The sequence below is a fragment of the Paramisgurnus dabryanus genome, chromosome 5 (assembly GCF_030506205.2).
Source record: "Paramisgurnus dabryanus chromosome 5, PD_genome_1.1, whole genome shotgun sequence".
Classification (NCBI taxonomy): domain Eukaryota; kingdom Metazoa; phylum Chordata; class Actinopteri; order Cypriniformes; family Cobitidae; genus Paramisgurnus; species Paramisgurnus dabryanus.
The window spans coordinates 31,034,180-31,284,865 of NC_133341.1; the positions used below are offsets into that span (position 1 = coordinate 31,034,180).

Consider the following 250,686-nt stretch of genomic DNA (forward strand, 5'->3'; position numbering starts at 1 on the left):
AGCCCATACTGAGGTGTGGCTCCTGTCCCTGGCCTCGACCCAAGGATGATGCGACGGTCCTGCATTCAAAATACAAACCCCAGCACACCTCTCCATGAAGATCAATACTGATGACTCGTCAGAAAAACATGCATAAGACACAGCTTTAATAAAAGCACTGGCTTTCACATGTATTTTGTCCGATTCCTTATTTGTAAGCGTTTGTAATTGTGTGAAAAACATGTGTATACAGGATGATTACAAACTGCCAAGGCGTGGCTTTGGTTTGGAGCCCACACAGGGTTCTGCATCAAGGAGGGTCATTCGAACAAGACCTCAGTCTGCAGACGCTGCAGAGGTACAGACTGCCATCCGCATTACAACACACACACACCCAGACTTAGACACTCCCTCTTACTGCAACATGCTTCAATCCCATGCAGACATGCAAACATGCGGTAACTCTATGCAATAAACAGACAAAACATAAATGATTAGTTTAGTCACAAATTTGTTGTGATTGACACAATTTTACGATTTTAAAGTATCTTGTGTTCCAGTTTATATCAAAGAATATTATGCAATAATTTTAACATTAAGGAAAAGTGTTGTTTTGGTTATGCATTTACAAATTAATGTCTCGAGAATCACGTTTTATATATATATATATGTTAATATAATATAATATTATATAATAATATAACATAAATATTTTTATTTTTGTATTGTATGGTTATATTTAGCTGCTTCTGCATCTATCTATCTATCTATCTATCTATCTATCTATCTATCTATCTATCTATCTATCTATCTATCTATCTATCTATCTATCTATCTATCTATCGTCAAACAAATCTAAAGTTTGCATAGTTACTAAATATTATATAAACGTGCCACATTGTATGGCCTTTAATCAATTTCTATATCATCTTAAATCTCAGGAAAAAGATAAAGGATGAGTGGTCAGAAAAGCACAGGACAGGGCATGAAGGAGAATGAATGAGCTCTCTCTTGGGACTTTGTCTTTTTGCTCGGGGTTGCAGGTTCCCCTCTCCACCACCGCCCCTGCGTCAGATGATGCTGATGCTCACCGCTTATAAAAGATGCTTCAGTGACAACCGGACCGGCACTCGCGTTTCACCCCTCTCTCTATTTCTGTCTTCTGTCTCTCTTTCTTTCCAACATCCACACACCTCACTCACACAGTCCGTGTTGTTGAAGAGAACATTTTCAGCATGAGCTACTCCGGCGACATGTACTCGAGCAGCTCGTACAGGAAGATTTTTGGAGATGCGCCCCGTCGCGTCACCGTGGGCAGCACCAGCAGCCCGTCCCGGGTGACGGTGCATGGGTACCGCTCCGGACCTCAGCATCCCCGGACCTACGCCTCTCCACCATCCGTGGTGACATCCTCAAGTTACCGCACGAAACTCGCATCCGGCCGCGGGGGTTTCCAATACACCCCGGAGAACCTGGATCTGACGCAGACCACGGCCATCACCAACGAGTTGAAGATCATCCGCACCAACGAGAAGGAGCAGCTGCAAGGCCTCAACGACCGCTTCGTGACGTTCATCGAGAAGGTGCACAACCTCGAGCAGCACAACAAAGTTTTGGAGGCTGAGGTCGCCCTGCTGCGCCAGCGCCACAACGAGCCGTCGCGTCTGCACGACCTCTACGAGCAGGAGGTCCGCGAGCTGCGCGCTCGCGTCGAGGACCTGACGCACGAGAAGAACCAGATGCACCTGGACTGCGCGCAGATGAACGATGCGCTGGAGCGTCTCAGGGAGAAGCTGGACGAGGAGACCCGGCTCCGGGAAGAGGCCGAGAACAGCCTGAAGGGTTACCGCAAGGACGTGGATGACGCCACCCTGTCCCGTCTCGAGCTGGAGAAGAAAGTCGAGTCCCTGCTGGATGAGATCGCGTTCCTCAGGAAAGTGCACGAGGAGGAGCTGCAGGAACTGCAGGCGTCGATTCAGGCCACGCAGGTACAAAAGTTAGATGAGTTGTGTTTGTGTAGCTCAATGGGTAGAGCTTTGAGTTAGCAGCGCAAAGGTTATGGGTTCGACTTACTTATAATATCTATTGCTTAAGCAGAATAAAACATCTGCCAAATATGTCACCAAATTTGCTACTTAATAAGCACATTTTTACGCAGGTAAATATGAATAAACCCAACTGTTGGGTTAAATTAACCAGAAATGTCAATTTTCGACCCAACTATGGCTTGAAACAACTCAAAGCTTATATTTATTATGACAGCATCAGTCTGGCTTTTGGATGTAAAGTCATTTTAACATAAGTTTGAAAAAAGCTGATTTAAGTAACAATTGCGCAGTTTTACTTTTTTGCAAATTTTTTAGCCTATTATAAAAATATAATGACAAAGAAGAGACTGTCATAATTAATAAATAGTCATGCTACGTGTTTAATAAATTATTCACAAGGCGGACGTGCATGTCATGACTGTGCATTGTCATTCTGGGCGGTGCGCGTGAATTTACAGCACTGCAGCCCCAGACGCACGCGCGTGAAATAACTCCGCGAGCAGCAGCACCCGCACTGCGCAACGATAACTCAGTCAAAATCCAAATCAGTGCTTTTAAAACTCCATACCTGACCCACTGGGCTATATTTGCCTGATCCTTTTACATCAATAATATACCGTGATGTATTTTAAACCGGACAACAATTAATCAACTTTCGCGAAAACGAGATGTAGAGACAGATGAAAGAGATTTGGGATATTTAAAGTACGCGTAACAGTGATCCGGTACCGCAGGATTTTGGGTGTGGCATCGTATTGTCCTTGAAATAGCATCTTGTAACCCATTCAGCTACTCGGGATACTTCTAGAAAATATTTGAAAGGACTCTTTATGGAGCCTGGATAGAAGTGACGACATTTTTCAACAGCAGTCACGCTTTAGGAACACTGCTAAAATCAATAAATCACTTGTAAAAGTAATTGCTAAGTAATTGTTTAACAAGTAAATTATTGGATTTGTTCACTGCAAAATTGCCCCCACCCAGACTAAACCACACTTTATGGCCCCTTAATAAAATGTATATACTTTCAGCTCCTGCAATAAATTATTTTGTGATTTTTGCATCATTTAGAGGATCCCACCACCACACCCAGACTCAAAGATCTTCCCTCCATATATTTTTTGATAGCACTTCATAAAAACTTTAATTGAAACTTTAATATGATTGCAATAAATGACTTTTCATAGTATGTTAATAGAAATTGTTTAAAGAAGATTGTGTATCCGAAACAGATGGGAATCACTGAAGTTGCTAACTAATGCAAACTGATGCTCATCACTCATGGTTTACTGTTCTCTGGGTGTTAATGTGGTGGCTGATGAATTGTTGCTGCATCTCTATGCATATACTATCAGGTCCAGGCAAAAAAGCAGCGTCATCTTTCCTCTTAAATTAAACCCCTGAGTGTATGCTCAGTCCTACAGCCTCAAGGGCTCAAAGACATTAAACATTAATGGCCAACTTTAATACTTCATATTTTAGTTATACACTGCATTTTCAATAACATTACTATTTAAAGGGGACATTTCATAAGACTTTTTTTAGATGTCGAATAAATCTTTGGTGTCCCCAGAGTACATATGTTAAGTTTTAGCTCAAAATATCATATAGATAACTTATAATAGCATGTTAAAATTGCCACTTTGTAGGTGTGAGCAAACTTGTACCATTTTTGGGTGTGTCCTTAAAAATGCAAATGAGCTGATCTCTGCACTAAATGGCTTGGATAGTGCAGATTAAGGGGCAGAATTATCCCCTTCTGACATCACAAGGGGAGCCAAATTTCAATTACCTTTTTTCACATACTTGCAGAGATTGGTTTAAAAACTTAGTTACTGGGTTGATCTTTTCACATTTTCTAGGTTGATAGAAGCACTTGGGACCCAATTATAGCACTTAAACATGGATAAAGTCAGATTTTCATGATATGTCCCCTTTAATGAATAGCAGTTTATTGATGATTGTGTACTTACAAAAGTAAGGTACAGTTTATTATCAGTATATTTAAATAACAAATATGCCACTAGTAGTTTATGCACTTCTTTTAAGTGTAAATGATAATTTAATGGATGTTAATTATTTATTAAATAGTCAATAATAGCCTAATTAATAGACCACTAAATTAAGGTTTTTCCACCAGATCAATACCAGACTGTCTTCACTTATACTCAAATATCATATATAGATTAATCTGAATTCAAACTTAAATACAATTAAAACGTCATTCTTATATGGTTCATATGGACAAACAAATCCTTATTTTTCCATGCATAATAAACAGCACCAGAAAGAAAAGTTACTGCACGAGCATTTGCACAATAATTACGCATTGAGTAAACCAGCAAACATAAAATAATGTACCTGTCATGTTCAAGTATTAAACCGTGTTGCACCTGCACAGGTCTCTGTTGAGATGGACGTCAGTAAACCAGACCTCGCTGTGGCTCTAAAGGACATCCGTGCCCAGTACGAGTCGCTGTCCTCTCGAAACCAGTTGCAGGCCGAGGAGTGGTACCGCTCCAAGTTCGTCACCGTGACAGAAGCGGCGGCGCGCAACAATGATGCCCTGAAGCAGACCAAGGATGAGCTGTCCGACTACCGCCGACAGCTCCAGTCGCGCACCCTGGAGATCGAGTCCTTGAAGGCGCACAACGAGTCTTTGGAGAGGCAGCTGGCCGAGATGGAGGACCGCCACAGCAACGAGATAGGCGATCTGCAGGTGAGTGCTTTTAAATGCATGCATTTTACTATATAAACAATATAAATCTGGAAATGTACGAACATTTGGTTCGAGTCTCTCTTCTTCCTCCAAAACAATGTTTTTGATTAAATGTAGCTTGATCCGAATTCGCACGCAGAGTTCATCAGAACTTTGTAGGCAGCGAAATAACGAGCTTGCGTTTCCGGTCTATCGCATTCGTATGAACGGAAGTGAATGGAACTAAAAGTCTATGTGAACGCATAAATTAGTATTATTTCGTACGTCCAAATACGTTTTTGTACGATTTGCTTTTGCCCCTGTGACGTTGGGGTTAGGGGTGGGGTTTCGTTACTGATTTTTTATATAATTATAGTGTTTTTGTACGAATCATTTCGTACGAATTCATAGCTCAACTCGTCCATCCATAGAGCTGGAGGAGGTATTAAAGAAGTAATATAGGGTAGTCTTTTTTAATATCAAGCCTTGGCACAGTAACTTATCTGGGGTGGCATGGCTCGCGAATTGCTCTTTTTTATTTTTGTCAAATCATGTTTTTTTGCCATACATCACGTTAATTGATTGGTAACATCAAAGTTACAATTAGTAGGAGTCTGAGCAGATGGCGGTACTGCAATACTTTGAGATTAGTGAAAGAGACTGCTATTGGTACTAATGACATAAAATTGTATTCATAATGATGTTTTTAGTAAATGCAAAATGCTTTACTACAGGATACCATTCAGCAGCTGGAATCTGCTTTGCGTAGCACTAAAGGAGAGATGTCTCGCCACCTGCGTGAATACCAAGACCTGCTGAATGTCAAGATGGCACTGGACATTGAGATCGCAGCCTACAGGTCAGAATCATTTTCATTTCACAATTATTTGGTTGGAGACAGGCTTGAGTTTAACCAGATTCTTTTTGTTTTTTCCTAACAGGAAGCTACTTGAGGGTGAAGAATGTCGTATAAGCACTGTGGGCGGAGCCATGATGCAGTCCGCCTTCTCTTATCCGTCAAGCCGCACTTACGTCATGGGCACCTACAGGAAGGGCGGAGCAAAACCTGCAGAAGAGGAGGAGGAGGAGGAAGAGGCAGAGGAAGAAGCAGGAGAGGAAGCAGGAGAGGAAGCAGAGGAGGAAGCAGATGAACAGGAAGGAGGTGAAGAAGAAGAAGAGGAGGAGCAGGAGGAAGAGAAAGAAAAGGAGGATAAAAAGAAAGAGAAAGAAGAAAAGAAAGATCAGAAGGAGCCAAAGGAAACTGAGAAGAAGAAAGAAAAAGAAACGGAGAAGAAGACTGAAAGCAAGAGTGACAGCAATAAGGGAGATAGTAAGGGTGAGAAGGGGGACGATAAAGGCGAAAAGCCCGCTCCTGTCAAGAGCAAGTAAAGCTGCGTACCGTCACAACTCTGTCCACTTCATGCACTTAAGTCACACATTTCATCTTGACCTCTCTGTCCCTTTGCCACAAACACGCACGCGCACACACGTATGAACACATTATCACCAAACAAACATCCCTTCATCCTCACTTTCATTTCACTTGATGCTGATGATTGCAGTTGCTATGGCGTCATGCTGAGCATCACCAGACAGCTGTAGACAGTCTACTCTGCAGGAATGCAGTTGGTCAGTAAGGACGGTACAAAAATAAATGACGACAGTCCGTCTTAAAAATAAAACTAATTTCATTCTATACAATTTCCTTGTGTTCATGTGCCATTATTATCTTTAGTGCAGGAGAACACAAAGAAAGGTGATGCCAAATGCGCAGGTATCAAGTACAAAATGGACCAAGTTAGCTGGTTCCAATCTCTTGGTGCTATTTGATTCAAACAAAAGTGAGTTTGGAATTTGAAAGAATATCACAATACTGTATAGCTTCACGTAAGCCCTGAATGTACGTCACTAGCCAAGCACAGGGACACTTATGTCTCCTATTTTTCCAGCGAGCATGTTAGCGCATCTCAGTGCTGTTCATTGAGTCACGTGTAAGGGAAAGACGACTGCACTGTCCAACCCTATTAAAACACACCATAACCAGCTTATCAAGGTCTTGGGGGTTACTTGAAATTTACAAGCAGGTGTGTTCGATTAGAGTTGGAGCTAAACTATGAAACGCTTTAAAGCTTAGCATGATGTCATGTTACAGTTTCCGACTGTCCATCTATCCTCTATCCATCCGATCATTTTAAAGTTCATCTATTTGTTGTTCCCGTTTTCCTGAATTGCACAGCACGGCAAACTTCGCGGCGTGAGGTCACCAATTTATTTTTGGTTTAGCTTTGGGAGAGGGGAGCGCATTGTGCTTCAGTAGTGTGGAATAAAACTTTGGCGATTAAGCATTTAGAAAGTCTGACGCTTTAGAGACACTTGCTGCTAATAATCCCTCTTTCCCCTCCAAAGACCTCCTCTTGATTGATTTATTCATGACGGAGCCCCTCTTCATGTTTGCCATCTTTGCTCTTTGTATATGTCTTGTCCTTATTGCTTATTTAGATTAGAAAGCCTGTGTACATCCAGTGTTTTGGGTCTTTCTTGAGTTTATTTGTATATGTGTACGTGTGTGTTTGTCTGCAAATGCTAATTTTGGCTGCGTCTGAGCAGCTGGTAGTGACGGGTCAAGCTCTCTCCCTTTGTTGCAGGTGACAGGGAGGCCATAGATGGGACAGTAGGGTCACAGAAAATCACAGCTATAGCGAAGGGCTATTAGCAATATAACCCTTCAAAAAGCAACTTGCATGACACGAGAATCAATGCAAACTGCTAAATAACCGCCAGTGACCCTAAATAAATCAGGCCTGCTACTGAATGATGATTTATACAAATACTATTTATTGAAAGCTGTGAAAAAACATTTGGATTGACACCTGAAATGTTTCAATGTGATCAATGTCATAATAAACAACCCTAATAAACCAACAACAATCAGTGCTTCATAAATACTTACCTTACTAATATCATGTATACCTTATAAACATGGAAAATTAGCTAGAGGAATCGGTTAGAAAGTATAAGGTTTTTTGCATGAATGCAAAAAGCCATTGATTTGACCATTTTAAAATAATGCTCCCCTTATTTAAATGTGTGCAGATAATATGTTTGAAGTCTGGGCACATGGCATCCATGTCCAGTAGCTTTGCATTATCCATGTAGTGTTTAGTAATCTTTAATGTTTTTGTTAAGTGTTTCTCTCATGAATAGTTTTTAACTCATCTGAAACCTTGTGATCTGGGCATATGGCACTTTTACACAAACCCCACTTTGATGTGAAACCGCTAGAAAGGCTGACTTAATATCCTGTTTCCAAACCTAAAATGATTATCATACTTCATAATCACATTATATTAATTGACTAAATTACTTCATTAATATATGGCAATATATGTCACGTGTTGTTTGTTAAAGGGATAGTTCACCTAAAAATATAAATTCTGTCATTATTTACTCACCCTCATGTTGTTACAAACCCAGAATAATTGTCTGCTGAATACAAAGAAAGATATTTGTAATGAAGCAGGAAACAGAAGCACCATTGACTTCCATAGTAGGAAAAAATACTACTATGGAAGTCAATGGTGCTCAAAAACGGTTACAAACATTGCTCAAAATATCTTTCTTTGTTTTCAGCAGAAGACAGAAATGTATATAGGTTTGTAACAACACAAGGGTGAGTAAATGAAGAATTTTTATTTTGGGATAAACTATCCCTTTAAATAAGACACTGGACTCTCATTAAACCCTAATAAGTTATCTAGCTAGCTATACATAAAAATGTTTGAATGTATAGTTTGAAAATGTAAAAATGCTTAAAGTGACTAACAATGGACCCATTTTTAAGGTATTTTGGAAAGGTAACCTGTTGGCCTCAGACTTAATGTGAACTTATCCAATATAGCAATATGGAAAGAGAGTACATTTTAAAATAGATGTGACAATGCAGCAGTCATCCATAATTTGTTCTGTTGGTTCCAAAGCATGAAATGAATGAATCAAGAGGAGTTTGCATGGCTTGTTTCACTTGAAGCTTGACAATATGAGGGGTGGGATAGATTTGCTTGATGTGTGTAAAAATGTACGTATTTGCCTTAATCGTGACTGCTTAAAAGAGTTCTCACATTTGCTGCGTCTCTCTACACTGATGGTTCAAGAGTGCTAACATTTTATCTGTGTAGCTGATATTATCCTAAAGCCAAATAAAGACATTTATCAACCAAACGTATCACATTGTGACATCTTTGATTCCTTGCAATGCACACCATTCACAGGCTATGCAGAATCTTATGTTGTACGTCTAGTAAATCTCAATTGCTATGTCACATATAAACTCTTTCACAAATGCAAAAGACTTCAAAATTTGACCAGATACATAAGGAATAAAAAAATATTTCTCTGTGATATTTCAACAAGCCTGGATACTTCAAAGATTGACATAAAATAAATAAATGTAATGATCTTATTGAATTGAATTGAAAAAGCAAAACAAGGCCATTCTTTTCAGGTTACAATTATAACATGTATAATGCAAACATCATCAGAATGTTTCAAAGCTACATTTTCTTGCCAAAAAGAAAACCTTGGCTTCACTGAAATGTGTAGTTTCATTACTGCATGTCCTGAAGTGTTAAAGCAGACATCAAACATTAATATATTGGTGGCAGCATATCTCCCCTTCTTGGCAAAGTAAATCCAGAGCAACTTCAAAATGAAGCCATAACCAGGAATCAATCACATCTGCTTCCTCCTAAATAATCACTTATGCACACATTAGACAAAATATGATTCTTGTTAAAAATCTGTTGAAATATTTATCTTACTTTGAGCAGTACTTTTCCTCTGATTACAAAAACATGAAGAGTGATTATTATTTTATCATTATGCTTTTAAATGCAAAGTAATGAAAAATAAATATGTTTTACAGCTAAAGTAATCCTAAAACAAACCACTGTATGTGCAGAACACAGCGGTGCAAAACATGATTAAAATCTCTTAACATTAGAGGTATTGACTTTTTTATTTATCATCATTTATTTATAATAATAAGACACTTGCAATATGAAATAACTAATGAGAATATTTTCTATAGAGAAAAGACCAGCCAACCCTAACTTACAATAGTACCATACCCTCTTCTTTATCTTGTTTATTATTTCAAAGCCTGTTTGTTTTTGGAAAGCCATCAATAATAGTTCTCATAGCATATTTGTCCTTTCTTGTATTCTGTAATAAAGCCATATCAAAAATTATAGCTTGCTTTTTAGTTATACTGCTGTAACTCTGGACATAAAAATTGATCAACTAATTTGAAATTATACATTTTGACAACTTAAAACATATTAGGCTGCCTCTCTCTTTCTCTCTCTCGCTCTCTCTCCCCCTCTCTCTGCTATATATAGGCTTCTGCATTGCAGATGTATCCTTATCCAAATCCTGCATTTCAGAGCTCTAATAATTCCCACATAAGAACTGTGTGAACTTGCACACTTTCGTGCATACACACCTACATACATTGACGGCATAACCACTACAGCATCACATAGCAGAACAGTGAACAATAACAAACACACAAATATGTACCATGCTTCGAACCTGACAAACCACAGTGAGGGCCAAGGTGCTCTCTATATTGCTAGTCAGTCCTAAAAATGTCCGGTAGTGGCCATTAGTTCTTTCAAATATATTTTCATGTTTGTGATGCTAAAGATTACTGAAGTAAGTGGTTAAAATAGAGAATATTTAAATAAATATTATTTAAGTTATACCACAATTACTATTAATCTAAACTAACACAGTTTCAATGTTCCTTTACAAAATATGGATATGTGGATATGAATTTAAGGAATAGGGTTCCTCGCTGAAGGTTCATCATATGTGGGGGTCCCTGCTATCGTAAATTTGAAAACTCCTGACATAAGGGATTCTACAGACTATAAAAAGGTAAGAAAGAAATTATTCTTTTAAAAACATTTGACAGAAATGTTCTGTGTGGGAACCAAAATGGTACTTTTATGGCATCACCACAAATAACCTATTTTGGCACCTTTATTTTACGGATAGTACATATTAAGTCCAGATCAGAAAAAGCTATTTACATGCCCACAAACAGATTCTGATTTTATACTACTTCTATTATTGCTTATTTGTGAACCTTTCTGTGAAATCCAGGCTAAAGTATCACAATCTAATTATCAGTTTATAGGAGCATCGAAATATTTGTAAGAAAATCAAACATAAAAAATATTTAGATATTTTAATTCCCGTTTTGTTTAATTTTAAGTCATGAGGGCCCCCTAGTGGGCCTTGGCCCTCTGGTTAAGAAACTGCCCTTAAATGCAATGCTGTACTTCAAAACGGTTGTCAGAATAAAAAACACTTTAAACTGATGTTAGAAAACGTGACCTTGGTCGTTTCTGACACCTAGCTAGCGTACAACCTTTGAATCAACGTTTGAACAACTCAATTGATCGGTTTTCGTCCATTGGATTTACTTAAGACTCACAGTTTGTCAACCAGGTCTAATCTTACCTTGAAAAGCTTGTGAATTTGTGTCACTTTTCTGATCACAACATCTGCTGTTCGTTTAACATTAAAAACTACAATCAAACGCATAGTTTTCACTCTTAATTCTGACTGGATCAGCGGCACGAGCGCACGTCAACGCAAATTAACGCGCCAAATCGTTACGTTGCTTGGCAACCATGAACGGCATTCAGTTAGCAAAAAAAAAAACCTATATTACTCAGTGAATTAATGGTTTTTGATGTATATTTTTAACCATTAATGTGACTATTTATATTATTAATTACTGTTCGTACAAACTATTGAAATGTTTATGTGTTGCCTATAAGGCTTATTACATTCATACATTCTTAAAATTTCACTCTACACAAAGCTAAATTGACAAATTTTATTACCACAAAGAATCAGATTTTGCCTCGATCATTGTATACAGTACGGTGGAATAGCTCTTCATTGACATTTTCACAATATTTACACAATTTATAGGTTGACTCCATTTGTTGAAGCTCTTTAATCTATTAAATACATGTGGCCATGTTTAAAATTTTGGTTAACAGGGTTGTAAAAAAATTGCAACACATAATAGAACAAATAATAAATGGCGGAAATATTATTTAGCTGACTAACTCCCATTTTATAAAAAAAATAGAGAAGACACAAACAATAAAATGAGAACAAGCTAATCTTGTTTTGTATAAAATGTTTTATTTCCATTTCAGTATAAAACAGCTTCATAGCTCTGGCCAATTTAAGAAACAACTCCACAGTCACAGCAGGAAATATCAGACACTTCCTGCTTGTCTCCCTCTAAAATACCTGACATTTGGGTTGGGGGGATTTATTTGCCATTCTAGATTTGGCGATATAACATTAACACAAAACTAACAAATCACTCATGGTTAGCTAGTATAACATTAATATTAACTTAAAAAAAATGAGAATGGATGAATGGATGAACACAAGCCGATCTGGTCACGCTTTCCAAATGCAAGTCCTTGAGTCCATGTCCCCATAGTCACTCCGATGGGAACTACACAGTCTTCTGCTGACCCTTCTTACCGATCAGAGACTTATGGATGTGAGGAATCACACCTGCAAGACGACAACAAACTTGTGCTTAACACCTATACTATCAATGTGCACAATTCATAAAAAGAACTAAAACTCCAACATACCACCACCAGCAATGGTTGCCTTGATGAGGGAGTCCAACTCCTCGTCTCCACGAATGGCCAACTGTAAATGGCGAGGAGTGATACGCTTCACCTTTAGATCTTTTGAGGCATTTCCTGCCAACTCCAAAACCTAAGAAAACCCAATATAATCCCATCGGTTTCATAGCTTCTGCCGTATTTGTGGTTATATTCACAGAAAGGATCCTGACAGGTGAGGAAAATGTAAAAACGTACTTCAGCTGTGAGATATTCAAGGATGGCTGCGCTGTAGACGGCTGCTGTCGCACCCACACGACCATGGCTTGTAGTGCGGGTCTTCAAGTGCCTGTGGATACGACCCACTGGGAACTAAAAACAGCCGGAGATATTTTTTAAACTTTTCTAATGTATGCACCAGATAAAAAAAAGAAAGAAATGAGGCTCGGTAAAATATTATCTGAAGCATGTGCAGAAAACCAGTTTTATGAGTCTGATGGCACAACACAGACGGTAATAACAGTGACCCAACAAACTCCTTTCGATCCATTTTACTCAAGTATACCTAACAAATGGATATTTGGGTAATTTAACCATTTCAAAACAGCACTTCCAGTGAAGTCAGATATAAGATACAAAAACTTACCTGAAGTCCAGCCCTTTGGGAGCGAGACACTGCTTTTGCCTTAGCCTTTCCACTATCCTTACCTGCCTTACCTCCTGCCTGTAACACAATACATAAACTCAGACTGTATACATGTAAACAGACATATGGAAAGCAACAAGAAACTGTTTTGCATCAATGGCAGCATACATTTATAATGAAATATTTAGTTACAGTTTAACTTCAAAGAGACATTTGCAATAAAAAAAACAATAAACATCACAATATAAATTTATTGTCGGCAAGAATGTAAGTCAGTTTTCAATAACAATTTCTAAATGTGCAACTCATTAACACAGTCAATGGATTGTTCATATGCAAACTAACTATAACAAGTCTACAAAGCTCTATAAATGAAATTGAATAAATTAGAAGATTTATAGTCAATCTTGCCACCATTTTTTATAAATATATATTTTCTATCAGCTTGAAGCAAAACCACCTAAAGTCTAATTAATGGTCAACGGATCAATTAACAGTCTGGAGGTAAAGCCCTCCAAAAACCCCTGCCCAGATCACGTGATCACTAGACCACTGGCCAAATATTCACAACAAATCTAAACATCTTTGTTTTAAGAAATGCAATTGCAAAGTAAACAGACAACAATGAACATAATACAATTCGCAAAACAGTGTGATCTATAAACAAAAGAAAATGAATGAACTTCAAACGAACCGATCAGCGCGAGCTCTATACTGCGGCTTCCACGTACGGTTTAGCCAGCTTAGCTAACCTGTTAGCATATTTTTTACAACCATTGCACCAAATACAAAGAAAGGTGTTATAAAATATCAGAGAGTTGGATGAATATTACAACTCTGCTAAAGGGGAACGGCTGGCGTCGTGGTTCAATAAATAGTAACTAAATAAACACGCGGTGGTTAGCAGCGCTAAATCCAGCCAATATTAGCTCTGAGCTACCAATGAAATAAAAAGACGAAAAATGAGCCACGCAACAAACGGACCGGAACGTTGACTCACATAAAAGGGTTATACGAAAGATTTAAAGGATATAACTTACCATTTCAGCAACGTATTATTTTTGAATGAGATCTAAGGAGGTCCAGCTAAAATCTATATCGCCACTTGACTCGGAGGAACAATAAACCCCCTTTAGCAGGGAAAGATCGGGGCATACCAAGCGACAGAATTATCCAATCAGAATAGTCGTTATTGGATCGATTTTTACACAGACCAATAGGATATCGTTTTGCAGTTTCTTCTACCATCCCCCATCAATGAGTGATGTTTGGACGTATATCACGTAGGCGGGACTTAACATTTACAACTAGTATTTTTTTATTTACAGAAAAGTGGAAGTTAAATAATAAACTTTTCATTGTAATTAGCAAGTCTTCACAAAAAATCTATAAAATAATGCAAAATAAGGTTGGATTTGTTTTCATCGATAAATGAAAGATAATGTCATATATAAATCATACAGTATTTTAAAAAGTATAACTATTTGTATTATTCCTGTTTAAAATCACGTTTAATGCTTATGTTTCATAGTTAAGAATATAATACAGTTATCATCAGAATTGTCACAAAATGCAAATCTCAACCAAAAAAAGATATAAACAACCAAATGTTAAAAAATGTAAAATATATTTTTTTATAAAAGATGGTGTACCACATTTACTTAATGCAGCTGGCTTGAATTATTCTCTTTTGAATTTGCTATCAAATTAATTGTAACAGTAAAGTTCAAATGCATATTCTTAAACATAAAACGTTTTGTAAAAATGAAATTAAGAATTTGTATTTGTAGTTTGGAAACAGTAGAAAACGATGAAACACCATAGTGACTGACGTATGATTCGTTATGTACTGTACGTGTCAAGTGTTATCTGCAAAAAAGTGGTTGTTTCTGTACATTATCGACAACATTTTACACCAATCGCCCATGGTACTGTCAAAACATTAAGGCGGGGTTTAAATTTTGACAGACAGTAGAAGTGAGCCAACGCGATTACGGATTCTGTGTTTACTCGCATGACAGACAAGGAGTGGCCCAATGGGATAACGCGAAAAAATTACGATTTCTCAAACGACCAATCGCAGAACGTCGTCAAGGCCGTGACGCAAACAATACGACCCAATCATACAACGTTTAAAGTGCAGAAGGCGGGACCTGTCGAAATACGGGTGGGAAAAAATAACGCAGCTCTGGGTGATGGTGAAGATGGCGGATGGGGATAGTGGGAGTGAGCGCGGTGGCAGCAGCGGAGGAGTGGTTGGAGGTAGCGGGTTTCAGCCTTTCCAGAGGGATCAAGAGACCCATGAGCTGGCGTCCAAGCGTCTCGACATCCAAAACAAACGCTTCTACTTGGACGTGAAGCAAAACTCGAAGGGCAGGTTCATCAAGATCGCTGAGGTCGGCGCAGGGGGCTCCAAAAGTCGCCTGACACTTTCCATGTCAGTTGCTGCGGAGTTTCGGGACTACCTGGGGGATTTTATTGAGCACTACGCCCAGCTCGGGCCCAGCACCCCGGAGCAAATCGCGCAGTCGTCGGGTGGAGAGGACGGTGGGCCTAGACGGGCTCTGAAGAGCGAGTTCCTCGTGAGGGAAAACCGCAAATACTACCTCGATTTGAAGGAGAACCAGCGGGGTCGATTCCTTCGGATCCGTCAGACCGTCAACCGCGGGCCTGGTGGTTTTGGCGGCGCGGGAGGCGTGCCCGGGGGTGGCATGCAATCCGGGCAAACCATTGCCCTTCCTGCTCAGGGTCTCATCGAGTTCCGCGACGCTTTGGCCAAGTTGATCGATGACTACGGCGGAGACGATGAGGAGCTGGTCGGGGGCGGTTGCGCCGGGGGTTACGGCGAGCTTCCCGAGGGCACGTCGATCCAGGTGGACTCTAAGCGGTTCTTCTTCGACGTTGGCTCCAACAAGTACGGGGTGTTTCTGCGGGTGAGCGAGGTGAAGCCCAGTTACAGAAACTCTATCACGATACCCTTCAAAGCGTGGAGCAAGTTCGGCGGAGCTTTTTGCCGTTACGCCGAGGAGATGAAAGAGATCCAGGATCGGCACAGAGATAAGGTGTATGAAAGAAGAGGGGGAGAGGAGTCGGAGGGGGACGACATTGACGACGACTGATGACCCGGACGGGTGTTCCGTTGCCTGGGCAACCCCGACATGTGAGAAGCGTGCGAGAGATAGAGAGAGGAAAGATTTACCTGCATGAAACGAACTTTATTGCTCAAACTATGGCCAATAAAGATGTTTGACTGAGAAACACTGTCATGTATATGTAACAGAATCCCGTTTAAAAAAGTTTAAATGATGTTTGGCTAGATAAATGGATATTGGATGCTCTAGGTCTTTTAAAGTTTCACTGTTACAAGTAAATAATCCTCTCCGATTTAAGTATAATAAGAGACTGTTCACAGATGAGTCACCCGGGACATTTAGGGTTAGTGTTTCATAATAATATGATGATAGATAACTACTATAGGTGTTTTTGATGTTTATGAAGGAGAGCCAACCAGCATCATCTGAATGATCTAGGCTAGAGAGAATCTCATAGTTCGCTCATTCAGGAAGTGTTCTCTGAAAAAAATCTATATATTTGTGTGTGTATGTAGATATAACAAAGTTTAAAAAGCTTAAAATTTGCAGGTTGTAGGAGTTAAACTTGTGGACACAGAATACAGTTCAAGCAACAATGTAAACGCAGTCAAAATGGTGCTATGAAACAGTACTCCACCACTCAAGTATTGAGGTTCATGTGGGGTGTGACTTTTATTTTGTTTTCCTCCGGTTTCTTGCCAGGATTGAGCAAATCACTCTGATTGAACATAGGGATGAATGTACGCAATAAGTTGCTGTGGTTGAAAAGTAGATTGGGCGAGCACAAATTAAGCTGAAACTTTGCTCATATATTGGTAAATTTACCATTTAATACTGGGTTTGATGCAAGATTGTTTAACTGTACATCCACGTTAGATCCCTAGGTTCATATCTGATAGTCAAATTGAGAGATTTCAAATTGAGCATGTGGAGTGCTTTGATGACTTAACTGGGAAGAAGATAAAATTTAAAACAATACCCAGGTGGGTTTAAATAGATTTATTTTTAAAAACAATATACAGAAATATATATATATACAGAAATATATTTATATAGACATAGAATCAATTATAAATGCTTCCTGAACAGGCTATTTAAACGAATAAAACTCGGATGCAATTACATAGGAAAATGTTTCTTACTGATTTTCCATAGATTTCCTATAGTACTTGTGGTTAGAAGAGAATAGAGAAATAACAAAATTATTAAATATACAAAATGAACTCAATGAACTCAGTTTCTAACCAGCCCAAATGGCATCATAACACTTTTTCTTTTTCAGTAGTCTCCCTATTTTGTTTTAGGTGTTACATTTCTGACCTCCTTCAACAGTCTTAGATCTCTCAAAATGTGTGTTCCCGTTTGCAACACCCTGTGTTTGTTATATTGTTGTGAGAGGGTTATTATACATTTTTTATTTGACAAGGAGTGATTTCAGATTCTGGATGATTTATTTTCAGGCCTTCTTAACCAGATGAATTAGCCATACACACCACTTCGGAGCCATAGTGAGGTTTTTTAATATCCGTATGAGTTTGATCTCATTCTTGTCTGTACTGTGTTATGTGAATAAGGCAGCTGTTCAGTCAAGTGTGTTCTGCTGTAATTCTCCACAAACTCCCTTTGAACAATAAATATAATTTCTTTGCTGAGAAAATGAGTGTTTGAAAACTTTGTGTCATCCCCGTTTGAAATTTGTTTTGCTTCCTAAAAACATCTTTTTTTGTTAAGAGGCAAAGAAAAGGTTAGTTTGGGCCAGAAATAAATATTATTCTTTACAAAATGTGAATTTACAATGCACTTAATCAGATTCTTGACTTTTGCAATACAATTTCTTCATTCATTAATTTATGTGAATGTGCCCAAGAGAGCTAGAATGAAATATAGCAGTATCTGAATATATGCATAATAAATTACAGCTACACAAAACCTTTCAATGATTCACAACAGAATCTTGCAAATTCACAGTTTGTTTCATTTCAAATAAAACTTTTTTTTTGCCTTGAGGCAATTGTAATTTCTGTGGTGATTTTAGCTTGAAATGGTTCAGCTCAAGAAACATTAAAATTGCCTTATATTTATGGTGCTTGCTATAGGGCAGACATTACTGCTACTATTGCACAAGAATATGGGGAGTTTAATGGGAGCTACTTACCCTTGAACCATCCTCGATGTACATGAAAACAATTAGAGATATATTAAAAAATGTCCTTGCTCTTTAAATCTCTATAACAGTAGTAAACAGTGACCAAGCCCAAAAAAGTGCATCCATCCTTCACAGATGTTTTCCACATGACTCCAGGGGGTTAATAAAGGCATTCAAAGGGTCCAAATACGTACCATTATTTTAGTACAGTTAGTAGGCTATCTATGCATTTTGTACCAATTTGTACAGTACCTTTGAGGTACTAATACACACTGTTTAGGTACCGGCACAGTGACAGCTTTCATACCGTAATTTCTGAGAGTCTACTGCACATGGAAATATAGTGAAGGAAACATATGCTTTCTCTGTGCATGGATTGATTGTGGATTAGGTTCTTAAATGGCTCTCAATACTGTTATAGGTGGTGTTTTGTAGTTGTAGCAGCAGGTAAACCCAGTGACCCTAGTTTGAAATTAAAACTCACTGCATGACTCAAACACACATTCACTTATATGAGCTAAGCTTCACTCTGTCACTAAAGGCATGTAGGAGAACAGACAGTTCAAGCTTATGCAATGCTACTGTATGCCTGCCAGAGCTTCTCTGATTTATGGGATTATTTCTCATTCTCTGACATCCCATTGAGCAACCGCAGCATTGAGATTACGCACAAGCAGCTGTCAGTTGAATTGTCATCCATTCAGATACTCAGAGGTTTATACTGAGCATTCACTCTTAATCCAAAATACTGAGAGACATCCACTCATATTGCCCTGTTTAGATTTTAGACAAAGCAGTAAACACTTTTGCACAACTCCACAACCACTGTAGTGTGGTTTTTATTGTATTTTAATGCAATTTAGTTTTGGCTTTTTTTTTTTTTTTACTCCCTGTCAAACCAGATGGGGTTTGTTGTAAACACTTGTTCAATGTGAATTTTTTGCTTTTAATATTAATTTTTTATTTATATACTATTGTGCTCTGTAACAATAATTAATTTTACATTTACATGCAAAATGAATGAATGTAGTTCCTGTGGCCAAACTGGTAGAGCATTGCAAAGGTCATGGTTCAATCCTCAGTCAGGATACATAATAATTAAAGAGATGCATATTAAAGCAACACTAAAGAGTTTTTTTACCTTAAAATAACGTTTCCAAAAAAGTTTCAGTCGTTCATCCACTCGAAACAGGCTGAACGGCACTTTCACATTCGCTTTGCAGCCCTCTATCGCACTAAAGAAGTTTCCAACCGTCGGGTCGCGCTCATATAGTTATAGTGAAAACTACAAAAACTGGCTTTACGGCAGACCTACAATCCAATCAGAGCCAGCTATGCTGCAGTATTTATGACAGTATTTACGTTTAACCTGTAGGGGGAGCAAAGAGCAAAGACTCTTTAGTGTTACTTTAAAAGCACTGCAAGTTGCTTTGACCTGCCAAATGTGTAAATGTAAATGCCACTAAACATTCCCACGCTAACTGCTTCAGTGGAAATTATGTCAATGCATCAAACAGCCCAGAACATTTCAAAGCACTTAAAAAAATTGAATAACACCTATTCTTGACAGATCACGATGCTATTTTTCTAAGGGTTTTAAACTACAAGCTGTAAAAGTATACAATTTATGCATACAAAACAAGTTCTTTATCATCAGTTTAAGTCGTTTAGCTGAACCTATAGATTGAGAGAGCAGGTTAACATTATGCACTGGTGGTCGTAATGATGATGAAGAACACTGGAGGGCATCAGAGGGCTGTGACTCATGAACAGATATTTTCTACTGTGTGTACTGCAGCGCTATATTTAGGGGTTGTGTTGCCATGTACAGTATGTTTTGCTTTATAAAGAAAAAACTCAAAATGGACATCCATAACCTCTATTCTTTACATGACACATGCACACAATCCCAAAGGTTTAAAAATTAAATTGTGAAATTAATAAATCTGCCATGCAAGTTTTATCTACACTTGCATTTGCATACAAAATAAATAAGGAATTTAGTCACAGATGTTGGACATTTTAGTGAGGTCCTTATTTAGTGACAGTCGAATCAGAATGTCCAATGTGTCATTGGACCACAAAAACATTCTTAAGCACGGGTAGCTAAAAATTCTTTGCAGGTGTCGAAATTATTGATTTTTCTTTTATGACAATAAGTATTTGGTTATTATGTAAGATTATGTTACATGAAGATATTTTTTAAATTTTCTACCATAAATATATCAAAACTTTTATTTACGTGAGCACTGAGGAATTCATTTGGACAAATTTAAAGGCAATTTTTTCAGTATTTAGATTTTTGTTGTACCCTCAGATTCCAGATTTTCATATTGGTGTATCTCGGCCAAATATTGTCTTATAACAAACCATACATCAATGGAAAGCTGTAGATTATATGTATAACTCTCAATAAAAAACGTTATGACCTAGGGTCACATATTTAAATTTTAGTGTATTAACAGTTTAACCTGGTAAATAAATTCAGAAACAACTGATCTGGCAGTAGTAATAGTAAAATGTATATATTAAGTAGGAAAAGAAGTAAAATAACTACATTACTGTAAATTACAAGGCTACATTTTTATTGTGTTATTCTTTTAAACATAAATAAGTGTAATAAAATATTGAATATTTAAATACATTAATAGATAAATACATGCATAAATGACTTCTACTGTACAATAATAAATTGCAACATCTCAGGCCGCAGCATCTCCTTCTCCTCATGATGAGGGATCACATCTGAGTTCAGACAGATTTCTCTTGTCTTCACATGCAATAATGTAAGCTTTAACAGATGTCAAGAAACTTTCTTATACAACAATAAAGTGTGAAAACACAGCAAACTGATGTTAGAAGCATTACGGTATGTAAGCATTTACATGTTGTGTTAATGTACATCTAAATATACTGTAGTTTGTTAAATGAGCTATCAAAAATGTGTGTATTTGAACTTGACCAGACGACTCGATCAGCAGATCTCAAACCATCTATTTCATGTTACACAATAATTGTTTGTGAAATACTGGAAATGCACCAACCAACAGCCTCATCAAAAAAAGGATTTGCAAAAGGTGAAATAGCTCCATAAAAAGTGACTAAAGTAGGTGATACAGGCAATGCAGTAAAAACTCATATGGTTTATATTCCTGTCCTGTGTGTTGTTAGTCAACAGGTTAAACTTGGGTCATATACTTTCTGATTTACTTAAGTAATAAAATTTTGATAATGTCATAAAACCACAGATAGTCAAATACTTTTAACATAATTTTGCATTCAGACTTTCTTAATATCCAGGTGGCATTTTTTTTGTACCTTTCAAGTTGTGTCTTTTAACCGAAATGTACTTGATGGATGATCTTGTTTTCCCTGAAAAAGAGAGAGATTCCCTTTAAAGTGCATTTTTCCAGTTGTTCATCCGCTGACCTATTAAAGTCATATGTAAATTGCCCGCTAGTTTGTTATAACACATAATAAATGTGGTTTACATTTTTTTTAAATACAGATCCATAAATTTCAAATTAATATTTAAAGTATATACGTTTGCGACTATAAAATGATTATGCAATCTGTGTGTGCACTCAATATAAGGCATAAACAACACAGATTTATCTTACTTTTAAGGGAACTTTCTCTGTTGAAGATCATATTCGCCACAACGGTCCTTCGAGTTGATATGCCTTTGCAACAAATGCACACACTGTTTCTGGTATTCGGATATGCTTTGTTTGGTGCCATGTATGACCTTTCTGGTTCTGTAAACAAGCAAGATTCAAACAGGTCAGTCACAAAAGTTCTTTTTTAAAACTTAGTGAATACACTGCAAACACAGACTGCAGTCTTTTCATTTGATTTTTATACATTTATTACAGATGGCACGAGCTGTTACATGTATCAAATCAGCATGCAAATTGCACCGTTCACTATTACAATACTAAAATGGTGCTTAAAAGGATGTTCACCTAAAAACTATGTCATTATTTGCTCACCCTCGTGTTGTTTAATCCCCCAGTGTCTTTTATTTTCAGAACCCAAACGCACATTTTTTCTTTCTTTCTTTTAAAGTGTTATTTTGGGTTTTCTGGTTACTATGGGGGTGCATGGTGACCACCTCTCTATGCTTCGAAAGGACCCCCAGGTGTTAAACAAAAATATTTTTTTACTTTCAATGTTGCAGATCATATTCGCCTCACATGCTTCTATCTTCCTTTGCAACAAATGCAAACAACATGAGTGCAAGTAAATAATGACATTTGTATTTTTGGGTATTTATCCCTTCAAATGACTGACACTAAGGTTTGTAATTTTAAGATTGCAGTAGTTAATGCATTTAATTTTGACTTTCAAATAAACTTCCAAGTGTCTGCTTTCAAATGAGACGTATGCATTTACACTCCATGGTTGGGTCACTATCAAACAGAACACAATGCTGGGTTAAAAACGACCAAACTTCTGGGTTGTTTCAACTCATGGATGACTGACAATAACCCGACAGTTGTGTTACAACCCAGCAGTTGGGTCATTAAAAATAACCCAGCACTTTTTGAAGTGTAGTGCAAAGGCTTCATGAACTGTATCTATTTTAGTTTAGCTATGATGAACAGGTTAATGAAAAGAGAGACATTAATTATATATATATATATATAATACATTAGATTATTTTGTGTTTTAATAATTCAATTTACAAACCATATTTGGAAAATTCCATATAAGTACCTTTCTCCTGGATCGTAAATTCTGTCGGATATGATGAGATGGTAACTTTGCTATCTCTAACAGCCAGGTACTTGTTGGGTTCAGCTACTGACTCCAAATAATGTCCTATTTTGTTAGCCCATTGAAAGAGAAACCTTTTCTCCTCGTGCTTTAACTGCTCCTTTAATAAAATGTGTATACGAGAAAGATTTAGGAAACTGCACACAACACAAAATAAAAATAAACTAACAGCAGACTATAAGCTAATTTTCTGGTTTTAGCTGGTCTTGGATTAAAAACCATTTCAGGCTGATTGAAATGGATTATAAATAATAAAAAAAATTGTTTTAAGAACTTTGACACTAACTTTTGACAATTCAGATATTATTGTTACAGATTGCTACAGAAAGCCAAATACACTCTTATTTTAACCCAATGTTGGGTCAAATATAAACATATAATTTTAACCCAGCTGGGCTTGTCCCTTTTTGACCCAACGCTGCGTTAAATATAACCCAGCATTTTTTAGATTGTATGATTTGACCTATAATTCACTTTTAGATTATATATATATCATGTGGATATAGCCCATGCAAAGAAAGACAATGGCATTACCTCAAAGCTAATCTTATCACCATTGACAACGGGGAAATATTTCTTCTTCCTCAACTCAAAGGAAAAAGCCATGCACATCCGCCTATCCATCTCACACTTATACACAGTGACTGAGCAGAGAAAAAAGGAAGAATAGTTGTTAGTGTTTTATTGATAAAAACTTTTCAGTGGCAAACACTTTATCATCATCACTTTGAATAAAAACATTAGAGATTATTATAACATTTCATACATTCTAGAGACCTTTCTATATAGTCTTTACCCAAGCAAACAATAGTAAATACAAGTGCTGTTGAACCTCACTACAGTAAAAACTATACCTCAGTTTACTAAAAAAAAAATTTTAATATACTGTTTTCTTTATAAAATCATCCTGTTTAATGTAAAGAACATTCAATGAAAATATAACTTGATATCTTTAACATTGGCTGAGATCATGTCGAAGATTAAAATAAATAAGTGCAATCAAACTTCGCCTACTACAGCCCCATTGACTCCCTGTGCAAATGCATTGATGAAGTTAACAGTTGGATGTGCCAAAACTTTCTTCGGTTAAACAAAGAGAAAACTGAAGTCATTGCGTTTGGAAACAAAGATGAAGTTCTCAAGGTGAATGCATACATTGACGCTAGGGGTCAAACAACTACAAATCAAGTCAGGAATCTTGGTGCGAATCTGGAGTCTGACCTTAGTTTCTGTAGTCATGTCTAAGCAATAACTAAATCAGCATATTATCATCTCAAAAATATCGCAAGAATTAGATGCTTTGTTTAGAGAAACTTTTGCATGCTTTCATCACCAGAAGGGTGGATTATTGTAATGGCCTCCTCACTGGCATTCCCAAAAAGACCATTAGACAGCTCCAGCTCATTCAGACGCTGCTGCCAGAATTCTGAGCAGAACCAGAAAATATGAACATATCACACCAGTCCTCAGGTCTCTACACTGGTTCCCAGTTACATTTAGGATTGATTTTAAAGTATTATTAATGGTAGGCTATATAAATCACTAAATGGACCTCAATACATTGGATATATGCTCATTGAATATAAACCCAAGAGATCACTCAGATCATTAGGATCCCATCAGAAATTAAACCAGCTTCCAGAGGAGATCAGATGTGCTTCAACAGTAGTCACATTCAAATCCAGACTCAAAACACATCTGTTTAGCTATGCATTTTCTGAATGAGCACTATGCTGGGTCCGAACTGATTGCACTATATTTTATATATTTTAATTATTTTTATTTCTCTTGTTTTTATTCTTATTTTCATCTGTTTTATCATTTTATTCCTCACTGTAAAAAAAATCCGTAGAAATTACAATGTTATTGCAGCTGGGTTGCCAGTAACTTACCGTTAATTTAAATGTATGTTATTTACTGGCAAGAGTTCAAAGTTAAATAAATTTTAAATATTAACAAGTATTTATCTTTACAGAATAAAACTATACAATAACAGCCTCATGCAAAGCAATCTGGGAAACAGAAATCATCATCAACCTTTTTCAGTTTTTGTTTCCCAGAATTTTGTTTCCCAGAATGTTTGCTGTTTTTTATTTTTACTCTGTAAAGACAAATACTTGTAAATGTTTAATGTTCAGTTAACTTTGAACAAAATGTTGCCAGTAAATAACATAAATATAAATCTACGGTAAATTACCGGCAACCCAGCTGCAATTTCTACGGAATTTTTTTACAGTGCTGTTTATTATTTTTTACACATTTAAACAGTTTTTATTAAAATCACATTTATTTTCTTTTAATTTATATTTTAAATTCTCATGTATCTTTGATTTTTTGTGTCTCTCATTTCTTCATACTTTTTTTCTCTTATACATTCTTTTCTCATTTACAAATGTGCTATACAAATAAACTTGCCTTGCCTTGCCTAATTCTCTTAATCACATCATTACATTATGAGACCTTGATCATAATCATACTCTCAAGCATGATCGTAATTTTTAACAATTGAAATGTAGAGAATTTAAATATTTAAAGTATTGCATTAACTGCGCAGGTTTTTACCTTTGGGTTCATCAGTGTCGCCCCCCTGCCAGTTCTCCACCACCATCTGCACTGAATTTCGTGTGCTTTGAAGACGCACATATTTGCCCTGTGTTTCCAGATACGCAGATATCTCGGGGTTTCTTTTCAGACAGTACATCTAAAAAGATAAACAGCCAAGACAGATCCAAACACACAAGTTTAAGATGTTGTCCGTCATAAAACTTAGATAAAGCATGCACAGACTGCATTTTTGACTGCGCTTTGCGAGTCGTCAGGTCAGCAAACACACACACAAATAAATATTGCATGCTAAGCAGGACGACCTTTTCCTTGACAAAATTCTGCAATGTATTGTGAGGCATTAAATCTCCAAACGTTAACGAGTAGAGATGTAAGTATGCGCATGCATGTACCTCCGGTTGTCTTCTGCGCGCTTTTTGAAAGTCCAACACTTCAGCTGCGCTTTAAAAACTACATACATCATGACGCGTATTACTGCAATAACTCTTGACAAATAGTTTACCTTAGAAAATGAAGGAAAAAATCAGCCAAGTGTAAAGTCAAGTGTACAAGCACTTTCGGAATGTGACGGTTAAGTAGCCTATTTATTTGAGGGGCCGCCGGAGGAGTTTTGAGATCTGTTGACAAAAAAGACCTTAGCCTACAATAAATTTTTCCCTGACCCTCCAAAATGATTGTGAAAAATGCATGACTCTCCCCGATAATTTATTGATTTTTGTACTGGTTCGCGCTTAGCAAAGATGTTTAGAAGCCATTGTTTTTTACAACTATGACAAACGACAAACCTCTGCGTACTTTACACACGTCACTCTCCTATGGTGGCCATTTCAGTAGATTTACTCACTAAAATTGTTGTGGAAACACAACATAAAGCCAAACTTCCTGCATTTACTGCTCATCTCATGTTAACTAGTGAGAATGAGACCATTCAACAAAGCACAGTTGGTATAAACAAAGTCTTTTGCAGCACAGCGATTTAAACGCCGAATAGTGGACCAGCAGGATTTCTTTTATCTTACGTTTAAGACGTAAACACGCCCCAGCCAACATTGCAAGGTGGGGCCCACCCATTCTCCTAATCTCCCTCGGACTGGGGCTCCATGCAAGATCTCACATCGTGGGGTCTCATTGATCCTAAAAAAGGTGAGAAATCAGCCCAGAAATACACAGGAGGAGCTGGTCAAGGACCTGAAAAGAGCTGGGACCACTGTTTCCAAGGTTACTGTTGGTAATACACTAAGACGTCATGGTTTGAAATCTTGCATGGCACGGAAGGTGCCCCTGCTTAAACCAGCACATGTCCAGGCCCGTCTTAAGTTTGCCAATGACCATTTGGATGATCCAGAGGAGCCAAGGAAGAAAGTCATGTGATCAGATGAGACCAAAATATAACTTTTTGGTTATAATTCCACTAAACGTGTTTGGAGGAAGAAGAATGATGAGTACCATGCCAAGAACACCATTCCTACTGTGAAACATGGGGGTGGTGGCATCATGCTTTGGGGGTGTTTTTCTGCACATGCGACCAAGGACAGGATGACCGGGGCCATGTATAGATTTTGGGGAACAACCTCTTTCCCTCAGTTAGAGCATTAAAGATGGGTCAAGGCTGGGTCTTCCAACATGACAATGACCCAAAGCAAACAACCAGGATAACCAAGGAGTGGCTCTGTAAGAAGCCTATCAAGGTTCTTGTGTGGCCTAGCCAGTCTCCAGACCTAAACTCAATAGAGAATTTTTGGAGGGAGCTTAAACTCGTGTTTCTCAGCGACAGGCCAGAAGCCTGACTGATCTAGAGAAGATCTGTGTGGAGGAGTGGGCCAAAATCCCTCCTGCAGTTTGTGCAAACCTGGTGAAAAACTACAGGAAACGTTTGGCCTCTGTAATTGCAAACAAAGGCTACTGTACCAAATATTAACATTGACTTTCTAAGGTGTTCAAATACTTATTTGCAGCTGTTTCATACAACATAATTAGATTACATTGTGAATCTGGATTTTTTTTTTAGATTATGTCTCTTTCAGTGGATATCCAGCTACGATGACAATTTCAGACCCCTCCATGATTTCAAAGTGGGAGAACTTGCAAAATATTAGGGTGATCAAATACTTATTTTCCTCACTGTATATGCACTGGTGGTGATGATGATGAAAAACACTGGAGGGCATCAGAGGGCTGTGACTCATGAACAGATATTTTCTACTGTGTGTACTGTAGCGCTATATTTAGGGGTTGTAAGGCCATGTATGTTTTGCTATATAAAGAAACCACCCCAAATGCACATCCATAACCTCTATTCTTAACATGACACATGCACACAATCTCAAAGATTAAAAATTAAATTAAGAAATGAATAAATCTGCCATGCAAGTTTTTTTCCACTTGCATTTGCATACAAAATAAATAAGGAATTTAGTCACAGATTTTTATGTTGGACATTTTTGTGAGGTCCTTAATCAATAACAGTCGAATCAGAATGTCCAAAGCCCATATGTGACATTGGACCACATAAACATTTTCAAGCACGGGTGGCTAAAAATACGTTGCAGGGGTCAAATTGATCGATTTTGCTTTTATGCCAAAAATTATTTGGTTATTATGTAAGATCATGAATATGTAAAGATATTTTGTACATTTTTTTACCATTAATATATCAAAACTTTTATTTACGTGAGCACTGAGGACTTCATTTGGATAATTTTAAAGGCAATTTTCTCAGTATTTAGATTTTAATTGTACCCTCAGATTCCAGATATTCATATTTGTGTATCTCAGCCAAATATTGTCCTAAAACAAACCAAACATCAATGAAGCTGTAGATTATATGTATAACTCTCAATAAAAAAAAAACGTTATGACCTAGGGTCACATATTTTAATTTTAGTGTAATAACAGTTTAACCTGGTAAATAAATTCAGCCAGAAACAATTGATCTGGCAGTAGTATTAGTAAAATGTACATATCAATGAAAAGAAGTAAAATAACTACATTCATGTGAATTACAAGGCTACAACATTTTTATTGTGTTATTCTTTTAAACATAAATAAGTGTAATAAAATATTGAATATTTTAAATACATTAATAGATAAATACATGCATAAATGACTTCTACTGTACAATAATAAATTGCAACATCTCAGGCCGCAGCATCTCCTGCTTCTCATGACAAGGGATCACATCTGAGTTCAGACAGGTTAATCGTGTCTTTACATGCAATTATGTAAGATTTAACAGATGCCAAGAAACTTTCTTATACAACAATAAAGTGTGAAAACACAGCAAACTGATGTTAGAAGCATCACGTTATGCAAGCATTTACATGTTGTGTTAATATAAATATACTGTAGTTTGTTAAATGAGCTAAAATGTGTGTATTTGAACTTGACCAGACGACTCGATCAGCAGATCTCAAACCATGTATTTCATGTTACACAATAGTTGTTTGTTAAATACTGGAAATGAACCAACCAGCAGCCTCATTCAAAAAGGATTTGCAAAAGGTGAAATAGCTCCATAAAAAGTGACTAAAGTAGGTGATACAGGCAATGCAGTAAAATCTCATATGGTTTATATTCCTGTCCTGTGTGTTGTTAGTCAACAGGTTAAACTTGGGTCATATACTTTCTGATTCACTTAAGTAATACAATTTTGATGACGTCATAAAACCACAGATAGTCAAATACTTTTAACATCATTTTGCATTCAGACTTTCTTAACATCCAGGTTGGCCCAAAAAGAATGGCATTTTTTTGTACCACTCAAGTTGTGTCTCATAACCGAAAAGCACTTGCTGGATGATCTTGTTTTCCCTGAAAGAGAGAGAGAGATTCCCTTTAAAGTGCATTTTTCCAGTTGTTTGTGGCGTGGTTTAAACTATTAGTGTGTCACAGGATTGCAGTTAATCAAAAGAGATCCATAAATAAAGAAATTATTGATATTTAAAGTATATACTTAATATCTGCAACTATAAAATGATTATGCAATCTGTGTGTGCACTCAATATAAGGCATAAACAGCACAGATTTATCTTACTTTTAGGGGAGCTTTCACTGTTGCAGATCATATTCGCCACAACTGTCCTTCGAGTTGATCTTCCTTTGCAACAAACATACACGCTGTTTCTGGTATTCGGATATGCTTTTTTTGGTGTCATGCATGACCTTTTTGGTTCTGTAAACAAGCAAGATTCAAACAGATCAGTCCAAAAAGTTCTTTTTTAAAACCTAGTGAATACACTGCCAACACAGACTGCAGTCTTTTAATATGATTTTATACATTCATTACAGACGACGTGAGCTGTTACATGTATCAAATCAGCATGCAAATTGCACCGTTTACCATTACAATACTAAAATGGTGCTTAAAAAGATGTTCACCCAAAAACTTTGTCATTATTTGCTCACCCTCGTGTTGTTTAATCCCCCAGTGCCTTTGTTTTTCAGAACCCAATCGCACATTTTGTCTTTTTTTAAGTGTTATTTTGGGTTTTCTGGTTACTATAGGAGTGCGTGGTGATCGCCTCTTTATACTTCGAAAGGACCCCCAGGTGTGAAACAAAAAATATTTGTGCCGAATATTTTAAATGTCCTGAATGTCTAATCTGTTGTTTAAGCAGTAAGATGTTTTACTTTTAGATAATGTTAACTAAAACAGTGATATCCACAACGAAAAGAATGATGAGTTGATGTCTTCAGGACACAAGCCAAGTGGGTTATTTATTTAACAATGAGTCATTTGGAAGCTTGAAGGGTTTTCTGGTTTCAATGGGAGTGGATGGTGTTTGCTTTGGTCACCATATACTCACATAGTACCCAGAAAACCCCAAACAACACTTGTAGCACAAGTATTATGTAGAACAAAATAAGGCATGAAGTTTCAAACAACATGAGTGCAAGTAAATAATAATAAAAAATTATTTTGGGTGAACTGTCTCTTCAAATGACTGACAAAGATTGCAATAATTAATGCTTTTAACTGTAGTAATTGCAGTAATTCATTTTGACTTCCAAATAAACTTCCTAGTGTCTACTTTCAAATGAGACCAAACTTATTCATAGTGCAAAGTCTTCATGAACTGTATCTATTTTAGCTTGGCTGTGACATTTCAGTTAAGTTTAGTTCAGGCTAACAGGTTAATGAAAAGAGAGACATTAATTATAGATATACAATAGATTATTTTTGTGTTTTAATCATTCAATTTACAAACCAATCGGAAAATTCCATAAAAGTACCTTTCTCTTGGCAATGGATCGTAAATTCTGTCGGATATGAATGGATGGTAACTTTTCTGCCTATAACAGCCAGGTACTTGTTGGGTTCAGCTACTGACTCCAAACACTGTCCTGTTTTCTCAGCCCATTGAAAGAGGAACCTTTTCTCATTGTGCTTTAACCGTTCCTTCAATAAAATGTGTATATGAGAAAGATTTAAGCTACTGCACACAATACAAAATAAAAATAAACTAACAGCAGACTAAGCTCATTTTAAGGTTTTAGATTCATGTGAATATAGCCCAAAGAAAGACAATGACATTACCTCAAAGCTAATCTTATCACCAGTGACAACAGGAAAATATTTCTTATTCTTCAACTCAAAGGAAAAAGCCATGCATATCCGCTGATCCAACTCATACTCATACACAGTGACTGAGCAGAGAAAAAAGAAAGAATAATTGTTAGTGTTTTATTGATTCTAGAGACCTTTCTATATAGTCTTTACTCAAGCAAACAATAGTAAATACTAGTGCTTTTGAACCTCACTAAGTAAAAACTATACATCAGTTTACTACAGTTAACTATAATAAAAAATCTGTGTCTCTGTCTGTGAAAACCCAGCTACAATAATTTTTTTGTGATTTACTGTTTTCTTTATAAAATCATCCTGTATAATGTAAAGAACATTCAGTGAAAATATAACTTGATATCTTTAACATTGGCTGAGTAAGATTTTGTCGAAGATTGAAATAAATGAGTGCAATGAAACTTTAATTATCTTTATCGCATCATATGATACTTTAGCCTTGATCATAATCATACTCTCAAACCATGATCATAATTAACAATTGAAATGTAGAGAATTTAAATATTTAAAGTATTGCATTAACTGCGCAGGTTTTTACCTTTGGGTTCATCAGTGTCGCCCATCTGCCAGTTCTCCAGCACCATCTGAACCGAATCTCGTGTGCTTTGAAGACGCACATATTTGCCCTGTGTTTCCAGATACGCAGGTGTGTCGGGGTTTCTTCCTCTTAGGCTGCACATCTAAAAAGGTAAACAGCCAAAACAGATCCAAACACACCAGTTTAAGATGTTGTCCGTCATAAAACTTAGATAAAGCATGCACAGACTGCATTTTTGACTGCGCTATTCGAGTCGTCAGGTCTGCAAACACACACACACAAATGCGCGCGTGCTAAACGAATTAGATTAGGCTACTATGTAAGGAAATATTGCATGCTATGCAGGACGACTTTATCCTTGTCAAAATTCTGCAATGTATTGTGAGGCATTAAATCTGCAAACTTAAACGAGAAGAGACGTAAGCATGCGCGTGCATGTACCTCCGGTTGTCTTCTGTGCGCTTTTTGAAAGTCCAATACTTCAGCTGCGCTTTAAAAACCCAGCACAAGCCATACGTCATGACGCGTATTACTGCAATAAGTAGTCTAGACAAATAGTTTTCCTTAGAAAATGAAGAAAAAAATCAGCCAAGTGTAAAATCAAGTGTATGAGTACTTTCGCAATGTGACGGTTAAGAAAACATAGGCTATTTGATTGCATTATTTACACATCTGTCTGCTCATTCATTCGTTTATTTTTAACATAATGTAAAACAGATTTTATGTAGGACTATTCTTACTGAACATAGGTTAAATTGTGACAGGGTACAAATCAGGTCGCGTGTCCTTTTGCCAGAATATTTTTAGCAGTGACGGAAAAATCTGAAAGCCATCCGTCATTTTGACAGATTGTGACAATTTTTGTAATTCGCAACGTGTAAATGTAATTCACAGCTTTGCCCAATTGATGGCAAGTGCGTATACTTACAGTACGCGCTACTGCAGCGCTACGCAGATTTATCTACAGTACGTGAAGGTCTGCGAAAGAGCAATTAGTAAGCGCAGGTCTCGAAACTCTCTCGCGATACTTTGATGTCATAGGCTGATGAATCTGCGCAGCGCTGTTGAAGTTAAACATATTGAAGTGTGATGGAAAAACACGTTTGATCAATCTCCAGAACAGAAGTAAAACGGCAACGAGAAAACGTCTGTCCGAGGTAAAGACACTAAATCTAATGACAATATAGAGTTTCTGCCTTGATGCTTTATTATACTAAGAAAGACGAGCATCCAGGCAATCCGGATCAAGATGATGCATAAGAAAAGTAATTTGAGTGTAGTTTTAAACGTAACGTTTGTCGAAAATTTACTCGTTATAGTATTTTGTTATTTGATTTGTTCATATTTGTCTGTTCAGGCACAAATTTGCGTGGTTTACCGCCTCCTCAGGTTCTGAAACAAACATCTTGAATCTTATTCAACGTGTAAAGTGACGCAGGGGCTGAATTCATATGTTCTCTTCACAAATAATAATACATGACATATATTTTAACAAATCTGGTCACCTTGTAAGTTCATGATTAAAAATGAACAACGTGTGACTTATTTTCATAATGGCTCTCAAGTTTTACTAAAAGTTTGGAGTGAGATTACATAGGTCAGGGGAGGGGGTATGTAACAGCGACCCCTTGCCCCCACCCAATTCTCAAGTTTTTGCTAACGGTTTAATTTTACCTAAACAAATTGTTAATGAGCCCCATTGACTTCCATAGTATTATTTTTCCTACGATGGAAGTGAATGGGGCTCATTAAAAGGTTTGGCTACAAACATTTCTCAAAAAAATAAATTCCTCAAAAAATCGTGTTCTTTAACAACATGAGAGTGAGAAAATAATGACAGAATTTTTTAATTGAATATAAACTGAAATACATTTAACATACTATCTTGTATTACAAAAATGTATACACTTGAAGTAAACTTGTTCTCATCTTTCATACAAAGATGGGTTCAAATATATTACAAGTGGTATCTAAATACATTTTTAAATTACATTTTAGCATATTTCATATTAATGTACTAAAGAACAAAATTTTTTTAGGCTATATTAAGTACAAGAAAAAAAGAGCACTTAAGAATTGTACTCTTTTAACTTGAGCTTACTGTACACATACAGTATCGCAGAACATTTAATGATGAAAGGGCAATAATAATGAAATGCATCTCTATTACATTAATTTCATGAAGCCTCTAGGACTTTTCTTAGTTTCAGGCAACTAAAGCTTCTGGTTGCAAAGCTGTTGGAGTTTTTGACTGAATCAATAATTATTTAGCACGAATTTGGCTTTATTCCCAATATTAGCTCTCATTGTCTTTTGATCAAAGGCAATGATTTCGTCCAAGAATCGTAAAATCAAAATGCTTAAAAATGGATTATATCTACCGCATTCATCAAATGTTGCTCATCCCGTTAAATTCAAGTTAGTAACGAACGTGATTGCAACTGGATAATATAATTTAACCAGAAACAACTTCTAATTTCTTTTGAGTGATTTCTCGCGGTACTCTGATGTCATCTGCTTGTCAGTTCTTGCGACGCTGCATAAAGTTGACCACACAAGCAGCTGAATTCCATAGAGCTGCCAAGGTATGCCTGCGCCTTGTCTCTTCTCAGTGTGAGAAATACAAGGTGTGGCGTGTGAACTGACTGAAATGCGTGGGTCTCACGGTGAATGTGTGAGACTTGAGAGCCCTGATTAAAAATTGATCCTGACGGATGTTTTACGTCAAAACGACTGACAAAGAAAGTCTAATGCAACCTCTGGTACAAACCTAACTTTACTGAATAAAAACATTCTTAAACTTTTCTCAAATGTAGGCAACAGATTTCAAGAGTATAACAATTTAATCAACCAAAATCTATACATATTTACATATTTCAATGGAGAGCCCACTATAACCCCACAATAAAGTCCAACTAAGACCATCAAAAGCTGGTTTAAGCTGGTATCCCAGCTTGGTTTTCAGAACCCAAACACACTTTTTTTCTTTTTTTTAAGTGTTATTTTGGGTTTCTGGTTACTATGGGAGTGCATCATGAAAAATAAATTCCCGAACCAGTTAATAACGTTCCATGTCAGCTGTCGGACATACAAATAAGTAGGCTGATCATTAGGACATTAAACTTAAATTATTAGTTTACATAATTTTCTTTAAATCTCTATCTTGTCATCAAACATTAAAAAGGCTACATTATGTAAGCGGCAAAACTGTAATTCTGACTTGCCTACATTTGTTTCAGCATTACACATGAATTAAGACAAGGACAATTTCTGCCGTGTTGTTTATTGGCAAACAACATAAACAAATGTTTTTATAAGAAAAAGAATACTGTGGTATTTCGAGATCATTTTGTATGTATGTGTACTGTCAAGAACAGAAAGATTGTTCGCTTGCTTTTTGAAACGCGTCTCTCCGTGTAAGCACGCACACTCACACAAACTAAGGACGAATTCCAAACGGCGCTTCAGGAAAAAGATGCAGCATAAACAACAGTCAGTCCACATAAAGTGAAAATTACGTTGTTTTTCAGTGCTTTATTCGCCAAATATATTTTAATGGACTACAGTATGAGACACAGTAGTGCAACTCTCTCTCAAGTTTATACATCAAGAGATCTGATCCTTGAAGGGCATAGGGATAATCACGTTTGATTGGAGTTGGACCTAATACATTCAACCGCATGTGCAGAAAATTGCTCACTTTAGCGCCTTTTTGATAAATTGTTTAAAATCTTAAGTGTTAACATTTGTAAGCCTTTGAAACACGTGCAAATGATAAACTTTACCCATTTAAATTTACGTATTAAGCCACAAATCGCATTCAAGCTGAACCGTCGGTTGTGATTTGTACGGATCACGGATCAACTGCGATCCGTTACACCACCAATTATTGTTAAAAAAAAACATCAGTTTTATACTTGGTAGCCTACAATTGACCTCTTTCGATTGAGAATTAGACTTGGGCTTGTTGGTGACAAGCTTCTCATTTCTCCAATGGGTCAACAACGACCGGAAGTGAACTTCACCGAGTCAAATTGCACAGAAATCTTGTCAAAGAACGAAAAAATTACGGTATTAACCAGTTACCATTATTTTAACTCTTTCCCCGCCATTGACGAGATATCTCGTCAATTAAGAGAAAACGCTTCCCCGCCAATGACGAGATTTTCCGTCTTTCCGCAATACCGCTATTATCCACCAGGTGGCGCCCTTCCGCAACTTTTTAAAACCGGAAGTATTGCCCTATGGCAAGCTGCTGCATGTCCGTGTCTGTTTTAAAGATCGCTCTGAATGGGATCTATATGAAAAGTCCGTCATAAAAATGGAATTATCTTTGCTTTTTGCTCAAAATATGGTGTTTTTGCAAAAACCTACCCATATTCAAAAGCTTATTGCAAAAGAACCACTAAAGGTAGGATGAAACGGTTTTTTTTGTTTGAAAGCAGAGGGTCTGTTCTTTCATTTGGTATATTGTATGTTTATATATTTGAAGAAGAACATTTTCTGGAAGGCATTAAACTTTGGTGAAAATCATGAAAAACGCTGGCGCTGGCTGGCAACTTTTTTTAAAAACGCTGGCGGTGAAAGAGTTAAATAAACCATTCTGTTTCGGAACATATATATTTTTGAAAGTTTCTGGATTCAACACATCGCTTTATCTTTACCATTCTTAAAGAGGTTCTGAACCTACTAAAAAAAATTTTGGTTTTAGCTGGTGTAGCAAGCTGGTCTAGCTGGAAGACCAGATGACCCACCAGCTTGACCAGCTTTGCCAGGCTGGGAGGACCAGCATAAACCAGGCTAGTGCCACTTTAAAGCAGCTTATGCTGGTCTTAGCTAGATTTACTAGTAGGGGATTTACCCATTTTAAATGTTTTTGTTACAAATAGCTTATGATATCATTCATAGACATTCCTAAAAAAGAAATGCATGACTATAAAAAACCGTAAAACACAAATGATGAAATGGATGCTCTTCACAAGCTCTGACATATCGCCACACAAGAATTTCATCTTCAAAATATGACACCTGAGGAAAAAGGGCAAAAGCTATGAATCACCGAGTTTCACATTACGCACTGTCTAAAACTGCTCTAAATACATAATTTACAAGTTCAGACCAGATTCATCTCGTCATGAATTTAGTTTCCTCAGTTAAGCCCCCTCTCAAAAAATTTCCCACACAATACTTGTAGTCACACATAACAAGTAATGGAAAATGTAGGCATTTGATTGATTGATATTTCAGGAAAAAGCCCCAACAGTGTGATCAGTTGGATTGTTTCACACTGACGGGGATCTTTTCACAATAACAACCAGCTGCCTGTACATTATCCCACATATTATACTGTTATTTACCTCATAAGTAAGGTAAGGAACATTAAAGGAGTAGTTCACCCCAAAATGGTCCCCATTGATTCGACCATAGTACTTTTTTTCCTACTATAAAAAGTCCCATGTTTTGGGTGGACGACTCCTTTAAATATTAATTAGAAATATTTTATTAGCTTATTTTTAATGAATGCAGACTTTCTGCGAGGAAACCCCATTAATATTCGGTTTTAAGAAGAGAAAAGACATTCAAATGTCAGAAATAAGCTATTTGGTTTAATCATTTGTAAATATAATGTCATCTATGTTATTAAAATACATATTTATATTACTTTTATGTAATATTAAACTGTTCCCGTAAAATGATTAGCAGAATCCAGGTTCCCGTGTTATTAGTGTTGAGTAATTGTTAGGAATACAATCATACATTTTAACAAGCTGTGTAATATTCCAAATAACAAAGGGACATTCTTTTGCAATGTGGGACATCATTTATTTTGGCTAGAGCTACTTTAAAATATGCATGTGGTTTGATTATTTTTGTCAAATGTAAAACAGTGTAAGCGGTTTCATTGCTCACATGCAAGAAATAAATCTTTGTAATTAATTTTTAAGCACAGAAAAACTTACAGTAAGAACTACGAAATCTAAAAGAAAATTTTTTTGTACATGTGCTAAGGGGAAAGTATGTATGAGATAAGGCCATGTAAAGCCAACATTTTAAGTAAAGAATAAAAATGAGTACAGAATATTATGCAAATAAAACTGAGGTTTGGTTAGCCACCTAAAAGAGAAGAACAATGATAAAGGTTAAGATTCACAATGTGTTGGATTTTATATTGGTCACATTCCTTAAAACTTAAGGTGAGACATTAAAGAAACTGGAAACTGAATATTCTTTCATTATTCACTCACCCAAACCTTATCAAAACTCAAGTGACTTTATTCTGGACCTCACACTTATTGCGAACGATGACTGAAGCTTTTAAGACTTAACAAGAACATAAAAACAAAATCTCATATGCTTCATATCATCTTGCAAAACTCCTTTACAAAACTTACTCCCTAACAAACTACTAATCTATTCAATAAATTGTCTGCACTTACAAAACCTAAATATGCTAACTATTTAGCCCATGAACTCTGACTTATTCTTGCGTTACACACAATAAAGTTAAAAATAAAATGAATCCAAGTAGCACTGATTTTATTTTTGTTGTGTACACAAATCCTTTGCAGTATGATGGCTATGCATGAAACCTTGATGATGAGTGAAATATTTTGGTAGATGCGGCAATATACACACACAACAAATGAAAGCTCAAAATACAGGACTGGAATCATTTCTGTTTTATCTATATGTCGAATTGTATTATACCAAAGAAGATAAACAGCATTACTGAAATTGTGTAAAATATACCAAAAGATAGCTATAAACATCGGTAATAGACGTGCCACACACACCAGAACAAACACAAAAAATATTTTACAACAAACAACAACTCATTTAAAATTTATAAAATTAATTGATTCCATACGGTCAGGCACGATAATATTATGTTTCAACCTCGTCTGGAAAAACAAGTTGAACTTGGATGTGGTCCCTCAAAGCCTCATTCTCTCGGTACACATATACGGGGGAGTTTTGAGGTGGAGTGTCACCTTTATTCTTTTCCTCAACTACAAGGTCAGAGAAAGAGGTTACACAAGGATCGTGTTCCAGCAAAGCTGTTGGGTAGCGTGGAGCAGCCTTCTCAATCCGGGCAGAACGCCGAACGGGGGTAAAGAAACGAATTTCGTGACCGTCTACATGTCCTTGCACTGCCATTTGCTGACTCCTCTTGCCCCTAATACACACAGAATAAAAAATACCAGTTAGATATGATAAACCAAACATGAAAGGATAGCAACTTGAATCATACTTGTAGTTTGCGAGTTGGCCTGTCATGATAGCTAATTTTCATAAGTCGGTTATTTGACCCAGAAATGGTTCAGATAAGAGCGATACTATTGATTTCAAAGATCCCCTTATACTTTGCTAAAAACAACATTATTTTGTGTATTTGGTATAATACGATGTGTTTGCGTGGTTTGTGGTAAAAAAACACATTATTTTCCACATACCTTACATTGTTGTTGCTCATCTAAAAACCCTGAAACGCGTTGATATTGTACAAACTCATCGTTCTAAAAAGTGCAGTGTCTTCTGATTGGCCAGCTAACCATTATGTTGCGATTGGTCTGAATAGGTCTGACGGCAGCCGGAAATGTGACGCTCCTTACTGTATTTGCTCCCAATGAAATACTGACAGGAGTTAATATCGTTGAGTTAATATTTTTTTTAAAGAATATTAAGACATTAAAATTTAAATATACAAAATAAATATTCTAAATAATTGAAATAAATAAATATTATAGTAGGGGTGCGCGGGGCAAAAACTAACGCGGGGTTAGTTGTAACACGGACTGTTTACATTTGTTGCACAAGGTTGAGCATTTTCACGCTGCCAAAAGACGATCTTCCTCAAATTATTGGAAATGTATAATGTTTTTCCAGAGAGTTATTGATGAACGAGTGTTTTGGTGGCATGTCAATTTTTTTATAATGTTTTTTTTTTCGGTTTCTAAGTTGGGTGTGTAAGATACCAAATCCAATGCTATGTCATATTAATCAGTGTCTTGTTGACTAAAACATAGCATCGTTTTGAAATATGTCTGCAGCTTTAAGCAAGTTTTTTTGGTGGGCTTGAAAATATTTTGACCCAGCGGGGTTAATTGTAACACTGTGTTACAACTAACCCCTCAGCACTTACCATATGAAAACCGCTAACGCTAGCGTAATTCTTGCCGTTGTTTTAAATAGGCTACACAAGAATGATTGCTGGCTGCCAACAAAATAAATGTGCCTGTCTTATCAAAAACCATGTGTCAAATGTATTTTTGTTCATATCTTTAATATTGATTGAATAAGGTCATGCCAAAGATTAAAATCATAATGAAATGAATGGCTAAAATCAGACTTTGATGCTCATTATCTCAGAATTTGATTTTGAAACTGTAGTATGATTATTACCGACTGGGTCACGTATAAAAAAAGTTTTGTCATAACTGTGCTGCTTTTTCTCACATATTTAAACATTTGTATCCATTTATAATTGAACTATTGTTAGAAAAGGGCTGGATGAATGAATACAGTGTGTCTATTATAGACCGATATATAAACAATATCCACTTCAAGTATATAGACAAAATAGTATTGAAATATTTGCCTGCAAAATTAATTTTGAGCAAGTGTTACAACTAACCCCCTGCCTGTTACAATTAACCCCACCTATGGGGTAAGTTGTAACGTTTGCACTTCCGTCTTACACTTACACTTAGTCTTGCACTTACGTTGGATGTAATTGTCCAAGAATGGTAAGTACTAGAAACAAACTTCAAATGTTCATTTGTAGCAGAGATGTGTGTTTTGCTTGTGTAAAAATCAAATTATTCAAACTCAAATATTTTTTGAATGATTGAGCCAAAACAAAAAAGCGTTAGGTTGTGCCCCGCTCTCCCCTACCAGTCACTGGTTGAGCTGCATTTGAATTTTAAAAAGCTAATAGTCGTATAGTTTAAATCCTGGCTTCACAGCATTTATGTCTTTAATAAAAATGAGTGATTATCTGTATGCGCTATTAAGCGCAGTCACATTTATAATAGCTTGTGTAAAACGACTTAGATCTAAACAATAAATGTTTCATGGTTATGGTTATGTTTCAGATGACTTTTATTTGTATTGCTCTTTTCATTGCCTCTGTTTTTGAATGAAGTAGATAATCTTTCTCGCGCACATGAACTTCCTCTCCTCACATCTCATTCATGTCGAATTGATTCTTTTAAACTGTGTGTATTAATCAGAAAAACACGAAATTATAGCTCAAGTAAATGTGTTCTCTTTGCCTGTCATTGTACGCTCTGTGCTCGTGTGTGATAAGTCGATAAAGTAATTATAGTGACGGGCCTTTTTGCGAGTAAAGCAAACAACATATTTTAAACGTGTTATCTACAAATGTGCCTCTTTCCTGTTAGAAAGGATATGTTATTATTTCTTAATATCAGTGTTGGATACTTGGAAAAAAGGCTATGACTGCAATAACAAACGAGAACAAACATATTGTCATTGTGAGCAACGCAGAGAACTATTTAGGGATGTGCAATCCCATAACTGAGTCCGATACAATACGCATCTGGATGCCTAGCCTACGATGCGATACATTAAAGATACATATGAGCAGCCACCGATGCAATTCACCCCTTTATGATGCAGTGCAGTCCGATGCAATAATAAAAAAATATATAGTGCTATGCAAATAATATGATACACTCTTAAAACGGTTGTGTTAAAACGACACATTTTGTGTCTAGTTAAGCACAACACATTTAATGTGTGGTTCCTAACAAGACACATCTCTGGCATGTGATTGGCCAAGGACAAAAATTAAGGAAGGAACCCAAAAACTCCCCCCACGGAAACAAAATGCTCACCATAACATACACAAAAAATACATTATAATTATTTAATTCTGATGGATAATTTAGATTATAAATAAAAAATGTAAACATAGTAACCAAAACAATGTTTAGTTAAATGGGTTGATAAATGAGCTGTAACAAGTGGCATCCCCTTACTATTCTATATCTGCAATAATTTTATTCTACATTTTTTACTGGGTGGACCTTGGAATAGGGTGGACCTGAAGACCTACACCTAATTTAAAATTACTTAATTTAACAATATAGTACTGGTTAAATTAATTTCATTATGGTTTTTGAGTCATGGATTAAATTATTTTCAGATCAGCAAAAAAAAGAACTAATCATGAAATTACAAGTATATAAAATAACAAAGTAACAAATAAATTAAGGTCTAACAGTAGTATTTAGGTAAAGAAATAGAATAAAATGAATAATAACACTGTTTTAAATAGTACTGATCTTTTTAAAGCTATAGAAGGGATTTACCTTTCGTCTTCTGTAGTTTGATTAACATAAGGACACAAACATAAACATTTCTTATAAAAGGAACTGTCCTTTAAAGAACGGATAAGCGCGAAACCATACCCTGACATATCTGATTTCTTTATGAACTGTTGACTTATAATAAACGACGAATACTTGCCAAGACTGTGGTATTTCAAGAAAACGTGTGTATATCTCCTATCAAGAGCAAAGAAATTTAGCATTTGCGTGTTTTTTGTGCATGGGCTTTTTGAGTTTGTGTCCATGGGTGTGTGTGCAACAGCTCACTTTAGCATCTTTGTCGCTCAAATAGTCTAAAATCACTTAAATATTAACGTTTGCAAGGCTTATGAACACATGCAAATGATAAACTTAGTTATTTCTGATTTATGATTACTTGACTGATTATGATTGAAGCGATTGGTTTCATGTATGCGTGATTTTTATGCTTTCCCACAAAAAAATTATTTTCTGACTGCGTGGAGCAGCCATCAATCTGTCAAGCATTAACCAAGTTGTATTAAAAGTATTTTATGCAATATTTTGCAATTTTAGCATGTTTACTTTTACGTATTTACAGTAGGCTAGTAGACCCATATGACTTACAAGCAAGGAGTAGCCCATGTCCATAATTTGTTACAATCCATTCCAATAAAATCCTTTCAGGTCACTTTGCAATGTCAGTCTATGTATATACGTTGTTTTAATTGTTATCGTTGACACCTCAAAATTCTATAGTGATAATGTTTTATGGCATTTATACTTGACTGATGATGACTTTAGGTCCCGAGTCGTTGTGCATCGTCAACAAGCACGTGTATGACGAAGAACACACAAAACGCGAATGATATCAGAGCAGCGCGAGAGCGTTATGATTTCTCAAATCACTCTCGTGGACTTTGATGTCACCTGTCTGTCAGTTTCAAACAAACCTAATGTCTGGGATACATGTTGGATGATACGGAAGTGTGCAACTAGAAACAACGCGTGCATACCCCCTCCACCATCACAAAAATAAAACTCATTGGATTTACGCGAGTCATCCCACCAAGGTCAGAAAATACGTAAATCTGATTTTGTCTTAGGATAACTTTGATTAACATTTATTATATATTTTGTAACCAGAAAAGGTGTGGTTGCGTCAAAAAAAAAATTTTCAGCATACAGTCCAATCGGATATAGCAATAATGTCTTAACCATTAACAGATAATGAGGTGTTTGAGAAACCTTTTAGAAAACAATCTCTATTTTTGCAATACCCTTCGGCAATTTTAATGGCACTAAAATTACACTTTCATTTTTTCTTTGTATTGTGTGCAAGTGCTGTACCCTGGGGTGGCAGTAATTTTATATTTGACGACAGATGAGTCTCCCTTCATTGCACGTATAAGTGCACCAACAGGTTTTGGAGTGCACATGATGTCACCAGGGACTCCTTGCTCGTCATCCGCCCTTGGCTCTAATGTTTCCGACATATTTGGAGCAGGAGATGAACCTAAATAAATAAAAAGATGGTTAATTCATTTACAATAATGCAACAACATTGTGAACCTTTAATCCTGCATTTCACTTCATAACTGGATAGTTTCAGATTATGGTACACAATATGGCGATGTTCACACGGCATTAGAACACCAGATTATTTTCATTAACCCCTGATGATAGAGTCCAGACATCAGAAAAAGATCAGTCTAAGGACTGTTTCAGCAGTAACAACAAACAAACGGGTTTCGTGGAAAAAACGTTACTTCCAAAAAACTCTAAAAGGACTTTGTTGTCATTGATTTTTTGCAGAGTCGTTTATTTCTGATAACAAGCAAAATCAACAAAGCTAAAGTGTATCAAAAATGACTAAGCTAACGTTACTATGTAAAATGTGTACTGTATAATGCATGCAATCTAGGGTTGCACGATAAATCGCATGTGATTGTCACGTGCATCATGTCAGTAAAGCCGGTTCCTTGATTAGTAAAGTAATAAATCGCCATCATCTGCTTTCAGATGAAGCGGCATTTACTACACAGAGCCGTAGTTCACTGACAAGAGGGGAAATATCGCATTCACAATTGCAATTTAAAAGGATCTAAGACCATTTTAGCTGAGCATCCTAAACTTTGCTGCCTTTCTTTATATGTTTTCTCCTCTCAAATCAACTTTTTAATCAAATTACATATTTCATCCAAGCAATGTTTGGAACGGCCCATTTTACTTAGAAATTCAGCAGGATATATATTTCATAACAATGGGCAAAACATTTGCTTCATTCCCCTTTCTAAATAAAGGACAAAAAGGAGCTGTAGAGGGCGTCTATTGTTTGTCTATTACAATTCATCGGCAAGTAAATCATTTACAACGCAAAAATATTCCTACTACTAATAACGTTGGTTTATCAGGTTACTGATGTTGCATTGCTTTTTTAACACCACTGTATGTTTGAATATGTACACGTGACATGAGATCAAAATGTTTTCTCGCACAAACATAATAGTTTTGCTTCAGAAGACATACATTAACCCATTGGAGTCATTTGGACTGCATGTGGTTTTTGGAGCTTCTTACCACAAGTTCCCATACAAGACAATAACAAGACGGCATTACAATTTATTTGTTTGTGTTCAGCCGAAAAATCGTATAAATCTGGAATGGGAATTGTCAATTTTGGGAACTTTCCTTTAAGAATAAACATACTGTATATTTACAACAAAAATATAGTGTACCATTCTTCAACTTTACCTTGAGCTTGGTTCTTCTTAAGGATCTCAAAAACCACAGATCGCAGCTCATCCACTGGCTGTTAAGAGAAATGAAAATGACTAAAATTAAAGGCAAGGTATCTGATTTGATCCAGAATAATTTTTAGTTATACTGGTTAAAAGTCTCCTCACATCCTGATAGCAGTCACTGTTAAGTTGTTTAAATGTATTTTTATAAATATATGTCATCTGTGAAAAGCGTAGGACCAAAAAATGTTCAACAAGTCATTGAACTCGGACCGAACACAATAAAAGGGTTGCTGCAGGTTTCACCAAGTCAAATTTAAGACTTTTTAAGACCTTTTTAAGACCATTATGAGTGAAATTTAAGACCAACGCGACACAATGATCTCAGAAATTCTCAAAACATTATATTTTTTATTTTTATTATATCATTAAATTTTTTTTTGACAAATAAAATCCACTAATATGGGAAGATCAGTATGGTCAGCTGATGATAAGTGCCTTGTTAACATGTTTTACAATTTCTCCACCCATATGTTATATGGATAAATATGCACTATATACCGCCATCACATTTATTCGTCTCTCTAATTACACAATAATTAAATGAATTTAATTTTTTGCTGACAAATCTTTTCGGGATAAACGGAGATAAGAAATTTAAAACTTGGGTTAATTAAATTTAAGACCTAGGATGAAAATCTGGCCGTTTTTAAGACTTTTTATGGCCTTAAATTTAACTTTCTGAATTTTAGACTTTTTAAGACCCCGCGGGAACCCTGAATAATTGGACGCATGCAAATTTCCCCCCTCATCTGTGAACATGTTATGCATATGCCACTGCGCAACCTGTTCACGCAGACAACATACGTCATCAACGCGTTCGCTCACCTCCCGTCTGTAAACAGAGGCCACAGGGCCTCAATACAAAATAATATTTTTGAAACAACAACTACAAAAAACGTCTGGTTCAGCAAAGAGCAAAAACCTGAATTAACATCGATAACTTTACTGTTTACCACGAGATTCAAACAGCTGTGGGAGGCAAAGCGTCGGAAGGGTCGTTGCAATGTTTATTTTAGTAATGTAGGTACATGATATTGTTTTTTTTAAATAGATTCAGATATTCTACTTTGATGAAACATTGTGTTGCTTATGAAGTTTGTGTTCCTTTACGAATTAGCTTAACGATATACTACTACTTCTACAGTACAGAAAATGTGCTTTAACTAATTCCGATTTAAAACAATGTAATGTTATTCACTTTGTACTGCAAAGTTTTCTCACTGGTAAACGAGACATGGGATGTGGACCGTGGATTTCTGGTCTGTGGATGTTCATGTGTTTTGGAGAGATCGTGATTTCAGTAGGCTATCTACTATAGTTGGCATTTTTCAAAATCAGATACCTTGCCTCTAAATAAGGCGGAAACTTGTAAACATCTGTTTTGCATTTTTTTAACACATTTATCTCGTGTTTTGGTAAATTCTCGTCTAAAAACAACTGTCCTGCGGTATAAACAAGTGGAAAAATATTTTGATTATATCTAATGACCTTTCCACCTCAAAAATAAAAATCCTAATAGCAGATTACTTTAGGCTGTTTATCTGTAAAATACCACAGTAGCTTGTAAACAGAATGTGGGTCACAGGTGTGTTATAGATTTTTATAGACATCCTGTCAGTTACATAATAAAACACGATCACAACAAAGTGATATCAAAATAAAACTGTGTGTGTTTGTGTGTGAGATTGACCTCTCTCACTACTCGAACGGCCTCCTGAAACATGGGCAGGACCTCCATGTTTCCTTCTCTTTCCATTAGTCTGGCCTGGCAGATCCAGTACTTTGCAAACTTCTGTGCCATCGGTATCCGAGACAGCACATCTCTGACCTTTTCCACTTGGAAACCCTGTAACATAAACAAAAACAGCACATTATTTATTGTGACTCAACCAAAACTAGGGATGCTCTGTTCGATCGGCCGATATCGCCATTAAATGACTCGATCGGTACTCGCTAAATTTGCTGATTTCGTGAACCGATTTTTTTGTATACTTTTGTCATCATTGGGATCCTGATTGCGGCTGCAATTAGAGACAATTTTTTACGTAGTGCAAGGATTTTTACATTTTATAACCCGTTGCTCATGTGCCAGGCGCAGATCAACATCTGTGAGGTGCAGATCAACATCTGCTGCAACATCTGTAGTATTACTTTTTCTAGAAAAAATGTTAACAGTTACACTCACCAAAGAGCTTGCATATCAGCTTAAAAAAAAAAATCAGTATCGGTCGATCAAAAAGATAACACATTGGTAATCGGTATTGGCTGCAAAAATCCTGATCGGAGCATCCCTAACCAAAACAATTCCAATAAACAAAGTAAGGACTTATTCACAGCTCCAACAAACCTCTTCACTCCGGTTTTTTGTGTGATTATTTGCTAAGAATTATGGTTATTATTCACATAGCCCAATGCAAAGCAAAAATTATGTCACATATACTGTAGGTGTGTTACTGGCAAATGTTTTAAAGGGGGGGTTCAATGGTATTTCATGCATTCTGACTTATTAACACAGTTATAGAGTCATTTCCTCATGCTAAACGTAGGCAAAGTGTCTAAAAAGCAGTTTGGCATGTTACAGAGTAGTTCTGTGCTGAATGCACTTCGCCAGGGTTTGTACAAGTTTCGTAAAGTTTTGTCAATTACGGGTCCAGGTGAGGTTTCAGGGGTTTCTATATGTATCATTTCTTTTTATGGGCACTTCCCCCCGGAAAACCCCGCCCACCCATCAATCAGCGGGAGACGCTAGAACTTGCAAACATCATATCACGCGACAGCTTTGTTTAATTTCAAAACTCAACAATGGCACGAAAGAAGAAGTGTGTTTTTGGATGTAAGGAGAAATAAGCCAGCCTTATGAAAACAATGGATATATTTTATTATCCGGGGTAGCATCAGAGTTTTGCGTGTGTGTTTGAATCGCTGGATTTCATTTGAAAAGTTCCAACCGGTTCGTTGTGAGTTGCATCCGGTAAGACTTCTGTCTTATGTTGGAAATAGGCGCGTGCATATTATATAAATGACAAATAAGTTAAACAGTGTTGTATAGTGTTCCATGACTCGTACTCGCTCCTCCCGCGGTATGTAACTCCTCCTTCTTCATTTTTTCGTACGTTATCGCAAAGAATCGGTAAAGCTAATCATTCTTTTAGAAATCTGATTAAACTTAAGACCCTTCCGAGATATAAAGGATTTAATACTACTCTATAGGTACTCCAGATTAACATCAGAAATGCAGAAACAGCGTGGGTTAAGTGAGCTTTAAAGGAATAGTCAATTTTCTTAAAAGAAAAATCCAGATAATTTACTCATCACCATGACATCCAAAATGTTGATGTCTTTCTTTGTTCAGTCGAGAAGAAATTATGTTTTTTGAGTAAAACATTGCAAGATTTTTCTCATTTTAATGGACTTTAATAGAGCCCAACATTTAATACTTAACTCAACACTTAACAGTTTTTTTTCAACGGAGTTTCAAAAGACTATAAATGATCCCAAACGAGGCATAAGGGTCTTATCTAGCAAAACGATTGTCATTTCTGACAAGAAAAAAAATGCACTTTTAAACCACAACTTCTTGTCTAGGTCCTTTGCTGCGTGACCTAACTTAAATGCGTAGTGACGTAGAGAGGTCACGTCTTAGATATATGAAACGCACATTTGCAGACCATTGTAAACAATAAACTGACACAAATACATTAACTCTTTCCCCGCCATTGACGAGATATCTCGTCAATTAAGAGAAAACGCTTCTCCGCCAATGACGAGATTTTCCGTCTTTCCGCAATACCGCTATTATCCACCAGGTGGCGCCCTTCCGCAACTTTTTAAAACCGGAAGTATTGCCCTATGGCAAGCTGCTGCATGTCCGTGTCTGTTTTAAAGATCGCTCTGAATATGATCTCTATGAAAAATCCGTCATAAAAATGGAATTATCTCTGCTTTTTGCTCAAAATATGGTGTTTTTGCAAAAACCTACCCATATTCAAAAGCTGATTGCAAAAGAACCACTTAAGGTAGGATGAAACGGTTTTTTTTGTTTGAAAGCAGAGGGTCTGTTCTTTCATTTGGTATATTGTATGTTTATATATTTAAAGAAGAACATTTTCTGGAAGGCATTAAACTTTGGTGAAAATCATGAAAAACGCTGGCGCTGGCTGGCAACTTTTTTTAAAAATGCTGGCGGTGAAAGAGTTAATTAGTATCATTCGACATACAACAACGTCGGAACGTTCCTCTTTCTCAACACTTGTAAACACTGGGGTGTAGTTTCACGTTCGTCCTCTGTGACCTCTTGACGTCATGACGTATTGCGTGGGGTCACGCTGGCGCATCACGACCGGATCTAGACGAAAAGTTGTGGTTTAAAAGTGCTTTTTTTTTCTTGTCGAAAATGACAATCGTTTCGCTAGATAAGACCCTTATGCCTCGTTTGGGATCGTTTAGAGCAGGGGTGTCAAACTCAGTTCCTGGAGGGCCGGTGTCCTACAGAGTTTAGCTCCAACCAGCTCCAACACACCTGTTTGGAAGTTTCTAGTAATCCTGAAGACCTTGATTAAACCCATCAGGTGTTTTTGATTAGGGCTGGATCTAAACCCTGCAGGGACACCGGCCCTCCAGGAATTGAGTTTGACACCCCTGGTTTAGAGTCCTTTGAAACTCAGTTGAAAAAAACTGTTAAGTGTTGAGTTAAGTATTAAATGTTGGGCTCTATTAAAGTCCATTAAAATGAGAAAAATCCTGCAATGTTTCCCTCAAAAAACATAATTTCTTCTCATTTTCATTTCAAATACTTTTATCACTGACAACAGTGGTCTGGCCAGGATTTTGTCATTTAAAAAGTGGAGTTGCAGCCCTCAACTGATGTTTATGTTGCATTTTGTGTATTGGCCACCAGTTGTGTGATTGCAGTACCAGTTTTGGCCACAATCCTACATACTGTTTCTTTAAATGCAAAACACTTTCCTTTGGACATATTTTTTATGTGGCACAGTGATGCTTTTTGCTTTGTTTGTGCAAAATATATTAGTTTTATCAGCATTTTCAATGTATGGATTCAGTGATTTTGTTTTTGAACCATCAAAAATCTTTAACTTGATTTTTCTCTAAATTGACTTTGCTTGACTCTACGCCGGATTTGTCAGATTCCAACAAATCATACATCGTTTTAAATTTCTTTTAATTGTGAATGTCTACACCATTTTTAACAGTTTACTCATTCTGACTTAATTTGTCAGCACTGATCACAAATGGCATTTGGAAAATCCCATGATACTACAAGTGCTGCGGCTAGTTCACAGAAGTTTCCCTCCACACGCTGCAGGTTAAGACTGTTTTCTCTACAGTTCAGTTTAAAGTCATCTACAAATGTTGTTTGGTCAAGAGCAAAAATGACAAAAAAAACGGACCGAGGATGATACACTGACCTCGTCGCGCGGAGGTTTCAGTTGAAACATCCAGTTTCTGACAGACAACTTTACTGGTACTTGGGTACCAATATAGGAATGATATCTTATTGGTTAAAAGACGGAATTTTGTTGCGTGTGTGAACGGCACATTTTTGTATTTACAGTTGAAGTGGTTCTGGTAAACGGATGGCGATTTACCAAAATTACTTTGTGAAAGAGGCTCCAGACTAGACTGTTAATCATTTCCTTTTTCACTGCTGTTATGTTACAACCACAACAATCATTCCCACTTTTCTCAAAGCATGCATGGAGAAATCAGCACTACATTTTTAACAATTAGTCACCATCAATAATTGTTTTGACATCAATTATTAACATACCAAAAATGGGAAAAACACTCAGTTCTCTCGAGAACTGACATGACAGGTGTGCTTTGTGATGCCTTTCTTGGCAATGAGAGATGTTTTGCTCATTATTCGTACGTCACCTTAACCACATAAAAAAATTTCTCTGGAAAAAAGCTAATTGATGAATCAGGCCAAATAAAAAAAGTTAACTTAATAATTAAGACCTTAGGTTGACTGTAAGAAGATATACATTTTCTTTATTTGCATTCCACTTGCTCTACTTAGGTTGACTGTAAGAAGATATACATTTTCTTTATTTGCATTCCACTTGCTCTAAAATGTCATTTGTGTATAAAAGATATCAAGTTAATAAGACCTTTTATGTGATTGTGTTTTTTCTCTCTCTGGAGTTAGGAAAGTTTTAACGCAGGAGATGCTATAGTTAAGACTGCTTAATTTTGTTTTATGTCTTTCGTACCACATTACATTTTTTGCTTGTTTGTTTTGGCCTAACTTTATATATTTTTTACCGTAAAATGGCTAAAGTCTCAAATTATGAGATTAGAGGCATCAAAGTTTGATTTCAACCATTGACATGACCTTACTCGGGCAATATAAAAGATCAAGATTATATTTTCACAGAATGTTCTTTACATAATGTTGGATGGTTTTATGTAGGATAAAAATGACATAGCTTGGATTTTACAGGCAGGCAGGGTCACAATTAAGTTCTTTGTATGCTGCATTTCAATTAAGTATCTTTAAAACTACAGGACTTATGCTATCTGTCACTGATTAAGCACAAATGTAGTTTCCCATATTAAATTATAAGTAGACAGCAATCCTGCATAATGCAAACAGGCATTCATATCGGCCTTCGTTTATTTTCCAATGCTAGCTTTCGCAATCAATTCCCGCTCTACATCTACATTTTGTTGCATCACTAAACGAAAACATCTGTCTAATCTATCAAAATATCCGATTGATCTAAAAAACCATGTGAAACAACTGGCCTACAGCCACACAAATCGCTCCAAAACAAACATGAGACAGGAAACCTGCACTATTTAAAATCTTTATCACAGTGAATCACTATTTTAGCGTCATTGGAAAATGGACATAGGAAATGATGTAATACCTGCTGTAATAATTTAATACAGTCATCCAGTGATCGATCCACAGCAAAGACAATACTATGGACCTCATCTTCCTGCTCCATAGCAGTCCAGTAGGGCTGTGGAAATGATGACACAGTCTTCCTCCTCACCAGCCGGACAGGCATTGGGGGACGTTTATACGTAATCCCCCTTGACTCACGCCATTCCTGGAGTTTACGCCTGTTATAGACAGCACTTATGTCACAGTTTGTTCCATATGTTTACAATTCAACTGCTGTTTAATCGTGACTTAGAAAGCAACATGTTTGGATGAATTTCAAAATAGATCTTACTGTAGATAAGGTGGGAATAATATGCCTAAATTACATTATAAGCGACTTTGTCGCTCGTCTCTTTTACTGACGAGAGACGGATGACGTGAACTCCACTACTTTGTTCTCATTGGTAGTCGCTGCCGAAAGTCAATCATAATTTGCATAAAGTTAAACATTTCTCAACTTTGTCATGTCACTCAACTTTTGCCAACGGTCACTGTCGCTCATATCGCTATAAGTCACCAACCTTCCATTGAAATCAATGAGTTTGCGTCACTCTGCTACTGGTAGTCGCTGCTAGTCTGAATGCAAACTCCGGCAAAACGTGCGACATTGACCATTGGCGACTGGATGGGGCGTGGCCAGTCGCGCGACAAAGTTGAGAACTGTTTAAAAGTAAATTGACATTATAGGCGACTTTGTCGCTATGCGTCGCTCGTCTCCTTCAAAAGAGGCGTTTCTATCTGGTTGTCATAAGCAAATGAGTAACGTCTACTTCAGTAACTGACGAGAGGAGGATGACGTGAACTCCACTGCTTTGTTCTCATTGGTAGTCGCTCCCGAATGTCGCTCATAATTTGCATAAAGTTAAACATTTCTCGACTTGGACGCGCGACTGGACACGCACATAAAGCCGTCAACGGTCACTGTTGCCGAATGCCGCCGAGCTTCCATTGAAAGCAATGAGCCTAGCTCTGCTAGTCGCTTATAATGTGAATGTACCTTAACTTTGTGCAAATTATGAGTGACTTTCAGGAGCGACTACCAATGAGAACAAAGCAGTGGAGTTCATGTCATCCATCTCTCTTCAGTTAATGGGGTGGATGTTACTCATTTGTTTATGACAACCAGATAAAGAAACCAATCAACACACAGCAACAAAGTCGCTTATAATGTGAATGTACCTTAAATCACCTAAATGGAAAATTTTCTCTATGGAAAACTTCCAAATAAATCAGAAGAGAAATACTAGACATCAAGTACAGAGTCCTGCATGCAGATGGGTACCCAGTGGGGGAACTGCTAATTTTGATGTAACTTGTAGCCAGTCAGTGATAAGGGGCATGTCTACTAACCAATATCGTTGCCTGGGCTGCGTATGTGTGAGGCGGATCTATCAAAAGAAAGTCCAGATTCTATTGGGGTAGGGGCGTGATTGTTTAGGTGATTTTAAATATCAACCTTGGCTTTTAGAGATCATGCACCCCCCCTTAACTACAGCGATCCAATACAAGTCAACTTACAGTCTTTCCTCCTGAGCTGCAGTCGGCTGCACTTTTCCATCTACTGGAGCTGTTCGGACACCTTGAGTACTTGGACAGAAACTGGTTTTGGGAGTCTGTAACTGGACCGTGGGGTTTGCCTGGCTGGACCTCTTGGGCTTTTGGGAGAAGGTGGTGGTTTGTGGCAGCACTGAACTCTTGGTGTTTCGAGAAGCATTGACACCAGTTGGTTTAACAGCAGTACGGTTATTTTTAATGATTGCTGTAGTGTCACTTTTTGTAGATACAGTTGAAGAAACTCTTGTTTTTACGACAGCTTTGTTTGTGGCATCTACTTTTTTTGGGACACACGGAAGATCCTTTCTCTGATTTTTGTTTGATCTATCCATCACTGGCTGTGAAGACCGGCTCATGGTCCGAGCATTGTTACTGTTAATCCCAAGCTTTGATACAACACTCTGGACTTTGGGCTGTTGCGTCGAGTTTGCAAGCCTAGTTGGAGGTTTACAAACATTGTTTGTCTGAATTTTGCTCTCGGTGTTGGTCACTGGTCTTCGACTCTTCTGTTGGTTCTCGGTCGTTTTGACATTGACATTAGCAGTTGTTTTGACTGAAGCAAATTTTTTTACCAGGGGCTTCTTTGACTGGAGGTCAGTCTTATTACAATTCTGATCTGCTCTTCTGTGGACAGAGGTGCCACATCCAGGCTGTGATGGACCAAGACTTGATTTTGTAGACCTTTGAGTGTTATTTTCAGTATGGGGAGGTGCTTGCGTTTGCTGGACTTTGCTTCGGACATATCGAAGGCTGTATTGATGGGTTTTGAGCGGCTGCGACAATGACGGTTTCTCAGTCTTGTTCAGTTCTCTTGCATTTTGAAGAAATGCTGGTCTGTTGGTCTGTCTATTTAAAACTGTGGTTTGAAGTGGTGCATTTCGTAAAATAGTGGAATATGTTGGTCTAGGCAGTGGTTTAGTGCAAAGTTCTGTTTTTGTGGAGGAATTGGCAGCCTTTCTACGTACTTCTGCCAAAGATTTGACTGTTTTTGTTTGATTGATATTGGCGCCATTAGTGTCACAATTCTCCTTTTCATCACCTACCTGTAAAACAAACACACATTAATACTTTATTGATCTCTTTCCTGGAAATAGGCAGTACGAAATATCCACTAAAAGAAATCTTGCCAACAAACATACTGTTTTAACTTTTGGATGAGTCTCTGTTCGCTGTACTCTGTTTTTAAGGATAACAGGATTGTCTTTGAGATAAGGCCTGTGGGGAAAAAACTAAGCAATGAGACTTAACACTTTACAATCACAAATGCTGAAAGAATTATTTAGTTCTAAAATAGTACAATGAACTATTATTTAAACAAGACAAAAGTTACAAGTAGAAATATTTGTTAGAGACACCAACTTTGGATTAGGGGGTTTCAGTCTGCCTTTTGCTGCCAGGTATTCTGCCAATTTAAGTTTGCGTTGCTCTGTAACAAAAGAGAAAATCCTTTTAAAACACATTACTGTACGTCTTTTCAGGAATTATTTTGACTGGTTAATCATGGCATTTGCTTTGCAAACACTGCTGGAAAACAGCATCATTGACACCTATCCCAAGGTACCACATTCTTACCAAAGTATGCAATTTAAAGGGATACTTCACCCAAAAATTAAAATTCTGTAATTTTCTCACTCTTATGTAGTTACAAACCTATATAAAATGTCTTTGTTCTGATGAACACAAAGCAATGTTTGTAACCAAACCGATCATGAGCCCCATTCCCTTTAATAGGAAAAATAAAACTATGGAAGTGAATGGGGTTTACGAACAGTGCTTAATAATGACGGACAAGATGGCGTTGGAAGAAATTGTGCGCAACAGTTCCGGAGCATCAAAAACAAATAAGTCCTGCCTCTCCCTGTACAGTTCGAGTGATCGCAAATGAAAAGCGAAAGTAAAGGCGAGCGCGCATTCAAACACGTAATGACTAACAAGACGACATTGAAGGAAATTGTGTGTAATGTAATGACTCATTACTTTCCACACATACCAGGTAAAATTTCCAGCAGCAAGCTTAAACGTGATTTAGATTGCATGTGCAGTGAAGAGAATTCCGAACTTGTTGTTAGGAATGTCAAAAATCCCTGACAAGAACTTAGAGCAAAGAAGTACAATTGGCTGAAGCTCAGGGTGAATCATTGTCAAGGATTGCTATGACAAAATATAGCCCCAACAAGGGATGCACCGATACCACTTTTTTGGAATACGAGTATGAGTACGAGTACTTGCATTTTAGTACTTGCCGATACAGAGTACTTAATAAAAAAAAATACATGATTTAACAGATTTTTACAGGTACGTTCAGAAGAGATGCACACAGGAGTAACATTTCTAACGGGCACACAAAATTCAGTTCTCTCTCATGTCTTTACCGGACACTAGAGCTGGGCAAAAAAATAGATTTTTCGGACAAGTTTAATATTTTACACTTAAAGCTCTGTTTTCAGATTGTTTATGATGAAATAGAACGGTTTTGACTGAAATTTGGACATATGATGCTGGCCCGAGAATTTTTCGGTTTCTGTTGTATCAGTTCCCACCTCTACAATGGGTGCACTGGAACAATCCTTCCTAAAATGCATTAAACTTTCGTTTACAAAGACGTGAAACTCACGAGTTGTCAGGGGTGTTCACTGATATGCTCACACAAAAATCACTGCAAAAGATGCTTTCCAACAGGTGTTTTAGCATTCGTTGTAAACTTGTGGACCTATTTTTCCAAACGCCTCACACCCGTATATTCTTCTGTTGAGAGCTTGAATAATAGACACTCCAGCCCAGTTGGTGGCGATAAAACAAAGTTCACGGCAGCGCAGTAATACCGTACAGCACATCTAATACAAGTGAATGGAGTTGGACAAAAACTACGATAAAACCTGTTGGAAAGCATCTTTTGCAGCGATTTTTGTGTGACCATATCAGTGAACACCCCTGACCACTCGGTGAGTTTCACGTCTTTGTAAACGAAAGTTTAATGCATGTTAGGAAGGATTGTTTCAGTGCACCTATACACCCATTGTAGAGGTGGGGGCTGATACATCAAACACCCAAAAATTCTCGGGCCAGCATCATATGTCCAAATTTCAGTCAAAACTATTCTATTTCATCATAAATAATCTGAAATCTGGCATTAAGTGTAAAATACCAAACTTGTCCTTAAAATGTTTTTCTTTTCCATGGCCGATTCAAAATTGATTCTCACAGGCTACGATTAGATTAAGATTAACGTTAATCTAATTACTAGTCTTCTCCACTAGATGTCACCCTTTTTTTGCCTTGCGCAATGTTACCAAGGAGCGAGAGGCAAGCCTGTCATTCATTCAGTCTATATTCTAATATAATATAATATTCTATATAATCTATATTTATTGATTTGAATCGAAAATCGAGTATAAAAATTTAGTAGAAAATCGGAATTGAAAATCTGATTGAGAATCGAAATCGGATCGATATGATAGCTTGTGAATCGAAATCGAATCGATCTGGAACATCTGAATCGGTACCCAGCCCTACCGGACACATACACACAAAGCAATCTCGGCATGTCTGTAAGTGAACGTAAGTAATTGAGAAAGAAATCTGATAGTAGCCCATATTTTTTTGATCTGGAAAATAATCCAATCTGTGACTGGAAAAATATTAATCCAAACTGTGAATCTTGTGATCCATTGAATCACTATTTAAAGGAGACATTTCACGAGTTCAAGCTCCAAATACAATATAGTTAATTTATTATAGCATGTTAAAATTGCTACTTTATAGGTTTTTACAAAAATTTGCCATTTTGGGTGTCCTTTTAAATGCAAATGAGCTGAACTCTGCACTAAATGGCAGTGCCGTGGTTGGATAGTGCAGATTAAGGGACGATATTATCCCCTTATGACATCACTAGGGGAGCCAAATTTCAATTACCTATTTGTTCACATGCTTGCAGAGAATGGTTTGCCAAATCAAAGTTACTGGGATGTCCTTTTTCACATTTTCTAGGTTGATTATAGCACCCGGGACCCAATTATAGCACTTAAACATGGAAAAAGTCAGATTTTCATCATATGTCCCCTTTAATGGTGATTAGATCCAGTGTGGAGATGGGCAGTTGACTTGCATGAAAATCCAGGATTTATCAATATTCTACATTAAAAATAATGTGTTTTTTAATTGGGCTACTTATATTTATTTCGGGCTACCAACAATTTGAAGGCTACCAGGGATTTAGAAATTTTGCAAGCCCTGACATTTATTAACTTGTATATTTATTTGCCAAGTTGCAATAAGCTAAAGTAGAATTATCTTGTCTGGGTGTAAATTGTAGTACATATGACATGTGCATTACAAGGTATAAATACATCTGGTTTTCTTGGGATCGAAACCCACAACCTTTAACGCTGCTAATGCAATGCTCTACCACTGAACTAACAGGAACACTGAACTTGTCTTGACTTGTCTTGTACACAAATGTATTGATTACTTTTATCAACCTGTATTAAATATGGCTCTATGAGTAATATTTTGATGATGTACTCTCTTCATTAACAGCCTGATTTGGTATTGCACTTTTTACATTATTTCATCAGTTTATTTTATGTAAATACACACACCCACAATGCAGTCGTAACAGCAGTTTATTGATGACACATTCACCAACGCTAAATAATTTCCTGACAAAAATAGTATGTATTTAGCACACATTTTATCACTAACTGCAATGAAATAAACACACGTGATTCAACAGTAACGTAACTGTAAATATTTAACAATGCAAAGTTACACAACACTAGCATGACGGCTAGCCTGATGTAAACTAATAAAAGAAAGCTTACCTGTTCGGGATAGTTTAGATATGTGTTCATCTGTCACTCCTTCCATTGTTTTACGATTATTGACTGGATTTGTTTCTATATCCGAAAAATAAAAGATTTGCTTGTTTATAACAATGTATGGTTTGCGTTTGATAGCACACTGCTTTCCTCAACTGTCGCTTGAATTTTGCGGGGACACGCCCTTTTTCGAAACTCATTGGCTCGTTCAAAATTTGGGAAGCGCCCATTGGTTCGTTAGGTTAACGTCTTGTGACGTATGACAACAATCGTAATAGGCTTGTTTGAGATGCAGCTTGCCTTGCCTGAAATATAGGCGAGAGTAGCCGGCTGCAGTGAGGGGAGGAGTGAAAAAAGTGTAGGCAAGCCGGACGATTCATGAATCTCGCTGTGTTGTTGACTGCAAACGTCAGCAATGGAAGAGATCGCGTTCGCGTATTTTATCGCGGATTAAATAGATGCAACTGAAATACCAACAAATGCATTTACATTAAGATGTTTATAAGGAGAATCAACAAAGCTGAACTGTTCATTATTGGAAAAGGCTTCTTAGTAAATGTTGGGATGTAATTAAGTCTAGACGTAATGCAAATTCGTTTCTGTGTGAAATATAAACAGCACACAGTACAAATAATACAACACCAATACAAAAGTTTAAAGGAATTTATTAATAATATAAATGTCATAAGTCAAGAACAAGTTGAATAAATATAAAAACTACTACAGGAAGTGTAGTTTTTAGAATTAAAAAGTCATCAGCTGACATTCCCGGGCAAATGAGCATTAAGCTGTGTCGTCAGCAAGTCTTTTCCCATCGTGCTTTTCGTCAACGCAGTCGGTGGAGAGCAACTGCGCTCGGCTGTAGAATCCGACGAGCTATGGAAGGCCAACAGGGCAAAAACGTGTTAAAAATACGTGTTAACACGCACTACGTGTTAACGCGTAAATCACGTGTTAACACGCACTACGTGTTAACGCGTAAGTGCGTGTTAACACGTAAATCACGTGTTAACGCGTACCTACACTGTTTTCTTTACCACCACCTACTGGTGTGGAGCTTTGAAAACACAGAAACAAAGAAGGCTTGGATATCACAGGATGTAATCTAAAATATATTTTGAGCATTTTATAAAAGCATTAGTAGGCTACAACTACATATTTTTAAACAGTTAACTATAATCATTCAACCCTTGAAATTCATGACCACTTTCACAAATTTCTTCAAACTATATTTTTAAATACACTTTAACTTTATCATGTTTCTAAAGCCTAACTGGTAACTGACAAATGAAAACAGGACATTATGTTTTCACAGGTCAACCCATATGCATTATATTTGTTTGTTAGTTCCTTTGATAACCACCTTAAGTCTTATGAAGCTGCTATTGGTTTAGATAGCTTTATAGTAAATATAGTAGTTTTGCTTTATCCTTCAAAGTATAATTGATCAATTATAATTTTTTTATTATCATTAGACACACACAGGAAAAAACAATAAATAACACTGGTGAGGATCATATACGTCCTCCAGATGCTGTGTTGTCTGTGTAAAATGTGTCGCGGTTGTAAAAAGAGGAATACTATGTGAATGAGTCCTTTTTCTTAGGATGTTTTTATCTTTGCTGGAGATTGAGCAAGCAGTACTGTAGACTCTAAATACTCATCCTTTTCAGTATTGTTAGGAAAACAGAGATGTATACCATAGTTTAATGTTGCATGTGCAAATAAACAGTTGTTTTGATATGATGCTCTCTATTTTCCTTGGCTTTTTTCATAAGGGTTAAAGTGCCTGACACACTACTAGTAGAATACATTAGGAATGAAAAAAGATACATGATGCTTTTAAAATAATATAATATTTAACTTTTATTTATGCCATAAAACAGTAATTACTAAATTTAAGACTCAAATTCCACAGGAAGAAATATCTTTGCATTTACATAGCATTTCTTCATTTAATAATTGATTAGTTCGTAAATTGTTGAGGAGACAGGAGCTTTGCAGTATCCAGATGTGATAAGGAACATGGCCCTTCCATTGTATGGCACATCGCATGGAGTATGAACTACCCTATCTTATGTGATTTTGTTAAATGGTTTATGAAGCCTTTAATGGACAGTGGTCCCCTGCTTCAAAAACAGCAGACCTCCAACATCAAGCTTAGCAGAGCTGGGGTGGTTGGTGAGAATCATTTTGGTTGGCTGAAGAAAGATGGTGATGACCTCAGAAGTGCAATGCCTGCAACACATAAATGGTAAAGTTTATTGTGCTGCCCTGGGAAATGGGTGACCTAGGAATGTTAGTATATGTAGGCTTAATGCACATCACAGCCTGTAAACTGTTAAGTCTTATAACTTCATACAATCAGAATGTACTGTAGTAAAAACATAAATGAAAAAGAAAACAGAACTTTATTACATGTACTCTAGTAAGAATTAGGCAAATTATAATGGAATATAAACTCCAAAAGGATTTTTTTTGCTCAGTTATAAATGAATCTTATTTAATATTTGATTATTAATAAAACCCATAAACAACAAACATTGGCAACAAAGTCATATAATTGTTTTCAACCAAAAACATTGTAATAGGTAGTATTGACATAGGAAACAGAAATACAGACTCTCTAAAAAATGCTAGGCCCATCATAAAGACAACTGTGTAACTAGAAATCAATATTAAAAGGTATAAAGTTGAGACCTTACTTACATCACTTGGTCAAAAAAAAGTCACAGACTCAACTGTAGGCACCAAACAGTTTATTGAATGGGCAATGAAAATCTCAATTCCAGAATGCAGAGACTCACCAAGCAGCAGAGTGGCACTAAATTGAGTCACTGCTCAGAATGGCACCTTGCAGAAAGAGTCAGAGTGCAAGGCATCAGTCAGGAAATGTTATCAGGGAGAGCAGCGAGGCAGGCAGACGGGATGAAGAGAGCCAAAAGAAGAGCCAACCGATTTAAAGCTAGGCATAGAGAGGGAAGATGAGGCTGGGAGAACGGGGCAGATGGCATCAGGGCACAATCTGGAGAGAACAGAGAAGAGTCAGAAAGAAAAAGCACTGACAGCGCATCTCATAATTAATGAGATGATGACTAGAGGGAGGGGAGGATATAGCTGGGATACACTGCATGATTTTTGGCAGTCCCAAATGAAAGATTACCATCATTTGTGGCAATTTCTGTGATCGTGGCTCTTCGGTGGTCCTATGTCGACCAGCGTACCAGTATTTGTTTAACACTAGCACATTCTGGTGACATTGCACTTAACTGGAGTCACACTCATCACAACCTATGAGTCAATAGGTGTCATCATTATACAGTCTACATGCTTGTCGTACCCAAGTTTAAATGATCCATGTCGCACAGTGTGATAAGGTAATGATATTATAGGAGAGCAAAAATCTTGCAGTGTATCCTGGGCTTAAGACAATGACTGGTACGTGCATGGCCACCTGTCAAAACAAACCAATGACAAAACACACAGCGTACAAAACACATAAACAGAAACAACCGATCAGAACAAAGCTGTGACACACTTTTAGCTATAGTATTCAATCACATACTGGTTGCCCAAATTCATTGATTGTTTCTATCTAATGAAACAGGTTTTGGAATGTTTGGTGTGATGGTTGCTGTATTGGCCAGGTTAACAAGTGAAAACTCTTCTGTAATCAAGTGCTATTTGGGGCTGAATATTTCATTTAGTATGAAAAGTAAAAGTTACACTCTGATTTTGATCTAAAATGCTTAAAAATATCTAAATTAAGTGCAGGTGCAAAGTCATAGATATATTCATTTGTGACAGTTCTACTGTTTGCACTTGAAATAAACACAGACATGACATGTAGATAATAAAAATCTTTAACAAAAATATAATCTGAAAAAGGATAAAGATGTTTTAACAATTTAAAACAAAACTGTTTACTAATAATAAAACAGACAATAGCAAAAAGAATAAGCATGCATGTTTAAGTTAAGAAGAATAATGAGCTTTTTAAAAAGTACTTGTATGTCCAGTTGTGCGGCCTGGAGTACATTGCTTTGCATGTAGTCCTATAAGGATCGCTTGGTCTTCTTGAATATATTAAGTCTTATAACTGGTTCAAGTATGCATTCTCTCATCAGGCACACTCTTACAGCCTCAGGGTGGGTCATTGTTCATAATTTGGTCATCTAAATAAGATTTGGTCAATCTTGTGAATAAACACTGGGTGAATAATCTGTGAAAGACAAGCATATAGAAAACCATAAAAAGTTGCTTGTATTAGTAATAACTAGAATCAGATTTGTTTTTATGATTTTTGAAACAATGGTTATTCAAATGTAAAATCATAGTATTAATGTAAAATCAACAAGGAAATTATATAGATCAACGTACTCTAATAATGCTACACAGTAGGCCTACAAAGGAATATAGTTTCCCTCATATTTGGACAGATCTGTGTTATTAACTCTCTTGCCAGTTTGTCATGAGTCATAACTTTATGTTCATATTTTTAAATGAATAACGAACACAACGCATTCATTTAAACAGCACTAAAATTTTACCTCACTATATTGTCTCCATCTGGGAAAGCCTGACACTGTTTCCACTAACTTATGTTATTGCAGTTATAAAGACTTTTGCCCAAGGCCATTTACATGACAAAACTGTCTTCTGTTGTTACTGCTGCTTCTTTTGTGTTTGTATTCCTCCATAGTACTTTTTGGCTCTTCCGTGTGGTTACGTTACCCTTCCGTCAGCGTACCTGGCTTATGATGGCTATGAGGTAAGCTTACGGCAAACTCGACGTAATGCTTGGATCACTATATCATTAATTATTCACACAATGACAGTGCCTGTCGTAACGCATTCGCTGCAATATAATTATTCATAAGCTTGTGAGCGAGCACTTACCTAATGCTTACGATGAGCTGACGTTACGATCTTCATCTTCTTCTTTTGGTTTAATGGCGGGTTACGAACCAACTTTAAAGGTGCATACCGCCACCTGCTGTGATGGAGTGTGAAAATAATGATCTGCCTCTTCTATATCCTGTTATATAACACACTATTCTTAATAAATCTCAAACTGCATTTGGCTTCCTGATTTTGGATCTTCATTTAATAAGTTGGCTATAGTAAAATCATTGCATGCTATTGCTTGTAAATCTTCCTTTAAAATACGACTCAAAATGATAGTGGCGAAGAAGTCATCTGCCATCTTGTGCTCATTAGTGGTAACGACATGCAATGCACAAATGACTAAAACGAGTTATTGTTTTTAAAGCCAGTTTCATTGAAAGCATGGTTTACCGACAATGCATTAATGATCTTATCATTTTAATAATATATTAATAAATCTATGTCCAAAGTTAAGAATATGAACGCAAAACACTAAATGACAAACAAAGTGGTGTTTTCCCGGACAGGGGTTTTCTTAAACCAAGATTAAGCCTAATTAGGAAAAAATAAACAAACATACCTTACTAAAAACATTACTTGTGTGCATTTTAAGGCAAAACAAAGAGCACTGATGTATTTTAAGATATGTCATGCATTTTTTTTTTAGTTTGTACAGCTCTTACATTTATTTTAGTCTAAGACCAGTCTAATCCCTGTCCGGGAAACTGCCCCTAAATTGCTCCCAATACAATTTTGCTGTGTTCTCTACTGTACATTGATTGTACTGATTATAATCCAAAGGTCAGACGGGCCAAGTAATCCCCACGTCATCCATTATAAAGGGAGTTTTATTGTGCAGTGTAGCCAATTTCTATACAATTTAGTCCAAGTTTGAAAAACCTTTTGTTTCCATGTCACTCAGAAAGTCATTGTGATGTCTTAAATTAGTAAGCAAGCAAAAACCATTCAAACGTTTTAGCCTATAAAATGAATTACCTATAAAAATGCAATTAAGCATTTTAATGTAGTTTATTAATCAACATTAATTATCATGATTATCGAGGGCATAATCAAAAATAAATATTTTTGTTTTATTCTTGCAGCCCCCTGTAGTGAGTAGCCTATCTGTCTCATATCTGCTTGGAGTTTGAAAGACTCTTCTGATGCTTTTCTATTAAGTTTATTTACATATTTGAAGTAGTCTAAAGCTAAGTCTTGATTACTTTCATTTTGTGATACTTGAATTAGGTTACTGCATCTCTTTAAGGTTATTTGTAACTGTACTGGAATTATGTTGAAGTAGTTCTCCCAACCCTGTTCATACTTACACACAAATATAATAACAAAATTACAGAAATCAAAGTATAATCAGTTCAATGTAAGAAGTTATTATGATTACTAATAGAAGTGTACTCTTTGTCCTGTTATTTTCCTTACCTTGCCACTCAGTCCTTTAGGTTAGGGTAGTTGAAACTACTTCTAATTTCAGCAAAGCTCCAGAGTTAAATCAACACTGCTTAGATCCACACCCAAGGTGTTAAAAATTACCACAGAATTTTTTGTATTCTTCCTACGAACTATCACAATGCATCAAGACAAACAATAAAATGTTTGGGGTCAAGTGCTCAGCTAAGTAAAGGTAAAACTAATCACTGTTAGGATGACTTCTTCTTTTTATCTTTCTTGTTAACAGCAAGTGTTCATCATAAATATTCATTTCATTATTTAACTTATCCTAGGGGCTTATCCTAAAATTATTAGACTAAAATATATGTTTGGGCTCGCTTAATTTAAAAACAATTGCACTTACGCTTTTACTTTGTATCAATATGTGAAACAATGAATTGTTAAAAGGCTGTTAACAGTTACCAAAAAAGCTTAACTTCTTAAATATAACATAATATTTACATCATAAAATAATAGGCAGTCATGGTCCAATAGTTAGAGTCGACCTTATAACCTGAGAGTTTTGCTGGTTCGAGTCTCGCGGCTGACAGGTTGCGACTGAGGTGCCTTGAGCCAGCCACCTGTCTCCCAGTGTTTCCCGGGCACTGCAGTACTGCTCTGGGTGTGTATGTTCACGACGTGCAGTGCGTGTTCACCACTCACTTGATAGGTTAAATACAGACGTCACATTTCAAGTATGGGTTACCATACATTGGTCATTATGTCACTTTTACTTTTCCTTAAAAAGGATCAGATGGAAATAAACGGTAACACTTTATTTTACGACCCGCAAAGTACCGCGTAATTAAACCGAATTTACAGCGTACCTATTTGTAACAACAGAGTACCTCTACAGTACGTACTTGTAGTTATAAGGGAATAATATTTTAAGTTTGGGGTAATAAGGGGGTAAGAATATATGGAAAATTATTCTCTAAGTATTTCATAACTACAGGGTACCTATTGTAATATTACGTGGTATGTATGACTTACGTCTATGGGTAATATGGTCTATGTGTAATAGTTTTTTTTTTTCATATTTGCTACTTACCTGATGAAGTGTTTTGTATAGCCTACAGTTGATGTCTACAAGCCACGTCGGCAAATAAAATATAACACACAATAAAGATAATAGCAACTTGTACCTCTTTGATCTGTATATGTATACAGGAGTTACCAGGTAACTCTTACATTTGCGGGCTGTAAATTGAAGTGGGGCTTATTCCCCGCTTGTTCTGTGTATGTACCAGGTAACTCTCATATTTGCGGGCTGTAAATTAAAGTGGGGCTTATTCCCCGCTTGTTCTGTGTATGTACCAGGTAACTCTCATATTTGCGGGCTGTAAATTGAAGTGGGGCTTATTCCCCGCTTGTTCTGTGTATGTACCAGGTAACTCACATATTTGCGGGCTGTAAACTAAAGTGGTGCTTTGTTCACCTCTTGTTAATAAATGTTATAGGGTAAATACCATAAACATACAGAATATTGTTATTTTTATTTTAAAACAACTTATTTCAAAACATCTTTAAAACACTATAATTAAGCCAACACTTAATGTTTATTATCACATAACTTTTATTTAAAATAAAAAGTCATGACAATTTTTCATTGTTTTTGCGGCTTGGCTTCCTCTGTTGGTGTTCTTGTCCACTCGGATGATGAGTTGATGTCGTCTCACAAATGCTGTTCTGCATTACATATAAAAAACATAAATGAAAGCCTTCAGTAAATGTTTCTTCACTGTGCCTTGACAGAAACAGAGTTTTCTAAGCCAGTTACGTTTATAAATTTTAGGCTTACTTATGTGCTGGCTAACCTGCTACCGTTAGCTAGCAACTTTCTTGAAAAACATTGTTTGAAATGCGTGAGTCATGTATTAACAAAACCAGTCACCTTATCCAGCATGCGGATCCTGCTAACATCACTCGTAGTCGTACTCCACAGTGTGAAACGTTTTTAAAACCTCTTAAAGAAATTTCACCTCAGGATTGCGTTCCAGCAAACCTCCTGCAGACGGCCGCGCGCTCTACACCTGCGCACTAACCTACGCATGTAGTCGTCTTTTGCTTTAGCGGGAGCTGATATCTGCTGTTGTTTCATTCTGGTTTGCCATTGCATAAATTATATTTGGCTAAAATACTTGTGTTTACAGTAAATAAATTGCAAAGCACCACTTCAAATATGTCCGCAAATGTAGGAGTTTCCTGGTAAATAGGGAATAAGTTGCTATTTTTATTGTACTTACCTTAAAAAAAAAGATAACCACATTAAATCAGCTGGACTTTTGTTATTAAAAGCAAGTAATATAGGCTACTAAAATAAAAGTGATATGCTGTTATATTTATTTGCCGATGTGGCTCGTAGACATTGACTGTATACAACATTCAGTAGTCAATATGAAAAATTCACAATAAAAAATAAATAAAACATAATTTCCCCATAGACTTGACTAAGTCATACATACCACGTAATATTACAATAGGTACCCTGTTGTTATAAAATACTTAGAGTATAAATAATTTATAATTCTTCATATTCTTACCCCCTTATTACCCCAAACTTAAAATATTATCCCTTATACCTACAGGTTACCTACCCTGTTGTTACAATTAGGTACGCTGTAAATTCGGTTTAATTACGCGGTACTTTGCGGGTCGTAAAATAAAGTGTTACCAAATAAACTAAAGGTGAAAACAAGAAAGCACTTTTTTTTAATTCCAATCAAAGCTATAGACATGTGTTTTATTGCCATTCTTCTTTTTTTCCAGTCATCACATATGCATTTATTCATTTAGCAAATACATTCATCCAAAGTGTCTTATAGATCAGAAAATACACAGAAAAAAAGCATCAAAAGTTTATTACATTTGCATAATTGTTCTAGTATCTGCTGCAGAGTAGTTCTAGTTACTATGACAAAGAAACAGTCTGAGCGTGACTAATCCATTGGAAGCTTCAGATTGATCTATGACACATACTTTCTGATATGGAAACTTTGTCTGAGGCAACGCGTGCCAAAAAGTAAAAAAAAAAGCTTAAAAGGTTTGTAGTAGAGAGCCTCCTTCAGACAAAATAAGATTATTAATTAAACTCAAAAAGCATGTTTTAAAGCCTAACTGCTCTATACAATGACATTGATGTTCTCCCATTAGGCCATACATATAGAGTTCCATCTGATGTTCATATGCTAAATTGGTTGTAATTATATAGTGTGGTATTGCTACACTGTATTATTAAGGATATGTGTATGACACTAGTGAAAAACAAATTTTATAAGGCATTTATAAACTAGCTGAACTAGCTTTAAGTGCAATCAGATCATGATGGCAGGTAGTCCAAAGACTTCATACATAGAACATCATAATGTGTGTGTGTGTGTGTGTGTGTGTGTGTGTGTGTGTGTGTGTTCAAAAATGATGCAGATGTACCATCTGCTTGAGCATACATTCCATTTACGTTCATAATCTTGCTATTAACCAATTGTTATTAACATAAACTTAATTAGATTACCTGTGGTTAAGTAGTGTTTAAAGAATTTTTTCTTGCAATATTAATCATCCTCTACTGTTTATAAGAATTGTGTGACACTACTGTGTCATCATTTAACACCTATGTTTTTAAGAATATAATTATTTCCATAGGCAGGTACTAAAAGAACAAGACATTAGACACAAAGTAAATAGAAATTGGGACTATTGCCTAATTCACAAAGCTAACAAAATTATTTATAACAAAATTAAATGATACTATAATTATTATATATAGTCCAAGCTGTAAACTATTTATGATCATAATTCACTGTTAATTACTTTTAAAAATATATATTTAGGATAAAATACTTCAATTTACAATCCTATCTATCTGTCCGTTCAGTGTATTTAGGTCAGATTCGCCACACCACTAGATGGTGGTAAAACTCCATGTCCATGATTTCTAACGCGTTAACACGTGATTTACGTGTTAACACGCACTTACGCGTTAACACGTAGTGCGTGTTAACACGTGATTTACGCGTTAACACGTAGTGCGTGTTAACACGTATTTTTAACACGTTTTTGCCCTGTTGGCCTTCCATAACGAGCCCGCCTCTCCATCGCGAGAGATATTTTGTACACGTCAGCGTGACATCAGAGCAAGTCGGACGTAAGTCGGACACTTTTCTAACCGGAATGCATCTTGCGCTGATCACCGGTGATCGATTCTGCGCAGAATTTGCTCATCTCAAACAAGCCTAATATGACATCAAAGAATCACTCTCGCGGTATTTTGATGTCATATATGGCAAGCGAAAAGGGTCATATTAACGCAATAAATGAATCGCGTTTACATCCAAACGCCGTATTTAACGGCGTTTAAAACAGAATTTGCGCCGCTAAATACGCCGTCGGGATTCCAAACGCCGTAAAAACCGCGCGAAAATCGGCAACAACGCCGTTATTTACGGCGTTTTATAATCCAATCAATGACGCCGTTTTGAGACGCCGTTTGTCTTGCCATTTACGCCGTAAATAACGGCGTTATCTTCTGTCAAAGACGGCGTAAAAAGCGGCGTTTGCTAGTGGTATAATGAGCCCCTCCCATCAATTTCCACAGCCAGTAGGTTTGAACCGTTCTTACCCAATCAATGATGAACTGAGTCAGGCCAGAGCAATTCATACTGATCATCCATGATGAAATAAGTGTTTAAAGATTACATGCATGCGCAGCATATCATAAATGGGCAGCAAATTATAGTTTTTTCTCTAACGTTACTAAGATTAAATATATTACTATAGTAGCTTAAGGAAAATACTGCATCTCTGTATCATGTTAAAATAGGAGCGGTAATAGCACACCAACCTCATTTAAGGTGTCCCAATTATTAAGTAAATACCTCGACATTAAGTAAGGGGTTGAAATATTTCACAGCTTTGAGTAAACATGAAATCCCACCTGGTGTAACAGAGCCCAGATCAACTGTATAAGTCGATTAGTTATGAACCGTCTCAGTTAGCCTGGTGGTTAGAGCATTCGGTTCAAATGTCGAAGCTGCTGCGGTTCAAGTCCAGTATGGAGCGGATTGAAATTCTTATAATTTTGTTTTGTTTATCAACATCGCTTATTTTTTAATGAGACTGTCAATAAGAAAGGAACGCATAGAATAAGTATAATATAGTTTGTATATATAATTGATATTTCAAAAATATGTTATTTATCATACGCAAAAGTTAAGGCTACTGTCCACCGACATATGCTGTTTGAAGACAATTGTACGATTTTTGGAATGAAATACTTTTGTTGGTATTGCTTATTTCTTATGGATCTTAATCTCCATACATAAAGCCGTAAGCCGTGTGAAAGAGAGAAAGAAAGATGGAGAGAGAGCAAGCTGTGTTTACATGTGTTTGTAAGAGGCTACAAACTTTGTATAATAATATAATGAGAATATTTATAATATTTATCTGCGGCAATAAATAATCCATTTGAAATATATCAACATGTATTTATTCATTTGCTGGATGGTATCAGCACTAAGCGAAAAATTACTAACACTGAACTGCAATAAGTAAATGAACTAGTGTGCCCCAGCTATCAGTGGTTAATTCGGTCTCTTTTTCTATTAAACAATTTTATTAATTCACTGTATTTATTTCTATATTTGTTTTGGAAATGCTTTATTTTATCAAATGAATCTGCATGTTTTTATTGATTTTAAAGTTTGCCATTTAAATGGAACGGGCGGACTCGCAGTATTTCTGTCATGTCAGTTAAACTTGATGGAAATATGCGGTCCAGCAAAAAAACTAAATATTTTTAGATCATGTAGGCTAATATTTTAATTATTAAGTGTATTTGTTAAATAAATGCATTATCTGACAATCAGCATTTGTGATGGGACGCATCTTGGTTACTTTAATCATTTCCGTAAGTACAAATTATTGCTACAACATGATATTTCACACATCGTATGTGCTTCTTATTTTATAACAACAATATATGGCCCTTTTCTATTCTAACACGGAAGGTTCTATTATACAAGATTTAAATTTTTAAAAAGATAAAAAATGTGATTGATTGAGTCTGTGAAGAACTGACATTCATAAAACCCAGCCCTGGGCTGAAGTTTAATCGATCAGCGCTGCGGATTATTACTGCAAAGTTTTGAGATTTTCCAAAGAATAGCCATTTGTGTAATAGTTTTAAATATCATTGCATAGAGCATTTTGTATTATCTAGCAATTGGATGGAAATGTGAAAATATTACTCGTGTATTACTCGGAGAGCATCAGAATATAACAAAATATGTTTGCAGTTACATATTAACAATGTCATAGTCATGTATATTTATTTACACTCTTGTGAGTTATTGACAACAGCAAAAATATTCTCTGTCTAAAACATTTTCTTTTAACATCACGTTTTTCTGAAAAATTGTACTTTCGTCACTGCTCTCCCCTAAATAAAATCCAAACTTCATTGAACTATTTAAAAAAACACAGCAGACTGCTCACAATATGGATAATTTATGGAGTCCACCTGTTTAAATACTGTTAAAATACATGGGTTATTATTGTACAATAAAGTAATACTTTTGGTCCACATATCTTTGGTCTTTCCGGGCAGCTTACTCGATTACTTGTAAAGTACATTTCTTGTATTTTAATCAATATATTTGAGAATGTCACACTTAGCCTATTTAAGTTTTAAAAACTGTAATAATTGCTTATTTAAAATCAATATTATTTGTATTTAACATCAACTTAAAAAAACTTTAACTATGATTTTTATTAAATATTTTTGGTTAAACATGTTAACATTTTATTATTTGAGTAAATGAAGGAAGCAAAAAAGTAGATCATATGTTAATTTAAAAATCACATCAGGGCCAAAGGTTTTTAATCAGCAGCAAACTGCGCCTCTTGCTGGACAACAAACACCGCAGGAAAGTAATTTTACCGTTACAATATGTAGTCTATTTTGTTAATGAAATATTGTCTGTTTCCTTGCGTATACAACATAAGGTGCATTTATCTAAATACTTTCGGATTCTGTAATATTACCTGTACAGTAACAAGCAGCTTTTTTGCACATAGGCCTACTGCTAGAATAATCGTTTTATTTTACGTATATATTCAGGTCACCAAATTGTTAATACAGCTGTGCTACTTAAAATGTGTGTCAAATAATCAATTTCTGATCGTTTTATTACTGCACAATGTGGCTGTATGCAGCTTAAGGATTTTGGACAAATATGTTATTTAATGTTAAACTGTGAGAGTGGCGCTCTGTGGCGCTACAGGGATTTGAGCAACGTCCAGAATCACAACAGACAGCCGCCGTCAGTTGCCCCCAATGTGTGTATATATAGAAAATAATGTGTTTGTATTTAAATTACATTGCGCTTTTCGTCTGGTGTGCCCTTCAGACGCGTTTCACTCCTGCTTTGCGACAAGCTTTGATCTCACCCGTCTCTTCATGACTCTCCACTGACTGCATTTAAAACATGTTCATTTAAATAACGTTACCTTTTCAATGTGTGCAGGTGCATGTGTTTAACTTGTCAAATTTGACAAATAAATGTTCAATAAAATAACCTGTCGCTTTGTTTATCATTGATAATTGATGGTTCAGTATGAACTTAATAAGCTTCACATTAAGTAAATCAAATTTTTTTAGTTAAATAATACTCACAAAAATGTCTACATCTATTTAACATTTCTTTAGGATTTTTGATTACATATACTCAATTTTTTGTGATAGAAAATACATTTAATTATTGAAATATACTAAATGAACAGATTTCAAATTTACTCCATATTTTTAAGTGTATAAATGAAAAGTTTTTAAAGTGTATTACACAAATGGCTATTGTTTAAAAATTCTTAAAACTGTGATCACTTTTAGTAATAATCTGCAGCGCTGATCGAAAACTTTAGCTCAGGTCTGAGTTTTATGCAGACCAGTTCTTCACAGACTCAAGCAATACTTTTTTTAGACCTTGGTTGTAATATAACCTTCCATGTTGGAGTAGAAAAAGTAGTAGAATTTGTACTCACGGAAATTATTAAAGTATAGTCAAACCTGTTCATTAAGGAGCGTGCCAATACTTTGTCATGACAAAATTATAAGACTTTTTTTCTGCGTATTACAAAAGTGCTGAGTGTCAGATAAAATGCATCGTTTTAACGAATGTGTAACCCACACAACACACAAGGTTACTGGAGTGCAATTCTCTTTATCGCCTGCAGCTAGCGCAGGGAAATCACTCTGCCTGGAGGTTGCCAGGCAACCTACTAGTAAACAAACACACTTTCCTCCGGTTGAAGACGTTGCTTGAAAGTATCAAGAACTGTTTGAAAGCTGTGAGAGAGAAAGTTAAGCTGCAGGATGTTGAGTTTTTCAAGATACCTCCGATTGGTTTTTTAGAAAGGGATAGATCTGAATCTTACCCTGGCGGTCAGTGGTGAGCCAACCGCAGAAGTGAATGGACCAAGAGCCTGGTGTGGCCAGCCGTGGCATCTTTGGACCTATCATCATCATCCTTTGCCTTCATTTTAAAAACAGATAGTGAAGAGAACATATACTTCAAGAAACACTGAGAACTTCCATGGACTCATTCTTCATTTGAGTTATTTATTTTGAGTGTATTGTGCACTGTGCACTCAGGAAGCCGACTTAGGTAGGCAGGGAATGTAAATAATTAATTTATTTTTTATAATACACTTTATAATAAATTTTCAAATTTACCTGTTTTGTGTTGTCTGTTTTCTGCTAACCTTTTACTATTTCAGCCTCCGTAGAGCTTCTGATACTAGCCCAGATCTCATTTCCTAATACTTAAATTAGTTATTAATTACACTAATTTGAGACAAGGGGTTACAAGTGCACATAATAGTCAAAATATTAGCATACATTTAGGCCTACACGTAAACTGAATATATTTAGTTTTGCTGGACCGCATGTTTATATTTCCATCAATTTTCGCTTAGTGCTGAATGCTGATTAGTGATACAATCCAGCAAATAAATAAATACATGTTGATATATAGTTCAAATGGGTTCTTTATATATTATTGCAGATAATTCATATACGAATATAGCCTACCAATATTTGTTCTGTCTCATTATATTATACATGTAAACACAGCTCTCTTGCGCTCTCTCCATCTTTCTTTCTCTCTCTCTCGCTCTCCACATGGCTTACTGTGGCGTTTGAGATGCATAAAAAAGCAATACCAACAAAAGCATTTCATTCCAAAAATCTTACAATTGTCTTGAACCAGCATATGGCGGTGGATAGTATAGCCTAAACGGAACAGCAGTCGATCAAATTATTAGAAACATGCACACCCGCTGGCCGTTCGTCCAAGAAAGTCAGCGGAGGTGTGGGCATTCCCGTAAGTTCGGTGGTTTTAAATATGCATAAATATAAACATAAATATAAACACATAAATTTGCCTATTGAATTTGCCTAAATTACTTTTCAAGTACAATGCACTCAAAATGAACAAAAATGACTAAGGAAGAACAAAAAGTTAGTTAAGTCCAGTAATTGTCCGCATACTTCATGATGAGCACTGAAGAAAGCATGGATTGAAACGTCTGCTCTCTAGTCTGTTTTTTATACACTTTGCACTGTTGTCACTTTTGCATAAAATATTTTTGAAATATCACTTATAGACTATTTACGAAATTTGCTAAATTGCATGAACATTAAAAATCTCTTATTCTATGCGTTCCTTTTTATTGACAGCCATTAAAAAAAATAAGCGATGTTGATAAACAAAACAAAATTAAAAGAATTTAAATCCGCTCCAAACTGGACTTGAACCGCAGCAGCATCGACATTAGAACCGAATGCTCTAACCACCAGGCTAACTGAGACAGTTCATGACTAATCGACTAATACAGTTGATCTGTTAGACCAGGTGGGATTTCATGTTTATTCAAAGCTGTGAAATATTTCAACCCCTTACTTAATGTCTTGGGTAAATGTATTTACTTAATAATTGGGACACCTTAAATGAGGTTGGTGTGCTTTTACCGCTCCTATTTTAACATGATACAGAGATGCAGTATTTTCCTTAAGCTACTATAGTAATATATTTAATCTTAGTAACGTTAGAGAAAAAACTATAATTTGCTGCCCATTTATGATATGCTGCGCATGCATGTAATCTTTAAACACTTATTTCATCATGGATGATCAGTATGAATTGCTCTGGCCTGACTCAGTTCATCATTGATTGGGTAAGAACGGTTCAAACCTACTGGCTGTGGAAATTGATGGGAGGGGCTCATTATACCACTAGCAAACGCCGCTTTTTACGCCGTCTTTGACAGAAGATAACGCCGTTATTTACGGCGTAAATGGCAAGACAAACGGCGTCTCAAAACGGCGTCATTGATTGGATTATAAAACGCCGTAAATAACGGCGTTGTTGCCGATTTTCGCGCGGTTTTTACGGCGTTTGGAATCCCGACGGCGTATTTAGCGGCGCAAATTCTGTTTTAAACGCCGTTAAATACGGCGTTTGGATGTAAACGCGATTCATTTATTGCGTTAATATGACCCTTTTCGCTTGCCATAGTCATACGCCGATCGGTTTGCGCAGCGCCACATGAAGTCGAATACGCTAAGCATCTGATCTTTCTGAGGTGTTCCTTTCTGGCAATAAAATAATAATACATTTGTTGTAAGTTAAGGTTCTTAAATATGTGATAGTGTAAGCTGATGTATCAATAAAACTGGCAAAGAACAACAGAGCAAATTATTCCACATTTAAATAAAGCAGTATACTAAAGCATTTAAACTTCAGTAAATTGTAGTATGTTGTATTACATTATAGTAATTACCACACTTTGCTAATGTACACTAGTAGTCTGTAATACTAGCATATATTACATACTATATAATACTGTAGTATAAAAATTGAAGTGAAATTTGTAGTGAATAATACGCTGTTTCAAATACTGTACTGTAGCATTTACTATGGTAGTAAGTTAAGAAACACTATAGCAGTGGTTCTTAACGTTATTCCTGGAGGCCCACTGCCCTGCACATTTTGTATGTCTCCCTTATTTAACACACCTGATTCAAATCATCAGCTCATTAGAAGAGATCTCAATGAACTGAACTGAGTCTGCCAGATAAAAGAGACATACAAAACATGCAGGGCAGTGGGCCTCCAGGAATAACGTTAAGAACCACTGCACTATAGTATCTAAAAATGTTACTGCAGATTACAAGATGCAGATATACAGATAGTATAAATACTACTACAGTATTTTTCATGTGTATTTTCAACAAATCTTTACACCAAAAATTACAATGGAAACAGATATGCATTTATAAACACTAAGACTAAGAATTCCAAAAACTGAATCATAGATAGAACTGTATAATATTCTTTAACTCACTATAGACAAACAGAGACTAATATTTCCCTCAAAGAGCACCTATTGTCCGATTCACGTTTTTAAATTTCTTTTGGTGTGTATTATTATGTTAACAATATGCAAAGGTACTGTTAGAATTTAAACGTTGTTCCCCCACACCCCACATTGATATATTTGATATCTTTTCATATAACCATGTATATTCTGTATTGATATCCTTGTATGACTAATGAAGCAATGCTAACTTTCATTTGTCTTAGCTTGCATTTAAAAAGTCGAGACTGAGTTGTGACATTTCCCTTGGCTATGCACAAAAGTTTGACATGGACTGATCAGTTGAGAGGTCATGAAGTTCGCCAGACTTCCCTGTTGCAGTCTCCTTTTCCTTGCTTGCACCATACAACTGTCTAAGCATGGTTATTTATGTATCCGTATCCAGACTTGCTTGTGCAGGTGCCGATCATGCGAATGTTCTCCAGACATGTTTGCTCAATATCTGCTCATGTGATTATTCTAGACATTATCTAACGTCTATCAGGCGATTAGTGCTTCCTTTCTATATAATTTGAAGTCTGTCTAATAAACTTTGAACGGCATCTTGGTGTCCGTGTCTTTCATGGCCCCTGATATATATCAGAACTCTCTGCTGCTCAGCTCAGACCTCCAGACTACGAAACATATTCCTAGACCTGATTAGAAGTTACATTCTAACAGGTACATACACCAAAGTAAAGTCTAACGTAAATCTCTTTTCTTGGACTACAACAAACACATGGATTGTTGGCAACAGTTTACTTCTTGGGATTGGTGATGTAGACAAGACCGCATTATTATAATTCCTCCCGCTTCGGAATCACAGCCTGTAAGTTAACTCCTGTTAGCATCCGAATCTTTCGAACATGGTAAGGAGCGTCACATTTCCGTCAGAGGTATTCAGGCCAATTGAAACATACAGATTTAGTGGGCCAATCAGGGACACAGAGCTTTTCAAATCTGTGCGTTTCAGGAGGACATGGAAATCTGGAGCTACAAAAATGTACGGTGTGTGAAAAATAATGTGTTTTTTAACCATAAACCACGCAGGGGCAGACCAAACACTTTACACTCTTACAAAAAGAAAGTTTTAATTCATGATTAGATAAATGGACAACCCCTATGCTGGGTTGTCACAACCCATGGGTCAAATATGGACATTTTTTTAAGGTTTAATTTAAAATAAGTGGTTCAGTCTGGCCATATTTTATTCAGCAATGATTTTACACCATCCATAATTCTTTAAAGTGTTATACATTTTTTATCAGTATGTGTGCTGCAAACCATGACCTTTTGGGCTGATAAAACAATGCTCTACCACTGAGGTTTGCAGGGCCACAATATTGTCTGTCATTCTCAATGTAAATACATCTATAATACAATTACTGTTTTTATAGATTTCTTCCAACAATAGATTACCCTGACTTCTATTTCGCAGTATTTCTAACATACAGTGAGGAAAATAAGTATTGAACACCCTGGTATTTTTCAAGTTCTCCCACTTAGAAATCATGGAGGGGTCTGAAATTGTCATTGTACACTCTAAAAAAACAAACGGTGCTATATAGCACCAAAACTGTTGATTTGAATCGTAACCATAGAAGAACCGGTTTTAGTGCCATATAGCACCGGTGAAGAACCGGTGAAGCACCTGTGTAGAACCATATAGGGGCCATATAGCACCACATTTGGTTCTACATAGCACTATATGGTTCTACACAGGTGCTTCACCGGTGCTATATGGCACTAAAAACGGTTCTTCTATGATTACGAGCAAAGAACCACTTTTGGTGCTATATAGCACCGTTTGTTTTTAGAGTGTAGGTGCATGTCCACTGTGAGAGACGTAATCAAAATCAAGAAATCACAATGTATGATTTTTTTACTATTTATTTGTATGATACATACTGATTGTATGGGGTGGAAAGGTGTCTTTATGCAGCTAACGACCTCAAACAGGTGCATCTAATTTAGTATAATAAAACATTTTAAAGGCACACTAAGGTTGTTTTCACATATGTTGGTGCGCACCGTGGTGTGGCCTCGGAGCGCACCAAAATACATTGTATCATTTTTTACAGTTAGTGCGGTCCGTGTTCACATATATATATTTTTTACTTTACTCGAAATGCCACACCGTACACCATGTGACAACGGTCAGCGCTGTCATTGGTCTCTGACAGCTCTTACCGTCTCATGACCACCCCCACGTTTCCACGACAACCAGCTTGACAGGGAGAGCGCAGCTATCAAGATGTGGAGATAAACATTGTACGTCTTTGCGAAGTTTCTTTGCTTTAACGCGAAATTGCGTAGCTGTTCTATTAAAGCCTTTCTCACGGAGCCGTTTGCTAAAAGCCCGTAATGTCACTATTTGTGTGTGGAGGACAGCTATGCATTTATAAAATCATCAGCTCAAACGTAAAGGAGACAGCGAATCTCTATGCAACGGACCAGGATTGGCTTGTTTGTTGTTAACCCACAATATAACACCCGGCTCACGTCACAACGAAAGCCCAGTGGCTCAAACATGTGGAGAACTTCCTGTATTTGGTTTGGCCCGAGGTCCAGCAGTGTTCACACCACAGGTGGGTCGCCCCAGAGTTCGGCAACAGCCGCTCCGAGACCACCTGTTTAGAGCGGTCTCGGAGCGGCTGTTTAGTGCGCACCCGAGTGCGGCTGTTGTGTTCACACTGACCCAAACGCACCGTACTCGAAGCGACACGTCATTTGGGCCGACCTAAACAGTGTATATGTGAAAACACCCTAACAGGTCTTTGAGGGTCAGAATTCTAGCTGATAGAAAGGTGTTCAAATACTTATTTGCAGCTATATCATACAAATAATTAGTTAAAAAAATTATATATTGTGATTTCTGGATTTTTTTTAGATTATGTCTCTCACAGTAGACATGCACCTACGATGACAATTTCAGCCCCCCTCCAAAGCTCAAGATGTGTTTCGTGCCAAGAGAGGTCACACTAAATACTGACTGATGCCTGAAGACGACATTAAATGTAAACTAAATTAAATGTAACTAAATTTTAGTTCTGAAAATTGTTTTGTTTTTTAATTTTGTGTACATATTTCCTGTATTTTCTGTTTGTATCTAAAAAAATGAATACGGATGGACATTAAAACTTTGCTAAAACAACAAAGCTGGTGATGATGGCCTGACTTATCTAAGTACTCTATCTAAAGTGGGAAATTGTGAATCATCTGAATTATTAGTATAACTAGACAATGGCTGTGTCATATTGTGTAGGTCATTTCCACATCCCTTCAGTGTTTTTACTGTTTTAAATCTACATCATGTACTCATCTGTACACATTAATTGTGCAGACTTTATAGATCAGGCCAAAGTTTAAAATAATGTATTTGGTTAGCAAACAGAAGATTAATAAAGACACAGAGAACTTACCAAATAATTACCTTTAAAGGACTAACCACTAGGTGTGTGTCTTGTTCATAGTCAGTTAATAGTGAAGACATAGTCATGACAATTACTAAAAATGATTGATGAGATTAACTTTCATTCCTTTTACTCTTACACACCCACAGAATGTAATGCTGAAAATGAGAATAGTTTGTGTATATACTGATTTAATAAATAATTTAATAACCAAAGTTAGATCATCTAAAAGAAGACCTCTCCCAAACCACAAAATAACTTGGGGAAAAATACAGTATAAAAAGGATCAGGAGGTTCTCACACCTACAAATTGCTTCAGTTTCCAACACAAAAAAAGAAAACGTTTATGTTTTGAATAATTAATAAACAGGAACTGATTTAAAGCTCGACCGAACAGGGAGTGTCGTTATAAACAGTGCGGTTCTTGCACCCCTTAACATCATTTTCGGGAGATGCTACATAAAAGAGGCATTCATTTGGCTAGTCATGTGACACTGGTGCCGATATCTTCTCAGCAAGTTGTCTACGTTTCACTTTGATTGTTCATTTTAAAAATATTTGGTTTTAAAAGCAACAGTGGAAAAAGCAGATGAAAAATTATTGCCTCCCCGTTTCCAATCTAAATGAGTCTGTACCAAAAAGAAAATGTATAAACAACCATACCACACGCCTGCTTATAAAACACCGAAGTTTTAAGAATTTACAAATACAAAGAAATCTAAACCATTTAAAACGTACAATTGTATGCTAAATAAATACAGAAGATATTTGATTTTGGTTAGTTCACTTCTGGTCCAACGAGAAACAGATCACACAAATATTTTGTTTTCGTTTTACAAAAAGAAACAGTTGCACGACAGTGACTAATGCTTGTTCTCTTTGGAGTGGATTCATTTTAAAAAGGACCTGACACAATTTTACACATACACTGACACCTATTATATGTATCACTTCAGACAGAAGAACTATCTGACAATAAAATACATGTGTGTGAATGCCACGTGTTCCTGTATGCTTTTAAGATACGCAGTGTATTTTACCATTTCAGTATTTGGTGCATTAAACATCAGCATGCTAGCTTCACTTTTTGATCACTTGTTGCATGGATTCATATCAATAAATGGGGAATTATCCAACATGCAGTTTGTATGTGAAGTTTAGTGTCACAATCTCCCTGAGTTGTTGCTTGAGCTCCGACGGCCCAAATCAGATTCGTGTGTCATTTTATATACATATCTCAGTCACAAACTCTCATCCTCTCTTTCACACACACACACACACATCGATATCATTTGGTACAAAGATAAAGTAACAATGGACTGACATGAAATAAAAAAGGCATCCGCAGTTTCCTTCCTTCACGATGACTTTCGGAAAGTTTCCGTGAGCCAACTTAATAAAAAATGACAAAATAAACATTTTTGTATATATAAATGTCTCTATTTGCACCGTCTATAAAACACCCCATTACAGTCTGTTTGAAACAGGGGTTTTTCTCAGTCCAGGTACACTTTGGTTTTCATCCCACGCCTGTCGTCGATTGCTTTTCATAGGCCCACACTGATATACTGCTTCATCAGAATCAAGTTACTGTCAGCTGTTTTGGCTAACGCTAAAAACGGTTATAATTATTCAAGACAATAAAATTTTTGTCCGAAAAAGTGCAAAATGTCATGTAGGTGTGTTGGATAATCTCCATATGTCCAAACCGTTGTCAACCATGATGGCAGCGTGTCGACGGTCATATGTGTGCTTGTGTTAGATGGCGCTCTCGTTATGCATGTTGTGGTTGGCCTGGCGGGCAGACAGGCTGTTCTGCTCATTGAGGAGCGAGGTCGTCTCATCGGGGTTGTCTGTAAGCGTGAGCATGTTTTCTAAAGAGGGATTTGGGGCTGACGATGTGCTGTTATCCACAAGCGTGTGTCCGCTGTCTGGAGATTGCGGTGAGCTGTCGAATCGAGACGTCATCACTCCCTTCTGATAGTGAGAGTATGTGATCTGAAAAAAAAAAATTGGTTAATAACACACATTCCGAAATTCAATAACCCATACCAGTCCTTCCAGAAAAAAACGCTGAGTTTTTTTGTGATTGTTGCGGGCAAAAATCCTTGATCTTGCGGCACGTTTTCTTAAAAAATGCAATGGTATATGCGGGATATTTATGCAATTTTATGCAATGAAATTGCGGGGACTTGCAAAAGCGGCGGGGACTTGCAAACAACGGCGGGGACTTGCAAACAACGGCGGGGACTTGCAAACAACGGCGGGGACTTGCAAACAACGGCGGGGACTTGCAAACAACGGCGGGGACTTGCAAACAACGGCGGGGACTTGCAAACAACGGCGGGGACTTGCAAACAACGGCGGGGACTTGCAAACAACGGCGGGAACTGGCAAAAACGGCGGGAACTGGCAAAAACGGCGGGAACTGGCAAAAACGGCGGGAACTGGCAAAAACGGCGGGAACTTGCAAAAAAAGAATTGAAATGCACAGCTTTGTTCGATGTGTTGACGTATTTTCCATCAAAACAGGAAGTTAGGGTGAAAGCTTTTGATTGGTCAGTCAAAAGCTGAAGTACTCATGTCATAAAAATTGTTGATCCATGGCAGAAAGTGAAAGACTTTAAAGGAATATTACACTTTCATAAAAATCCCGATAATTTACTCACCCCCATGTCATCCAAGTTGTTGATGTCTTTTTTGTTCAGTAGAGAAGAAATTAAGTTTTTTGAGGAAAACATTCCAGGACTTTTCTCAATTTAAAAGACTTTATTGGTTTCAATGCAGTTTCAACACAGCTTCAAAGGACTCTAAATGATCCCAAACGAGGCATAAGGGTCTTATCTAGCGAAACGAGTGTCATTTTTGTCGATAAAAATAAAACAACTCCACTTTCAAACCACAACTTTTTGTCTTGCACTAGCCGTGTGGCGCGCCAGCGCAACCTTACGCTTTATTTTTGGGTAAACTATCCCTTTATTGGCAAGATGTATGAATGAGAAGAATTTTCGGCGCATCAAGAGACTTGGCAACACAGGATATCACATTGTCAAGAATAAATTGCTTAAAATTATTGACTTGCTTAAAAAAATTGAGTTGATGTGAGATCTCAGTACCACACAGATGTTGCATGTCGGAGGTAAGAAATATTTAGTTTAACATCTTTACTAATAGTTAACTATTTCCCCGCCAATGATGAGTTTTTAAGGCAATCCATATTTCCACTATTACCCACTAGGTGGTGCTCTTACCCAATTTATAAAACACTGAAGCATTCACTGATCTAATCTGATCTCTAAGAAAAGTCCTTACAAAAATTATCTCAGAATTTAGTCTTTTTGAAGAAACCTACCCATATCTGAGAGGTGATAAATAAAAATGAAACTCTATTTTGTTTGAAAGCAGAAGGATCCGATTTACTTTTGTAAAAATCATAAAAAATGCTGGCGGGGAAAGAAATAAGTCCACTATTTGTTAAATTAGTTAGAACTGCATGAAAATATATGCATTATATATTTTCCATACTTCTATTTGTTTCCATCACACTATGATTTAGACCTATTATATAATTTTCTAAATATTTATAATTCTAGATTTACAGACACTATGGGCTCTATCTTACACCCGGCGCAATGCAGCGCAATGCGCGACGCAAGTGTCTTTCGCTAGTTTCCACTCTAATTTTCACGTTTAGCGCCGCGTTGTTTAAATAGCAAATGCATTTGCGCCCCCTTTTGCGCCCATGGGCGTTCTGGTCTGAAAATGAGGTGTGTTCAGGCGCATTGTTGGCGCGTTGCTATTTTGAGGCAACTAAAATAGACTACGCCATTGACCAACAAAAACCTGGTCTAAAGTCTAAAGTCAATGGCGCAATGTGTTTTATGTTATTTAAAGAGCGCATTAGTAAAATGCGCCTATAAACGGGAGGACAACGCGGGTTTGCTTATCACAAAGTAGGCTACATGAATGCGCAGCAGCACAAAAATGCTTTTAAATATGAAAGATTAAAGGATTGAATGTAAAAGATTATTATTGAGTCTCTTGGACATATTTATAAATGAGGACTGATTATGAGACGTTAAGGCGCAAAGAGCTGCTTCACCAGCCTGGTAAGTAAATAAATGCTTTGCTTTGAACAAATGCGTCTGTTTTTAAATGTTTTTTTTAATGCTACCTCACGGATTTATTGTATATAATGTACCTGTGGATATGGTGAGATGAGAAACATTTGTAAGTAATGCTTAAAAAACTCTTTGCTAAAAAAACGCTGTCCAAAGTGCTGAAACGTGAGGAGAGCCGTTTGTAATTTCTTTATCTCCTGTTTGTTACAAATAAAGTATTTTTAGAGTACAAACCTTTTCTTACATACTTGTAAATTATGTTTTGATGATATTGGATAGCCATACATTTAAAGCAATTACAAGCCTGCTTTTTACTTCCATGACTAAAAGAAAACGGGTTTTAAAGGTTTTAATAAAAAATAACAATTTCAATACAAGTGAAAAACAACACAATTATTTAACATTAATCTTAAACTGGGGATCGTCTTCCTCCGCTTAGTTTTTCAGTTTACAAAGTCCGTCATTTAAATAGGGATTAGACATAGCGCCAGCGCAACTTGCTTTTAAAGGGGATGAGAGCTGTGACTCTCATTGGTTTACTGCACGTTACGCCCAAAATACTCCCATTACAAAAGGACCTACCCTTTTCGACCATGCGCTCGGCGCAAAAACAATTTTTCCCGTCGTTAAATTAGCAAAAGTGGATTCGGACACGTCCATTTAGACGTTGCGCTGTGCGCTTTAGACAATGCGCTTAGATCGTTAAAATAGAGCCCTATATCTTTGAGGTTCTTTGGGAAGAGATGCTAACTGAGATTAAGGCAGCCCACTTCATTAGTGTGCTGGGAGATTCTTCCGATTCTAGTGGAAAAGAGCCAGAGGATATTTATGTTTGAATGCTCCACAAAAGTATTCCCAGAAACATATTCATTGGATTGGAAGAACTGCTACTGCACCTGGACATTACACGGCCATCAAAAATGGTTATTATGGGTTAACACAGAACCGTGTTGTAATGATGCAAAATTTTTAACTCCTTGTATTGCTTTAACGTTCTTGCAACAAGATTTCTTTATGAATTCTCTGTTGTGCAGTTTTTATGCTGAAATATCCAAGACCATAGCCCTGACAGGCTAATGATGAATAAAATGTGTACAATTATATTTGACTTTTGAATTATTCTTTTAAATATGTGACACAAATATGTGTTTGTGTTGAGCCCTGCTTACTTATTGCGTAATCATGTTGAAGTTGTTTTGGAGCACACTAGTTTAAATATTTCCTTCAAGTTAATATATTCATATAAAAGGCCAAAAACATCCATTTTGATTTCATGAGAACTTTTAAAGAGCACCCATTTCATTTCTAAAAACAACGTTATTTTGTGTTCGCGTGATTTGTGATTAAAAAACACATTACTTTCCACATACTGTACATTTTTGTAGCTCCAGATGTCACTGATTTGCCAGCTAACCTGTACGTTGTGATTGGTCTGAATACCCCTGACGGCAGCCAGAAATGTGACGCTCCTTACCATCTTTGCGCACAATGCAATGCTAACAGGAGTTAACTTACAGGCTGAAAGTCCAAAGCGGGAGGAATTATGATAATGTCGATCTTTACTAAATCACCCATCTTATGAAGTAAACTGTTGCAGACAATCCGTTTGTTGTAGTCCAAGAAAAGATATTTGCATTGAAGACGATAACTCGCGTCATCGTTTACTTTGGGGTTTGACCTTTTGCATATCGTTAACATGACCTAATACAAACCGACACACCAAAGGAAATGTAAAATCGTGAATCAGACCATTGGTGCTCTTTAAAAGTATGTGGAAAGTAATGCTTTGTGTAATTTTGCGTTGTTTTTCTAACTTACTTTTCATGCAACTGAGACTTTCAGGGTGCGCATACACTTGGCACTTTATACGTTCTAAGTGCTTTTTTTAAAAAGCAATGCGTATGTTGTGATAGAGACCAAAAACTCGTTGCATTCTTACCTTAACAAACTGTAGGTCTGTGAGAGCTCGGACATTGAAGTCTGGTGTGTACTGCGGCAAGGGGGCGCTGCTGAGCTGAGTGTTGCTACCGCTTACGGATTGAGATTCGGGGCGATCCGTGTAATTCAGCGACGCAGAGCGATTCAGACCGCTGATATGAGAAGAAGAGCGAAACTCTAAAAACACAAAAACACACAAAATGTTAAGGAAAAACAACATTAGACAGACACAAAAGAAGAATTTTGGTATGACCACATACTTATTTAGTGGATTTGATAGTATTTTTCCCAAGTATAATTAGGTTCTTTAAGTAGCCATGAAGAAAACCAACCAGCTCTGACATGATTCAAAGCAAGATATTTCATTATTTGATGTACTTCTATCCTTTAAACATGCTTGTCAGAAAGAACATCTAGCTGCTTTTATTCTCATGCCACAACATCCCATATTAAAGGCACAATATGCAGGATTTTATCTAGGAATGCATAACGATTAATCAAATCTATATCAGAATAAAAGTTTCATTTACCTTATATATGTGTGTGATATGTGTATAATAATTATGTATATATAAATATGTACACATGCATGCAGAGCCGGCGCCAGATCATAACTAACTGGGGGGTACTTGGCTTCCAACGGGGGGGCACGCAATAGCAACAATAACTTGCAAAAACAAGACATTAAAACAACAAATACAGTGCAAGCACACACTTATACAACTGTGCAAAAGACCACAAACTATGCGCAAAACTATTGAACTTCGACCGCGATGTGAGTGCAAGCTGAGCTTCGCTGCGCTTGCGCTTTGCTCGACGCAACAACAAACCGCCCTTGCGCGGTGCAAGTCATTGAAATGAATGGGTTTCATAGCGCAGCGCACACCGCGTCCTAGCTTTAAAAAAGCCGCTTTACCATAATCACGTCGTAATGCTGTTAACGGTCTATAGCCACACTTCACATTTAAGCTTACGTAATTTAAAACAACGCTAACTTTCCTTTAAAATAGCCAAAGACGGTGGTACAAACATTAAACTTCCTTAAAACAGTGTCCTGTAGATTTGTAAATTCCACCTCGACCTCTTATCTCTGAGTTTGAGCCAGTCTGTGTTTGCATGAAGATGAAGCAGGCGGTGCTGGTTCGTTCTAAATGTTCTAAAATCCATATTTTACACGATCCATAAAATGCAGCGAAAAAACACGTTGCTAGTATCAAGTCACAAATATGCTTAAGACGTAAGATGGGTGAGACGCGGCAATACATCCAATCAGAGAAACTGGTCTATTTTCATAAAAGAAAACATATATCACCTATATTTTCTCATTTGATTACATTACAAGTCATAAAACATTCAATGTTTAATTTATTTTAATTATTCTTGATATATATTAATTTGATAAAAAACTTTGTAGGGGGGCACAACAACCTGTTTGGGGGGCACTGCCCGCGAATGCCCCCCCTTGACGCCGGCTCTGCATGCATGTATTATTTTAAGAAAATATATATATTTATATATAATATAAATCATACCTAAATATACAAATGTACATACATAAATGTACAAATGTGTGTGCATTTATCTATTCAAAGTTATTATTTACAGTTCACACACATATAAGATCTAAACAAAAACTTTTATTCTGCTATAAATTAATCGCGATTAATCATTATGCATCCCTAATTTTATCACTAGAGGTCGCAATTGCCTCATTTAGTATACGCAGATCTATGGATATGTTATATGAATATAACTCAAATCACACCATCACAGATACAGATGTATAGAGATATGGCATTCGGCAGTTCTTAAAGCATATTAAAAACACCATATAGACACTGTATAAAGCTATTTTTTTTTACCAGAGGGGGAGTTTAGGTTGGGTACATTTTGGGAAGTTTTATTTAGAAAACAAATGGGTTTTATCTAAAAAGTTAAATGGAAAGAAAAAGCTTTGAAGTTCAATATCTCAAATCTTCTGAGAATGCAGTTTATAAAAATTTCAAGGTGGCGATAAGGCAACGTTGATAAGGGTTACACCTCATTTACCTCAGCTATTTGACATTTTTGCAGGTCAAAGACTGTTTCAAAGTTTGTTCCAGTTCTCATAATAAAAGTGTTATTCTCTGGGTTAGTTATTCCCGGTTCAGATTCCAAACTTCTTTTCAGCCTTCACACTCGGTCATGTTGATAAAAAGTTAACAAAACATAAAACATTAACATGATATAAACACTCTCAAATCTGCGATGCATCTACTGTCACCGTACATAGACACGGCAACATTTTTGGCAACCGATGTCTAAAGTGACGGCTGCAGAAACTCATCACACTTGCTGCTGTCTGTACTTAGGTGGTTTAAACAGCATGCAGGGAACACAAAGCATCTGGTCACCATCATAAATGTAATGTTGCCTAAAGACTTTCACTTACACTTGTACTTGTGTATACATTTGAAAAAATGCTGGGTTATAGGCCAAACCCTTTAAGTTGTAATTTAACTTTTGCTAGGTTGTTTTAACCCATTGTTGGGTCAAATATAAAAATTTTCGGGGTTAAATTAACCCATTAAAAGCCATTAAAGCAATAGTCCACCAAAAATAAAAATTTTGTCATTATTTGCTCACACTCAAGTTGTTACAAACCTATATACATTTCTTGTTCTGCTGAACACAAAGGAAGATTTTTGTTATCAAGCAGAAAACAGAAGCACCATTGACTTCCATAGTTCCAAATACTTTGTTAGTCAATGGTGCTCAAAAGCAGTTTTTTACTAACCTTGCTCAAAATATCTTCCTTTGTGTTTTTACAGACCTGTGTAAATGTGTTTGTTCTGCTGAACACGAAGATATTTGTAATCAAGCAGAAAACAGGAGCACCCTTGACTTCCATAGTATGCAAGTCAATGGTGTTATTCTTCCTGGACGCGTCCTGGCCATGATTTTAAGTGCGTCTACCAGAAGTCATATTTGTCGACCACATACGTCATTGAGATTTATTATTTCAGGTTCTATTTCAGAAAAGCAATGAATGAAACTACGATTGTATGTCTGATGTTGTCAACTGAAATGTGAGAACCTTAATGACGTGTGCGGTCGACAAATACACCTTCTGGAAAACGCACCCGAAATCCAGGCCAGGACGCGTCCGGGAAGAATGGCACGTATGGTCACCCTAGTTTTTTTTTTAGAAACCTTGCTTACAAATATTTTCCTTGGTGTTTATACAGACCTGTGTGAATGTGTTTGTTTTGCTGAACACAAAGGAAGATATTAATCAAGCAGAAAACAGGAGCACCATTGACTTCCATACTAGGAAAAACAAATACTAATGGAATTCAATAGTGTTATTTTACAAACCTTGCTCAAAGTATCTTCCTATGTGTTCAGAAGAAGGAAGAAATTTATACTTGAGAGTGAGTAAATAATGACACAATTTTCATTTTTGGGTGATTTGTCCCTTCAACATTATCTAAATATGTATCTGTGTATGAAGGTTAGCTGTTGTGTGTTGCTATGTGTGGCCGGTTAGAGTGTGCATATATAACACAAATGTAAGCAGGATACATTTGAGATGGTGTACTATAAAGAGAGTGATATAAAATAAGATAGGAGGATAAAATGGGAAGTAGGTGTTTCTTAACCGGTGGGCCCCCAAAGAGCACTTAAACAAACTTGGAGGACTTGGAGACGACTAATTTAATTATTTAAATTAATATTTAAAATGATTATTTTATAAAAAAAATAGACATCTGGGTAGTTATGCCAAGCACTAGAATATTATTGCATAGAAATTTTAAGTATTGTTGTGGACCAGGGGTGGAGCGGGGGGTGGCTTCTGGGGCTCAAGCCCCGAATGTTTTGTCAAAAGCCCAGAATCTGTCATATTTGTAAAATGAATTCATCCAGTATGCTATGATGGAGGTTGAAATGAAGGTGTGTAAAATTAATATGCTGCATCTCCCCACCGTAAACGCATTTTTCCAAGTGTTCATTATTACAGTAAAAGTGTATATTTAGTTATGTGATATAAATACTGTTAAATAGCGTCAACTGATATATTATCTGCATGGCTAACTGCTAATGTTAGCGCTCTGATCTGCTGTAGCTGCACAATGTTGTTGGTATATTTAGTACATTTTGTGGCGGTTTCCCGGACAGGGATTAGACTATTTTAGACTAAAATAAAAGTAAGAGCTGTCCAAACTGAAAACAACTTGCACTGACATATCTTAAAATACATCAGTGCCCTTCGTTTAGCCTCAAAATGCACGCCAGTACTGTTTTAAGTAAGGCAAGTTTGTTAAAAATAGTTATATTTCCTTATTAAAATAAGGCCTAGTCCTGGCTTAAACTAATCCCTGTCTGGGAAACCATCCCTTAATCTCAGTGAATTAAAGCTTAGAACAAAAAACCTTGCTCATAGCAAATATCCCTTTTTTATATGGATATAATTTTTTTCTTTTAAAATAAGACATCAGAAGCTGAGAAATATAGTTAATGTTACTTTTGTTTTGCCAATATGCATTCAACTAAAATTCACAATGATTTCACATCAGAAATGTATTAATAAACAGTTTTATAATGTGAATTGTCAGTGCAAAGAGGGAGAGAGACCACGGAGAAATTAGGTACGCAAATGTACTGCAAGTGAGGTTGTTATAGTGACAAAATAGTAGAAGTTTAGCAAATAAAAAATACTGCTACATGAAAAGAAGTCTATTAAAAAATTATATTATGTTATGTTCAAAAATAAAAGGGGAAATAAATGAGTAAATTAAAGTACTAGAGACCACATATACTTTGTTGGCAATGCATTGTTAAAAAAACGTGTTCCTGATTAATTTTTATGTTAATCTGCAATACCGTGATTATCCACTAGATGGATAACTTTTTAATTTATGAAAAAACTGAAGCCAAAATTTTATTTACTTATTTTAAACTCTATGGGGCAGTTTCCCAGACAGGGTTTAGATTATCCAGGACAAGGCCTTAGTTATTTTAGGACATTTAAAGGTGACATAGAATGATTGAACGGGGAATTTATCCTTGTTCTGTGATGTGAATGTAGACAAAAATGTTTTTGTTTGGGTCTGTAATGCCTTAGAAGCCACCTAAAAACCTCTCTCAGATAGCTCTATTAGGGTGGGGGATTTTAAACAAGTGGTTTTGCACCTATTTGGCTCCCCCTACTGGCTTAACTTGCAATCTCATTACTGATTGGCTGACTTTCCTGCCACTCAAAAAATGTAGCCAATTATTTTAAAGTGGAGGGGCAGTGAGATGCCTGTGATGTCATAAGCATCAGTTTTTCAGATTGGGCCGTTTTCTGGCTGACATTTCTAAAAGAGGAATTTCTATCAGACTGAGATGTTTAGCATGTCTAGCACTTTTTGTATGTTTGTGAATGTGGGTAGACTACCATTATTCAACAAGGACAAGATAAAAATGTTTTTTTAATTTTCTGTCCCTTTTTACAAACAAACCTTACCAAAAACAATACTGGTGTGCATTGTAAAACAAAACAATGTCACTGATATATGTTAAAATATGTCAGTACAAGGTGTTTTGAAATTAAAGTAGCTCAAACATGCATTTAAGTCTGTGACTAGGATAAGCCCTGTCCGGGAAACTGCCCCTATGTATGTTTTGATAATAGTTATGAATCTGATCTCTAACAAAATTCCTTCACAAAAATGCAATTATTTAAGCTTTTTTGCTAAAAAAAATATGTATTTTTAAAGAAAAATACCCATATTTAAGAGTTATAAAGAGAGAAAAAATATAGCTGGAGTGAAATGTTATATTATTTTTCCCATTTTGTTTGTTTATTTGAAAGCAGAGGGTCTGTTCATTCATTTGATATATTTGTATGTTTATATATTTTTAGAAGAAATTTTTCCTGGAAGGCATTTTGTGAAAATAAAAAAATAAAAATGGCTGTCGGGGAATGAGTTAATACTATGTGGAAACATTAATTTGAAGTACTTTTCTATACTGTAACAAAAAAGATTTCATGATAAGTGATGCTGTTTATTCCAAATTCCTAATCTACCTTCCTTATGTAACTGGATCATAGCAAACATATTTTGCCTATTTTTGGATGAGAGAAGTTAAAATGTCATTGTCAGACTCAGAATTTATTATGTTACAGTTACCAAATTATAATACAGACAACACTTAGATAAAAAAAAACATAGTTTATGAAGCTGCCATAAATGGTGAGAAAAATATCCTCAGGGGATGCCTTGGAACCCCTCGATTTGGGCTAAGCCCCCCTTGTCTACAATATCAGTTCACATGAGTGGACCTTTTTGACTTTCATTGATATAAACACATTTATTGCCCCCCACTGGTACACTTTCTGTATAACAACCAAGAGTAGCTTCGAATGAATAGTTCACCCAATAATAAACATTTCTAATCATATAATCCTCATGTCCTTACAAACTCTTTCTTTTGTGAAGCTAGAAGGAAAAACTCAGAAAAATGTCCTGTTTTTACTTACCCTCATGTTGGTCCAACTTTCGTTCTGTTGATCACACTGAAGTATTGAATTGCTTCAGAAGACTTTCATTTACTGAGTGAATCTAAAGTCTCCTAACGCTATTCTATACTTATTGATGTGCCATTCCGTTAAACAACACAGTGTTCGGAGAAGGCAGGTGTGTTAGATTTGTTCAACCTCTAAGTTAGACATTACATCTAACTGTCACGTTATTGTGTTCACACCCGTTTAATTCTACAGTGATCTCTATTTCCTACACACACTAGCAGGTTATTTCTATAAAACGACCACCGTTAATCAGATCCACCCCAAACCCCCCCGGGTCAGTGGTTAAAGACCCCGACATGCCGACCGTTACCTGGGAAACGGGAGAAGATAGAGCATCTCTTATAAGACCGATGATAACGAGACACATTCACTGAGGGCGAAAGAGGAAGAGAGAAGCACGGAGAAATGGGATTGAGGTTTAGAAGATGGTGGGTGGTACAGGAAAACGGGAGGAACAAGATACACAGTGGGCATTTATGAGAAACACAGAGAGACACAATACCAACATGAACCCTCATAATAACCCCAAAAGATGTCAGCAAATGAAATATTTTGGCACTAACTGTCCTTTAAAAAAAATAAACACGTATATGGTTATTTGCACTTTAGGTAAGATGCTTAATGTATTTAATTTGCTTTATACTATACTTGTACTCTGCACAATGATGATAACATTGAACCTAATCTAACCTTTTATAAAAGGAAGCTGCTGACCTACTAAACAATGCCACTAGATGGCGACAACTGACTGCTTTTTTTATTACAAAGTCTAACAAGAAAAGACGGGTGGTCTGTAAAAGTCCCAGCATCCCTTGTGAGACGATATATAATTTTGAGTGATTAGTGGTAAAGCCGAGCATCGCTTTAATGTCACGCCGTTCCCATCTTTTCTTAAACCCCTTAATAATGTGGTGTATAGGATCATGCACCAAGATACAAACATGACCACCTACTGCTTGCCCACACACACACAAATCAGAAATGTAGTAGATTGTCTTTAAACAGACTTTATGACAGGATTTCTTCAATATCGTAGTGTTGTTTATCATAGCTTTACTGTTTGCCTCACCTAGCGCTGGAGCACTCAAAGCCATGACACCATAGTAAGAGAAAGGTCCGGTTTCAAACTTCATATTTTCATTTCCAGCCTCCACTTCCACACGGCCCTATGCACAAAAAGAAACAATCATGGGTGCTTTAACAAACATAAACACATTAGGCAAGTTCAACTAGTGACCTTATATCATGATGCTTATGGAATTTTAAGCATAGTGAATGAATGAATGTACAGAATTCCCACTGAAATTCCCTGCCTTTTAATAACTAAAACGCAGAATTTTCATGCCCTGCTGATGCCGTCTGGGATGCCGTGAACCTGATAATGTTGTGTACACTGTGAATTGATAAAAAATTAAGCTTAAATGTATAAAAATGAATAAACAATGGCAAAAAATGGCTGCTTAAATTGTAGTCTCACTTGAAATCTGTGGAGGCTTGGACCTTACGTCACAACTTAACAAGTAGATGACATAAAAGAAAAGAAAGATTTAAAGCGACAAACATAATCTCTAATATTCCAAAATTCCCTTTCAATGTCTGGAATAGACCTTTGAAAATTCCATGATATTCCAGAAATGTCATGAACCGTGGGAACCCTGAGTGTACTATTTAAGTGGTTGTTCAGCAAAAAAGATTACAGTGTCATCATTCACACACCTTCATGTCCTTTCTAATAAAAAAGGTTCCTTAAGGGTCTTTGTCAGGTTTTATGTTCTATTAACATCCACCGAATCATTATCTGACATCAAATGGATGTACAGACTAGGGTTGGGTATTGTTTAATTTTTTAACGATTCCGGTTCCGATTTCGATTCCTTGTTTGATTCCGGTTCCTAACGATTCTCAATTCAGATTCTTTTAAGAGTCAGGGTCAAAAAATTTTAGGATATTTTAAATGAGCTAGCTTACCAATGGTCTTTCTGAAGGAAATAGTCTGACGTTCTTTTTACTTTTTGTGAACTTTACTATTTATTTCTCACAGGGCTGTTTTCAACTACAATATAAATATCAAATCAATGAACTTGAATATAAATATTATAAATTATGAATACATTTTCACAGGGGTACACTTTCCTCAAGATAGCTTTATTTTTCGAAAACCTCATGAAAACACATTTATACATGAGTATATGATGCTGGAAGTATGTTACCGTGCTCCACTGATGGGCTAACCTGGTGCAGAATAGAAACAATAAGAAACAAACCCAGTCCAGATTAGTAGCAGGTAAAGTATAAAATCAGAAACAGTTGTTGTTTAGAAAAATTATCATATCTGCCTTCTCAGGCAGTATGCGTGAACGTTTTAGACAGATAGTATCTCCTGCTGTGGAGAAAACACGTTCGCTCAGCACATCGCGGAGTTGTGGAGTAACCAGACTGGCTAACAATTACGAATCTCAGTTCGTAAATTGTCTATGAAGCTGCCTAAATGATGGCGCAAGACATATTATTTACTGTATATGTATTGTTTTACAAACTGGATTTGAACTGCAGTGCAGTCACTGCGGTGCCAGGCTGGGGGTCGGAGCCAGGGGAAGAGGCATCGGAGGACGGTCGGCATAGCGTGTCATCATGTTCGACGTGAACCCTAAGCACGAAACAATCATGCCGCAAATGTTACTTTTTGCCGAGATTTCGTGTCTGTTTAGAAAAGTGAAGTCGCACTTTGGACCGCCGACGCACGCTATCCATGTCCGACTCGCTAGGTTATGCCGACACTTCTAGTAGACGTTTTTACGTTGGTGTTCAGCTGTTTGTTTTTCGGGTCGGCTGACTGTGAATCAAAACTAGGAATCGAAATTTAAACTTTTGAACGATTCCGGGAAAATCGCAAAGCTAGTCCCGGTTTCCAATCGATACTCGATACCCAAGCCTAGTACAGACTATAAGAACTTTAACTAAAATCCCATGACATCACTGCAAAGTATCCTTTGTAGCACCTTTATTTTTAAAAGCGTAGGGTAAAACTCAAAAAAGTTGAAGAACTACATATATGCTGTACTACATGCTGTCTTTAAAGACTTCAGAATCCAGACTATATCTCTGTGCTAAAAGACTAAGAATTAGTTATCCATTTTTTGATTTGCACTTTTGCATATTTCAAACCACATTTATTTCTATACTGCTTTTTACAATTTTGCATTGTTGCAACGCAAGTAAATATACTGTATATTAGCACAGGCAGTAATAACATTAGAAATGGTATAGAAATAAAAATCAAAAATTATAGCAAATTATGAACTACACTCTTAGAAAGGATTTACACATCTTTGTGTGTTAAGCTTTTAACACATAATGTGTAATTTTAACACATTATGTGTCATTTTGTGTTGATTTTGTGTTAAAAGTAACACAAAGTGTGTTGTTTCAATAGTAACATAGAGATGTGTGGATTCTAGGACAACACATGTTTTGATCATTAATGAAACACACAAAGTGCCATTCACCATCACTGAGGTCAATTCTGATGCAATATGTCCCCATGAGGCTTTTTTAAAACATCCAAACACAAATGATTTTCAAGAGGAGGGTTAAATTGTTAACAAATAATGATTTAAATTACAGTCTGTTCTAAGCACAACGTCATTACATGACTTCAGACATTTTTGAATGTATAGACCAATAGACAAATCCAAAAGCCATAAATGTAAACGCTTGTCTCTGTCTAATAGGTCAACAATAAACATTCTCGAATACACAGTTTCGGTCCAAGAAAAAACAAAGATTACCATTACTATAGAAATCTTTTATGATGATATATGCCCTTTATAAATAACTACTGTATATAGAAATTTTGCTTTTTAGAAAAACATGTTTTTTATTTTTTTACATCTTTTGCTTTTCTGCATAATTGGCTTTTTTTGCATAATTTGCCATGCCTGAATTTAAATGAGTCCATTACCCACATACTTTGGAGTAAATTGATAAAAAATGTCTAATTTTACATAAAACACACATATTTATATTGACTATATTTATACACTAGTCAAAATTTGAAGTGGATCAAAACCATTCATAAACCAATACCCAATAACTATTCAACTTTAATTAACTTTTAAAACTTCAAATGTTAACTAGTATATATATGTATTGTATTTGTTCATAATCTCATGATAAACACAAATGAAAAGTCAAAATTGTATTGTATTATTTATTTCGTTTTTGTTTCGTGTTTGTTAAACGACTAAATAACTGTAAATGATAAAATTTTAGCATTTACTAAGATTTTATAATGTTTTAATTCGTTTATTTTTTTATCACAAAAAAGCCCCCAGGTGCAATCTTCTCACACAACGTGATATAGAAAACATTTTTGAAGTTTTCATATTTAGCAAATTTTACCAAATCCATATCTACTGTAAATATAGGTTTTCCCCTACTTTAAATCAACAAATGAAAAACCACAAAAAAGTTTCCAAAACAAATTAATTCAAAGGATTTGACTTACACACAAGTATTTTGTCTGAAAGTGTCGCCAGCTCAGAGTCTATTCAAAAACACAATAGATGGCCAGACGAACAAATGACCACAGAGTTGAAAACAAGCAGGTGTTAAACAGACTAGGAAGGCCACGGCTGAATTAAAACGATAAGAGTGTGTGAGTGCTGACCGAGAGGAATGTGAGAACCGCAGAACAGTAAATCCTCTCTTGGACAACAATGACGCTCCCACACACAAGGTCGAAAAACGGGCCGAACACCACTGAGTGACTGATGTTAAACAGCGAAGAGCACAAAGCATCTCACTGTTGATACACACACCACACACATGCTTGTTTGCAGGGAGGATATTAAAGCAGCCAAAGTGATTCCTGTTTTTCTGGAAAGAGCAGATCAATTGCACGTATACGTATCTCTGACCTTGCTGAGAGAACCTGCAGGACAATGAACAAATTTAGAGATGGTCATTAAATGGACCGTCCTGACCTTGGGCTACTTCATATACAAATCCAACTCGAATCATTTGAGGAAACCGATTGCCTCAAACTATTTACGTTTTAAAACGCATACATATCAGTACTGTGAACTTTTATATAAATGCATATTTGGAGTTTAAAGTACTCATATGTATGTTTTAAAACTTAAATGGTTTAGGACAATCGGTTTCATCAAATGGTTTGGGTTGATTTAACTAATCAGGTAGCAACATATTGCAGATCACATTTGTGTGTGTTGGCTAAACAAAGGGAAAAGTTTACATTCGTCAATCATAAACTTAATGCATGTTTATGTATAGCTCAGCGGTAGAGCATTGTGTTAGCAGTGCAAAAGGTCATGAGTTTAAATTCACGGACCACACATACTGATAAAAAAATGTATAATGCACTGTAATACTTTGGATAAAAGTGTAATGTAAATGCTTGTCTCTGTCTAATAGTTTAACAATAAACATTTAGATTAACATGGCCTAGCAAAAAAAAGAAAATATTTATTTAGTTACAATATAATTGTCTTTACAAATACCTTTATAGAAAATGTGCATTTTAAAATAAAAAAACATGCTCCGTTAATCGATTTGTCAACGGTTCATTAAATAAAGTTTCAAATATTCTCAAAGTGGTGTTTTGCATTTAATAATAATAATACAATTTAATTCATTCATTTTTGAATCTTTACTAGTGAAAATGTCTGCATCCCTCTTGGGTCTCACACAGTGATTTACAAAACATTAAAAAAAAAACATGCATTTGTTAATCGATTAATCAATTATTAATCAAATTAGGGATGCTTAACGATTAATCGCGATTAATCGTTAGCAGAATAAAAGTTTTTGTTTACATCATATATGTGTGTGAACTGTGTATAATAACTTTGTATAAATAAATGTACACACATGCATGTATATGTTTTAGAAATGTTTACATTTGTATATACATTTGTATATTTATGTATAATTTATATTATAAATACTTAACATATACATTTTTTTTTCTTAGTTTAGCATCCCTAAATCAAAAAAAGTCTTAATTATTCCCAAATTGAGGTTTTGTAATATTTATCAAACTTCTGGGGCAAATTTGTCACTAAAGGTACACAACACACCGAAATAGTCTGCATTTTCAAGATTATACGATTTTATAAATGTTAAAAGATTGAATTCATTAAATTTTTTATCTTTACTCCTAAAAAATGTCCCCTTTGCCCTAGGTGCAATGTTCTCAAACAAAATTAATATATGAATAAGTTGCTTATAAAATAAAGTGCATTTATTTATTTATTCTAAAAAACGACATGTTTTCTATATCACAGTGTGTGGGAATATTGCACCAAGGGTTGAGGGTAATATTCCCACGCACGGTGATATAGAAAACATTTTGCATTTTAAAATTAAAAAATTATAGTAATCAATTAATGAACTGTTATTCAAAGTCGAAAACATTTGACTTTTGTCATATTTAGCAAACGTCTGTGGACAAATCTGTCACACCTCCAAATGTTTGGATTTTATAATCTTATAAGACCCCTAGGTGCAATGTTGTCATACAAAGTGATGGATTTATTTATTTATTTATTATTCAAGTCCCAAATATTACCAAAGTGGGGTTTTGTTGTATCTAGCTATCTTTTATTTAGAGATGCTCTGATCAATCGGCCGCAGATCGGTAACAGTCGATCATTGCATTAAATGACTCAATAGGTACTCGTAAAATTTGCTGATCTCATTAACCGATCTTTTTGTTTACTTTTGTCATCAATGGACTCCTAAAAGCGGCCACAATTGGAGACAATTTTTACGCTTATGTGCGACCTACAAATTGGTATCAGCTGATCACGAAGACAACAAATCGGTATTTGGTATCGGCTGCAAAAATCCTACTTTTATCATATTTTTTTCTAAAGCTATTTATATCTAAAGCAAAGATCATTTTTACATTTTGTAGGATTATACGATTTTATAAATTTATTTTAATTTCTTTTTTTATCTTTCCTACTTAAAATGTCCCCTTCACCCCTGTGTGTAAGACCACACACTGTAAGACTGCAATTCAAGGCATTTGGGTTTTGTAAATAACTGAGGTGTTGAAAATAATGTTTATTTGTGTGCGTGCGCCTGCAGATGGTCTCTGGTTAGTTTACATCACTCAATAACCTTCCTCAGCATCAGAACTGTCAATAATTCACCGTCACATTATGTGGGAGGCCGAGCACGCACTTCAAAATTACTGTGTGTGAGAATTAAAAGTCTTTGTCTGAGTAACCAACAACAGTACTTATGTTGTGCAACGAGGACAAACGATCATCTTCCAAGAATTTGTGTGCAGATAATGTGACCGCAGCCTCCCGCTCTCTAAATCTTATCCCACGCTAAAAGTTGAAAGTAGGGTGCATGCATCATATTTTTCCAACATCAAAATTTTTGTTGCACTGTCAGCACGACCATCCTGACCCATCTTTGTGGGGTTAGCTCATTTAAATGTAATCATAAGTCTCATTTTGTGTCTCGAGGTTTTTCTCGTGTTACAATTAACAAAAACGTAAAAGCTAAACACTTACAATGCATAATAAAACAACAACCAACAAATGATAGTGTACTGGGCAGTACTCTGAAATATGGTTGAGACGCACTTTCGGCAACTGAGTTCAAATCCTGGCTCGAGGTCCTTTGCTGATCTCAAACCACTTTATCCATCCTGTACTGTCTTTTATCAAATAAAGGCAAAACAAATACTTACATTTTATATATATATATATATATATATATATATAAATATATATATTGGGCTTCATTATTGCTTTTATTAATAAATGCATGATTTGCATCGTAAGATGCACAAGTAATCACAATTTCATACAAAAGTTACAAATTCCTGTGAGATCAGGTTATTCATATACTGTAGATGTTATCCTGTATTGCTTCCGGTCATAATTTTATTTTACTTTAAAAAACATTTTAAAACATTTCTCGGCTGCAGTTTTTCCTTGCATGGATCAAAGATATATGTGGAGTGCAGTAAAAGAAGTGTTGTGGATCTTTAACACAAAGACTGACACCTTTGAGAAAAAGCATGAATCTTTGATGAAGGTCAATCTGCCTGCTCTCAGCTTGACGTCTTGAAGGTCGTCTTTAACTGATGCCAGCAAGGAAAAGTCTCCATGCTGGGAAGTCTACTTGCAGGCACGTTTATTTATGAAATAATAATACGAATAATGCAGGAAATCCTGCAAAGCTGCTTTGAATTATAAATAACAAAAACAGAAGCCAACACACATCTGATAGCATCAAACTACTGCCCTTTATAACATATTAATGAATTTCCTTGGTATTTAGATATTTTACCAGAGCAGATGGTTAATCACTGTTGACAAGTTAAATCCATAAAAGTTCAAAGAACAAAGATCATGAATTTGCCGAAAAGAGAATCAAGTGGTGTCATCTGTGAGGTCTGCTAAAGTGGCCAGGTGATGTTTAACCAATATGATGTGAATGAACTAATGATTGTTTAGATGACAATAACACCATAACAAACTTCAGAGATAGAGAATAAGCGACAGCTTCTCAACACGTTTTTATTGTTGAGAACCAAAAAAGACCAGGGTTTAAGAAATCGAATGCACGCACTCGTCTGATGACGAAAATAGCATTGCGCGTACACGTAAAAAATTGACTATATTACGGCATTTAGACTATGAGATCATTATCGCTATCTAAAGAGAGACTACAGATGTAAGCTTACACCTATGTTACAAACATCTAATTCATAGTTTAATACAGTGGTTCCCAAACTTTTTTAGCGTGCGCCCCCCCTTGTGTACGGTGCATTCCTTTGCGGCCCCCCAAAGAAAATTTGTGACAAAAAACTGTTCTAAAACTCAACATCATAATAAAAAAAACATTAAATTATACAAAAAGTAGTGCTTTTAGTTAGTAGCCTTATTTTTTAGGTTTAATTACACAGAATTCATGATAAATTAATGTATTTCATAAAATGTCATAAAACTGGGGCCCCCTGGCACCATCCCGCGGCCCCCAGTTTGAAAACCACTGGTAATATACTGTGACTGCACCATTTAATATAAGTATAATTTTCTGCAATTTTAAACACATATTTTGCACATGCTAATATATCTGTATATATACCCGAAAAACGCAGAGTTTTTTGTGATTGAGGGCAAAAATCCTTGATCTTGCAGCACGTGTTCTTTAAAAATGTGATGGAACATGCCGGATATTTATGCAGTTTTATGCGATGAAATTGCAGGAAATTGGAAAAATTGCGGGAACTTGCAAAAACTGTTTGCAGCTTTTGGTTGATGTTCAAATCGCGTAATTACGTCACTTTATAACGTTCCCATGGCTTGTGTGAAAATCTGCAATTTATGCTGCAAAAGTGCACCATATTTAAAAAAAAATGCGTCCACCACATAATATACGGACTTTGGATGATTATGCATTGAATCATGCGATTGCATAATTGCGTTTTTTTGGAGGGACTCATATACGTATACTATATTGTAAATACTAACTTATATCTTCCTTTTGTTCATACTTAACTCATTAAACTACTTGAACTCTTTATACAATATTGCTGTAGTTTTGCCTATAAGCCTTACACTAAGCATTTCAATATTTATTTTATTTCAATACACAAAGTTTTACTTGTAAACCTGAAATTTCTCGTTCGCTAAGCCTCTCAACCATATACTTAATTTACTGTGTGGTTCCAGAGTGTGTTGTCAACCACATGCCCAAAGCCTGTAGTCTTAAAGAGCTTAAATCATCTTGTCTGCCTAATTGGCTTTGGGTTTCTTCCATTTCCTGACCCAACGGCAAAGATAAGGCTTTGAGGAAAATCATATGGTGCCGTTACCTGCAGTATGAGAATGAAGTAGTCTATGGGTTTGCCACGCTGGTAAAGGAAATGATGTGTGGAACTCTTGTCGTTTTCATTAAACTTGATCTCCTGGATCACATCAGGGTGCTTAAGAATTCGTAGAAGAACCTTCTCAGAGATCTGAGATGGACTGAACAAATTAACCTCTGGAGAGACAAAGAAAAAGATTTCAAAAACAAAACCGCTAAGGCAAGCTGCTAGCAATGCCAAAGACCAGGGGTATGATGAAGAATACAAATATTGGTGAAATATATTTCTAATAGAAATGTATAAAATGTGTATTATTTTACTGTCAGTTAACGGAGGGCTGTGATTGGTTGTTTACCTGTTGCAAGGAAGCGGTGAGCAGCCAATAGCAGCTGAGAGGAGATCTTGACTTTAGATTCACTCTCTTGTTTGAATGCCGAAAAGTCACGTTTGTTCTTATTGTGTGCCACTTTCTTTCTGTTGAGGTTATCGGCTGCAAAGAAACAGAGAAAAAGTTCATGATAAATATTGGAAAGTGGTATGCCAAAATTTTTAGATTTTACACTTACAGTGCTGCATAACTTATACATACATACTATACAACATAGTATATAGTCAAAGTTTGCATTTGTAGCATTTTAAAAGCTGAGTACATATCTTTGTGATTTAGAAAAACATGTGAAACCCCATGGCACGTGGAATGGCCCACAAAGAGGAAGTATGTCTGAAAAATGCATCTCTATAAAGTTTCGAGTAGTGTTTTTTAATGTTCGGATAATAATAGTTGTACTTTTGCCACAAATATGTTCGAAACAGAAAAACGTAAATACTGTCCACTTACTGTATTGGTCAGACTCATCCAAGATTTCTGATTTGATGATTTCCTCAATGACATCTTCCAGGGTGACCAATCCCATCACTTCATAAAATGGATCTCCGTCTCCTTCATTATTAACTTTTTGAACAATTGCCAAGTGTGATTTTCCTGCAAATAAAAAGAAAACATATTAGGTGAAAGAAAAACACAGACCACACCATGCAGATTTTTCTGCAGAAATAGTGCAAAACACACAGAGACAGCTAAAGGTTAACACATTTTACCAAAATGTATACTCTGTATACGAAACAACCTGGAAATAGCATAGACATAACATCATACATTATGATAAGTAGCCAAATCAGTGAAGGGTAAAATACTATTTATTTTAAATACAATATTTTAGTACGAGTGTGCCACTGAATTTTACATCTAGTCGCACATGTGCGACCAGTAAATTTGACATTTTTTTGTGATGCGACACTGAATTTGAAACAGCACATTGTACTTTCTGCATCTGTTATTAAAGTATTTATTAGTAACACAGTGGCAAAATAATAGTAATGTGAATATTTGGCAAGCATGTTGATTTTTGGTGTGTGCCCCTAAATTTTCAGTTGGGGGCCACTTTGCTCCTAGTGAAAAAAGTTAGTCTGGAGCCCTGTATTATTTAATATACTATGGTACACATCATACATTATATATAAAAACATAAAAGAATGCATCTGTATTGTGATGGTGCACTTACTATTGCACCATGTTAAAAATGGTGTACTTTATATATATTGTGGTTTTGAATAATTACCATATTCATATATTATTGTATTTGAATAATATTTTAAAGTATATTAAAGAACACCATGGTATATGATGATATATGGATAAAAAAAACAACTACTGAACCAGGACATCCAAAAACAAAATACCATGGTATAATTTTGTTAGTGAACAGGAGGTAAGAACTTGTCTGCTTATCTGCCATCTCACTGTTTGCATTCGGAGAAACATTTGCTCATGACAGGATGTAGATAAAAAAAGACTGTACTCCGCAGGCCTGACTTCATCGATCACACATTCAGACTTTCATTTAAATGTCACCAGGGGCCATACAAGGGAATATTACAGCCAGCCAAATATCAAACTTCTCTCATAATTTAATCACCTTCATACCATCTCAGATGTACATGACTTTCTTTCTTCAGTTAAACAAATAATTTTATATGTCAAAAACGTATATAAGGCACAGGACATGCAACAACCACTGAGATTCACATTTTTGATATGCCATATTTGAACTTAAAATCTGTATGTTCCCATATACAACATATCAATCGGTAAAAAAGGTTCAAAATACTGTACAGATAATTTTCTCATGCAAATGCAAGAATATATACTTAACAACGACAGACACTCTGGAGCGCCCAAACACTTTGAAAAGAGTCACGTTTTCAGGGTGGGGGAGGACCTTTTTGGTGTTATAATGTTTCCATCTCCATGGGCGAGATTGTTCTTTCATAGTTTGTGACGTGCACACCACCGTGGGTCGCACTTCACCACCGCAGTGTGCAGTGGTTATGACAACCATCACAGCCCTTAATAATCATAAGGTCGTAAACATAAGGGAACCATTTTAAGCACTACATAGCACCTCTGTAGAACCTTAAGTGGTGCTAAAGCATGAGTTGAACTTATGGTTCAACATAGCACAGTATGGTTCTACACAGGTTCTACATAGGTGAGGTTTAAAAATGGTTTCCCTATGATTACGAGTGTAAAATTTGTACATTGGTGCTCAACTGAAAAAAACTAAGTCACGTACTGCAAAGTAAAAAATTTTTGGTTCAACTTAAAAAAGTAAGTTACCTGGTTGTCTTAAAATGTCTTAAAACTTATGTTCCTTTTGGGAAGGCACAATGGTAATTAAATTATGACTTTCATATTTTGGTGTAAATATTTATTTTCCAAAAAACATTACTTTTTATGGTTTCGTAAACAATTTTTTATGCAAAGTCATCAATCCTTGTGACTAGAAGAACTATCTTTGTTAGTCTCTTTCCCTTTCTGTGTGTTCATTGCATCACTTTGGCTTTGTTCACAATATTTATGTAAGTGAACATGTGATGACATCAGGCAGGAAACTTACTCAATTTCATAAGCTGATGTTAACTACTAAGATTATTGATTTAAAGGGGACAGAGAATACATTTTTTTTTACCTTGTCTTTGTTGAATAATGGTAGTCTACCCGCATTCACGAACATACAAAAAGTGCTAGACATGCAAAACATCTCAGTCTCATAGAAATTCCTCTTTTAGAAATGTCAGCCAGAAAACGGCCCAATCTGAAAAACTGATGCTTATGACATCACAGGCATCTCCCTGCCCCTCCACTTTAAAATAATTGGCTACATTTTTTGAGTGGCAGCAAAGTCAGCCAATCAGTAATGAGATTGCAAGTTAAGCCAGTAGGGGGAGCCAAATAGGTGCAAAACCACTTGTTTAAAATCCCCCACCCTAATAGTGCTATCTGAGAGAGGTTTTTAGGACGCTTCTAAGGCATTACAGACCCAAACAAAAAATTTTCTCTACATGTCACATCACAGAACAAGGATAAATACCCCGTTCAATCATTCTATGTCACCTTTAAATAAGCAGTAATTAAAGTTTTAAAAATTAGAAATACAATTGTGTCTTATAAATCTCAAATAAACCCATTGAAATGTACTGAAATGAATTAAGGATATCGTTTAAAAATCTATTTGTTAGTTAAAAACTGATTTTTTTGTGTATAAACAATTTTTTGTCATGTATTTTGGTATTTTTAAAGGTGTCAAAGAATGCATTGAAATAATATGTTAATTTGTTATGTAATATCACATAGAAGTTATGTAACTTTTTTAAGTGCAAAATGTAAATTTTTCCAATATCCATTTACAACCCTAGGATTTGTCATTTGAATAAAAAATTGTCTATTTTTGCCCTATTTGGAAGGGTCATGAATATTGAGCTCTGCTCTGATTGGCTCTGTTCTGAGGCTCATGCCAGAGGCTCACATTAGTAAACAGACCTTATACGTTTGCGCCCGTATCAGACAAAAATACAGATTTTGAGGAACAACTTACAGGCTGTTTACACTTGGTATTAACATGTGTCTTCATCGATTGGATCACAAGTGGACGAGAGAGACACATTACGTTTACACCTGGTATTTAAATATGTCTCTTTTGTCCTGAATACTGTGAGGGGGTAATCTGTGAGACGGTGGGCGAGTCTCTCTGCTGTCTTTCAAACGCAAGCGGGAGTAATTAAGAGTTTTTATGAACGCAAACTAATATTATGTTGGAGTCCACCGCTTGTTCAGCAAGTAAACATGCTGCACAGTGTTTTGTACGTGTGTATGTAAGAGCTTTCTCTGAATTTTCAGCGCAATTGATGAAATAGGATCGCGCAACTTTCACAAGCTTTCAAAACGAAACTACGGAGATCAGACGCTTTAGTTTTATCAATGAGAGGCTAAAAAAAATAGCGCTGTTCACCGTATGTTCACGCCAGAAGTAAAAAAAAAGATGTAAAACTTGTGTTTAATACCTCAGATTAGATAAATGGGCGGAGAGAAGGCGGTCGCGTGTGACTGTTCGAACACATTCAACAACATATGCGTTCCGCAACTCCAAAGCGATCCGATCGAAAGTGGTTTCGACTACCTCTGGATGTGGTTGTAAGTGGTCGAAAGTGGACGAGCTCAAAACGTTTTGAACACCGTTTACACCTGGCATTAACGTCGTCCACTTGTGATCCGATCGACGAAAGCGCATGTTAATGCCAAGTGTAAACAGCCTCTAAGTGTTTGGAGATTGTTAAAGGGAAACCAGGCAAGTCTGCGTAATATTTCTCTACGAGCTCCCCCTAGTGTCTAAAAAAGTAAATGCTTTCAAACACACTGTCGTAAAAACGAACTGTTGTCCCTCCCCCATCGGAACCAAGTTTATCAGCTTATTTCCAATCCAGTTATGTTTCCCTTCCGTCAAGGCTTTTCGATGCTTCTTCCCCGGCTCTGCCATTTGCAACAATCGCTAGCCGTTTTTAGCTCGCCTGCCTCTGTGTGGTTTGCCGTAAAGTGACACTGCTTCTCGCGATATCTGAGACTTTGCGAGACTGAAGGACACCGGGTCGGATACAGCAAACTTGCAAGTGCACTGTCAGAAATAGGGGTACAGTAGGGGTCCATTTCTGTCCCCCAAGGTACAATCAACACAAAAGTACCCCATAGGGCTCATTATTGGACCTCAAGGTACACATATGCACCTTTTTGAGGGTCAAAAAGGTACATATTTGTTCCCAAGCATTAAAAGGTACATATTTGTACCATTTCTTTTAAAGGATAAGGTACAATGTTAAGAGACAGCCTCTTGCCATTTTTTTTTATTTGTTGTTCTAGACAACTGCTGTAGATCTGGTGAGTAACGTAAATAACTATTGTGTCAATTTTTGTTTCCTTTAGTTGGACACATGGGTATTGAAGTAGTATTAGTTTTCTTCAGTTCATTGACAGTGTGTTTAATTTTAAATTTAAATTTTAAATTTTAATTAAAAATAAGTTAATTTCACTTAATAAAAACTGTGATATGAACTCAAAAACTGCAATTGATTAACCATTATTTAAACTGAATAAATACTGAATAACTGAATCCCTCACACACACCGAAAAAAACCCGCGCTTTTATTTTGACACGCGCCCATCCCCCCACATCTCACGGTCGGAGTCAGTTTCACAGAGCAGCGCAGGAGGACGAGACAGACACTTAAAGAACATTAACAGGTAAGCACTGGAAACTCATTCGTCATCTTTAAAACATTTTTAAACTTTAAAAATGTGTTGTTTGTCGTGGCTCTTTATTTTAATACTGATTCGGTTACGGTTATTTGTGTAAAGTTGTATAAGACGAGTCAACGCGATATTGACACAGCACTATTGCCTCATACTCCTCAGACTCATTTTTATGAGCTGGTTAATGTTCATTAAGTACACCACAGTTCTGTAAGTGGAGAAATAATTCATATTTATGTGTGTTTTCTCACAGTTTAGTTTGAATCTCTCTCAGTCAGTCAGGGGGAGATTAACTGACAGACTGTATAACGTTACACGTCTTACCAAGAAACCATTAAAAGGTAAGTTAACGTTACCACATTTATTAATTTATTTATTATGTTGTTTGAGTACACCACAGTTCTGTAAGTGGAAAATTTATTTATATTTATGTGTGTTTACTCACAGTTTAGCACAAATGTGTCTCGTGGAAGTTTTAATCTCTCTCAGTCAGGGGGGAGATTGACTGACAGACTGTCTACTTGCCACCAGACAGTAATTTACCCTGAAACCTTTTTAAGGTAACGTTTTTCCACATTTATTAATTTATTTATTATGTTGTTTGAGTAAACCTTAGTTCTGTAACGTTAAGTGGAAAATTAATAATATATTATGTGTTTTCTCTCTCAGTAAGGACTAACGTAAACTGACTCTCTGTCTGCTCTCAACCAAACAGTCATTTAAGACCTTCTAAAGGTAACATTACCACATTTATTAATGTATTTATTATGTTAAGTGAGTACACAACAGTTCTGTAAGTGGAAAATTAATTCATATTTATGTGTGTTTTCTCACAGCTTAGCGCAAACGTTTCCTGCGCAAGTTTGAATCTCTCAGTCAGGGGGGAGATTGACTGACTGACTGACTGTCTACTCGCCACCAAACGTCAAAAGTCAGTTACACAGAATCCTTTTAAAGGTAACGTTACCACATTTATTTATTTATTTATTATGTTGCGTGAGTACACCACAGTTATGTAAGTGAAAAATAATTCATATTTATGTGTTTCTCTCTCAGTAAGGACTAACGTTAACTGACTGTCTGTCTGTCTGTCTGTCTGCTCAACCAAACAGTGGAAAATTAATTCATATTTATGTGTGTTTTCTCACAGTTTAGCACAAACGTTTCCCGCGCAAGTTTGGATCTTTACCATTGAGGGTGGCTGACTGTTCTCGACCAACCATCATTCACACGCAAAAACTTTAAAGGTACCACATTTATTTATGTTGTGAGTATACCACAGTTCTGTCAGTGGAAAATGTATTCATATTTTTGTGTTTTCTCACAGATAAGTATGAACGTGCCCAGAGCAGTTTTCGATCTTTACCATTAAGGAGGCTGACTGACTATCGTCTACCACCCGTCATTAACACAACAAAAACTAAAGAAATGTTACTCCATATGGACCTATTCATTTACTCATTATGCTGTGAGTACACCACAGTTTTATCAGGGAAAAAATTTATATTTGTGTGTTTCTCACTGCTTGGCAAGGACAGATGTGGCCCTGTTAAAAATGTTTAAATGTCGTTTGGTTTAAGGAACAGCACACTGATTTTGTTTTAAAATATTCCTGTTTGGACAGTCTGTAAAAGTCATAAAGGAATACTTGATATATTTCATAAGTAAAGTGTAAATGTAATATTAGTTTTTAATGTTGTGAATTTGGACTGAACAGCACACTTCTGTTTTATATCTAAACCTTTTGTAAAATAAATGATTGTTCAATAAACTCACTGTGTATTTTATCTTTTCTGTTATCATTTTTTATACTAATGTTTAAAATGTACCTTTACGCTGAACGATTGGCTAAACCAACACAAATATATTGAGTCATATGCACTTATAATTTAAAGTTTACAGTACTTAGATTGAGATATATGTATAAGTTTTAAAACCATAATCAATGAGTGTACCCTGTCAAAGCCAATTTTGTACCCTTTTTGAAGGGTCCATATTTGTACTGTTAAATAAAGGTACAAAATTGTCACCAGAGGTACAAAACTGGTCTCTTAAGGTACAAATCACAAGGGTACAAATTTGTACCCTCTGCCAAGGGTACAAAAACTGTACCCTTGAGGGTACAGCCCCAGTGACAAGCCATTGTACCCCTAAAGGTACAGTTATGTCCTTTCTTTTCTGAGAGTGTGGGGTATTCTTCCTACAGACGGTAGGGGTGGGCGAGAGAGTCTTCATTCGTCCGGTAATGAGTCCTTTAACAATACCGACTTACGAAGATGATTTATTAACATAAAAATGCTGCCTTGTGTCCCTTTAATGGACGTTTCTGAGTGGTAAGTTTGTGTTTTTTCTTCCAGTATTGACCTGCAAAACGTAACTGTAAATCAACAGTAGAACTTCAGCCTATCATATAGCATTAATTAGCATGTAGCGCTAACTCAACCACTTTGTTTATAGCATTTTAACAATTTTGTAATTAATTTAATGTGTAATTTAATGTTGGGGCGTTCATCTCAACTGTAACGTCACAGTCCAGTCGTTTTTTGTTGAGATTGGCCTGTTTAGCGGTCTTTTGAGTGCACAAGGTTTACATAAAAAGGAAGAAACAATCATGTTTGAGGCTCATGATATGTCATTACCATGTACAGAACTTTTTTTTTCATCTATGCCTAGGTAAATAAGTTTTTATTCTATGGCACCTTTAACAAAAAAAGTAATAATTTAAGTTATATTCAGAGATTTTATGAAGTTAATAAAGCTTATGTTTATTACATTTGCAAGGCCACAGAATCGTTTTTAGAGTATACACACACTCATATACTGACACACACTGTACACTACAATCTTATTCTTTACCAGCTTGTTCAACATTACACTGTCCTTATTTTACCCACTTTTGATATACTCAAAATAACTAGTATAGTAACATGTCAAAGACCAGTACACTCCTTTTGACCTTCTCAATATTATAATCACAAAACTAAGCAATTAAGTATAAGAAATAACACTGCAATTAGATAAATGATACTGTAATTGTTCCTATTGTGTACTTTAACACCACAGGATTATCCAGAACAAGACTCATATCTTATAAAATGCTGTTATTTAGCAGCTCCACCATACACTTAGTCTAAATAGCTTGGACTGTTCAGACATTCCCTTCAAAAAATAAACAGGAAAGTGGTATGTAATTTCAAAAATAGTTGAAATTCGCCCAGCTGAGATCAACCCAGTTTGACATTTGATTTTTCTCAAAATTTAGTTAACTTGAAATTACTATAAAAAGTCACTGCACTACTTGGTCACATGGAACGACTACCAAAATCAAATTCACATCATAGTCACAACAAAGAGATACATGGACATGGACACGTTCCTGCCTGCCAAACAGGGGTGGAAACGTGCTAATGTAAACCTGCTGGGTCACATTAGTCTGTCACACATTGTACTACAGGTGTGTCCAGGCGTAACTGGTCAACAGTTCAAAAGATGTCACACAATATTCAAATCATTAGGATTAAAAACAGGAGCATTTCTGACTCAGTCATTCATCTTTGATGAACAGATTATATATCACCAGAACGGTGTGTCAAATTTCATGAGCAAAAACATGTCTCCAATCTTCAGATATTTTGATCAGCTAACAATTGCTTGCAAGACTTGCAAAAATGCTTTCAACAAACATATTTCCATGACCATGTCCTACAAAAATATCTAATTAAGGAAATTGTTTGCTGGGAAAAAAGGACATTGTTGATCTCATCAAGGCATTACATCACCATGAGTCATTGTGCTAAACTCGGCCGCCGTCCCCAGAGTAAAAAGAAACAACTTGAGAAACTTATCACACAGTAACATCAGTGCTGCACTACATACTTGTCTGTCTATAGCCAGAAGTCAAAGAGATACTACAGCCAAGTATCAAAATTACACCATGATTTACTCACATTCAAGCAATCTGAGATACACATGTCCATCATGTAAATATCTTTACTCTTCCAACAACTTCTGACTTTTAACCCCAAAAAGTGCATTCACCCTTCACAGAGGTAATCCACCTGGCTCCAAGGGGTTAATAAAAGTATTATGCAGGTAATCAATGCAATTTTGTACGAAAAATATCCAAATTTCATAATATTCAAATTTTTTAATAATAACTAGCCGATAACGACGCCATCTTGGACTCACGCAATTTACGGAGTTTTAGCATAGTGGTTGCCATGGGTATATTTATAAGTCCAAGATGGCATCGTTACCGAAAGCTAGTCATTATAGTTTATCAAGTTTAAAATATGGATATTTTTCAAACAAAATCACATTGACATTTTTTAATCCCTAGGAGCCACTAGGTGTGGATTATTTCTGTAAAGGATGGATGTACTTTTTGGGCTTCAAAGTCAGAAGTTGTTCCCTGATCCCCGTTTCTTATAAGCTTAGAAAAGCTTATAACGGATAAAATAAAATAACTCCAAACTGTTTAATAAATTTAAAGGGATGATGGAAAATTAAAAGTTGCGGTTTTCTAGGTCGATATGACTAGGAACTTTACTCTCATTCTGGCATAATAAATAAGGACTTTGCTGCTGTAACAAGGCTACAGGAGGTGCAATGATTTAGTTAATTAAACAAGAAAATTTAAATTGAAATGAAATTTAATTAATGATGACAAAAAATTTAATAATGCCATCTTTTAAACTCCAACCCTTTTAATTAGAATTTAAGTCAATAACACTGAACCAATTAATCAGAGTGCAGCTGCTCAATACAACTCATCATTTAGACCTTTTTTATTACAGTTTATCAAACATATCACAAACATATTTGAAATTCTATGTTACTGACGAGATGCTGCGCATGACAATCACATGCGATTTATCGTGCAGCCCTACATTCCAAACCGCTTGCTTGTTTTATTTTGTTTTAAAATATATCAAAACAAGTTCATTGACTCATACTTGGCCACTTATTACTCACCTATCTTATGGTGCAACACTTTTGCAAGAGGGTGCCAAAACAATTACCCATAATACACTAAAAAATCCTCAGCCAATGAGATACAAGTCTGTATTGGTTTTATTAATCTGTTACTTTTATGCAACAATGTTATGTTGGCTTAACAAATAATTATTAAGTAAAGCTGACAAGACCTAAATTATATTATGTTCACATTGTTAAAATTAATTTTTTAGTTATCACAACATGAAAGAATTAAGTAAAATTGGCAAACGTGAAAGTCGTCTTTTAAGATATAGATGCATTTTACACAAATCAAACGCGGCATATTAATTACTTATTTAAAATGCTGAATAAATTGTATTCCCTAACAAACATTTCATTTGTTTTAAAAAGACCCACCGGAGTTGTATGGATTCCTTTATCTGATGATGGATGAGCTTCAAACGAGTTTCCAAAACTAAAGAACTAAATCTAAAAAAAAACTAAAATTTTAAATTTGGGTGCAATATGAATGAAATACATCAAAGCCTCTTCTTACATACTTCCTTATTATTACATTTTTTGAGTTTTTTTATACAGAATGTCAACAAAACTACGGGAACACAAATAAAGTATGTGAATTAACCTCTCCTGCAAAGATACGCCAGCAAACCTAAAGCAACTGGCAAGTTACCGTTTTTATTTATTCATTTACGAAAATAGTAATTGCCTTTGGTTCTTGAACGACTATAAAATTGGCTAATCATGGGATGACAGCTGACATCAGCCAATAGCATGCCCTGTAGCCAGATGCATAAAGCGGACAAAAACACAGACACTGTGATCCAATTTGAACACAGAGAGGCTTATGACACAACAATACAGTCAAAGAGCCGGCCAGATTCACATAGTACAACTGACCTCTGACCGCAATATCTAAATAAACCAACTATGTGTCTTTCTTTCTAACTGACTGTTTTTTCTATTACATGGATATCTCTTGGGGCCGACTAAGAGAAGAGGAAATGGGCCCTGGAAAATATGCAATCCAATGACTTTCGATACACCCATTCAAACTCAGCTTAAACTATGTCTGCAATGAGAGTCGTGCACTTGCAAAATTTTCATAAAGAAAATCATCTGAATGCGTCTCGCCTGATGTTTGCAGTGGTTACACGTATTACACAACTACACCAGTTTTGTTACCACAGTATCATGTGATAGAAACCCGACCCGAAACCTGGTGAGAAATCCTGACCAATGAACAGACCACATGGTGAAGGTGTTTTAAATACTGGGAATTTGTTTGCATATAAAGGTTTAAAATACAAATTGTGAACTGCTTTAAAAAAAAGTCTACAAATCCTAAAATAAATCTTTCTGACTGCACAATTTATAGTGTAGAAATCATTGCAATCTTGGGTAACAGTGGTTGTACATCCATACAAGCAGCTATCATCATAATGGAAACACTTTACACTTACAGTAAGGTTGTATTTGTTAACATTAGTTTAAGCATCAGTTAACATGAACTAACAATGAACACTATTTCTATATATATGTGTGTGTACTGTGTATAATAATTATGGTCAACAGTTCAAACTAAACTAAACTAAAACTTTTATTCTGCAAATGATTAGTTGCGATTAATCGTTAAGCATGCACCTGTTTATTTCTTTATGTGTTTTGAATTCAACAATCTTAAAAATATAATCTTGTTGAACCTGTGCAATGGCAATAAAGTGCTTCGCACGAGTCATAAACTAAATACATATTTAAAATCAGATTATTTCTATAGCAGTGTAATTTAGCACAGGGCAACAGAACATGAACTATGATTATATTTATACAACTGCGAGGTTCAACTGCAACGCCACTTAGTCAAAGGTTCCTAAAATAAATATTTCCTACCATTTTATAATCCTAACAAACTTTTTTTGCTACAAAGAATCTTTTGTGAAACAGAAAGGTTCTTTGTTTAAAACATTTAAACAAAAAAGGTTCTTCTATGGCATTTTTATCTCTAAGTGCAATGTACTCAAACTTGACCTTTCATTCAGTCTTGCAAATGAATCAAATGTGACATCAACTGTGTTGAAAGGAGCATTAAAGGAGCTGTATGTAGGTTTTTGACTGCACAAAAAAATACTAACATATTTGTAGATATCAGTGATGGAAATTTTCGTTCATTTAGGTGACTCGTTCATTTTCAGTTCGTTCACCAAAATGATTCGTTCAGACTCGTTCACTGATTCGTTCAGTGACCATTTCTTAATTTTACATAAATACGCCAATAGGTGGCGAAGATGTGTGTCATTATGTGTTATAAGACAATGAAAGACTTTTTGCAAAAACTCATTCGTTTTTAATAAAGCTCAAATTGTGAAATACTAAGCATAATTTTATCAAGCTACAGAATATATTAAGACACACGTACATTTATAGTACATCTAATCTGGATTTGTTGTAAATAAAGACTCCCGTGCATGCCTCCTCTGGTTCAGTCAGTCATCAGATCCTCGTTCACAAATCATATAATTTCGGTCATGTCGTTCAAGACTTCGTTCAGACGCAGATGACTGATTTAAGTTCAGTGAAAGGGTGGATTAAACTATATAGATATTAACTATATTCAACAGAAATACAAAATTTTTCAACAGTAATTAACTTGATTATCATTTGTATTAAGGTAAATAGTCCGCCTAAACATGGTTACTATAACTTTACTAAAATAAAACCACATGATTCTTTCACAAGATTGTTTACGTTGCACTCGCTTTCTATACGATCCCTCTCATTTATTAGGTTGTAACTTGTACCAGTCATTTAGTTTGTTTAAGAACGCGATCTCTCTCTCTCTCGTTCGTTTAGACTCAAAACAGCTGCACGGTCAGTGAAGGGCGTATTCATTCAGTACGTTGAGCCAATCATATGCTCGGCCACAGCTTATACTCGATTGCCATTAATTGGCTCGTACTTTTGTCACTCTTTGAAGGCAGAAAGAAAGCCGCGCTTCATTTGTCCGTGCTCCTCAAGAAGGGAGAGACATTTTTAGTGAACCAGAAATATGAGTCAATTGATGGCTTGAACGAGAACGATTCGTTCACCTAAAAGATTCGTACAAAAAGAACGATTCGTTCACGAACGTAACATCACTAGTAGATATGTCAACAAGCTAAGTTCACAATGCTATAGCCAATTATTCTCTTTAAGAAACTTGCTTCCAGTCCAGAATGTCTGTTTTTGGTCTGTCTGATCCTGCCCATTGCCATTTACCCAATAGTTTATTTCGACAACTCGGTTGCCAGTTATCATGTTGCTTAAATGAGACCGCAATGGCCCGTAAATTGATTGCCGCAAATTGAGCTAAAAAATCCAAACGAGCAGGTTTGTAATTTGCAGATAACAAAAACATTGCAAACGAAAAATAATGAGCAAATAAACCTATGCTTTACATTATCTGTATGTGTCTGGCAACCCGAGAGGGCTTGTAATTTTTAAAAGTGAATAATGATTGGTCATGTTTCTGTCTGTCAGACTTTGGCTTTACATCTGGTCTTTTCGGTACAAACAACAAATCGTAATTTTTGAAAAGAGTTATCGTCCAATGCCGGAAAAAATATCCAAATATCAGCCACTGCAATATACACTAACCTAAAGGATTATTAGGAACACCATACTAATAATGTGTTTGACCCCCTTTCGCCTTCAGAACTACCTTAATTCTAAGTGGCATTGATTCAACAAGGTGCTGAAAGCATTCTTTAGAAATTTTGGCCCATTTTAATAGGATAGCATCTTGCAGTTAATGAAGATTTGTGGGATGGACATCCAGGGCACGAAGCTCCCGTTCCACCACATTCCAAAGATGCTCTATTGGGTTGAGATCTGGTGACTGTGGGGGCCATTTTAGTACAGTGAACTCCCTGTCATGTTCAAGAAACCAATTTGAAATGATTCGAGTTTTGTGACATGCTGCATTATTCTGCTGGACGTAGCCATCAGAGGATGGGTACATGGTGGTCATACAGGGATGGACATGGTCAGAAACAATGCTCAGGTAGGCTGTGGCATTTAAACGATGCCCAATTGGCACTAAGGGGCCTAAAGTGTGCCAAGAAAACATCCCGCACCATTACACCACCAGCACCAGCCTGCACAGTGGTAACAAGGCATGATGGATCCATGTTCTCATTCTGTTTAAGCCAAATTCTGACTCTATCATCTGAATGTCTCAACAGAAATCGAGACTCATCAGACCAGGCAACATTTTTCCAGTCTTCAACTGTCCAATTTTTGTGAAATTGTGCAAATTGTAGCCTCTTTTTCCTATTTGTAGTGGAGATGAATGGTACCCAGTGGGGTCTTTTGCTGTTGTAGCCCAACTGCCTCAAGGTTGTGCATGTTGTGGCTTTACAAATGCTTTGCTGCATACCTCGGCTGTAACAAGTGGTTACTTCATGGAATCTGTATACTGGACTAGGGCTGCACGATAAATCGCATGTGTTTGTCACGCGCATCTCGTCAGTAATGCCGGTTCCTTGATTAGTATTAAATCGCCATCAGCTGTTTTCAGATGGAGCTGATTTAACTACACAGAGCCGTAGTTCACTGACAATCGGGGCAATTTTGCATTAATTATCGCGGATGTATCGCCTGCGATATGTATGCGATATGGCCCAGCTTGTCAGGGAACTGCGGCTCTGTGTAGTTAAATCAGCTCCATCTGAAAACAGCTAATGGCGATTTAATACTAATCAAGGAACCGGCATTACTGACGTGATGCGCGTGGTATCACATGCGATTTATCGTGCAGCCCTATACTGGACGTTTTTCCCTTTTCACACCATTCTTTGTAAACCCTAGAAATGGTTGTGGATGATAATCCCAATAACTGAGCAGATTGTGAAATCCGTCTGGCACCAACAACCATGCCACGCTCAAAATTGCTTAAATCACCTTTCTTTCCCATTCCGACATTCAGTTTGAAGTTCAGGAGATTGTCTTGACCACGACCACACCCCTAAATGCATTGAAGCAAGTTGCAACTGCCATGTGATTGGTTGACTAGATAATTGCATTAATGAGAAATTAAACAGGTGTTCCTAATAATCCTTTAGGTGAGTGTATTGGTGTATCACTATATAGTATAAAGTATATACTGCAATTTAACACTAGCATCCCAGTCTGAACATATCCTCTGTATCAGGTAGGTGGTAAACCTCTTAATCTCTGTGCAACAAACCTCATTTGCTTTTAAATGACATTTTGCACTTCAAAAAACAATTCAAAGTCTCTTCCCTAAACCAAAATAGTGCAAATATCACTTCCGCATGCAATGATCATCCTTTCACAACACACGTGTGGTTACAAGAGGCTAAAGAGCTTCTGCAAACAATCGCTGCTGCTGTTGTCTAGTGGCAAATCGACCCACCCAGGTCGAAAGTCAAGCAAACTAGTGTATGTCAAAGAGCAGAACTTAAGAAAAAACGAAGGAAATTAAAGACTTTCAAACATGATGGCACTTTATTTTAAGAAATACTTCACCTAAATGTTAAAATAATCCAATAATTCACCCATGCCATCAGAGATGTATATGACTATTTTTTGTTTAGTTCTTTTTGGTACATGGAGTACATATGTGAGCAGGTCTGTGAAAACCCAGCTAAAGTCATTTTTTGGTGATTTACTAATAAAATCATAAAATTTACTGTACATAAAATCATCCTACATAATGTAAAGAACATTCTGTGAAAATAACCTTAATTAATATTGACTGGGTATAGTCTTGCCAGAGATTAAAATCGTTGTGAAATCAATGACCGATTTAAAAATTTGATTTGCCTAATCATCATAAGACTACTGCAGACAGGATCATCCATTATTAAAGATTAGAGTAAATTATAAACCATATATTTTTATAGTTGGGTGACGTATTCCCTTAAAGTGCATGTCTGACATTCGTAAATTTGTACGTTTGCAAAACAAGATAACAATAAAACTCTTGTACTGTAGATTGCGAGAAGACGAATACGGTGAAACCAAACAGCTTATCTGAGTTCAGTGTATATGTCTGAATACAGCTTTTGACCTCTTGAAAAAATATTCCATCCATACATTTTTAGTATTTATAAATAGCGCTACCCTTCAGAAAGACAAAATAAGTGTATTGAAACGGTCTAATATTTAAAAATTGCAAACCCGTTCCACATTTTGAGCTACAATCCATCCCAAAGTCTGTTGGCAGTAAACAGTGAAAATTTAGGGTTTAGCCACATTATACAGTCATTAACTAACTATAATAACAACAAACACAGTTAGTCAAACACAGATATCCTATATGTCAGCTCAGTAGTTTACAGCCTCAGTGTCTTTAGGACAAAGCTGTATGTGTCAACTTCCACATACTTTACAGAGGACCTTTGGTAAACCATCAACAATTAATCAACCAACCGACAAAACACAAAGGCATTCAGTGACACTACAGTTATAGATTATAGAGCTAAGATTAAAGCTTTATTGAAGAAAAAACATTAACCTTACAACCCTGCCTTAAAATATTTTAACAAGTTTAACAAAAACACTCCCAAAACTGAAGTAGGAGTAGGTGAGAGAACAAGATGGACAAAATCTGACCTTGAAACACAAAAAGGGAATAGCAATGTGTGTGTTTGGCTGTGTGTAACAGGGAAAAGACGAATTCTACAAACTAGTAGTGACATCATCAATTGGACTCCTTCCTATTGGTCTGATTTGATGGATGCAATTTTCTTCTTTCACATTAATGTTAAAGGATTAGTAAATTTTCTTAAAAAATTCTAATTTACTCACCACCATGTCATTCAAAATGTTAATGTCTTTCTTTATTCAGTCGAGAAGAAATTATGTTTTTTGAGGAAAACATTCCAGGATTTTTCTCATTTTAATGGACTTTAATGGTCCCCAACACTTAACAGTTTTAATGTAGTTTAATATTGCAGTTTCAACGCAGCTTCAAAGGACATTAAACGATCCCAAACGAGGCATAAGGGTCTTATCTAGCAAAAAGATTGTCATTTTTGGCAAGAAAAATAAAAAAATATGCACTTTTAATCCACAGCTTGTCTTCTACTCCGGCTGTGTGACTCGCCAGCGCAATTTCATGTAATTGCATAATGACGTGGAAGGGTCACGTTACATATATGTAACGCACATTTGCGTACGATTTTAAACAATAAACTGACATAAAGACATTAATTAGTATCATTTGACATACAATGACGTCAGAACGGTCCTCTTTCTCCACACTTGTAAACACTGGGGCGGAGTTTCGCATTTGTCAACCGTGACCTCTTGACGTGACGAAGTATTACGTGAGGTCACGCTGGCGAGTCACAATACTGGAGATAGACGAGAAGTTGTGGTTTAAAAGTCCATTTTTTTTTTTTTCAAAAATGACAATTGTTTTGCTAGATTAGACCCTTATGCCCCGTTTGGGATCGTTTAGAGTCCTTTGAAGCTGCGTTGAGATTGCAATATTAAACTGCATTAAAACTGTTAAGTGTTGGGGTCCATTAAAGTCTATTAAAATGAGAAAAATCCTGGAATATTTTTCTCAAAAAACGTAATTTCTTCTCGACTGAACAAAGAAAGACATCAACATTTTTGATGACATGGTGGTGAGTAAATTATCTGGATTTTTTTGGGGCTGATACCGATACGGATTTAAACAGACAACTTCTGTCCGATACCGATGCCGATATTAAACACTTGTATACAATACTTTACAGTTTGTCTATTAGCTAGTTTATTTCTGCATCAAATTATTTTTACTGAACATGGATTGGATCTAATTAACATTCAACTGACCAACATAATAAGAGAGGCACAAGTTAAGCTAAAACAAATATAATAAGACAGCATGACAACCTTTCAAAGGTGGTTTTTGATAGTCAGGATTTATTTTATTAACAACATTAACTCATTTTTTTATATAATGGATTTCTTTATGCAGTTAATTAATAAACAATCGGTATCTGCCTTTTTCGTGCTATTGCCGATATGCCGATGGTTTCAAATCCGTCAAAAATCGGACGATAAATATCGGCGGCCGATACATCGGTGCATCACTAGTAGAAATTGTGAGTGCAAACTTCTTGTGGGCAATGGGACCTTAAAGGGATAATTCACCCAAAAATGAAAATTCTGTTATCATTTCCCTGATCTTCAGATTGTTATTAACCTGTAGGAGTTTTTTTTCTGATGAACACAAAAGAAGATATGTGATAAATGATGGTGAGCACACAGCCATTGACTTCCATAGTAGGAAAACAAATATTATGGTAAAAGTATTGTGATAAATGACGAGTAAGATATTTTGATAAATGATGGTAAGCACACAATTGACGGTACGCATTGAATTCCACCATATTTGTTAATCCTACTATGGAAGTAAATGGTTACAATCCGTTGTGAGCTTACCATCATTTATCAAAATATCTTCTTTTTTGTTCCTTAAAACAAAAAAATTATTTCAAATAGGTTTAGAAAAACATGAGGATGAGAAAATGATGACAACATTTTCATTTTTGGGTGAACTATCTCTTTAAAGTGAAATAAAGATTGCATCCACTGAGGTCTAAAGGACAGATACAGCAAAAACTGAATATTTGTGAGATACTATTCAGTTTTCCCTGTCCTGTATTTAATGTAAAGCTGCCTAGCTACAATGCATAATTGTGAAAGCTCTATATAAAGAAATATGAATTAAAAAGATTACTGCAGTATTTGTGTGTTAGTGCTTGACTCTCCAAAACAACATAAAACAGTGACAGACCTTTTTTGAACTCCTCCAACATGGAATCCAACTTGGTGTCGTGAAAAACAAAGTGGACCGGATGGTTGTAGAACTTGGTGATGGTTTTTAAGGAGGTGCAGTCATCTGGGTCCACGAAAGCGAGGTCTTTCACAAAGAGGATGTCAACGATATTGGTGTGTTCGCCCTCGAACACAGGTATGCGGGTGTATCCGCTCTCCATGATTTCCGACATGGTGTTGAAGTCCAGGATGGCATCGCTGTTGATCATGTAACAGTTACTCAGGGGAGTCATGATGTTCTGCACCGTTTTAGTCCTCAACTCCAGAGCTCCCTGGATCATGTTCAGCTCCTCTTTCACGAGGTCGTTGTACGGCTCAGTCACCCTAAGCATCTCCACCAGCTTTTCTCTATTGTACACGGTGCCTATCTCCTGGCCCAGCACGCAATCTAGGAGCTTACTGATGGGAAAGGACAACGGAAAAGTCAATAACATAAAAAACTTGGTGAGAACGATGGTGTTGGCACCTACCGCCAAGCCATGGCGAGAGCAGAGCGCCTGCGGAACAATCTCACCAAAGATCACAATGCCGATGGTCGACGCCACCACGGCACCCAAACCAGAGCCGATGAGGTCATCGAGCAAGATGGTCAGCGTGGTGTTGACCAAGACGTTGCCGAGGAGAAGCGAACACAGGAGGTAGTTTCCTTTCCTCCGAATGGGCTCGATCTTGCGCGCAAACTTCTTTTCTTTTTCCGTCCCACAACTCTGCACTATGCGCAACTCCATGGGGTCCAAAGCCATGAGCCCCAGGTTTAGCCCACTGAACATACCTGACAGCACCAAGAGGCAACATATCAACATCACCTGGAACCAAATAGGAAGAAGAGACTTCTTCTCCTCCACCACACGTAATATCCCATCATTCTCTCCCAGCAGGTACCACTTTCCATCTTGGATATATCTGATACACAAGCCATAATCCCTCTGGGACTCACTTTTCCTAAGTGATTTAATTTTGACTCCCAGCAGTCCAGATGTGCCCTGGCTGTTGACACTCATTGTGGTGCCGATGGAGAAGTCTTTTGTAAAATCTGCACAAGTCCTATTTAAAACAGAGCTGCTGTCCTCCCCCCGGTCCATGAACTTAATCTGCGACCAGGTGTCATTACTGATCTGCAGTCCGTAGAACCTGAGCAAGATGTTGCTTTCCTCGGTTACCTGAATGATCCCGTCGTCGGTAGTTGTGGCGGGCTTGTCGCTCTTCTCCAGCCGCATGCCGAGGATCATGCTGTCGCTGCCCCCGGTCTCCGCTCTGTATGTGCCTACTTTACACAAAAATAACACTATTAAAGCCAGCGTGCAGCCTTTACCGATCCATTCTGTCGCCATGTTTGTTGCGCTCTCAACGGAATGACGGTTGACGTCACCTACTCATTTCACACAAGCCCGCCTTCCTCATTAACATAGCACTGGGAAACTCCAATCAGCTTGAGAAACGTCACATAATGAGGAAGAACGAGCCCTCTTGTTAAAGAATACCGGTTTTGCAGGACGGTTAAGGTGGAACGTCTGGGTTACTCATATCTATGTGGGTTACTGTGATAAATAATTGATGTAGGTTTTAAGGTAAATGATGTAATATTATGTAAAAACGAATATGAATGTATTATTTTTTTCTTCTGGTTTACTAGGTAATGTACATGTCAGGTAAAAAACCAGGGTGAATTTCATGAATAAACGCACGGGTCATATTTTAACCTAACACGAAAAATAATACACGAGTAAATGTTTAATTAACTGATTATTTTATTTGTTTATATGTGCATTAATTATTACATTAGTTTAAACTGCCCACATACAGATAATTTAGTATTTACTATGCTAAACTGTAGTAAAATAACTAGATACTATAGTGTTTTTGAAACGTTCCGTAATAAATATTAAAGCATACTACAATATTTACCACAGCCTATCAATTCACTGTTACGTTTGTTAATACTATTGAATAAACAGTTTGGTAATTACTATGATTTACCACAGTATAAAGTTACTACTAATTTTATTTGATATTTTTTAGGTGAGCAAAAACTACTACGGTATAAAATTACAACTGTTATTAACGTACAAATCTTGTTTAATTATTTACTTTTGTGGTGTAACGCGTCCTGGACATTTCTTGACAGTATCTAAGAGATCTGTCGTCACGTTTTAAAAATATGAAATGTCGCACTACAACAGTTAATGTGATAATATGAAAAATCTATACATATTTGTGTCATTATTTGGGAGTTTTATGCTGCGCATGTCAAGTTTTAACATATTAACCTTTTACAATGGCGCCCTCTACAGGACAGACGCGCAACTACTGACTCGGTTCATTATAAAGGAATAGCTGTACATGTTGGTGTGATATATTAGCAGCAGGTGGCGCTATAAGACTGACTCAATTTAGATTTAGCACAAGTTTAAACAATTTCTTTATTTTGGATACAATTTTTGAAAGCACATGACCAAATCCTTATCTGGATTTAACCCTTAAGTGCTTAAGTTTTACTTATAAAAGTTAAACTTATGGTTTAGCTAGGTATTTCTTTAATTAAGAGAATGCATAAATATACATCAGAAAGTGTATGAAATATAGTACATGAAGAAGATAAAGAAATAAACAAACAAGATCTGAGAATGTTTCTGCCATTTTTATATATACTTCATTAGTAAATTTACACTCATGCGCTCATAAATTACAATAATTACAAAATCAAAGGAAGACATAAAAACATACATGCACAGTGACAAAACAGATCAAGTTCTTGGAGTCAAATATGGGCAGTGTAAACATAGGACCTGAGGTAAAACTTATGAAAGATCAACATTTTACAACATTTACAACTTGTGGAATGCAAAAGAGAAAATTCAACCAAAATTGAAAACAGCAGCACACCTAAAACATTTGATGATCATGTAAACATAAAATTGATTAATTATTAAAACAAGCAAAAGTAAATAATAATGTAAAAGTGGTAGGAGTTTATTTGAGTTTCTTATCAAAGCTAGGAATTATCTTAAAAAAAAAAAAATACATCACTTAAGTCTATCAAAATCATGAAGGCAAACTTGAATAATACTGTATATATTAAAAGATTTCAAGCATATATTAGGGTCTCCATACAATTATTACAGTTCTTAAACCACACTGGAGTTTAGTGATAAACACTTCATTAATGCCAAAGAAGAAGTAGAGATTGAAATGTAAATAATTGCACACTTAAATCAAGATTTGATATGTTGTTGCATCATACAGCCAGTCTTTGCATGATGATCAGTGAAGTATACAGTACATACTGGTTAAATGATCGACAGCTTGTTATGCTACAGAGATTTTTAAATCTCAGTTATGTCCGCTGCTTGTTGGTGTCATCAAACTGCGTTTTTAAAACTCTGTTTGGTTTATATTAGTAGGCAGGAGAACCTCCACTGAGAACCTGATTGTTTTGGACTGGAAAATACTGTAAGTGTTGTCGAACCGTAGAACATCTGAGAAAAGAGAGACAATTAAGTACATTTATCCTACAAATGTTAAAAAAAATGTAGCTGCCACTGTACTTACACACTCCTGGTTCTGGACAGGTGAGGGATCCGTCCTCGGGTACCAGATGTGCATTGTAGCGCTCACTTGGCACAATCTCCTTCATCTGGCCAGCCTTCACCCACTCTCCCATCCTCTTCTTTAAATAGACACCGAAACCTACATCACCACCATCACTAGAAAACTGCCATCTGAAAATAATAATAATGATCCAGATTCGAACCTGCAACTTCACAGCTCGGTTAAAAAGCAATACAATCAGTATCAAGCATGTTTTCTTTTGACTCACCTCAATGCACAGTTTGGCGCAAGTATCTCATATTCCACCTGGTGGGTGGAGCCACGGCCAATCGTCACACAATGATCGTAGTCGGTTTTAATGGCTTCTCGAACATAGTAAGACCTGGGAACCTCAGATGCAAATGTAATCTGCATAAAAACGACAAAGCTTTAGTTTGCTTGGTTTAGATGTAGTGGTATTATTTTGCATATGGGTAGAAATGAACAAAGGTGAAAGAAACTTACACAGGACCATCAAGAGCGCAAAAAGAAAAAAGCCTGGCATGCGATTAGTGCAGTGTTTTATGAAGATGAAAAGAAAGATGGCAAATAATAGACAGAAGAAAGTGGTACAGTCGAAAGGGCTTTTAATTGGGAAAAAAAATGCTTTTTCATACAATACACTTAAGGAATTGTTTTACATTACATTGCATTTATTCATTTGGCAGATGCTTTTATCAAAAGCAACTTCCACTTATACATTTTTACCAGTATGTGTCTAATGCAATCCGTTACCAATTAAGCTACAGAAATTTAACTACAAAAGCCAAATCACAGCTGTCCTGATATTTAGTACAACACCATGACTAAGTTGGACCATGATGACATTGCTTTATCCTACATATGCAAATGTTACTCAGCTTTAAGACATTTGCAAGATAGACTATGTTAGACAGCTAAAAGGTCACAAAAGCATATTTATTATTTTATTGTGTGTTGTAAATCCATACAGAAAAAAGAGCTAGATGATCATTAAAGGTGCAGTGTGTAAATTTTAGTGGCATCTAGTGGTGAGGTTGTGAATTGCAACCAACGGCTCAGTCCACTGCTCACCTCTTGCTTTTGAAACACATAGAGAAGCTATGGTTGCCGCCACCTGGACAAACATGTAATCTTTGGAGACAACTTAGTAAAAAAGTTTGTCTTTTAAGGGCTTCTGTAGAAACATGGCTGCACAAAATGGCGGCTACCATGTAAGGGGACCCTCTGTGTATGTGGATAAAACGTCTCATTCTAAGGTAATAAAAACATAACGGTTCATTATCAATGGTCTTTATACACCCCTGATAATTTAGTTTTGTATAATATTTTGCATTTCTGTCAAGAGATCCTTCTAAAAATTACACACTGCACCTTTAAATACAATAATGGCAATACAATACTTAAACACTTCGAAATGAATTAAGGTCACATTGTCTGGAGTGACAGAGCAAAATACTGCCTGGCAAAATGTTGTCCAATAAAACAATGCATTACGAATATGACATACAGTACAGGAAAAAAAACTGGATCTTTATTATGTATCTCCATCTGAACCTTTAGCAACTTTAAAGTGCTCTGGTTTTCATTAAGGTAGATTACTGGTTTAAAAGGCAAGAAAATTGCCTGCCACGTCGCACCAGTAGATAAACAAACACAAAGTTAACACTTTTGCCTGCTTCACCTTGAAACATAGCGGAGAGAGGGCACAAAGTAAAGCTTTTTGGCTTTGGCTCTATCAATCAAAAAAATATTTAAATTAAATTAATTTTTTTACACAATCAACACACAAATCTCTGCTACAAATGAACGCTTACAGTTTGTGTGTGGGACCTACTGTTTTCATACAATTACACCGAAAGTTACAGGAGTGCAAACGTTACCCCATAGGTGGTGTTCATTGTAACAAACTGAGGGTTTGAAATAACACCTGCTACAAAATTTTGTTTAAAGTTAATAAAATTCTGTTTATATACTAAAGGTGGATATTGTTTATATATCTGCCTATAATAAATAGAAATCCACACATTCATCCATCCATGATCCTTTATCTTATCATTCTTGTAATATATTTTGTAAAAAGAGCTGCACAATTAAGACAAATCAAATTTATACAAACCCTGTATAAATATGTAAAGTAGCCGGGTTACAAATAACCCTGTGTTAGTTTGTGCCCCACTCACCCCTACAATACAACAGGCAAAAAATACCCAAGACTGGTTGCTTGTTGTATTTCTAAAGTGTCAGAGTAGACAACTAGTATCTTTAACACACAAACTGCATTTATCCAACAGAACATGTGTGATACAACAGTCTAAACAACTATACAACTAAATGTTAATCCACTTTAATTCCTCATTCCAAACGTGGTGTCGTCTGCAGTGTTTTTATGACTGAACCTCCAGTCCTGAAGGGGGCAGCGCTAACTGCGTATCTACACAAGATACGACAGCAACTCAGTTTAGAGCATCATGATTCTGCATGTTTTAAATCCTATTTGTCCATGCCAAGTACATACACGCGCAGGATTATTTTCATAAACCCAAAAACTGGTTTTATCTGTTTTAGGCGATGCTTATCAACCACCCGTTCCCTTATCATAACAGCTATTTGCTTATTTAGGCTTTTCACGCTCAGGATTTGCCACAAACAGAGTCATAACCACAGTGTTGAGACAGATTATTGGGGGAGGATAGTCATGTCAAGCCCAAAGCTTCAACAATGCCAGCTGATCAAACTCTATAAAGAGTAATGCAATGAGATGGGTTCTGGTCCGGGTAACGCCATATGGTATCAAGCCTCCCATAACAGTTTATCATCGGTGATAATTCAACAGTTAAGATCTTGTATAATCTTGTATAGATAAACATTGGACTGCTTAAGACTATGTTTTAAACTGCTTTTAAACATGCACTACTAAGCAGCACTAATGTGAGAAAGTACAATATAAAAAAGGCCAAAGGGATGATTGTGTTCCTGTAATATAGGTCAGGTTTTACTACACTGAATACTGGTATTAAAATAAGCAGGAAATGTCTGTGTTTGAACTAGACTGAAAATGAATATGCAAATACAAGCCAGATGCTAGCAAATAATACATTTAAATTTTATATGCATATCGCTTTCAAAACAATGGATTTACTATACACTGTCAGAAATAAATGGTCTAAAAATGGACCCCAGCTGTCACTGGGGCGGCACCCTAACAAAAAGTACAGCTTGTAGAAAGTAAAGCTTAATTAAATATATTTTTTAAATTTAAAATATATTTAGTTTTAACCTTCATATATGAGAATATATTTCAAAATGCATTTCAGGTGCAAATACATTTCAAATTTTACAACCCATACAGCAAAAGATATATTTTTCCTGGCCAAAATATATAAGTTTGTATAAAATGTATAAAGTATAAAATGTATATGCATGTATAAAATATAAGATTATAAGTATATCTATGCAGAAAATATATTAGGTATGAAAGGATTAAAATTAGTTATGTTTACATAAGTTTTTCTTCCAATGTGACGTGAATATTTGCGTTAAAAATATACGAAAGTATTTTTAAAATATACAAAAAATTGCAAAAAAATATATTGGTGAAAAAGACATTTTTGTAAACACATTTCAAAATATATTACAGTACGTATTATTTTTAAGTATATCTATGCAGAAAATATATTAGGTTTGAAAGGATTAAAATTAGTTATGTTTACATAAGTTTTTCTTCCAATTTGACGTGAATATTTGCGTTAAAATATATTTATTTTTAAAATATACAAAAAATTGCAAAAAAATATATTGGTGAAAAATACATTTTTGTAAACACATTTCAAAACATATTACAGTACGTATTATTTTTAAGTATATCTATGCAGAAAATATATTAGGTTTGAAAGGATTAAAATTAGTTATGTTTACATAAGTTTTTCTACCAATTTGACGTGAATATTTGCGTTAAAATATATTTCTTTTTAAAATATACAAAAAATTGCCAAAAAATATATTGGTGAAAAATAAATTTTTTGTAAACACATTTCAAAATATATTACAGTATGTATTATTTTTAACCCATTTTTTTATACATTTAAAATTATATCTGAAAATATTTTTCTTGCCGTAAAGCATTGCACTTAAAGTGTTTTATATTCAGAGGTTTATATTGAAACCAAATTTATACATATTTGTACCTAAATGGTAGATATTAGGACCTTTGTATATCCCAGTGACAGATTGGGGCCATATTTGACCTTTTTTCTGACAGTGTAATAAGAACAAATGTGACTCTGTCTGTGAAATCCAGGCTAAAGTTTCAATCTAATTTTGAGAATTGATTTCACATTGATTTCAATCTTTGACATGACCTTACTCAGTCAACATTACAGATATCAAGGTTATTTTTCACAGAATGTACTTTATATGTACATAGGATGTTTAAAAAAAATGACACATGCAGGGTCACAAATTATGATGCATCTTTCTATGCTCCTAGATAAGCACAAAGCAAAGTATGCAAAGTATTGACTTCTGCTTCTGTAGTATTGACACAAGCACAGTTCACAATGGACCTTTTGCCAAACTTGCAATAGAGAAATTGAATAGAGAAATGTCACCACATTTTTTTCATCAGCATTATAAAAGCAGACGGTTCTGTGTGTCACACATCCAGAATTACGAAATGAAACTGTTGTATAACACTCGTGACTCGCAACTTCCTCAATGTGGCCATCCATTTAAAGGGGCTGTTTAAACTTGGATAATAAGATGCGTTTTGGTCGACTGGATCACAAATGGATGACGCTAAATATAGGTGGGAAAAGTTTTTAGCTCGTTCACTTTCGATCACATTTAGAGTTTTTTTGACGACACATTTGACCAGATTGCTTTTGTGGTGTAAACAACACCTACTCTTCACCTAATGATATAATGATGTGTAATGTACCAAGCACAAAAGTTGACAAAAAGAAACGGATTAAAACACCAGATGTAAACGTGAATAGCTGCGTTTCTATTAGCCTTAGTTTAAATTGCGCAAATTGACATTGCGAACTAAAAATACGGCCAATGGAAACACGTCAATTTTGCAAAAACTCACATATATTGCAAAAAAGTTTTAGCAATAATGCCAACTGGATCGTTTTATTGAATACTTCAATAAAAATATTTAAACACAAAAAAGTTTTTACGCTCAAATGAGGTGTATTTCGCAAAACTGCAAAAAATAAATTATTCGAATTTTCAGGTCACCTGATGCAAGTCACATAATTATTATGTGAAGATGACGCGCTATGTACTAAAACCTCCCAGAAATACCTCAATACGTGTCTTCTCCCAAGTGTAAGAGGCTTTCCTTGCCAATAATGTTTGGATAACACTCCTACATCTTTTTTTAAATTTAAAATAATGTACTATTACCTCCAAAAACAAAACCCATACGTTGCCGCTCCTGTAAGTATAAGGGTCTTTCCTTGGTATTAATGTTTGGATAATCAGTCCTTCCAGAAAAACGTGATTTTGCAATCGCATGATTCAATGCATAATCAGCCAAAGTCTGCATATTTATGCAGGGTCCGCATTTTTAAATACGCCGCACTTTTGTTGCATAAATTGCAGATTTCTGCTCGCAAAATATATGGGGCTTGCATGATTTCATTTGGATAATGGGAATGTTAGGAAGTGACGTAATTACGCGACGTGAACACCAATGAAAAGCTGCAAAAGCTGCAAACAGTTTTTGCAAGTTCACACAGTTTTTGCAAGTTCACGCAATTTCATTGCATAAAATTACATAAATATCCGCATATTCCATCGCTTTTTTAAGAAAACGTGCCGCAAGATCAAGGATTTTCAATCACAAAAAAACTGGAAGGACTGGATAATACTCTTATGTTGCCTTCGGTTAAAAATAATGCCTAGTATGGTGGATGTGATATTTGTAAACATATCAACATCAGTCAACGTGATGTTTGAAATGACTAATCGCAAGAAGAATAACTAAATTTTTACAATACAAGTTGCATATCATTGATTAATAGAAACAGCGACATTTCGCAAGTCGTTTGTCGACATTTTGAAAACAACGCTTTAGTTTTGCACAAAGCTGCCATGAAAATGCAGCTAGTGTGTCTTTTTCTCTCCTCTTGTGATCTAATCAACCAAAACGCATCTTAATATCATGAGTAAACAGGGCCTAAGAGAAACAAAAGTATCCACTATAAGAAAACCGGGACTATGTCACCGCTACATGTTTACTCGTTGGCAAGCTAATGTCACTCAGCCTAATTTTAAACCATGTGTGACCTTTGACTCTTACTCACTTTGGTTCTACATCTGGGGTCACCATCAGGATCAGTCAGTTTGCCTCCATAGTACGCTGGAAGCTCCTCAGGAGAGATGTACTTCTGTAACACCTCTTGCCAGTTTGCTGAGGAGGAAAAAGTAAACAAGATTTTGATCAACATGTAAACTCCCAACCAGGGCATGAACAGGGGACCTTTATTAGAAGGGGCATTCTGATACTTTTGTCTATATACCTGAATTATATAACTTGTTGTCCACCCTACCCTATTAGCTTTATACAGTACTACCCTCATTCCACTACTAGCTTGAAATAGAAATGTAAAGATTGTATTTTTGTTCAAGCACTAAAGCACAAGTTTTAATCTCAAAATGTTGGAAGAAAGAAAATGGAAGAAAAGCTCAAAACATTCCTTGAATATTCTCCCACTAATCCCTCACACAATATGAAATATTTTCAAAAATACCAATCGCTCCACCTAAATATCATATGCAACTTACACTGTAACTACTTAGGTATTATACAGAGGATTTAGGCCTGATTTAACAGACTGGGTTTAGATTAAGACAGAATTAGGCCTTAGTTAAATAAGGACATTAAAGATGCATTGTGTAACTTTAAGAAGGATCTCTTGACAGAAATGCAATATATTATACAGAACTATATTATCAGTGGTGTATCCACCTTATTTTTGACATAAATGTGGGCGCCGCCATCTTTGAGCTCCTTTGTGTAATGCTGAGTTTACACCAACCGCGTTTCGGGCGCCAAAATCACACCAACCGTGGTTTGCCGCTTGAACAATTTGGATGCATTCGCGCGTGTAGAGCGGAGTAGACGTGCGGATAAAGGAAGCATTTGACGCGCGTCAGAGGCAAACTCCGCTTCTTGTGGGAGGGGCAAGTGCTATGCGGTTGTCTGTTTGCAAAATGACTGATGTTGATTGTGCATTTATCGAGAGAGTTAACGGTTTGTATTTGGTAACCTTACTATAGGGGGGAAATAAACGGTGCGGGTCGATAAACATCACGTGACTCAAAAGTGAAGTGTGTATTACAATTACCAGGTTGCCCAATGTCCTCACTGACACTCTTCCAAGCGAGGTCCTTTTTATTTCTGTCTCCTCTATAGAAATATGAACTTGTGTCGTATAGCTCCGGGTACCTGCTTATGGACAATATCAAGCGTTGGTTGAATGAGTGACTCCGGGAGGGGCTGCCACCACAGCAGCAAGCAGGCTCCTGATTGGTTAACGTGGCGTGAAATTCCACCAAAGGTCAAATTTTTCAACTCGGGCGTCGGCCGCAAATTCGCGTGAACCGCAAGATGCACAAAAAGCACTATTCACGCTAACCGCGCACAACCCTCAATTCGCGCCTTTCGCGCGAGCTTCACGCGTGAAAGAGGCGGAAACGCGTCTTCCGCGCCGTGCCGAACGCCTCTTCTGCGCCACGGGACATCCTGATGCGCGTCAACGCATCTTCATATTGACTTAACATTGAAATCAGTCGCGCTTCACGCCTCTACCGCGGTTGGTGTAAACGCAGCATAAGACTTCCGGTGAGCCACTAAAGCTAATGGAAGTCGTATTGCAAGTGACACAAGTGTGCCGTTTTGACTGGGTTTTTAAGTTTATTATGAAATCCAGAAAGACCGGCATAAATTTCTACAAAATATTTGTTTTGACCATAATTCACACTGAATTTGGATGTGGTGCACGTGCACCCACGATCTGTATCCATGCATCCATCCAGTAAACCCTTTTATAGAAACTGCCAGTGAGCAATAAATACAATAATTAAATTTAAAAACAACTAATATTATGCTGATTAATATATGCTGATTTTGCATAAAGATGTGTTTGGTGCGACATGTGTGTAGCTTCTCTATGCGTTTCAAAAGGGAGGGGTAAGCTGCGGACTGAGCCGTTGGTTGCAATTCACATTCTTACCACTAGATGCCCTTAAAAATCTACACACTGGACCTTTAAAATGGCTTTTATAAATGTGCCTTAGAATAAAATTATTGGTGTGCAAATCTTTACACAAAACAATGCCATATATTTTTAAATGTGCGAGTTTAATACAGCTCAACATGCATTTTATTCTGTGATTGGGTTGTCTTGCGAAACTGGATGTTAGTGTTTTAAATACAGATCAATCGAAAATGTTGTTAAGATAAGAGGAGACATCTTACATCCCAGCACGACGACCTTACGACGGGTGTCCTCACTCAAAAAGTGTTTCACCAAATTGTAAGCCACGGGAAACAGTTTGGGTGCTGCAGAAAGAAACATTAGCATGCTGAGATACAGATATCAAACGTGGTAAACCACAGTGAAACTCTGCACTTTGTGCCATACTCATCTACTCATGATGTTTATGTTATACTGATAACATTTATAAAATACTGACCTTTAATGACAAATAACCTCTTGAGTCCCTCTGGATAATTATCCTCAAACATAGTGAGAATCTAAGAAAGCAAAAAACACATTTATGCATTTGCCAGACATGTATTTCCAAAGCGACTCACAGAGCAATCAGGTATACATTTTTATCGGTATATCTGTACCCTGGGAATCAAAGTGCAGTTAAGCACGAACAGACGAAGCTACAGGAAGTTGTGTTAATGCATTACAATGAAGAATCGAAATGTAAATGCAAATGAAAGTGTAAATAATATAAATTTAACACGCACCTCTTGATAAGTCTCTACAGCAGGTTTATATAAATGCCTCATACCCAAACCTTCAAGGTCATAGACCATAGTAATGGACTCGACGTGTTTACCCAGCTAGGGGAAAAGGAAAAACAGCAAATAAAACACAGGCATGATAACATCACAGGAAACCCCAAATGAACATGTTGTCGTTATTAGCTCAAACCCATTTCAGTCCAAACCAAGATATCAAAAGAAAACATTTGAAGAATCTTAAGTGCTTTTCCATACTATGAATTTAAACATTAAGGACATGTGACAGCTTTGTGTGACTAAACATTTTGGTATCTAAAGATAAATGATTTTGAAGGTGTTCTGATGGGAGATATTATCCGTCAATAACTTTTATTAAGAAAATTTTCATATATTTTGACCCAACCATACTGCATGTGTTTGGAGTACACACATACTGTAGGTACCATACACACCTTTTCAAAGCCTCGTAGTCTAAATCACTGTTTGCTTTCTCTTTTTTTTTGTCTGAATGAGAATGAGTTAACAATGACTAAATTTGAGTTTTTCGGGTGAACTGTTTCTCCATCGCTTTATTTCATACACACACCCGTTCGCTCTGTAAGTCACACTCCTTCTGCAGCATCTCACAGTCTCTGATTTTGGACTTGATGAAATCCTGCTTGGTCGCCGAATGCATCAGACCTTTAGGATCCATAGGCCCGATGACATCATACCAAACTGGGTTCCCATCACGGTCGTAGCCGCACATGCCACCTGTGAGGTACTTGTCTAGTACCTGGGCAGAAAATTAACTGGGTGAAATAATCCAATTGAATGCACATGTATTTCTTTTGCATTAATGCTTTACAGATAAAACATTTTAACAGAAACAGAGACACAAAAAAATCTATTTAACAGATGGTATTAAAATAAGGGCTGTCAAATGATTAATTGCAATTAATTGCATGCAAAATAAAAGTTTGTGTTTGTGTGAGTACTCTGTGTGTAATTATTATATAAATAATTAACCACGATAAATGTCCTGACGGTTAGTATTATCGTCTAAATTTAATTATCATTAAAATCGTGTTTGATTACCATGATTTTGAAAACTTGCGGTAAATCCTGTCCAGCATCAGTTTGACGCAGGCACGCACATGCAACATAGTTTTTTGCGCAAGAAGGCATTTAAGGGATAATGTATTGTATATATTCACGGTAAACTTATTAGACAGATTTATTTATTTTTTTTACCACAGAAATAATTTCAGGGACATGAAATATTAAATTGTGATTTTCACAAATAAAACTTAAAAAAAAAAAAAAAATGTATTGTGTGTATCAGTTCTTTTTGAACATTTCCATCTCATTTTAACAAAACCATGATAATATTGATAACCTTGATAACTTTGGTCACTATAATCATGATATGAAATTTTCATACTGTCCCATCCCTAACACACATAAATTTAAGAATAATGTTGAAATGTACAAACATTACATATATACATATTTATATATTAGGGATGCACAAATATGATATTTTGGGGGCCTATACCGATTTAAACAGACAACTATCGGCCGATACCTATATTAAACACTTAATATACAACACTATACAGTATATTAGCTAGTATATTTCTGCATCAAATAATTTTTACTGAACATGGATTGGACCTATTTAACATTCAACTGACCAACATAATAACAGAAGCACAAAGTAAGAAATTTTTTTGCTGATTTTTGGTCTTTTTCTGAGATTTTGAAAAAAAGCCCAGAATGCAGACATTTTCCCAAAATACTCTTACTCTGACCGCATGGCTCATGTGAATGACTAATCTCTCAAATGATTAAATACGTGAAATACATTTATTTTCCCCATCGCAAATCTGACAAACTATAATTTTGTTTTATTTTATTAATTTATTTACCCTTTATTTTACAGGGTGATGTCCCATTGAGATATTCAAATCTCTTTTGCAAGGGAGCCCTGGTTTGGGTATGTATTTAAATATTTTGATAATTATTTTGTAAAAATGCTGGATTATGCAGCAGACATGCAATTTATTGTAAATCAACTTAATCCCGACCACAGGCCATTGAGAAATACTGGTTTGTTGGCAGAATCCATAAAGAATCTAATAAGAATGCTCATTTACTAGAAAGACATGTCAGACGCACCAAGAGGATTTTGCATCTGAGCTCTTCTCATGGTCATTCATTAGTGTATGATATCATATGCTGTGAATACATCTCACATTTATATATCAGCACATATTTTATATTTAGAAACATAACCCACTCTAAGAGTGTGAACTGTGAACTACACACAAAAGTTAGGCAATCATACTAAAAGATTTACATATGAAAGTCTTAAATGCACAGCAACAATAACAACTTGAATTCCCAAATCAGGGAAAACAGTAAATGAATACTAAAAATGATCACTGTTGATTGTGCAAGAGGCCTTGGCCAACAAAATAAGTGGATTTCATGTATGTGTCATACCTCTGGCACCTGCCACTCCGTAGTGATGGTATCAGCCTTCATGTGTTTCCGAAACTCCACGTGCTGCACATTAAAACAGCACAGGATTGAAATGCTTGCATAAAAACTGTGCATGTGATTTAAAAACAGGATTCAGACAGTCAGCATAGCAAAGCCTGACCGAACGAACACGCTCATTATTTCTGTTATCAGTTTTTCTGAACATAATTAACCGCTATAAGTCTACAGTAGATACTGATGTCTGTGCTTTGACCTAAAGTACAATGGACACATGGTGACAGGGTTCAGAGATACTTTCTACTTGTGTTAACAAGATCTACATCAGCATTTTTAACACTACAGAAACAGAAAGCCAACAGCATTTGGCATCACTGTAAATGGTCATGGTATCAGACGCCGGTGACGTGATTTATCGATAGTGTTGGCACATGAATCAAAACTACTCTGCAAAAAACCTTTGCAATTGAGTAACACTAATGACTCGTGATTTAAAGCCTGGCACTGTAAAGGGCAGTCACACCCAAATTAATCACGCTTTTATGAAGCTGCTAAAAACTGCCAAAACTGCTAAAAAGAAGTGCTTGCTTCCTACTAAATAAAATAATTAAGTTTCGTACTTTTTTACGATAGGGTAAATATGATGAAAGATCAATGTGAAATAGGAAGATGAATTTATATACCTTGCGCAACATCGCCTCGGCTTTCTGTAGATTGAAATTTCTGGCTGGAATACAAAATGGGAAACAAACATAAGTAGTGTAAAAAAGACAATGTAGCATAATTTAGCATTTCACTTTTTAATAAAAATGTACAGTATGCATTTTGATTAATGAGTAAACAGAAACAAATGCTATAAAGCTTAAACCTAGTACAAACCTTCATGTATCTTCTCAGACACACACGACAACGTGCTTTATGTGGTCTCCAAAAATTTGACTTGCAAATAATTTGAAGCCATGTGTCACTAGAAAGTGGGGGTGCTTGATTATGGGCAAAAAAATTTTGGGGGGGGGTAATCTTGATTATTTAACATGATTGCTCAGTGACTTTGAATCCATGCATTTATTTAACCTTTTTATTAAGTAAGTGTTGCAATAGGCTACACGTGTCAAAGCATTTAAAGTGCCTTACAAACACTTCGATCAAGCAGCACGCAATATATATTTTCATTGCATAATTGTTTTACCTCGAATAAGGTTTATGTAGTTGTTTGAATAAAATTTTAATTGAAAATCAAAAACTTGAACAGCCTTACTAGAAAGCTTTACTATGTTAAATCTTTACCATATATGTCTGTTGTGAAGCACATGCATGAGACTAAAGTCACGTGACTGCAGAATGACACTGCTGACGTGTTATCTGGTGCGCCCCAGCTGTTTTTTTGTTGTTGTTGTTTTTGTGCCCCCGGGTTTCGTTTACACTCTGAGAGAGACGCACACTGTAAGTTTGAAAAAAAAAAGATAACACGTCATCCGCGTCAGTGCAGTCACGTGACTTTAGTCTCGCACATGCGCTTCACAACAGAGAAGAGAAGAAAATGCTGAATAAAGTCGTCGTTTTTGTTATTTTTTAAAAACATCTTAATCTGAGGTCTTCCGAGTTTGGAACGACATGAGGGTCAGTCATTAATTAAATTTTTTTCATTTTTAGGTGAATCATCCCTTTAACTTCTAAATTGAAAAAAGAAAAGTTTGTTAAAGCATGAGCAGACTAAAGCCACATTTTAATGACCTTCAATATTTTCCCATGCAATGGGAAGCGTGCATCACTTATATTAAAAGGCTGAGACAGTAAAGCATGCTGGATTACTTTCATTGTCATAATACTAAGTCACACTTGTCTGTACCTGACTGGCCTACAGATACAACAAACCCAGAATTAGACCGTCATTGAGTCATAAGTATTTAATACTCATAAAGAAGATTATGTGGCACGGCTGACAAAAGCTGTCTAGTGTTGAATGGATGTCAATCCATTCTTCAAACAAAAGAAATGCAGTTTTCAAAGAAACTTCAGATAAAATACAAAATAAGTTTGGGCCGTATTTTAGGGTGTGGTTGATGGTTGCTGCCATAGTGTTGTTGCTATCATTTTTTGGGTGGTTGCTAGGGGTAGTTGGGTAGGTTACCGGTCCAAGTTCGGTTTTGTTCCAATATTTGTAATAGAAACTAAATAGTAAGTCAAACTTTACAACTAAATGAAACTGTTGAGGAAGTTAAGAATCATAGTCCAGAGATTTATTCGCTATGCTGGTGTTGTAATGATCCATGGTTTTTTCATAGTCATTTCCTCATATCATATCTTCAGGGACCTCAATGACATGTTTCAAAAGCAAGTGTTTTATCTTATCAACTCTATGTGAGACACCCTGGCCTTTATTAACAGCATACGAGTGTCGACACTTGCCAGTGCTGCACAAAGAAAGATAACATGGCCCTGTACAGCTACATACTGTACGTGAATGAATATCGTGGATTTAGGATATTCACAAAATGTTTGTGCTTCAATCGTGCATTCTGTGCCCGAATATAAACATACATACTAAAAATACATTAGTGATGTAATCGAATCCTGCCAAGACTGATTGCCCGGTACAGAAACACAAAACAGTCTTTGTTAAATCCCATTCATTTACCAAACATTCTCAAAGCCTGCAGCATGTTCTGAGATCAACAAGTTAAGAGAAAAGTAAGCACTTGTAAATTTAGTTACCATGTAAATTACTGGCATGAAAATATGCATAAATAAAATGACTCAAACATCAGATCTAAACAGGGATGGGATCTTGTGTGTTGCTTGCATTCACAAAATACACACAAGACAGTCCGGTGACATCCTTTTTTGAGGGCGCTCGATGCGAAGTTTGTCACAACATGTATGTAGCCCGTCATGTGTGTGGTTCCTTTTATCAAAATGTGTGTTCTCCGTGTCGAGTGATCCTGTGTGCATCGCCTGTCTTGTCAAAATAAGTGCCTGCTGCAGATGCGTCTAAAGGGTTTATGATAAAAGAGATGCTTGCGTTTGCCAGATACTTGCATAATCTCATGCGTGATCAAAGTTTACTGTTAACTTTTTCACCGCCATTGACGAGATATCTCGTCCATTAAGAGAAAACGCTTCCCCGCCAATGACGAGATTTTCCGTCTTTCCACAATACCGCTATTATCCTCCAGGTGGCGCCCTTCTGCAACTTTTTAAACCCGGAAGTATTGCCCTATGGCAAGCTGCTGCATGTCCGTTTCTGTTTTAAAGATCGCTCTGAATGGGATCTCTATGAAAAGTCAGTCACAAAAATGGAATTATCGCTGCTTTTTGCTCAAAATGTGGTGTTTTTGCAGAAACCTACCCATATTCAAAAGCTGATTACAAAAGATCCACTGAAGGTAGGATGAAACGTTTTTTTTGTTTGAAAGCAGAGGGTCTGTTCTTTCATTTGGTATATTGTATGTTTATATATTTAAAGAAGAACATTTCTGGAAGGCATTAAACTTTGGTGAAAATCATGAAAAACGCTGGCGCTGGCTGGCAACTTTTTTAAAAAACACCCTCGAAAAAAGAAGTCACCAGCCCCCACTGCTGTAGCATAGAGCATTGTGTTAGCAACGCAAACATAACAGGTTTGATCCTAACCAAGAATCATGCAAAATTATATGTATAGCTTGAATGCAATGTAAGCCACTTGGGTAAACAGGTTGGTCAAATGCATAAAATATTTAAAAAAAAACTGTAATGTAAGAAAACAGAACATCACAGGTAAATGAATTCTTCATGTATTATTGCAGGACACACACAGCCTTGATCTGATTACAGTGTCTGATTCATACTGTCTACGCATTGGTTGATACAGGACAGCCAATTGGGAATATGTTGGAGTGTGTGCGCGTGCGTGTGTGTGTACATCTATATAAAACAAGGGTATTATTAACAAGATTGAAATTTAAAGTACTACATAAGCAACAAACACTTTATAACTGATTGTTATTCTCGTGACGTATCTCACCTCTGAGCCATCTGAGAAGAAAGTGGTCAGTCTGAGATGGACACTGAGGCAAAATATCCTGAACCTTCTCCCGAAACTGTCAAAAGTTGAATCATTCAGTCATTTATTCCTTATACACTCATTCATCTTTTACATGAAAAAACTCATCAGCAATAAACTGCGCATTAGTAATAGCAAGAATATAGCGCTTAAATGTAGGGATCTATTAGTAACTTTATAACGCTCTTACACTAGTCGGACGCTTTGACGTCATTTACAAAACTTACTGATAAACTTAAAAAGCATAAACATATTATGCTTGAAACATATTATGGTTTATCAAGCTATACAATTGTGCACACCAAATGTGGATCTTTTAGTCTGAGGTACGTGGCCTCTAAACGTACACAACGTTTGATTTTCTTTGCTGTAGGCTACAAAGCGTGAGCATTTAAATTAAATCTATAATCTGCGGCGAAATGAAATAAAGGATATATATCTCACCTGGGCCAAAGTCTCTGCCTGCTTCACACTCAGATCTCCAACTCTTCCGCTCATGTTGACAACGCAAAGCAGAAATAACTGTGTCACAGTCAGCCGGAGACTGTAAATGATGCCTCTTGTCTCCTCCCATAAGCTGCGCTGTTGCTGTACTGCCACTGGGGGCGCTGATGGACTTTCATAATGCATAAAAACTACCTCACATCAAAGGTGCCAAAGAATCAATTGAAATAATATGTTAATTTGTTCTTTGATATTTACATAGAATGTATGTGACTTTATTAAGTGCAAAAATTATCCAGAAACGTTTTTCATGGATTTGTCCTTTGAATAAAACGATCCATTTTTGCCCTATTTGGAAGGGTCATGAATAATAATAGAGCTGTGCTCTGATTGGCTCTGCTCCAGTACAGTAGCTTTCATTAGTAAACAGACGTTATATGTTTGAGCCCATATCAGACGAAAAAACAGATTTTGAGGAACCACTAATTGTTTGGAGATTGTTTCTGAGTGGTAAGTTTGTGGGGTTGTTTTCAGTATGGACCTGCAAAACGTAATTGTAATGTGTCAATAGCTAGAAGTACTTCAGCCAAAACACTAGCACAATGGTCTCCAACTTTAGGTTGACCGAACAGAGTCTCTGAGTTGCCCGCCAAAGCACATTCTATCAATAGCCTCAATTTTAATATTTATTTATTCAAATTTTAGATATTAGCTTAGCTTCATTTATGCATGTTAACATTTTAAACAACGATAAAACATATCAACAAGTGAAATAAAATAAAATGTAGAAAATCATTTTTTAAGTAGACTATATCAAAAAAGTAGCCCTCCCCTCCAGATTGTTTAACCATTGTGGTAGCCCTTGCTCACAAAAAGATTGGAGACCCCTGCGCTAGCATATAGCATTAATTAGCATGTTGCGCTAACTTGGCAGTCACAACCTTGTTTTTAACATTTAAACAACTTTGTAATTAATTTAATGTGTCATTTGGTGTTGTGACGTCACAGTCGTGTTATGTTGTGATTGGCCATTTTCCAGCAATCTTTTGAGTGCACGAGGTTTACATAAAAATGAGAAAATAATCGCGATATCTCATTACCATGTACAGAGCTCTTATTGTTCATCTATGCCTAGGCAAATAGTTTTTTTTATTCTACAGCACCTTTAACAATTTATAAAGCATAAAACAATAACAGTGGTTCCCAAACTTTTTCAGCGTGCGGCCCCCCTTGTGTACGGTGCATTCCTTCACGGCCCCCCAAAGAAAATTTGTGACAAAAAAACTGTTCTAAAACTCAACATTTTAATTAAAACAGTAGTGCTTTTGGTTAGTAGCCTTATTTTTTTTAGGTTTAATTACACAGAATTCATGATAAATTAATGTATTTCATAAAATGTCATAAAACTGGGGCCCCCAGTTTGAAAACCACTGAACTATAATATAATAATAATAATGTTGGTAGCATGGTGTGCATATAGCATAAAGTATGTATCACAATTAAGATTGATTGGTTTGTTTAAAATTTAAGCCAATTCCCTGACTTGCACTGACTAAAAGGTGAATTTCCATGACCTATGTCTGGGATGCCCTATGCCTGGATAATGTAGTGTAAGTGAGTTTATAAAAAGTCTCACTTGTAACCCTGGACTCGGATACGGCATTTCTTTTTTCGTCACAATTTTACAAGCGGATTACATTTTGATAAATGGAAACTAAAATTTAAAGTGACAAACAAAAATCCCTGATGTTACTTGGACAAAATAATATAATATTCCTTCACTTTCAATGTCTGGAATAGACCATTTCAAATTTCATGATATCCCATAACCATATCAGCAGCAGGCAGCTGAGCTATTTTCATGATGACAAACACAGAAAAATCACACATTCACTTCAAAGGAAATAAATAAGACATACAAGACTTATACGAGAGAAAAATCAAATATACGCTTTGGAGATTATCGCTGCTTAGAAGAAATAACTTCTTCATTCGTATAAAAATATGCATTTTTATTATTCACAGTGCAATAAAAAAATATACAAACTGTTTTTACAAAACATCATATATGTTTCATGACATTAACCATCAGAAAGTGAAAAGAATAAATTACTTAAACTTTTATAGCCATTTACAATCCACTATCAAATAATTCTCTGATAAACTCTGCTAGCTGATCTGAAAACCACAAACAACAGTATTGGTCCGTCCATTAAGCCTGTGGTTATAACAAAACACATTTTCGACTGCTAACACTTATTCTACTTCTGTCTATCTGTCTGTCTGTCACAGTGAGGCATTATTCCACGCCTGTCTGATTTGTCTCCATGGCGTTCCTAAAACAGATGCAACTATGAAGAAGAAGACTAGAATGAGTCCTTTAGCCAGAGCTTGGGAATACGGCTCACCTGTAAAGAGTACAAGAGGTAAATTTGAGGTGGATTTGATCTAAATATACCAGAAATTATCTTGTTTAGCAATACTAATAACTACTATTTTATTACACAGAACACATGCGCACACAAAATAAACAGGAAAATGATGCATCATACAAACATCTGAAAACTATTCAAAGATTTTGTGTGCAGTACATACTGACCTTTTTTTGTTTATTCGTAACAAAATAATGTAAGCTCTCACCAGTGTAGTATCTTGTAAGAGGGAATGCCAATTCAGGCCAGCACACATCGTTCCTGTCACAGTCAAACTCTGTGAAGTTAATACTGAACCTACAGCAGAAAAGATAAAGAAATTCAACTTTACAGATGACAAAACAGACTATACTTAAGATTAGCAATAAGATGAACTATTCTCTTAATAATTTAGGGGATTCTTATCATTTTTATTATGAAAAAAATCATAAAGATGTACCTCCTAAAAAGAGTACTGGAGCGAAACTGAGATGTTAATAGCTTGTAAGGTTAGTGTCTGTGTATTATGCATGTTTAGCACCCACCTGGATCTAGGGGCCTGGGCACTTTCAGATTCAGTAAAGACCACCGATGAGGTGATGGGAAAATTTTGCATCACCTCTGGGTCTGAACAGGGGTTCAAATCGCCCATATCGCACTCTATACTCCATGTTGTTTCTCTGAAACTGAAGAACAAATGCAGTCACACACCTGAATCTCAGACAAAAGTATCTTCTAAAATGCATCAATGATGAAAAGATCAAGTGCTGGGAGAAGCTAACTGTACCTGATCTCCACTGCATGGATGATCTTCTGAGGTACACCCTGCACAAAGCCCTTGATGAGAGATCTGATGTGGATCTGGAGGTGGGTTGGAAGAGCCGGACACGCTCCACTGCTGCCCTCTGCTGGCTGACTGGAGTTCTGCAGTAAAGCTGAGATGCACAGATGTGAGGTTATAACAGCTCCAAATCTGTCTTCTTACAGACATTATATATAACTGTACGATGGAGCGGTTTTGCTTTGAACATTTTACCATTCACAGTAAGCACACCCACTACTACCTAGCTTTTTTAAATGCAATATCCTGCATTACGGTTCAAGCATTATTATTTACATTTATACTTATATTACATCTGTACATGCAGCTGTATAAATATATTGTGCCTGAGGTGAAATATACAAAACACATCTGTAAATTATTTTATTCTTTGATTTTATCATGTGACACTGTAGCGCAAAATCAGTCTAAAGTGTCAATTTTTTAAATAAGATGTAGGCCTATACATCATTTGAAACAGAATAATAAGCTTTCCATTGATGTATGGTTTGTTAGGATATGACAATATTTGGCCGGGATACATACAACTATTTGAGAATCTGGAATCTAAATGCAAAAAATGTTAAATATTAAGAAGTTGTCCAAATGAAGTCATTAGAGACACATATTTCTAATGGTACGTAATTTTTTTATATATATATTTAAGGTAGGAAATTTACAAAGTATCTTCATGGAACATGATCTTTACCTAATATTCTGATGATTTTTATTTAAAAATAAAAAATAGATAATTTTGAGCCATAAAATGTCATGTTGGCTATTGCTACAAATATACCCATGCGACTTATGACTGGATTTGTGGTCCAGGGTCACATATGCATTTATTTCCTCTGTTTCTTTTCTGTAAGTGCTGTATGTATGCAAATAGGCGGCGCAAATTTCTTTTTTCTTGGCAAAACACAAAAAAGCTTCAGTTTCTGATACTTACTAGTAATGTTTATCCAGTTTGTTATGTTAGTAAAGTCTGGCTTTCCTGTTCTGGAGACCAGTGTAGAAGTCACTAATCCACCCAACACAGCATGCATAGTTTCTCTGTGAAACATCATTATATCATAACAAAGGATTAATTCACTGGAAAACGAAAATTATCCCACAGTTTTCTTACCCTGATGCTATCTCACTCTCTCAGAAAGAAGGTACAAAAGTTGTCACTGGGGCAGTTTCCTTTAAAAAGGTCCTAATTTGTACCATAAAGGTACATATTTGTATACATTTGGTCTTTAGGTATTAAAGTTGCAGCTTCTGCACCTTTTTTTTTGGGGGGGGGGGGGGGTGGCGGTGTATATAACTTTGTTCCTTTTCAGCTGAACACAATCATGATATTATATTATATTATATTATATATATATTATTATATTATTTTCGCTAGATAAGACCCTTATGCCTCGTTTGGGATCTTTTAGAGTCCTTTGAAGCTGCAATTTTAAACTGCATTAAAACTGTTACGTGTTGGGGTCCATTAAAGTCCATTAAAATGAGAAAAATCATGGAATGTTTTCCTCAAAAAACATAATTCTTCTCGACTGAACAAAGAAAGACATCAACCTTTTGGATGACATGGTGGTGAGAAAATTATCTGGATTTTTTTTAAGAAAATTGACTAATCCTTTAACTTTACAAACATCCACAACATGAGCTACACCTGGTCACATCCTCAGCAGTGCCTCTCACCTGAGCCGACTGCACTGCGTCAGGTTCAACAAACTCACAGGAATCAGACAGCCGGATGTAGAGTTGATTCCAAACTCAACTGGTCTCAGGTCAGCAGAAGAGCACAGGCCATCTCCACCTGGAAACAGCATAGGATTAGGGAAAACGGATCTTCTGCTTAATTCATTAAATGTTGTGTAACTTTGAGAAGGATCTCTTGACAGAAAAGCAAGGTAATATACACAACTATATTATTAGTGGTGTATAAAGACCTTATAAAATGAAATGCCGTTTTTATCTACATACACCGCAGGTCCCCTTACATGGAAATCACCATTTCACATCACCATATTTCTACAGAAGAGTTTTGTCACTAAGTTTTCTCAGATGACATGTTTGTCCTGTGGCAGTTATTGTAGCTTCAATATGCATTTAAAAAAGAGAGTGAGGCAGTGAGCCATTGGTTGCAATTCACAGTCTCACCACTAGATGACGCTAAAATCTACACAGTGGTAATTTATCAGTGTCGTTCCACTATAACAATAAAAAAAACTTAATTGGGCTGAATACCTGGCTGCCACAGGTTAATCTGCGCTCTCTGTATAACTCCTGTATCAGAGTTCAGAATCCCACCAAGCACCGGTCTCCTAATCTGATAACCTGCACAAAACAAAGGCAGAAACCAAACACGGCTCTTTTTGCACTTAATCCAAAAGATGAGTTGCTACAATTTATAAAATGAAGTTGAAACAAATATATGAACTTTTTTCAAATATATTTTATTAGTTATAACAACTCATCTGTAGTTATTACAACTCCTCTCTAGTCAAGATAAATAATAGAAAGTTGAAATGACTTGTAAATCTGAGTTGATTTAACAAAAACATTTTTTACAGAGTATATTTAGTGTTCCTCAGCATCTGAAGTTAGCATTGGGTGTTTGGCCTCACCTGGATTGCCAGAGATTGGCTGAGATGATTCATTTCCATTTACGAACACAGCCGAGTATCTGCTTGTGAAAGATACTAGATGAGGCAAGAGACAAAGGGAAACCATAAGGAAAGAGGAATTTTGTAAAAAAACACGTCATGTCCATCAATAGGAAGACAGTTGTGACGTACCAGGAGCACCAAGAGAGATGTTTGCAGTGGTCCGTAACACAGTGATCCCAGTGAGGCCATTTTCTCTCCAGTAAAACGTGTAATGCAAGGCCAGAACAAGAACACATTGTTCATCGGACACTTGCGATTCTTAATAAAATAATCACAAAAGAAATGTATAAGGACATTATTAAACCAACACCATAGTCCAATTTTAACTTTCTTCTTTACATTTCTACTAAAAGATTAGATTAGATTAGATTAATCCAGGACTAGGCTGTAGTTGTATTAGGAAATTTAACCCTTAACTCTCACCCCCCTTTTTGAGTGTGTGGGGGGAGGGTTGATGTGCATTTTCAAATTAATATAACTCTTGCATTTTTTCTGGTCTAGAAGCCTAATCTTGGTCGTGTTTTAAAGAAGACAATGTACGTTTTTTCACTGAAATATCTGAAGAAAAATTGTTTAGCTATTTAAATTTATTTCAGTAAATAAAAATAATGCAATAACATATTAATTTTATAAATAAAATGATAGCAATTATGTAACATGAACTTCACACTTTTTGTGGTTTTCCAAAATCAGCCACAAGGTGTCAACGGTTTGCTGCATACTATGAAATATGAAAACTACATTCTTAAAGCTTTCCAAATCAATGATATATAGTTTGTCAACACTTTTGTAGATTTATACTAGGATATACCGTTATGAATATATTAATTAATATGCCTTCCTATGGGTGGGGGGTCATGTAACAAAAACTGCCACTACATTATTTTTAACATCAGATGACCTTGAAATATGAAAACTACATTCTTAGAACTTTTCAGTGATATATAGTTTATCAAGTTTTTTGGGGGGGTTTAGAGTAGGGGTTTGGTGTTATAAATATGTAAGAATTGGGCCTACATGTGTGCCCGTGACCTTTTAGAAACTGACTCTCACAACGCATTTCTTTCCCAAAATGGTGATGATATATGACAACAACACTCTTAAAGCTTTACAATGGTATATAGTTTGTCAAGACTGTTTAGGTTAAGAATAGAGGACTAGTGTTACAAATATGTAATAACAACATGGGCACACCTGTGGCCCAGTGGCATTTTAGAAAATGGCTCTCACTACGTCATTCTTTTCCCAAAATGCTGATATAGTAATTTTTAAGAGTAATTTTTTTTGTGATTCACTGTTATTTAAATACCCTTACAGCAGACTACTCTGAGCTGGATCCGCACCTAAAACGGCTTTGTGGGTAAAATCATCCTACATAATGTAAATAACATTGTGTAAAAATATAACTTTGATGCTCCACATCTCATTGTTAGATTAGTCTGGATTTCACAGACAGGGTCACATATTATTTTTTGTTACACAGCTCCTTCATATACTTGATTATGATTGGTCAGTTCTGTTCATTTAGAACTATTGGGGCATATAAATAATAATTACTAGTAAAATAAATACATCATTTTTAAATGCAATTCCTCCAATGTTCATTTAACTGACCAGAAATTGGCTGAAATAAACTGAGATCGCTGGCCACCTCATCCACCACATTGACTGTTACGACACCTGTTGATTGTGCACAAAAATAAACAAAATATAGACAATTCACACACATATATCCACATCCACACAACAATACATATAATTATGACATCTGAAATATTTCATTTAAAGGGACATATCATGAAAATCTGACTTTTCCATGTTTAAGTGCTATAATTGAGTCGACAGTACTTCTATAAACCTAAAAAATGTGAAAAAGATCAACCCGGTAACTTAGTTTTGGTAAACCCTTCTTTGCAAAAATGTGAAATTTGAAAATTTGGCTCCCCTGTGATGTCAGAAGGGGATAATACCACCCTTTAATCGGCACTATCCAACCACGACACTGCCATTAAGTGCAGTGATCAGCTCATTTGCATTTTAAAGGTCACACCCAAAATGACACATTTTTGCTCACACCTACAAAGTGACAATTTTAACATGCTATAATAAATTATCTATATGGTATTTTGAGCTAAAACTTTACATACTGTATGTACTCTGGAGACACCAAAGATTTATTTTACATCTTAAGAAAGTCTTGTGAAATGTCCCTTTTAAAAGCATTACACTAATCCTATAAGATCCCTATAAATATGCATATTTACCTCCTTGTCCATCTTTAACCTTGACCCTTATGTTGTCTGACTGGGATGGACAGATCTGCAACCTCCTTACACACCGAGCCTCAAAGTTTGCCAAAAACGCCACAGGAGCATTATCCACACAATGACCCAGTCCAGAGTTCTGCACAAAATTGGTCTTTGATCAGTATTTGCACCTCGTGCATGGAGGTAAAGAATCGTAAGCATGCACCAGATGTCTGTTCGCTAACCTGTGGAATGGTAAGGTACCCATCATCTACGGTGAAGATTGGATCTCCCTGGCGGTAGTTAATGGGAGGTACATGAGCTGTCATCTGTTGTGGTTGGAATGAAGGGCGAGGCTTTGGAGACCTGTATAGATCAATGCAGATTAAAAACATCAAGCACATTTTTGAATAATCGTAATCCGCTTGTTAAGCATGACATCACACGTCCAAATGCTTTATCAGATACCTTAAGCAAACATCCAATATACACTGATACACCAATTTCCATACTAAAATCCCAGATGGCTAAAAAGGGATTAATCTTTTATCAACTGTTTAAATATTGGTGTGCGCCTGGAAAATTTAATGAGTCTCCCAGGAACGGTATTCCCAATTCTTACGTGATGACTTAAGCATGACTATAGCACAAAAAAACCCTGAGGTTCTTGTAAAGACACTTACATCGTCCCTCCGTTATAAAAAAGTCCAAGAAAAGGGTTGTTGTCAGACGGTGAGATGACACAGAGGAAGGGGAACCAGTCTGGGTCATTTTCTGAGGACTGGACAGAGCACTGATAGTCGGGAACAGGGCTGAAACTTCCCCCAAAAGGTCCAGGAAGACAGTTATTCGAAAACAGTCCCAGCATCTCTTGGGTGCAGTTCTGCAAAAGAGAAATTTAACACAAAGCAATAAACATTTGTCTTACAATACACACAAACTATTATACACAGACTATCCACCTATGATTAATATAATTTATCTTTTACCTGGTCACAGCAGCAGCGTATGTCACACACATCTGGAGTGACATCACATGGGCAGCGACCAAGAGGATGGAACGCTTGGTTAGGAATGACGGTTCGATTTTCTGCAATATAGTTCATCAAAGCATAAAAATTATTGAATAGTTCTATGATACATACAGTACAACACCAAGGTTTACCATAATCACACACCAAAGTATTAATACATCCTAAAAACAAGTAGTACAATAGTACCACGGTAAATCACTACAGGAATCTGTATTAATGACCACAAACTGACCAGATGGTGGTTTGCTGGGATTGATCTGGGCGTAAATCTGGGTCTGTATGACGAGTGAGGATTTGGGTGTTTCATCTACACATGCAGACACATGGAGCGTCTCCTGCACACATACAGACTCCGGGCAGCAATCCTGAGACGTTTCATTCCCACACAGCTGCAGACTGCGGTTCAGGCTCAGTCGCACCAGAAGGGCGCTCTGACACAAGAGAAACATTTGCATTTACCTTTATGCATTTGGGTTTTATCCAAATTTTAAGCATTTAAAGCTATACATTTTATTACAATCCCTGGAAACTCATGACCTTTGTGCTGCTAATGCAATGTAGGATGTGTAACAGACAATCGGCAGATCAAAGCAATATTGTATGCAGCATTTAAACGTCTTTTTTATTTTTATGTCGTGGAAGCTGAGCAACCGCTATCAAATACACAAGCCGGAAAACGAGAGCTGCCCATTCTCAGTAAACTGCTTGAGGCAATTCTGTTAATGATCACAATTCACGCGACTCCTACTGCAATTGTGTGGTGCGTCAAACCTGAATGTCGGGATATTCCAATCATTGCAACCGAAGAAGCTACCTGAAAGACCTTCCCATCCCAAATTCTAATTATTGCGTTTCGCATGAACGATATAAAATTAATTAGAGCAACTGTCTGAAAAATCTAATTTTTATTTTGTAGTTTTTGCACAAATATTTTTCAAGTACATTTTACACATATGAAAATTAAGTAAATCTACTTAACTAAGTTAAGTAAAATGACACTGTAAAAATATGTGATATTTTTATTAAAAACATTTTAAAAAAAAACAATATTATACGTAAGATTTTTAAAATTTCCTCTTTTCTTTACATATTAATTATCATATACCACATTATGATGAGCAAGAAGAGACTGGTCTCAGTACTGGCATTAGCACATTTATTAAAAACACATAAAATAGCGTTTAATTTCTAATTTTATTCTTCAAATGCAGTCCCATGCAAAGCATGCTGGGAACTGCAAGTCCACTGCCTAGTTATGTATACTAAAATAATTAATTTGGTTTCAACACAAAATTATTAAGTTCATTACAAATTAAGTGGATTATACATGATAACATTAAGTTGAATTTACTCAATAATGTGTTCATTAAGAATTACTCGATTCCTGGCTCGTGGTCATTTGCCGATCCCAAACCCCTTCCTCCTCCCTTTAATTTCCTGTCCTCTCCTCACTCACTGTTAAAATAAAGTCAAAATGTCCAAAAAAGATAACAAAAAATCTACTTAGGCACATAATGTGATGTGATGTCCACGTATGTGGACACCCCAGGTCTTAGGAGGTTGAAGTGCTTGCAAAGTACTTTTCTGTTAAAAAAAGTGTTTGCATCAATGTTATTGCGAACCATCTGTATTAAAGTCAAAATGTCGCTTTGGGCAACATACTTGATCAATGACATAGTTCTTATGATGTTCTTGAGAATAAAATAACATGACTGCACATACATTTTTCAAATTGACAACCTAATGTTGACAGTCATAAATGAGATGTCTCTCTATGATATCACCTGAATTGATATCACTGCTCTTGTATCAACAATCTACGAGGGTTGTTCAAGTCAAAGCGGGACTTTTTATCTCATGGGAATGATGAGAATAAGAGAAGTCACGGTTTGACCTGAATGACCCTCGTATAAAGAACGAAAGTAACTTACAGTACACTTAACAGTATAGAAAAGTACCTATACTGATTAGATTTTTTGCTTACTGTCTAAAACCATCATCTACATAAAAGCAATTCCCACACCCATGTATGTAAAAGTTGAAAATTGTGCTGAGTTGCCACGGAAGAGTCAATTATTTCTTAGAAAAAAATCCCAAGCAAATATTTCCTGGTCGAGTTTTGGAGCTCATTTGCATTTCTGTACACAAGAAAATGCTTAAAAGAATAGTGGGATTGTTTTAGTGATGCACAGTTATCTAAGATATGCATGCGTCCACACCCTATTGACTATATTAGATATATTATTTCCTTATGAATCAAAATATGAGTCATTTGTTTGTAACAAAAAATCTTTAAATGCAATAAATAAATCCTTAAAAAACTAATTCAAAATCTTTTCAAAGTGAATTAAAGGCAGAATGTGGAACATTTCTGCATTGAAATATCCAAAAATCACTAGCACAGTCTTACATATTTTGTTCACATGTGTACTTGCATTACCCCAAATGTTTTTAATAATCTTAATTTAGAGAATTCGGTTTTAACCAGAGATTTATGCCCATTCATGGGATCGCTTGTCAATCATTTCTGAGAGTTATCCTCAGTTTCTGCTTTTGCTGTCATAAAAAACATAGGTGTGTTTGACTTCACGTGGCACTGCTCAGATCTATCGGCGTGTGACATGAAAGTATCTGATTTTAAAGCAGTACTGACGCTGCTACGTTACTTTAATGTCATAGACCAATCAATTTGAAGTGTCTATCACGCTGCTCTGTTGTTGCTTCTATCAAGCCACACTGTGGGTTTGCATCATAATGTAATAGTTATAAAACATTACGTCATCCATTAACATGATTTTTGAGTCCTGACGGATAGATTCATATCAGTCCCCACTCATTCAAAGTGTCATCAAGATGCGTTGCTTTATTTACAAAATTACATCATGTGCCTTTAATAAAGTGATTTTGGGGATAACATCTAAATAGAGTACAGACTGAGATTTGGTTAACATTAAATGCCGTTCGACACCATACAAACCCACCTGTAAATTTAAATGAGCTACTCACTTTTCCAATGAACTCGGATGAAAGATTCCACTGTGTTTGAGAAACTGGAATACAGGATGATGGCGGAAGGCTACCTGAAACACATTAAGGTCAACATCAATGTTAACTGTGACCAAATTCAACAAAGTAATGCCAAATTTCCTATTTTCCAAAAATTACTACTGCAAATGGATATTTTTACATTCCTTACCATCAAATCAGATATGCATTTTTACATAAAGACAATTGCATTAAAATAATCTCTATAATCCTTCTAGTAAAATGTCTTACTGGGATGCATAACGATTATTCGTGATTAATCTGTAGCAGAATAAAAGTTTTTGTTTACATCATATATGTGCGTGTGTGTGTGTGTGTGTGTGTGTGTGTGTATAATAATTATGTATATATAAATATCCACACATGCATGTATAGTTTTAAGAAAATATATATGTTTGTATATTAAGTATTTATATATATATATATATATATATATATATATATATATATATATATATACAAATGTATATACAGATGTAAACATTTCTTAAATATATACATGCATGTGTGTGCAATTATTTATACAAAGTTATTATACACAGTTCACATACATATATGATGTAAACAAAAAATGTTTATTCTGCTATAGATTAATCGCTATTAATCATTATGCATCCCTTATATTTAATTGATTAAACATGGACTGAAAAGGTTGAACACTTTTTCTGTCTTAGACATAAAATGCACACGATTATTCATATCAGTTGCATGCCATCATAGAGTATACAGTCATTCAATGAGATTAATTGCTCACCTGTTGTATCTGATGCTGAAACAGAATTGAGTGTTAAAGAAACACCAGAGATGTTTCCAACCAGAAATGCTGATATTTTCGGACCAGTTGCCAGAATAAACTTAGGCTGAAATACTGAAACAATTATAAATGAATATGTATCATACTGCTTTCAGATAGACTTAACTAATTGTTTTATAACTTACTAATTGTCTTATAACTTACTTTATCGTTCATGTTAAATTTTATTCAATTTATATGCTTTACATAAAATGCATGTTTATATCGGAAGATATAGTAGTTAAATAATACACATTCTAGTGTTTAGCGTTACAGTGTCTTTAATTTAGATGATTAATATATGTTGATAAAATATAAACTTAAGCTGCATTAGCGTTTGGTTGCTTCTCCATGGCAACAAGATGTTTGCTAGCAGTTATCGACAAGCTAACTGTGTTTGCTAGTGTGCGGTTGCGCGCGGGCAGTCTGCACTCATTCACTTACCTACAGTACAGAGAGTTTTTTCTTTTACCAGTATAATTATGAAAAATATCGTATAAAACACGATAAAAGAGTGTAATAATGTCCCCATTATGAGAGTTTAGAGACTCATCTTCTCCGTGATGACGGTACAGAATCACAGTGAGCAGATCAGACCAATACCACCGCCTACAGGCCTGGAGTAGAATTAACGTTTGATTCCACATTGATTTCCATCTTTGACACGACCTTATTCGGTCAATATTAAAGATATCAAGTTTATGTTTTCACAGAATGTTGTTTACATTATGTAGGAATATGAAAATAATAAATTACCAAAAAAATGACTGCTGGGCTGTCACAGGTAGGGTTGCATTTGCATTTATTGTAAACGGGTAGCATACTTATATAATTAGTAAGCTAAGGGTTAGAATAAGGGGTAGAGTAAAATAAATGTGATATTATGAAAACCACTGAATCCTTGAAAAATCCCCAGTGATCTAGTTAACATATGTTTCTGTGTAAGTGAAATGGCTATTTTGTTTTTGGGGAAAAAATTCCCTGATGTGTTTTATTTCAAACTAACCATTCAAATAGGTAACACACTTTATATGTACTTCAATTAAAAACTTTATATAGACTTGGACTCATATATACATACTCTCATTTTAATACTTTATCCTAAGTTAGAATAAAGAATACAGTGTCACCATTGCTGAACAAAGACCTTTTAATTCTTGTTAAAAAAAATACAACAAAAAATGATTTGTATAAAAGTAAAAAAAAGTCATGTTATTGTAAATAATCAAATCATACAATACAGAAAATATAGTGCAGCAATTTCTGTTTTAAATTTACATTTAGTAAAAGAGGCTTTTATCCCAAGTGTCTATAAATGAATAATGTCACAAAGCAATAACCACATCAAGTTCCAGGATTAAGCCAAAATTGTTAAGTTAAGACAAAACAATGCATTACACCTGTCTTTCCCAACCACTGTGCCACGGCACACTAGTGTGTTTTGTGCAGTTTTTTTACTGTTTATTGTAATAGGGGTGTCCCGTATAATTTTTTTACTCATCAAAACTGTGCCGTAGCACAAAAAAGGTTGGGAAACACTGCATTACACAACAGAAAATCATAACAAGTGCTGACCTATGTCACAATCCCAACACCAGCTGCCGCATTTCTATGGATTTGTGAGCAAATGTGTGTGTTTACTCAAACAGTGCTGTTCAGGCCTTCACAGCGTTTCCCCTAAAACGAAAGCACACCATTATAGCATTAATACATAGTATACAAAAATAGCAGTATTAGTCATCCTGTATCACTCGATTTCTCATTGTATGTGGTCGGGTTTGATGTCTGAGTCAATTTGCAATGGGATGTTTTGGCTTGTGGTTTAACAGCTGTAGAGCTTGTGGTTTTACATGAGTAAGAATATTATTACAGCATGTTCTACTAAACAATGCATGAGTCAGATAATAAGATGGTAGAGAAAGTGACCTGTTGACACGTGTGACGTAATGAGCCAAATTTGAAATATTATGGAAGATATGAAATACTATTGCTGAAGATATGAGTGCTGAGGTCATAACATACCTTAAACTTAATCTCTTGGCACTTTCTGAGTCTGATGTCTACAAACTTGGTGAGCTCTTTAACCCACTTGGCTTCACTGGCAGGTGGGGCACAAAGGGACAAACCTTTCCTGGTTTTGAAACTGTAAGGACATCAGCCCATGTACATTAGTTCACTAAAAGACACCTCTTCCAATCATTATTCAATAAACAATGAAGGGTTCATACTACAGCCCCCGCACAGCCCTGAACGTTTAAAATGATGCACTTACACAACAGCATCGCGGGGGCAGCCTTCACCTCTGACCTGCTTTTTGTAACTCTGGATGATGGGTTTGGGGATTTCTTTATAGCTAACCGTCAGGCAACAGTCCAGAGCTGAATCTGCATCTATAAGAGAGAAAAATATACTTGGTTGACAGACAAGAGACAGGGATAAGAAAAAGTGAAATCATTTATCTCCCTCCAGAGACTATAATATGAGGCGGTTTATTATCATGCATCTGTAGTCAATCATTGCAAATGTGCCTTGCACAGCTGGGATCAAGTTAGTCATGTTAATATATAGCATAATAAAATATAAAATTCCTGAAATACAAAGTGGCCAGTTTTTTTGCAAGTCAGGAGTATTTGCTTGAATTATATGTATTCAGAACCCACACTGTGAAAAAAAACACTGTCATGAAATATTTTACAGAAGTTTAATTTTTATAACTTCTCAATTTAAAAATAAATATTATAAAATAGAAATGATATTAAATAGCTATATGTTGGATATATCGATGTTTATAGTGCGTGATCAATGAAAAATGAAATAAAAATTGTAGCACTGTGAAAAAATCTTGCTGAGAGCGTAATATATATTATACAAACAAATGTCAAGAATAGCTTTATATATAATTTTAATATGACCAGATTATACAAGTATACATAATAGATGGAAATATTTTTTTGAACATCATTGCCGAGAAAAAGTGAAATATTTATCTGAATAATTGTGTCAGTATTATTTTATTTAAAATATGTTTAATTAAAATACTAATTATTAAATTATAAATAAATTAATAAATTGAGATTTAATTTAATAAATCTTTGCTTGTTTTTATTCTTAAATCATTTTATTCACAAAATTAACATCATTTAAACAAGTTCTCAAGTTTTGAGATACACTGTCAAAAAAAGGTCAAAATATGTACCCTAGCTGTCACTGGGGGAACCCTTTCAAAAAGTACATCTTTGGACCTAGTACGTTCATATCAAAGATACACATTGGTACCAAATATATACATATCTGTACCCAATATATTATGACCTTTAAAAGAGAACTGCCCCAGTGACAGTAACAAATGCATGCCATCCTGCATTGAATAAAGAAGACAAACACCACATGCTTACCTGCTGGACTGCTGTACAGTATGAATGCCAATGCGCAGAGGAAGACACTCATTGTAGGTAGAGCTGCGTAAGCCATGGCCACAGTTGCAGGAGACGGTGAATCGCGGGTTCAAGTTTGTGCTTCAGAAAGATGTCCTGTTCCTCTCTACTTATCCTGTCCATCCTGGCCCTGCTTTATAGGCCAACTAGTTTCACTTTTACTGTTTTAGTGAAGCCCCTCCCCTAAACTGTAAAATGTCAAAGCATCAGAGGTTGAATCCAGAGGTTAGGAACTGGATGAATAAGGGTCAGATTTACGGCACAATGCACCACATTCTCTTTCGCTATTTACTCTCCCACCCCTGATTGCCTAACTACCCACAAAGACACTCTCACATACTCTCAGACATTCTCACATGAAGGTCATATTATAGTAAAAGTGGATGTTTCCATATGACTATCATTACAGCGTTTCAGAAAAACCTGTCTGACGGAACTGTTCAGTTGACATTACCGATACTTGTGTGTAAATATAGCGCTGGGGATTTTTAATTGTTAAAAATATGTTGTGAAACAATTACAGTTATTGTTTACCTATTACAGTAAGCCAGTTTACTGGTCTGAGCTGATTTTAAATGGTATTGGGAGACCCCCTCCAAAACCAGCAAGCATGAGCTTTACCAAGTTATTTATTTATGATTATTCCCTCATATTATCAAAAAAAATTGTCATAAGATGTCACTAGCTGTCACTGGAGCAGTACCCTTTCAAAAACTACACCACTGAACTTAAAGAGTTCATATTAGTACCTCAAGGTATACCAAAGAGTTCATATTAGTACCTCAAGGTGCATAATGATACCAAAGAGTGCATATTAGTACTTCAAGGTATACTAAAGACTTCATAGTACCTCAAGGTGCATAATGGTATCAAAGAGTGCATATTAGTACCTCAAGGTGCAAAATGGTACCAAAGAATGCATTTTAAGACCTAAAGGTACATATTGGTACCAAAGACTTCATATTAGTACCTCCAAGGTGCATAATGATACCAAAAAGTGCATATTAGTACCTCAAAGTGCATAATGGTACAAAAGAGTGCATAGTACTTCAAGTTATACCAAGTAGTTCATATTTGTACCTAAAAGTACATAATAGTACCAAAGAGTGCATATTAGTACCACAAAGAACATAATGGTACCAAAGAGTGCATATTATACCTCAAAGTGTATAAAGGTACCAATATTAGTACTTCAAGGTATATCAAGGAGTTCATATTAGTACCTCAAAGTACATAATGGTACCAAAGAGTGCATATTAGTACCACAAAGTACATGAAGGTACCAGAGAGTGCATATTATACCTCAAAGTGTATAATGATACCAAAGAGTGCATATTAGTACTTCAAGGTATAGCAAGGAGTTCATATTAGTACCTCAAAGTACATAATGGAACCAAAGAGTGCATATTAGTACCACAAAGTGTATAATGGTACTAAAGAGTGCATATTAGTACTTCAGGGTATACCAAAGAGTTCATATTAGTACCTCAAAGTACATAATGGTACCAAAGAATGCATATTAGTACCTCAAAGTACATAATGGTACCAAAGAGTGAATATAAGTACCTCAAAGTGTATAATGGTACTAAAGAGTGCATATTAGTACTTCAAGGTATACCAAAGAGTTCATATTAGTACCTCAAGGTGCATAATGGTACCAACGAGTTCATATTAGTACCTCAAAGTGCATAATGGTACCAAAGAGTGCATATTAGTACTTCAAGGTATACCAAAGAGTTCAAATTAGTACCTCAAAGTACATAATGGTACCAAAGAGTGCATATTAGTACCTGAAAGTACATAATGGTACCAAAGAGTGCATATTAGTACTTTAAGGTATACCAAAGAGTTCATATTAGTATCTCAAAGTACATAACGGTACCAAAGAGTGCATATTAGTACCTCAAAGTACATAATTGTACCAAAGAGTGAATATAAGTACCTCAAAGTGTACTTCAAGGTATACCAAAGAGTACATATTAGTACCTCAAGGTGCATAATGGTACCAAAGAGTGCATATTGGTACCTCAAAGTGCATAATGGTACCAAAGAGTGCATATTAGTACTTCAAGGTATACCAAAGAGTTCATATTAGTACCTCAAAGTACATAATGGTACCAAAGAATGCATATTAGTACCTTAAAGTGCATAATGGTACCAAAGAGTGCATATTAGTACTTCAAGGTATACCAAAGAGTTCATATTAGTACCTCAAAGTACATAACGGTACCAAAGAGTGCCACTAGTACCTCAAAGTACATAATTGTACCAAAGAGTGAATATAAGTACCTCAAAGTGTATAATGGTACTAAAGAGTGCATATTAGTACTTCAAGGTATACCAAAGAGTACATATTAGTACCTCAAGGTGCATAATGATACCAAAGAGTGCATATTAGTACTTCAAAGTATACCAAAGAGTTCATATTAGTACCTCAAGGTGCATAATGGTACCAAAGAGTGCATATTAGTACCTCAAAGTGCATAATGGTACCAAAGAGTGCATATTAGTACTTCAAGGTATACCAAAGAGTTCAAATTAGTACCTCAAAGTACATAATGGTACCAAAGAGTGCATATTAGTACCTGAAAGTGCATAATGGTAACAAAGAGTGAATATTAGTACTTTAAGGTATACCAAAGAGTTCATATTAGTATCTCAAAGTACATAACGGTACCAAAGAGTGCCACTAGTACCTCAAAGTACATAATTGTACCAAAGAGTGAATATAAGTACCTCAAAGTGTATAATGGTACTAAAGAGTGCATATTAGTACTTCAAGGTATACCAAAGAGTACATATTAGTACCTCAAAGTGCATAATGGTACCAAAGAGTGCATATTAGTACTTCAAAGTATACCAAAGAGTTCATATTAGTACCTCAAAGTACATAATGGTACCAAAGAATGCATATTAGTACCTAAAAGTGCATAATGGTACCAAAGAGTGCATATTATACCTCAAAGTGTATAACGGTACCAATATTAGTACTTCAACGTATATCAAGGAGTTCATATTAGTACCTCAAAGTACATAATGGTACCAAAGAGTGCATATTAGTACATCAAAGTGCATAATGGTACCAAAGAGTGCATATTAGTACTTCAAGGTATACCAAAGAGTTCATATTAGTACCTCAAAGTACATAATGGTACCAAAGAGTGCATATTAGTACAACAAAGTACATAAAGGTACCAAAGAGTGCATATTATACTTTAAGGTATACCAAAGAGTTCATATTAGTACCTCAAAGTACATAATGGTACCAAAGAGTGCATATTAGTACCTCAAAGTACATAATGGTACCAAAGAGTGAATATAAGTACCTCAAGGTGCATAATGGGACCAAATGTGTACTGCCTTTTTAATGTCTATTGCATCAGTGACACCTTGATACCATTTTTGGACAATTTTTCTGACAGTGTACCGTAGTTAGGTTATCAGCTACATTTATTCTGCACTTTAGAAACTTTGGATAAAATTGCATAAAACATGGAGGTTATGTTTAAAAAAAAAAGAGAGAGATAAATTTGCTCAAATGGTTTTATTAAAAATACAATCTTAAGAAAAGTTTACAGTAACACAACCCATTCGGCATACATTTACAAAAGCTTAATTTCTAAACATACAGATAGCTTATAACCAATGCAAGTGTGTAAAGCACACACATATTACAGAAAGTCAGTACGATACAAAAATATATATTTACATTAGTGACATCAGATTTGAAATGCATCTTTGAAATGCATAATTTATTCGATGCACATCATTTGAATATCATGCGTCCGAAAATGATGAATTGCATAAAAGTATGCATGAATAAAATCACATTTGAATGCTTTAGTCATTATGATAATATGAAGATGAAGGACCCTCTGTGTCATTTCCGTAGTTGTCTGTCTGTTCAATAGTTCATCAAGCAGGTCATCGTGATCTGTCTGTAGAGCAGGAAAAAGAAACCATTAGTTTTCACTAGCAGGGGAAGGAAAAAATTTCAAGGAAGAAAAACTCCAACTTCTGCTAAGTGTTTATAGCTTTTCGAGTGAAATATCACTGAGAGCAGAACTAGGAGTCTGAGTTAAGATGAAAACGGACATGTGGTGAAAAGGGATTTTTTTTGTATTGTGTGTTTGAAGGATGCATGCATGTTTTTTTACCTCTATTACTGATGTGCTTTTTTCTTTTTGTCAAGGTGTGAGATAATCTTGCTAATCCACCCATGTCCCTCTTCTGGAGGCGCACACAGTTTCTTGCCCTTCTTTGTGACAAATCTATATGAGAAACATAAACAGATATGTTTAATGAGGAAACATGCATTAATATTACACTAATGCGAGATCAGTCAACTAATATTATATATTAAACATACACAGTAGCTGGGATTGGGCAACCGCTGTCTGTGATCTGATGAGTGTAGGCTGCAAGTATTTGGAGTGGGATACGCGTATCCCTGGTTGTCAGACAGCAGTCCACAGCTGCATCTGAAAATGCTGAGATAGAGTAGTTGACATTAGCAAGGCTTGGTACTGGAAATCCCCCCCTTTATTATTTTCTGGACATCGTGCAAGAACAGAACTTGGCCTGGATGTCTCTTTTTAAACTTACTGGAAATGCAAAAGGTTCCAGACTTATAAGACATTTAAGAAGGCCAAGGCACCAAACAGATGCCAAGAAGTACCATGTCAATGACCACACGTTGATAAAACTTAAGCTGTAACCCATTAAAAATGAAGTTTCGATTTGAATGCTGCACATAAGAGTCCTTTATTAAAGAAAGAGTTCGTCTTACCTTCTGTGTTCCCCCAGAGGACTGCGGTGAGGACGATGAGAGTTAGTGCTGAAGTATGCATTCTTGCCTTTATGCTTAGTTGCAGTCTGAGCATCAAACGTGCACAGGTGTGAATTCGCAGGTGTCAGTGTGCAGGTATTTATACACAAAATCTAACTTTCACTTTCACTTTTTGCTCCACCTTATCCTGTAAATGCATCAGTTTCGTTTATGCTTACCGTATCCACATCCTTCCCGACAGTTTTTTATTCTATTCCCATCCAGAATCTGTTGCCAAAGGCATGACCCGACCATAAATTAAACAGTTTGTAAGAAACACACAAACAAGTTTTATTTGAAATCAGGCAGAAAAGACCCTTTAATCTCACACGTGTGTTCTCGGAAGAAATCTGAACAATGCCTTGCACTGTGTGCACAGATTTGCACGATTCCAAAATCTGCATTAAGAGACTTTAATTTCTCATTTAAATCCTACAATAATTATTTGCACTTGCACACTTTTAAACAACTGAATTGTGTTTTAATTTCGGAAAAAAATATATTCTAGCAACTTCATGTTGTTTTACAATGAAATGTTTTTATTTATATTTTTTTTACGAATTTCCGTGGTATAGTCACGGAATATTTAGCTGATTTATCCGTGTCATTGTCACAGATCTCCGCATTTTCCGTGGCCGTACCACGGACTTTCTTTTCCGTGTCATTGTCACGGATTGGTAACTGTTTTGACCTATTTTCTTAACATATGAAAAAGCAGTTGAGTAAACAATCCGTGACAATGACACTGAAAAGAAAGTCCGTGGTATACGGCCACGGAAAAATGCTAAGATTCTTGACAATGACACGGATAAATGAGCAAAATATTCTGTGACTATACCACGGAACTTTGTGAGATCATGTTGTTTTAAGTTTTATTCTTATTCATTTATTCAAGAAAGGGTTATGACCACTAATGCTTAGTTCACACTACATGATTTTAAGCCAGATTTAAGCCCGATTTGCAAATCGTTCGCTCGCCGACAGGTCGGGGTGTGATCGGGTGCAAATCGCGGGGGATTAGCGGGCGATCGACGTTCGCCAATCTGTTGGTATGAAAGAGCCAACAACGCATCAAAGACGCTCGCAGACGGCTCGCAGACGCGTCGCCGACACCAGAAAAATATCTAGCTTGTTAGATATCTGGAGCTGTCGCGCGACTCGACCTCCTATGATGTCACGAGCTACAGCCAATCCGACGAGGGGTTGACGTCACACGGAAAGATGAGCAGCATGTCACCAAGAAAACATTGAACTCAGGCATAAATGTCTGTATGACGTTTCACATATATTTACCACAACTGCGCTGAGAAAAAGAAACGGTGGAGAGAAATAGCAAACGCTGTAAAACAGCCAGGTGAGCAAATGTTATTATTACATTATCTAAATGTTATAGGGTAAAATGTAAATTAATTGGTCATATTTCCATATACATGCATATTATAGAAGCTAGCGTAATCCTATTTTGGGATATGTCTGTAAAACATTATAAAGTGTATAATTCTTTTTACTGTAATTCTGTTTATTGTTATATATTGTGTATTAGAGGATATTCAGTTACATTACAATCTGCCTTTTGTACCAGTCGAAAGAGCTTGTAAACAAAGGAATAAATTCTCATATTTAGTTTGAATAGACAAATAAAATAAAGTGTGGAGGTAAATATTAACTGGAAACATTGCATTTATTTATTGATTTTAGACTTTACTGTTGCACAAGTGGACTCACAAACAACTAGGGATACATTAACTTCATTTGGGAACCATGGCTTTGGAATTGAGGAATATTAAAGACCCAGTTCTCTTATCACATCTCAAAAGAAGCATAATGGTGATGCTATACAACGCCCAGGAGACTGACAGAAGCGGATCAATGTTATCACCTGAACAACCTACCCTATGCATATATCATGCATGACATGTGCGGTCCGGTCCCGATGTGTTTTTGTTTACAAACTATTGACTTTACTATGTATTACATTTATCAATAAGGTGATTAAACTTGTTGAAGGGTTTAGATTGAATTTCCCAGTGCTGTTTCATGAAATAAATGGTCTATCGAAAGTAATACATTTAATGCAACAAAGTATAAAAGTATAAAACACATTGTCATATTTTACAAAAAACGCCAATATGAATAGTGCTTTATAGCCTTGCATTGTTGTTTGTGCAACTTGAAAACAATGTAGTACATTTGAATGTATATTATGTGGACAGACAAAATATACATTGTTAGAACACGTGCAGTGCACCACATTAACACAATTAAACATTACAAAAATCCCTATGTAGAGCCCTTTTAAGGGCTGGGTGATATATAAATATCGTAATATAATTGTGTATGATTGGCTGTTAGATTAATCCACATTGAGTAAAAATGCCCAGAGCTTATCATCACAATCCCCATAAATTTTTAGCATGATCAGATATGTTGATGTTTAGCGCCGTAGTATAGAAACATTGTTAATGTTCTGTGAATAATGAGTGTGGATCAAGAAATAAAGTTAGTATAAGGCACTTAATTGCAACATGCAGATTGCCTTTATTTGTTACATTCCTGCACCTTTTGATTTGTATGCAATTAAAATTAATTGAATAATAACACAACAATAAACAGAATACTTAAAACAATGAAAAAGTGAACCACATTGTGTTCTTTACAAATACAGGACTTTAGAACACACAAGAAAACGAATGTCCTAAACTGACAATAACTGGCTTTAATCTGCTGTTTGCAGGGATAACTCTACATCAGTTCCTTTTAAAATGTGTTGAACTTGCCAATAAACACTACACGCTGGTGAGACAAAGTAGTCCCGCATCAGATTGCGTTGCACTTTTGCTGTTGCCATACAATTGCGATGTGAGGTGGTGTTCATCGGTTGAAAAGCACCCGTCCCACGATTCTTCCATTGCCCATCAACCATGTTTTGGTCAGCAGTCTGCTACAGCTGGAGTGGTAGCAAGTACCCCAAAGCAATGTGGAAACTGCCACTTCCTTTCGAAGTCCACGGCTATGCCACTCTCCTTCCGTTGATGGTGTCTAAAACAATAGGACACACCAAATGTCACTGATTAAATTATTATATATTCAAGACTACAGTTTCCAATGGATTTATTTGCATAGTTATATGTAGAACAAACACCTTGGGTCTCATTTATAAAACTGTGTGTAGGATCCTTACTAAAAGTCTATGTATGCACAAAAGCCAAAAATGGCATACGCCAAAAAATATAGACAAAGCAATGTTCCCTTTCTGCAAGTGTGCGTACATTAATTATCTTCTGATCCCACCATGCAAGCCTATTCTCCCATTAAGATTTTTTTTTTTAAAGATCACAACATTTGTGTGGTAACTGGCGTCCGCATGTTTCCAGAACTGTTTTGTGCATACGCATGCTTTATAAATGAGACCCCTTCTTACTTAATCCATATAAATAAGTATAAAGATAAACTAGGGACTAAACAACATGTAGAATAACAAATATTACAATATAAGGTTTGGAAGTAATTTTATATTTATTGCTGTGTTAACATAATTCATGTTTATACACAAAATACTTTAATATACACATAGTGTAAGCTCAGATAAAATTATGAAATTAATGTATACAGGTATGTATAGACATAAAAATAAATATTACTTGTGCTTTTCGGAACTATATCCCTGTTTCTAATAATAGTTTTTACTAAAATACTTTTATCAAAGACAGTCAACTGCTGATGTCCACAATGTTATGGGTGTTCTTTTTTTAAATGAAGTAGTAGATATATATATAGATAGATAGATAGATAGATAGATAGATAGATAGATAGATAGATAGATAGATAGATAGATAGATAGATAGATAGATAGCTTTATATTTTGTAATAACCCTACCTTCAAGAAATCGTCCTTTATAACCTGGTACAGAACAGCTATCCAAAACTATTTGTGGGATGGTGCTGGTCCCCCATACTGGACTTGAACCTGAGGGAGTTGAACGTGTCACCTGCATGACACCAAAAAGTTCAAAAACATACCCAGACAGAAAAAAAACGTAATGACAAAATTCAGTTCATATTCGTTTGAAATTAAATCACACAAACCTGTTGCATAGAATCGCAGGGTCAAAGACAAACGCTCTCCAAGTCATGCTTTGCGAAGCCTGTCCTATTCTATTTGAACGATAATTAAATCAAGAAACACAGCTTTTAAACACAGTAGACAACACGTTGATATTTTAAATGTGATCATAGCCAAACATAAGCATGCAGCTATATTTCTTATATAAACAAGCTGTACTCACCTCCAACTCTTAAATCCCTGCTGTCCTCGTGTGGTGTTGATCCACCTCTCCACATACACATCTCTTCATTTTTTTTCTTTTGCAGCTTTGCATCGCGCAAACGGTTTGCAGCACGAATTTCTGTCTGAAGTCTATATATACAAACAAAAGTTTTGCGCGTCGTCTTCATTCTTCTTCTGTGGGTTTACTGGTGCGCGTGTTGTTTCGCGTCATTTCCGGTTTGTTTTATCGCGTGATTTTTCGTGACAAAACGTGGTTTGTGGACAAGATAGAATCGCCGGGTGATAGAGTTGTTCTCAACTCGTGTAGTGCGTTACCTCCTGTTGTGGGGCAGTCACGTTATGTCGTGTGGTGTGAACTGATCAACAACGTGAACACTCCTGATTTCACAGAGAGCAAGTCATGTAGTGTGAACCGCACAGTTCGGACCAACGTTTTAAAGTCATGTAGTCTGTACGAGCCTTAAAATACACACTACCCTAACCTAGTCTTCCTTGCAACTGTTGCAATTGTGCATGCATGCATTTGTCAAAAAGTGACTTAATTCATGCTATGCATTTGTGCAGTATAAGTATGTGCATTCCTGGGAATTAAACCCATGACCTTTGTCTCGCTAGCTACATGCTATATTAGTTGATATGTCTCTTTGGGTAAAGTGCACTAAAAATGTGTTAACTTGACAGTGTGCACCCGCTGCCCCGACAGTTTAGATAAAATGCTCATGTTTTAATCATTTTCATTGCGAAATACTATCAGCATAACAAATTGAGTAAGAAATGATCATGGATTGCATAACATCTTACTATTTGGCTTGATCTCTTTTGGCTTGTATTCAAGCTTGTATGAAAGCATTTGTGCTCAACGTGATCGTTTGAGATTGCTCCAAAAGCAGCTGACCTTCACAACCTTCACGAGTTAAACGGTCAACACCGCTTAACATTTGGCTCAGATTTCTTGAGCGGAGACAGAAATCTAATACACAGTATTCAGGTCTTTCAAAACCTTCCCGTAAAAACCGTAACAAGCCGTTTGAATGATCATAACATGCCATTATGACAATAATGATTTGTTTGAATGGCTTTGGCACAGATACAAGGGTGTGTTATCTGTGTTCTTGCAAGAGCATCCCCATTGTCAAGTGTGTCAGGGGAAATGTCTATAAAACAATAAGAAACCAACCTGAACTGACTTTTAAAAACGATTTTATTTGCGAATGCTGCATGCAGGTTTTGCTATAGAGGACCGCTGTTGACAATTCGAACACGGGCTTTAACCCAACTGCTGGGTTGTTTTAACTTATGGATAACTCAGCAGTTGGGTTAAAACACCCCAGCATTTTTGTGTGTTCTTTAAAATTTCATCCTTCACTTGTCAGATTTATTTTACCTGCCAAGAGCAACAGTCTAGGTTCTTTTTATTCCTCAGATATATTCAACAACTTGAAATATTTTTTTTATATGTTTGGCAACCTTTTTAAAAGTCCTGAACTAAAGGGTGGTGTGCAAAAACATAAATGCACATGCCCAGTGTTCATGAAACATAAGCAGTATGAATTTTAGTGTGTGAATATATCCTTTCATAAATGCATAAGACTGCAGGCCTTTATTTCTGTATAGTTGACATATTGAATCCTTTCCAAATATTTAAGGTTAAGATGTTTTGATTTCTTATCAGCATGTTATCGGGTATGCAAAAACTCAGAGACCTGGAAAACAATCTCGAAATAGGCAAAAGGTGTGCCAAGTTCAAGATCCACAACGTATGCCACACTCCACCTACATACTGTAAATCTGCTTTTGTCTTCTAATCCAGAGGACAAAGGGGCATTTTATGTAGTTTTTTTTTTTTCTTTTGATCTCATCAACTATCTGATAATGCATGCTTCACCACCATGTAATAACAGTAAACAACCATGTTTGGAACGCCATCCCACAACTGCTAGACTGATAACTGTTAAATATGAAAACAGCAGGAAAGTCCCACTATGTTTTCTCAGTAGAACACAACAGGAAGTTTAGTTTGGATACTGTTCAGTATTTAGGTTAGAGGAAAACCTTCCCGTAAAATGACATGCAAAAAAAAATGCACTGACCACCCACAAATCATACAGGCTAATTTAACAAATCATACAATGCTTTTGATAGACGTTTGTCCAGAGAGACTGTCATACAGTCCTCTTCCTACAAAACTGGATGTATGGAGCTATTCAGTAACATTATCAGAGTAAAGCTGAAATAAAAATCCAATGCAAGTCAATGAAAAAAAAGTTGATTCTCAAAATCTATATTTAACCCATGCTGCCTATATTAAGAAATTATTTTTTTAGTTTGATGGCTGATACAAAACTATATGAATGATATTGCAGAAATTTGTAGGATTTTTTGTTTACTTAATTATTATAAAAAAAAACACAAAATAAGTTAATAATATATTGCACTGTCAAAGTAAAGCAAAGTATGTAAAAGACCTTTTAAGCTTTTTGCATGAACCTTTAAGCCTTGAATTCAATAGTAGACATTGATTTTTTAATGCTTCCTGATATGTTAACAATGTTCGTTAGTCATTATTAAGATACAATGATATAATTTAGATGTCAGGAAGCATTATTGTCTGCTTTTGAATTCAAGGCTTATAGATTCATGCAAAAAGCATAAAAGGCCTCTGACATACTTTTCTTTACCAATGCTCCAAAGCATTGAACTAAATACAAGATCAAACCGACATTAAGCAGGTCATAACTGAACGGCACTGGCTCAGTGGTTCGTGTAGATTGTCTACAAACCGAAAGATTAGTGGTTCAATCCCGGCTCCACCTGACCAAGTTTCGAGGTGTCCTCAAGCAAGACACCTAACCACAGCTGCTCCCGATGAGTTGGCGCCTTGCATGGCTGACACCGCCGTCGGTGTATGAATTAGTGAGTTAATGGGTTAACATGAGGCAAGTTGTAAAGCGCTTTGGATGGCAATGGATCTGTGAAGGCACTACATAAATGCATTTACCAACTGCACTAATTAAGGTTAAATCTGATATTTTAGTGGCACATTGCTTACCTTTTATTTGCAATCACATACCTGTTTGCATATTGCATGAAGTTTCTCACTATAAAATGTGAAATGCATAATTTCTATCTAATAAGGAAATGAACATCAATTATGAATTAGTATTTTAAATAAATTTCTGAAGTTTTAAAACAGTTTCCATTTGTAGCCAACGGTCTACCTTACCTGAAAATGCCAGAGGGGAAGCAAGTCTGATCAAGTCGTTTCTGTCATGAGGTTTTACGGGAACCATGAAAGCGTGTGTGCCAGCCTCTTTATCTGTCTTTGTCTGGGAAGCACGTTATCAATACAGAATAGGCTTCTGTAACAAAAGAAAAAAGTTTTTCATCAATCAAGCAAAACCACAACACAGCAAAGGCACAAACAAATATGTGCACAAACACACAAATACAAGCCTGCATGACATGAATGATAACCATACAATTTACAGTACCTTATGACTAAAATGAAAAAGGAAGACATGTTTACATATAACCCACATGTTTTACACAAATCGGTCAAAATGAATAGGTTCCCAAACCAGGGGGTCGGGGCCCATAGGGGGGCCTCAGCAGATTTCCAAGGGGGCCTCAAGATAACTTAAAATTGGTACAAAACAAGCATTAAAATAAGCTAAAACAAGCAAAAATCAAGATTAGTAGCGAATCTACATCTGTCTAGTCATTCCAAGATCTATTTTATTTTATGTGGAAAAATTGAGTGAGCGGGGGGCCTTCAAATTTTGTTGTGAGAAACTAGGGGGCCTTGGAGTGAAAAAGGTTGGGAACCACTGCCTTAAACAACTGCATTACACATGAAACAAGTGGCTTTCGAAAAAAATTCTCGTGAATCTTATGCAATTTTCTATGTGAAACCCATGGGATCATGAGAAACATGCGGTGAGGTGTTGTCCACATGTGGTGATTTTGTCCATTATGAAATTCATGTGGTTTTCTGTCAGAATATTACAGGCTGTGAGAGCCTTCGGCCTATTTGCATTATAGGGGACATTTCACAAGACTTTGTTAAAGGGAACCTATTGTCCGATTCACGTTTTTACATTTCCTTTGGTGTTTAAGTGTGTATTAGCACATGTTAACAATATGCAAAAGGTATAAACCCAGAAGTAAACGATGATGCGAATTATCGTCTCCAACATAAACTCTTTTCTTGGGCTACAACAAACACACGGATTGTAGGCAACAGGTTTACTTCCTGGGATTTGTGATTTAGACAAGACCAATAAGACTAAGTTCAGACTAAGTTAACTCCTGTTCTTTCAAACATGGTCAGGAGTGTCACATTTCCTGCTGACCTCAGAGGTATTCAGACCAATCACAACGTACAGATTAGCTGGCCAATCAGGGACACAAAGCTTTTCAAATGCGTGCTTTCTCGAAATCCTGAAATCCGTGCCCGGGCATGGTACAGGGCAATCACACTAGTCAAATGAACCAGGCTTTTGGGGGTCAAACGCGCCCGAGCGGGGTTTGGTTTGGATAGTGTGAGTACACCCTAAGGGGTGGTATTATCCACTACTGACATCACAAGGGGAGCCAAATTTCATTCACCCATTTTTTCACATGCTTGCAGAGAATGGTTTATGTCCTTTTTCAAATTTTCTAGGTTGATTAAAGCACTGGGGACTCAATTATGGCACATAAACATGGAAAAAGTCAGATTTTCATCATATGTCCCCTTAAGATTTATGCAGAATACTACGATGTTATAAATCAAAGTTCTAAAAGGGTTCTTCACAGCAATGTCACAGGTTCCCAAAAAAAATTTCAGGCCAAAGTTTCATAAAAGAGCCATTTATTTATTTGATTGACGGGTGCATTAGGCTTGCTAAAAACGTAGTGCCCATATCGTTAGATTGAAATTGAATATGCCAATCTGTTTCTTATCATCATGGCACATAAACTTAATTAAAGGCAAATAAAAAATACTTATCAAATAATATGATATTCTTAATATCTGCACAACCGATTTGCCAGGTCAAAAAAGTTCAACCATCCATTCCTCGCCATTTGCGGCTGATTAACACAAACTTATATATTAGAAAAGGCTGATACGCCATCTAGTGTCAAAACAAAAACTCAATATAGTGGCTCAAACAAATACTGTTGGTGCAACAAAAAGGTTCTGTGGATGTAAAAAAAACCTTTTTAGATTCTGTGGATGACAAAAAAAACATTTAGGAACTTTTATATTAAAGATTTCACTGTATTGTATAAAATAATATATTAAATAAACTTTTAGACAATTTCATAAAAATAAAATGGATCGGAAAACTTATCAGATTTTTTTCTGTCCTTTGGCAATTGAAAATATTATTATTAAATCCATTGTCAAGCTATATTTTTATTTAAAACTGTCTCCATTATTCTAAAACGTGATTGTTCATAGACACAAAAATGAATGAAAATTGTTTCATTGACATTACAAACAAACCACGGATGCAATATGACTTTAATAACTCTACAGCGCCATCTTATGGCCCTTCACCGGAAACTCTCTTTCACTACAAAAGCTCACTTCCTTATCAAAGACATTTTTGCTTGTTTTTCGGCACACCTACATCTTGAACTTTACTTTAACAACGATGCACAATAATTTGTTATATTTCGTGTATTTTGATGGTTATCAAAAATAAAGAGTGACTAAATAAACACTTGGTTTACAATGGAAGAATAGATTCCAAAATCACAGTAAGGTAAATAAATGGCATTTTGTTCCGTTTTGTAATGGAAAGTACCCACGGGTGCTGATCTGGGATCATTTTATAAAGTTTCCGCGGTTCAGGGCGGTACATCCAACTGATCCCAGATCAGCCGAAGCGCAAAGGCAGCGCATGAGCTCGTGATTCCATCGCACGAGCCGCCGAGATCCGCGCCGCGGTGCATTCTGGTCTTAGTTGAAAGATTCAAGATGGCGGCGAGCAGGAGACTACACAAGGTAGACGTCCAAACCGGGCACTTTTTACACCTCCCATTCACAATAATTATACATGACGACGCGGTGTTGGTTTAAACACTAGTTTAACTCGCCAAACCAGCGATTTGGTCGTTTGTTAGGGTTTAATCGGCCTTTATGCGAGCGCTTCTCGCGCCCGATGACTCGGCTCGCTACGCGTTTCCAAACACGAAGGAGGAAAAGCGCCGGCGGAGGCCTCGGGACGGTAGAACCGGGTTTATGTCAAAATTGGCGAGACAGAGAGACACGTGTCAAGTTCGAGTGGACTTGGGTGTATTAATAAGCCGTTTCATTCATTGACAGCGAGTAAATGGCGGAAATATAATGTATGAGGAGAGGGCAGCAGAAGTGTTCGCTGAAATGGGATTTTCTCAAACTGGGCTCGGTTGTGTTCGCGCGGATCCGAATTCGTCTAGAATTAAATAATTAAACTTGATCGGCTGCTAAAGGGACTTGATGGATCTATTAATCTAAACGTTATAAAAAGAATGGCTCTAGAAAGGACACAAGGGGTCAAACTGTGTCTGATTAATAGAAACTTAAATATTTACCCTGTTTGGCATTAAATGCCTAAAATAACAAATTACTAATTTTTAATAAAAATTGTTTCGTGAGTTTCAGGTGACTTCTAAAGTTACGGCCTAAAGTAAAAAATCGAAACCGTAAGTGACTTGTCAACAAGCTTTCGCTTTACAAAGTTTAACTTCCGTCCTAAATCACTTCATTTACTTGCTTACATGCAAATGAACAACGTAGATGTAAACGCCCATTTTTGACAGTAAATTGTGGTTTATTTGATGTTTTAGTATGTACGGGTTATTGGATTTTGCTTGGTATGGAAGTAGCATGCAGTAATGTTAAATTCACTTCCTTGTTAGATAACAACGGCCGTAAATGTCAGTCTGCTGTCAGTAATTGAGGAAAATGATTGGCAATCGTAAAAATATTATACAAGATTAGTTTTGTTAATAAACAATAATGCGTCTATATGGTGGTTCATGCTTATGTTTACATGATGCTGCTTTTTTTAACATAATTATTTTATTTGTTACTGCATACGGTTCGTATATTTAAGTAACTTACAATGCACTTAAGGTATACATTTGATCTGTATGTGTCTCCTATGAGTCAAACCCATACATTTTGTGGTGCCAACTTAATGCTCTACCAGTTGAGCTATATAGATTATTAAAAAAACAGCTAGTGTCTGGATGGATATGGTGTTGTATGTCACTTTGCATGGTTAAGGTGTGGCTTTGGGTCAGTAGTCCTTCGTCAGCTGCTGACTGTAAATAACTAACTTCACAGACTGATTGTGTCACAAGCTCAGGTTTTACTTTAGGGTTTGCTTCTTCACCGGCTTATAGACCCATGAAAAGTCTTGTTGGATATCCATATAAACTGTATTCACTTTTCGTGAACCCCTTTCACACATAGCATTGATCCCAGAAAGTTGCCATAGATTGTTGGGATTAGTCCTAGAACGTGCCCTGTGTCAACAAAAGATAGAAACAATGCCGTAAGGTGTGTGTTTGTAGTGATGACGCACATGTCGTCGTAATGACGTAGTTGTTGTCAACTCTTTATCCGGAGGTTTTAAATCCAGATTAGTATTCACAATAGAAAAATGTTTGCAAACTAAGATTAAGCAGAGCTCTTGGAAGAGAGAGAAATCACAGGTCATAAGAAAATCTAAGATGATGCGGAAAATTTAAGTGCACAATTATGCAATGATTTCATTTTTTCACGGGATGTGTGTGAATGCACAGATTCCAGAAAATCACTAGAAGTGCGAATGAACCAAAATCAAAAAATCCTGGGGCAAATCCCAGGAGACATTATCCATGTATTTTTTATAATCTCTGTGTAAAAGGGACATTAGTGATCTAAAAAAGTAAATTAAAAATGTTTAAAACTACATTTCTATGTAAGTAGTACGCTTATATAGTGTTTCATGTTTATAATTGTGACAATTGTAATGTAATATCACTGTTAACAATCCTTTGTTTTCAGGAGCTTGAAGAAATCCGCAAATCTGGGATGAAAAACTTCCGTAACATACAAGTCGATGAATCAAACATATTGACATGGCAGGGCCTCATTGTTCCAGTAAGTTTTTTTTTTGTATGATTATGAAACAACTTCTCATCATTCACAGGTTATCAGCAAGTGCGTAACATACAAACGCATGCATTGTGCAACTTAGTGCTGGGTTATTTTTAGTTTTAGTAATATATATAAGTATTTTTTCCCAGCGGGATATGGGATGAGACAATATCGTCTATATTGGTATTGTCTGATATGACATTTGCAAAAGAAGCTTTGTCATAAATCTACACCGAGGTCAGAAGCTTTCCAACCAGCTTGCATGTTGTGCAGCTGTGTATTTTCAAACAGGAAGGAAAACCCTGTCTTGAAATTTAATTTTCATCATACTCTGTTCTAATCAAAGTGATTGTGTCATCTCACATGAGGCTTTGACTTGCATGTAAACAATACCGGGAATGTCATACAAAGAAGAAATTGTACATCAACATCATCCAAAAATTACCTAGTTGTGCATTTCGGTCAATATCACCCAGGTCTAGTCAGGGCTCAACGAAATAATTTTTTATACTGGCCCGGTCAGGCCAGTGGTTCAGGTTTTCACTTGCCCTGCCAAAATTTTCACTGGCCCCAATAAAAAACCGTGTCACAACAGACATGTTACAAAGAAAAAAGATTCCCAACTTTTCTGCTTTACCTGTAAACTGACAGCAAACTCTGCAAAATATTGCATCATTTCTTTAGTCGTGTTTTGCCCAAGTAAATGTCTGCTTCCAATATGTTAAATAATATACATTGATGAAAATATATTTCAGTGACTGAGGATGAGCACTGGCCCGATCGGGCAAGTGACAATACTTTTAACTGGCCCGAACGTCTCTCACGTTTGCCCCAGGCAACCGGGCAGTCCTTTATGTTGAACCCTGTCTAGTGCAACCTCTCTATTTCATATTATTATCAAACATATCCTATTTGTACATAATTGATTTTACTGCCATGATATTAACATCAAATTATTGTTTGTCATTATGTACACATGGAAGTCAGACAATATGCTTACAATTCAACAATACATATTTACCTTTTCTCTCACAGGACAACCCTCCATATGACAAAGGGGCGTTCCGGATCGAGATCATCTTCCCTGCAGAATACCCTTTCAAACCACCCAAGATTACGTTTAAAACGAAGATCTATCACCCCAACATTGATGAGAAGGGACAGGTCTGTCTGCCTGTCATTAGTGCAGAGAACTGGAAACCAGCCACCAAAACTGACCAAGGTGAACTTTACTGCAGTTGCTACAATATTCTCGAGGATGGTTATGGCTCAATTAGATCTTAATGCTTAAAGACTAATGCTGGGTACACACTAAAAGATTTTTTACATCTTATAAGATTTTCAAAATGTGATAGACCACAAACATGAGGATAAAAATCCTAGTTTTGCACAGATTTTCTCGACTGTGAACACAGGAAATCTCGCGAAACTTCACAATAAGCCTCACTAAATCTCGCGAGACTTCAGAATAAGCATGGTGGACGATATGCATGAAGAAGTTTCAATAATAGTGTTTGGAAAGATTTTCACAGAAAATTCAAGGGAAAAAAGAAAAGGGTTTGGGTGAAATTAAACATGTTTATTATTTATGATTCGCGATCTTCCAATCAGGTTCAGACACTCTTAATGCACCTTACACCAAGGGAAAATCGGACAAGATAATCTGTAGAACCATCAAGATAATTGGGACATAGCTAGGATTGTTGGAAGGGGGGAAATCGGCCGAAAATAAGCCCAATTATCTTCTGGTGTGGACCCAGCATAAGGGAAATGACACTTGTCTTAACTTTGTTTGGTAGAAATTGAGCAAATGGATAGATTTGTGATATAGCTTATGTTACCCGGACACCTTTGTTTATATATAAATAGGAAACGCCACTGTTTTATGTTATTTTATTAATTATACAGAGCTCTTTAGACCATACATTTTTTGTAATGTAGGTCACAAATGTGTTGTACGGTTTACAGAAATAAACACGTTTGGTATTTACCTTCTGAACACAAGCGTGAAAAAGGGTTTCTCATATTTTGCACTTACCTGCTGAATTTGAGTGACTCGACCGGCTTGGCAAGAAAAACAAATGTACGCATATATATAAAGTCACAAAAACCAAACAAGTACTATTGCAGGTAGTTTAGATATTTGCATAAGGCCTACTTTTATCCATACATATCTGTTAATTAATATCAGTTGGATTTCCATTACCTTTCAAATTGCGCAAATTGAAATTGCGAAATTGAAAATACTCCCAATGGAACACGTCAATTTGGCAAAAACTTCCACCCTATAAAAACTATTGGTTTAATCTACGTTAACTGGTTGCCTTAAAATATTTTGAGTCAACTTGTATTTTGAAATCAACTCAAAATTTTGAGGCATCCAGGTAACCAACAAATCATTTTTATATATTGCAGAGAAGTTTTATGCTGATGTAAGATACATTTTCAGGCAATTGGAAAACAGACTATATTGCAAAACTGCAATGGAAACAACGTTATTTTTTTACAGGTCACCTGACGTGCATAAGTCATATGATCGTTCTTGAAATTGTGTATTGTAACCTCCCAAAAACACCTGATACATGGCCCCTTCCAAATATTGGGTCTTTCCTTCCCTTAATGCTTGGTTATCACACCTGCGTTTCCTATTAAAGGAATATTCCACTTTCATTAAATAAAATCCCGATTATTATTTACTTACCGCCATGTTATTAAAGGTGTTTGTCTTTCTTTGTTCAGTCGATTAAGTTTATTAAGTTTACTTTTTCAATACAGTTTAAAAATTCCAGTTTCAACGTAGTTTCAAAGGGCTCCAAACGAGGCCAAATGACAGTAACCTTTTGACGTTATTGCGCAATATTAAAGGTCGCGCTGGCACTTCACTCGGTTAGTGTCTTAAAAGTGCATACATTTTATTTTTCTAGCCGAAAACATTTACTGTTTGGCTTGATGATAAGACGACTATGGCTGGTTTGAAATCGTTTAGAGCTGTGTTGAAACTGAATCGATTTTTCGATTAATCGTTTTTTAAAATGTGGTCGATTCTCAAAGAGCAGAATCGATTTTTTTTTTCTGCAAACATTAAACAAAAGATTAACGTAAATCGAATTACTAGTCTTCTTCACTAGATGTCACCCTATTTTTTGCTTTGCACGAGAATCGAAATCGAATCGATTTAACACCTTGTGAATCGAAATTGAATCGATCTGGAAAATCTGAATCGATACCCAGCCCTATTGAGGTCCAATAAAGTCTAATAAATTGACAACAATCCTGTAATGTTTTCCTTAAAAAAAATTATTTCTTCTCGACTGAACAAAGAAAGACATAAACAACTTAGATTACATGGGGATGAGAAAATCATTAGAATTTTTTGTGTAGTATTTCTTTAAAAATAATGGCTAATTGCGGTAACTGCAATAGACATACAGCTACCAACATTCGTCAGCATGATTTTTCAAACCACTTCTCGTTAGAAGATAAAATGGTGTTTAAGTTGCATAACATCGGTCAATGAAAACACAGTTGTTTGCGATAGTATTTTATTTAGTAAATTTCACAAATACATACAATCGACCTATTTGTACATAAGCCATATTTTTAAAAGCTACGAGTATCTTTAGATCAGGGGTCTCCAATTTTTTTGTGAGCAAGGGCTACCTCAATGGACCAAACAATCTGGAGGGCTACTTTGTTGATATGGTCTACTCAAAACTTTTTTATTTTACTTGTTGATATGTTTTGTCATTGTTTAAAAAGTTAACATACATGAAAGAAGCCAAGCTTATATAAAAAATATGAAATAAATATAAAAATGTAGGCTTTTAATAGAATGTGCTTTGGCAGGCAACTCACAGACTCCATGCGGACGAGACCACTGCTTTAGATTTTACAGCAATATATCAAGGCAGTCTGTGTTGAAAAATAATTTGACCGATTTTTCCGTGAAAAGTTTGGTCTGGATAATAAAGCAGTTACAACAAACCACACCTGTAGTTACTTGCCCCGTGATGACGTCCAGTAACGTTGTGTTATTTTCTTTTTTGCTCTTACAGTAATTCAGTCGCTCATTGCCTTGGTGAACGATCCACAGCCAGAACACCCCCTGAGGGCCGACCTAGCAGAAGAATACTCAAAAGACCGTAAAAAATTCTTTAAGAACGCAGAAGAGTTTACAAAGAAACACGGAGAAAAGCGGCCAGTGGACTAACAATACCAGACAAGTGTGTAGCCCCAAACCCCGCCTCCTCTCCCTCTGATCTCCTTCCCTCGCTCTACTACCTTCTACTCAACAACCCAACCTCTACCCCGCTCCCTCTTTCTCTCCTTCTCCTCTCCTTTACGCGCGTCACTCTAGTCGAGCTGGAGAAGTACAGCACAGCTGCGGCCTCCGTCTACGAGCAGGACGTCGTGAGGACATCTGACCTGGCATCCTGGTTTCATCCTGGTTTCCTGGTTAGCTTGAGGCTCTTACTAACTTTCTACTATGTTTTGTTTTCTTTCTGAAGTTTGAAAACACCTAAAATTGGTTAGAGGATAACTTAAGACAGACGAGGCAGTTGGAAAGTGTGAAATTGTATACGGAGCTTCTGTAACGAATGCCGTTTGACCCTTTTTGTAAAATGAATCGTTGCATTATTACACCAAGCTTTCAATTACTTTTGGAAGTGACCGTTCATTCAAAAATCTGACTCGATTGTAATTATCATGTATATTATTATTATTGATGTTATTATTATTTGGTTCCCTTCTCACATTACGCGCTCTTTAATTTTCCAAAAAAAACGAGAAGGAACGGAGGATTGCAGCGACAGCAGCTAATATTTCACATAACCTTTTTACTTTCACTGCACTTGTTGGGTGCTACGTTATGTCTGGGGAGCAGACGACGTTCATCCATTTACCGAGCCTGGAATCGGGGAAACCACTGTAAAGTCAATAACAGCGGCGTCTTAGAGGCCAATATTGCTATGAAATACTATGTTTCACAAAGGAAAAGTGTTAGTGACCATAATTTTCCATGATGATCACTTATTTTAAACATCTCTCTTTTAACATGTTTCATAGGAAATTCTTGTATATTGCTGACTATTTTGGTTTAAACGTGAAAATGGCCCCTAGATTTACAGAAATGTACGCTACTGAGAAATATTATTCCACCTTTCCTCCTGAAACTGAATAAACACAGTAGTTGACAGTGGGTTTTCTAGAATATTCTCTATATTTTGCTTGAAATATGTTTTTTTTCATCCCAGTTAATGCTTTAATGGTTTCACACCGTTCCTTCAATTGTGAACTAGACAATAGTTTATTCTGGCTTTGTTTCTAGTTCGAGATATTTAAGTAATGGATTTAGTTTCTTGAATACGCCTCAAATGCGCCACCTCTTTAGTCTTCACAGTGTCTATCCTTTATTTTGACTTCACGAATGCTCCACATTTTATGTACCTAAATAAAAAGGAAGACAAAATCCAGGGAATACTGTTATATACTCCGAGCACTGGCTAGCTCCATTATTTATTTTTTTTTTTTTGAGAATTCTGATTGGTCTGAGATTTCTTAATAAAACCAGTTAACCAATCAAACTATCTTCTGGGATTTCCCAGCTAAAATAGCACTGGTTGTATAATGTGAACACAACTTTAGAATGAAACTAAAACTAAACTTTACAGTTTAGTGATTGTTTAACATGAAGATGTTAGCATTAATAAACTAGATATATACTTTGAAGATATTTTCTTTGAAGACTTCTTTGCTTTAATTACAATTTAGGGGCTTTGTTAATCCAAATATTTCATTTTGTCCTAGCCAAATTGGTACTAAGTAGCATTAATATAAATTATATATACTGGTTTGTCTTGGTGTGTTTATTATTATAAATAGATTATTTAAAGGGATAGTGCACCCAAAAATTACATTTATTATTTACCTTATCATTTACTTACCCTCATGTTTTTTAAAACACAAAAAGATGATACTTTGAGAAATTATGGTAAGCACAGTTGATGGGACCCATTGACTTCCATTGTATTTGTTTATCCTACTATGGAAATCAATAGGTACCATCAGCATTATTTGATATCACCTTTTGTGTTTAGAAAATGACATAATTTTCATTTTTAGGTGAACTATCTTTTTAAATGTAGTGTTTTCTTTACTGAGACGCACCGCAGGATTAATAAGGAAGATTAATAAGTATCGGGTAATATCAGATGAAGCAAAATTGCAATAATGAATTTCATATTCAGTATAACCTTTAACATAAAAAAAATGCACACTGAATAAAATGAACTTTGCTTTTAATCTGATTTCAAAATAAAAATCTCATAAATACATTCATTAAAAACATTTTACTTCAAGAAAATACATTGCAATTTAAATATAAAGTAATTGCTTCATATTCAGTTATCTTCATAAAGTACATTACAGACATAAATATGTGGATTTTCTTCCCCAATTAAATCCAACTTAAAAATTGCACCAAGATGTTTAATAAGTCCACAGTTAAAACCGCACCCCTATGACCTGGAGTGTTGTTAAAGGTCTTTAAAGGCACAGAGGTGGATCCCCTGTTGCCTGTAGTAACTGAGCACCGAAGGGTCCTTTAAAGTATTCAGTTCGTGTAGTCGGTCCGTGGACTGCGAGAAATCATCCGGCCCTTCTCCACATCCACCCTGGTGCGGATGACTCGGATAACCTGGATGCACCATCAGCTCAGCTGTAACTGGTTGATGGGAGTCAGCTGTGGTTTCACTGGTCTGTGTCAGTATTAACGGAGAAATCACACCATCATCCAGCGATGGCGCCTGCGCTTCCAGCGTGAAGCCTAAAGCTCGTTTGAGGTTGGGGATGGACATAGTTTTACCCATGGTGCTTAGACCCAGATATATGTCAGGCCACCTGAAGGGACACAATATCATATGATTCTTTTTATTTTTAAAGCACACCTGACTAATTTGGGAAAAAAAATCTCAAAATTGTGTGCGTAACAATTACCACTTATGTGTGGCATAAAAAGAAACGAGAGGGTTAAGATCCCAGGTAAGTTAATAAACAACCTCAGGTTGCCAAGTAACTGGTATTGATATGCCAGCCAGGATCATGTGACCTTAAAAAACAAAATGACTTCCTTGAATTGCTTGCGTACCTAATGCCATGTCGATGAAAGACTTCAACAGATTCAAGGGCATCTTTTTCAACCTGTGTGTAGAAGCATCGAAGATGGGATGGGAGGAACGTGCAGAACGTGAGGCCAGGCTCCACAGGCACCCGTGTGTAGGTGATTCCAAAATCTGAGAGCACTCGGGCAAACACTTCTCTGACCTCTGAATGCAATTATGTAGACATTAACAGGATTAAAGTAAATGTAATCGCTCCGTCTACAATTTGTAGTTTCTATATATATATATATATATATATATATATATATATATATATATATATATATATTATATTTTAATTAAATTATATAATACACAATAAAAAAAATATTATATATATACATATACATATATACATATACATATGTATATATATATATATGTATATATATATATATATATATATATATATATATATGTATATATATATATATATATATATACATATACATATATACATATACATATACATATATACATATACATATACATATATACATATACATATACATATACATATATATATATATATACATATACATATATATATATACATATACATATATATATATACATATATATATACATATATATATACATATACATATATATATACATATATATATATATATATATATACATATATACATATATATATACATATATATATATATATATATATACATATATAAAAAAAAATATATATATATAATCAAGGCCGCCTTAATGCACGGGCTAACCTGGGCTGAAGCCCAGGGGCCTCCCAAGTTCAGGGGCCTCCCAAGTTCACGTTCATATTGTTTTGTAACTTGTCAGGTTATCTGTCAATCACTCTAACTGCACGTTACATGGCTGCTGATTGGTCCGTGGTAACTTACTGTGAAATAAAATATCAGACGTAACAGATTTTTCTATTCCGCGTAATGTAATTAAGTGCGCGTTGTCAACTTATGCCATGACTGAGTGTGACAGAGAAACGGGAAATAATCCACCGACAAATGAAAGAGTAATTTCTGAAATTTCATAATAAGCACTGAGGTGCAGGTCTCTCTCTCTCTTTCGCGCGCGCTCTCGCTCGCTCTCTCTGTGCTCGCGCAGCTGAGTCTCTGGCATACAGAAGTCTCTAAAACTGTGCGCAAGATACTGTGCCGCCAAATAAAGAAAGGAGTTCCCGCACATAATGCTGTTAGTTGTTATAAAGTTTAAGTTTATTTGCGTTTATATCAGTGACGCGTGCGCAGCCGGAGCGATGTAGTTTGACGCGACGTTAGCTGACAGTACACACATCTGTTGGTTTAGAAAGACAACGCAACGGTAAATGTGCAAGTCAAAGCGAGACAAGACCATCTCAAATAATCATCACCTGATCGCACCATTCATATTTATAATCTCCGTATCTAAAGATCTTATATACATGTATGTTCCCTGTCTGTTTTGTGCATATTTATACGTGTTCGTTTTACATGCTTATGTATGCATAAATACTAAATACAATGCATACTATATCTTCAATAGCCTACAAAATAAATAACTGCTTAAAAAACAAGATTATGCCTATAAAGACTTATCTTTTGTTAACATTAATGCATTTTCACTTTAAAACTAACTTTAACTTCTTATATTTTTTAAACTGTGCTGAGCATTTAGTTAGTGAGTGGCAATTTTCTGCAAATTTGTATATTCCAAAAACTATATAAACATAAAGCTTATAAACATATATACTCTCACACATTTTGGTTTTATTTTCACCAAGTTGCTGTGTGTGGTTGTTAAATAAACTGTCTTGTGTTTATGATCAAGTGGGCTCAGTGTTATGTTAATAAAGATATTATGGTGTTTTCTGGGTCAAAGAGGTAAAACTCACTCTTTTATGTATTGAAAGAAACTAATGCATTATGTGATGTAGATTACCTAGATATTACAATATTTTTTTTAAAATGAGACTATAAATTGAGGGTATGGGGGGCCTCCAAAACCTCTCAGCCCCAGGGCCTCACATTAGGTTAAGGCGGCCCTGTATATAATATATGCACTAGTTTCATTGTGTTGCGTTTATATTATAACCCATAACTTACTCGTCTTGGTCCAGAGATTTAATAGTTTTACAGAATTTAAGCATAAATTTTAAATCTTTATGATTTAATCTAAGCATAAATTTAAAATCTTTGTCTATATATAAATGTATAATATACATTTCATGCTAACTACCAACCTTTACTTGTAAAACAAAGCAGCTGTAAAATTATAAAATAAAACTTTATTGATCCACTGGGAGACAATAAAAAGGATCAGTAAGGTTTAATGTTAATACACCAGCTTGGTAGTTTGCATGAGATCTCGGAAATAAAGATTTCTTCGTGTATATGCTTGTATATAACTTGAATGTTGATTAATTAATTGGATTCTTAAACATTTTTGGGAAATGTATCACTAATTACAAGTATACTGTATATTTACATAGACGTATGTGACATATTATACACTACTAAGATTTAAAACTATACATATGTATACTAACTTACAAACGTAAATCTTAGCACATAGACAAAGATTTAAAATGTATGCTTAGATTCTGTAAAACTATTTAATCTCTGGATCAAGACGAGTGAGTTATGGGTTATAATATAAACGCAACACAATGAAACTTATCATTAGGATTGTTAAAAAGCACTTTGACCTCACCTGGCAGCACATGGACATGCTGATGGCCATCCATATGATCGGGCATGTGTCCAATCAGTTCACAGAAACGGTTTACCTGTGCCCTAAGCTCAACATCCACCTTAAAACAGAACAACAAGAACACAATATAAAATCAGTACTATATGTTTACCTACATTGTAAAAAAAAGTTGGTTCAACTGAAACCCCATTCACACAGCACTTTGTTCCTGGAAAATTTCCGTTAAATTTGGCAGAGAGGCTTAAGTTCTGCGTGAACACAAACACATCCCATAAAGAGGACCTAGTAGCATTGGCGTGCCATAGGGCGTGTCATCGCATCCAGAAGTTATGGTTCAGCTCTTTGACACAGGGATTGAAACGCAGATCAACATTCACAACGAGAAATGTCGGCAAAATGGACTGAAGCAGAGATCAGGGAGCTCATCATTATCTGCGGTGAAGCTGAGATCATTCACTAGCATGACAGAACAGCGCATCACGCGCTCCTTATAATCTTGTCATAAACACAAATCCACACGCATTTTTCTCTTAAACCACGGATAATAAGCAAACTTAAGATGCTGTTTAAAAACTACCATGTGCAAGAATTTAAATACGTCACGTGTCTTTACTGTATGTGTGTGAATGCACGCACATATTCGGGAAAAAAAAAATTCCCGGACGCATTTGTTTGTTTATTTTTCATAATCTCTGTGTGATAAGGGCTTTATAAAGTATGTTACCTGTTTTTTTTATTTAAGTAATTCAACTTAAAAATATTAATTGAGACCATTTTTACCATTTTTTTTATTTTTAAGTTGAATTAACTTAAACTTTTAATGCAACAAAGTATACATTGTAAAAAATGCATATGCAGCATTTGTGTTACTATAACTTAAAAAATTAAGTTAAACAACTTGATTTTATAAGCTGTGTCAACTTTTCACAAGCCAAAACTTAAAATAGTAGGTTGAGTTGACTTGCAAAACCAAGTTGTTTTGACCTCATGCTGCATATTTTTTCTTTTTAGTGTAACTTACTTTTTACGTTGAACCAACAAATATTTTTTCAATGCATTTCTGACCCTTCATCTTATTTGTTAGAATCTTTGTTATTGTTTTATGCTTGACCCAACTATACACAAACGTGCAGAATAGATAAAACCAAAATGCTGACATAAACAAATAATTTGGTGAAAGACGTCCATATGTCAATATTTTTCCTTTTTCATACAATTTATGATGTACATAGAGTGGTAAATAGTCTATTTTACATTAATGCTGTAGGCATTACATAACATAGTGCTTTGTTTGCTGTATACTGTTCTGGATTAAAAAGAACAAAATACCATAAATGTCATATCTTTTTGAGAGCAAAGTCCTCAGCGCTTACCCATTTTTGGCACAGATGCCCGTTTAATATCACCTATTGGCACAGATTTACTGTATATACAACATCACTACTAAATCCTAAGCATTCATTGGTATAAAAATCCTCAAATATATTTGCTTTTTAGTATATTTTGACAAGCAGTACCACATGGATGCTAAGTTTCCTTTCAGTTTGTCTCATCCATGGATGAGTATGTCCTGTTTTACCTCCGACATCATGAGCTGCCCACTCTGCAGAACCTCCCGAAATCCCATCTTGCCATGAAAGAACCCATCTTTGTTAAGAAGTGTTGATCCTGTCAGTTTCTGGGAAACAGGAAGACCTTCTGAGAGATTCGCATGGAGTCCAATAGGAATGTTATACCTGTGTGTCCACATAATAATATAATGCATCTGAATCTATCAACCTAATAGATTTTTCTGAAATTTAATTCAAATTGAATTCTACAGCACTTTTATGATTTAACACTGTTGCAGATATATTTTTAAATAAAACATAAAAATGTAAATGTTAAGAAATAAGGAAAACAAATCAAAGAAATTATCAAATATACAGAATACACAGTAAGGCTTACATATATGGAAAAATTCCGTGTGCCTTTACCCAAACTTGACTATAAAGAGTCATGCTGCATCATCGTCACCAATTTCCAAGTAAAATTGCAACATACACATTTACGTAGGCTAATGTACAAACACAAAACAATTCAAAGTATTAAAGTGATATGAAGAAATGCAGTACCTTTTAGCCAAATCTGCTGCATGCTTCGCCGAGACTGCATTCACCAACAGAGAGACATTGGAGATCCCACCAGCTCTGAAGCAATCCACAATCCCTTGATTTCTTCTCTCGCAGTACCCAAAATCATCCCCTGTCACCACCAGCTTCACTTTGGGTTGAGGCATCTTGTCCTCTGCTCGATGCTGACACCAACAGTTAAATAATAAAAGTCTTAGGAGGAGTCATATGTAGTGAAGGATGAAATCATTCAGGCAGGAAAGCAGGAAACAATGTTTCTTTGAATTAACACGTCACTTAATAAACATGACTGTATCAGATCCGTAGGTCTACGTCCGTGTTAACATGTTAGCTGCCAGTGCCACTTTAATCTAACAAATCCGATAACACATCGGTTTCAATGTATTTCATTTAACCCTTTGATCTATTAATAGCCGGGAATTCTAAGAAACGAATCACTAACTTTATCAAAAAGCCTTATCATCTCTTATTCAATGTTTAAAATATGACAGGAAGGGTGTTGTAATCACTTACCCATTTTAATTTAATGTGTTTGCCATCCGTCGGGTTTTATGATGTATCGTGTCCAACCCTGTGCGGATCAGACCCGGCCGAATGCGTTATAATGCAATTTCCTTTTCCGGAGTTATAGCGCCCTCTATAGAGTGTGATTAAAATAACGTCAACATCTTAGTGGATAGTTTCCACTAGTGTCCTTCCCTGATGCATGTAGAATCAATACACAGTAAAATGATTTATTAAAATGGGAATAATAGATTTGATTAAAGATTCCAGTAATGTAAAAATTAGGCCTAGCACAATGTATGCCAGGAGCAGAGAGCAAGATTGTATGTAGCACAGGAGGTACTATATTAGCACAGGAGGTACTAATATATTTTAACAGTTATGCATTGGACCATACATTTCTGGAAATCAACCTAATAAATTGTTGTGCTTCTACAGCAATGCTTTTGGGTTACAGTGACATATTTAATTTACATGCCTGTATTATATTATGATTATCATCATTGAGTAGGCTACTTCAATTTGTCATTAACATTTGTAACATTAGGTCTAACAAAACAGCACAGTATGGACCTAGGTGTGACCTGAAGAATAACTGAAGCTTTCGAAATAACTTCTGTTGACTCATACTAAAACAAATGAGATCACAGCAAGAGGAGCATGTAGGATGATATTAATATAGGCCTTGATATGTCCATGTCTTTAAATAACAATGTTTGACATATACAACTACTTATTAGCTGTGAAGTTATAAATGTAAAATATAAAGTTATTATTTTTAAAATATTTACTTGTTTACAATTATGTTACAAGAGACGCATTCAAATGTGTTTATATTTTGGAAAATCCTTTTATTAGCTGTTGAATCTACAAGCATCAGGAAGCCATTAAAAGAGACATGACTGAAAAGAAAGTTTTGCCAAGAAAAATAATAAATTTTTATTTGCCTTTTTTTAAGATAATCATAAGATGGACTCCTGTATTATTTGTTTTAACTTGTTTAGGCTTCTCGAACATTAATTATTAAGCAGTATTGAAAACATGTTGTTATCTAGGTTATACTCACCAGAGAGGAACGTGATCCTTAATCCTTGTAAAGACCTCAGACATCAGGTGTGACTTTGCATACGTGGTGACTTGTGAATAGTTTCCCAAGACACGTAACCTCATATAGAAATATGAAAAAAGAAAAAGTCACTGAGAGAGAGAGAGAGAGAGAGAGAGAGAGAGAGAGAGAGAGAGAGAGAGAGAGAGAGAGAGAGAGAGAGAGAGAGAGAGAGAGAGAGAGAGAGAGAGAGAGAGAAAGAAGAGAGAGAGAGAGACATCTGGTTTACACTTCTGTGCTTTGGGAAGTACAGCTAATTTAAAACATAACTTTTAGAAATTTACTTAAGTGTACATGTTTTTTAAAGTAACCTATATTTGAAACATAATTGACAGAGTTAGATGATGTTTTTTAAACACAAGGGGGATGGATACATGCATGACACGTTGTTCTTGCACTACGTCACGTTCAAGTTTTGTTTACGCAGACAGTCATGCGTTGTTAAAAGCCACGCGCGTACAATTTTCCTAACATTTTAAATATAAGTAATTGTAGCTAAATACCGAAAAACAGTTACATTATTTTTAAGGAATGACAATCTTTCAGTAAGGCAGTAAACGTTCACGTAGGCAGTATTTTATGTGTCGGTAAATTATACAAAATTTGTATTATTTATTATTTTATTCATCTTATTTGGTTTCTCACCACAGACACGTGTGCGCACAAGCAGGACAGAATTGCGACGTCGCGCGATGTCCTGCAGACGGCGCCAAAGAGAGTGAACGTATGAACCGGTGGGATGCGCTAGATTTAAAAACAAACTCGAAGTTCATTATGCAATACAATTTAATCAAAGCAATAATTTGAGCTTGTATATTTGTACAGTCGTCAATATTTGCTATTTCATGAACTGTTTAATTTTAAGAAGTCTATAAATAGCATATTAGTGATTTTAAGCAGGCCATTTATATATATTTTTTCAAACAGGAATTAACATTTAAATTACATTTATATATTTGCAAACTCTTTTATTCAAAGCGGTGGTTTCGGAGAATGGGCGGATAGATGGATGGACTTTAACTGTAAGTTATGTCAAAACAGCAACTTTTTATTTTATTATATAAAGCACAAGAACAATACGTGATCGCATAGTTCGATTTTTTTACATAGTAAGATTATTACCATTAGCTGCCAGGAAAACAAACCAATATAAATAAATAATACAATTACATGAGTTCAATGTGTAACTTTTTATTGCCAGTCACAATACAATCCGCAAACAAGACGCTAGTCATTACAAATCAATTTACTGAACAAATATAGCAAATAAATATCGTGTAAATTTAACCCGTCGCTTTTAACCGAAAGTGACGTCGCAACGCTTTCAACCAATCACTGAGTTCCGTGTATGCTCTCCGATCACTTCCTTGTTTTCGGACTTGTCATGACTCGATTGGTTAGAAAGCGAGTCGGCGTTTGAATGGGACTCTCCGTATCCATCTTTCTGTTATGTAGATAAATGCGAGCTTTGACGATGGGGCAATTAAAAGTTACAACCGTCCTTCTGGATTTGGTTTTATTTTGTGTCATGTTTACTCAGTGCGGTGGTCGTGATGTGGATTCGAGCTATGTCACGTGCGGATCTCTTGTTAAACTGATGAACACCCGGCACAGCGTCAGACTCCACTCGCATGATGTCAAATACGGCTCAGGTATAACGAGTTTTGACGATGAATATCATCCAGCTTTACTGATTTGGTCAAGTTAGTCGTAAAATAATACTAAATTGTAATTTAGTGTTCGATGGTTGTTTTATTTTCATATTTGCTCAGCGTAATAGCAGCTGGTGGTGCATGCATTAGCCAGGAAGCTAACTTAATAACTTTCAATCTATCCCATCAGTAATAATAAAACTGTCAGCCTCTATTTGACAGTCTTTCTTCCCAAATCTGTTTTTTATTTTTGTTAGTTTATTTGTTCCTATCTGGTAGCGGTAGATACATGTTATTACGTATCTGACGACAGGTGCACCCACAATGGAGATAGTGCCATGGTAATAAGATGCAAAGTATGGTAATACTATGGTAGTCTCGCAAGTACCATGTTAACACGATAATCATTCATATATTTAAGCTGCAAAGGTGTGAGCCTTAGTAAAGCAAAGGTCATGGGTTCAATCCCAGGAACACAAATACTGATAAATGCAATGTATAGACTGAATGCTCTTTAAGTTGCTTTGGATAAAAGCATAAATGTGTATAAAGTGCCAGGGAATTACCAACTGATAGCAAGATTTACATTTATTTCATTTGGATGACGCTTTTATCCAAAATGGCTTGCAGTCCATTGCAAGGTATACATTATATAAGTGTGTGTGTTGTGAACCTATCACAGTTGCATACAGCACATAATCTGTGCCAATTATTTAAATATTTAAAAACATTTATATTCTAAAAACCTGTATGAGTTTTTTTATTCTGTTGATGGGTAAATGATGGGGTAACCACAGTACTGATGATACCTATTTACTTCCATAGTATTTGTTTATCCTACTATGGAAGTCAATGGGTGCCATCAACTGTGTGGTAATCCTCGTTTATCAAAATATGTTTTTTTGTGTGTGTTCAAAAGATGAAAGAAACTCATACAGGTTTAGAATGAATAAATAATTTTTTTAGGGGTGAACTGTCCCTTTAACACTAACAAGTCACATTTGTAATCTCTGCAGGTAGTGGGCAGCAGTCAGTAACCGGTGTGGATTTGGCAGATGATGCCAACAGTTACTGGCGTATCCGTGGGAAACCCGATGAACCTTGCCAACGAGGAGTACCCATTCAATGTGGTCAGGCCATACGAATCACACACATGAAGACGGGCCGCAACTTGCACTCGCATCACTTCACCTCTCCCCTGTCCAGCAACCAGGTATTTTTTCACACATGCACACATATTTACTGTATTATTATTAATACATTTAAACTAGTCTTCAGTGGCTGCAAATGTGCAAGACTCACTGTGCTTTCTAAACTGTAAATGACTAGATTTGTATTATTCGAATTTATTTATTAAAAAGACGTGTTTTGTGCCTGCAGGAAGTGAGTGCATTTGGGGAAGATGGAGAAGGTGATAGTTTAGATGTATGGATAGTACAGTGCAGCGCAACATTCTGGGAGCGAGACGATGCCGTGCGATTCAAACACGCCGGCACTGAGATTTTCCTCAGTGTTACTGGAGAACAGTATGGTCATCCAATCAGAGGCCAGCGTGAGGTCCATGGAATGCCGTCGCCCAATCACCATAACTACTGGAAGGTAATGGAGGGCGTTTTCATTCAGCCCAGCAGTGATCCAATGCGCCATGATGAACTCTGATGATGGGCTGATGGAGACAGACCGCGCTGTACTCTGAACAACCAAGAACTCGACTCACCCCCGCTGTGAAATCTTTTTTATTTAAACCTTCAGTTTCTTAGAGAATGTACATTTGTTGATCAAACCACTCTTGTAGTGCAGCAAACTTGTACCTTTTACAATTGTTTTGGACTCGGTTTGTTTATTGTTTTGTGGTTTTCTTAAGATTGGGATGTTTTGGTTTGTATAGAAAATGAATTAAAATGACAAACTTGTAATTGATTGTGGACCACAAATGAGTGTATTTTATATTATTTATACTTCGATCTACCAACACATTTCTCTTATTTGGAACAATTGAAAAATGATTTAAAACATTTAGTAAATGAAGAGTAATACATTTGCACACAACAAATCCTGACATTTTTCTGGATATAGTTTATTTAGTTTTCCGTTTGTTGTATATGACCAAACATGGACACAATTTGATAAAAGTTTAAATAAATGTTTTTGAAAACATTAGTATTAAAGGTTTTTATTGCTGTCCATGCCAGTTTAGAAATATTATTAGCTATAGTTTGTCTTATGATTCCCCTCCCATGTATAATGTTTCAGGGATAGAAAAATGACAATTCTGTGAAGTTGTTTTAAACGGGACATTTCACAAGACTTTTTTTAAGATGTCAAATAAATCTTTAGTGTCCCCAGAGTACATATGTGAAGTTTTAGCTCAAAATATCATTTAGATAATTTATTATAGCATGTTAAAATTGCCACAAAAATGTGTCCTTTTAAATGCAAATTAGCTGAGATACTAAATGGCAGTGCTGTGGTTAGATAGTTCAGATTAAGGGCGGTATTATCCCCTTCTGACATCACAAGGGGAGCCAAATTTCTATGACCTATTTTTTCACATGCTTGCAGAGAATGGTTTACCAACATTAAGTTACTGGGTTGATCTTTTTCACATTTTCTAGGTTGACATATTTTCATGATATGTCCCCTTTAAACCAGTATAAATTTCTTGGTAACACTTTATGATAAAGTTGAAAATAAAGAAACGATACTTCTATACCATTTATTAATTAATTAATAATTATTAGTTCATGTTAATTTCAGCATTTACTAATACATTTTTAAATAAATTGTATCTGTTAACATTTGTTGACAACATTAACAAAGAGAAATACATTATGAACTAACAATATTAATTCATGTTAGCTAATGCATTTAATATTGTTAACGAATGTGTTTATTTGATCTGCTTAACATACTAGAAGATACTTTGAAAAACAAAACTGGGGCACCATTCACTTCCATAGTATACATTTCCAAAGAAATGTTTAAGTTTGGAACAACTTGAGGAGGATGATGACAGGATTTTCATTTGATGAACTTATACGAATAAGCTCCTAAATAATAAATACTGCAAACTAGGTAGGCCTACTGAAGATTGCTTTAAAAACAATGATTTTCTGTCAAGGAGATGGGTCGAGAGGGTCGAATATTTTGTGTAATATTTTATAGTATTTTTCTGGAAAATTAATGGCGATACATATGCTAAAGGGGGCAGCATATTCGTACAAATATTATATAGATTAAGTAGAAATATCACCGCGATATGATCTCTCAGATAATAAAGATTGTGTAATAATCCGCAGTGGGAGATTTATTGTAGGAACAGCTCTGACCTGTAAATAAATACATCCTATTGTTGTACAGTCAGCTTCAATGAAACATCATCTTCCTTTCACTTTCAAAAGGTATTGTGATCCAAATCTTTAGGTTAGTAACCTAATTTACAAAAATGCTGTTTAGATAAAAACATTTTTGCTGGATCTAGACCTACATTATTCATATAAAAACAATTTAATCTCAATAATTGGCCCTTTGTAATAATCAACATAATGACCAATAGCATACGACAAATATCGTAGATTATTTAATATTACAATAGAACTGTGCTAACTTATTAGCTTTTATTGACTAAATAAATAAGAAAATGATTTTTACACGATTTGAAGATAAGCGTGGTATTTTGGTTAGATTTGTTAGGATTTTTTTTTATTGTTTTATCTAGAATAAAGCAAATTTAATGCCCGATAAGTTTTTGCAACAATAACAATAACGCCGATAACAAGGAATAATAAATTCGCGTTTCAAATTGCAGTTTACTTGCATAACATAGGCTACTGTAACACTTAATAACAATAAACAAAAACATTATTTAATATTTTACTAAATATATTTTTACTGAAAATTAACTCGTATATTTTATATAATCAAAGAATCTTGTCTGCGTGAAGTAATGATGCATTAATGGCCGAAAGTATTGGAAAGTGGTTTGGTAGCTAATAAAAAGTTAATTAATTTTAATACATCTTTTAATTTCAACATTAATGCAAATTTTCATATTGATACAGCTTATCAGGGTTTTTAAAATCACTCTTATCACAAAATTAACAAATTGTGAATAAACCAAAAACGTTTGCAGTCGACCTTCATGGCATGTTGAAGTCTACCGTGTATGCTGTCTTTCCAGAAGATGGCGACATAATATAACACAGAGTTTGGGCAGATCAGTCAATCATCCTTCAATTAAGATATAAATTCTATCTTCACCATGGATTTCATATGGTTCATCTCCATAATGTCTAATAAAAAAAGTAAATATTGTAGTTTATCAGGTAAACTAAATTGATATAAAATCTCTTACAATTGTGAATGAATCCAGTTTCATTGCTTTTTCCAAATTTTTTGTTGATCTTTGTACTGGTCTTTCATACTATCAATGCTCTCATCATATCTTAAACAAAGTGATGTATTTGACTTGACGCAGTGCCATACATACAGAAGACTCATGGGAACACAAAGTCACATGATTTAAAGAGCTCAATAGCATCATTTGATTTCTATTGCACTGTTCATAATCACTTGAATAGCTGGATTGAGTGAACTGGGGGGGGTTTAACCATGAAATCTTAGGATCCTTACATGGTCCAGTGACGATTTAAGAGTAAAACTGAAGACCATCATGTCGCAAACAGGTGAAAAGTTTTCAGGGATGTTTGTAAGTGACTGAAACAACACAAGCAGGCATTGCTGTGCTTACCACAGCTGTGGACATGCAATTTGCCTTTTGAAAGTTCCCTTGAATAAATACAAATTAAAGATCCTTATGACAATATTAAGAACCAACTCTATTAAATAAAATCTATTCTGAAAATAAACCAATTTCTTTATACAAAAAATATTTGGACAAGCCGAATAAAACCCAATTCGAATTAATAAAATGAAACAATATATTCAAGAAAACAATAAATGTTTGAAAATGGTATGATTACAGTGCAATTGTATAAATATAAATAATGGGAATAACTTAAAGACTTATGAATATTTGGCAATAAAATTAAGATTTAAAAAAATGTAAAGTAAGCATTTGTTTTAAACAGCAAACAAACACATTTAAATAAAAAACATTTAGTTTCTGTAAAAAGTGAGATGTGTTTCTCCTGTAAACAACAAGTAAATAAATAAACAGGCAAGGACACACTATTTACTCACATTTATTACATGCTTTTATTTAAAACTGAATGCAAACATACAAGAAACAAACACGAGCCATAAAAGGTATATAGGCAGGATTAATGCCTTGTGGCTCAGCTTGATTAAACCATGCAGGATCATCTGCTGTAAATAAAGAGTAGGTGTGTGTGCGTGCGTTTGGTGGTCTGGTCCGGTGGACTGATGCCCTTTCAATATTGCACTGCTTGCTGCAGCTCCCACAGTAGTGCAACAGGGAAAGAGTATCAGGCAACAGACAGAACACACATACAGTCAGTCTTATCAAGAGACAGGCCGTTGATAAATCCCCTGGCTCTCCATCCGTTTTCAATTGGTCTCATTTACTAAACTAAACGCTTGCAAGCCATTTCAGGTCTTCTGAACGTTTATATGTGATGCATTCTGTCTGAATCTCTCGTGCATGGGCCCTTGGCATTTGGTGACTGACACAAAAACATTATGGTTTACCATCTATTTTCCTCTGGCTTTTTTCAGACCCTCAGCACAGCTTCTGTGTGCCGCTGTGTAGATATACTCATTTGAAAATTACCTATAGATCATAAGACGATGATGCTGCAAGGATAACAAAACCAGAAATAGACTTCTTTCGTCTAAATGCAATTTTAAACGTATACTGTATACATTTAGTTTGAAGGTGTATGTATGGCAAAGCCTAACACGTAACAAATACATTATGGGGCGGTTTCCCAGACAGGGATTAGACTAGTCCTTGACTAAAATAAATGTAAGAACTGTCCAAACTAATAACATCTCTTTTAAACATATCTTAAAATACACCAGTGCCCTGCGTTTTGCCTCAAAATGGACACAAGTAATGTTTGTTAAAACTATTTCCTAATTAAACTAAGCTCTAGTCCTAGTTTAAGATAATTCCTGTCCGGGAAACCACCCCTTTGTAAATTACTTAGCATATAGGGGTATAGTGGCCATTAAAGAAATAACTCAAACATGAATTTAGAACTGATATAAAAGCTAAACAGCAAGAAACAGATGAGTTATTTATGCACTAAAATGTCAATAATAAATAGATATAGGCACATATTTTGTTTGAGGGACCCACAAATATTAGTTTAGTTTTAGTTAGTTTAGTAAAATCTTGTAATTTGATGAGATTTGTAAGCCTTAACATGAAATTATAATTTTAATTGAAATCCAGACATTGAAATCCTTGAATGTTCACGAAACTGCAGATTACCCTTAAAGTCAAGACCCTATAAGCAATATTGCACTACTCCATGAACAGTGAAAAAAGCAGAGGCAATATTGATAGGGTCTCGCCTGCAAGATGCATTTAACATCAGACAAATAATTACACAGCGTAAAAAAAAACATTTTGTGCAAAATACAATATCTATCGTTTAAAAATAATAATTCCCAGGCAGATAAGGCGAGACTGGAAATGGTTCCCAAACCTCTTTAGGTGACATCTGACACTTCACTGCAAAGAAACCAACCTTAATGGGGTTTGACTAAACAGATGCATCAATTCATTTGAGTCATGTAGAAAATTTAGTTGAAATTCATGGATAAAAACACCTAAAGGTAAACTTTTCTGTGGAGTAAGTAAACAGTGTTTTTTATGGTTTAATTTTTTTTTTTTTTTTATTACTCCAAGTGTATAAAGATCTGCATGTACGATTTATACTCAAAATCACATTATCTATCTATAGATAAACATACATGCTGTGGTCAGACCAAATACCATGTGATGTTTTTAAATAAATATTTTCAGTACATTAATGTACCAAAGTCTGTAAAAATCCAGCTAACGTAATTTTTGTAATGTAGTTTTTCCTCCATAAAATCATCCTATATAATATAAAGAACATTCTTTAAAATTATAACTTTGGTATTGAGAAATCATGTCAACGACTGAACTCAAAGTAAAAATAAATAACTAAAATCAGCTCCTAATTCCATAATTGGACAAGACTTTAGCCTGGATTTCACAAACAAGGTCACATATGTACATGCAATGCTATCAAATTAAGACCAAACTTTTCAATGGCGCTCTTGTATTGTCCCTGTAGCTTTCAAATATCAGCAACACTGGTTGGAAAGCGTTGTACGCCCTTTGGTTATCTGCGTCCAAAAGCAGTCTTGGTGCACTGCAATTCCACGCATACCAACTTCTGCCTTGGAGTTAACGACATGCTCCAACAGGATGTTTTTTTTCCTTTGGGAATTTCACATTGAACTCACATGCATGATCTTACTTGCCCCCCTGAAATGTTGTAGCGCGACATCAGGGCAAGAAAACAACGCCCTTTTAGGGTTACTAATAATTAATATGCATCCAGCGTACACGTATGCGCAACGATAGATTAATATGGAGAGACCACATTGACCTGTGGTGGTTTTGTAGCATTATGAAGTATAAAGTAAACTACGCATACATAGGTACGCTACACACTATTTTCGTAACCACCACCCTATTTTCGTAATTAAAATTGTATCATTTATTGGTTATCCAGAAGGTAACGATACTAAATCGGATAGACACTTACCACCAGACGGTGCCCTCAAATGAAGCTTCAAAGCCCACAAGCTCAGGACTGGTGCTGTATAATGAGAACACACGAGCTGTAGGCCTCAGTATGCTATATAGTGCCCAATGACTGCGCTGCGCATGCGCCATTCGGAATGGGGGACGTAGCCCAACACTCCTCATACACCCAGATTATATAGGTGAGTTTAAGAGCCTACCTCGGGGCAATATACGTTTATAGATATGGTGTCAATGTACGTAGGCTATGCATAATGAGAAGATAGGAGGTATCTCGTGCGTAATTACGCACATGTAAAGACAACGACTTACGAATGATTAGGAACAGAGATTTTCATTAATTTGGCCAGATGTTCATTCTTTGATGTAGCAACCTGCAAAACGTAACTTGCATAACCTTGTAGATACTGACCAACAGTAAAATGTCACTATGGGCGACCTCCCCTCCTCACATTTCCTCCTTTTCCTCCCCTCTTGGAAAGGGACCTGCCCCCTACATTCCTTACAAATAGTCCCATCCCCCACCGATCTGGCTCAAACAAGAGAATCATCCCTTCCTACAGCTTTCTGGAACAGTTTCCTTATGTAAATATAAAAAAAATGCATATCTATATATGTATAAATGTTTACTCACCTACTACTTCTATGAAGGAGGTAAAAGCAATGACGGTCACAAAAAAAGCATTGGTCTGCATAATTCACACAACATAGGTTGGCGTAAATAATGGCGTAAAAAGGAAAATATTAATGAAGGCTTTGGCACTTTATTCCAACAAATAAATCTCTAATTTAGTTATCTGTATAAATTTTCGTTCTGAAATTTAACAGTACGAAAAAGGGCATTTATAACAAATCAGAACTATTGAATAAAATAATTTAATATTAATTTTAATTTTTTTTAAATAAATGCATACAAAGTAAAAAGCAATGCAATTACTTTCAACTAGTTATATATTTTTTCGTTAATGCAGTATTTAAATACATGTCAGGTTTAAAAAAACAAGTAAAAAAAAACAAACAAGGCTTAATTCTTTAAATGTTTTCACTCGTGGCGCATAATGTTAAAAACGGTAAGGTGTTGTTTGTTACACTATCTATTACATAGGATGACATTACTATTGATAAATCCGTTGTTTTGAGAACATTTCATGTGCTCGTGACATCTGTGCGCATTGACAAAACGTAAAGGGCATTTGGATTATGAATTAGGCCTATTTAAATATATTACAGTTACGCAGCTTTATACTGATGTGTCTGACTCGTGTAGTTGTCCACTGCCACACACTACAGCCTGTAGGCCTCATACAGAAGTTAGCGAAATATGCAAAAGGTTGAGAAACTCACTTCAAAGCATTGTTTGAGAGTTACTTAATCTAACACGTGGTTCTCAATGCAAACGAAGACGAGCTCGGTCGTACAAAATGTTCTTATGGGAGGCGTGGTCTGGGTGCATTTTCAAAGAAGTGGAAAAAGCTGGCGTCACATAGTACATACCATAGGTCAGATCCTGCAGTTCACACGCCTGGTGCATGCTTTTTAACAGTCCTGTGGGTGCATGCAATTAATCCGTCATCGGTAACATTGCGGACATTTGGGCTCGTTTACTTGTGTAATACGGGCTAGTCTCGCCTTTTCGCCATTTGCAATACAAGGGCGCATTAGGCCTATCTGCTTCAACGCTATACAGAGTCCATAAGCATGTCCTGGTAGCCCAGTTGGGTTTAAAATGTCTATGGGGTGAGTAAGCGAAAGCCAAATGCAATGACAATACTATTGCACTGCTTGAGTAGATGGTTCAGTAGTGCAACATCGTCAAAGCAACAGACCATAGCTCGTTTTTAGCTGCAACAGAAACGCATGGACCACCTTTGAACAGGCTTTGAATCTTAAACCTTGAATCTAAAGAGGGCTAAAACATTCGTTATAGTTTGAGATAATGTCTATTACATTTATTAAATCAATGATGAATAACGTGATTACTTTTATATTAAATATATTACTTAAATCTTTGCTAAGCACACTTTGATTTAACTACCAAGATATGCAGGTTAACATGCGTGAAACATTTTGTGTCAGTTATTTATTTTATTTGCGTAAGAAATTGTTGCATTATTTTGCTAATTTGAGCAACCCATTTTGACGTCATAACAGGCTAAATATTTTGTAATTGTAACACGATTGTTTAAATTTTGATCTTGGCGTAAATCAAACGAAATAACTTTAGTAAGTCATTAAAATCAATTCATTACACCTGTTTAATCAATTATGATATTTAGCTACATTCAATAATTTTGAGCTGAGGGTGGGAGAACTTGAAAGTAAAGGGGAGGGGTGGAGGTTACTTTTTCTTTCCTCTTTTATTTTTTTGTCAGCCAATGCCCTTTTAATATTGCACTGCTCATCTGACTGCACAGTAGTACAACAGAAAAAGGGCCCTGGTCAACAACAGTAAAGAAACAGAAAACAAGACATGCTTGCTCTAATGCTAGTAATTTAGTCTTATTTTAGACTATCAAATCGCCACGTGCCTCGTGCCACACAGGGTGAATTTACGAAACGAATAGTTACGAAGCAAATGCATATTTCCACATTAAATAAATAAAAATTAAAAACAAAGTACCACTTTTATAAAATAAATCTTTTAAATTGACGTAAGGTAAAAGTTGACTAACCTTTGGCTTGGAAAAACAACAATACGCAATTAAATTAAATTGGACATAACAGGACGTGGCACTGTCTAAATTAGCATTTGTATTTAACAGGAAGCTAATGCTTTCACGTATTGCAAACAATTTCAACTCTATCTTACGACAAGCACTCTGTAGTTGAAAACGAAGGGAGGAAAAAAATAGGGCAAAGAGCACATTCCGCGATACAGTGCGAGAAACTTTCCTTTAATACGTTTTATTCTCGTCCGCTTTGCCAAAGTGGCAATTTGAAACCCCCCTTACTTGGGGGGTTTCAAAGGTAGGGGGCGGGGGCTCCTTATGGTTATTTTCAATATATAGATTAACACTGATTTCGGACACTTGCAAAAACCACGGAAAGCGTATTTTTTTCCTTAGACAAACATTACTGTTTGGCCTTGACATGTGTACATTAATTATAACTGCAATCAAATTACACTTCGATGATGAGCTAACACACACACACACACACACACACACACACACACACACACGACCTCGTGCCAACCTCCGTTAATACAATTCTATACGCCAATTACAAACAGTAAATGATTTACAGCAAATAAAACATCCGAGTGTTTCGTGGAAATATTTCTTTTCGACAATGCACGGATTAATGTCAGTGCTTGTAAATCGCACACGATGCCTCGACTTCGATGCATCCCCTCTATTCAATTTTAGCCTAATCATAGGCTAACATTTGTGTGGAAAATAACAGTGTTGTAATTTTAAAAACGGCATTTTCTTTTTTGATTATTATGTTTACATTACAACTTGAGCCCACTGTGTTAAAAAACAACCCCGACCAAGTGGCACCTCGTGTTTAATTCAAAAGCAAGAACATTACCTCGCAAAATCTTTTATATCAGCCATATACATTTTACAATTACTGATGCAATTTGACTGTGCACGAAAGCACGTGGAAATTACACAACTAGAGCTTTTGCGAGTTATTCACTGGTTAAAGTTCAAACCTTTACATTGATTCCTCGGGCAATATATCAAAATCAGGTGTCTTCAATATATAATCAAGGTTGCTAATAGAGAAGAGAATAAAAAAAGAAATTGTTTCATTTGACTGACATGACTTCTCAAAAGCAGGCAGCCATGCACACACAGCAAACGCAATGCCCACTTGGTATCCTCACCAGTGCGCTCTATACATTTCCAACTACAGCCATGTTCGGGGTCTTCTATGGCACCCCATTCGTCGTTCTCCCCACCCAAGACGACTCAACGTTGTCGTCTTTGCCCCTGAGCTCCCGCCATTTCCATCAAATCACCCGGATGCTACTCACAAACTGCAAGAGGACCCCTAAATTTCATGAATGGTACCTGGCCAAGGGAGGGACAATCCGTGAAACCAGAAGAGACCGACAAAAAGAGAAAAAGTTGGACCCAAGGGTTGCAAGGCAAGAGTCGCGAAATTCTTCCAACGTCTTCGTCTTTATCTCTATTAACATTGTGCCATCTTGTCATGCTCGCACATTCTTCACTCTCGTGGTTTGGGAAAACAAAATTGTAATTTATCCATGGCAAGCCTTGTGGCCCTCTTTGCTCAAGACTCCATCTTTGACTAGTTGACATTCAGCTCTTACTGAAGCAAATTCCTCATTTGCATGCGCCCCCACTATTGGTCCGTTTCTGCGCTAGTCTTTGCCGCTTGAAGCGTCATTGGTTGGAATCAGAGGTATTTAACTGTCTTGCGAGACCTGCGATTGGATGTTTGGACTAACACGTCACCATATAGTTTTAGTTTAACAATGAACGCTCAAATTCTGCTCCCCATTCACAAATTTCTTCCTGTGCCAAGTAAAAAACTTATTTTTTTTAAAGTAAACACAAACTCGTATTCGTACAATTAGGCCTAATCACTTAAGTTACATAATAAAAAGTTACATGATGCAAAAAATCGAAAAGTTAAAAAAAGTTTATTCTGAACTGTAATCTTCTAAATTACATATTTAAATTTTGAAAAAAGTCTCAGTTTGCTATCATAAACATAAAGCCTATTTCAATTAATCATTTCTATAAATTCAAAGATTGTGGTAAGAAGTAGCTACACTTTACAGTTTCCCAAAACATAAGACGTTCCCACGTTTTCCAGTAAAAAAAAAACGTATAAAGCATAAACGATCATACATATCCTAAAAGATCAAGGTACTTGGTGCTTTTTGAAAGTTTGCACATGCCTGCTGATTTTAATGGACGACAGCTTAGAGAGGCAACTGTGGAATGCACCGAGACAGCTATAGGTCTCCAGGATAGATATGGTAGCCCGAGGAAAGAGAGGGTGAGAGGGGGAACTCTCAGCGGAGGCCCTTTGGTTGACGCCTAGAGGAGGGCAGCGGCCTGTAAAATCCCACATTCCTGACCAATGGAGCTTAAATAATGGCATTGTCCGGCGGAAAAGAACCGCCTCTCTCTGTCTTATTCTCCCCGTTTACTGCGGAGCTTGATTGTGTAGCTAATCGCCAGAGAGCGTTTGATCCAAAGCAGAGCGTGAATTCAGTATGCAATGGACGTATCTGGAGGGTCACCCCCTCTCCCTTTCTAAAAAACACACACACAGGGCCTATATCACTGATACCCTTTAGTGCACTGTGCCTGCGGAAGGAAGGGCGGAAGTTGGTAGGCCTCGTGAAGGTGAATGAAAAACTGCTTCATGTATGCACCTTTTAGTCTACGTAAATGAGGAGATGTCCCACAACATTAGCCGAGGCCGTTGGCTGTATGTCCATTAGCGAAATGGTAAGCGCAAATTTGCATGCACTTCGCAATTGTCAACGAGCCATTAACCCTCTTCTTGTCGCTCTCATGCAATGGTTAATATATAGCCCATGCTCTTGTTTTTGCACGAGTTGCACGTGCTGTCCTTTGTGTCCATGTGATCTCGAATGCGAAACTTTGAAAACACGCACACAAAAGCCTACGTGTTCATGCACACAAAAGTTTATATTTAAAAAATACATATATTTTTAACGCTTGAATTAAACATATTTATAAAATTGAACCACTGAATGATCAGGAAAATTGTAAGAAAAACGAATATGTTTACATTTGAAATAGTTTGAATTAAATCAGGTTTTTAACTTTAAAATAACTTTTGCCACAATAAGTAAATAATTTTGCTTGACAAAATATCTTTAAAAATGTAAACTTTATTAGAAAATGTATTTCGCATTTATACAAGTCCAACTAAATGTTTTCTCTTATTCTTTATTAAACCAATGTAAATGTTGCATGTGCTTTCTTGCTGAAGAAAAAATTGAAATAGTTTCCCAGTAAAATCTCCGCCTCTGTAGTGACCATGTGACGCTGCCCAAACGGCGTTAGCCACGCCCACCGCCAAGAAAAGGAAAAAACTCATATAAGTTTGGAAAGGGGTAATTTGCACATGTGCTTCTGTTTGTTCACACGGCTTTGAAAATGTTGTTTTAACGTTTATATGTCTTTACCATACCACTTAGTCTTCAAAGTCTTTTTATAAAAACTATTTATGGAAAGTTATTTTAAATATGCACATAAATACTGCACATCTAAAGGGCCAAAAACGTACACACTATTTCAAACGAAAATTAGACAACAAATTTGTTGATTTACACCTAATAATTTTTTACACATTGACAGTAACCTGTTCAACCAAACATAGTTGGTTTAATTCGAAATAAATATTTGCCTTTTAACTAAAATGATTGTTTAAAACAAACGTTAAAAAATTATCTAATCTTTATGATTTATGAGTATTTTAAAAACAATTAAGCTGTTATTTACAAAGAAATGTTAACTGCACAGTCCTATTACTTATAAATAATTTAAACACTTTAATTTCTATGAAGAGAGTGTGTGAAATCTATTAATTCTTTGGCCAACATTTAAGAGTATAAATATAAGAAATCAGTTTAAAATTACACCCCAAAAATTTAAAGGTAAACAAAAAGTTTCTTAACCAGAGGAATTACATAAAAGGTAAACAAAAAGTCTTTAAACCAGGGGAATTACACACTTTTTATAAACAAAATGCTTCTGGTAGAAATGTGTAGAATATGTTTAATCTCAACATAAGTTTTAATTATTGATATCTTCATTTAACTTTAATTTCTGCCTTTTAATGAAATGCAACACGGTTAAATATAAATTTTACATTTTAGAATTAGCAGGTCTCAATTTCAATGCAAAAAATGTCTGATTTAAATAATCAGCTTAAGATATGCATGCATGAACAGGTTTTACAAAAACAAACACATAAAATAGTCAGTGGTGTCCTCAGGACTGAAATTAAATTGTAGAAATGTATTACAAAAAACATCCCATAAACGAAACAATCACATTTTCAGTGAGCCATTAAATGTTTTTACATTTTTGAACATTAGTCTTTGCAATAACATACAAACGTTTAATTTCGTCTTGTATGCCCTTTTTTTGTAAAAGCGTCGTACATTCATTTCACTGCGACAGTTCTGACTTGTCAGTATTTAACGTGTTTCCCTTCCTCTTTGATTCATACATTTCCTTCTGTTTGGTAATGTAGCATGTGACTTTCCCCCCAGTCTTCCGTCCCCTCTCTCTCCCCCCCTCTGGTATCTTTCCTGGAAAGGGGGCTATTGACTGGGGACCAATTCCAACTGATGGGTATTGATGACTGTGAAGGGAAAGTAACTGTGGTTTAGCCGTGTGAGGTTGTGAGAAGGCTGTATATACGTCTCCTCACCTCGTCTGTTTTTCTGAAGGCCCCCTCCACCTCTTCCTTTATTTCCACCCCCCTCTTACTGACTCTTCATGCAGCCTACAGATCCTCGCCGTACCCCCACCCCCAGTTCCAGCCCCCGACCCAGCCCCCCAGCTCCTGCTACAATCTCTCCTAATTGCATGCATGACATTCCAGCTGGGTGGGTGGCATGGAGCCTTCTGCACACTGTATGGTGTTATAGCAGGAAATAGAGGGCTTTTTAGAGTTGAGTGACGTGCAAACATAGGTACATTTAATGCACTTTCACCAAATCTTAACCCGCAAACATCACTTGTACGGGTCACGCTGTGCATCCCTCCCTTTGATCACTTCCTTTAAATATTCAAAGTATTTATGATGCTACAGAGATCAATTCTTTCACAATTTCTGTTTAGCATCACAAAAGCCTTATATGTGGCTATGTGAAAAAGAAAGAGTAAAGGTTGTTTTTTGTAATAAGAAAACAAACATTTTGTGTCTTTACATTCAGGGCTCTCGTGTTCATCAAAAACATGGAAACGTTTAGGAAATTTTGCAGGTTTTTAAATTCTAACTTTTAATAATAGGTAAGAAAAATTATAGCATTTTATGTGTAAAATATTTTTTTAATGTTATATGTTTGTTTATAAAATCATTTTTTGGGATTTATGTGTTCTACAATGTAAAGAACATTCTGTGAAAATATAACCTTGATATTTTTAATATTGACTGAGTAATGTCATGTAAAAGATTGAAAATTGAAGTGAAATCCATAATTGAAATCAAATTTTATTGCTTAAAATCTCATCATTAGATTGAGACTTTATCTTGGTTTTCACAGACAGGCTCACAATTAAAAATTTTAATGTTGGGTCAATGCTTAAAAGTTATTGTTTAATTATTGTTTTATTGCTTTTTGCCTATGCATTCTTCTTTATAGCCCAAACAAGTCCTAAATTTCAAGCACATTTTATTAGCTACATATTTTTTGATTGATAATGACAACCTTTCCCATCTGCTATGGGTTTGGTGCTGTCAAAGAGCGAACAAACGTTCTGAATCAAAACGTTATGAGCGTTCAATCACGTCCCCTCTCCGCAACCTCTCAGGAACGTACATACACTTAACACACATGGACACACACACAGATGTAAGCTCTCACAGGACGCTCAATCTCTCCTTTCACCAAGGTACAGGAAATGCTTCCTTGAATGGAAATGTAAATAATAAGAAATCCGCCATTATTGCCAGATGTGGACTGGGGCATCATCAACTTTTCTCCTTCCTTCCTTCAAACCAGTCAATAACCCTCTTATGGTCGACGTGCTCTCTCTCGCCATCTCAAAAAGGAAACTGTTGGACTCCCAGATGACCTCTGACCCTAAGAGGTCACCATCCACAGAATTCCCAGATGTCAGAGTTCAGAGCCACTGCTCGAGGTCTCAGGTTTCGTGCATATCCATGTGGCGCCAGGCCCCGGCTCTGCTCTGTACATACCACCCAGATCCCCCTACATACCTGCTCAATATCAGTGGTGCTGCCTATCGGTGCGAAGATTTGTAGAATGAACAAAAGACGGCCATTTTGGTAAAGGTTGTGACACCACAGAAGGGTAGATGGATCATTGTTTTGTTCAATAAATTGATTTGATGGATTGTGTGTGTGTGTGTTTATGGATCTTTAATACTTAGATCTAATTTACATGAATACTCTTTTGCATTTGAGTTAATAGCTTTGATTCTTTCATAACTTTTATATTTTGCAAGTTGTAGGTGAATGTAAGCTATGCCAAGTGCAATTTTAATGCTAGTTTAGATAAACATAACTATTAATCTACTTTACTACATATGGTTGAAGAGCAATGTAAACTTATAAATTCATTTGTCCCATATGTATTGAGAATAGATGGTTTATTTCATTTGGATGCAGTTGAAAAGCATTTGCTACTGTTTACAAACTCACGTTTGTTATTGTCTACTAAACAAAATAAGATAAATAATTTTACAAGATCTTTGACAGGTTATTAAGTTATTTTGTATTGATTTCCCCAAACCTCTGATACTTCCATACACAAACCTTTACACTAATTTTCACATCACCACAATATTTTGCCATGTAACAAAAACATTTAACTATTTTGCACACTAAAGTTGTGTTTAATGTTAAACCATCACATAAAAATTCATTTTTTTCGTTGTATTTGCTTGTCATTTAAGATATTATATTAAGTTGTGGACTAAAAACAATATAAAAACAAGCTTGTGTTCTTTTTTCAAATGGGAAACTTCGTTTTCAACAACATATTAAATTTGTTATCTTCCATAAAGTGTTTTATGAACAGCTTTCATTAAGTTTCTACTCTGTCTTTCTTAACAACTGCATGTGTTTATGAATGAACCCTATTGAGACGTAAAACTGACGGTTCATTCATGTAAAACTATTGGAGCTCATCTTTAAAAGCGATTAAAGGTCACAGAGATGTCTAACATTCCTCTGTGTGTGTGTGTGTTGTGAAGGGGCGTGTCTATTTAAAGTGCTCGTTTGTTGTCACATCTTTAAAAACTCAACCGCGCTACCTTTGCTCGACATCAAATCGAAACGCAACTCATTTATTCGTTCATTTGTAACAATTTATCGATTTAAAACCTGTTTTCATGCGTCGATATTTAATTATAACACTTTAAGAAGTACAAATATGCGTTATTGGGGACAAAAGTTTATTTATTGCGCAAGCTGTAAACGATATATCGTTTTATGTTTTAAATCTTACTTAAAAAACGGCATTAACACGTTTTTCAAGTCATTTAGTAGATGTATATCTGAAGTATTTTGTTTATTTGTCAATCAATCTGTTTGTTTGAACGAATATGTGATTAATTCTGAGTTTAATTTGTTTATTAAATCAATAACATAATTTCTGTGCATAAAACAAAAGTTGATTTAATCGAATTGCAAAATATGTGTCTTTTTAGAATGAAAATTTAACGAATGAAATTATTCTTACTGTTACAGATCAGTCTGTTTAGCAGTTTTGCTAGGAACTTTATAATATATTAATGATTTGTATGTAAACACGTTTTTCTCCAAATTTTAGCAGTTTAAGCATTAGTTTTTGCAATTTAGCTTCACTTTTCAATTCAGAAAATTAAGACTGAAATTTTACATATATTTTTAAATATTACTGCTCAATTTTTAATTCTAATTTATAGATTAACAAGTCAGTGCAAGGTAAAAGTTATAAACATAAATCATATTATGATTCTTGATCACTATCATAAATAAAAGTTGTATTCCTTTCTTTATTTGCTTGGGCAAAACAATTGCAAAATGTTATTTATGATTACTTTATTTTAGCATTTAACTTCAACTTTTATAAATTTACTACTTAAAAAAACACATTTAACATATAAAGGTCTTCATGTTCTTTAAGTTTTATTTTTAATTCCAATTAGAACTATTATATCTACAGCTTTTTGTCACAAGAAAACCTTTTTCAGTTCCACAAAGAACCTTTTGTTTTTCAGAAAAACATTTATTGGTGCTTTAAATAATCCTGAAACCAATAAAGTGATTTGAATAATCTATAGTGTGACTTATACAATTGTTGTGCTAAAGAATGATTTATAGTGAAAATACTTTGATCTTTGTGTTTAATATAAAATGTTAAAATAAAAAACTGAAGAACCTTTACTTTTAAGAGTGTCATTTATAAAATCACTGACACATTTTCCCATAAAGGAGCTGTTTGAAGTTAGTTGCTTTGTCATGTTTTGTCTGTTTGTAAATTTTGTGACTTCATAACAGAAGTTTGTACACTTTATATAAAACAACACTGGATGTGAGGATGATGGGAAAAACACAATGATACCAGAGAAAACCAGTAACATGTGAGTGATCAATCATTGTTCTGATTGAAGCTTCTCATGATGAATGACTACTGGTCAGAGTTTGTATCAGTTTGATCTCCTGTTAAACTGAGCAAACAGGTCTTCGTAACCTGATCATGTTTGTGGTGGCTTTAAAATAAGTCAACAAGAATGATGATTTCATGCAAAAATAGTGGCCATCATACTGTTTTTGGGTAAGGTTGAGGGTTCAGCACACGGAGGAGGACTCCTGTTTTTCTGCATGCGTGTGATGAAGTTCCTGAACATGTTGTTTTCTCCAAGTTCCCGGCCCCTCGGTGGTCCTCCCTGGTGTGTGTGCGTGTACCTCATTTTAGTTTGTGTGTTAGCGCTCAGGTTTGACTTCAGACGCATTCCAGCTCTTTGAGGTCTTTCTGCACATACCTATTGCAGGAGAGGTCAGAGGGCAATAGCCCCTAGCTAAAGGCATGGCCTTGATGTGAGGACCCTGTTCAAACAATCCTGGGAGCGCAAAGTTCTCAGCTACAGGAGACTGAATGGGTGGAGGAGGGAATCATTTGGCAGTGGGGTGGGAGCTAGGGAGGTGTGTCTTTACAATTAAATAATCTGTTAGTATAGAGTAATACATATTTTACTGATTTGTTAAAATTATTATATCATTTTGGAAAAGAAAACAATGTTTGTATAGCTCTAAAACACATACAAACATGAAGAAAGACTAAGCAAGTAAAAGATAAAATCTTCACATTTCATTGATATCTTTACCAATGATATCTTTATCAATTCTCTCTTTGCTAATTTTGCTGAATATTAAAGTAAGGAAAATTGTGTTTTTCTAAAATAATTAGATCATGTATCTACTAAATTAATCTGATCTTTAATCTGATACTTTAATAAGTACATGTGAATCCTATTAGTTTGAACAGAAGTTAAGATCTATCATCTTCTACAACATCTAAACTACATCATCCTGGTTTATCTTTTTATTTATTTATTTATTGCAAAAGACCAAAACATATTTTTATATCTGAAACAAATCAAATTATTTATTGTTAAACTTAATAAAACTTAATTAATGTTTTCTTTTTATCATTTTTTATTTAACTGAAAACCTGTGAACAAATTGTAAACAACGAAAGAAAAACTATTTTATAAGTGAGTGCAGTAGTTTGTAAAATAAATCAATCTTATTGACTTTAACAATAACGCCTTCATTTTCAGAATACTGTAGGTTATTTCTAATTTTAGCAGAGATTAATTCTGAGAACACTTTAACCATGTAAGGTGTTCATACCGTTTTTCCAGGAAAACATAAATGGTTGATGTCTGGAAAAAATTAACATGATTTATTGCAAGAACAAATACAAGTGATTTATTTCAAGCTGATGACATCATAACCTGATCATGCTGTTTTTTGTTATTTGTTCATGATTTTTTAGGTTTTTATTAGTTAATAAACTTTATTTCAAAAGCATTTAAATGCACCTAAAATCTATTTTTTATTATCATAATTCTTGTTTCTTGATTCATAATGTTTTATTTAGAGGATACTCATATTATTCTTCACTATAAATGATTTCTTTCTATGTTTCTTTCTTTTAAATTCTTAATTGTAATCATTTTTTACGACTATTATAAACATACACACCATTAAGCAAAACAATGCCAGACATACAGCTACTGAACATCTACACACCGCTATCTTAAACTATATTTCTTTTTAGAATCGTCCTCCCATCTTCCTCTCTATCACACCTTATAATGTCCCTCAGATTCCTCACAGCAGTGTGCCAAAATGCTTCATACTCTCTGCATATCTCATAGATGTGTGAAGATGAAAGAGGGGGGAGACTGATGATAGGAAACAGAGAGAAGGAAGAGGTTTGATGATGATGATATCGATGAAGTACATGACATGGGCTGATACAGGCACTGGTGCCCATGATTACAGTAATGGTTTATGAGGACTACAATTTTGTTGAGTGTTATTTTGCTAAAAAATAAGACCAATAACAAGAACCTACTAAACAGCCAGTAAAACATGCAAATTCACTCATTTTCTTTTTATTTTCCTTCTCTAACCAAGCACCTTTTACACAGCACAAGTCTTGCTTTTCCCTCCATCCCAACACACACTCTTCTAAACATGAGAAATATGTGATGGTTTTTTAGTGTACATATATCATCAACACATTTACACAAACAAATAGAGAATGTCTGCATTTATCAACATTTATATTATCCATAAAGCCCTGATCATAACATCTACTTTGCTTTAATAAGTTTGCATTTAATTTAGTTCAAGCGGACTGCATAATCTTTACACTTACAACTTTAGCATAAGAATGATCTGTTTAAAAGCTCATAACTTTATTTTATTCATAATACAGTGGACTGTAAAGAGGAACTTTTGTAAGTTGTTTCATTTAATGATCAGTTTTTTCTAAGATGATTCTTCTGTAATTCATTTGGACAAATACAAATATATTTGTAAAAAGAGTAGAGGTGTAAAGTTTAAATAGCATTAAATGTATATTAAATTTTCATGTTGAAATCTTTTGAAAACAGTTTGTTGAACACATTGATGAGATCTCTTTTAAATCTCTGAAGAAGACACATCTGAGAGAACTATTAAAGATCTTTTTCTTTGCTATAAGATGTGAATGCATTTTCATTTGAGTTTGCATTCTCAATTCTTTTATTGACAAATAAAAATACAACTAGAAAATGCTGTACAATTTGTATTGCTCAGATAGTTTAGGTTCGGAAAAATTTGATGATGAATGTTCATGTTGAAATCTTTGATTGCAACTTTGTTACATTAGTAAAACTGAAAACTGCTGGACAAATTGATGAGATCTCTTCTAAATCTCTGAAAGAGACACATGTGAGAGAAATAACTGCTATTCAAGATATTTTCTTTGAATAAGTGTGATGTGAAAGCACTTCCATTCTCTAAAGTTTGCATTTTTGTAGCTCAGAAGATATAACAGAGATCCCAGTAATGTTTCATTGAAGTATCAGTTTTGATGATTCTTCTGTAATTCATTTGAACAAAGAAAAATGTAGTAAGAGTAGATGTGTACAGTGTAATTTGGGCTTAGAATAATTTGATGAGAAATGTTCAAAGGTTAAAATCTTTTGATTTCATCTTGGTAACTGGTTGGACACATTGATGAGATCTCTTTTGAACACACAAATGAGAGAAATAACTGAGATATATGAGATTGCTATAAGTGTGATATGAAATAGAATTTGCTTTTTGGTAGCTAGTGAGATGTATCCCAGTGATGTTTTATTGAATTATCAGTTTTGATGTTTCTTCTGTAATTTATTTGGACAAATAAATATAAAGCTGGACAATGCATTAAAGTATATACAGGTATTCAATTTGTATAGCTCAGATAGTTTAGATTAGGAAAAATTTTATAATAAATGTTCATGTTGAAATCTCTGACTTGTGTTATATTGGTAAAACTGAGGACAGTTAGAAATATTTGGATTTTGCTTTTGTTGTATTTGTAAAACAACTGGTTGGACACATTGATGAGATCTCTCTCTCTAAAGAGAAAGAACTTATTTAAATCTTAAAGTGTGATGTGAAAGCACTTCTACTTCCAAGAGTTTGCATTTTTATTAAAGTATCAGATTTTAGGTTTCTTCTGTAATTTATTTGAACAAATAAAAATACATTTGGAATATGCAGAAGTTGCTTTATGATGCCACAGAAGAACCATTTTTGACTTTGTGGTTCTATAATGAACATTTAACATCTAAAGAACCCTTCTGTTTCAAATAAAGTTCTCTGTAGTGAAAAAAGGTTCTTTCGATTAAAAAAGCTATGCACTGTTAACCCAGATATTGTGTTTACTTAAAAAATAAGTTATGTTTATTTCATTGTTTGTGTTTTGCACATATACATGTTAATCTTAGATCATTTAACTTTTAAGTGTATAAAACCCATTAAACTAAAACATTACACATTAACTTAAAATGACCAATACATATTGTAAGGAATAGCCATAGCCCCTTGTGCCTGCATATTTTTATTATTTAAGCTTTTAATAAGAACTGATAAGCACTTTAAATATTTGTTCATAAATGTGAGAGGTTTAAGCTCTTATAATATTTATGTTGTTTTGTTGTAAATGATCATGTTGTGAAGTCACCGTTCAGATGATCAGTGTTTACATGAACCCTGTTCAGCATATTTTTAATGCACTGTAAAAAATACTTTTTGTTACAAATTTTTTTTAAATCAACTCAGATTTACAAGTCATGTCAACAGAGATGAGTTGTCACAACTTATAAAATATATTTGAGAAAAGTCAACTTAATTTTATAAGTTATAACAACTCACCTGTGGTTATAACAACGCATCTCTAGTCAAGATAAATAATGACTTGTAAATTGTTGATTCAACCAAAAATTTTAAGTCAGCAAAGTATTTTTTACAGTGTGTCTACACAGAACTAACAATTCATTTCAAAATGCCATTTGCGTGTGTTGATGTAGAAAATCAAGTTTATTTAAAAGTAACTTTGTTAACACAGTAGTCCACATACATGCACATCAAATTAATTCTTTGTATCTAGAACCTGTTGTACACAAACGTGGACAATTACACTGCTTCATGTTCAATGAAAAATATTTGGTTATTTATTGGTTCTTCCTAACCCCAAAAAAGCTGGAAGAAATCTGAAAAAAAAAAGACAAACCAAAGCTCGGGTCTTAGGAGGTTTAATAAAGATGCTGGACAGAACAATCGATATTATAAACTGTTTCAAGTTAAATCAACTTAAAATTAAGTTGGAATTACTTGAAATTTTAAGTGAAGTGTACTTTTGTTTTAGTTCACACTACTTGCAACAATTTTCCTCCATTTTTTTAAATAAATTCAACTTGTCTGGGTTTATATTGTGAATTTTTCAAAGAACCTTTGAGTTGACTGAATGTTTTTTTGAGGAACCAAAAATGGTTCTTCTTTGGCATCACTGTGAAGCACCTTAATTTTGAAGAGTGTATACGACGAGGTGTACAACTTGAATTGCAGCTCAAAAAATTGGGCTTGGAAAATTTTGATATGAAAGTTAGATGTTGAAATCTCTTGATTGCAATCTTAGTTTTCTTTAAAAAAAAAAAAAAAAGAATGGTGGACATTGAGATCTCTTCTAAATCTCTGATGGGGACACGTGAACTGAGATATAATTTGTCACTCAAGTTCATGCTGATTTGATACAGAATGATGACAAAAAGATGATCAAAAATAAAGAGGGATGGCAGAAAATGATAAAAATATTTGAAAAGAAGTCCTCCTTGCAGCAGCAGTAACATCTCTGTTAAGCCTGAGCTCCTCTGTGTTTGAGTAATGATCACTTCAATCTGAAAAATCATCACCAACGGTTTTCAGTTCCAGATTTTAACCTTCATAGTGTGAAACAGCTTTAGTTTGCTGGTTACATGAGTCACCCATGTTTACTGGAAGCCATTCTAATGGGTAAGCGGTTCATTTCCCCCATCCTGCCAGTCATTTCCCTGCTCTCTGTTTATGTGTCTCTCAAACTTTCATCACAGATACACAGTATTGTGCCGATATTTATATTGTACCACTGTCACTGGGATCCATTAAACCCCCTTTAAATTTAAGGAGAGAAAATGAATCAGTGGGAGAAGAAAAGAGGAGAGAGACTGTGAGAGGAAAATAAGCATGTTTGTTCATCCATGTCTGTAATTTCATCCATCTTTCGCCCTGTAATTATTCACTTGTTTCTTTTTGTCGGCTGCTCTCCTTCAAGGTGGTGCATGTTTTTATGATCTTAAACACAGCTTTTGCCCTACTTCACTTCTTTGCACTGGGTAGCATTTGTGTATGTGTCAGTCTATGCAGAATAAGAGAGAAATGTAAGAGAAGAGGGGAAGAGCAAAATGATGAAAACCAACCAATTTATGACTCATTTTACACACACAGTGTAACACACACACATACACACACACACACACACATGAAAGCTTCCTGTCATTAATCATATATGTGCAACAGACCAACATCAAACAGGATCATTTCATCAGATTATTTGTGCCGTCACGTCATTTGTGTGCATATAAACGCCTGTGTGCCTATATCCATGTGCTGTGACAGTCCAGATGAGTCAATACATGGGGAGACAGGCAGGCATTGTGGGGTTGGATGGGTTTAATTGATCACTCTGCTGAAGGAGACAAACTCAGCTCCACCCTCCTCCTGCCATCTGTGGGGTCACGCACACATAACACGCTGACTTCACCAATAAAATCTACTGATGTTTCTTTCACGTTTTTTGTATTCTTCCCCTTTCTCACTCATATTGATGACATTTATAAAAAAAGCAATTCAGCATCGGATGCTTGACTAAACCAATTCGCTGAACATATTGAACTAGGTCCAATACTGGATTTATTTTTTTAATTGGCAATGATTTATGAACAGTTGCAATCAGTCATTTGAAGTCAGATGCGGCAGCAATCTGTTTGAGGAGTCGAGAGAATCCTTTGATGTGACGTCGCCATCTAGTGGTGGCTTGCGATTGGTCGCCTCGTCACTGCTGATTGTATGTGTGGTGGGCAGGTTTTTAAACATGTTTGGGTTTTTTTTAACATGTTTGTTTACACCTGGTATTATAAAGTGCATGTGATTTTTTTTTTGTTGATCAAATTTATAATCTAACCAGTCAGATTGTTGAATTGGGTTTAGGCTTAAAGTTAGATTTAATATCCAAGATTATAACCATTTGGATGGCAGCCCCCTAGTCCAAAAAAAGAAAGAATTGTTTTACCTGTTGAAACTCCCCGAAGAAAAATACGCTGGTGAACGCGAATACATCGTAGTACAACAGGGACTTTTATTTTGACACAATATAAACGCACCGGAAGTTGAGTGTGTGGTTGCTCTATGTACCGGCGCGTATTCATCTCTATTGCTTCTGTATTAAGTCAGATAATTTATTAATCTTTTTTTTTCATGTGAGATTTTTGAATCGACGTGTTTTAATTTATGAGCAGGTTTGGTTGGTAAGCGCCAGATATGAGGACTGTTTTGATGGTGGCAGAGAAACCCTCTCTCGCCCAGTCTATCGCCAAAATACTCTCTAAAGGTGAGTTTATAACATAATGCTTTAAAAAGTTAAAGGCTTCCTGGATTGTTTGTTTTTTACTATGGTGCTGTCAGGATATTCTTTAAAATAACTTTCAGTAACAATGGCTATAGCTTATAAGAGATGTAGTGAAGTACCAGGTATTACCACCATATGATGCTTTCAGTTAACTGGTAGTACTAGATTAACTTGTAGTGCTGTATTTCACTTTTAATGTTATAAACTGTTGAATTTATGGACCTGACTATTAATATTAAATTTTGTATCCTATCCTGTTTAAACTTAAGCAGTCAGACATGTTGCCTCATGTTCCTTGATGTCTACATGTATCTGTAAAACTGTAGGAGACAACTACACTAGTCAAGTAATTGGACAAAACAAATATTAGGGTGTGTATACCAAATATACTGGTCAACATTTGAAATGGATCAAAACTTTTCATAAAAGTTGTCTTAAAACCAATACAATACCTGTTCTTGTCGTAGAACAATTTTGATTAAATTTTTTGATCAAATGTAATTATTAAGTAAATATTTCAATAATCTTATACCACATTTGCATGTTTAATTTCAAAATAGTTTATAAAAAAAAAAAAGGTTTTCATCAGTTGTATTTTACTTTTATTGGACCTCTATCTGGTATATTTTTTTTATTGGTAACAAAATATATCTGTCCATTGTAGTGTTCTGTAATGGTCACGTGGCATGCAGATTAAACAAATAAAATATATATTTTTGTTTTATTTAGATTTTTTATTCAAAAAAATTGTATTTCCATTTTATGATTTATAATCATGAAATCTTTTTATGATTTATAGTTGATAATTTTTAAAAAGCATACAAAATAAAAGTGATTCTTTGCATAAGATATGAGGGTGTGCTGTGTGTAATTATTTTGTATATATAATTACACAAACATTCATGTATGCATTTAAGAAACATTTACTTGTCTTATTTATTCTATATTATATATAAACAAATATATATATATAATATATATATATATATATATATATATATATATATATATATATATATATATATATATATATAAATGTTCTTAAATATATATGTTTTTGTGTTTAAAAATACATAATTATTACACACAGCACAGATACATATTTTATGCAGATATGCACTTTTATTTTGTATGTGATTAATTGCGATTAATCTTTGCCCAGCACTGATTATTTTATCAACTCGCAAACCCCCTGCAATTTCCTCAGTTTGTATAACCCTGCAAAAAAAAAAACTTTCAACAAGTTTTGGTAAGTATTTAATTTTTTAGTTCCTGATTTTTTTTTTTGATTATACAACCTTTGCTATAATTTTGTTTTCTCGGCCTTTTTCATACTATAGCCAGTATACCATTGGTATCAATAAAAAATCAGCAGATAAATATTGGTGGCCAATGCATCGATGCAAAGAAAAAATGGCAAAAATTTTTTTTTACAAATCCTGTTTATTATTTCACAGAGACAAGCATTGGGCAACTTAAGACATCCATATTTGTTCCTGTAGCATCTGCTTTGTGATTATATGTTTTTAAGCATAATTTCTCTCTTGTTGACTTCTTTGTGGTAGACAAACTTTAACACAAACATGACATGTTATACTGACAATTAATTATAAATCTAGTAGATCTTAGGCTTGGCTTTAGTTCTGTCGGGATGTTGCACATATACAGGCAATGTTGACATCCTCAAATTCCAGTGCGTAAGTCGGACATCTTGGGTTTTTTCGGAGAAATGGCATTCTGATTGCGATGGGGATGCTCTCCAGACTTGAGGAGTCTTCGATGCCCTTACAGAAGTGATTGTTAAGGCATTTGGCTTCATAGATGATCTGTGGCACACGATCCAGGTCAATATTCTCTCTGATGTAGAATAAACAAAATCAGTTTATGACTTTAAGTTGATTTTAAAACTACAAAATCTTTTTAAATGTAAAAGTCACCATAATGTGACCCTGTATGTGGAATCCAGTCTAAAGTCTCTTAATCTAATTTTAAGATTGGGAGCATCAGATTTGAGCTGGGTTTTCACAGGCAGGGTCACCAATGGTTAAAAAGCTTGTAAAGATAGTAATAAATCTGGGATTGGAAAGTCTTCTAAGCATTAGTTTAACTCACACATAGCTCCATGCAGAAACACTTCTCTCATTGATTCTGCTTGGTAGGTTGATCAGTTGTGTGTGATATTCTTTCAGTGTGGATGAGCAGTAGGTGTGCTCCACACACTGAGCTGGGATTGAACTGCATTGGCTGGGATCCCACGCCAGCAGAAAAACACTTAAAAGTCCAAGAATCTGAAGAAGAGAATACAAATTATTTAACAAATTTGTCTTAACAACCCACCAATAATTATTTGCATGTCTCTACTTTAGTACTTGGTTGTTTCCAGATGACAGATGAACTTAATTTTAAACTGTCTTATATTTAGTGATAGATGGATATATCTGACTGACTAGTTTCAGCAAATCTGCATTGATTTTGATGGAGCTTTTTTACGGCCAATAACATTTTCATTTTTTTTATGGTTGTGGATTGTAATTTTAAGTAAAAAAAAAAAAACTTTTGAAATTTAGCAATTTTGTCCACATCTCATTTGTGACACTGGACCACAAAAAACATTACCCAAAATTTTATTGGATGGGTCAAAAATATTAAAATGTATTATGCCAAAAATCAGTAGGATACTAAAGATCATGTTCCATGAAGATATTTGTACATTTCCTATCTTAAATATACAAAAAATGTACTTATCATTAATAATGTGTTGCTTTGGACTTTATTTGGACAACTTTCTTAATGGTCAACTTTCTTAATATTTGAAGAATATTTTATATATTTTCAATAGTTGTATCTCAACCAAATATTGTCATATCCTTACAAACCATATATCGGTGGAAAGCTTATTTATATAGCAAGTTTGATGGTCCATCCACACATTTGATATAGTTTAATTGCATATTTATTATTAAATGTATATATCAGCAATATCTCCGCTATCTGCTTCACTGCTTTTTAGGTATCAGCATTAATATCTACCATCAACAACTCATATTGCACATTTACTTGTAATTAGTAGATGCTTTTATCCAAAGTATGTATGTTTCCTGGGACTGAACTTGTGACCTTTTGCTTTTCTAATACAATGTTCTAATAATCAATGAAATACAAATATTTATGTATACAAATGTAATGTGCTCCTATATAGCTTAGTGGTCGAACATTTGCATTAGCAGCACAATGTACATATTGTAATGCACTCAAAAAAAAATTCAGCTTGTTAAAACAACTTAGTTTTGCAAGTCAGTTTAGCCTACTATTTTAAGTTATGACTTATAAGTGAGTTATAACTTACAAAAAACAAGTTGAAATTGTTTAACTTAATTTGTAAAGATAAAGTAACTTAAAAATATATATTGATTTAACAAAAATTATGCATTTTTTTTTTACAGTGCTTTAAGTCACTTTGGATAAAAGCATCTGCCAAGTGCATAAATGTTAATGTACACACAAACATGCATATGATTTTATCATATGTTGAGTTTGAGTCAGGGCTGGGCGATATATCATGCGCATCTCATCAGTAAAGCCGGTTCTGTGATTATGTGTAGTAAATGGCCATCACCTGCTTTCAAATGGAGTGCCATTTACTTCACTGAAGTAAACACTACAGGCGATTCTTCTGCAATAATGAATGCAAAATTGCCCCCATTGTCAGTGAATTACAGCTTTGTGTAGTAAATGCCGCTCGCAGGTGATGGCGATTTACTTTTAATCTCAGAACCGGCTTTACTGATGAGATGCGCATGACAATCCCTTCCGATATGTCGCCAAGCCCTAGTTTGAGTATGTGATGTTCACTTAAAATTTATTTAAAATATTTCAAACACAATTTTCAGTGCTGTAGTCCGGTCCAACTCAAATCCGAATCAAGGCCAGAGATCAAGCGTCAAATATGAATCCAACTTTATCTTGACGCTTGATCTCTGATCTTGAGTTGGACTCGACTACAACAACGAAAATTTGTCTATTATCCACTGTCTGGTACTACGTTTCTAATGTGAATTCTAGTGTGAAGTCTTAGCGAGGCATGCTCGGTTTTTGGGACTCACCTGTAGCTGTTGCATGATGTATCGTGGAGATGTAGTGGTGACCGGTGCAGGCTGAAGGTTTGGCTTGTCTGGAGTGGGTAAAGCTGCTGGTCCAAATGTGTCCATCCTCTCTTCTCAGGCTTATATTTATGTACCCTCATCTCAATGGAGTTCAGCCTTGAAAACGGTATACCATTAGCTCACGGTGCTTATGAGCGTCATTTATGGTTTAGACCAGGTAGAGCACTTAATGGAGAAAAGGAATGAATGGAAAAGATGGACTGCATAATTAGCTTCATATTCAAGATTGCATAATTAGGATCGTTCAGATTCATATGAAATAACTTCAATTCAAATTGATTGCATAACCGCTCCTGCATCGGTTGCGTTGCAGACATGAATGATTGATTCTTGACGTGCAGAAGGTTAAAGGTCACATAGCACACGCTGTTTCTGCTAATCTTATGTTAATCTTAAGTACTTGAGTAGTATTGCATCCTTCATATCTCTGAAGAGTCTTTAGTTTTATCAGATTTATAAAAGACAGATCAGCTGCACCGTTACGTTCTCCTGTACCGAGCTCCAAGAGGCGAAGTGAGTCATGAGCAGGCAACGCACACAAAACATTACCCCACCATCTCTGGATAACTCACGATTCACTATGTTTGTGTCTTTTATTATAAGTTCCCCTTTTAATTAGTTAACCTTGCTAGAAAGGCGCCCTTTGTATTAAGATAGGGCCTAATGGATGTTTTTATACATCAAAAAGACCATCAATGAGAAGTTTGTAGTTCATGAGAGCTACCGGCGAAGTGCTCTCTAATATTATTTTTGCTTGCCTTTGACTGACAGGTAGCTGTTCGAGTCGAAAAGGCCTAAATGGAGCATGTTCGGTCCACGAATACACAGCAAACTTTATGGGCCAAAACATGAGGTTCAAAATGACATCGGTGTGCGGACACGTCATGAGTCTGGACTTCATTGGCAAGTGTCTCTCGTCTTCCACACAGAACTGAAGTTTGGGTCTTCACAGCTTAGCCAATAAAAATTTCAATTTAATTTATGAAATGATTTTCAATTCAGTCAAATTGTTTTATTGTTTTATTGTATTCACAACTTCAATGTTTAACAGGAAAATATAACAACTGGGATAAAGTTGATCCAGCCGAGCTGTTCAGTAAAGCACCGACTGAAAAGAAGGAAGCAAACCCCAAACTAAACATGGTCAAATTTCTTCAGGTGACCTTTTCATTTTCTTTCTGCTATTGGTTGTTTCTGTTTTTTTATGAATAATTTAGATACTTTTCTCTATAACTTTGGATGTTGTGAAACAAAAAAAATCAGATAATTTACACACCACCATGTCATCCAAAATGTCGATGTCTTTCTTTGTTCAGTCAAGAAGAAATTGTGTTTTTGAGGAAAACATTCCAGGACTTTTCTCATTTTAATGGACCCCAACACGTAACAGTTTTAATGCAGTTTAAAATTGCAGTTTCAACGGAGTTTCAAAGGACTCTAAACGATCCCAAACTAGGCATATGGGTCTTATCTAGCAAAACGATTGTCATTTTTGGCAAGAAAAATAAAAAATATGCACTTTTAAACCACAACTTCTCTTCTTCCTTCGACTGAGTGACGTGCCAGCATGACCTCACGTAATTGCGTAATGCCGTGGAAAGGTCACGTGTTACATATATAAAACGCACATTTGCGGACCATTTTAAACAATGAACTGACACAACGCCATTAATTCGTATTATACCACATACAACAACGTCGGAACGGTCCTCTTTCTCCACACTTGTAAACACTGGGGCGTAGTTTCGATACATCATCTGTGACCTCTTGACGTGATGACGTATTGCGTGAGATCGCACTGGTGTGTCACAGGACCAAAGATAGACGAGAAGTTGTGGTTTAAACGTGCATTTTTTTATTGTTCTTGTCAAGATGACAATCGTTTCGCTAGATAAGACACTTATGCCTCGTTTGGGATCGCTTAGAGTCCTTTGAAACTCTGTTAAAATGCAATTTTTAAACTGCATTAAAATTGTTACGTGTTGGGGTCCATTCGAGTCCATTAAAATGAGAAAAATCCTGGAATGTTTTCCTCAAAAAACATAATTTTTTCTTAACTGAACAAAGAAAGACATCAATATTTTGGATGACATGGTGGTGAGTAAATTATCTGGATTTATTTTTTTAAGAAAATTGACTAAAACTTTAAGGCCGGCATATAGTTTTTTTTTACGTATATGCGAACATACGCACACGATTTAATGCACAGCCCTGCAAAGCATAGTTTATTTGATTGATACGTGTACACAGACGTTCAACGCATGTGCATTGCGACAAAATGCAATGCATTCTCCTGTACGCATATGCGTGACCTAGGCATAAAAAGTATGCGTGGACCAAAATCCTCTTTTTAACCCAGTGAAACATTAAGCTCCTAATATATAATAAAAATGGTTTTTGTTGACAGGTTGAAGCTAAAGGTTGTGATTATGTCGTCCTGTGGTTGGACTGTGATAAAGAAGGGGAAAACATTTGTTTTGAGGTGAGCCTAAATCTTAGGGTATCTACTCAATATGTGTAAAGGTCAAAGCCATCAGTGGTCATTGTGTTTTCTTATCCAGGTCTTGGATGCCATTCAGCCAGTGATGAATAAGCCGTACGGTAATGACCGTACGGTTTATCGGGCCAAGTTCAGCTCCATCACAGACACTGATATCTGCAATGCTATGAACCGGCTCGGAGAACCCAACAAGAACGAAGCTCTGTCTGTAGATGCTCGGCAAGAACTGGACCTCCGAATTGGCTGCGCTTTTACGCGGTATGAAAGTGGTCATTTGTAATCTGTAACTTTTTTGTGTTAATAATGAACAAAAACACATTTTGGGACTTTAGCTTATTCACCGTATCCACCACAGTTAGATAAGTCCATACATACCTTTCTCATCTCCGTGCCTGCTGTAACTCTGTCTGACGCAGCCCCTGCTAGCTTAGCTTAGCACAAAGACTGGAAGTGAATGGCTCCAGCTAGCATAGTGCTCCCAATAAGTGACAAAATACCGCAAACATTTTCCTATTTATCGTATTTCCACTGCTACTTGGGTGGAGTAATTTGCACAACTCTGACCGAACTCTCTGCTCCTCACCAGGGGACTTCACGGGTGCTGAGAGCAAATCACTCCGCCCGAGTAGCAGTGCTTTTTCTTCTGAGAATATAGTTCCCAGTATGTATACGGTTAAAAGATGGCTGTGTCTCATATGACCTTGTTATTTGTACATGGTGTTACTATACAAATCACAACACATAAATAGGATATTGTTGGCATTATTTTGTCACCTATTGGGAGCAGTTTGCTAGCTGGAGCCATTTACTTCCAGTCTTTGTGCTAAGCTAAGCTAGCGGGCGGGGGGCTGCGTCAGACCGAGTTACAGCATGCACAGAGATGAGAAAAGTGTGTATGGACTTATCTAACTCTGGGGGATACCATCAATAAGCTAAATTCCCAAAATGTGGGCTTGTTCCTTTAAGTACATAACGTAACCTGCAGTTTATGTTTCAAGCAGAGATGGCGATAGAGAGGCAAAAGTTTTAACCCCTTACACTGTTTGAACATAATCATTGTCTCTGAATTTTAGTTTCCAGACCAAATACTTCCAGGGTAAATATGGGAATTTGGACTCTTCTTTGATTTCCTTTGGTCCCTGTCAGACTCCCACACTGGGTTTTTGTGTGGAACGTCATGATAAGATCCAGTCCTTTACACCGGAGTTGTACTGGGTTGTCCAGGCAAAGGTCAGTAGTCCAGTACCACCAGTTGAACACAATTTTCGTTACATTTACTTCACGTTTAGGGATCAAGCAGATGCTTTCATGCAAAATGAGGAAAAACAACAAAGTGATTAGTCAAAAATTGTTTCTCGATCCAGTTTAATGTTCTCAATTATTTTAGAAAAATATCATTGTTGTGTATTTGATCTCGCTGCAGATTTTCTGTATTCCTTGGTATTTTGTGCCCACAGGTTTTTAAAGGGAAGGACAGCCCACTCACTTTGGACTGGGACCGCGTGCGGGTTTTTGATCGTGATATTGGTCAGATGTTTGTTAATATGGCAAGATCTGCTAAGGAGGCTAAGGTGTGTCTTATGTCTCAGTTCAGATTGTTTTTAAATTGTGGGTAATGTGAGTTTGAATGCGTTACAGTGTTAAATTGTGTACCTGCATAAGTTTTGTTGTGTCTCTTTCGCAGGTTGACTCTGTGACTAAGAAGGAAAAAGCCAAACAGAGACCTCTTGCATTAAACACAGTGGAGATGTTAAGAGTCGCCAGCTCTGCTTTAGGTTTGCAGCTTATAAAATTACATATTGTTGGAGTGAATGAACTTACAAGCTTGGTAAATACAGCTTAGTTACTTCAGAAATATCAATATAGAAATATACCAAACAACTCAGACCAGTATAGACATATTTTTGTAGACCAACCCGGTCTAGCTTCACATGGGTTCTTCTTCTTATGACAAAAAGTTTTTTCAGTGTGCTTTCAGGATTATTGCACAAAAATTATGATTCTTAAACATTTTGTTCGTCAAGAATATCTTCACAAATAAACACAATTTTGTAGTCCATGCTGATTTGTGGTGTAGTCCACTACACCACAGTCGCCCGATTTCAATCTCATCACCACCAAGCTTAGGACAACTCTTAGGACAATTTTTTTTTTTATTGTGCCCCATTTTTCATGCCTGATGACGTTAGTCCCTGACATCATCTGTAGTCCCATGTAACAGTCTTTAAATACTGAAAACATGGAAGTATTTGAAGGTTTCTAAATTTATCCCTGTTTGGATCCTAAGGAATGAATGGGGCTAGGCTAAATGCTAACACATTCACAACATGCTGTACAAAGATTAAGTGTACGTATTGAAAAAAAATAGGTATGCATTCATTCATCTAAGTTGAGGTAAGAACATAGTAAAATATTGAAAAACGTTGGTGTGCTCCTTTAAAGAAAGCATTTTTTGTAAGGCATTAAACTTTTGTGAAAATCATATAAAATGCTGGCGCTGGCTGGCAACTTTTTTTCTTAAGAGTTAACCAAAAACAGAAATGATATCATTATTGTGGGGGAATTTCTCCTTTTTTGAAGTGAACCACATCAGTTATGACCGAAGATAACAGTAATGGGTGTCTTCCTGCTGTGTGAAGCTTAAATATGCCCATGAATAAGTTGATTTAATGTGTTAATAAACCGGTTTGAATGTTTGTGTTTATCAGGAATTGGTCCCCAGCATACAATGCAGATAGCGGAGCGTCTTTACACGCAGGGTTACATCAGCTACCCTCGTACAGAGACCACACACTACCCTGAAAACTTTGACCTCAAAGGGACGCTCAAACAACAGGCCAACAGCTCATTCTGGGGCGAAACTGTGAGCAGGACCTCCTTTCTTTAACCGGCAATATCACAATAACTATCGATACATTGTTGTGTCTCTTGTGCTTTTTAATCAAGGCATGTTAAAGGGCACATCTTATACCCATTTTTACAAGATGTAATATAAGTCTCAGATGTGGCCAAAATGTGTCTATGAAGTTTCTGCTCAAAATACCTCATAGATTATTTGTTTTAGCATGTCCAAAATGCCCCTAATGGCACTTTTCTTCCGCATATTATCCCACGGTTTAGGTCGGGTCAGCTCACCTCAATTTGGCTTGGTTAGCTTTTAATGGGTATTAAAAAGTGGATTTTTTTATTGTAAATTGTAAAAGTGGATTTTGCATAATATGGGCCCATGTTTGTGTGTGTAGGTTAGAGCTTTGCTCTCAGAAGGCATAAACAGGCCGAGGAAAGGAGCAGATGCTGGAGATCACCCGCCGATCACACCCATGAGAGCGGCTTCAGAGAGTGAGCTTGGTACGGCTGTCACCATGAATTATTTTTTTCTTCACGTTACATTTATATGTGACACGTATTGTCTGGTATGGGTAGTATAGATTGCATTCTATATATCATATACTACCATTCAGAATTATTGAAACACTTCACTGAAATGGTTTTTCGTTCTTAAATGGTTTCTCGATCTTAAAAATCTTTTAATTTAAAGATGCTTGCTTATGGGGCGGTTTCCCGGACAGGGCTTAGACTAAACCTAGACTAAAATAAATGTAAGAGCTGTCCAAACTGAAAACAACTTGCACTGATATATCTTAAAATACTTCAGTGCCCTTTGTTTTGCATCAAAATGCACACAAGTAATTTTTTAGTAGGGATGCACCGATAGGAGTTTTTTTGGGCCGATACCGATTTAAACGGACAACTTCTGGCCGATGGCGATACCGATATTAAACACTTGTATACAATACTATACAGTTGTTCTATTAGCTAGTTTATTTCTGCATCAAATTATTTTTACTGAACATGGATTGGATCTAATTAACATTCAACTGACCAACATAATAAGAGAGGCACAAATTAAGCTAAAACAAATATAATAAGACAGCATGACAACCTTCAAAGGTGGTTTTTGCAATTCAGCATTTATTTTATTAACAACATTAACAAATGTTTTACATATAATGGATTTCTTTATGCAGTTATTAATAAACAATCGGTATCGGCCTTTCTCGTGCTATTGCCGATATGCCGATGGTTTCAAATTCATCAAAAATCGGCCGATAAATATTGGCGCATCACTAGTTTTTAGTAAGGCATGTTTGTTAAAACTAGTTATATTTCCTCATTAAACTAAGGCCTAGTCCTGGTTTAAACAATTTTTTTTAACTAATTTAAATGAGTTAAAACCTAGTCCTGGTTTTAACTCCGGGAAACCACCCCTAAATGTTTTAAATTACTTTTGTAGAAATATAATTATTTATTTTCTTTTATTAGAAAACGATTATTTATTTGAATATATATGTAGTTATATATGTGCTAAGTTTACGAAGTTTGTTGAACAGATAAGTCAGTAAGTTGGTTTGTATAATTTCTGAAAGTGTCTGGTTTTTTTTTAGGCAGTGATGGTTGGCGTCTGTACGATTACATCACACGGCACTTTATAGCGACAGTCAGCCCCGACTGTAAATATCTCCAGACCACTATATCTTTCAGCATCGCCACAGAGACCTTCACATGCACCGGGAAGACGCTCATTTCTGCTGGTATGTACTTTCACAAAGTCAACGGTTTGGTTGTGTCAGACTGCATAAGTATTTAAATTTCACAAGAGTCATTTATTTTTTGTGTTAGTCATTTTCTTGTTCTCTGTCTCAGGATACACTGAGGTGATGCCCTGGCAGGGTATTCCACAGGAAGAAGCTTTACCGGTGTGTGAGCGAGGAGATGTATTCACAGTGGATGAGATCAAACTGCTGGAGAAACAGACCAATCCACCAGACTACCTTACAGAGGCGGAGCTTATCACACTGATGGAGAAACACGGCATTGGTGAGAAAGACCTGCTAGTTGCTCCTCCGTCTTTAAAACTTGAAGATTTAAATTGGCCAAATATGAGATACCTTCAAATTGAATTAATGTTATGTACACTATGGGGCGTTTTTTATAGCAGGCGCAATGCTATTACTATTGCTATTGAAAGTAACCAAGGGGACTATTTTTGGGCAGTGCGTAATATCATTACGCCTGCAGCAGCCATGTTACGGCAGCAAACTCCTTGATTATTACGCCAGAATGAGAGTATAGTTCCTAGCCATGTCTGCCTAGAAAATCTCAACTTTTAATTTTCTGTCAATCTTAGTACACGATGTAACTACAGAAGAGTCACTTTAAATAGGAAAAATATCCAAACTCTTTGGGGTTTTTGTTGCGAGATGCTAATGGTCTAATCAGATTCAATGGATTATGCTAAGCTATGCTAAAAGTGCTAGCGCCAGACCCGTAAATCTGAATGGATTCCAAAACGGTAAAAATCAAATGTTTAACTCTAGGAGAGCTGGAAAATGAGCATATTTTCAAAAAAGTGAAGTGTCCCTTTAATATATTGTCCACTTTTGTTACAAAAGATCAAAGTAATGTATGTAATATATATATAATGACCCCTTCAGCCATGAACTTATTATATATGCAGTTGTCATAAAATTGCTCTGTTTTCAGGTACGGACGCCAGCATTCCTGTCCACATTAACAACATCTGCCAGAGGAACTATGTGACTGTTGAAAGTGGCCGTAAACTCAAACCCACCAACCTGGGAATTGTTCTGGTTCATGGTTACTATAAAATTGGTAAGAGGTGGATATGCCAAACACAGTAAATAATGCACTTAAGTTGGTTGGTGCCTGTGTGTGTCGTTGGTTGTGGTACCTTTGGGGGTAACTGAAAGGTTGTAGGTTTCAACCACACAAAGGTGCAATGTGGGACTTCTAGACGGATTTCTTGACAGAAATGCTATATAATCTACATAACTATATTATCAGTGGTGTATAAAGACCATACATAATGAACTGTATTGTTTTTGTTACCTTAGAACAGGGGTGGGGATTTTCCTGCAGAGTTTAGTTCCAACCCTAATTAAACACACCTGGAAAATCTCATTAAAGTCTTCAGGATCACTTGGAAATTAAATCCAGGTGTGTTTGATTAGGGTTGGAAGTAAACTCTGCAGGACAGTGGCCCTCCGGGACCCAGGGTTCCCCACTCCTGCTTTAGAATGAGTCATTTTTATTTACAGTTACATGGAAGTTGCCTTCATGTTCTACAGTAGCCCTAAACGGACAAACAAAGCACATTTCATCACTACATTGTCTCACGATTACGTGTCTGTCCTGTGGCGGCCACCGTAGCTTCACTATGTGAAAAGGAGGGGTGCAAGTCTCACCACTAGATGCCGCTAAAAGTCCCACATTGCACCTTTAAAACATCACCATTGAACCATCCGGGTTACTCCAGTAGTTATTACAAATTAAAAACGTCATGATTGGCTTTTTTACTGGAAAGCAGTCATACTGATGGTTGCACTTTCTCCCATTCGTAGTATTAGAACTACAGTGTCTTTTTTATATCTATAGACCTTGGCTAAATTGCTATTTTGCATGTTTTAATTTGTTCATCTGTAGATGCAGATTTAGTTTTGCCAACTATCCGGAGCGCTGTGGAAAAACAGCTGAATCTGATCTCTTTAGGGAAAGCGAACTTTCAACAGGTCTTACAGCACACACTGGACATATTCAAGAGGAAGTTTCACTACTTTGTGGACTCGATCGCTGGTAATGCCTATACATTTGGTCAATGTTCATATTTAGAAACTCACGCCATCAAAGTATTTCCAAGTCTTATGCTAAACTATATAATAACTATTACTAATAACTACACTGTTAGAAAAAATGGCCAAAAATGGTCCTTAGCTGTCACTGGGGCGGTACTCTTTCAAAAAGTACACATCTAAAGAGATCATATAAATACAAATTGGTACCAAAGGGGGCATATTAGTACCTGAAAGGTACATATTGTTACCAGATGTATGCACATCTGTATCTAAATAGTACCTATAAGGCCCTTTTTTAATGGGTACTGCCCCAGTGGCAGTTTGGGACCATTATTTTACCCTTTTTTTTGACAGTGTATTAATAACTTTGTTTGAACCAGCCACAACATGAGGGCAAGTTTCTTACAACAAGCTGTTGTTTCAAATTTGCTTTGTGATGCCACAAAGTCGCATGCATTTATTGTTTAAAGTACACTTTTATAGAGCAGGATTTTGGACAACAAATGTATTTATATTTTGCATATATATTCAGTATAAGAATATGCTGTAAAAAATTTTTTTTTACAGGTATGGATGAACTAATGGAGGTGTCGTTCTCTCCGATTGCTGCTACGGGGAAGCCACTTTCTCGTTGTGGCAAATGCCATCGCTTCATGAAATACATTCAGGTCTGTGAGAACTCGTATTAAACTGTCTTTCTAAATATTTGACCTCTAGACAAACTATCAACGTATTTTGTAAGGTGATTGTCTTATTTAATACAGTGTATGTTTTCGGTATAGATAAGAGTAAATGGAAAACGAAGCAGCATTTTCATTTTAAGAGACATGCACACAAAAACAGCACTATTTCTTGCGCACCCAAAAGTGCAGAATTCCCACAGGTCCTTGAAATCCTTGAAAGTTTGTGAATCTGGGGGGAAAATATTTAAGGCCCTGGGAAGTTTTTGAAAATATACATACATAGATAAGATACAGGTCATTAAAAGAGCTTGAATCTATTTAAAGTCGCAATGAAATTGAAATGAAAAACTATATATATTTTTTTAATATTGTGGTATTATTAACAAATGACTTATCTGTGAGCTTCATTATTTTTTAAAAATTCGTGTGTGCTCATAATCTTTAATCAAAAATGCAAATCTCCTCCCCTCCTCAAAACGATCTCTCTTCACTTCCGGTCAAAAGTATGGCAGGTGGGCGGGGTCCGGGAGAAGATCGCAGTGATTAGCAATTAGCAACACGACCCAACTTCAAACGATCCAATCAGATCTCGATGGACAAATTCAAATCCAGCCCTGCCTTATTTCATCTCAAAAGCCGTTTCATTCGGATATACGTCACCACGGGGAAAATAAGGCAATCGCTACTTCCGTTTCATGGCGACTTTAATGCAAGAAGTTTTCTGGAAAAAAAATCATATTATTCCCTGTGTAGTATAGGATAATATCATAAAAATTCTAGACTTTTTAAGCACACGTGCTAAACTGTTCGCTTTAAATGCTTTTATCTTCTGTATGTGAATGTTGATTCATACCAAAATGCTTTTTTGCATAGTTGTGTTTGCCACATGAAAACGTCTCGGGTTACGTATGTAACTGTTGTTCCCTGAGTAGGGAACAAGACGCTGCGTCTCCCTTGCCATACTTCCTGAGTCCCTGTAACGCCGTCTTTGGCAATATTTCAGATAGCGATATACTTCCTACACCTTGTCTTTGTTGTTAAGCCTCACCATTGGTTGAATTTGATATAGACATTCAGACACACTTACCACTGGAGGCTTCCCCAAAGTGTCACCATAGTGACGCAGCGCGAGTTCCCTCAAAAGGGAACTGTAACTATGTATCTTAAAAGGTAACACGATGTAACCTTGCTTTCACTTGAAATGTGCCCCCACATTTAGTCCTTGAATTTGAGGGTATTGGACCTGGAAGGTCCTTGAAAGGTCCTTGAATTTGAAGTTAACTAAGGTTTGGGAACCCTGAAAATGGGCCTTTTCAATATGGTATGAGGGTATTTGGACCTGAAACTAGACAGGCACATTCTGGGCACACCTGAGACTAAAATTACATCTTGAAAAATTGCCATATTAGCTAACCTTTAAGTTCAGCATTGATCCCTAACCCTAAACCATTGATCTTTACTGCTGACCTTTCATTGAATTGGTCTATTAGTTTTCATTTCTGATTGTGTTAGAAACAGGAGCTTTTAACCCATGACCTTCCCATTGCGCGCTATTACGTGAACTACTTACCATTGGTTGCTGATGACTATTGTATTTTGTACTTTTTGTACATTATAAAATTCCTCTTTAAAGCTGTGATGTCAGGTTGAGGAGGTCACGAGGATGTTGATTATGCGCACTGACTAACAAAGGCTAATTTGACCTGGGGGCTTTTGTTGAGTCACACAATACACAAACTGATCGTGAGGTCATCTGTATAGACACATCATTCGTTCCTTAATAACATACACATGGCCACTTTCTGTCTGATCAAGTCTTTCTCTCTCTCTTTGTCCATCCCTGTGTTTCTTAAAGTGACCTTCAACATTGAATTTTTTAAAATAAATGTGAATATTTTGAATCCAGAATGATCGCTCACCGATTAGTCATAAATGTCACTTAACATTAAATGTGCATCCTTCATACTTAATTATTGGCTGTTGATTTAATGAACCTATAAATCATAAATCATGTCTGGACCAAAGTTACTCATACTGGAGTGAGATGAAGGTAGATGTACTAAATGAACTCTTTGCTAAATTTTAATCTTTGCTTATATAACTTTATATCAAATAGCAATACACACTGAGTGTATATGAAATTTAAGCAAAACTTACATATATTAATAATAAATATTTGAACGTTTTATTAATTGAGCACATAAACATTTCAAGTTTCAAATTGCTAATGTACAGCTTAAAATCACAATGTAATAGTTGACTTTTCTATAAGTAATAAATGCAAACCTTTTAACCACTCTTCTTTGTCTCCCCAGGCTAAACCCAGTCGCCTGCATTGCTCGCACTGTGATGAGACCTACAGTTTACCCCAGAACGGAGCCATTAAACTTTACAAAGAGCTGAAATGTCCTCTGGATGAGTTTGAGCTGGTGCTCTGGACCTCAGGATCTCGAGGCAAAAGTTACCCCGTGTGTCCGTACTGCTTCGGCAACCCCCCCTTTAGAGACATGAAGAAAGGTAGGACGGATCTGAAATCAACCCGTTCGTGCATTATTCTTTTTTTTTTGTGCCACTTGATATCTTGGAACTTCTTTAAAATGTTTTATAAGTGTTAAAGGGGAAATATCATGAAAATCTGACTTTTTCCATGTTTAAATGCTATTATTGGGTCCCAACTGCTTATTTTAACCTTGAAAATGTGAAAAAGAAAAACCCAGTAACTGGTTTACCAAAAATTATTCTCTGCAAGCATGTGAAAAATTATGTCTATAAAATTTGGCTCCCCTTGTGATGTCAAAAGGCAATTTTAACATGTTATTATACCTATATGGTATCTTAAGCTAAAACTTCACACACATACTCTGGGGATACCAAAGATTTATTTTACATCTTTAAAAAGTCTTGTGAAATGTCCCCCATTGATACATCTATCACATGGGTAACATTCGTAAATGCATTAGATAACATAAACTAGCAATATAGTTTTTCAGCATTTATAATCTTTGTATTAATGCAAATACAGATTGTTCATGCTAGTTCATTCATATTTATTTAACCTTGTATTAAGTTGCTATTTTATTATATTTTCTTTATATTTTCATTTTGTTAATGACACCTCTTTCATCTCCATCCTCAGGAATGGGCTGTAATGAGTGCACCCACCCTTCCTGCCAACACTCCCTAAACTCTCTTGGCATCGGTCAGTGTGTCGAATGCGAGACGGGTGTCCTCGTTTTCGATCCCACCTCTGGCCCCAAGTGGCGCATGGCCTGCAACAAATGCAACGTAGTGGTGCATTTCTTTGAACACGCCCATAAAGTGCAGGTGTCCCAGGACAGCTGCGAGTCCTGCGAAGCCTCCCTGGTTATCGTAGACTTCAATAAGGCGCGCTCACCGTTGCCTGATGGTGAAACGCAGCACACCGGCTGTGTGTTTTGCGATTCTGTGTTTCAGGACCTCGTGGAGCTGAAACATGCGACCATGCGGCATCCTATGCACCGGGCCGGAGGGGCCCGGAGAGGGCGGGGGAAGGGACGAGGAAGGAGACCGGCTGGGAGAGGGAATGCTAAGAAACCCAAGGATAAAATGGCAGCGTTGGCAGCGTATTTTGTATAGAATGTATTTGTAGAGTATTTGCTGTGAAGTAAAACTCAAAGCCAAGTAAACAGAACAAAGGTGCAAATGGAAAATAATGGCAATAAAGTTTGTGTAACAGAATCTGTGCTGTGCTCTCATCTGTGTTATTTGTATGGGTTTAGTGGATTTAGCATATATTCAATGTGTTGTTTGAAAAAGAACAATATTTTTAACATGGGGTTCAGTAAAAAGGACCTATGTTCATATACATATGACTCTGAATAAACTACATAAAAGCACATTAAAAATGCACTAAAATGTAATTATTTCGCATTATGTCTTTAAAGTATATAAATAAAATAATTACAATAATTAGTGGCCAAATTATACCTAACGACGCCCACACGGGCAAATCGATCCGGCAACCAAATGGATTGTCTTCAAGACTTTTTAGGGAAGTCTCCGCACTCGGCCGCCATATTTGCCACGCAATCGGGCCGCTATTTCAGTCAGCCAAGTCTTATCTAACTGAACAGGAGAAGACCCTATTGAGTTCAAAATAAAACAACATGTATTGAATAAAAAACTAAACTTGATCTAACTCCCCCATGTTAATCATTTTTAAGCTCAAACTGCGCTACCTCGTTGCCTGCGCTGCCTCGTTGCCTCAGCTACTGCGCATGCGCAAGGCACTTCCGTCTCTAGCGCATAGTGATAGCAATGCGGCGACTTGTTTATATGCAAGTCTTTGGCCTCACGCTTTTTCAATCCTGATGGCATACACATCGCTTATGTTTGTGTTTCCTGTCTGACTTCCGGAGATTTGTTGGCTTTTGTGTGTTGTGTTTTCTGTCTGGAAGGGCGTGCGTTCATGCACGAGTTCTGCAAACCGCACGCACCGTTACGGAAAAAGGGAGTGTCGGTGCATAAAGCGGGACCAGACACCAGTAAAGGTATAAACAGCGCGTGTACACACGTCTATATTCTCTTTGTTTTGTGTTGTTAGGTAAATTAGGGACTGTTTATAGTTCAAGGCCTGTTGTTTGCTTTCACACGGCGATAGTGTCAGTTTTGTTAGTGTCATGCTTTACTAACTTTATGAATCTTTAGTTAATGCAGGTAGGCATTAAACCAAATAACGTCTTGCATGCAATACATTGCAAGTTGTAAAGTGTGCAAACATGGCATGGGTGTTTAGTATGCAGTATGTTTTGACTATTATGTACTGCGACGAATACTATAAACTATAATTTTCAAGTACATAGCAATACAAAAAGGCTGGATTTGAATTGAGAAAGACTGTGTATCATTTGTCATTTAATAACCGCACAGCGTTATAATCTGTATTTTTTGTACCCGTAATAAGGATTTGTTTTACCTCCGATTTAACAAACGATTAGCCACGCCCCAAACGCACATTATTGGTGAAGGTTGCAAAGGCCCTCCTTTATGTGTTATGATTTGGCTTGTTCGACTTTACGTGGCTCTGCAAGAAACGGCAGGCTGATTTCATCACAGTATCGCGAGAGCGATTCGACCGCAGACACCTTCGTATGTTTTGTTTAATCGCTCTCGCGGTATTTCCGCCTGTCGGTTCTCTCGGCGCCACATGAAGTCGAACAAGCCTATTGGCTCTGATTTATGAGCGCTACTTGTGGTTCCACATTGACACTATGGTTTGGTTTCAGCAGGTTTTGGGGAAGTAACTCCTTTATTTTATTTGTTTAGGTTCCTATGTGGATTTTTCATTAAAGTGTACTCTGGGTGTCCCTGAATTGCTATCGTGTTCAAGACCGTTCCAAAATGAGTTGCACGGATGAAGGTGATGCGAAGAAGTTTCTTCGTAGTTTTTCGGAGGAGTTTCCGAACCCGCTAGGCACAGAAGACCCCCTTCCGGCCAGTCCACTCAGCCGCAAAGTGACTTTGCAGGAGGTGAAAGGAGAGAGTTTGGATTTTGGTCTGCGACTCCTCTCAGCCAGGTATGTTACTTTCTGTCTTTACCTGTGCTTGTCTCAGAAAGTTATGAATAAGGGTTTATACATGTCTTGAATTAACTTCTCACTTACTTCTACATTTAAAACTCAAGCATGTTTTTATATGATAACAAGTGTGTTTGAAATGTTGCGACACACCTGTTCTTTTAAACCAGAGGAGGAGCGTTCAGACATTCCTGTCATTCTTGCCACTTTACCTCACTTTGTGTGGTAAAAACATCTCAATAATTAACTCACTCGCATGTTACCCAAGATGTTGATGCTTTTCTTTGTTGAGTCGAGAAAAAACTAAAAAAAAAGGTTTTAGAGGAAAACATTCCAGGATTTTTCTCCATATAGTGGACTTTAGTGGACCTCAACAGTTTACTGTTTCAGTGCACTTTAAAATTGCAGTTTCAGTGCAGCTTCCAAGGACTTTAATGCCGCTTTTCCATTGCCAGTCATTTTCCAGTACCCCACGGTTTGTTTGGGTCAGGCCAATTTACTTTTGGGGACTTTTCCACCGGGTGCAGTACGTAGTACCCAATACTTATTTAGTACCTCCTCGGCTGGAGTTGATACCAAAACATGACGCGAAAACAATGTAGATCACTGAGAGAATCGTCACTACCAGCGTCCTCTCTATAATGTAAAAGATTAGCTTTACCTTCATGCTAGCTTGCGCTGGCTTGAGTAAACCTATTGTCATCTGTGCTTTGCTGTAAGTTCCCAAACTGCCTTTAAGCGAAAAAAAAAACATCCACAGGTTGTGAATCAGGAACACCATAACAGTTTTTTTCAGACTTGCAGTTTGTGCCGGCACATTGGCGACGCGCACGTCAGCCTATATGCTTAAATGCAACTTTAAGCTGGCAGATTGTTTTGCTAGAATAGACCTTTATGCCTCGATTGGGATCGTTTAGAGCCCTTTGAACCTGCATTGAAACTGTAAAGTGTAAAAGTCCACTATATGGAGAAAAATCCTGGAGTGTTTTCCTCAAAAAACTTAATTTCTTCTCGACTTTACAAAAAAAGACATAAACATCTTTGATGACATGGGGTAAGCAAATTATCAGATTTTTTTATGAAAGTGGAATATTCCTTTAACAATGGTAGATGGGGGATAGTTCAGGAAATCAGTTTGAAAACATAATTTTTAGTTTAGTTTTCAGGGTTCCCACGGGTCCTTGAAATCCTTGAAAGTTTGTGAATCTGGGCGAAAAAATTCAGGCCCTGGGAAGTTTTTGAAAATATACATGCATAGATACAGGTCATTGAAAGTGCTTGAATCTATTTTATACAAGAAGTTTTCTGGAAAAAAAATCCATATTATTCCCTGTGTAGTGTAGGATAATATCATAAAAATTCTAGACTTTTTAAGCACATGTGCTAAACTGTTCGCTTTAAATGCTTATATCTTCTGTATGCAAATGTTGATTCATATCAAAATGCTTTTTTGCATAGTTGTGTTTGACACATGAAAACGTCTCGGGTTACGTATGTAACGCTGCGTCTCCCTTGACATACTTCCTACGTCCCTGTAACGCCGTCTTTGGCAATATTTCAGATAGCGATATACTTCCTGGCTCCCGCGTCACCCTGTTTTTTCGTTAAGTAGGGATGTGACCGAAGCCGAATACGTTTTTGGAAGGGCACGGATAATGGCTTCAAAACGAATAACAAATTCATCCAAATAACAGAAAAAATATTCGGCCAGACACAATTATGTTTTCCTGGAACAGCCCTTATTTATAAACCCCTTAAAGCACGAATAATATGTGTGTGAAGTGAATGAGTGCAATCTGTGAAATGACATGAATGAGATTTCTCTTATTTAGAAATCTGAGCTTTTTGGAAATAATTTAAAAATCTTAAAAACGCTGCTAACATCAAACTTCTGATAAAATGCTGCCCTCTGATAACAAAATATTCGTTAATAATTACAGACTCCGGTAATAGATGTGTCCCTACATTTAGTCCTTGAATTTGAGGGTATTGGACATAGAAAGTCCTTGAAAGGTGCTTGAATTTGAAGTTAACTAAGGCGTGGGAACCCTGAGTTTTGTGGTTCTAGTGACACTTTACTGTTATTTAAAAGCACCAAAGTTTTATAGTTTAAATGAATAATTAGTTTTTCTCATTGTCTCCCCTCTTCGTCTCTGGGCAGATTTCCGCTCTGTGGAATCACTATTGTTATACCCACTTCCTGACATTTAGAGTCATTTCCTCTTTGCTGGAAGTTGAGCTGGATTCACTGCAGATTTGTCACGTTTAACCCTTGTTAGTCCTAGAAATTGGTCAGATGCACTAACATCATTCAAGTGGGACAAAAGGAGGTTTCTTGGCCAACATCTTGCTGTTATGTCATAAGATTGAAATCTATTGCCTGTCAGTTTTTATTGAGAAACGCTGCAAATGCTTGCCCGCAAGCGTTTAAAAAACAAGTTGCCAGTCAGCACCAGCATTTTTTAACAAAAGTTTTAATGGATTCCAAAAAATTTTTTTCTTTTAATGGTAGTTAACCCAAAAATGAAAACTCTCTCATCATTTACTCACTCTCATGTTGTTACAAACCTATATAAATATCTTTGTTCTGATGAACACGAAGAAAAATATTTTGAGCAACCAAACCATTTATGAGCCCTATTCACTTCCATGGTATTCTTTTTTTTCCTAATATGGAAGTGAATGGGACTAATGATCAGTTTCAGTTTGCATTTGGTCACGTTATGCATTTTTACTTTTAAAAAACTGCATATTTTGCAGTATGCATATAGCACAGAAATGGTGGAAATAATTTGTTTTGTTTTGTTTTACACAGACACATTTGTGTATGCTTACGTTTTCAGTATCGTGTTGTTGTGTCTCCATTCCCTCTACATCATAGTAAATTAAAGTATGTTACATTTATATTATTGTTATTTGTGACTTACATTATTTCTATCTATGTTTAAGGAACGCCCCCTCCTGGCTAAGTGCAGCGATGTGTAAAGAAGCTGTCAATGAATTGCTTAAAGATGACCTTTCACCTCACTACTGCTGCCCAGATCCTGAACAGACAGAGGAAGATGAACGGCAAGAACAAGAAGTTTGTAAGCATTACTACTTCATTACATATTTGAGACATTAGATTTACATTTAGGCATTTAGCTGACGCTTTTATCCAAAGCGACTTACAAAGATAATTTGTTACAAAGTGCTTTTGTCATACCTAATATTGCCTATTTTTTAACAGAAGTCTGTTACGGGTTAAAAAACATGTCTTGGTTGATAAGTAAATGTAAGCAATTTAAAATGTATAATTGAATGCTTTGAATAAAACCACAGAAAGAAGAAAAGGTGAATCAACATGCATTTATTTATAAAACCGAGGAGATTCTTTTGATAATGTTATGACAATCTAAACATATGATGTTCTTATTATAATCTAAATAATTTCTAAAAACAACAGCGTAAACGAAACTGTAGCCATATCTTACATTAGGGCCGGGCAAAAAAAAGATTTTTCGATTAATCTGTTTTTTTTCTGTGGTTGATTCGAAATTGATTCTCACAGGCCACGAATCGATTTTATTTCTGCAAACATTGAACGTAAGATTACCATTAATCTAATTACTAGTTTTCTACATGTCACCCTTTTTTTGCCTTGCGCGACGTTACCAAGGAGCGAGAGGCGAGCCTGTCATTCATTCATTCATTCATTCAGTCTATATTATAATATATTATAATATAATATTCTATATAATCTATATTCATTGAGTCAAATCGAGAATTGAGTATAAAAATCGAGTCGTTAATCGGATCGAGAATCGAATCGATTTGATAGCTTGTGAATCGAAATGGAATCGATTTGGAACATCTGAATCTATACCCAGCCCTATCTTACATGTCATTGTGTTTTTGCCTTTCTTCAGTGTTACAGTCTGAGCCATTGCAGCGCATTTTTTTAAATAAATTGAGAGAGGTGGGTGTGGCCTGGCAAAAACAGATGCCCAATCCCGGGGCTCCATCTTCAAAGAGCCACAGCTGTTCCGTACACGCCATTCGAAACACCCGCAGGAAGATGGAGGACCGTCATGTGATCCTGAAAGAGTTTAACCAGCTTCTAGGGCTGCAGGTGAGAACCCAAACATAGACTTATAATACAATATACAAGAGTATGGTCTGCACACAGCATTGTGGGGCAGTCACGATTATGAAATTTGGCTGACGGTTAATTGCCTAATAAATTGTGATGGTAAAGACGAATAATTGCCTGTTTTATTGCTTTGACATTTAATTCTCATACATTTTTTTTTTAGTTTGTTCATGAAATTATTTTATTGTTGTAATTATTTAAATTAAATACTTTGCAAGGTTTACCTGCAGTAAATATTAATACTTTAAAAGTATTTATTTAATGACTATAACTTTCAAAAGATAGTTATTTTCTAAAAAATTGTTCATACGAAATAAACAATAAATTTAAAAAATAACTAGCCAAAATAGTAGCCAATCATACTAAGGTTATATTAGTACTGGACCACATGTCTGTAGTGCCTGCAAAAAAAATTATTCCTTACAGATCCTTAAGAATACCATCCTTAACTTCCCAAAATTTGGAATTTAAAGAAATGTGCAATCATTGCGATTAGGTCAAACAATAGCAATGAGACGATTGTTTAACTTGTGACAGTCCTAGATGGGAGTTTGTGAATGCATTTAATTGTATTTAAGAAAAAATCTAACCCTATGCATTAAATATTAGCTCAGTTTTGTTATCTTAAATTAGTTACCGGTTTCAAGGTATACCGATGGTTTCAAAACCATGTATTTTTCCAATGCATGAGCTGTGTTTACACAAAATTAAATAAAACATTAAGTCATGTAATTGATTTGATGTTTAAATGTAATATTTTAATGTAAAGGCTTTATTTTTACCTTGCATACATGGTGTATGTTGTTTAAAAAATAAAATTGATTGTGTCCAGTTAAAAAAGTTGTTGTTTGGATTAGGGATACTAAACAATTAATCGCGATTAATCGTTAGCAGAATAAAAGTTTTTGTTTACATCACATGTGTATGTAAACTGTGTATAATAAATATGTATATATATAAATATGAACACATTCATGTATAATTTTATGAAAATGTTTTATATATTAAGTATTTATATTTATATATATAATATAAATTATACATAAATATACAAATGTATATACACATGTAAACATTTCTAAAACATATACATGCATGTGTGTTCCTTTATTTATACAAAGTTATTATACACAGTTCACACACATTTATGATGTAAACAAAAACTTTTATTCTGCTAACGATTAATCGCGATTAATTGTTTAGCATCCCTAGTTTGGATACACGTTTTAGTTAGGGCTGGGTAAAAATATCGATTCATCAATGCATTGCAATTATTTGTTCCTCAATTCAATATCGATTCATCAAATCCTATGAATCGATTCAGCATACCGGCCAGTGGCGGCGCTGTGGGTGGGCAACACTCTAGCGCCCGCTCCCCGAGGTAATTTGATCCGGCCCTTTATGTAGTCTGTGAAAAAGACATCTCTAGAATAAATAAATGTAGAATTAAAATAAATGTAGTTGGACAACGGGCCCTACAGTTACGAGTTGATGAGCATGCATCTGTTACGGCATGAGATGCAGAGCGCGCGTCACGTGACTGGCGCGAGCAGCTGTGTCACGTGTTTATATTCGCACTTTGGTCTACCGCGAGCCGCTCGCGCCCGCATATCAAGACGCGACAGTGGTGAGACCACGGACTCTATGGCTGTTTTAACTCCTTGTATTTCCATATACATTGATATGTCGGCTCAATGATGACTTGCTTATCCACAATGACATTAGATGTCTTAATAAAGGAAACGCATTGAAACGGTTAGTAACAGTTAATCACCCATCGCGCCCAACACCTGCACCACTGAACGCATATCTACTGACAAACATACACGTGATTTTACTGCTCTAGCGAAATCTAAAAGTATAATTTCTCTTATTAGAAGCTAGACTAATGTTTGCCAATTATTAATGGCTATTGTAGTTTAAATAGAGGTAGTGAAATAATTAGCTTTGACAAAAACAGCATAAAACAATGTTATGTTACATATTGTAAACTTTTTTGTTATGTGTACTAAAGTGAGTAAATAAGTTAAATTCTCAATGAGTGTGATATGGCTCTTATTTACCCCTTTAAATGTAAATTAAAGCATCTTACAGTGCACTTATTTTGTTATGCAGTTTTAAAATACAACATATGAACATGTCTGGATGTAGAAAAAGCCTACTTTGACATCTTACAATGCACTAATTTTGTTGTATGCAGTTTGAAAATACATGTTTGTAGAAAAAGCCTATTGTACAATGCACTGATTTTGTTGTTATGCAGTTTAAATATAAATGTAGTCATAATCACTGATATATCTTCGGCCCCTTATTTGAGATGCTTTTCATGAACTGGCCCCCATGACAAACTTACTGAATAGCCTGCTCTAGTGAGAGCGTTCAGCGTTGTACAAGACACGCTTTACCAAAACACGCTTTACCAAAACAGCAAGATGGCAAACAGCAGCTGCACTCCGTTCAAGTCTGCACTAAAAGCTAAAATTAAAATATAGGCTACTCAGGTACTTAATTACTTGTGTATCTACTTATTATTGAATCGATATTGAAGCAAACAAATCAATATCGAATTGAATCGAATCGAATTGAATCGAAGCCTCAAGAATCGGAATCGAATCGAATTGTGAAATTCCTAACAATACCCAGCCCTAGTTTTAGTGTTGCAATGGCAACACAGTAAAACCTTGGTATTTTTCCTTAAGGTTATCATACTGCCAAAATCTCATACCGGCCCATGCCTCTTAAGGAATCTGGGTTTTATTATATACAAAAAAACTTAAAGCTCACAAGTAAAGGGCATACATTGTCTACAATTTCATTTGTTATTAATGTTTCTTGGTCCTCTTTAGTTGTAATATTTTGTAGTCATTGTTCTGGGCTGTCTTGCAGTTGTTTTTTTGCCAAGCCTCCTTGAATTCTTCTCAAAACTGAGCTTCAGTTTATACTCCAAAATTATAATGCATCTTTCACAAAATGTTTGAATAAAAAGCGAATAAGCAATTATTTAAAGTTTGGATATCACTTTTGGCCACGACTGCGTTATCTAAGGAAAAAACTATAATATTATTAGAGAAATTAAATAATAGTGATACGATAAATTAATTTATATTAATATATAATTTTAAAGGCTGATTAAGGTTTTAATTTCATAAATATATTAAAATAAATGGTAACACTTTACAATATGGTTGTATTTGTTAACAATTCGTTAATGCATTCGCTTACATGAACTATCAATTAACAACACTTCTCCAGCCTTTATTAATCTTAGTTCATGTTAATTTTAGTTTTTAGTTTAAACTTTTAAACCCTTAACATGTATTAACTATCATGAAAAACTGCACTGACATTAACTAACATTAACAAGAATGAATAAATGCTGAAAAACTATTGTTCGTTGTTTGTTCATCTTGCAACCTTATGGTAAAGTGTTACCAGATATAATTGATTATGAAAACATAATTTTAAATTGTAATCATGAATCCTTATAATTTACACACATATAGGCAAAATTTGTGAGAAATTTAAGTGAGTTCAGTCAGTGCATTCACAGACAGTATATATTTTATCATTTTGTGTGTGCTCTAAAAAACTAACCCATGATCTTGTTGTTGTTTACCACTTTGGTCCGCCCACCGAGTGACAGAAAATTAAATGGGGTCAATTGTGTTTTCATGTCTTTTTTTTACTTCACTTTTGTCTTCTTCAGGATGGTGTTGAGCGAGAGTATTACGCTGTGTTTGATGGTCATGGAGGGATGGACGCGGCCACATATGCAGCCACTCACCTGCATGTTGTACTGAGCCAGCAGGAGGCGCTAAAAAGTGATGTTACCACTGCCTTCAAAAACACCTTTACACAAACAGATGACATGTTCAAGTTGAAAGCCAAGAGAGAGGTAAATAACATGAAAAATTATAAATAATATTATCAGTATAACAATTTGAGTGTTACGCTTCATATTAAAATGAATATGAAACTTTTTAGCTTCTTATACAGTATGTTTAAATGACTGCATGCATTCATGCTGGCATGGATAAAGGTTTATGATAAACCTGGTCATTGTCCAAATGTGCAAATTTGCTTACATTTACATTTACGCACTTGCCAGACGCCTTTATTCAAAGCGATTTACATATTTCTTAATTTTCCATCAAACAATTTGTGTTTGTTTAAATGTTACATTTCCATACTTCCAGTAAAGGCTTACTGCATTGATTTTACTTTATCAACACATCTAGTTTTGAAAACACTGCGCACAGTTAGGTTATCTTTGAGCATATTTATCAAGACGCTGCATGTGGAAATTCACAGTGGAAAGAAATATTTTCATATATGTGTCTAATCTTCCTACGCTACAACAAACACTGACAAAAAAATGTCCGCGTTGACCTTGTGGTTAAATTCATGATATGCAAACAGTGCAGTGTTGTTGCATGGCTCTGTCTGCCTCCACAGGTACAGATATGAGTAAGCACTTTCTGTTTCTCTTATATCACAAGCAATATACAAGAATTCAGTTAACTTTCTGTAATTGAAACTAACTATTTGTTTTTTGTCATCTGCAGCGTTTGCGCAGCGGCAGCACTGGCGTTGCACTTTTGCTGACTTCTGATTGGCTCACCGTTGCCTGGCTGGGTGACTCTCAAGCTATGTTGGTCAGACAGGGAGAACCGGTGACCCTAATGGACCCACACAAACCTGAGAGAGAGGTAAGACAGACGGCCCGACCGTTAGAGACTGCGGTATCAGATTCTCATCTGTTCTCTGTAAGCAGCTGAAATGCGAGACAGAGGAACCCACTGCTGACCACAGGCCCAATCAATATTAGCGATGTATAATGCATAGTTATTACAGAAACCAAATACCAACACCATCAGAAGAGTTGTTAGAGAGGCACAGTTCACATCAGCATTCCTGACGGGACAAATTATGTTACACTATATGCAAAACAAATTAATCTAGTGAAACAACATAGCAAGTTTGAATGTGTACAGGAAAAGTAATTCAATGCAATAAATTTTACTCTGCGTTTATAGGTGTTAAAGAGACACTCCACTTTTTTTTTGAAAATAGGCTCATTTTCCAGCTCCCCTAGAGTTAAACATTTGATTTTTACCGTTTTGGAATCCATTCAGCTGATCTCCGGGTTTGGCAGTACCACTTTTAGCATAGCTTAGCACAATCCATTGAATCTGATTAGACCATTAGCATCGTGCTAAAAAAATATCCAAAGAGTTTCGATATTTTTCATATTTAAAACTTGACTCTTGTAGTTACATCGTGTACTAAGACCGATGGAAAATTAAAAGTTGCGATTTTCTAGACAGATATGTCTAGGAACTATACTCTCATTCTGGTGTAATCATCAAGGACTTTGCTGTTGTAACATGGCTGCAGCAGGCGTAGTGATATTACGCGGTGCCTGAAAATAGTCCCCACTGTTACTTTGAATAGCAGGGGACTATTTTCAGGCACTGCGTAATATCATTATGCTAATGAGCTAATCAGATTCAATGGATTATGCTAGGCTATGCTAAAAGTGGTACCGCCAGACCCGGAGATCAGCTGAATGGATTCCAAAACGGTAAAAATCAATTGTTTTACTCTAGGGGAGCTGGAAAATTGGAATATTTTCAAAAAAACATTAAGTGTCCCTTAAAAAGGTTGTGCCAAAAGGTGAAAATTTTCCTCTGTGGCTGTGCAGGATGAGAAGAAAAGGATTGAGGATCTGGGTGGATGCATTGCTTTCATGGGATGCTGGCGCGTGAATGGCACATACGCAGTTTCCCGAGCAATAGGTGAATATATTGCATCATTGTAAAAAATATGACCAGACATAGTAAGTTTGATTTTTTTCTGTCAGTCAGTCCACACCGTCCATTTTTTATGTGTTTGCATCATCACTCAGTTTTCACTCATTAACCTATTTTCCTCCGGGGCTGGCACCAGAGTTTAAACCGGTAATCTGGAACAAAAACATGGGTCCATGCCCTGATCCTGGTTCAGCCCTAAAATCTTGCTGATTTCAAACCAGAAAACCTGTGACATCAATAGGAGGAGTTTCCACTTCAGACCACAGTTTGAAAGACATGTGACAAGTTTGGTTCCATTCCAAAACGCAATAAATCCATTCTGACTAATTTGGGTAAAAAAATTCTATACCAAGAAAGTGATCAGATGAAAACCACTATTTTCTGTTACAAACTTTCACATAGCATCTTTAGGTTATAATAACATAAAAAGTTCAAATCCATAATGCTATAAATCTATTGAATCAATATATATGTGTGCATTCATCTTTGCCATGTTATATTCATTTAGTTGACTTGTTGTATACACTTACTTTGTCATATTAAGAACACTGTCATTGCTGCGGTTAAACTTGGGACATCGTCGCTGAACTTTTTTGACAGCGATCAGCTGTTAAATGTTTGGTCCTGCTCGACTTTACGTAAAATAATGGAAAGTTTTTCATAAGATCCGCTGGGGTCAATGTGTTAGCATGACAGAAGCTTGATGCTGTCGGGAGAACAACCAACAGCCGGCATTTTTCCTTCACCTGAGTGCCTCTCACGTAAATTATTTGATTTTAAGGGCTTACGTTTCTTCTCCGCCACAGAAAACCACCACAGGTTTATCAATGCCATCAAAAGTATTATCTTGTTTTTGTTTGTTTGTAAATCACGAAGTACAAAGTAGATGAGGAAAACTAGGATTCCCTGTGTAATCAACACACCGCCATTGTTTTTTACAATGCATGGAATGGTGCGCTGTGATTGGTTGAGTGGATTTATTGCATTCTGCAGAAAAGGAGGAATGCCGTTTATTGCGTTTTGGGAAAAAATTGAGAAAAAATGACAGAATAACACGGCGGATATCGGATTTTGTGTACTGAACCGAACAAATAGCAGGTCTGGCCAAGCATTCGCTTCAGTTTTGGTGGAAAAAGGGTTATTTGATGTCCCTATGCTCTGTGCATTTCAATAGTAAGTTTTTTTTTTTTGTCCCTCAACAGGTGACTTTGATCAGAAGCCATACGTCTCTAATGACGCTGATTGCTCCTCAGTAAAGCTGAACGGCAATGAAGACTACATCCTTTTGGCTTGTGATGGTTTCTTCGACGTGATTCAGCCCGTAGACGTCCCGGGATTGGTCCTGGAGGCTCTGAGCTCCGGTGAGGATGTAGCTCAAAGTCTGGTGGCCCAAGCCAAAGCAGCCGGTTCTAGTGATAACATTACAGTTCTAGTGGTGTTTCTTAAAGAACCGGAGAAAATTTTGACCCACAATACGAGTTCTGGATCTGCCGAGGTTTTGCAAAGTTTTAAGTGTTAACTTGCCTTCATTCACCAAGACAAGTCCGTCTTTAAAAAAGTTGCCTGGTAACAGCTTATCTCATTTACTGGTGCTTAAATTATCTGACAGAATGTAATACCTTTCAAACATGTGCAAAAGAAAGGTGACCAATGCCTGTTACAGGGAAGATAATACAGGTCTCACAGATGTGGCATCGCATTTCGGACCACACTGGCATCTTTCTGATCTCTTTCAGCATTTGTGCTAACCCAGTGTTGTAGGTTTAAGACTGTTATTTATTTCATAAAAGTATTTATAGCTTAACTCTACTGTGTAAACAAGTTCCTTTACGTGCCAAAACTGTATGTCGGTGTCTAACTTTGCCAAAACCACTTCTCTTTAGCTACTGCAAATTTTGAAAAGCAGTTTTTGAAAAGTGCTCCCATTCGGTAAACCTCGACCGACTTTTTTTTATTTATAAACGTGCTTTAGTTTTTACCACAGTGCCTTTTTGTTATCAGTGTTAATACTGGCTTGTGCGTAGTGGGGTGTTATATTATCTTGGTTAGATATTTTGCCCAGCGAACCGCACGTCCTGCATGCCGCAAGACTTCTCGTGTTACGGCCGATTAATATTTTGAAAGCCTTGTGACAAGTAGCTGATATAGTTGCCAGGGCCCAGAATAGAGCTAACCTACTGGATACTGCATGAGGACGGTGAAGACAGGACCATGATATGTCGATTTGGTTAATAAATGGATTGTCGGCTTAGTTTGTGCATTCTGAGTAAATGCTTCAACCCTGGCCTGTGCCTATTTAAACTTTTTCATATTGTATAGTAGAGAAAGTCTGAGATCACATTGAAAATCTGAGCGTAAAAGAGGATTGAGTCTTATTGAGCTGTTACACTGGAAAAAAAGTGTTGGGTTACTTTAAAGACCCCATGAAATCAAAACTGACTATTCTTATTTTTTATAAAATATTGCAGTGTTTATTATAAAAGTGTATCAGTGTAAGTCATTATTTTTTATTCGTGTGCAAACTTCAGTCAAAATCTAAAAAATGCACTTCCGCCTTGTGGTGATCATTCTCTCATGATGTCAGCTTGATGGCATGGGCGGGACTATTCAGTAACTCCGCCCCCTCCATCTGTCAGTCTGCTCCAAGTTCCATTTAATGCCTACTTTTCTATATCCAATCAAAGCACAGTGGGAAACACAAGCCACTCCCACTATTTTCCTCGTATATTCCATTTCACTTGGAAATGCGTCACAACACAGAACTGAAGTTGACTTCCGATTCAGGGGGCTTTAAACACAGCATTAGGGCAAAAGGGACGAACCCAACCCATTTGACCCATGTTGGGTTGTCTTAATCTATCGTTGGGTCAAATATAAACACTTTCTGTCTGGATTTGTCCCTTTTTAACCCAATGCTGGGTAAATATTGGACAGAACACATGCTGGGTTATAAATAAACCTATATTGGGATGTTGTCGACCCAACCATGAGTTGAAACAACCCAGCATAGGTTTACTGATTAACCCAATATGCGTTGGATAACCCCAGCATTGGGTTAAAAATAATCAAGATGGTAATGCTAATTATAAATGTTAAAAATGCAAAATATTATGTTTGCTCAGAAACTTTCACTCCAAAAAATATTGGGTTATTTATGACCCAGCGTTTGGGCCAAATAGGGACGAACCCAGCCATTGGGTTAACTTAAACCAAAAATTTTTATATTTTACCCAACAATGGGTTAAAACAACCAGCATTTTAGGTTAAATTACAACCCCACAGGAGGGCTTCGTTCATTTTTGACTCAATGCTGAGTTAAAAATAACCCAGCATTTTTGGGTGTAGCAATTGTGCCAAACCCAATTTAATATAGGATGAAAATGTACATTCTATACAATATAGTGTTGATTTTTCCTTCCCACGTGTTTTCATTTCTTAAATCTATGCATGCTATCGCATACGGTTCATTAGGAAATGTGACATGTTGACCTTTGTGACATCAGAAATAATCATCAATAATGTGCTAAATGCCTTACTTTAACTTATGTCCACTGTTGTGCCAAATATAACTTGGCACTTTTTTCAACATGTATGTGTCACTGTTGACTTAAATATTAAATGCATTTTTGTACTTCGTATTATAACATTTGAAAAGTGCAGCACTGAATTATGTGTTCGTAGGAGAAAGTAAAGACGATGAAGTCATTAGATTTTATGCTAGAGTAGTTTTTGTCTGCAGTATTTTCACAGGACATTTTGTAATTGTTGCTGTTTGTATTACTACTAAAGAGTGAACATAAATATCATGGGAACAGATGGTGGATGTGAAAGACACTCCCACAGTACATGATAAAGTGCCTTATCTTATTTTAATTATCTAATGTTGCATATCATTTACTGATGTTGTGTACAAGTAACATTTCGTAAAGTTTTCTACTGAATAAAATAATATAGATTTCACATTGAGTGTACTATGGTGAAACTTGTATCTTGACCAATGTTCTTGCATGTTGTGATGTCGATGTCAGCATCTTCAGTGTCTGTTAAAACATAATAGCTGTACTAGTATATTTTTCTGTGGGCTTTTTATGCAGTATTGAAAATCATTCTCGTGCCTCTTTTTCATGATTTAAAACAAACATTTGGCTATAATTAGACATAATGTGAATAAATTGTATTTCACTTCACGTTCTGTGTCTGATGTCTCATTTTCTTCTCTATATTAGTGATTGCCACAGATGAGCGTTTTGGTCTATTTGTCACTAAAACAAGAGCATGAGAATCACACATTTATGCGCTTTTGTTCACAAACTTTTATTTGATTTGTACTGTCCTACAAACACATTTATGGGACTCAAACGGAAAACCCTAATAAGTTGACTGAACTCAGCTGATTGAGTAAACTCTTTCTCTCAATTGAGTAATGGGTCTCCCCGTTAAGATCTATTAACTTTTTCAGGTGCAAGAGCTTCTGGGTATTCCTCACAGCTTTATTTAATTTCACCTGAATTTTTAAGTTTATGGATTATGCATTTAGTCATGATTACTTGACTGTTTAGGTACAAACAACATAGGGCTTATAGTGTTGCAAATTTTGAAGAACAAAAATAAACACACAAGAGGAACTGTATTTTTATATAATATATTTTATTACATCCAGTATTTTATTTCTTTAAGTGGGTGATGTATTTAAATCCATAGTCTATCACATTATATCAGCTAAATTTGACTTTAAAACAACCTTTATGTACCACAGTTTCCTAATTTCATTACATTTGGACCCCCCCTGTTTCAGGATGAATCAAAACTTTATCTAACAATTTCTAACTTTAGTGCACTTATCAAACTACTTTAATAGAGCTCATTAGATGAGTGATTTTAGTATGTTTAGTACATTTGTGTACATACAAAACGTCCTCATCTGTTTGGATGACCCACACTGCCAGTTCAAATGAATGCTAAGGTTTTTATTTACATCATTATACAAGCATCACTTTATAAACCTCGCATCACAAAAACTATTAGTAGGTTACTAATATTACAACATGTTAGAATAATAGGAGTGTCATGTAGTGACTAAAAAAACATATTTTTTAATAGCTTGGTCATTCTCTGGTCCAGCTTCATGTGCTTCACCGCCTGTCTTGCTTTTTCAACAATATCACAGATTTATACTGGACATTTGTTGGATGCTTTACCTACACTATCGGGTCTAGATCATCTAAATCATGTTTTGCACAATAATGCACACATTTATGCATCTTAATAAATGCATTTTTATTTGTCTAAAAAGCTTTTTTCAGTCATGCAAGGCCTTAAAATTCCAGGGATCTTAGAAAATCAAACGGTTTAGAAGACATTAAATATGAATTCAGTCAAATGCACCCAGACTTTGGA

General features: G+C 35.9%; 16 protein-coding genes and 5 long non-coding RNA genes across 25 annotated transcripts; 8 read left to right on the forward strand and 13 right to left on the reverse strand.

Annotated features, from left to right (window-relative positions):
- Positions 1-879: 879 nt before the first annotated feature.
- On the forward strand, positions 880-8,947 carry neff1 (neuronal intermediate filament family member 1). The gene is made up of 4 exons (XM_065250888.1): positions 880-1,967; positions 4,429-4,746; positions 5,460-5,584; positions 5,667-8,947. Exons 1-4 carry the CDS (start codon positions 1,215-1,217, stop codon positions 6,112-6,114), a joined length of 1,644 nt encoding a protein of 547 aa, XP_065106960.1. The 5' UTR covers positions 880-1,214; the 3' UTR covers positions 6,115-8,947.
- Positions 8,948-11,618: 2,671 nt separating this feature from the next.
- Positions 11,619-14,237, reverse strand: h2az2a (H2A.Z variant histone 2a). The gene is made up of 5 exons (XM_065250890.1): positions 14,082-14,237; positions 13,042-13,119; positions 12,654-12,767; positions 12,420-12,549; positions 11,619-12,336 (listed from the first exon to the last, which is right to left on the reverse strand). Exons 1-5 carry the CDS (start codon positions 14,082-14,084, stop codon positions 12,275-12,277), a joined length of 387 nt encoding a protein of 128 aa, XP_065106962.1. The 5' UTR covers positions 14,085-14,237; the 3' UTR covers positions 11,619-12,274.
- A 963-nt stretch (positions 14,238-15,200) lies between these two features.
- On the forward strand, positions 15,201-17,790 carry purba (purine-rich element binding protein Ba). The gene has a single exon (XM_065250889.2). It carries the CDS (start codon positions 15,237-15,239, stop codon positions 16,158-16,160), a length of 924 nt encoding a protein of 307 aa, XP_065106961.1. The 5' UTR covers positions 15,201-15,236; the 3' UTR covers positions 16,161-17,790.
- A 10,724-nt stretch (positions 17,791-28,514) lies between these two features.
- On the reverse strand, positions 28,515-32,393 carry LOC135732141 (uncharacterized). Its single transcript, XM_065250036.2, has 6 exons — positions 32,184-32,393; positions 31,743-31,884; positions 31,160-31,269; positions 30,856-31,021; positions 29,657-29,794; positions 28,515-29,433 (listed from the first exon to the last, which is right to left on the reverse strand). Exons 2-6 carry the CDS (start codon positions 31,882-31,884, stop codon positions 29,327-29,329), a joined length of 663 nt encoding a protein of 220 aa, XP_065106108.1. The 5' UTR covers positions 32,184-32,393; the 3' UTR covers positions 28,515-29,326.
- A 5,028-nt stretch (positions 32,394-37,421) lies between these two features.
- ckap2l (cytoskeleton associated protein 2-like) lies at positions 37,422-58,298 on the reverse strand. Its single transcript, XM_065250891.2, has 9 exons — positions 58,147-58,298; positions 54,686-54,752; positions 54,466-54,541; positions 53,291-54,369; positions 51,753-51,951; positions 46,550-46,705; positions 44,810-44,867; positions 43,406-43,571; positions 37,422-38,919 (listed from the first exon to the last, which is right to left on the reverse strand). Exons 1-9 carry the CDS (start codon positions 58,190-58,192, stop codon positions 38,628-38,630), a joined length of 2,139 nt encoding a protein of 712 aa, XP_065106963.1. The 5' UTR covers positions 58,193-58,298; the 3' UTR covers positions 37,422-38,627.
- Positions 58,299-59,991: 1,693 nt separating this feature from the next.
- Positions 59,992-63,192, reverse strand: LOC135732650 (uncharacterized). 2 transcript variants are annotated; one of them, XR_010526789.1, is made up of 4 exons: positions 63,043-63,192; positions 62,151-62,365; positions 60,951-61,168; positions 59,992-60,381 (listed from the first exon to the last, which is right to left on the reverse strand). It is a non-coding gene; the product is annotated as an uncharacterized lncRNA (long non-coding RNA). The 2 variants fall into 2 exon arrangements; XR_010526790.2 differs by lacking the exon at positions 63,043-63,192 and adding an exon at positions 62,694-63,036.
- A 2,714-nt stretch (positions 63,193-65,906) lies between these two features.
- LOC135732142 (uncharacterized) lies at positions 65,907-66,986 on the reverse strand. The gene is made up of 2 exons (XR_010526713.2): positions 66,371-66,986; positions 65,907-66,165 (listed from the first exon to the last, which is right to left on the reverse strand). It is a non-coding gene; the product is annotated as an uncharacterized lncRNA (long non-coding RNA).
- Positions 66,987-79,459: 12,473 nt separating this feature from the next.
- Positions 79,460-122,709, reverse strand: LOC135732651 (metal transporter CNNM4). Of its 2 annotated transcripts, XM_065250892.2 has the most exons (8): positions 121,167-122,709; positions 102,614-102,757; positions 102,131-102,265; positions 101,782-101,951; positions 92,983-93,079; positions 92,224-92,283; positions 85,362-85,537; positions 79,460-81,299 (listed from the first exon to the last, which is right to left on the reverse strand). In XM_065250892.2, exons 1-8 carry the CDS (start codon positions 122,536-122,538, stop codon positions 81,060-81,062), a joined length of 2,394 nt encoding a protein of 797 aa, XP_065106964.1. In that variant the 5' UTR covers positions 122,539-122,709; the 3' UTR covers positions 79,460-81,059. The 2 variants fall into 2 exon arrangements, with proteins under 2 accessions (XP_065106964.1, XP_065106965.1); XM_065250893.2 differs by lacking the exon at positions 92,224-92,283 and having other exon boundaries at positions 79,461-81,299.
- On the reverse strand, positions 92,699-162,125 carry ccl19a.2 (chemokine (C-C motif) ligand 19a, tandem duplicate 2). Of its 2 annotated transcripts, none has more exons than XM_073814737.1 (4): positions 161,972-162,125; positions 161,552-161,672; positions 161,340-161,453; positions 92,699-92,708 (listed from the first exon to the last, which is right to left on the reverse strand). In XM_073814737.1, exons 1-3 carry the CDS (start codon positions 162,063-162,065, stop codon positions 161,345-161,347), a joined length of 324 nt encoding a protein of 107 aa, XP_073670838.1. In that variant the 5' UTR covers positions 162,066-162,125; the 3' UTR covers positions 92,699-92,708; positions 161,340-161,344. The 2 variants fall into 2 exon arrangements, with proteins under 2 accessions (XP_073670838.1, XP_065106109.1); XM_065250037.1 differs by lacking the exon at positions 92,699-92,708 and adding an exon at positions 160,712-161,120.
- LOC135732652 (uncharacterized) lies at positions 107,225-109,187 on the forward strand. The gene is made up of 7 exons (XR_010526791.2): positions 107,225-107,407; positions 107,670-107,757; positions 107,864-107,976; positions 108,086-108,151; positions 108,253-108,373; positions 108,567-108,663; positions 108,744-109,187. It is a non-coding gene; the product is annotated as an uncharacterized lncRNA (long non-coding RNA).
- Positions 123,827-140,867, reverse strand: sec14l8 (SEC14-like lipid binding 8). Its single transcript, XM_065250896.1, has 12 exons — positions 140,737-140,867; positions 140,254-140,329; positions 136,934-136,977; positions 136,254-136,316; positions 134,353-134,541; positions 133,770-133,865; positions 133,484-133,544; positions 133,266-133,349; positions 131,089-131,195; positions 125,025-125,164; positions 124,757-124,926; positions 123,827-124,683 (listed from the first exon to the last, which is right to left on the reverse strand). The coding sequence occupies exons 1-12, from the start codon at positions 140,788-140,790 to the stop codon at positions 124,580-124,582; spliced, it is 1,188 nt and encodes a 395-aa protein (XP_065106968.1). The 5' UTR covers positions 140,791-140,867; the 3' UTR covers positions 123,827-124,579.
- tctn2 (tectonic family member 2) lies at positions 142,734-154,414 on the reverse strand. The gene is made up of 18 exons (XM_065250897.2): positions 154,193-154,414; positions 153,710-153,823; positions 152,917-152,990; positions 150,143-150,341; positions 149,866-149,966; positions 149,560-149,759; positions 149,122-149,242; positions 148,895-149,033; positions 148,245-148,310; positions 146,760-146,888; positions 146,589-146,663; positions 146,209-146,298; positions 145,660-145,777; positions 144,917-145,020; positions 143,935-144,082; positions 143,693-143,833; positions 143,377-143,465; positions 142,734-143,144 (listed from the first exon to the last, which is right to left on the reverse strand). The coding sequence occupies exons 1-18, from the start codon at positions 154,278-154,280 to the stop codon at positions 143,023-143,025; spliced, it is 2,118 nt and encodes a 705-aa protein (XP_065106969.1). The 5' UTR covers positions 154,281-154,414; the 3' UTR covers positions 142,734-143,022.
- On the reverse strand, positions 154,881-157,313 carry ccl19a.1 (chemokine (C-C motif) ligand 19a, tandem duplicate 1). The gene is made up of 4 exons (XM_065250898.2): positions 157,144-157,313; positions 156,021-156,138; positions 155,771-155,891; positions 154,881-155,425 (listed from the first exon to the last, which is right to left on the reverse strand). The coding sequence occupies exons 1-4, from the start codon at positions 157,217-157,219 to the stop codon at positions 155,390-155,392; spliced, it is 351 nt and encodes a 116-aa protein (XP_065106970.1). The 5' UTR covers positions 157,220-157,313; the 3' UTR covers positions 154,881-155,389.
- A 797-nt stretch (positions 162,126-162,922) lies between the features above and the next one.
- On the forward strand, positions 162,923-165,103 carry LOC135732657 (uncharacterized). The gene is made up of 2 exons (XR_010526793.2): positions 162,923-163,364; positions 163,709-165,103. It is a non-coding gene; the product is annotated as an uncharacterized lncRNA (long non-coding RNA).
- On the reverse strand, positions 164,529-166,784 carry LOC135732656 (uncharacterized). The gene is made up of 4 exons (XR_010526792.2): positions 166,297-166,784; positions 166,097-166,165; positions 165,888-165,999; positions 164,529-165,049 (listed from the first exon to the last, which is right to left on the reverse strand). It is a non-coding gene; the product is annotated as an uncharacterized lncRNA (long non-coding RNA).
- Positions 166,785-172,203: 5,419 nt separating this feature from the next.
- On the forward strand, positions 172,204-180,151 carry ube2l3b (ubiquitin-conjugating enzyme E2L 3b). Its single transcript, XM_065250901.2, has 4 exons — positions 172,204-172,293; positions 174,325-174,420; positions 175,453-175,639; positions 178,473-180,151. The coding sequence occupies exons 1-4, from the start codon at positions 172,267-172,269 to the stop codon at positions 178,625-178,627; spliced, it is 465 nt and encodes a 154-aa protein (XP_065106973.1). The 5' UTR covers positions 172,204-172,266; the 3' UTR covers positions 178,628-180,151.
- Positions 180,152-180,699: 548 nt separating this feature from the next.
- On the reverse strand, positions 180,700-188,082 carry ydjc (YdjC chitooligosaccharide deacetylase homolog). 2 transcript variants are annotated; one of them, XM_065250899.2, is made up of 7 exons: positions 187,962-188,082; positions 186,905-187,028; positions 186,374-186,555; positions 185,839-185,995; positions 184,260-184,359; positions 181,565-181,742; positions 180,700-181,317 (listed from the first exon to the last, which is right to left on the reverse strand). In XM_065250899.2, exons 3-7 carry the CDS (start codon positions 186,535-186,537, stop codon positions 180,954-180,956), a joined length of 963 nt encoding a protein of 320 aa, XP_065106971.1. In that variant the 5' UTR covers positions 186,538-186,555; positions 186,905-187,028; positions 187,962-188,082; the 3' UTR covers positions 180,700-180,953. The 2 variants fall into 2 exon arrangements, with proteins under 2 accessions (XP_065106971.1, XP_065106972.1); XM_065250900.2 differs by having other exon boundaries at positions 186,905-187,090; positions 187,962-188,021.
- Positions 188,083-189,365: 1,283 nt separating this feature from the next.
- On the forward strand, positions 189,366-191,812 carry sdf2l1 (stromal cell-derived factor 2-like 1). Its single transcript, XM_065250902.2, has 3 exons — positions 189,366-189,652; positions 190,669-190,865; positions 191,033-191,812. Exons 1-3 carry the CDS (start codon positions 189,460-189,462, stop codon positions 191,309-191,311), a joined length of 669 nt encoding a protein of 222 aa, XP_065106974.1. The 5' UTR covers positions 189,366-189,459; the 3' UTR covers positions 191,312-191,812.
- A 23,739-nt stretch (positions 191,813-215,551) lies between these two features.
- On the forward strand, positions 215,552-233,506 carry top3b (DNA topoisomerase III beta). Its single transcript, XM_065250903.1, has 17 exons — positions 215,552-215,772; positions 220,725-220,856; positions 221,005-221,111; positions 222,361-222,435; positions 222,515-222,711; positions 223,527-223,683; positions 223,911-224,024; positions 224,138-224,228; positions 225,162-225,316; positions 225,696-225,801; positions 226,899-227,045; positions 227,158-227,331; positions 227,998-228,126; positions 228,958-229,107; positions 229,674-229,774; positions 232,105-232,306; positions 232,926-233,506. The coding sequence occupies exons 1-17, from the start codon at positions 215,703-215,705 to the stop codon at positions 233,402-233,404; spliced, it is 2,586 nt and encodes an 861-aa protein (XP_065106975.1). The 5' UTR covers positions 215,552-215,702; the 3' UTR covers positions 233,405-233,506.
- LOC135732144 (interleukin-25) lies at positions 217,238-219,976 on the reverse strand. The gene is made up of 3 exons (XM_065250038.1): positions 219,894-219,976; positions 217,903-218,078; positions 217,238-217,647 (listed from the first exon to the last, which is right to left on the reverse strand). Exons 1-3 carry the CDS (start codon positions 219,906-219,908, stop codon positions 217,428-217,430), a joined length of 411 nt encoding a protein of 136 aa, XP_065106110.1. The 5' UTR covers positions 219,909-219,976; the 3' UTR covers positions 217,238-217,427.
- A 662-nt stretch (positions 233,507-234,168) lies between the features above and the next one.
- ppm1f (protein phosphatase, Mg2+/Mn2+ dependent, 1F) lies at positions 234,169-249,476 on the forward strand. Its single transcript, XM_065250904.1, has 8 exons — positions 234,169-234,318; positions 235,094-235,344; positions 238,294-238,430; positions 239,253-239,455; positions 243,183-243,371; positions 244,042-244,185; positions 245,181-245,274; positions 246,492-249,476. Exons 2-8 carry the CDS (start codon positions 235,169-235,171, stop codon positions 246,806-246,808), a joined length of 1,260 nt encoding a protein of 419 aa, XP_065106976.1. The 5' UTR covers positions 234,169-234,318; positions 235,094-235,168; the 3' UTR covers positions 246,809-249,476.
- The last annotated feature ends 1,210 nt before the right edge of the window (positions 249,477-250,686 follow it).

Excerpts from the sequence above, each read along its gene's own strand:
- neff1 (XM_065250888.1), top strand. The coding sequence starts at position 1,215 with ATGAGCTACTCCGGCGACATGTACTCGAGCAGCTCGTACAGGAAGATT. Across the intron at positions 1,968-4,428 it reads CGTCGATTCAGGCCACGCAG|GTCTCTGTTGAGATGGACGT; the intron begins GTACAAAAGTTA and ends GCACCTGCACAG. Across the intron at positions 4,747-5,459 it reads ACGAGATAGGCGATCTGCAG|GATACCATTCAGCAGCTGGA; the intron begins GTGAGTGCTTTT and ends GCTTTACTACAG.
- h2az2a (XM_065250890.1), bottom strand. Across the intron at positions 12,768-13,041 it reads CCCAAAGGGCTGGACTTCAG|TTCCCAGTGGGTCGTATCCA; the intron begins GTAAGTTTTTGT and ends GGCTGTTTTTAG. Across the intron at positions 12,550-12,653 it reads TTGAATATCTCACAGCTGAA|GTTTTGGAGTTGGCAGGAAA; the intron begins GTACGTTTTTAC and ends GGGTTTTCTTAG.
- purba (XM_065250889.2), top strand. The coding sequence starts at position 15,237 with ATGGTGAAGATGGCGGATGGGGATAGTGGGAGTGAGCGCGGTGGCAGC.
- LOC135732141 (XM_065250036.2), bottom strand. The coding sequence starts at position 31,884 with ATGTGCAGCCTAAGAGGAAGAAACCCCGACACACCTGCGTATCTGGAA. Across the intron at positions 31,270-31,742 it reads CGACACTGATGAACCCAAAG|TCACTGTGTATGAGTATGAG; the intron begins GTAAAAACCTGC and ends TTCTCTGCTCAG. Across the intron at positions 29,434-29,656 it reads CAGTGAAAGCTCCCCTAAAA|GGAAAACAAGATCATCCAGC; the intron begins GTAAGATAAATC and ends TCTCTCTTTCAG.
- ckap2l (XM_065250891.2), bottom strand. The coding sequence starts at position 58,192 with ATGGAAGGAGTGACAGATGAACACATATCTAAACTATCCCGAACAG. Across the intron at positions 54,753-58,146 it reads ATCTAAACTATCCCGAACAG|AGCAACGCAAACTTAAATTG; the intron begins GTAAGCTTTCTT and ends CTTTTGTTACAG. Across the intron at positions 44,868-46,549 it reads CCGTTCGAGTAGTGAGAGAG|CCAGTGGATGAGCTGCGATC; the intron begins GTCAATCTCACA and ends TTCTCTTAACAG.
- LOC135732651 (XM_065250892.2), bottom strand. The coding sequence starts at position 122,538 with ATGGCGACAGAATGGATCGGTAAAGGCTGCACGCTGGCTTTAATAGTG. Across the intron at positions 102,758-121,166 it reads GTTGGAGGAGTTCAAAAAAG|GAAAATCACACTTGGCAATT; the intron begins GTCTGTCACTGT and ends TTTTATTTGCAG. Across the intron at positions 93,080-101,781 it reads ACTTCATTCTCATACTGCAG|GGCCGTGTGGAAGTGGAGGC; the intron begins GTAACGGCACCA and ends TTTTGTGCATAG.
- sec14l8 (XM_065250896.1), bottom strand. The coding sequence starts at position 140,790 with ATGAGCGGAAGAGTTGGAGATCTGAGTGTGAAGCAGGCAGAGACTTTG. Across the intron at positions 133,545-133,769 it reads CTGTAGAGACTTATCAAGAG|ATTCTCACTATGTTTGAGGA; the intron begins GTGCGTGTTAAA and ends TTGCTTTCTTAG. Across the intron at positions 131,196-133,265 it reads TAAGGTCGTCGTGCTGGGAT|CAAACTGGCAAGAGGTGTTA; the intron begins GTAAGATGTCTC and ends TTTCCTCCTCAG.
- tctn2 (XM_065250897.2), bottom strand. The coding sequence starts at position 154,280 with ATGGGGACATTATTACACTCTTTTATCGTGTTTTATACGATATTTTTC. Across the intron at positions 149,967-150,142 it reads TCCCAGCAAACCACCATCTG|AAAATCGAACCGTCATTCCT; the intron begins GTCAGTTTGTGG and ends ACTATATTGCAG. Across the intron at positions 149,243-149,559 it reads TTTTATAACGGAGGGACGAT|GTCTCCAAAGCCTCGCCCTT; the intron begins GTAAGTGTCTTT and ends TGATCTATACAG.
- ccl19a.1 (XM_065250898.2), bottom strand. The coding sequence starts at position 157,219 with ATGGCTTACGCAGCTCTACCTACAATGAGTGTCTTCCTCTGCGCATTG. Across the intron at positions 155,892-156,020 it reads TGCCCCCGCGATGCTGTTGT|TTTCAAAACCAGGAAAGGTT; the intron begins GTAAGTGCATCA and ends ATGTCCTTACAG. Across the intron at positions 155,426-155,770 it reads GCCAAGAGATTAAGTTTAAG|GGGAAACGCTGTGAAGGCCT; the intron begins GTATGTTATGAC and ends CTTTCGTTTTAG.
- ccl19a.2 (XM_073814737.1), bottom strand. The coding sequence starts at position 162,065 with ATGCTCAGACTGCAACTAAGCATAAAGGCAAGAATGCATACTTCAGCA. Across the intron at positions 161,673-161,971 it reads CCTCTGGGGGAACACAGAAG|CATTTTCAGATGCAGCTGTG; the intron begins GTAAGACGAACT and ends ACTCTATCTCAG. Across the intron at positions 161,454-161,551 it reads TGCCCAATCCCAGCTACTGT|ATTTGTCACAAAGAAGGGCA; the intron begins GTATGTTTAATA and ends TTTCTCATATAG.
- ube2l3b (XM_065250901.2), top strand. The coding sequence starts at position 172,267 with ATGGCGGCGAGCAGGAGACTACACAAG. Across the intron at positions 172,294-174,324 it reads CGAGCAGGAGACTACACAAG|GAGCTTGAAGAAATCCGCAA; the intron begins GTAGACGTCCAA and ends CTTTGTTTTCAG. Across the intron at positions 174,421-175,452 it reads GGCAGGGCCTCATTGTTCCA|GACAACCCTCCATATGACAA; the intron begins GTAAGTTTTTTT and ends TTTCTCTCACAG.
- ydjc (XM_065250899.2), bottom strand. The coding sequence starts at position 186,537 with ATGCCTCAACCCAAAGTGAAGCTGGTGGTGACAGGGGATGATTTTGGG. Across the intron at positions 185,996-186,373 it reads GCAGCAGATTTGGCTAAAAG|GTATAACATTCCTATTGGAC; the intron begins GTACTGCATTTC and ends GTGGACACACAG. Across the intron at positions 181,743-184,259 it reads GCATGTCCATGTGCTGCCAG|AGGTCAGAGAAGTGTTTGCC; the intron begins GTGAGGTCAAAG and ends AATTGCATTCAG.
- sdf2l1 (XM_065250902.2), top strand. The coding sequence starts at position 189,460 with ATGCGAGCTTTGACGATGGGGCAATTAAAAGTTACAACCGTCCTTCTG. Across the intron at positions 189,653-190,668 it reads TGATGTCAAATACGGCTCAG|GTAGTGGGCAGCAGTCAGTA; the intron begins GTATAACGAGTT and ends TAATCTCTGCAG. Across the intron at positions 190,866-191,032 it reads CTCCCCTGTCCAGCAACCAG|GAAGTGAGTGCATTTGGGGA; the intron begins GTATTTTTTCAC and ends TTGTGCCTGCAG.
- top3b (XM_065250903.1), top strand. The coding sequence starts at position 215,703 with ATGAGGACTGTTTTGATGGTGGCAGAGAAACCCTCTCTCGCCCAGTCT. Across the intron at positions 222,712-223,526 it reads ATTGGCTGCGCTTTTACGCG|TTTCCAGACCAAATACTTCC; the intron begins GTATGAAAGTGG and ends TCTGAATTTTAG. Across the intron at positions 223,684-223,910 it reads ACTGGGTTGTCCAGGCAAAG|GTTTTTAAAGGGAAGGACAG; the intron begins GTCAGTAGTCCA and ends TTGTGCCCACAG.
- LOC135732144 (XM_065250038.1), bottom strand. Across the intron at positions 217,648-217,902 it reads GTTTCTGCATGGAGCTATGT|AGAGAATATTGACCTGGATC; the intron begins GTGAGTTAAACT and ends ATTCTACATCAG.
- ppm1f (XM_065250904.1), top strand. The coding sequence starts at position 235,169 with ATGAGTTGCACGGATGAAGGTGATGCGAAGAAGTTTCTTCGTAGTTTT. Across the intron at positions 235,345-238,293 it reads CTGCGACTCCTCTCAGCCAG|GAACGCCCCCTCCTGGCTAA; the intron begins GTATGTTACTTT and ends TCTATGTTTAAG. Across the intron at positions 238,431-239,252 it reads ACGGCAAGAACAAGAAGTTT|TGTTACAGTCTGAGCCATTG; the intron begins GTAAGCATTACT and ends GCCTTTCTTCAG.